We start from the raw sequence: 288,358 nt of genomic DNA, 5'->3' as shown, positions 1-288,358 counted from the left end.
AACTCGCTGTAGATTTGGAGCCCGCTGTAGATTTGGAGTCTGCTGTAGATTTGGAGTCTGCTGTAGATTTGGAGTCTGCTGTAGATTTGGAGTCTGCTGTAGATTTGGAGTCTGCTGTAGATTTGGAGTCTGCTGTAGATTTGGAGTCTGCTGTAGATTTGGAGCCCGCTGTAGATTTGGAGTCTGCTGTAGATTTGGAGTCTGCTGTAGATTTGGAGTCTGCTGTAGATTTGGAGTCTGCTGTAGATTTGGAGTCTGCTGTAGATTTGGAGCCCGCTGTAGATTTGGAGCCCGCTGTAGATTTGGAGTCTGCTGTAGATTTGGAGTCTGCTGTAGATTTGGAGTCTGCTGTAGATTTGGAACTCGCTGTAGATTTGGAGCCCGCTGTAGATTTGGAGCCCACTGTAGATTTGGAGTCTGCTGTAGATTTGGAGCTCGCTGTAGATTTGGAGTCTGCTGTAGATTTGGAGTCTGCTGTAGATTTGGAGTCTGCTGTAGATTTGGAGTCTGCTGTAGATTTGGAGCCCGCTGTAGATTTGGAGCTCGCTGTAGATTTGGAGTCTGCTGTAGATTTGGAGTCTGCTGTAGATTTGGAGTCTGCTGTAGATTTGGAGTCCGCTGTAGATTTGGAGCCCGCTGTAGATTTGGAGCTCGCTGTAGATTTGGAGCCCGCTGTAGATTTGGAGCTCACTGTAGATTTGGAGCTCGCTGTAGATTTGGAGCTCGCTGTAGATTTGGAGCTTACTGTAGATTTGGAGCTCGCTGTAGATTTGGAGCTCGCTGTAGATTTGGAGCTCGCTGTAGATTTGGAGCTCGCTGTAGATTTGGAGCTTACTGTAGATTTGGAGCCCGCTGTAGATTTGGAACTCGCTGTAGATTTGGAGCTCGCTGTAGATTTGGAGCTTACTGTAGATTTGGAGCTCGCTGTAGATTTGGAGCTCGCTGTAGATTTGGAGCTCGCTGTAGATTTGGAGTCTGCTGTAGATTTGGAGCCCGCTGTAGATTTGGAACTCGCTGTAGATTTGGAGCCCGCTGTAGATTTGGAGCTCGCTGTAGATTTGGAGCTCGCTGTAGATTTGGAGCTCGCTGTAGATTTGGAGCTCGCTGTAGATTTGGAGCTCGCTGTAGATTTGGAGCTCGCTGTAGATTTGGAGCTCGCTGTAGATTTGGAGCTCGCTGTAGATTTGGAGCTCGCTGTAGATTTGGAGCCCGCTGTAGATTTCGAGCTCACTGTATATTTGGAGCCCGCTGTAGATTTGGAGTCTGCTGTAGATTTGGAGCTCGCTGTAGATTTGGAGCCTGCTGTAGATTTGGAGCCCGCTGTAGATTTGGAGCCCGCTGTAGATTTGGAGCCATCTAAGCCGACGCCGCTGCCGGCTCGGAGAGAATCTCGCCCTGTGTTCTCGGCCCTCGCAGCGAGATTCGGGAAAACGCCTCCCCAGGTCCATGGGTGGCGAGGGGGAGATGCTAACTACCTCGAGGCAGGAAAGGAGGGCTGTCGTGCTGAGCGCAACCTCTGAAGCACGGCGAGAGTGAAATGTTATGCAAAAGAAAATTGCTTGGCGTGGGAGTTGAAACAATAAGGCAAGAGTATAAACTGTGTGTGGGTGGGTGAGTGAAACGTGGGTTCGATCCCGACGCTGACGCCTGCTGCTGTATATTTGGAGTTTGCGGCTTCTATCTCTCTCCGTGGTCACGTGGATTTTTCTCTCCGGGTCCTCCGGTTTTTCCCTCCACATTTAGAATCAACATCACGCGTTTAAGAGTATTTGGCTGCTAGAAATGTCCACGTGATGATGATAACCCACTTCGTTGAGCTATCATTTGTGATAGCCAGGTCCCTTACGAAAAAGAGATGTACAGCACAGTGGGCAGATACCTGACTAAAATAAAATAAAAAATAGTTTTAGTTTAGTTGAGGTTGACAGAGTACGATCGGGTATACACACAGGGAAGAAGAGGCGAGGAACTCCTGAGGCGAGTTGGTGAGTGGGTAGGTGAGTGGGTAGGTGAGTGGGTAGGTGAGTGGGTATGAGAGTGGGTAGGTGAGTGGGTAGGTAAGTGGGTAGGTGAGTGGGTAGGTGAGTGGGTAAGAGAGTGGGTAGGTGAGTGGGTAAGAGAGTGGGTAGGTGAGTGGGTAGGTGAGTGGGTAGGTGAGTGGGTAGGTGAGTGGGTAGGTGAGTGGGTAGGAGAATGTGTAGTAGGTGAGTGGGTAGGTGAGTGGGTAGGAGAGTGTGTAGTAGGTGAGTATGTAGGTGAGTGGGTAGGTGAGTGGGTAGGTGAGTGTGTAGGTGAGTGGGTAGGTGAGTGGGTAGGAGAGTGTGTAGTAGGTGAGTGGGTAAGTGAGTGTGTAGGTGAGCGGGTAGGTGAGTGTGTAGGTGAGTGGGTAGGTGAGTAGTAGGGTGCCACTCAATCCAGAGTCACGGTATTGAGGCATAGACCCCGAAGAGTGGAGAAAAGGACCCCCCCCCAAAGGCTCCCGCGACTTTGAAAAAAAGATGCGCACGAGATTCTCGACCGACGACTTCTACACCCGAAGCATCACATTTAGAAGAGGCAGTGACCGCAGTCAACGGAACATGCATTTCACGTCTTCCACATTGCACATTGCATATTGTATTGACGAGCGGCACCCCCCCCCCCCGAATATTACCACAAAGTAAACCCCTTGGAGTGGTTGATCGATAATCTTGACAAACGCAGAGATGACCGCTTGTTGATACCAACCTCGCGGCGGTGTGTTCAATGAGGGTAATTAACGAGGGGTGAGCAGCACACACTTACAATATGAAGGAGGGGGTGGGTCGAGGGGGGGGGGGCTGCGGGGGTGTGTGTGTGTAGGGGGGGGGGAGTCGGGAATCAATTTGTAAGGCAAATTGAATGCCTCGTTAATTTTTGTTTTATTTCATCAAATCGTCTAAAATGCAGCGCGGCCCACTGGTTAATGGAGCCCCGTAACGAAGACAAATTCGCACTCCGCCGCGGCTGTCTCCGCGAGCAGCCGCTCGCACGATCGTAAAACGACGCTGGGTCTGCTGCTGCTTTGCCCAACATTGATTTTGTGTGTGCGTGTGTGCTGTGTGTTTACATGAATGCTAGAAGAGCGGTGTGTGTGTGTGTATATAAATAACATCTATTTGTTCTGGCAGCTAGCCAATGTGTCAGATGGAACGGGGGGAGGGGGGAGTGAGTGCGCACGTGTGCACTTATTTACATGCAAACAAACAAACAAACCCCAGATAAAGATCCCCCGGATAGCCTTAACAGGCTATAGGGGGCAAGTGCTGTTAACTAGCAGCTAAAGAAGGCCGGGAGGCACACGATGAGGTGGGTGGCCAGCACCACGCCCGGCCGCCTTTGTCTCCTCTAGTGGCGATGTTTACACATCGCACCAGGTACTCATTTGAATCAAAATTAGACTATTTCAGAATCTGTAGTCAGACTGAAGGAATCCGATGAGCTATGAAGCTCTTCACAGATGTCCAGGATTTCACAGATTGGGCTGAGTCGACCTAGGGAGAGGGCTCTCCAGGACCGGTTCGAATAATCACGCACCAGTTTTAGGCCGTGAGCGCGAATGCAACTCGGGTTCGTAACGCAAGTACGCTAACCACTGCGCCACCGCTCCCCCACCCCCTCCACCCAAAACCGTCTTCTTACACGTCCACACGGCACTCGCAGTGACCCGGGAACGTCTCTCGGCGCACCCCGCCGTCTACGATCAAAGCCTCGCCACGAGTCCATTCATCCGCTACCTCAAGGTGTCCTTTTGTTCCGGTTCAAATTCGGTTCCACCTCTTGCTTTCGATGTCTTGGCCTGCACGGAGTGTCACGTCGCCGCCTGTGCGTGACAGGCCCCCTCCTCCCCCCCCCCCGGATCACTGCCATCGGAGCGTCGGCATCGGTGCTACGGACATCACCCAACGACGGTTCTCGCGTTCCCCTCCGTAGTGGCAAAGGGGCAACTTGCGGTGACAGAATTGGCTGAGGCGCGGCGCTACAATCAGGCGCAGGGTATTACCCAATGTTCAACACGAAGGCTTTCGCGACCAATATCATCCATAAAAGGTTTTTTTAGGGTTGGATCGCGTACATTTAGCGATCTAACTCAAACTAAAATATATTTTTTTAGTACTTCCCTTCTACGTGACTTTACCGAAAGAACCAAGAAGATGAATCCCTGCAGTCACGAAAGCTTTAAATCGAAATCAAACTAAAATCTCATAGTACCCAAAGCTCTGGGTAATGCTCATGCAGGCCCCGTGTATTTGCGGGGCCTGGCCTTAAACTTGGTTCGTGGGTTCGTGCCCGGCCCCGCGGTCATGCGTCTCTCTCCATCGTGCACCAGTGTCAATCTTTCTCCGCGCGATGCGATGGATGCGTGTGTGACTTTTTGTTTTTTTGACGCACGCCCGCGAATAATTTAGACCTAAATTGCCTTCCCATTTCCAATTTGTCAAGTGCGCTTCTTCCGTAATTGCATTTTTGCAGTCGAAGGCATGAATGCTTTCTCTGCATGATCCCTAAAAGTGCGGACTATATTACAGATCGTTTATTTATTTATTTATATACAGTTGCTGCGTTAAGTGCGACACGCTGATGATGTGAAATCGTACGGACAATTTTTTGTCTTCCCAAGGGCTCGTCGTCGTCTGCCGCGATGGCTGAATATCGATTCCCGCAGCCTTCCGCGTCTTCGTCGTGAGCGCGCTTTTGCCCGCGGTGACGAGCTGCGTGGGGAAACGTGGAGGCCGAGACTGCGACCGAAGGGAGATGGCACGGAGGACGACGAGATGACTCCGAGTGCGCAAGGAAGCGTCGTGAGAAGGAGTGCTTGGATATTCACTTGTTTTGTTGCCAGGATACTTTTGATGCCGGCAACACAAATATCCCTTTTTTTTCGTAGCGATTCACCCCGAGCTATACAAGGTGGTTAGGAAAAAGTTAACGCTCATATGGGACTATCGTTTTTAATGGGAAAAAAATGGATAATACTGTAACATGATAACATATGTAATGTTAATAGCTTCAAAAAGTCAAGGAGTCTCCACTCTTTCGCCATCGTTGTCAACGCGTGCCTGGAATCTTCTCCAGGTGGTCTCCAGAGCCCATAGGCGGCACATTTCACGTGGAATTGTTGTAAATTCTCAGAAGTGTTCACATCGTTTTTTAAGTACCCTGTAAATGCTCTGACAGTGCATTGTCTTTGTGCTGTTCGCCTTTTGGTGTTGTTCGCTGGTCTGACACTGCTTGAGACGAGGCCCTCAAGAAGGCTGCCTATGGCGTAGGCCAATCAGCTTCAAAGACAATGCACCCATTATCAGAGCATGTTCATCACAAGTAATGTGTGTGATTAATGCAGACATGGTTCCTTGCAAAAGGTTTCTATTCGGTGTTTGAACATCTTAACACCTCCTGTTTTGTCGCCAGAAAGGGTCAAACATATTCATTTTTTCCATCGTTGGATATTTACATTTAAAGACCAAAGGAGACCAGAGTGGATTTCAGGACGCGTGGACGGTATTGAGGTGGGCAAGGAAAGTGTGGCGGACTTGAGCAGGACGTGTGCGGTGACGGGATGGTGGCCCGTGGTGAAAGACTTCAACGTCGGAGGGGGGCAGTCGAAGGAAGGAACGCTATCGATATTTGGACATCCACCACCGAGGTTTGAGGGGTTTAAAATCGGCTCACGCGCGCGGCATAGCGGCCCGACGAAACATCCACAGGGACCGGCAACTAAAATAGCAAGAGGAGAAAGAAAGAAAAAACACCGCACACAATCCAATCCGGTAAAAACAAGAACACCCCTACGATATTTAAAGAGCCGCAATGCACGCGAATAACGCCGTCACAGCAGGTCCGGTAGCCGCATGTTGTCGACCTCCCTGGTCTGGGCGGAGCGCCCGGTTCCGTCGACTGCGAGGTGCCCGGCTCTGCGTGTGGACTCTGTTCGGTGTCAGACGGATGATCCCCGTCACCGACTTGCCGCAGAGAGAGAGAGAGACGAGCCTCTCGTGCAGACCTCAAAATCTGCGTCGCGGGCCCAAACCGACGCGGCACGGGCAATGGCCTCTGCCAGCGGCTTGGCCCGGCTGCTGCCAGGGTCGGCCCAGACGCAGTTCGCGACAGGTCCTGGAGATTCGGCCGAGGGCAAATGGGACTGCTGCAGAGAATCAGTCGACGTGAGAGAGGAGCTGGTGAGTGGATGAACGGGTGCTTGGTGGATTTCTAGTCCAGAGATGACTGCGGCTTAACGGCCTTCATCCAGCGGGGCAGTGATCGTGGCTGAAGGTGAATTGAATCTGTGTGGCCACCCCCACTCTGAATCCCTCCCCTACCTCTCCTAATCGCCATGCCTCTCCTAATGATGACCCTACCCCTCGAAATGATAACCCTACCGCCACGTGGCCAAAACCCCCACGGACAAATATGGGTCGTGCACTGCGTCCGCGCGGTCACGGGAAGATGCAGCGACGATTGCGCGTCGTGTTATGTTTGGACGTAGCTAACCGTGCTAATGGGAAGGCAATTTAGTTCAAACACTTCGATTCGTTTTTCGTGCGTGTCTGTCGCTCTGGCTGCGCGACAGTCACGTGTAGAGTAAATTAAAAAAACATTCGCCGAAATAAAATCAAGCAGGGCCGTGCCTCGGTAACGCGGGCGAGGCGGCGCAGCCTCATCTGCAATTCTGATTCCACGATCGCGACCACCTGCTGCGGGTTATTGCAGCGGCCGATGATTCTCCGGTATTCGTTGGAGGAGAGGGGGAGGGGGGGCATCGCGCCCCCCCCCCTCCTCCGAGTGGCCGCTGTTGCATTTTGACCGCAAATTTACGCGGCGCGCCCGCGGATTTGAATCCCCTCTGTTAGGGCTGGCTCCGCGCTAATTCAGAGAAATGCGTTGCGCGCCTCCTCGTACGAGGCTTCTCATTCCGCCGCTTAATTTGTTTTTGGGTTCGGTGTTTTATGTTCTGTTTTGTTTGACTCCCCGCGGGAAGTAAAACAGAAAATAAGTGAACGGCTGAAATAATATGATACGGCACACTCCGTTCGGAGAGCACGTTGTTTTGTTACGTGCTCATTTATTTTTCCGTGTAATTGCCGGAGCCACGGCGATGGGGCAATTGCGATTGTTATATAAAAAAAAAAAAATTTGAGCGGCTTTTGAGCGGCTTTTGAGCGGCTTTTGTTCGTCTTATTCACAAAACTAAAAAAACGTTGCCTCCCTTGTTGCGAGGACCTGTCAACGATAAAATTAGCGGCGATGAATTGGCTTTGGCTGTGGATGTCGCGTGGCTGCGAGTGGCCGAGTGCCGCGTGGGTTCGCAGTTTTTGAGCAAATCGCAAACAAGTTTTAGTTCAGCCATCGTGCACCCCGTCCCCCCCGGGTGGTGTGGAGGGGTGGTCGATACGATGAGTAACCACTTTGTCGGAGGCTCAGAGGTGTAGGACTTCTTCCAGAGTGTGTCCCCTGTCCATAGAGCAGTGGAATTTCCATCTCTGGCTCAGAAATATAACAACAACAAAACCCACCCAGGAATCTCCGTAGTGCTGGGTCGGCATCCTTGGCGCGGCCGTTGTGAATCCCATTAGCCACTTGGCCACATCCTCATTTGTGTTTTTACGAATTCACACGAGAGGGGTTTGCTGCTGTGAGACCCCTCCCGCCACCCCCTCCCATGCAGTCACCCGAGTCACCGGTCCTGAGATCTCTACCTCGCTACGTTTTGAGAACCAGGTTCATCACCGGGTAAATTGAAACCCAGAATGCCAGCGGTAGTCGGCGTGCCTGACGGGGCTATTACGACGCCCCCCACCTTTCTCCCCGATCCGCCAGACCGCCTCTCCAAAACGCAAACATGAAAGCCAGTTGCGTTTTTTTTTATCTCTCTCTCTCTTCTTTGGGGTTGTAATTTGGAAGCTTCCTGACAGCATTCAGAGGCTGGGGGCGACGATTTTCGGCTCGTGTCTTCGTGGGTCCCACAGGGGTAGCGGTGGCGGCGTCTTCCCCCCCCCACCCCCCTTCCCCCCCTACCCCCCCACCCCCCACCCCACCTACCCCCCCTTCCCCCTACCTCCCCACCCCCCACCCCGCAACACTTTGTCCTTTCTACCCAGGCCCGGCACACGTCACCAAATGGAGCCCATTCTTGTGGTCATCATTTGTTTCTGTGGTTCTTCTCGAACGTATTTGTTTGTTTGTTACGATGCTCCATTGTTTCGGATTTTAAGATGTTTGCGTGGTGACGGTGGGGGGTGTTCAGAATGTGTTAACAGGTTTGAGATGCAATTTGCTTCAACGGCGCTCTATAAAAAAAACAATTATTGTTCGTTTTGCTGTACACTAAGTTTTTGAACCAGCTGGCCGAGATTGGGCAAAACGTAGCCCACTGATTCTCATCTGGGCGACTGGAGAACAGCACGGACTAGATGTTAATAACCTCACGTTAAAACCAACAGTAACATATACAACATTTAAAATTATGACAATCATTGTTTTTCAAACGAATACGTTTAGTCGACCGGCAGTTTCGCGTGTGGTGGTGGGGTAAAGTGTGGGCAACTCCTGCCTCTCCTCCCAAGACGTACTGGCCAGCGTAAGAGAGCAGCCCAAATGCCCCCCTGGTCTAGAGGGGGGCAGCTTCTCTCTCTCTCTCGAAGCGCTCCCTCTCGCGGTGGCCACGTCGCGCCAGCGGTCTACGCTTAGCGAGCCATTGCAGGGCTGCGCCTGCACCTTCACCTTCTGCAAAAGCAACACGCGCACACAAATAAACGCTCTGTTCCGTCTGTGAACGGCGGCCATGAAAGGTCTTGGAGGAGGCGTTTAAGTCTCCATCATCATCATCATCATCATTTCTCATTACTTTATCTTTTTTTTGATGCATTCCCGCCCACCACCGGGCCACCTGCCGCAGCTATCGGGAGCCAGGGTCTGCGATGTTGCGAGGGGTCAAGTACAGGAGGCGAAGCTGTTCAACCCTCTGCAATTCTTACGGCGGACAGCCTTGAGACTGCTCCTGATATATACTTTCCCGAACAAAAAAGAAAAACCCTGCAGCTTCCAGTGCAACAATTGTGTTTTCTTTCCCATCTGCAACCCTCTGTGCTTCTATTTTAATTTGACGCGGAGATTGCGCGGTTGGCATTTTGGCACCGGCTCCGCGCCGCGTGGCCGATGCTGCCCTGCCGCTCCTCGTCCACGTTGACCTCCCTCCATCCCTCCCCGAGTCCATTTCTCTCGCTCGCTCACTCGCTCGCTCGCTCACTCTCGACGGACGAGAGCGAGATGCCGGTAGCGTGCGGCGGACGGCGCAGCGTTTCCAATTGACATTCATTATCGCCGCCGCCGCCGCTGCTGCTGCTGCTGTTTGTTATCAATCGTTTATTATAATGTCCCGGCAGCAGCTATGAGAAGACTCGGCACAACAGGCAATAGCAACACAAACGGCACCGCGTGCGTGCGAGTTGAGTGTGGTGAGCGGTGGCGCAGCGCTTAGCGCTACGCTGCGACACGAACCCGGCGACCCGGGTTAAATTCCTGCTCACGGCCAACACCGGTGATGATTATTTGAGCCGGTCCTGGGTCTGCCCTAGGTCGACTCGGCCTCAAATAAGTACCTGGTGCAGTGTGTAAACATCGTCACTGGGGAGACAAAGGCGGCCGGGCGTGGGCAGTGCCGGCCTTCATAGGTGCTGCTACTCGCTAACAGCAACATGCTGTTAACGCTATAGGGAGATCTTTGTCTTTGTGGCCTTAAGATAATAAAATAATTAATAGGCGACGTTTCGGGCAAATGCTCCTTCACAGCACATTACTTATTAGGGTTATTCGCGTGCTATTTTTTTCATTCCACTTTTAATTACGCGCTATGAAAGAAAGGACCATTGCCCGAAACGTCGCCGGCAATGGACGCCAGGCTGTGAGATACGAAGTGTTAGCACTGTGACACGACCTGGGGGACACCACGCACACCCAGAGGGTGTGAGATGCCCTTTCTGGGGGTGCGAGACACGGCCAGATCTTGTTTTAGAAGGTAAATCCTTAGTTTAATAAAACCGACGTATTTATTAGCATTGTATGTTTAAAAAACAATTCAGCACCAAAGCGGTGCCGGCTACAGTGAGGGTTAAGAGCCACTGCCAGTGAGGGTGTCCTAATGGTACTGCTGCTGCTGCGCCTTCTCCCGGAGCCACTGATGTTCCATCTCCCCGCCGTGTGACAGCGACGGCGACAGCACAAAGGGAATGTAATTAAGGAGAAAAAGCCAACAAACAAATAAACAAACACGCGCACGCACGCGTTCCTCTAGCGGAAAGCAAATCTCCCCCCCCCACCACCACTGCCACGGATGGCATCGCGGCAGCGAGGGGGCAGCCTCAGCGGCGAAGGGGGCAGCCACAGCAGCGAGGGGGCAGCCTCAGCGGCGAAGGGGGCAGCCACAGCGGCGAAGGGGGGCAGCCACAGCAGCGAGGGGGCAGCCACAGCGGCGAGGGGGGCAGCCACAGCAGCGAGGGGGCAGCCACAGCGGCGAAGGGGGCAGCCACAGCAGCGAGGGGGCAGCCACAGCGGCGAGGGGGGCAGCCACAGCAGCGAGGGGGCAGCCACAGCGGCGAAGGGGGCAGCCACAGCAGCGAGGGGGCAGCCACAGCGGCGAAGGGGGCAGCCACAGCAGCGAGGGGGCAACCACAGCAGCGAGGGGGCAGCCACAGCAGCGAGGGGGGCAGCCACAGCGGCGAGGGGGCAGCCACAGCGGCGAAGGGGGCAGCCACAGCAGCGAGGGGGGCAGCCACAGCGGCGAGGGGGGCAGCCACAGCGGCGAGGGGGCAGCCTCAGTGGCGAAGGGGGCAGCCACAGCAGCGAGGGGGCAGCCACAGCGGCGAGGGGGGCAGCCACAGCAGCGAGGGGGCAGCCTCAGCGGCGAAGGGGGCAGCCACAGCGGCGAGGGGGGCAGCCACAGCAGCGAGGGGGCAGCCTCAGCGGCGAAGGGGGCAGCCACAGCGGCGAGGGGGGCAGCCAGAGCAGCGAGGGGGCAGCCTCAGCGGCGAAGGGGGCAGCCACAGCGGCGAAGGGGGCAGCCACAGCAGCGAGGGGGCAGCCACAGCGGCGAGGGGGGCAGCCACAGCAGCGAGGGGGCAGCCACAGCGGCGAAGGGGGCAGCCACAGCAGCGAGGGGGCAGCCACAGCGGCGAGGGGGGCAGCCACAGCAGCGAGGGGGCAGCCACAGCGGCGAAGGGGGCAGCCACAGCAGCGAGGGGGCAGCCACAGCGGCGAAGGGGGCAGCCACAGCAGCGAGGGGGCAACCACAGCAGCGAGGGGGCAGCCACAGCAGCGAGGGGGGCAGCCACAGCGGCGAGGGGGCAGCCACAGCGGCGAAGGGGGCAGCCACAGCAGCGAGGGGGGCAGCCACAGCGGCGAGGGGGGCAGCCACAGCGGCGAGGGGGCAGCCTCAGTGGCGAAGGGGGCAGCCACAGCGGCGAGGGGGCAGCCTCAGTGGCGAAGGGGGCAGCCTCAGCGGCGAGGGGGCAGCCTCAGCGGCGAAGGGGGCAGCCACAGCAGCGAGGGGGGCAGCCACAGCGGCGAGGGGGGCAGCCTCAGTGGCGAAGGGGGCAGCCACAGCGGCGAAGGGGCAGCCTCAGTGGCGAAGGGGGCAGCCACAGCGGCGAGGGGGGCAGCCACAGCAGCGAGGGGGGCAGCCACAGCAGCGAAGGGGGCAGCCACAGCAGCGAGGGGGCAGCCACAGCAGCGAGGGGGCAGCCACAGCAGCGAGGGGGCAGCCACAGCAGCCAGGGGGCAGCCTCGCCGTGCGGCGCTCTCGTGAGGCCCCAAGTCGGCGTCTCCCGTTGGGCTCTCGCCCACTATCTGGGATGTAGGCGGAGCAACCTGAGGTGTGGGCGGAGCTACCTGGGATGTGGGCGGAGCTACCTGAGGTGTGGGCGGAGCTACCTGAGGTGTGGGCGGAGCTACCTGAGGTGTGGGCGGAGCTACCTGGGATGTGGGCGGAGCTACCTGGGATGTGGGCGGAGCTACCTGGGATGTGGGCGGAGCTACCTGTGGTGTGGGCGGAGCTACCTGTGGTGTGGGCGGAGCTACCTGGGGTGTGGGCGGAGCTACCTGGGATGTGGGCGGAGCAACCTGGGGTGTGGGCGGAGCTACCCGGGCAGAGGGCGGGGCTACACGGGCAGGGGGCCACCCGGGTTGCCAGCATTGGGCAGCGCGAGGTGGTTGGTTGCTCGTTGTGAGCGGTGCTAGCGGCGGAGTGGGCGTGTGCTCCGTATGTGAATTTCCTTCGTACCGTACGTAGCCTGCTGGAAATTCGCTCGGTCGAAACGATTCCTGCTTGAAACGAATCTCCGATGCACGACGGACAGAGTTCCCGCGCGCGTGTCCCACATTAGCGGTTCCCTCTCTAACAATTAACATCAATCGTGGGTCGGGGGAGGTGGGGGGTGGGTGTGGGTGGGTGGGGTGGCTCTGGTGCCCGTGACACCGCGGGTCACGGTGCCTCTTCGCGCCGCTCCGCACATTAGCGGCGAGCGACCGCGGTGGCGTTGCGACCCGGCGGAGGGGCACTCCTGGGCAGTCAGGGGCCGCCGCTCACGATGCGCGCGTGGGCTGGTTTGTCGTTGTTGTTGTTGTTGACAGAAACAAAGGAGCCACTTAGAGCCGAGAGACGGAGAGGCATAGCTTCGAGCGCTGTGGCTCGGAGCCAGAAAGAAACTTCGTGGGAGCCGCGGCTCGATTGCTCAGCAGCGGCGTTCGCTACCGAGTGCGTCAATAATAATGATAATCTACGATTGTAAAGTGGTACATTTCGTCCGGAGATCCATCCAATGCGCCTCCGCCGTGTACGGAAAGCCAGGAAAGAAACAGAACCTGCAGGGTACATGGCCAGAACTAGGGGCGGGGGGGGGGTTCTGAAGGCCAGAGGTGAGTTTTCAAAAGAGACTTCAACAATAGCTCCAACATCGGATTGCCTTGCTACCAAAGGCAAAGCGTTGTTTCCATAGTCTGAGAGCCGCACTGGCCACAGAATTCAATTTACAAGCCGGCTGAGCGGGGCAGGCGGATTGATGAGCCCAGCGCCCCACCACGCACCCACCCTGCCGGTCTCTGCGAGGCCAAATAATTCAAAGTTGGCATGGTGGCCGATGGCTTTACGTGATCAGCTACTAGGGGCCCTCCGTGTAAGAGATGAAACGGAGGTGCCCAACCTCCCCCTGTCTGGAGCTCCCCTCCACCCGTGGAGGTCTCTTTCCCCCAGCAGTGGAGTGAGCAAAAAATTGCAGGGCTGCGCCTGATACTTGCCTGGCTTATGCTGAGGGTTGTCACTGTCAGGCTGAGTGGCGTGGCGATGTTGGCATGCGCCCTGGTGTAAGAATTGGAATGGGGGCCCCTGTCCAATACACTACCCTCGGTGCCTTTTCGTATCTCGGCCCCATGGGCCTCCTTCAGCCCGTGGTACCCGGCGCAGCTGCACCGCCTGCACATCACTAATCGATAGCCACTCTGCTGCTGGTCACAACAGCAAGAGAGGACGGCAGATAATCGAATCGTTACCCCTGAAGCGTGACGATTTCATCGGATCGCCAGAGGTAAATCGTTCCGGCTCTTCGTAACCGCAACGGCTGGGGGGGAGGGGAGAATGAAGGGCTTACGAGAAATCGGAGGGGATCATTGAGGGGGGGGGGGGGCTGGCGCAGTTGCACCGCCTGCGTCACTGCTCCACGAATCCGGCAGCGCGTCGCCTGCCCGCGGCGTGGAGCGGCGGGAAGATTTGGTCGGATAATTTGAACGTTTTCGGTGTCACAATAATCACCGCGCCAAGTCGGAGCTTGGTGCGAATGAGCCGTCCTGTGGCCTCATTAGCATGTCCTCCGGGAGCCCTCGCTCGTGAACACATCATCCACGCAAAGCCAAAGAGCCCCCGTGTAGCCTTAACAGACTGTGCGGGGCAAGTACTGTTTTAGTAGCAAATCGCAGCACCTGTGAAGGCCGCCACTGTGGCACCACTGCGCAGCGATGTTTAGGTATGTACTCATTTGATGCCGAGTCGACCTAGATGAGGTCCAGGACCTGTTGAGATAATCGTCAACTCTTGTTTGGGCGTGCGCGGGAATCGAACGCGGGTCGCCGGTTTCGCAGCGCCCGCAGTGAGCTAAGCGCTGTTCCACCGCTCCCCATCTCACACACACAAGACAAAGATTCCCCTTATAGCCTTATCGCACTTTTGGGGCACGTGCTAGTCACGTGCCGGTCTCATCAGTCCGACTGGTGTCACACGTGCGCTCGCTTGCAGTCCCTTACGATACATCCACTGCTGGATGGAGGCATGCCCACAGCGTGCGGGTGGTGGGGGTGATCTTGACCGTGCCGAGCTGTACCCACTCATTGATGTGCGGCAGGGTGCAGTCCACGGTGGTAATCCGTGCGCCTGAAAGCAACTGACCTGGGTTCAATCCCTCACTCGGGCTAAACCCAACCGTGCAATGCGTGTGTGCATCTTGATCTTCTTTCGCACCGCACGCAGCCAAGCGTGCTAACCAGAGGTGTGCCAGTCCTCAAACGCAAACACCATGCGATGTAATTTCACTCTGAAAAACAAGACGTTTCGAGCGACCTGCCTGAATGTTTGAGGCAAACGAATAGAAGACGAGAGAGACACGATGCTCACGTGGTTTAAAGAGATGAAGCCTTCATCCAGCGGCGGGTAAATCACGGCACTCTCCCGCGGGGCAGACGCCGCGAACGACCAAACGCCATTCGTCTTTCTCCAGGCGCCCCGGGGGGAACAAAAATGTAAAAAATGAAAAATATCTCCGCGTTTTTTTTTTGTCGTCCTCTTTCCACCACCGAGTGCGTCATACGGCGAATGCAATTATGACGTCAATCAGTCGCGTGATTAATGGAGGCAGGCACCGCTGCCACGTGGCGGGGCGGCGATGGGAGAAATAAAAACCACCGGGGCCAGTTTCCTAAACCCACACCCCTCACCCCGCCTCTGTCCTCCCCCCAACAGCCTGAAGAGAAAGAGGAGGAGGAGGAGGGGGGTCTTGCCTCTAAGATCAGCAGTTTCATTCAAGCGAGCCTGGCTCTGCTGATGAGACGCTGTCGTGTCGAAAGCGGTCCAGAGTTTTGCTTGTTACGGTGTACGAGTCGACGATGCTGAGATTGTAGAGGGCGGGAGGTGGCTGTGGTATTCGCGGGGGGGGGGGGGGGGGGGGGGTTGAATCGGCCACTGAACGGCACGGAGAGTTCGCCCGTCTCGGCTTGTCCACAGCACGCCTGCCGCTGGGACTATGCCCGGGCGGCGCGTCGTTTGCGCAGCATTGCTCGAGAGCTTATTCCGCCAGCAGTGGAGTGAGCAAAGCCATTGCAGGGCTGCTCCTTTACCCCCCCCCCCCACCCCCTCTAATTTTCACGACGAGCTGTAACACTGCGAATAATGAGGCAGCAGCACCACGCTCGCACGCTCGGAGTGAGAGAGATGGAGAGGGAAGTCTATCATTTCGATATCCAATCCACCTGTCGTTCCTTTTTACCCGCGATTAGTCCGGCACGCGCCCCTGTGATTAAAGCATCGCAAGCCGAGATCACCCGGATCAATTCACGGCGGCGAAGGTCTCTGGGGGACGAGGTGGGTAGGGGGGGGGGAGTGGGTAGGGGGGAGTGGGTGGGAGTGAGTGAGTGGGTAAGGGTGAGTGGGTGGGAGTGAGTGGATGGGGAGAGTCGGTGGGAGTGTGGGGTGAGTGGGAGTGAGTGAGTGGGTATGAGGTGGGGTGAGTGGGTGGATGGGTGGAGTGGGTGGGAGTGAGGTAGGGGTGAGTGGGAGGGAGTGAGTGGGTGAGGGTGAGTGGGTGGGTGGGAGTGGATGGATGGGGGGGAGTGTGGGTAGGCGGGAGTGTGTGGCTGAGTGGGTGGGTGGGAGAGTAAGTGGGAGTGGGTGGATGAGTGAGAGTGGCAGTGTAGTGGTTAGCGCAACGCTGCGCTATGAACCCAGCGACCCGAGTTCGATTCCCGCTCACGGCCAACGCCAGTGAAGATTGTCTGAATCGGTCATAGGCCTCCCCTCGGTCAACTCGGCCTCAAATGAGTACCTGGTGCGGTGTGCAAACATCACCACTGGGGAGACAAAGGCGGCCGGGCGTGGTGTTGGCCACCCACCCCCTCGTGTGCAGTGCCGGCCTTCATAGGTGCTCGCTAACAGCACTTGTCCCAACGTTCTGTTCAGGCTATACGGGGGATTTTTGTCTTTGTTTTGGTGGGAGTGGGTGGCTGGAGTGGAGCACAGATGGTGCATCTGCCAGTCATCTCAGCCATTCAAGCCCTGGCACCTGCGTCTGTTCCGTGACCTCCTGCACCTAGCCTGGCACAGCAGCCATCCCCATGGCACCTGGCTCTGTCCCGTGACCTCCTTCCTACCAGCGGGCCTTCGACACTTCACGTGGCCTCAAAGTGGACCCGGCGTGGCGAGGCGGCCGCCACTTGGTGTTGAACGGCGGCGGTTGTCGTAGTCGTGGAGGCGGATAAATCCGTGGGAGAATAAAAAAATCGACGCTTCACGAACGCCGATCGCCTAATCTGGTCCCGACACCGCGCAGCCTTCATCCACGTGGAGGAGCGAGCGAGTGAGCGTCCGGCAGGCCCGGCCGGAATCCCGTGGCTTCTCCTCTCGGTCTCTCGTCGGCCGCATGCGATGTTCGGATTAGGCGCACGGCGACTCGTTCTAAACCTCTCGGCGACATTCCGCGCACGGACACTCTCTGTGCGGGGCGGGGAGCGGTGGCGCAGCGGTTAGCGCGACGCTGCGCTACGAACCCGGCGATCCGAGTTCGATTCCCGCTCACGGCCAACACCACGTGACGATTATCTGAACCGGTCCTGGGCCTCCAACTAGGTCGGCTCGGCCTCAAACGAGTAACTGGTACGATGTGTAAACATCGCCGCTAGGGAAACAAAGGCGGTCAGGCGTGGTGCTGGCCACCCACCCCCCTCGTGTGCCTTTCCGGCCTCCATAGGTGCTACTAGCAAACAGCACTTGCCCCAACAGTGTGTTGAGGCTACACGGGGCATCTTTATCTTTGCTGGCTCAGGGGTGGTGTTTGTGATGTGGAGCCAGCTTGCTGGTGCTCACCCCTTAGCTCTCGGCTCGTGCAGTTGAGTTGTCCTAGCCAAGTGGCTCGTGCCGTGCTGTTTTGTTTCGTGGCTCTCGAGTGGCGGAAGAGAAAAAAAACATAAAGAGAACAGGGTGAGAAGGGCACCTTTGAAAGAGACGCCGCGCCGGCTGGAGATGTGACCGGAAAGGAGGACGAGGAGTAGCGAGCGAGCGAGCAAGCGTTGCAAGTAGAGTAGGCGAAGCGCGCGGTTCATGCATTTGCTCTCCCAGAAAGAAGATAAAAGCCTCGTGGGAGGTTTGTACATGCACGGGGGAGGGGGTAACGATGGGGCTGGCAAGGTGGAGGGGGGGGGGGGGGCAGGGGGATCGGTTCAAGCTCATCGACTGCCCGTGCTCGTGGTGAGCGCTGTGACACTTTTGAGTTTTTCTCGACCGCGACTTTGTGCCGAACAGCAGCCGCGTCGCAGCCGGGGGCAGCGGGCCATCTACTTCTTTGTTTAGCTAAACACTTGGCCACGTCATTATTTATCTAGTGATGTATGTGTCTACTTATTTATCCTTCTTTTTATTCGGCTATTTATTTATCTACTTGGCTATTTGCACGTCTGTTTTGGCTATGGTTTTATTCATCTATTCCGTTTTTACCATTTTTTTAAATCGAATTATTCGGATATTTATTGATCTAATTACTTGTCTGCCTGTTTATTTATTTGCTCCGAGCGCACGCGGCCCTCTCTCGTTCCCCCTCCACGGCCCCTCCGGCTGCACCACGTGCTCCTTCGGGGGTTCGCGCGGTTGTTCCGACGTTTCGCTCCACGTGCCTGGCGAGCTTTCTTCGGTGGAACTTGAAATTCAGGAGCGGCACGACGATTGTCCAACGTTCCTGGGGGAAGGGGTCAACACGATTCTTCCGAGCTTCACAAACGCGTACACCATATATCATTCAATTGCCGGTGTAGCAGGCGTAGTGACGACGACGACGGGGGGGGGGGGGGGGCTGCAGCATTCGGTCAGCTAGGGCCCCCCAATATTTGATTTGTCTCTTTGCACGCTCGTACCCTCGAGGTTGTTGTGTGTCGCGGCTGCTCTGGTCCTACTCCCATCGTCGTGACGCTCGCGGTCTCCAACACGAAATGCTGGAGCGGCGATCCCCTCTTCGCAAAACGCGGCCACTACCAGCTCCGCAACGCCTCTTTGCAGGATGACGTTACCGCTAGAATTCAATTTAAATCAAATGTGGAAACGTAATTGAAACCATTTTCGTAAAAAATGTAACTTCAATTTCGTTCTGATTAAGTGTTGTTGCTGTTGTTCTATTGACACTGTTGTTAAAAACAAATCTCATGGTGGTTGTCAAGGGCCCCCCCCCTCCAACTCGTAGCTTTGGCCACGGTGAGTGGGGGGGGGGGGGGGCAAGGCACCCCCCCCCAGCTCGTCACGCGACTGCGGTGAAGGCTCCGTCCTGCCAGCGCGCGCGCAGCGAAACGTCGGACACTCGCCGCGAATGATTATCGTTGAGCGCGGGGCGTAAACGCTCACGGGAACCCCATTGCCATGCAGCGGGCGAGGCGGCGCCTTTGACAACGAGTAGAATAAATGTTTAATTCTGAATCGCAATTAATCTGCCGTGTTTACAATGTGGCATTGACTGCTGACGCACACACTTTACAAAGACAAAGATTCCCCGCATAGGCTCGACCAGACTTTTCGGGGGCAAGTGCCGTTTAGCGATCGCGGCACGCGAGGCGGATATCTATGAATAAGAGCTTTATAGCTGCTCGGATTCCTCCAGTTCGATTTAAAGATTCCGATTCTGGTCGGCCAGCAGCAGTCTCCTTAAGTGGCGATGTTCAGACACCGCGCCAGCTACTCAGTCGAGGCCGAGTCGACCTAGGGGTTAGCCCCGTGTCTCACGAGCTCGGGAGAACTGTGACAGTCTTCGCGAGCGCGGCGCGCTAACCGCAGCGCCACCGCTCCCCGCGCACACGCGCCGTGACATTTGTCAGGCTGGGGGCAAAATATGCACGGTCACCCGTGGGTTTTAAATATCAGACTCCGAACGTAGTCCAGAGCGCTGACGGGCTCGCTCACGGCCACGACAAGTCGAGAGGATTAATGAGTATGCCCCGTTACTCTAATTAGAAGTCGCATTATTATATTCAGATTACATTTGGCCGCCCTCTACCCCCCCCTCTTTGTTCCCCCCCTTCCCCCTCCTTGTCTCCCCCCTCGCCCCCCCCCCTTGTTCCCACCCCTTGCCCCCCCCCGTCTCCACTCGTCCAGGGTGCTGTGGTCACTTTACTTACTCGACTACTTTATTTTACTTTGCCACGTAAGTGCCCACTGAGCTGATGTAGAGCTCTTTCTGTGCAGAAGCGACCAGGCTATCACAAACCATCATCATTATTATTATAGCTCAACGAAGTTGGCGGCTTATCATCAGCAACATCACCATGTGGACATTTATAGCAGCAGCAGCAGACACATCTTCTCTAAACGCGCGACGTTGATTCTAAATGTGAAGGGAAAAACCGGAGGAGCCGCACAAGAATCCACGCAACCACAGGGAGAGAGAGAGACAGAGACACCGCAAACTTCAAATATACAGCAGCAGGCATCGGGATCGAACCCACGCTTTCCTGTAGAGCAGGCGAGGTGGTTAACATCTTCTAGCCACTGCGGCGCCTCCCGGCTCGCCCGCCATGTGCACGTGGCTGCCTGCGTCTCGCCGCTGCTGCCCCCCCCCCTGCCCCTCCCCTGGCCCCCCGTTATCGTCAAAGTGTCAAGCGCGACCCGGTCATTACCGCGGCCACTGCCTTTCGCCTATAATGGGAAAACGATTGGACGATAACGCCGGAGCTGCCGCCTCCTCTTCCTCTTCCTTGACACCTCCTCCGTACGTCCGTCTCAAGCGCCGTGGCTTGATGAAGATTAAACACCGACACCACCAGCAGCAGCAGCAGCGACGACGGCGACGTCACATGAACAGTCTTTTTAGCATCGCATCCCGTCAGTAACGCATGGCAATTTGCGTGTGCCGTGCGGCACCGCCGATCATCGCTCTCGTAGAGAGGGGACGACTCAGAGAGAGAGGACGACTCGGAGAGAGAGAGGACGACTCAGAGAGAGGACGACTCAGAGAGAGAGGACGACTCGGAGAGAGAGAGGACGACTCAGAGAGAGAGGACGACTCAGAGAGAGAGGACGACTCAGAGAGAGATGGGATGACTCAGAGAGAGGACGACTCAGAGAGAGAGAGAAGACGACTCAGAGAGAGAGGACGACTCAGGAGAGAGGGGACGACTCAGAGAAAGAGAGAAAGAAAGAGGACGACTCAGAGAGAGAGAGGACGACTCGGAGAGAGAGAGGACGACTCAGAGAGAGAAGACGACTCAGAGAGAGAGAGGACGACTCAGAGAGAGAGAGGGGACGACTCAGAGAAAAAAAGAGGACGACTCAGAGAGAGAGAGGACGATTCAGATAGAGAGGACGACTCAGAGAGAGTGAGGACGACTCAGAGAGAGAGAGGACGACTCAGATAGAGAGGACGACTCGGAGAGGGAGAGGACGACTCAGAGAGAGAGAGGACGACTCAGAGAGAGGACGACTCAGAGAGAGGACGACTCCGAGAGAGAGGACGACTCAGAGAGAGGACGACTCGTGGCTGCCGCGGCACCCGAGGGGGTGGATGGGTGTCCAGCACCATCACGCCCGGTCGCCGCTGTCTCGCGATATTTGACACACGCAGTGCGCATTTTAGGCTGAGTCGACCTAGGGGAGGCCCAGGACCAATTCAGATGAACGTCACCGGCGTTGGTGGGAATCGAACTCGGGTCTCTCGCTGCCGGGTTCAAAGTGCAGCGCGCGAACCACTGCACCACCACCACCACCTCTACTCCCCTCCCCACCATCACCCCCATCGTCACCCCCCCACCTCCCCACCACCATCACCCCCCCACCTCCCCCCCACCATCACCTCCCCCACCCCCCCATCATCACCCCCCCCCACCTCCCCCCCCCACCATCACCCCCCCCCATCGTCACCCCCCCACCTCCCCACCACCATCACCCCCCCACCTCCCCCCCACCATCACCTCCCCCACCCCCCCATCATCACCCCCCCCCCACCTCCCCCCCCCAACCATCACCCCCCTCACCTCCCACCCCCACCATCACCCCCCCACCATCACCCCCCGACCCCCCCCCCCAACCATCACCCCCCCACTTCCCCCCCCCACCATCACCCCCCCAACCCCCCCCACCATCACCCCCCCCACCTCCCCCCCCAACCATCACCCCCCGACCTCCCCCCCCCCCACCATCAGCCCCCCCACCATCACCCCCCCCACCATCACCCCCCACCTCCCCCCCCACCATCACCTCCCCCCCACCTCCCCCCCCACCATCACCCCCCACCATCACCCCCCGACCTCCCCCCCCCACCATCAGCCCCCCCCCCACCATCACCCCCCCCCACCATCACCCCCCCACCTCCCCCCCCCACCATCACCCCCCCCACCATCACCCCCCCCCACCTCCCCCCCCCACCATCACCCCCCCCCCAAACACAAACAACCCTGCGGCACCCCCACGTGACGGATCTGGGATCTGGAGTCGGTCCTGGGCCAGACTGGACGCTCGTTTGGCTAGAATCGCGCATCAATCAGATTCGCAGCTCGACTCACGATGTCAAGCGCTGTGTGTGCGTGGCGTTGTTGATTCAATTAAAGCGTGTGGCCTCTCAAGTGGCGAGGCCGATGGTGGTGATGGTGGTGGTGATGACGGTGATGATGATGATGAGCTGGAGGATTGCAGGTTGGTTGAACCGAGACGAGTTGACAACACAAGTGACTCCATCCCCTCTCACCCATCCCACCCCAAGAGCCAGGCGGAGGCTGTGGGAACAAATTGTCCATAATTGGTGCCACGTGAGTGAGATTTCATTCTCCCCTTGTATGTCAAGAGGGCCGGTAATCACCGCGATATTAATTGTCGCAGCAGCTAGATGAATGGAAATGTCAGCGAGTGATTGCGCTGCTGCTGATAATCGGGAAGCTCCACTCTGTCCAGCCTCAACAGAAATGCCACAGCTGCTGCTGCTGCTGCTCGTGATGGTGAGATTTACAATTTTGTATCACTTATTCTTCTTTGTCCTCGGTTGTGAGATTTTAAACTACAGTTTTTATCTCTCTCTCTCTCTCTCACGTGGGTCATTATTGTTCCTCAATGTTCACTCCAGCCATTATAATTCTGTTTCACGAGAGACACTCGCTCACTCACCGGCGGTCTGTCGCCTCCTTATCCCTCCTCTATCGCTACTGCTACTGCCGTGGTTGCTGTGTCATGTGAACTTCACTCATTGATTGCCCCGCGCATGTTGAGGACTCGGTCTGATCCGTCTCGCCAAGCCACGCACTCACCATCTCACTAACTCACCCGCCCACTCACTCAGTCACTCAACCACCCATTCACCTACTTACTCACCCACTCATTCACTCACTCGCTCACCAACCCACTTACTCACCCACCCACCCATCCACTCTGGTTACCGCACGTGACCTGTGAGAGTCTCGTCTGACTACCACACGTGACCTGTGACAGGCTCGTCTGGTTACCGCACGTGGCCTGCGACCACGAGAAGAGAGAAACCGAAAACTCCAAATATACAGCAGGCGTCAGGGTTGGGATCGAACCCTCGTTTCACTTACGCGAACCTCATTCACCCACTCACTCACTCACACACCAACTCACTCACCCACTCACTCACTCACCCACTCATTCATCCACCCACCCACTCATTCATCCACCTACTCATTCATCCACCCACCCATTCATTCCACTCACCCACACACTCGCTAACTCACCCACACACTCATCCACTTAATCACCCGGGTCACTCTTGCCAATGGCAATATCCCGGTTGTGACAGCGGCACACAGTGGTCTGCTGTTACCCGCAGTATAATTTCAATAAAAACGTGCAACCGCAGCATTAACCAGGGCGGCCGCTGGCAATTCGAACCGCAACACCGCAGCAGCAGCAGCAGCAGCAACAACAAGAAGAAGCGGCGACCCGCTGCGAGGTCGCGCCACCGCCCCACGTGACCCCGGGGCGTGGTGTCCCTGGGCCGTCTCGCTGCCAGGAAGGCCCCCAGGGGTTGCTGGGTCAGATTCGGAACAAAAACATTTGTTTTACACCGGAGGAATCCGATGAGCGATGAAGCTCTTGTTGTTCTTGTTGTTGTTGTTTTGTGTGTCCACAGACGTCCAGCGTCGGCTCGCGCGGCCTCCCCGCGGGGCGTCTGGGAGCGGAGCGCGCGACGTCGCCCGCTGTGCAGAGGCGGCGACAGCTCTCGGCGAGAGAGGGGGGGGCAGGGGGGGCGGGAGAGGGGGGGGGCAGGGGGGGCGAGAGAGGGGGGGGCAGGGGGGGCGGGAGAGGGGGAGGCAGGGGGGGCGGGAGAGGGGGGGGCAGGGGGGGGCGGGAGAGGGGGGGGGCAGGGGGGGCGGGAGAGGGGGGGGGCAGGGGGGGCGGGAGAGGGGGGGGGGGCAGGGGAGGCGGGAGAGGGGGGGGGCAGGGGGGGGCGGGAGAGGGGGGGGCAGGGGGGGGCGGGAGAGGGGGGGCAGGGGAGGCGGGAGAGGGGGGGGGCAGGGGGGGCGGGAGAGGGGGGGGGCAGGGGGGGCGGGAGAGGGGGGGGGCAGGGGAGGCGGGAGAGGGGGGGGCAGGGGAGGCGGGAGAGGGGGGCAGGGGGCGGGAGAGGGGGGCAGGGGAGGCGGGAGAGGGGGGGGCAGGGGGGGCGGGAGAGGGGGGGGCAGGGGGGGCGGGAGAGGGGGGGGCAGGGGGGGGCGGGAGAGGGGGGCGGGGGAGGCGGGAGAGGGGGGGGCAGGGGAGGCGGGAGAGAGGGGGGGGGGGGGGGCGGGAGAGGGGGGGCAGGGGGGGCGGGAGAGGGGGGGGTGGAGGCGGGGAGGGGGGGGCAGGGGAGGCGGGAGAGGGGGGGGCAGGGGGGGCGGGAGAGGGGGGGCAGGGGGGGCGGGAGAGGGGGGCGGGTGGGGGAGAGGGGGGAGCAGGGGGGGCGGGAGAGGGGGGGAGCAGGGGGGGCGGGAGAGGGGGGGGCAGGGGGGCGGGTGGGGGAGAGGGGGGGCGGGTGGGGGAGAGGGGGGAGCAGGGGGAGTAGGGGGGCGGGTGGGGGAGAGGGGGGCGGTGGGGGCGGGTGGGGGAGAGGGGGGGGCGGGTGGGGGAGAGGGGGCGGGGTGGGGGAGGGGGGGCAGGGGAGGGGGGGGGGAGAGGGGGGCGGGTGGGGAGAGGGGGGCGGGTGGGGGAGAGGGGGGGCGGGTGGGGAGGTCAGGGGGGGGGGGAGAGCGAAGGGGGAGTGGGGGAGAGCGAAGGGGGAGTGGGGAGCGAGGGAGGGGGTAGTGAGGGGGGGGGCTCTTTCGGGTCGCGTGCAGGAGGCGGTGACTTCCCTCCCGGCTCGTCCTCGGGGACCAGAACTGGACGTGTGGCGGGGGGGCGGGGGGGGGGGGCGGGGGGGGGGGCCTTGGCCATACTTCACCGCGCTGCTCAGGGCGGCTCAAGGCGTGGGGACCAGAAGCCGGGGATCATGGCGCAGTGCAGCACAACAATTCCCTTTTCCTGCTCTGCCCGTCTGCCCCGTAGCATCCTCCGGCAACCTGCCGTGAGCAGTCGTCGCCTCTTCACGGCCTCAACATCGCCTACAAACCACGACCACCACCACGGCCACCACCACCACGGCCACCACCACGGCCACCACGGCCACCACGGCCACCACCACCACGACAACCACCTCCACGGCCACCACCACCACCACGGCCCCCACCTCCACGATCACCACCACGGCCACCACCACCACGACAACCACCTCCACGACCACCACCACGGCCACCACGGCCACGGCCATCACCACGACAACCACCTCCACGGCCACCACCACCACGGCCACCACCACCACGGCCACCACCACCACCACGGCCCCCACCTCCACGACCACCACCAACAACCGCCATTCGCCACGAAGTGGCGGTGATGTCACCACGACGCTTGTGCCAGGCTAGGTGCACGTTGAGGCCACGTGAAGTATCGAACGCCCGCTGGCAGGAGGTCACGGGGCAGACCCAGGTGCCACGGGTCGACTGACTGAGATGATTGGCTGATGCACCACCTGTGCCCCCTACTAAGCCTTCTCATTCTCTGACGTGCGATGCTGTAGACGATGAGAGTGGACCTGTCGCTTTTTCTCAGCGAGCCTGAACACCTCCTCTGTCAATCACCACGACCACCACCACCACTACGACCACTACCAACACGACCACCACCACGACTACCACCACAAAATACAAAGACCCCCCCCCCTCACCGTATCGTATTTTAGAGAATGTTCGAGCGTTCTTTGGTTCTTTCGGTAAAGTCACGTATAAAGAAAAACAATATTTAGTTTATTACTTTATTAAATTAAATTATTTAATTTATTACTTTTTCTTTATACGTGACTTTACCGAAAGAACCAAAGAATAATTCCTGCAGTCACGAAAGCTCCAAAGTTAAGAATGTTGGAGCGTGTGGAGTTCGTGAGAGCTGTTGCACACAACGTGGTGGGTGACGAACCGGGCGACCCGAGTTCGATTCCCGCTCGCAGCCTCCCAACCCCAGCGACGATTATCCGCACCGGTCCTGGCACTCCCCTAGGTCGACTCAGCCTCAAAACGAGTACCCGGTGCGGTGGCGCGTACACATCGCCGCTGGGGAGACAAAGGCGGCCGGGATTCGGTGCCGGCCCACCCACGCCCTCGTGTGCCGTGACGTCCGTCATCGGTGGGTGCTGCTAACTCGCTAGCAGCAGCAGTAGCAGCACCCAACAGGTCTGCTCAAGGCTTTACCCCTGTTGGGGTGGAAGAGGAGGGGGGGTTCTGTTAGTCTCCGTTGAAAGACGCGAGAGGGGCGCTTGGCGTCGACGCGAGACGGTGTCGCCCCCGAGAATCCCCGAATTAGTCGCGCGCGGCGCCCTCCGCGCGAGAGAACGACGCGCGGCTCGGCGCACGCAAATGAGAGCCTTGAGCACCCTGCTTGGTAACGAGCCGGTGTCCGCAATGAGCCCTTTGATTGAGAGACGTGGTGGGGGTGGGGGAGATGGGGGTTGGGGTGTGATGGGGGGGTAGTGGTGGGGGTGGTGGGGGAGATGGGGGAGATCAGGGGTGCTGGCAGAGAAGGCGGCATCCCTTTAACAAGCGTGGCGCATGCACGTGCGTATACGTGCACGTTGGGGGTGTTTAATCAGATACACCAACCCCAATTGCCTACAAAGCTGAAACAAGACACGGGAGGTCAAAAATACCACACGCGTACACACACAGAGTGATGACGCGGCCACTGGCCACAGCATCGTCACAATGTTGAACGTGAATCTGCACGTGTACCTGCACGTGTACCTGGTCGTGTACCTGGTCGTGTACCTGATCGTGTACCTTCACGTGTACCTTCACGTGTACCTTCACGTGTACCTTCACGTGTACCTTCACGTGTACCTTCACGTGTACCTTCACGTGTACCTGCACGTGTACCTGATCGTGTACCTGATCGTGTACCTGGTCGTGTACCTGGTCGTGTACCTGGTCGTGTACCTGGTCGTGTACCTGGTCGTGTACCTGGTCGTGTACCTGGTCGTGTACCTGGTCGTGTACCTGATCGTGTACCTGGCACATTTATTTTTTAAACTCATTTGGGAGTGCTTGGCAGGACCTTCCCGAAAGCGAATTTTGAGACTTTGTGAGGATTTCCAGGGCAAACTCGGGTGGAAGTACAGCAGAGGATTATTAAATATATCTGTGCGGAGCTAGGAGCAATAATCCCTCGTATATGGGCGGTGGGTATCTTCCGACACGCCAAACACTCGTTGGCCAACACATCTACTTGACCTATTTTACATTTGAAGTTTTCGTGACTGCAAGGATCCATACTCTTTGGTTCTTTCGGTAAAGTCACGTAGGTGAAAATAAAAAATAAAAATAAAAAGACAAATAAGAATAAAAAGAAAGATTTTATTTTATTTTCTTTATTTGTATTTTTATTCTTATTTTTTATTTTCACCTACGTGACTTTACCGAAAGAACCAAAGAGTATTTACCTATTTTATTTGACCGGATAAGGCCCGCTGAGCCGTGTAGCTCTTTTTCAGAAGTGACCTGGCCACAAACCATAGCTCAACGAAGTGGCTTAAAATGTGGAAATGTATAACAGCCAAATACTCTAAACGCGTGATGTTGGTTACAAAAGTGGAGGAAATCACCGGATGAGCCGGACGCAAATCCACGCAACCACAGGGAGAGAGAGAGACACGCAAACTCCAAATATACAGCAGCAGCAGGCGTCAGGCTTGGGATCGAACCCACGACCTCCTGTATACCAGGCGAGGTAGTTAACATTTCGATGCCGGATCCTCGTCAAAATGTGGTCTTGAGACTCGCTGAGATATTTTCTGAACTCGCATATTGACGTCATCGGCATCATCATTTATAATATGAAGCGGGCGGACTCCAGGAGAATCCTCTGCCGATGCCATCGGGAACCCATTAGCAATCTGAGTCGGAGGTCACGGGGAAATCGGAATGAATGGGTACAGAGGCTGTCATCAATTCTCTCGGAACGGCTCTTGCCATCGGGGTGACGATCATTCAACACATTACTTGGTGATGCTGCCGCTGCTGCTGCTGCTGCGTTGGCAGTGGTTCGCAAGCACAGTTAACAACAACAACAACCCCCAACACGTTCATCAATAACGCTGTGGCATTCAAAGGAAAAGTATATCATAGGCGACGTTTCGGGCAATAGCCCTTTTAGGTTTTGTCCAGAAGAGCCTCTGGCCCAATCTACGTGCCGTGAAGAAGGGCCATTGCCCAAAACGTTGCCTATTACTATATACACTTTTTGAGGCCACACAGAGTGTCATTGAAGGATGTGTTTAGTTTAATGACTAATCATAATTAGTAGTAGATGCGGGATTGGATCTATCGCTCTTATAGCGCACACGGGAAGGCGCCGCTCTGTCTCACAAACACAGCCTGCGGTAGTTTCACAGTCGGTGGGGCGATGTTGTTGCTGCTGCTGCCGTGTGGTTTCGCCTAGGGGCACCCCCAGTGGCAGCTGTCCCTGTGGTTTGGTACAAGGCGGTCATCGGGCGGGGAGGCGCCGCGTCACATACACAGCAGGCCGGTGTCACTTCACGGCGATGTTGCTGTTGTTGCGTGATCGCCACCGAGCGGTTCGCGGTGTTTGTTTGGCAAGTTCGGACCCCGACAACGGGATCGCGATGCTCTTGTGGAACAACGCCACGGACATCTCTCACGCGCCCGGTTGCAATGGCACCACAGCCACCGTTGTCTTGCCCACGAAGCGGTACCTTTCTTTTTTATCCACCCCAGAGGGATGATGGGCTGACTCAACTCCCCACAAACAGGGAGGGTGGAAACTCGCGACCTTCTGATTGCGAGGGGCGCGCTCGCTCGCTCGCTCCACCAATCGAGCGGCAGCCACGTGGCGTGAAATGTGACGAAACAATGCGGCGATGGCAGGCGCGCTGATTGAGCGGAGCACAGCCAAGTGCAATTGTGTCCAAGTGCCTTTGAAACATTCACAATTAATGAATAATTCACGAGGCACGACTCGGAACAACACTCGGCAGGCATTCGTATTCACGCAGCTTCGCCTGCCGCGAGCCAACTACTCGGCGAGCGGAGGGCAGTCCAGCAACAATGCACTTGTTGTACCGTACCACGCTCCGACGTCTATGGCTCCCCACCCCACCCTCACCACCGTCCGCCTTCGTCAACACGCGCTGACTCACGCGGTGAAGTATGGCGCTGAGCACGCTGCAGGTATAACTCTCCGGGTGTTCCGATTTCCTCCCACGTGTATGAACACTCATTCTATATGTAAAGGTCCGTAGAGCTTGGGGAGTGATGGGGGATACTCAACACCGCGTGGCTACTGCTGCTGCCTTCTTGCTCCTCGTCTGTGGTTCCTCCTCCTGGCGCCGCTGAGTCCTCCTCTCTCTCTGAGTCGCCCTCTCTGAGTCGTCCTCTCTCTGAGTCGTCCTCTGAGTCATCCTCTCTCTGAGTCGTCCTCTCTGAGTCGCCCTCTCTCTCGGAGTCGTCCTCTCTCTCTGAGTCGTCCTGTCAATCGAGATGAGTTGAAAGTGGCACAGCTCCAAGTGGCTTCCTAATATCGGAAGCAAAGAGCGTTCCAAACGGCCGTGGAAGCAGCGCGTCCGAAAGGGGCGCGCGACGCCGTCCGATGGCCGAGCCAAAAGCCGCCGCCGCCGCTGCTGCTGCTGAGAGGATGAGCGGAGTTGGCGTGACGATGGTCGAGAGCTCCTTGACGAGACCAGCGAGGTGGTGTTGTGCTTCATTTGTGGCGAGCACTTTGCGGGTGTAACGAGCGCGACCTTCTGACAGCGCCGTATTCGTTCGGCAATTTTGCAGTACCACGTCACGAGGTGTCGGTACCACGTCACGTGTCGGTACCACGTCACGTGTCGGTACCACGTCACGTGTCGGTACCACGTCACGATGCGTGTCGGTACCAGTCACGAGGCGGGTCAGTGGCACGTCACGAGGCGGATACCACGTCACAACGCGTGTCGGTACCACGTGCCACAGAATCTTAGGGGGAAAGATCGGGTGGCGGGAAGAAGAATCTCACTCATGATCGCAGGGCATCATTGTCGCGACGGAAAGAGATTTTGAGAGTGAGAGAGAAAGCGAACGAGCGAGAGAGAGACAGATAGTTATAAAACAACACAAAAACCAGCCCGTAATTCTACGAAGACGACGTCGATGGAAGGACGTGTCATCATTCATCGGGACGCGAGCGAACAGGCGACCCGTGACGCCGGGAGCCAGCCCCTGCTGCCTTCTTGACGGAGAGGGGCCAGGGCTGGAGGGTTAGGAAGGGACATTTGAGATATTTACTGGCGGAAGCCCCACCGCCGTTTTTGCATTTAAATCGCGTTGCTTAAAGCACAAAAATGAATTTAAAAAGGCGACCGCGTGCTGCGAAAGTGGGAGCGGGGAGGAGGGGGGTGGGGGGTGGTGGGCAAGGAAATAAAATCACGACCAACCCCCACCCAGCAGCCACATTTGTCTTCAACGTCACCAAAGCGGCCCGTTTTCAAATGAAGCTTTCAAAATTCAGGCACCGAAGAGGATGATGATGATGAGAGCCGTCGCCTTCGTCTCTTAAACGGCGACTTTAAGCAACAACAACAGCAATAACAACAATAACAACAGCAATAACAACAACAATAATAACAGCAATAACAACAACAATAACAACAGCAATAACAACAACAATAACAGCTATAACAACAGCAATAACAACAACAGTAACAGCTATAACAACAGCAATAACAACAACAATAATAACAACAGCAATAACAACAACAATAACAACAACAATAACAACAATAATAACAACAACAATAACAACAACAATAACAGCAGCAATAACAACAACAATAACAACAACAGTCGTCACGGAGGGCTTTGCGCGCATCGCGACCGATGATTCCCACTGCCACGCGGTACAGGGTCGGGGGGGGGGGCTGAAGGGGGGGAGGAGAAGTGGGGGGGGGAGGATGGAAGAGCCCCCCCTCTCCCACTCCCCCACTCCCCCCACCGCTCCCCTATTTACATTTTAGCTTTTCACCGCGTGCTCCCCTACGGATTTAGCGGCGGGGGGGGGGGGGTTAATTGGCGGGTATTGTGCAGCGGTAATTACGGGCCCCGTGGTCGCATCTCAATTAGGCCCCGGCAGGAATCATCCCTCGGTGTCCCCATTACAGCCACTCGCCTCTCGTTTGCATCCGGCAACAAAGTCCCGAGTTCACGACCGGCGCGTGGACCCCCCCCCCCCGTCTCCCCCCCCCCCCTCTCGCTCTCCCTGTCTCTCTCCTGCGCTCTCCCCCATCTCTCCCCCTCTGTTTCTCTCGCCTCTGTCTCTCTCCCAATGCCATCAGTGCTCCCCAATGCCATCAGTGCTGCCCGATGCAATCAGTAATGCCCATTCCCATTAGTGCTGCCAAGCCGCCTACCCAACCACGGGCACGGGTAGGAGGCAGCAGCAGCAGCTGTTTGAGCACCGAATGATATATTTATATATCTTCCCGTGCCAATATTTGTCCAAAGGAGTCTCATCAAGGCGAGCGCCTTCCGCTTGTGAGAGTACCAGCATCGGCGGCCGTTCTACGCACTCCTCTCTCACTCTCGCTCGCTGCCATAGGAACGTGGAATTTCCACGGCGTGCCGTGAGCCACCGGCTCCCCGGCCCCATCCCCTCCGCCCCTCTCGCGTAGCCCTTCAATGTGAATAATCATCAGCGTAATGCATGCGCGCGCCGCTCTGTGTGTGTGTGTGTTCGTGAATAATTCACACTTCACGGGATGAGGAGAGAGACTCGAGCGCGGGCGTCAGTCACGCCGATGATCGCAGTGCCTAATGTAAAAGATTAGAGAATGTAATGACATTTAAGGACGGCGGAGTTCATCCGCAGAGGAGATGGAGCCATTAAATCAGCCACCTCCTATGAGGGTGCCGAGGTAGGGAGATGTTAACTACCTCGCCAGGTATACGGGATGTCGTGGGTTCGATCCCGACCTTGACGTCTGCTGCTGTGTATTTGGAGTTTGCGTGTCTCTCTCTCATCATCACGATGGCTATGAGATGTTAACTACCTCGCCTGGTGTACAGGATGTCGTGGGTTCGATCCCGACCCTGACGTCTGCTGCTGCTGTATATTTGGAGTTTGCGGTCTCATCATCATCACGGTGGCTAGGAGATGTTAACTACCTCGCCTGGTATACAGGAGTTCCTGGGTTCGATCGCGACCCCGACGCCTGCTGCTGTATATTTGGAGTTTGCATGTCTCTCTCTCTCCCCGTGGTCGCGTGGATTTTTCTCAAGGTCCTCCGGTTTTCCCCACCACATTTAGAATCAGCATCACGCGTTTAGAGTATCTGGTTGCTAGAAATTCCCACGTGATTATGATGATGATGATAATCCGCTACGTTGAGCTATTATTTGTGGCCAGGTCGCTTCTGAAAAAAGAGCTACATAGTTCAATGGAACTTACCTGGTAAAACAAAATAGTTTAGTTTCAGTTTGTTATTTAAACGTCCCAGATCTGCATGCATTGGATTGCCATAGTTCATTCACGACCACCACCATCGGGGCCACCGACACCACCACCGACACCACCACCACCACCACCACCGAGACCACCACCACCGAGACCACCACCACCGACACCACCACAGAGACCACCACCGACACCACCACCGACACCACCACCGACACCACCACCGACACCACCACCGAGACCACCACCACCGACACCACCACCACCACCGAGACCGCCACCATCGAGACCACCACCACCGACACTACCACCACCTAGACCACCATCACCGACACCACCACCGACACCACCACCACCTAGACCACCACCACCTAGACCACCACCACCGACACCACCACCTAGACCACCACCACCTAGATCACTACCACCGAGACCACCATCACCGACATCCACCACCAGCGGTGTTCCACGAGGCTGCCCCACGTGGTCCGCGGGTCCGCGATGTGAACGCAGCTTGATCGGGACACTCGTGACAATCTTAATTTTCGCTGTACCTTTTGTTAGGGATATTAATTCATATTTTACTCGTGACATTTAATTAAAAAAATGAAATTAGATAAATTACCCTGATTAAACTATCCCAACTCTAACATCTAAGTTTTTTTTATGTTTCAGTAATATTAATCATTTAGTATTCGTGGTATTTAGAGAGAGAGAGAGGGGAGTGATTGCGTGTTGCCACCAGGGCTGGGAGGCCTGGGTGGTGGTTTGCGGGTAGAGAATTAATGAAAGAACGGGGCGGGGGGGCGACTTCCTGCTCAGGAGATGGAGCGAGGGAATTCATCTCGCGTCTGTGACGGCTGTGAACTCGACAAGGAGACGCTCACCCCTCTCGTTCCTCACTCCAGTGTCAAACTCACCAATCACCCCCTCCTCTCTGTACCCGCATCTGTTTCTGGATCGACCCTTTTGCATTCGAGTGACCACCCATCACGGTGGCGGCGTCTTGGTGATTCCCTCAAACACGTGGTCGCCTCCGTCGTCGCGTAGATTGAAACACTCATTTGTTTAGAGCCGCTGTTTGTGTTTAGTTTGTTGTCCTTCCCCCCGGCACAACCGATGAGCACGGTTGGTTGCATACGGCGCGAAAGAAATTCAACAAACACCATCGTGGCTTCTAGATTTGAAGCTTTCGTGACTGCAAGGATTAGGTTTTTTTCAGTAAAGTCACGTCCAAGTCGCGTCCAGGCACCGTACATGCATTGTACAAGCACCGTACATGCAGAGTACAAGCACCGTACATGCATTGTACAGACACCGAGGTGGTTATCTCCCCCCCCCCAACTCATTGGCTCCTCCCTGCCCAGCACGCTATATATAAAAAAACACGTGTCTTGAATAGCTCTCTTCACACGCTACAGTAATTTTACTGGAGCATTTACACCTGATGACGGAGGTTTGTGTTGCTTCCGAAACGTCGTGATTTAATTTAGATATTTTCATTCATTTTTTTTTACCTACGTGACTTTACCGAAAAAAACCTAAGAGTAACACCGTGGCTTCGTGTTGGATCACACACGAGCAGCTCCTGATGCTGCTGATGGTGATAGTGGTGCTGCTGATGACACTGTAACGGAAAATAAATGTGTCCCTGGGCATTAAGTGTTATTTCCGAATTGCTTAGGCCTCAAAATTATAGAAAGTGGCTATTATTATTCCCCACAAACTTTGCTTTTGTGACCAGGACACAAAAACAAAGTTAATAATCCACTCCATTAACAGTGTAACACATTTATTTTTTGTTCATGGGTAGTAAGTGGTCACAAAAGCAAAGTTTGTAGGGAATAATATCAATTTTCTATAATTTTTAGGCGTCGGAAATTTTAAAATAACACTTACTACCCAGGGACAAAAATTGTGTTATATAGAGTGAGCGTGCTACTGATGATGATGCTGATGATGGTGATACTGATGATGATGGTGATACTGATGATGATGCTGCTGCTGATGGTGATGCTGCTGATGATGCTGCTGATGATGAAACGCGTTCATCTGCTACCGCAAGCCGGCTATAGACAGCACCGAGCTGACGGACGGGGGAGGTCAAACGGGGTCAATCATAGCCCCCCCAACACCCCCCCCCAACCCGCGGATCCCCCCCACCCCACAAACCCAATTAAGCACGTGACCTCTTCCGGGCCAACCTCGTGATTGCGAGAAGATTCCTTCAGCCTGAGAACGAATTAATTAGGCCTCTTGAATATATGTATGTGTGTGTATGTGTGTGTATGTGTGTGTGTGTATGTGTGTGTGTATGTGTGTGTGTGTATGTGTGTGTGTGTATGTGTGTGTGTATGTGTGTATGTGTGTGTGTGCAATTTGTACTTACTCGATTTATTTACGTGTATTTATTTTGCGTGACTTGCTGCGCCTTCTCTCGATTTTTGCGATCCTATCTGGGGGCGGGGGCTTGGGTTTCTATGCATCGCGTGTTGTTGTTGTTGTTATTGTTGTTGTTGTGACTTGTTGACCTGCCATCTGCGAGCAAGAACTTCATAGCTCATCCGATTTCTTCTCCTGCAAGTCGACATCAAGATTCTGATTCTGGATCGACCCCGCACCCCCCCCCCCACTGCCCCATCTCCCCTCCCCTCTAACATGCAAATGACAAAATTTGTATCCCGCTGGACAGATCTATCATTGGGATGGTTATTGTTGTTATTGTGAACCTTGTTTACCCAGGAAGGCCTCGCTTAGTGTCTCTTCATCGGGAGGCTCCTGGCAGGTGTGTCCCAGGATCGGGGCGATGCTACTGCTGCTGCTACTGCTGCTACTGCTGCTGCTAATGGGTCATCGCTGTTGAGTTTTATATTTTTTCAATTCAGCTTTGGGATGTTTGAGCCAATTCCATCGTTTGCTTTTGTGTGGGACGAGATTGGAAGCGTGGAGGAAATCCGTGGAGATTGAAACGGGACGGGAGAGGTGGGAGAGTGCGTGGAGGGGAGTAGAGTGAGATGAGAGGGGAGAGGTAGGAAAGTGCGTGGAAGGGTGTAGAGTGAGATGAGAGAGGCAGGAGAGAGTGTGGAGGGGAGTAGAGTGAGATGAGAGGGGAGAGGTAGGAGAGAGTGTGGAGGGGAGTAGAGTGAGATGAGAGGGGAGAGGCAGGAGAGAGTGGGGAGGGGAGTAGAGTGAGATGAGAGGGGAGAGGTAGGAGAGTGTGTGGAGGGGCGTAGAGTGAGGTGAGAGGAGAGAAGTGGGAGAGCGAGATGAGAGGGGAGTAGAGTGAGATGAGAGAGTTAGGAGAGTGCGTGGAGGGGAGTAGAGTGAGGTGAGAGCGAGTGTGTTTATATCGCCATATATTTTACTTATGGGAGGATTCCAAAACGTGTTTCTTCTCGGATCACGTTTTTGTTTTCTTTCCACGAATGAACGCGCCCCTCCTGTCCGTGACACGCGGTTCAGAAACACCGCGGCCGTCAACGTCGTCAGAAAAGTACGGGAGCAGCAGTTGGGATGAGCTCAAGGGGTCATGGAGACGCGCAAACCCCTGGCGATCGCACCGAGAGCGACGGCACAAGGAGCGCGTGGATGAGATGCAGCGCACAGGTTGACGACATCGTCGCAAACTGTTTCAGGGACGCGACCGGGGGGGCCTTGGTGCGGGGCGCGTCACGGCCGGAGGGGGCGATGGTTCGAGAGTAGTAACGGAGCGGCAGCCGAGGAACGGAACGCGTCCCAGAGGACGCACGCCAGGGAGACGGAGCCGTGGAATGGGCTCGTGTGCGCGCAGGTGCTAAGTGAATCGTTACAGAGCGGTGGCGCAGCGGTTAGCGCTACGCTGCGCTACGAACCCGGCCACCCAGGTTCGATTCCCGCTCACAGCCAACACCGGTGACGATTTTCTGAACCGGTCCTGGGCCTCCCCTAGGTCGACTCAGCCTCAAATAAGTACCTGGTGCGGTGTGTAAACATCGCCACTGGGGATACAAAGGCGGTCGGGCGTGGTGCTGGCCACCCACCCCCTCGTGTGCCGTTCCGGCCTTCATAGGTGCTACTCGCTAACAGCACTTGTCCCTACAGTCGGTTAAGGCTATATGTTACAGCGCAGAACCTTCATCCAGCAGTGGAATGAGCGTGGCTGCTACTGCTGCTGCTGATGATGACGATGGTGAAGATGGTGACGATGGTGAAGATGGTGAAGATGATGATGATGGTGACGATGGTGAAGATGTTGACGATGGTGACGATGGTGACGATGGTGAAGATGGTGACGATGGTGAAGATGGTCAAGATGATGATGATGGTGACGATGGTGAAGATGGTGACGATGGTGACGATGGTGAAGATGGTGAAGATGATGATGATGGTGACGATGGTGAAGATGTTGACGATGGTGACGATGGTGACGATGGTGACGATGGTGACTATGGTGACGATGGTGAAGATGATGATGATGGTGAAGATGGTGACAATGGTGACGATAGTGAAGATGATGATGATGGTGACGATGGTGATGATGGTGACGATGGTGACGATGGTGAAGATGATGATGGTGACGATGGTGACGATGGTGAAGATGGTGACGATGGTGAAGATGGTGAAGATGATGATGATGTTGACGATGGTGAAGATGGTGACGATGTTGACGATGGTGAAGATGGTGAAGATGGTGATGATGGTGACGATGGTGACGATGGTGACGATGGTGACGATGTTGACGATGGTGACGATGGTGACGATGGTGACGATGATGACGATGGTGACGATGGTGAAGATGTTGACGATGGTGACGATGTTGACGATGTTGACGATGGTGAAGATGGTGAAGATGGTGACGATGGTGAAGATGGTGAAGATGTTGATGATGGTGAAGATGGTGACAATGGTGAAGATGGTGACGATGGTGAAGATGGTGAAGATGGTGACGATGGTGACGATGGTGAAGATGGTGACGATGGTGACGATGGTGAAGATGGTGATGATGGTGACGATGGTGAAGATGTTAATGATGGTGATGATGGTGAAGACGATGATGATGGTGACGATGGTGACGATGGTGAAGATGGTGACGATGGTGAAGATGGTGAAGATGGTGACGATGTTGACGATGGTGAAGATGATGATGAAGATGTTGACGATGGTGATGATGGTGAAGATATTGACGATGGTGAAGATGATGGTGAAGATGGTGAAGATGGTGAAGATATTGACGATGGTGAAGATGATGGTGAAGATGGTGAAGATGGTGAAGATGATGGTGAAGATGGTGACGATGGTGAAGATGATGGTGAAGATGGTGACGATGGTGAAGATGTTGACGATGTTGACGATGGTGACGATGGTGAAGATGGTGACGATGGTGACGATGGTGAAGATGTTGATGGTGAAGATGGTGAAGATGTTGATGATGGTGACGATGGTGAAGATGGTGAAGATGGTGAAGATGGTGAAGATGGTGACGATGGTGAAGATGGTGAAGATGGTGACGATGGTGAAGATGGTGAAGATGTTGATGATGGTGACGATGGTGAAGATGTTGATGATGGTGACGATGGTGACGATGGTGAAGATGTTGATGATGGTGACGATGGTGAAGATGGTGAAGATGGTGAAGATGATGAAGATGTTGATGATGTTGAAGATGTTGATGATGTTGACGATGGTGAAGATGGTGACGATGGTGAAGATGATTATGGTGACGATGGTGAAGATGATGATGATGGTGACAATGATGATGATGATGGTGACGATGGTGAAGATGTTGACGATGGTGAAGATGATGATGGTGACGATGGTGAAGATGATGATGATGGTGACGATGGTGACGATGGTGAAGATGGTGACGATGGTGACGATGGTGAAGATGGTAACGATGGTGAAGATGGTGAAGATGATGATGATGGTGACGATGGTGAAGATGATGACGATGGTGACGATGGTGAAGATGATGATGATGATGGTGAAGATGGTGAAGATGGTGACGATGGTGAAGATGTTGACGATGGTGAAGATGGTGACGATGGTGAAGATGATGATGATGATGATGATGGTGAAGATGGTGAAGATGGTGACGATGATGATGATGGTGAAGATGATGACGATGGTGACGATGGTGAAGATGATGATGATGACGATGGTGACGATGGTGAAGATGTTGACGATGGTGTGCGTCTATCGGGTGGGGTTGATGGATCACCGGAGCGGGAGGCTGAATCCATCCCGCGACCTCTGGATCGTCAAGTCCCATAGATGAACAGAATCATATCAATCTCCCTATATCCCCCAAGCGATAACTACACAACTCTTTTATTTTACTCGGTAAGGCCAACTGAGCTTTTCTTTTTCAGAAGCGACCTGGCCACAAATGACAGCTCAGCGCAGTGGCTTGTCGCATGCCAATGTATCGCAGCCGAATACTCTGAACGCGCGTTTCTAAACGTGGAGAGAAAAGCCGGAGGACCCGGAGTAAAATGCACGCGACCACGTGGAGAGAAACACACAAACTCCAAATAGACAGCAGCAGGCGGCCGGGTCGAGATCGAACCCACGAACTGCTGCCTATCAGGCGAGGTAGTCAACATCCCCTAGCCACCGTGGCGAGTTCTTTATATATTAACAATAATAACGAAAATCATCATCTCGATGGGACCCTGACCTGAAAGAAATGGAGGTAGGCAGATGCTGCATTCACTGCGGGTGGAGCCCGCGGAGATTCAAATCGCATTCGTAAAGAAAGCCCCAGGGAGGAAACGTAAAGAAGAGATTGATCTGACTTTAATTTCGCCAGGGTGAGAACCCAATTGAGAATTCAAAGTCTCCCCGTTCAAGGCTGACCGATCTGGGTGAACCAGACACAACCCAATTCACTGCAGCACCGGCCCGGCAGAGACAAAGATCCCCCGTATAGCCCGCATGAGGATGTTGGGGCAAGTGCTGTTTGCGAGTAGCACCTATGAAGGCCGGAATGGCACACGAAGGGGTAGGTCGCCAACGCCACGCCCGGTCGCCTTTGTCTCCCTAGCAGCGAGGTTTAGGCAACGCACCAGGTCCTATTTTGAGGCTGAGTCGACCTAGGGGAGGCACAGGACCGGTTCAGATAATCGTCACCGGTGTTGGCCGCGAGCGGGAATCAAACTCTCGTTGCCGGGTTCGTAGGGCAGCGCGCTAACCGCTGCACCACCGCTCGCCGACAACAAAGGTAGCCCACACGTGCGCACAGAGCTGCAGCAACAGAGAGGAGAGGCGAGCTCGTACAACTCTATCGTGTTCAGTCCATCACCCCGTTGGGCCTTCGAGACCAATGCAGTCTTATCCAGCAGGATTTGTTTAATCAAAACAACTCCAACCCGCTTGTAAGGCATTTTACTTTGCGGGGGGAGAGCGAGTGGGCAAGTGGGTGAATGGGTGTCAGGATTGAGTGAGTGAGCAGGCTGGTGAGATGAGTGAACGTGGTGGATGATTTAGTTGAGTGAGCGGGTGAGTGAGAGATCGAGTGGGTTATGGAGCGGATGAGTAATTGAGTGAGTTAATGTTGAGTGTTTGGGTGAGTAAATGGGTGAATAGTGGTGAGTGTTCAGGTCAGCGAGTGATTGGTTGAGTGAAATCTCAGTAAAGTAGGTGGAGTGTGTGAATCGTTGAGTATTTGAGCGGGCGAGTATGTGAATAGGCGCGTTTGTGAATCGGCGAGTTTGTGAATATGTGAGTTTGTGAGTATTTTGGTGGGTGCGCGGATGGGCGAGTGTTGGAGTTTGTGAGTGGGGTCGTGTTCAGGTGAGTGTTCCGGTTGGTGGGTGAGTGTGTAGGTGAGTGCTTGGGTGGGTGACTGTGTAGGTGAGTGCTTGGGTGGGTGACTGTGTAGGTGAGTGCTTGGGTGGGTGAGTGTTCAGGCGAGTTATTGGGTGGGCCAGTGTTTCGGTGATTGTCTGAACAACTGAGTGCTCGAGTTCGTGAGCGAGTGTTCTGGTGAGTGGGTGGGTGAGTGGGTGGGTGAGTGTTCGGGTGGGTGAGTGAGTGAGTGAGTGGGTGAGTGGGTGGGTGGGTGAGTGGGCTGATGGGTGGGTGAGTGGGTAGATGAGTGGGTTGGTGGGTGGGTGTTCAGTTGTGTGAGTGGGTGGGTGAGTGTTTCGGTGAGAGTTTTGAGTGGATGAGCGTCTTTTGAGTTTGTGAGCGAGCGTTCGGGTGGGCGGGCGGGCGAGCGTTGAGCGATCACCGGAGGACACGCGCCTCTCTCATTGCCATTCCCCGCGCGGTCCCCAACGCGTTCCTCCGTTGCTAATAGCAACAGCGGCGGGGTGTCCCCCCCCCACCACACGTGCTGCCAGCAGATATGGTTTCCACGACGACCGGCAATGGCTCAGCTGTGTTTCTGATGATTTTTCTTCTGTTTGTCGTGATGGGAATCGAGTCAAAAACAAATGCTATTGTAACGCTTCAGCAGCCGCTACAAGGGATGACATCCCGCGCCAATTGGGATCTCGTGGGCTATGGGACCAGGTCACCATCGTATTATTTCACGCGGTCCCAGGGGTATTGGGGCCAAGGTTTCGCCGTAACTGGGATCGCATTCGCTTGGCCGCGATGGTGGCTAGGAGATGTTAACTGCCTCGCCTGGTGTGCAGGAGGTTGTGGAGTCGATCCCGACCCGATCGCCTGCTGGTGTATATTTGGAGTTTGCGTCTCTCTCTCTCTCTCATCATCATCACGGTGGCTAGGAGATGTTAACTGCCTCGCCTGGTGTGCAGGAGGTTGTGGGGTCGATCCCGACCCGATCGCCTGCTGGTGTATATTTGGAGTTTGCGTGTCTCTCTCTCATCATCATCACGGTGGCTAGGAGATGTTAACTACCTCGCCTGGTGTGCAGGAGGTTGTGGGGTCGATCCCGACCCTGACGCCTGCTGCTGTATATTTGGAGTTTGCGTGTCTCTCTCTCCCCATGGTCGCGTGGATTTTTCTCCGGGTCCTCCAGGTTTCCCCCTCCACATTTAGAATCGACATCACGCGTTTAGAGGCCATCCATTTAGTCCGTACGCATGAAGGGGGAGGGGGGGTAAACCCAAATGCGTTCGCTTGCGTATGGGGGGTCTACTGACAATGTACGCATAAGAAATTGGGGGGGGGGGGTGAAGCCTCGACAATAATTTGTCGACATTGGCCTTCAAACGAGTTCGATAGTCCGGCGGTGGACTATCTGTTTGCTTAAACACGTTAATATTATTAATTCTTGATCGTTTCTGCGTCGATTAAATATCGGCCGTTCTATAGGATTCGGGGGGGGGGGGGTGGTGCGTCAGGCGAACGTACGCGGGGGGGGGGGTGTAAAAAGTCCGCGTGCGTACAGGGAGGGGGGGAAGGGGTCAAGTTTTGACAGATGTTTGCGTACCGACTCAATGGATGGCCCCATAGAACGTTTGGCTGCTATCGATGTCCACACTGCGATTATGATCAGCCACCACTTCTCTGAGCTGTCACTTGTGATGGCCAGGTAAGGCCCACTGAGCTACGTTAAATTAAAAAAAAGCTTTTTGTTCTCCAGGATCCGGTCATTTAACGTACACACAGCCCCCTTCGTCAATCCGCTGCTGGATGGAGGTCTTCTCCACGCTGCATCGGCCCCGATGGCGTTAGATTATCTCGTGTTTATAAAGCTCAATCTGGATTTGAAGCTTTCGTGACTGCAGGAATCCACACTCTTTGGTTCTTTCGGTAAAGTCACGTCGGTATAAAAGTAAAAAATAAAATGTATTTGTATATAGCTCCTTTATCCAAGGCGCTTGACAAGGGCTATGAGTGGTACAATGAGGGTGGCTAAAAGTGATATGGTGAATAGGGATCGGTGGTGGCGAGTTTAACGACACATTTATATATTTATGCGATCTAACCCAACCCCCCCCCCCTGTATTTGGTATGGGAGTATGGGGAGGGAGGTTTAGTGGGCACGGGAATTACGGAGGGGGGTGGGTGGGGGGGGGGTGCCTAGGGATGGAGGGAAGGATGGGGCCAGGGAGAAGAGATGCGGGCTCTTGTGGGAAGAGTAGAAACTGGACAGGGAGAGGGGCGTCTTCTTGGTTCTTTCGGTAAAGTCACGTAGAAGGAAAATAATAAAATAATAAAAATACAAATAATAAATATTGTATTTTATTATATAATATTATCATATTATTTTATTAGGTTTTCTTTTTATTATTTTATTACTTTCCTTCTACGTGACTTTACCGAAAGAACCAAGAAGATGAATCGCTGCAGTCACGAAAGAAGCTTTAAATCGAAATGGGAGTGGGCCGCTTCACGCTCCACGTGGAGGCGAAGTTTGCTCCAGTGCCCGGGGGCGAGTCGGCAGAAGGAGCGGGAAGGGGGGGGGGTGTGATTGCGCACAAGCTCGAGAGGGGGGGGGGGGTGCGGTGAGGAGTCGGGGACATCGAGAGCGGGAGGGGGCACGGAACGATACGAGGGAGGCGAGCGTGCGCTGGGGCAACGCCGTGGAGAGATTTAAATTCCAGCGTGAGTAGCTTGAACAAACGCCCGGAGTAGATGTGGAGCCCCGTGCATTTCTACAGGAAGGGAGCAGCGTGTGGTAGGCTGCACATGAAACGTGCAGACGCATTTTGGATCTGTTGCAGTGGAATGAACGCATCGGCTGCTCAGTGCGGATTGACGATGATGGGTAGAGGGGTCCCAAGATCGTTTCAGATATCACTCGCTACCCATGTGTTAAGCCGTGGCCGGGAATCGAACTCGGGTTTTTTGCCGACGTTAATTGCGCAGTGCGCCAACTACTGCCAACTACTGCCCCGCCGGGGCCAGATCCAATCCACATCGTCATCATCATGATGTCATGGTGAATCACAGAGCACATGGTCATGATCCTCTGTGGGTCTGTACGCGAGTCACTGAGTGACTACCACACGGCAGTGATACACTGTGAAGGCATCAGCGAGGTTTGAGGGATCACACACACACACAACTGCTGCGAGGCCTCCTTTCAGTGGGCACCGAGGAAGAGCCGTTCCCTGGCTCGCCGCACAGCGCTACGGCCAAGTGTGTCTCCTCCGTACGGGGATCGAGCGTTGCCCCCCGCCCCCCTCGCACGCGTGGTTTTTCTCCAGGTGCTTCGGCTACCTCCCGCGTGTATAATAAGCACACCTCAAAGCCACCGTGGCGCCCTGTGTTACAGGGATCAACCCATCCGGGCGAGCGCTGGGTCATTGCCTTCTGGCGGGATGAGAATACCGCCGTTGAGATCCGTCAGAGTGGATCATCGCAGCACGTATTTATTCGTCACAGCTGATATCCCGGACGGTGCGATACGCACAGTTAGGTGGTGTGGAGGGGGCAGGGGGGGGGGCAGCCAAAACGAAAATAGAAATCGCTCTTCCCTAAGCTCAGCAAAGTCGCGCTCGCCGATCGGGAACAGGCGCGGATCGGATGAATGCCCCAGGTAGGCTGGGACCTCTTCCGCGCCATCGACGCAGGGCGCCAAGAAGCCCGTGGCGCTGTACAAGGCTCAGGGCTGACCGCTGCTGCTCCGCCAATCCGCCAAGATTCGCTTCTCCTTCGCGAATCTCTCCCGCAGCACCGGTGCAGCGCCTCCTGCATATCGAGCCTTGGAGAAATAAGCAACGGGCACCGGTTGAAACGGTGACGTCTTTGTTGTTACCACGACGACTACTAACTACGACTAACTACGACTACAGCACTAGGCTGGGAGAGCCAGGAAAGCCTCACCGAGTCTCGGGGTGGGGAGGGTGGGGCTGGGTGGGGAGGGGCTGGGTGGGGAGGGGCTGGGTGGGGAGGGTGGGGAGTGGCTGGGTGGGGAGGGGCTGGTCACCCCGTGGTGCCCTTATAAAACTCAACGCTTTACCTACTCACGCCGGCTTGTGCCCGCCCTCACAGTCGGGCATATTTGCGGAATACACCACGCCGCCGTTGACCCTGCAGGCCATTGACCGAGCAACCCAACGTTCCTACCAGCTCCCTCCGCAGGACAATGTGTTTGTTGGTGACGTGTTGACGTGTGACTGAGATGGGTGCCAGGGACGGTGAGGCGAGTCACGGAAGCGTCCACACCCCCGGGGCGGCTCAGCTTGGCAAATCCCCTCGTGTTCCCACGACCACTACCCCCCCCCCCCCCCAGCCACGTGGCCCCGTGACGACACGTAACGTAGCCGTTACGTTGCGTAACCGCGTTGTTACGTTGCGTGGCCGTTACGTGACGTAACCGCGTTGTTCACGTTGGGTGCCCGTTAGATTACGTAACCGTTATGTTACCGTTACGTTAGGTTACCGTTAGGTTGCGTTGCCGTTACGTATCGACTCATCTCAACGGTAGCCGCCGTGACGTTTTGCGTTACGCGGAGGGCCGCTCACGAACACGCGTCACGTGACGCAGCCTTCGGTTTGTGTCGTCATTACCTTACGCGATCGTTACGTCACGTCCACTTACGTTGTTGCCATATTTGAAAAACGAATGATAATTTAAAAAAACACAGACGTTACCCGCAAAATTTCCGAACAGTAATCTGCACGGCAATCATTCGCCCCCTTCTTAGAGCACGCGGCAGGACCCTCCTGAAGACGTGTCCTGCAGACTCGGTGAGCCTCTCCTGGATAAACAAAGGGGATTAATGTGAATCATCATCATCATCATAACAAGTAACAGCTCACGAGCTTGCTTGTGTTGAACCAACGCTGCTGAAATGATCACAATATTTATTTTTACTGCGGGAGGAATCCGATGAGCTATGAAGCTCTTGTTAACATGGATGTCCAGTTGGGGCACAGGGTGAGAACGTCACAACAACAGCACACAAACACGACCAGAGTGCAACGTGTAGGAAAAGTAAACTAATCATTTAACAATATACTAATTAAACTACGTTATTTTACTTTACCAGGTAAGGCCGATTGAGCTATTCGCTTATATACTCTTTGGTTCTTGCGGTAAAGTCACGTAGAGGGAAAAATATATATATGAAAATAACCAAATTAAATCTCGACGTTTCGGAGGCAACATAAGCTTCCGTCATCAGGTGGAACAGCCTCCGAAACGTCGTGATTTAATTTAGTTATTTTCATTTTATTATTTTTCTTTAAAAATTATATTTAATTTTGTATTTTTAATCTACGTGACTTTACCGAAAGAACCAAAGAGTATGGATCATTGCAGTCACGAAAACTTAAAATCTAGAATTATTCGCTTCTTTTTTTTCAGAAGAGACCTGGTCACAAAGGGGTGATGGAGCCTGAAGACGACCGCTTGTGTTGCGATCGAAACGTCGTGATTTGTTATTTTTTGTTTTATTTTATAATGTTTTCACCTACGTCACTTTACCGAAAGAACCAGAGAGGATGGATTCCTGCAGTCACGAAAGCTTCAAATCAAGATTCAACGAAGTTGCTTATAACAGTACGTGGACATTTACAGCAGCCAAAAAAAAAACATGTTTAAGAAAGTGGCTGATGGGTTGTAAAACAAAACAAATGAATGTTTCAATGTGGACGGGATGGATATGCGAGCTAATGGTGTGCTTATTGTACCACCTCTCTGGAGTTGGTCATCGCTTAACATTCAGACTGCAAGGCAGCCAAAGCGACGGAGTCTGCCAAGGAGGGAAGCAGCCTTTGCCCGTCTCTTCTCGTCCACCCAGCCGACATCTGGACTCTCGGCCAGGATTGTAACACGGGCGGTAATCCCTCTTGGTCCTCACACAAGAGTAAATTGACCTCCTCCAAGTCACACATCCTACAGCTTACACCAAACGCCCGGGTTTGGCCCCCGGGGATAGATCCCGTGACAGAATGCTTGTGGCTCGAGGCATCACCGTCAACCATGAGCCAATCCATTACTGGGACGAAGGCCACCCCTGGACTATCCCGCCGTCTCTCGCGATCTCGCGACGTGATTCTATTGTATCCACCCGGCGGCTGCTCTCACGCCGGGCCGATCCGAGGTCTTCGTTGCTCCATCTCCTCGGCAGACGTCCTCCTCTGTGATGCGTTCCATTCCCGAGGCCGCCGCCACGTGGTGAATATTTTAACCGTCGGGCGCAAATCCAGCCGAAGCCACACGCGATGTCTTCGTCGTCATGATCAGAATCGTCGGAATATTTATACTGAAGAATCCGATGAGCTATGAAGCTTTTTTCCCCGTAGATATCCAGTAGGGACGGGTCCGGACGTTACAGCAACAAACAATACAAACACAACGAGTGCAAAGTATGGTAAAGGTAAGCAAATCACACGAAAAAATACAACTAAACTCTTTCTTATTGTGCCAGGTAAGGCCCACTGAGCTATTCGATTACTTCTCAGAAGCCACCTGGCCACAAATGATAGCTCAACGAAGTGGCTTAACATGTGTACATTTATACTGGTAGGAACCTCATGGTTCCACCAGCCCACAGGGGATTACTCTGTCCGTCCGTCCGTCCGTCGTGCAGGGAGGGGCTGGGTGGGGAGGGTAAGGGAGGGGCTGGGTCGGGAGGGGAGGGTGGGGAGGGGCTATGTGGGGAGAGGTGGGGCTGGGTGGGGGTTGGGAGGGGTGGGGTGGGTGGGGAGGGGCTGGTCACCCCGTGGTGCCCTTATAAAACTCAACGTTTAACCTACTCACGCCGGCTTGTACCCGCCCTCACAGTCGGCCATATTTGCGTAATACAACACGCCGCCGTTGACCCTGGCCATTGACCGAGCAACCCAACGTTCCTACGAGCTCCCTCCGCAGGAATGTGTTATCAGCCAAATCATCTAATCTGAACGCATGTTTCTCAATGTGGAGGGAAAATCTGGAGGACTTGGAGAAAAGAAATCCACGCGACAACGGCGAGAGAAACACGCAAACTCCAAATATACAGCAGCAGGCGTCAGGGTCGTGATCGAACTTGTGATGTTTCTAACGTGCGGACGTTCTTCAATCCGCGTGTTCCTCTTCCTCTCGCTGTCGGTGGCATTGCAAGCTTGCATTCTCTCCACGATTATTTGTGCAATTGGCAGATTTTGTCCCTTTATTTTTTGTTGTCAGGGTCGGTGTTTCCAACTCTGCACGTCACGCTAGGTGATATGCACTGAATGAAATGTTTATGTATTTAAGCTAATTTAGTTTTTCCTCTATATATACAGAGTACTGCATATTTATCGCAACATTTTGGTTCCGGTCTGCCTTAAATAATTACCAATTAAAAAAATGCAACTCTCTCTTTCTCAGGGCTGACCTAAGACCACCTGAGGCATGGGTTCGAGTCCTTGTTCTGAGTATCTCTCTCTCTCTTTCATGGGGTACATAATGGCTGTGTCAGACACACTGGACAGCACTGATTACACCCTGTGTTTCCACGTGTGTCTCTCGGACAGGAAAATAGCCGAAGCTGCGCTAAAATGAAGGTGACATTTCGAATCCAGGTGTGAGGTCAAGGGGTCACTGATTCCGTTCGATGTCCTGAGACTCGCCGTCGCAATCCCCGTGTCAGATCCCGCGGGCGGAGTCGATGGTTCGACCTTCAGGCTCTCCGCGCAAGAGTTGCGTGGCGCCTTCCAAATGTTAATCTTCAAAAGTTTATTGAACTCTCCATTTGCGTCTGAAACATTCACAAAGGGAAAGGTGGAAGAGGAAAAACAGCTCCCGAGGAGGGGATATCGAAGCCTCGCGTGACTCTATCCCACGGCGTGGTCAGATCCTCTCCCCCGGGGCATCAATATACTGGGATGCGAGTGAATGAATTAATACGTTACATTATTCAGAAGTAATTTTTTTTCTTCACATTTCAATATCAACACGTGCGTGCATTGGGTCGTTCGCAAATGTCGTGACACTTGTGCAGCTAGCAAGGATCGGGGAGTGGTGGCGCAGTGGTCAGAGCACCAAGCTACGACAGAAAGGCTCCATGCATTCGTCAATAACACTGTGGCCGTAAAAAAATGAATATTATAATAGGTGACGTTTCGGGCAATGGCCCTTTTCCACAGCACACAAGTGACAAACGGAGCCGTACGTGGACAATTTCATTTAATCGTACGGGAGAAGCCCCTACTGAGTCCCAAGACTCATTTTCAGGAGGGTCCTACTGCATCGAGATGTTTGTTTTGGGCAGTTACATTTCATTTTCGGAGTTTTTGTTATCCTCGGAGAAGAATCCGTAGGTGTCTGGAGAACGCCCTACGAGAGTGAGAATGTTGGAAGATTCGTTCTAGAGGGGTGCAGGAACCCACTTGCTGTGCTGCCCTCCTACGGCCACCTTGGAGAGCAGTGGGTTTGGCAGGTGCGCGTGATTAACTGTAAGCTTATTGCACCACCGCGAACAAACACCGTCGTCATGCACGCTCTACGCCAGCGATTTGCATGGACAGAGACAAACTCGCTCTTCCGTGCCGTTCAGTGGCCGATCTCCCCCCCCCCCACCGGCCGACCTCTCGCCTCCACCGTTGGTCGCGCATGCGCAGTGAGGCGGACAGACCGCCGTCAGCCCCCACCCCCGGCCCCACACACCCGTCCACCCACTCGGGCTAGCGGCGGCGAGCTTTTGGCATTGGTGTGCCGGGAAGACGGAGCGAGCGAGCGAGCGAGTGCCGTGGAGCGCACGAGGATTGAGTCGCATCACTGCTCTGTGCGGTCATTCAAGACACCGCGTAACGGGGCTCGTGATCCTATTGCCACTCTCCGACACACACGTGACCAGCCCGCCCGAGTGAGATCGAGAGAGAGGACGGCCAGATCGAGAGAGAGGACGGAGAAAGAGGAAGCGAGACAGAGGGAGCCAGCGAGACAGAGAGAGAGCCGCTCCACGCGGAGTCACCTTGGATGAGGGAGGGTCCCGTGCCCGTGATGGACGCACGGGCGTTCCGTGTCCCCACGTGACGTGACGGACAACTGCCCGCTCGTCGGGTTCACTTGGGGGGAAGCGACCGCTTGAAGCGGGGGGGGGGGGGTCGATCACGAGCTGATGGCTCGCGAATTCTACTGCAGATGCTGGGTGATGGTGGGGTGGGGTTCCGTTGGGTGGGGGGCATCTGACCCCGTAGGGGGCCTTAAGCAGAAATGATGTTTGCTGTCCTTGACCCACGCCGCCACCCCCACCTCCCTTTCCAGATAGCGACTCCCGAGCGAGATGCCAGAAGAGATTTGGACGAGCGTCTCGGGTGGTTTGAGATGAGAGAGATGCACACACGATGAATTGTGGCGGTCGTGTTAATTCGCGCGTTATGTTCATTAGAATTTGAGAGTATACAGGGTGCTTCAAACATGTGTTTACACTTATACGAGACTATCGTTTTTAATGGAAAAAGAACGCCTAATAACACTAACAGAATAACAAATGTAATGTTAATAGCTTCATAAAGTCAAAGTCTCCACTTGTTCGCTATCGTTGTCAACACATTGCCTGGAATCTTCTCCAGGTGGTCTCCAGAGCCCAGAGGCGGCACATTTCTCGTGGCGTTGTTGCAAATTCTCGGAAGTGTTCACATCGTTTTGAAACACCCTGCATTTTGGTTCACCCATACGTTTTCATGAATCCAATTCCCCTTGAGCTGCTTGGTGACCTGAGCTTTGGCTTGGTTAAAGGTAGTAGTGGTGGTGGTGGTGGAGGGGGTGACAGTGAAAGTAGTGGCGCTGGTGTGGTGTTGGTGTTGTGCTGGTGTGGTGCTGGTATGGTGTTGGTGTGGTGCTGGTATGGTGTTGGTATAGTGTTGGTATGGTGCTGGTGTGGTGTTGGTATGGTGTTGGTATGGTGCTGGTGTGGTGTTGGTATGGTGTTGGTATGGTGCTGGTGTGGTGTTGGTATGGTGCTGGTGTGCGCTGGTATGGTGTTGGTATGGTGCTAGTATGGTGTTGGTATGGTGCTGGTGTGGTGTTGGTATGGTGCTGGTATGATGCTGGTGTGGTGTTGGTATGGTGCTGGTGTGGTATTGGTATGGTGCTGGTGTGGTGTTGGTATGGTGCTGGTGTGCGCTGGTGTGGTGTTGGTATGGTGCTGGTATGGTGTTGGTATGGTGCTGGTGTGGTGCTGATTTGGCGCTGGTGTGGTGCTGATTTGGCGCTGGTGTGGTGACGGTGAGAGTGGTGACAGTGGCGCTGCTGTAGCTGTTGGTGGGGGGTGATGGTGGCGTGGGTCAGTTGTGCGATGGATGGACTGCCCATTACCACGAGGATTGCCAAGGACGGTCAATGGTTTTGAACTCTAGAGTCACACCGGGAGGTCAATTTACGGGTCCGAGGAGGAGGGGGGGGGGGGCTGGGGGAAATGGGGGCGACTGCCCCCCCTCCACCTCCCCATACCCCCCTTGAGACCCTGAAAATTAGTGTTTCATTGATATTTGCGAGAAAAAAATTGAGTGTTTTTCATTATTTATGCTGGGGGCACGATTTAAAATCTTGACATTTGAGGATCTCCCCCCCCCCCTCACTCCCTGGGGGAAGATTGCAGCTCCGGTGCCGCGATAGGGCGGAATGCGGATGTCTGTTGACGTTCATATTTACGATGATGTGCTTGTTGACGATGATGATTCAGATTATGATCTGCATTCAGATGATCTGAATTCAGATGATGATCTGAATTCAGATGATGATCTGAATTCAGATAATGATGAATTCAAATGATGAATACAGATGATGATCTGAATGATCTGAATCATCATCTGAATCATTATCACAGTGAATCACCACCACCATGATCTCCATCATCATCGCAATCGTCATTGCCACCACCACTGTCATTATCACCACCATCACCAACCATCACCACCATATCCCTAGGACTAACATCATCATAATCGTCTCCATGTATTATCATCATCATCTTGACTACCACCACATCTCCACCATGATTGTGCTCATCATAGTCACTAGCAGCTACCAGCACAAAATCTCCTCTTCGTTCTTCGTTCATCATCAACCATCATCATGCTCGCCGGTCTCATCGTCACCATATCACTACGCGTGATAATTGTGTTGTCATCAAAGTTATCACAGATAGCCATTAGGATCATCACCATCACTGCCATCACCATCTTCATATTCACGATCATGACTCTTATCATTATGAAGATACCGTCATTCTCATGGCCACTATCACCATCATCGTCGTCGTCATTCCACACCTTGTCATTTTGGTGAGCGAGGACAACAGGAACTGAGCGGTGAGTCCGCACGTGGCCCGCCCATTGTTTTAATATTTACCACTTCTGTCCGCGCACTTGTCTCAGTCACAGTTGTGGTAAGCCCACGAGGTCACCCCTAGTAGCCTAAATGAGTAAAAAACAAACGTCGCTGGAGAGCTTCTTTGAAAAGGGGAAAAACCCAATGATGAACTCCCCCACCCCCCCGGTCCGTGAAAAAAATTGTCTTCCACAAAACCGGTCCCTGGTGCCAAAAAGATTGGCGACCGCTGAGCGAGGAAATTTTCGTAAATGAGATTAAATACTGAACTCTTGAGTTCGCCAACATCAACTTGAGACTTTGAACTCGCAATCTCATTAATTCCCACTCACTCATTCGCTCGCTAACTCATTCACTCGCTCGCTCACTGATTCACTCGCTCACTCATTCACTCGCTCATTCACTCACTCTGGCGAATGAAGCTCTGTTCTGATCTCTTTAGTTCTCGCCTGGCTCATCAAAATCCACTTGAGACTTTGAACTCATTCACACTCTCATTCATTTACTATAAAACTCTTCTTTATTTTAACAGGTAAAACCCACTGAGCTATGTAGCTCTTTTTCAGAAGCTACCTGGCCACAAATGTTAGCTCAACGAAGTGGCTTGTCGTTATTTCGAGCAGCCACATATTTTAAACGGGTGTTGTTGCGACCACAGGGAGAACACGCAAACTCCACATATACAGCAGCAGGCGTCAGGGTCGGGATCGAACCCACGACCTCCTGCATACCAGGCGAGGTAGTTAACATCTCCTAGTCACCGTGATGATGATGAGAGAGATAGAGAGACGCAAACTCCACATATACAGCAGCAGGCGTCAGGGTCGGGGTGGAACCCACGACCTCCTGTACACCGGGCGAGGTAGTTAACATCTCGCTCGTGCAGGTTGAACTTCTTCCGCACCGTACGTAGCCAACCGTGCTAATCGGAGGTGCTCCTCGTTCACCACCTCGCCTCGCGTCCACGCTTCCTCTCCCCCCCCCCCCCCTCCACCAACCTCCCACTACCAGCCCCCCCCCCTCCCCAGCCCCCCCCCCCCAGACCAGCACCCATCAGCACGTGGAAACCGCTTCAATTCGCACCTCCACGTGGGTGCAACCCGCACCGAGCTTAGAGGGGGGGGGGGGGGGGGGGTGGGGGGGCTGAGTCGCGCCCTCGACAATTGGGTTCACAGCGTGCGCTTCACCTGGGGTCCACACAGGTGAGAAACACAATGACCCCCCCCCCCACCGCTGTCGTCATCATCCCACTGGACCTTATCATGGTCACCACCACCACCACATCTCTCCCGCTACCACCACCACATCTCTCCCGCTACCACCACCACCTCAACATAACACAACATAACACCACCACATCTTTCCCGCTACCACCACCATCATCAAACCACTGGCATCACAATAATCACCACCAACTTCTCTCTATCACTCCTGGCATCATCGTCGTCATCCCACTATCATCATCACCGCCACCACATCACCACTACGACTGCCAGCATTATTGTCATCATCATCCCACTTTCATCATCATCATGAAATTCATCGCCAGTGCCACGTATCCCCACGTGTGTTTTGATTTAGTGTGTTGATCTTAAAGGTGCATTGAAAAATGTTGCTACTCCGACTGATGCTCCTGCTGTTGTGGAGTGACTCATGCAGCCAGCTATGGCTGCAGAGTTTGGTGGTACATGTTGTTTACGTCGTTTATTGTGAAAATTCCGTCACAGTTCCTATGATCACTGTTTCATTGCTTTTATGGCTTTATTTTGGTGATTTTCGAAAAGTTTTTTGGTTTGGCCATGTTTGTTTGTTGCAGTACATAGTTAGACTGATGGCCTTAATCTAAGTTGTCTTGTGGTGGTTGTTGTTGTTGTTCTTTGACTTGCATCCCACTGGGATTTTTGCACACAGCGTTGGTGTACGGTGCTTTTTCTGCAATATTTTTGCTGTCTTTTCTTGGATTTTCTGTTCACACTTAGTCACATAGTCACTTTAAGATGTTTTCTTGTTCATGTTTTTGTTTTTTGTTTGTTGCGGTTGCACCCGATTCAAGAGCCGAATGGCTCACAGGGCTATACCTAATAAATGAACTTGAACTTGAAACTTAAACTCAATCAGTCAACCACAGGAGGGTTCGCGCGGCACAACAACGTGCCCCCAACGTACCCGTGGTACAAAGTGATAGCAATGCGGTTCGCAGAGTCGCGTGCAACTTTTATTTCGTCCGAGCGCATCAATCCACGACAAACAAAGCATCACGTGGAAATCCATTGTTGTTAAGCGTCACCAGCAATACTAATGGTTATGGTAATTAGAACGAGAAATTGAAAACGGTAAGATTATAGGCATCTCGGTACGCTGTGCAGGAACCAGCGTATCAACGTAACAGTACATGGACCCGTAAGAGACATATTTACACAACTTAAATAAATAAACAAGACATCAGCTGGGCAACCCGAGCAGCTGTTCAATGGTCAAATGCCGCCCGATCTTGAGAAGGAGCTAAGCAGGTTTGGGCCTGGATAGCGCTTGGATGGGCGACCACCACCATGCACAAACAGGTAGCTATAGGCTGCTGCTGCTGGGGGGTTTAGGGGGGGGGGGCTAGGTGTTGGGCAGCAGAGGGCAGCGCAGCGAAATCCACTGCTGCACTGTTGGTCCGTGCCTTGCACGCCGGTGCTGCCCGCAATGGCGGCGGTGGTGACGTACGGGAGAACGACGGCCCATCCGGCAGTGGATGTGACCACGACGCCGCACAGAGCAAGCCCGTGAACACGACAACTGCGCCGATGAAATGCGTTGACGGGATGAGCACGGACACGCCCGCCTGTTGGACGGTCCCGTAAAGTGCGACAATCGATGGCACGACACCCTCCCGGTGTACGCTGCGCGGAGCTCGGGAGAAATGGACGTGACAGGTGGCGATTAGGATCGATACGTGAGGTCCAGAGTGCTGAAGTCGCACAGCTGGGGGCCTGGGTTCCAATCCAGGTTTCAGCCGCACGCGATTTCAACACCCAGTTGGCGTGGTGTGGCCAGTCGATGGTGGCAGCCTGCACACCGACAGCACGCAGCGCAGTCTCTACTGTGTGTGTGGTGTGTGTGTGGCGTGTGTGTGTGGTGTGTGTGTGGTGTGTGGTGTGTGTGTGTGGTGTGTGTGTGTGGCGTGTGTGTGGTGTGTGTGTGGTGTGTGTGTGGCGTGTGTGTGTGGCGTGTGGTGTGTGTGTGGTGTGTGTGGTGTGTGTGTGGTGTGTGTGGTGTGTGTGTGGTGTGTGTGGTGTGTGTGTGGTGTGTGTGTGGTGTGTGTGTGTGTGTGTGGTGTGTGTGTGGTGTGTGTGTGGTGTGTGTGTGTGGTGTGTGTGTGTGTGTGTGTGTGGTGTGTGTGTGTGGTGTGTGTGGTGTGTGTGTGTGTGTGTGTGTGGTGTGTGTGGTGTGTGTGGTGTGTGTGTGTGGTGTGTGTGGTGTGTGTGTGTGGTGTGTGTGTGTGGTGTGTGTGAGTGAGTGGTGTGTGTGAGTGAGTGGTGTGTATGAGTGGTGTGTGTGTGGGGTGTGTGTGGTGTGTGTGTGGTGTGTGTGTGTGAGTGGTGTGTGTGTGGTGTGTGTGTGCGTTAATGTGTGGTGCCAATCCTTGCCACAGTCGGGGGTACAGGTGGTGTGTATCTACCGGTCATCTCGGTCAGCCAACCCATGGCACCTGCTGGGTCTGTCCCGTGACCTCCTGTCGGCCAGCGAGCCTTCGACACTTCACGTGGCCTCAAGGTGCATCTCGCGAATGGCGGCCGCTGCTGTTGTTGTTGCCAATTCCTCGGTGTTTTGCCGGGCGAGTCAGAGGGCCAGATCACTGAGCCCGCCCTGCGGAGACCCTGGGTTCGAATCCCATGTCTCAGCCGCCCGCGATAAAGCCGCGTTCTCGTGTGTAGCGAGTTGATGGTCACCAATGACAGCTCAGTCAGCAATGACAAAAAAAATGCATCCATATTACCATTACTCATAATAGAAGTGTCGTTGGGGTAAGATCGCGTAAATATGTGTCGTTAAACCCGCCACCACCCGACACAGCCAATTAGTACGGCTTGTCACGTAAGCAAAACGTGCCAAATGAATGACTGTTTCAGCACACCGCTGTGTTTGAGAGTAAACCTACCACAACATTCACAATTACAGTACCTCGAATGTAGATAATAATAATAATGGTCGCGAAGTCCTACGTGTTCAACTGATTCTCATTCCTGTTAACTGTGGCCCTGCGGCGGACACGCGTAGTGGACGTGTTCAGCTCGGCTCTGACTCTCCGTGCGGCCGAGCGCGTCACTCCCTCGGTGGCAGAGCCGGGCACGGGGGCAGCAGCTGCTGCCGCTGCTGCTGCTGCTGCCCTCGGTCCACGCGCGCGCAGTTAGAGGAGGGGAGAGCAGCACAGAGGTAGGCAGAGGCCACGCGAAAGAAGGGACGTGGGAGGTAGCTCTGTGTTGTCCACTTCCGCGGGGGGGGGGGGGGGGGGAGGGGGCCCATTCGCTAGCACGAAGAGGTTTCGGTTGCGGATTCTTCACATCCAATGACGCGACGCAGATGAGAGCGAGATCGGGAGGACGGGTTTGTAAAAGGGCAGCACAAGACGGGCGTGGAAGGGGAAAGGGGGCTATGAAGCAAGGGTGGTGAGTTCCCATCATCATCATCATCCTTTTGGGGGTGATAAAAAAATAAAACGAGCACAATTTTGTATGAATAAAATAAGAATAAACCAGTAGGTGTTAAGATGTCCAAACACCAAAGAGAAACCTCTTGAAAAAGAATCGCATGTACGTTAACCACACATAGGTACTCGTGGCGAACATGACAATAAGACCTGGGGGCTTTGTCTCTGAAACGGACTGGCCGACACCAGAGTTGTCGGCCCTCTGTGTGGCCTCGTCTCACCAGCAGTGGTGGACCGGAGAACAACGGCACAAGGCGGACAGTACAAAGACAATACACTCTCAGGGCACATCGTGATCCACCACTGTGTGTGACGTCACTGTCGCGTCACTGTCGCGTCACTGTCGCGTCACTGGCGCGTCACAGCGCGGAGGCGATGACGGTGGCGAGCGATCGAGCGTCGTACGACAAAGCTCACGCATAAAAGACAAAGATCCCCCGTGTAGCCTCCACAGACTGCCGGGGCAAGTGCTGTTAGCGAGCAGCAGCAGCAGCACCCGTGCAGGCCGCCACGGCACATGACGGGGGTGGGGTGGCCAGCACCACGCCCGGCCGCCTTTGTCTCCCCAGCGGCGATGTTTCCACACCGCACCAGGTGCTCATTTGAGGCTGAGTCGACCTAGAGGGAGACCTAGGTCTCCCCGAAGTCTCCCCAGGAGTCAAGTTAATTCCTGGTGACCCCAGGAATTCACTTGGGTCGCCAGGTTCGTAGCGCAGCGCGCTAACCGCTGCGCCACCGCTCCCCCCATGAACACACACGTACACATACATACACGCGTACTCATATACAGAGTACAAAGACCCCCCCCCCTCGAGAAAGTGCTGATGGCCAGTACTTATCGAGGCCGCTTAGCACGGCACGCGAAGGGATTGTGTGGACAACATCCTGCGCGGCCGCCTTTGTCTCCCCAGTGATAATGTTTTACAAGCCACAGCAGATACTCATCTGATGCCGAGCCGACCTTGGGGAGACCCAAGACCCGTTTAGAAATCTGCCGCAGACGGTCGCCATGGCCGGGAATTGAGCTCGGGTCGCCAGGTTTGTAGTTGGCTAACCAGTGCACCACCACTCGTACGAACAAAAAAATAGCCGCCAATTACCACTAAGTGGCGGTGACGTCACTACGGCGCTTGTGCCAGGATAGGTGCACTCAGAGGCCACGTGAAGCGTGAAAGGCTCGCTGCTGGCAGGAGGTCACGACAGACCCAGCGGGTGCCATGGGTTGACTGACTGAGATGAGTGGCCGATGCACCAGATGTGCCCCCTACTATGCCCACTTGCTGTGTTTTAGTCACCCGGCGCTCCGTTCGTTGTTGTGAGCGTCGCTCCTCTGCCCTCTGTTGTTGCTGGAGGGCGACTGCCTCCAACTGCCCAGTAGCAGCGTCCTTCACGAACCTCCTCCATAGAGACCGATTTTTATACCTTTGGTAGCGATCATCGGCAAGTCCACTCAGCATCACATCCCCCTGTAGCGCATCTGCTCAATTTCTTCTTCAGCCCGTGTCGCGTCCGTTTAGCCCCCCTCTATCCGGCCAAACAGAAGCTGTTTGGATATGCGGTGGCTGGGCATGCGGGCTACATGACCCAGCCAACGCAGCATCGCCCGCCAGAGGAGCTCGCTGATGGGAATATATCCAGATCTTTCAAGCATTTGTGAGCTCCTCACACAATCCTGCCGGGTTAAACCCAGGATGGATGCAAGAAAAACAAAAATATCCCCTACATAACCTGTAACAAACTGTTGGGGCAAATGCTGCTAGCAAGCATCTATGAAGGCCGGCATGAACCGGTTCAGATATAATCGTCACTGGTGTTGGCCGTGAGCGAGAATCAAACTCGGGTAGCCGGGTTCATAGCGCTGCACGCTAACCGGTGCACCACCGCTCCCTACAAAGCTCATAGACACTCGCACTCGCTCTGGTGACCCCTGCTGGGCTCCCCACTTTGATTGCCCCCCCCCTCCCTCCAAATGTTCTCCCCCGTGGCCCCCCTTTCTCTCCGTAGAGCAGCTCCATAGTTTAATCTCCCCTCCCCAATTTAGGGCCTGACGAGGCCCCTCTTTTTAATTCTCCCTCCTGCAGGAGCTTGCTGGCACCCCCCACCCCCCCCCCAAATCCACTTCCACGAATATCGCAATCATCGTCATTTCTCAGCACGGCGGCATGGCGTGTGCCCCACTCACACCCTGGTTGTACCCACCCCGTCGCCCCCGAAGCTCCCACTCCCCAACTTCGTCATCGTGAACACTTTTTTTATTTCACCAGATTAGGCCCCCAACCTGAGCTACGGAGCTCTTTGTCAGAAGCGACCCGACTATCGCAAGTGACAGCTCAACGACGTGGCTCGTCACGTGGACATTTATAGCAGCCAAAAACGCGTGCTCTCGATTCTAAACGTGGAGGGGAAAATCGGAGGACTTGGAGAAAAATCCACGCGACCACGGGGAGAGAGAGAAACACCGTGATGATCATGACGGAGAGACACGCAAACTCCAAATATACAGCAGCAGGCGTCAGGGTCAGGATCGAACCCACGACCTCCTTCATACCAGGCGAGGCAGTTTCCCCTATAGCAGCGTCATGCCCCTCCACCTCCCACCCCCCACTCCTGCCCCCCCCAATCCACCACCACCATCATGCTACCCCCCCCACCTCACAGCAACTCGCTAGCCTGCTGCGCGCCGCCCCTTCCCGCGGACAGAATCTCCGAGGCTCCGCTGGCGAAGCTCACGTGCACGTGAGACGTGCGCGCCGAGGGGGGGCTCCGAGTGGCGGGGGTGCGACCCGCCGATCCCCGGCCGCCCCTCGTGAGCAGGCGGCGAGTCAGCTCCGCCTTGAACTTGTCGTGGAGCGACGCGTAGATGAAGGGGTTGTAGCACGTGGAGCTCATGGCCAGCCAGTGGCAGGACAGCTGCACCACGTTGAAGTAGCGCTTGTCGATGATCACTACCTGGGCGGGACAAACAAACAGGGAAAGACGCGCACGGCCGTCTGGAACGCTCTTCCTGTCGATATCATAAAAGTAATGAAAATGTGTAACGCGCGTTGCATCATGGGATTCCAATGCGCAAGGCGTGGGCATTAGGAAACAAAAACAGAACGAGGGGCCAACACGACCAAACTAAAGAGGGAAGGCCACTTTAAAAAGATGGGGGTTCAAAGCGAATATTGGGAACGCCACTGGCAGCTTTGCACTTTTAATTTGTCTAACTTGAAAACTAATTTCTTTAGAACGTATTTTTGTGTTTGGTTCGCTGTCCTTCCCCCCGCACCTCCCATTAGCACGGTTGGCTATGTACGGTGCGAATGAAATTCAGCATACATACACTCAGCGGCCATCTGGAACTTTCTTCCTTTCGATATTTGGAAGCCACTGGGAACGACACTTTTAAAATGTCTCCATTGAAAAATAATTTCTTTATAACTGCGTTTTGTCTTCTTGGTTCTTTCGGTAAAGTCACGTAGAAGGGAAATAATAAAATGATAAAAATAAAACATAAACAGACCCTGCGGGGTGGGCTGGTAGGAACGAACAATTGAATGGCTATAATAAAATGAAATGGCAAAAAATGGCCGCCAATAAGTGGATGCCCCGTGGCCCCGCCCTCCACCCGCGTAACCCCGCCCCGGCCAACCGTGGCCCCGCCCCATCTCGGTGTCCCCGCCCCCAGCTCGTTGCCCCGCCCCTTACCGCCGTAACCCCGCCCCAACCCCGCGTAGCCCCGCCCTCCACCTCGTGCCCACGCCCCCTGCCGCCGTTGCCCCGCCCAGCCCCGCGTAGCCCCGCCCCCTGCCGCTGTAGCCCCGCCCAATACACCCCGAGCGGGGGAGAGATTCCCAGGCCTGGCTCGGCTGGAAAGCCGCCGACGAGGAGGGGGTAGGGAGTTGTTGTTAATGTAAAAGCTTTAAATGTAAATGTTTCTATTAAAAAACATCAGGGAATGTAACATTGTTAAACATTAACTTCCTTTCACACACGCGGGGGTACGATACTAAGGGAGAGTTTGAGGCCTAAGTCTAGGCTTTAGGCCTAGCTGTAGGCTTTAGGGCGCCGTGAGTTAATTTTTAATTTACCTGCTTTAATTATTTATGTAAAAGCTTTAAATTTAAATGTTTCTATTTAAAAGCATCAGGGAATGTAACATTGTCAAACATTAACTCCCTTGCACACACGCGGGGGAACGATACGAAGGGAGAGTTTGAGGCGTTGTTCGAGGCTTGACGCCTAGCTGTAGGCTTTAGGCCGCCGTGAGTTAATTTTTAATTTAAATGTTTTTATTATTTATGTAAAAGCTTTAAATTTTAATGTTTCTAATTAAAATCATCAAGGATTGTAACATTGTTAAACATTAACTCCCTTGCACACACGCGGGGGTACGATACGAAGGGAGACTTTGAGGCCTAGTTCTAGGCTTTAGGCCTAGCTGTAGGCTTTAGGGCGCTGTGAGTTTTTTTATTTAATTTCAAAGTTTTAATTAAAAGCTATCTCAGGGAATTATAAGGGAATGTTACACGTGTTTAGCCAGGAAAGCCTCATTAATTTAAATGTTTTAATTAAAAGCTATCTGAGGGAATTATAAGGAAATGTTACACTTGTTTAGCCAGGAAAGCCTCACAGTCTAAAGGTTTTTGTAGGGTCATGCCAAGTGTTTGCAGTAGGGGGTGATGTTGCTACACGGACGGACGGACGGACAAACGGACAAACGGATGGACGATATAATCTATTGTAGGCTGGTCCACTTCGTTCCTACCAGTATAAAATAATTCTCACGACGTTTCTGCAACAACGCAACCAGCCGTCCTCAGGTGAAGAGCAGGTCTGTCGGGAAGACAGCGTCTGAATAATTATTTTATGATGTTTTATTTTTATTATTTTATTATTTCCCTTCTACGTGACTTTACCGAAAGAACCAAGAAGATGAATCCCTGCAGTCACGAAAGCTTTAAATCGAAATTTAACTGCGTTTTGTGTTTAATTTGTTGTCCTGCCTGTGCACCTCCGATTAGCAGGTTTGACCACGTACGGTGCAAATCTATTTCAGCATACACACATACCTACTCTTTAGTTCTTTCGGTAAAGTCACGTAGGTAGAAGAAATAATCGATCACGACGTTTCGATCGCCACACAAACGATCGTCTTCTCTCTCCCACCTGCAGACGATTGCCCGTGTGGCGATCGAAACTTCGTGATCGATTATTTCTTCTACCTACGTGACTTTACTAAAAAGAACCAAAGTGTATGGATTCTTGCAGCCACAGAAACTTCAAATCAAGATAAATACATACTTGCCACAAAAGTATTTTAAGGCTATACGGGGGATATTGGTCTTTGTATGTTTATATTATGTGTGTGTGCTGTACGTCGTGAAAGTGTGTGTGTGCGCTGTACGTATGTGTATCGTGAAAGTGTGTGTGTGTGCTGTATGTATGTGTATGGTGAAAGTGTGTGTGTGTGCTGTATGTATGTGTATGGTGAAAGTGTGTGTGTGTGCTGTATGTATGTATGTGTATGGTGAAAGTGTGTGTGTGCTGTATGTATGTGTATGGTGAAAGTGTGTGTGTGTGCTGTATGTATGTGTATGTTGAGTGTGTGTGTGTGCTGTATGTATGTGTATGGTGAGTGTGTGTGTGCTGTACGTTTGTGTATCGTGAAAGTGTGTGTGTGTGCTGTATGTATGTGTATGGTGAGTGTGTGTGTGCTGTACGTATGTGTATCGTGAAAGTGTGTGTGTGTGCTGTACGTATGTGTATCGTGAAATTGTGTGTGTGTGTGCTGTACGTTTGTGCATCGTGAAAGTGTGTGTGTGTGCTGTACGTTTGTGTATCGTGAAATTGTGTGTGTGTGCTGTATGTATGTGTATGGTGAGTGTGTGTGTGCTGTACGTTTGTGTATCGTGAAAGTGTGTGTGTGCTGTATGTATGTGTATCGTAAAAGTGTGTGTGTGCTGTACGTTTGTGTATGGTGAAAGTGTGTGTGTGTGAGCTGTACGTTTGTGTATCGTGAAAGTGTGTGTGTGCTGTACGTTTGTGTATCGTGAAAGTGTGTGTGTGCTGTACGTTTGTGTATGGTGAAAGTGTGTGTGTGTGTGCTGCATGTTTGTGTATGGTGAAAGTGTGTGTGTGTGTGTGAGCTGTACGTTTGTGTATCGTGAAAGTGTGTGTGTGTCTTGCTTGCTACGTTTCGCTCTCGGCAGGGCCGGATGAACCCATAGGCTCATTATTTGGGAGGATCTCCTTGGTCATTTTGGAGGCTGTCCTCTTGAGGCCGTCCGTTCCACGTCGAGGTGGCACGGCTGGGCGAAGGGAGCGCTCCCATCGGGGCAAGGGAAACAAAACCTTGTTCGTGTCTTGAGTGACGATGGCATCATTCACGACTCTGCCACAGCTGCTAAAGCGAAGGCAACCGCGTCTTGTGTTGATGTGAAGACGTGAATGTAGCGCGTGATTTACATTCAATGAATGTACCTTCAGTCGCATACATTTGTTGATTTTACATAATAAAGACATGTTTCGTGCAAAATGTCAAACAATTTTGTTTGAGAACCGCTTTGTGTGTATCGTGTTGTTGTCCTTCCCCCGCACCTCAAATTAGCACGGTTGGCTACGTACGGGGCGAAAGAAGGTCACCGTACACACATAGACTCACACAGAGACCCGTAGACTCACACAGAGACCCGTAGACTTACACAGAGACCCATAGACTCACACAGAGACCCATATACTCACACAGAGACCAATAGACTCACACAGAGACCCGTAGACTCACACAGAGACCCGTAGACTTACACAGAGACCCATAGACTCACACAGAGACCCATATACTCACACAGAGACCCATAGACTCACACAGAGACCCGTAGACTCACACAGAGACCCATAGACTCACACAGAGACACATAGACTCACACAGAGACCCGTAGACTCACACAGAGACCCATAGAATCACACAGAGACCCATAGACTCACACAGAGACCCATAGAATCACACAGAGACCCATAGACTCACAGAGACCCATAGACTCACACAGAGACCCATAGACTCACACAGAGACCCGTAGACTTACACAGAGACCCATAGACTCACACAGAGACCCATATACTCACACAGAGACCCATAGACTCACACAGAGACCCGTAGACTCACACAGAGACCCATAGACTCACACAGAGACACATAGACTCACACAGAGACCCGTAGACTCACACAGAGACCCATAGAATCACACAGAGACCCATAGACTCACACAGAGACCCATAGAATCACACAGAGACCCATAGACTCACAGAGACCCATAGACTCACACAGAGACCCATAGACTCACACAGAGACCTATAGACTCACACAGAGACCCATAGACTTACAAAGAGACCCGTAAACTCACACAGAGACCCATAGAATCACACAGAGACCCATAGACTCACACAGAGACCCATAGAATCACACAGAGACCCATAGACTCACACAGAGACCCATAGACTCACACGTAGACCCATAAACTCACACAGAGACCCTTAGACTCACACAGAGACCCATAAACCCACACAGAGACCCATAGACTTACACAGAGACCCATAGACTTACACAGAGACCCATAGACTCACACAGAGACCCATAGACTCACACAGAGACCCATAAACTCACACAGAGACCCATAGACTTACACAGAGACCAATAGACTCACATAGGGACCCATAGATTCACACAGAGACCCGTAGACTCACACACAGACCCATAAACTCACACAGAGACCCATAGACTTATACAGAGACACATAGACTCATACAGACACCCATAGACTCACACAGAGACCTATAGACTTACACTGAGACCCATAGACTCACACAGAAACACATAGACTCACACAGAGACCCGTAGACTCACACAGAGACCCACAGACTTACAAAGAGACCCGTAAACTCACACAGAGACCCATAGACTCACACAGAGACCCATAGAATCACACAGAGACCCATAGAATCACACATAGACCCATAGACTCACACAGAGACCCATAAACTCACAGAGACCCATAGACTCACACAGAGACCCATAGACTCACACAGAGACCCATAGAATCACACAGAGACCCATAGACTCACACAGAGACCCGTAGTTTGTTGTCTTCCCCCCTCACCTCCAATTAGCACGGTTGGCTACGTACGGCGCTAGGAGGAGGAGGAGCCACAGTCGAGCGGGAAAGCAGCAGCAGCCACGGAGTGAGCAGCCGGTGCCACCAACAATTGGCCAAGCTCTGCGGTCCCCTGCATATCAAGGCGTTATCGGCCAATTCACGAGTGCTTTACATGTGGGAGGAAACTAGAGCAGCCAGAGAAACCCCCGCACGTGCGAGGAAGAAACGCTCGATCCCCGTGCGGGTGGAGCAGGCGTGGTGGGGTTCACATCTTTGCTGTGTAACCGCCATCCCCTGGCGAGCCACGGGTTGGGCTCCGACTCGACCGATCACAGGAAGGGAGTTTTCACAACATTCCTGTGGTGACCCGCCAACCCTCGCTGGCTGCCTCCAGTGCTGGATCGCAGGCGGCCACGTGCAGCGTAAGTCGCCGGCGACTGTTTACTGACACACAATGGCATTTAGTAGTAGGTTTTTACTCTTTCAACTGGTACAAAACTGACACCTTTATACAAGAGATCATGTTTGCAATAAGCACAACACAAGCAGTCAAAATACAAACAAAAAGAAACAACACTGATAATGATAATGATATGCACTGTCATTATCATTATCAGAGTTGTTTCTTTTTGCATTTTGACTGCTTGTGTTGTGGTTATTGCAAACATTATCCCTTGTATAAAGGTGTCAGTTTTGTACCAGTTGAAAGAGTAAAAACCTACTACTATATTTTGCTACTGGTAAAGGAGGTCTCATCGTGACAATGGCCTTTGTTTGGCAGTGGCCCAACTACGTTATCAGCTCAGGGGGGGGGGGGGGGTGCGGCAATCGGTCCGATGGGGCCCCGATATTTGATTCGTCTCTCCGCACGGTCGTGCCTCGGAGGCCACTGGAATCGCAGCGTCGTCACGCTCATACTCACGGTCTCGAACGTCGAACAACCCTCGTGGTGGCTGTCAAGGGGGTACCAACCAGCGGGGGGTGGAGACAAGGCACCCCCCCCCCCTGCGCCCACGCGCGTTCTGGTGATGCACGCGCGCGGGGTGAGGGCTGGGGGGGTGGGGGGGGGGGGGTTGCCCTGACCTGCGCGTCGAAGTCATGTATGAGGTTGAAGGTCTGCAGCGGGAGCCAACAGATGGCGAATGTGAGCGCCGAGAGGACGAGCATGCGGAACGTCTTGCGCTTCTTGAGCCGCCACTTCTCCTGCGTCTGCCGCAGGATGGCCCCGGGCATCGCACGGCGCTCCAAGCGCGCCGTGATGGCGCAGTACGACACCGAGATGGTGGACAGGGGCAGCATGTAGGAGATGAAGACGGTGGAGCACGAGTAGGCGAGCCGCTGGCCCTCTCGCTCGTACCACAGCTCCTCGCACACCACCAGCTGGTGTCCCTGGGGCCTGAAGTCGTTGTACAGCGTGTTGGCCGCCACGGGCGAGGCCAGAGCGGCCGACAGGAGCCAGATGGCGAGCACCGCGTAGCCGCAGGCGCGCACGGAGACGCGCCGGCGGATGGGGTGCGCCACCACCACGTAGCGGTCGACGGCGATCGCGGCGAGCGACAGCACGGACACGTACACCGTGGTGGGCTGCATGAAGGTCACGAAGTAGCAAAGCGCGGGTCCGAAGGGCCAGCCGCGCGGCTCGAAGGCGTGCGCCACGGACACGGGCACGCACGTGACGCACACGAGGAGGTCGGAGAGGGAGAGGTTGCCGATGAGGAAGTTGGTGACGGTGTGGAGGCGGCGGGTGCGCGCGATCACGGCGATGAGCGCCGAGTTGCCCACAACCCCGACGAGGGTGAGCAGCGCGTAGAGCGGCACGAACAGCGGCTTGAGCTGCAGCAGCACGGCGAGGCCCTCGAAGTGGTCGGCTGAGCCGTTGACGCTGGCCGCAACGGACGGCGCACCGGGCAGCTGGCTGGCGTTCATGGCCCGCTCTGGCTGCTGCTGCTTGCTGCTGCTGCTTGCTGCTGCTGCTTGCTGCTGCTGCTGCTGCAAAAGGAAGGTGGAACGGATGGGTTAGGGCAGTTTTTGTCACTCAATTTCAGAGTGGGGGGGTATTTCGCCGGTGAGACATCATCAGTGTAAGTGAGGGCCCGCCACAGATTTGACAGCAGCACGATGATGATGACGACGACGGTGGGGGGAGTGTCTTCACCAGTTGTGTTTTGTCGCGGGGCCGCACGTCAGGGGCCCGCACTGAAGGCCACCAGGAGGGCACCAGTGGCCCGCGGGCCTTGCGATGAAGAAAACTCGGGGGGGGGGGGGGTAGAGCACCTCCCTGGCGTTCGGGGATGCGGGGGGCAGGGTGGGATTCGCGGTCGAGTTGGTCGGAGGTGCGATGTGTCGTTCGATATTTGCCAACGCATCATCATCACCCAGAAAATTGTCTTCAAAGCAACTGCTGCTGCTGATGCTGCATGAAGCTGGCTTATTGGGAAATAATTTCGCAGCATTTACTGTTGCTGAAAGAGCCTACAAAACTTTTTTTGTCAAAATGAATGAAAAGTACTAGGTTCGTTTTTTTTATTTGATCAGGTAAGTGTCCACTGAGCTATGCAGCGCTTTTTCAGAAGCGACCTGGTCACAAATGATAGCTCAACGAAGTGGCTTTTCATCACGAGAAAATTGATAGCAGCCAAATGCTTTTGATTCTGAATGTGGAAGAAAAAACCAGAGGACCCGGAGAAAAATCCACGCGACCACGGGGAGAGAGGGAGCCACACCGAAAACTTTAAATATACAGCAGACATCGTCAGGGTCGGGATCGAACCCACGCCCTCCTGCATACCTGGCGAGAGAATTCACATCTCATAGCCACCGTGGCGCCCCTATGCGTATTGTACACCGCGTGCATCGCGCTGAGTCCATGAGACAAGTCTGCTCGAAGCAACCACGGAGCGAGAAGGGGGGAGTTGTCACCTCCGTGACTTGGCATCGGCAATATAATCGGCTGGCAGCGGCAGGAATTGATTTGCACGGAGAGGATGCTACTACTGCTGCTGCTACACGTGTGCATGCATAATCTATCCCGACATCACAAAGCACGTTTTTGTAAGATAAATTAGCCGGACGGCCAAGTTACGTGCGCGATGAATGAACGAATGAAAGTTGCTTTCTAATAAAGCAAAACCTATTGGGGGCGGGGGAGCGCGTAAATTACATTTGTGTCGTAAATCCTTCCTCCGCCCGACGCAGCCAATGAGTAAACGTGACCACGTGAATAAATGTGGCAAGTTGACGACCGCTTCGGCAGCACCACCTGTGTGTCGGGCGCCACGGTGGTGAGATGTTAACTACCTCGCCTGCTATACATGAGGTCTGGGGTTCGATCTCGACCAATCCATCAATCATCATTTACTGTCGTCAATTTCGCTTTTACCGAATTCAGGCATCACAGATGTTCCCATTGCTTCCTCTCACCTATTTCATTCACCTCGGCTCCCCCATTGCATGCACACGTTCTACCGTCGTTAATTCCTTGCAAAACGCCTTTGTTAAGACGCAATATGCATTCCTTTAAGATCAAATATTTGGCGTTTGCATGTCTCTCTCTCTCTCTCGCCGCGTGGATTATTCTCCGGGTCCTCCGGTTGTAACCTCCACATTTAGAATCAAATTTCCACGCGATGAAAATCCACCTCCTTGAGCTATCATTTGTGACATGCCAGGTTGCTTATGAAAAAAGAGCTACTGTATACCTCAATGGGCCGTTTTCCGGGCAAAATATTAAAAAAATACATTTGTCTGTTTTAAATAGTTAATCATCCGTCATGACCGCCCACGCTACGGGTTTCAATTGGGCACGGACGTTTTACGCTGATGGTCACGGCCAGGATCGCCAGACAATCCTGGCGACTGCCTGACGGTGCTGGTCGCGACTTCCAGCGTGGCGAGAATCGCCCTCCAACAACGCCGCAACAATAACCCGTGCCACGTGTGCCCATCGCCTGACAGCGTTGTGAACTGTCTGCGTCGGGTGGAGGAGGGTTTCACGACACACACATTTCACTTACGCCGTTGGACGCCCCGCCCCGCTCCCCCACTCTCTCGCCAACAAAACAATCGATTACACATTGCAATATTGGTCACGAAAGACCCCGACGCGCATTCCACGAATGGCGGGAGCACACCGCGACACAATGGCGGAGCCAGGATTTTCAGGTAGAGGGGGCAACCCCTCCAGAAATGATAGGAGTTGTTAGTAAGTAAGGAGTTGTTAGTAAGTAAGGACTTGTCCCTTGCTTTTTATTCGACGCGTGTGCGGCGATGGCGCAGCCATCGATCGAGGGTCGAATTCGAACCACGTTGGGTGATCGGCATCGCGCTCGCTGAAGGTGTTTGCCTTCAGGGAAGTCGTGGACTGTACACGCAACTGCGCACAATTCTGTGAGTCGCTTATAACCGCTTTGCCGTTATTTATTGCCAATTATGGACTGAGACTATTGTCCCATCATCTCATAGAGTCCCTGGCACTTAATAATATGCTACACAGTGGCAATGGCGGTCGCAAAATGCCGATTTATTACGAATAAACTCCAATGATCCGATTGAAATTATGGATTTCGATCGGATCATTGGGGGGGCACGTGCCACCCCCCCCTCACTGGCTCCGCCAGTGCCGCGACAACGCAGCACGCACGCATGGGGGGTGGGTGGTGTGGGTGGTGGCGGTGGGGGGGGAGTGGTGTGGGTGGTGGCGGTGGGGGCGGCGGTGCGGGTGGGGGGGGGGGGTGGTGGCGGTGGGGGAAGTAGGTGGTGTGGGTGGTGGCGGTGGAGGGGTATGGGTGGTGTGGGTGGTGGCGGTGTTGTGGGTGGTGGTGGGTGTCGGTGACACTCACCGACTCTCCTACTTGCTGCACTGCGATCTCCCAGCCACCAGGCAGAAATTCAAGAAGCTCTCGAGATGCAATCTTTGACAATTTTAATTCCAGCAACAAAATCGCTCGGTTGGGGGGGGGGGGCGGACGCGAGTGATGGGGGGGGGGAGCCAATTCCAGCCACTATCGGCCACTTAAGAGGCCCTCTCAGGCAGAGAGAGGGAGAGAAGCGACCCGCAGCAGATTCAGCAGCGCGGCTCCCGTCTCGGCGTCGTTCCTCCTCCCCAGCGAGCGTGGGGAGCGCCAATGGTTGCAAAGGGTGTGTTAAGGCGCTCTCCCCCCTCCAACTCAGCTTAAAAATATAATTATTTTATTATGTTTTATTTCCATTATTTTATTATTTCCCTTCTACGTGACTTTACCGAAAGAACCAAGAAGATGAAAGGGTGTGCTGTTGGAACCCGGCGGTCCATTCTGGTGAATATTGCGGTGTGTATTGACCGTGGTAGTAATGGTACATGCCACGTGTCGTCTCTTTCGCTCACAGTGGACGTTAAATATCCCTTCCGTACGTCATTCGTAAGAGTGGGGGACTTCGTGTGCCAACAGCGTCAAGGGTCGAAATTTGCCAAATTCGAAAATTGCGCCGCAAATTACTCAATTGGGATGACGCAGCAGCAGCAATCGTCGCTCTCATTCTGGTAGACTGATGACCCCGGGTCGCTCTTGAAATTGAGACTCTTCGTACAACCTCTTCGGTTCTCACCAGGTTGAACAAAATCAACTTGAACTCAGCCACTCACTCACCCACCCAACCACTCACTCGCCCACTCGTTCACATACTCAACCAATCACTAACTCACACGAAGACCCACTCACCCATTCTCCGACTCGGCCATTCGCTCACCCACCTACCCACCCATCCTGGCCCTTTGAGTTTTTACCTGGTTTTAAACAAAATACACTTGGACTCGGCCACGTACTCACCTTGCCACTCACTCCTTCACGCAATCAGACACTCACTAGATCACACAGAGACTCACTTACTCATTCGCCCACTCATCCACTCGCCCAGGTCACTCTGAGGTCTCACCTGGGTGAACACTGCCGAATCAATGCCTCCCCTAAACCATGTCGGTCATTGTGGGGTTATTAAAGAGAGCGGTGGTGCAGCGGTTAGCGCTACGCTGCACTACGAACCCGGCGACCTGAGTTCGATTCCTGCTCACGACCAACACCATAGACGGTAATCTGATCCGGTCCTGGGCCTCCTCTAGGTCGGCTCAGCCTCAAATGAGTACCTGGTGCGGTGCGTAAACATCGCCACTGGGGAGACAAAGGCGGCCGAGCGTGGTGCTGGCCACCCACCCCCTCGTGTGCCGTGCCGGCCTTCATAGGTGCTGCTACTCGCTAACAGCACTTGCCCCAACAGTCTGTTCAGGCTACGCGGGGGATCTTTGTCTTTGATAAAGAGACAGGCGGAGGGGGGAAGCGATGGGGCGTAGAGGGGGGGGGGGGCAGGACCGGTTCAGATAATCACTGACCACTCATGTTGGTCGTGGCCCGGAATGGAACTCTGGTGGCAAATGGTGATAGGGGGTTCGTTCATGGCGTAGTAGCCTGACCACTGCCCCACCGCTCCACCGCTCCACCGCTCCACCGCTCCACTCCCGCCCTCCTGTGCTCTGCGTACTGCGTTCTAAACGCGCGCAAGAGTACTGCATGATCAGCGTCAGCCGTGTTCTATCCACTGCTTGATTACACCTCCCCCCCTCCTCCTCCCAAACACCGCCACGACCTCTCGATCCCGCGATGTCATCACACCACCCAGCGCCTGCTCGACGACACATCGAGCCGAGTGAGTTCACCATCGCTCCATCTCCACCACGGTGGCACCTCCCCGTTGTTCTAACTCTTCATCGTCGCGGTCCTACTCCTGAGCCGTGACCGCGTGTGTCCCGCCAACCCCACGGAACTTGTCTCACGTCACGACGAGTCAATCCCCGTGCGATCGCCGCGTGTTCCTCTCGACGTATTTAGACGATCGCGCAGTTTGGGCAATCGTCGGTGGCGCCGTCTCGTCGCCACCGCGTGGCTGCTGCTACTCCGTGCAGCCCCCTCAATCTCCCCCCCCCTCCTCTCTGTCTCTCTCTCTCCTGAATCTCCCCCCCCCCCTCTCTCTGTCTCTCTCCTGAATCTCCCCCCCCTCTCTCTCTCTTGAATCTCCCCCCCCCTCTCTCTCCTGAATCTCCCCCCTCTCTCTGTCTCTCTGTCTCTCTCCTGAATCTCCCCCCCTCTCTCTCTGTCTCTCTCTCCTGAGTCTCCCCCCCACCCCTCTCTCTCTCTACGAGAACGATGCGCGGACACTGTGAGACGCGTTTGCAAGTCTACGTGTATCACGCTTATTATGTAAAGCAGCAAATGGAGTATTGCTATTGCCCTTAGCATGGGACTGTCCGTGATTCTGAGCGCTCTATTCAGATGTTGTTCCACGTTGTTGTTGTTGGTTTTTTTGCTGTTGTTGTTGTTCATGCCCCGTGTTTCTTAACAATGCGTCTTGGCAGCTTGGACTAAGGGACATTGATCAACTAAAATAATATGCGAGTCTCTTGTCTTCCCGGAGCTCTCGCTGCCACAAGAGCAATTCAAGCGCATTAATTACCCTTCCCCCAATTAACCAGCGTACGCGTGCTTGTCTGTATATGAGAGTGTATGTGTGTGTTAGAGTGTGTGTGTGTGTACGTGTAAGAGTTAGAGAGTGTGTATGAACGTGTGTGTGTGTGCATGAGTGCGTGTATTAGAGCGGTAGTGTAGTGGTTAGCGTGCTCGCTATGAACCCGGCGACCCGGGTTCGATTCCCGCTCACGGCCAACACCGGTGACGATTATTTGAACCGGTCCTGGGCTTTCCCCCAGGTCAACTCAGCCTCAAATGAGTACTTGGTGCGGTGTGAAAATATCGCCACTGGGGAGACAAAGGCGGCCGGGCGTGGTTCTGGCCACCCACCCCCTCTTGTGCCGTGTCGGCCTTCATAGGTGCTACTCGCTAACAGCACTTGCCCCAACAGTCTGTCTTTGTCGCGCGTGTGTGAGCGTGCGTGTGTGCGTGCGCGTGTGCGTGCGTGTGCGTGCGTGTGCGTGCGTGTGTGTGCGTGCGTGTGCGTGTGTGCGCGTGTGCGTGCGTAAAGTGGAGCGGTCAGCGCACTGCGCTACGGACCCGGCGACCCGAGTTCAGAATCCGAATCTTTCCTGGAGGAATCCGATGAGCTACAAAGCTCTTTTTCACAGATGTCCAGTAGGGTCAGAACGTTACAACAACGACAGAAGTGCAAAGGTAAGCAAATAACTAAAAACTATTTTTTTTATCTTACCAGGAAAAGCCCACTGAGCTATTACTGTAGTTACTTTTCATAAGCGACACACCTGATAGCTCAACGAAGTGGCTTCTCACGTGGAAATTCCTAGCAGCCAAATAATAATTATCTAAACAGTCTAAACGCGTGACGTTGGTTCTAAATGTGGAGGGGGGAAACCGGAGGACCTGGAACAAAAATCCACGCGACCACGGGGAGAGATAGAGACACGCAAACTCTAAATATACAGCAGCAGGCGTCAGGGTCGTGAATGAACCCACGACCTCCTGAACACCAGGCGAGGTAGTTAACATCTCCTAGCCACCGTGATGATGATGAGAGAGAGAGACACGCAGACTCCAAATATACAGCAGCAGGCGTCAGGGTCAGGTTCGAACCCACGATCTCCTACGTACCAGGCGAGGTAGTTAACATCTCCTAGCCACCGTGATGATGATGATGACGAGAGAGAGACACGCAAACTCCAAATATACAGCAGCAGGCGTCAGGGTCAGGTTCGAACCCACGATCTCCTACGTACCAGGCGAGGTAGTTAACATATCCTAGCCACCGTGATGATGATGATGAGAGAGAGAGAGACACGCAAACTCCAAATATACAGCAGCATGTGTCAGGGTCGGGTTCGAACCCACGACCTCCTGCGTACCAGGCGAGGTAGTTAACATCTCATAGCCACCGCGGCGTTCGATTCCCGCTCACGGCCAACATCGGTGACAAATACATGGGCCTCCCCTAGGTCGACCCAGCCTCAAATGAGTAGCTAGTAAGGTGTGTAAGCATCACAGCTGGGGAGACGAAGGCGGCAGGGCGTGCTTCTGGCCGTCCCGGTTCTCACGGGTGCTCGTAAACAAAACTTCCCCCAATTAGCCGGTGAGTGGGTAGGTGAGTGTGTAGGTGAGTGGGTAGGTGAGTGTGTAGGTGAGTGGGTAGGTGAGTGAGTAGGTGAGTGGGTAGATGAGTGGGTAGGTGAGTGGGTAGGTGAGTGTGTAGATGAGTGTGTAGGTGAGTGTGTAGGTGAGTGTGTAGGTGAGTGGGTAGGTGAGTGTGTAGGTGAGTGTGTAGGTGAGTGTGTAGGTGAGTGTGTAGGTGAGTGGGTAGGTGAGTGGGTAGGTGAGTGTGTAGGTGAGTGTGTAGGTGAGTGGGTAGGTGAGTGTGTAGGTGAGTGTGTAGGTGAGTAGGTAGATGAGTGGGTAGGTGAGTGTGTGTATGGGTGCTGGCCACCCCACCCCCTTGTGTGAATGTGCCGGCCTTCATTGGTGCACTTGCCCCAAAAGTACGTAAAGGCTACACCGGGGATCTTTGTCTTTGGGTGAGTATACGATTAAGTATATGGGTGATTGAGTGTAAATGTGAGTGAATGTATGGGTGATTAGGTAGGTGAGTGTATACGTGATTAAGTATATCAGTGAGTGCTTAAGTGAATGTATGTATATATGAGTAAGTGCATGGGTTAGTGTATAGTTGAGTGAGTGTATAGTTGAGTGAGTGTATAAGTGAGTGGGTGTATAGGTTAGTGAGTGTATGAGTGAGTGCGTGTGTGAGTGTACGGGTGTATGAATGTTGGAATGTATGAGTTTAGGAGTGAGTACGTGTGTGAGTGAGTATAAGGGTGTATGCATATCGGAGTGTAGGAGTGAGTATGAATGTTGGAGTGTAGGAGTGTATTCGTGTAGAAGTGAGTGTACGGGTGAGCGTGCAGGTGAGTGAGTGTATGAGTGAGTGTATAGGTGAGTGAGTGTAGGAGTGAGTGTATGGGTGAGTGAGTGTAGGAGTGAGTGTATGGGTGAGTGCGCAGATGAGTGAGTGTAGGAGTGAGTGTATAGGTGAGTGAGTGTATGAGTGAGTGTATAGGTGAGTGAGTGTATAGGTGAGTGTAGGGGTGAGTGTATGGGTGAGTGTAGGGGTGAGTGTAGGGGTGAGTGTAGGGGTGAGTGAATGTATAGGTGAATGAGTGTATGGGTGAGTGTAGGGGTGAGTGTATGGGTGAGTGTAGGGGTGAGTGTAGGGGTGAGTGTAGGGGTGAGTGTATGGGTGAGTGTAGGGGTGAGTGTAGGGGTGAGTGAGTGTAGGGGTGAGTGTATGGGTGAGTGTAGGGATGAGTGAGTGTAGGGGTGAGTGTATGGGTGAGTGTATGGGTGAGTGTAGGGGTGAGTGAATGTATAGGTGAATGAGTGTATGGGTGAGTGTAGGGGTGAGTGTATGGGTGAGTGTAGGGGTGAGTGTAGGGGTGAGTGTAGGGGTGCGTGTAGGGGTGAGTGTAGGGGTGAGTGAGTGTAGGGGTGAGTGAGTGTAGGGGTGAGTGTATGGGTGAGCGTATGGGTGAATGTAGGGGTGAGTGAGTGTAGGGGTGAGTGTATGGGTGAGTGTATGGGTGAGAGTATGGGTGAGTGAGTGTATAGGTGAATGAGTGTATGGGTGAGTGTAGGGGTGAGTGTATGGGTGAGTGTAGGGGTGAGTGTAGGGGTGAGTATATGGGTGAGTGTATGGGTGAGTGTATGGGTGAGTGTAGGGGTGAGTGAGTGTAGGGGTGAGTGTATGGTTGAGTGTATGGGTGAGTGAATGTATAGGTGAATGAGTGTATGGGTGAGTGTAGAAGTGAGTGTATGGGTGAGTGTAGGGGTGAGTGTATGGGTGAGTGTAGGGGTGAGTGAGTGTAGGGGTGAGTGTATGGGTGAGTGTATGGGTGAGTGTATGGGTGAGTGAATGTATAGGTGAATGAGTGTATGGGTGAGTGTAGGGGTGAGTGTATGGGTGAGTCTAGGGGTGAGTGTAGGGGTGAGTGTAGGGGTGAGTGTATGGGCGAGTGTATGGGTGAGTGTAGGGGTGAGTGAGTGTAGGGGTGAGTGTATGGGTGAGTGTAGGGGTGAGTGAGTGTAGGGGTGAGTGTATGGGTGAGTGTATGGGTGAGTGTATGGGTGAGTGTAGGGGTGAGTGAGTGTAGGGGTGAGTGTATGGGTGAGTGTATGGGTGAGTGTATGGGTGAGTGTAGGGGTGAGTGAATGTATAGGTGAATGAGTGTATGGGTGAGTGTAGGGGTGAGTGTATGGGTGAGTGTAGGGGTGAGTGTAGGGGTGATTGTATGGGTGAGTGTGGGGTGAGTGTATGGGTGAGTGTATGGGTGAGTGTATGGGTGAGTGTAGGGGTGAGTGAGTGTCGGGGTGAGTGTATGGGTGAGTGTATGGGTGAGTGTATGGGTGAGTGTAGGGGTGAGTGTATGGGTGAGTGTAGGGGTGAGTGTATGGGTGAGTGTATGGGTGAGTGTGGGGGTGAGTGAGTGTATGGGTGAGTGTATGGGTGAGTGTATGGGTGAGTGTAGGGGTGAGTGTAGGGGTGATTGTATGGGTGAGTGTGGGGGTGAGTGTATGGGTGAGTGTATGGGTGAGTGTATGGGTGAGTGTAGGGGTGAGTGAGTGTCGGGGTGAGTGTATGGGTGAGTGTATGGGTGAGTGTATGGGTGAGTGTAGGGGTGAGTGTATGGGTGAGTGTATGGGTGAGTGTATGGGTGAGTGTAGGGGTGAGTGTAGGGGTGAGTGTAGGGGTGAGTGAGTGTAGCGGTGAGTGTATGGGTGAGTGTAGGGGCGAGTGAGTGTAGGGGTGAGTGTATGGGTGAGTGTATGGGTGAGTGTATGGGTGAGTGTAGGGGTGAGTGAGTGTAGGGGTGAGTGTATGGGTGAGGGTATGGGTGAATGTATGGGTGAGTGTATGGGTGAGTGTAGGGGTGAGTGAGTGTATGGGTGAGTGTATGGGTGAGTGTATGGGTGAGTGTATGGGTGAGTGTATGGGTGAGTGTGGGGGTGAGTGAGTGTATGGGTGAGTGTATGGGTGAGTGTATGGGTGAGTGTAGGGGTGAGTGAGTGTAGGGGTGAGTGTATGGGTGAGTGTGGGGGTGAGTGTGGGGGTGAGTGAGCTCACCGGTTCTGCTGCGCTGCCCTGCCCACGCGTCTCTCGCTCCGCTCTGGGGCTCCGACTCGGCGCGTTTCAGGACAAGTCCTCGCCGTGGCAGCCAATCAGAGACAGCCCTTCTCAGACACACACACACACACGCAACACGCACGCACACGCACGTACTACACCAGACAAAGATCCCCCGTGTAGCTTCAACGGGCACTTGGGGAAAGTACACCTCTGAAGGTCAACGCGACGCACCAAAGGGGTGATCGCAGCAGCACCACGCCCGACCGCCTTTGTCTCCCTTATTTGAGTCCGAGTTGACCTAGGAGAGGCCCGGGACCAGTTTCAGATAATTGTTCACCGAAGAGCGGTGATCGAACTCGTTAGCGCAGTGCGTTAACGACTGCGCCACCACTCCCCACAACATCCCAAACGCTCAATCTGGGAGCTACAAAAGCGTAGCCCTGAAATTGCTTTCTTGCATCACAGCTGGCGGAATGGCCTCCGCTAGAGGTAGCTCTGGAGAGCCCCCCTAATAGAGGGGTATTTGGCCTACTCTTTCAAGAGGTGCGAGTATCCACACTACTGGGTGGACACAATCGGCGGCGAGTTTCGGAGACTTGGCCTTGATCTAAATTGCCGCGCCGGGAAATCGAATCGAGCCTTCAGCCCCTCTGGATTGCAAGTGCGAACCATCACAGCACGGCAACACACACCCTCACTCACCATACACATACATACAGCACACACACTCACTCACCATACACATACGTACAGCACCCACACACTCACCATAACGTACAGCACACACACACACACACCATACACACACACACTCACCATAACGTACAACACACACACTCACCATACACATACGTACAGGACCCACACACACTCACCATACACATACGTCCAGCACCCACACACTCACCATAACGTACATACAGGACACACACACTCACCATACACATACGTACAGCACCCACACACACTCACCATAACGTACATACAGCACACACACACTCACCATACACATACGTACAGCACACACACTCACTCACCAAACGCATACGTACAGCACACACACACACACTCACCATAACGTACAGCACACACACACACTCACCATACACATACGTACAGAACACACACACTCACAATACACACACATAATATAAACATACAGAGACCAATATCCCCTGTATAGCCTTAAAATACTTTTGTGGCAAGCATGTGTGTATGTGGAACTTCTTTTGCACCGCACGTAGCCAACCCTGCGGTAGAAGGACCACAAACTAACACACACACAAGCACAATAAGTGCTGTTAGCGAGCACCTATTAAGGTCGGTACGTCACACGAAGAAGGTGGGTGGCCAGCACCACGCCCGGTCGCCTTTGTCTCCCCAGTGGCGATGTCTACACACCGCACTAGGCACTCACTTGAGGCTGAGTCGACCTAGGGGAGACCCAGGACCGGTTCAAAAGTATCGTTACTGGCGTCGGCCGTGAGCGGGAATCGAACTCGGGTCGCGGGTTTTGTAGCGCGCTGCACTAACCACTACACCACCGCTCCCCCACAGCCACAGACACACAGCCACCCTTACAGCGTCTCGTTCACTGCAGATGGCAATCGCCACTGATGTATGAGCCGTGGCCCGGATTCACCGCTGATAAATAGTGAAACAGATCGACAATACGACGTCTTGAAATATATCGTCTCTCCATACAAAATGAATATGTAAGTAATTGTATTCATCCACCAGCCTTTTGTGAGTGAATCCCAGTGTCTCGTATGGCGACGATTCAGCACGCGGAGCTGGTAAAGCGGTGCGCTAATCACTGCACCACCGTTCACTGCACAGGACCGCCTTTGTGTGTCGAGCTTGTTGTCATAGGATTGAAGCTTTCGTGGCTGCAAAAATGACTGTACTCATTGTTTTTTTCGATAAAGTCACGAATGTAAAAATAAAATGAAATGTAACTAAAATTTTATTTTATTTTAAAAAAATTAGTATTTTTTTTGTATTTCTACATACGTGACTTTACCGAAAAAAACTATTGAGTATAGCTTCTTGTCCTTCCCCCACACCTCCGATGAGCCACGGTTGGTTACGTACGGTGCGAAAGAGACTCAACATACTTACTACTTACTATATGGACGGGAGTGAGCGTCACTGCCGCTATTATTCTATCGTCGCGTATGATGGCAGCAGCCAATGTCGAGGTCTGCAGCTGGCCACGACGAGATGGCTTCAGCAGACAGAGAGAAATAATAAAATAATAAAATAAAAAATTATAAAATAATTCTCACGACGTTTCGGCCACAACGCAAGCAGCCGTCCTCAGGTGAAGACCAGGTCTGTCGGGGAGACAGCGTCTGACGCTGTGTCTGACGCTGTCTCCCGACAGACCTGGTCTTCATCTGAGGAAGGCTGCTTGCGTTGTGGCCAAAACGTCGTGAGAATTATTTTATTATGTTTTATTTTTATTATTTTATTATTTCCCTTCTACGTGACTTTACCGAAAGAACCAAAAAGATGAATCCCTGCAGTCACGAAAGCTTTAAATCTAAATTCAGACAGAGAGAGTCCGTGTGGTGCTGCTGTTCCTACTCCTCCTCTTCCTCGGTTGAATGAGCGCAGACCACAGAGGGTTTCGCCGTGCGGTCCGTAGTTGTGGTTTGCGTGGCCACAATCGCACTCCTGTGGATGTGGTGGTGTCTTTAATGTTCAATGCCTGAAGGGGATGTGCGCCTCGACCTGCTGATGATGTCCTGATGGTCACAGCGGCAGCGTCTTCGAGGATGAACGCCGAAGCCAGGAGGAGATGCGATGATGCTTGGGTCTCGAACGGAGGAGGCGTTTTTTTTTGGTTCTTTCGGTAAAGTCACATAGAAGGGAAGTAATAAAATAATAAAAATAAAACATAATATTATTATTTTATTACTTCCCTTCTACGTGACTTTACCGAAAGAACCAAGAAGATGAATCCCTGCAGTCACGAAAGCTTTAAATCGAAAAATGGAGGAGGCGTTTGTTCTGTACGTCCGCGTGGTTCCACTCTGTTCACCAAAACGGCGTTCTTCCTGGTGATCTCGGGTGGCGAGATCCTGGTGTGATGTTATCTACCTCGCCAGGTATACAGAAAGCCGGGGGTTCGATCCGAACCCTGACACCTGCAGCTGTATATTTGGAGTTAGCGTGTTCTCCCGATGGTCGCGTGGATTTTTTTTCTCCGGGTCCTCCGGTTTTTCCCCCTCCACATTTAGAATCAACATCACGCGTTTAGAGTGTTTGGCTGCTCTACATTTCCACGCGACGAGCCACTTTGTTGGGATATCATTTGTGGTCATGTCGCTTTTACTGGACATCTGCGAAAAAGAACTTTATAGCTTTCCGGCTTCCTCCAGTAAAAATACATATTCTGATTCTGCTTCTGAAAAATAAGTTTATAACTCAGTGGGCTTTACCTAGTAATAATTTTTGTTATTATATCTATATATTTTAAGTGATCTGTTTACCTTTGCTTACTTTGCACCACTATTTTTTCCATTGCTTGATGTTATGATGTTCTGACCCGCCACTACTTAGACACCTATGAAAAAAATGCTTCATAGCTCATCGGATTCCTCCTGCGGTTTAAACAAATATTCAGATCCTCGCTCCGATAGCTGGTTTGCCAAGAAGACGTGCAAACCCCCCCCCCCCACCCTTGCACTCGTCACGCCCCGTTGTCTACGCACGGTGCGAAAGAAGTTCAGCACGTACAGACACGCAGGTCACCAACACGCGTGTCTGCGGACAACCAGGGCCGGATGAAGCGAGTGCGGGACCTGTAGCAGATGTTATGAAGGGGCCCTACATAAAAAAATATATTAAAACACATACATTTTATAATATAGTCTTGGTTCTTTCGGTAAAGTCACGTAGATAGAAAACTAAAATCTAAATTAAAAGCAAAAAAACCCCACGACGTTTCGATCGCAACACAAGCGGTCTAGATTTACATTTTTAACTTGCATAGTAAAGTAATTGTAGTTTTTTCATTTGCTATACAGCCCAGATAATACGACAAATCGCTAACGTTAAACACCCAGTCGTTCGTAAAAGTCGAAGGCGGTATAGTACTATAGTAATGGAGCAAGTGCAGAATCACTAAACCGGAATTGATTGCTTGAAAGCATTTAGCGCGGGGTTCCTTGAAATTGCGTTGCCCCCCGTAGCTACTACATGTGTAGCTACACTACGACACACGTGTAATAGCTACCACATGTACAGCTACTACACGTGTAGTAGCTACACGTGTAGTAGCTACTACACGTGTAGCTACTAGCACGTGTAGCAGCTACTAACACGTGTAGCAGCTACTAACACGTGTACTACTACACAAGTAGTAGTAGCTACACATGTGTAGTAGCTACTACACATGTGCAGCTACTAACACGTGTAGTAGCAGCTACTACTCCATGTGTAGTAGCTGCTACTACACGTGTAGTAGTAGTAGCTACTACTCCATGTGTAGTAGCTGCTACTACACGTGTAGTAGTAGTAGTAGCTACTACTCCATGTGTAGTAGCTGCTACTACACGTGTAGTAGTAGTAGTAGTAGCTACTACTCCATGTGTAGTAGCTGCTACTACACGTGTAGCTGCTACTACACGTGTAGTAGCTACTGCTACACGTGTAGCTACTACACGTGTAGTAGCAGCTACTACTCCATGTGTAGTAGTAGTAGCTACTACTCCATGTGTAGTAGCTGTTACTACACGTGTAATAGTAGCTACTACTACTCCATGTGTAGTAGCTACACAAGTAGTAGCTACTACTCTACTACTCCACGTGTAGTAGCTGCTACAACACGTGTAGTAGTAGCTACTACTACCGCATGTGTAGTAGTAGCTACACAAGTAGTAGCTACACGTGTAGTAGCTGCTACTACACGTGTAGCTGCTACTACACGTGTGCTGCCACGGAGCGACGCGTGAGCCGGGAGCGCCACCCCGTGGAGTCGCGGACTCATCCTCTGCCCGCTTCGCCGAGGCTGCAGGTGAGTCTCGTCCTTCCCACGTGCACGGGACACCGGCGTCCCCTGGTGGTCGTCTTTGAGTGCGATCCCTCGAAAATAGACACAACATTTGATCAGACACCTTTGGAACCTCATTTGCCAGTAAAAAATGTGATAATCGTTTTTTTACCCTTTTCTCTGGCAACAAAACTAACACCTTTTTTACAAGGAGTCATGTTTGCATAGACCACAATACATGCAGCCATAATGCAAACAAAAACATAACGGTTTAACACGTGTGAGGCTTTCGCGACCAATGTGATTCATAATCAACGTTTTTGGGTTTAGATCGCGTTATTTATAAATGTGTCGTAACCCTCCACCACCCGACACGGCCAATCAGTAAAAAAGTGTCACGTTGACAAAAGACAAATAGTTCACTGCTTTAGCCCACCGGTGTGTTGAAGCCACAACATTTACAATTTGAGTACGACGTTTCGCTGGTAATTGCATCCAGCATCATCGGGCAATTCGCCAGCGAAACGTCACATCAAAATGCGCAACTTTAAATAAATAATAACAACACGTTCCACTTAATTAAATATACTTTTTATATATAAATGTTTTCTCCTACAACATCAGAGTGCAGCGCCACATTAAATACGCACGACAATGACAATAGTTTAAAGCGATTTGAAGCATGTTTTATTTGGAGGGGGGCAGAGATTTGTGACGTCAAATTTGAGGGGGGGGGGGTCTGACTTTTAGTGACGCCGTGTGACGGGGGGGGGGGGTCAAAAATCGTTCAAAATCGCGTGACGTCATTTATGGACGGCTCCCAAACCCCCATTGGTTTCAAATGTGTGGCCGTCCTCACACACTACAAACCTGCAAACCTCTACCTTGGTTGTAACTTGATTAATCCCTAATCTCTGCCATTACATACAATGAAACAAGAAATGTTCAAAAAGTTAAAACAGAGCAATGTAAATACAATACACTACTCTTAGGTTTCTTCGGTAAAGTCACGTAGGTGAAAATAAATAAATAAAATAATAGAAATAAGGCCTCACTTGAGGCCTCACTTGATACAGTAAATTTAGCTGTGACGGTCCCACCTGATGATGGAGACTTGTGTTGCCTCCGAAACGTCGTGATTTATTATTTTATTTCTATTATTTCTATTATTTTTATTATTTATTTTCACCTACGTGACTTTACCGAAAAAAACCCAAGAGTATAAATTCTTGCAGTCACGAAAGCTTCAAATCTAGAATACAATACACTATTAGACATTATTGTAAAAAAAATGAAAAGTCCATCCCATGTGTTAGTGAATTTTTCAATATTTTAGGCAGGAATTAGTTTTCACATTTAGTTTTCAAATTTCTGGGTTGGGACCCCCAAACACCCTGGAAGATTTGGTCCCCCCCAATGTTGACTCCATGGCTACGGCCTTGCAAGGGAGAAACAAACAAATAGACAAAAATGTATTGCCCATTATTGAAACGGCTGCACGCCGTATGGACCTGAAAACTCAAATTTCCTGTGCAAGAATACGGGACAAGCCATGTGGGTTTACGGCTGTGCGCAATGATGATGTCTCAGCGTCGAAACTGCCCCCCCCCCCCCCCCCCTCTGAAAGTTATTGACAAACACTGACCAAGGGGGGCTCTATTCTCATCAATATTACTACAAAGACAAAGATCCCTTGTATAGTCTTAACATACTTTTGGAGCAAGTGCTGTTCTTGATGTTAACTACCTCGCCTTGTATGCAGGAGGTCGTGGGTTCGACCTCAACTCTGACGCCTGCTGCTGTATATTTGGAGTCTGTGTGTCTCTCTCATCATCATCATCACGGTGACAAGGAGATGTTAACTACCTCGCCTGGTGTACAGGAGGTCGTGGGTTCCATACCGACCCTGACGATGCCTGCTGCTGTATATTCTGGGTTCTGCGGTGTCTCTCTTTATCAGGGTCCTCCGGGTTTTTCCCTCCACATTTAGAAACTCGCGCTTAGATTATTTAGGTTATTTTGCTGCTATAAATGTCCACATGATGTTAAGCCACTTCGCTGAGCTATTGTTAGTGGCCAGGTCGCTTCTGAAACAGAGGCTATTAGTGAGTAAATAAATAAAAATAACTTAGTTTTAATGATTTCTATATTTGTGTGATTTGTTTAGATTTGCTATACTTTGCACTCCTATCGTGTTTTTGCATTGTTTGCTGTAAGGGGCCGTCCATAAATGACGTCACGCACCTAGGGGAGGGGGGGGGTCAGACATTTGTGACGATGTTTGACGAGGGGGGAGGGTGAGAAATGTGACGTCACGTCAAAATGCGCAACTTTAAACAAACATAGAATTGTTATAACAACACTAATTGTTATAACAACACTCCTACAACATCAGAGTGCAGCGCCACATTAAATAAGCACTATAATGACAATAGTTTAAAGCGACCTAAAGCATTTTTTATTTTCAAAATAGAAATATGGTTTGGGGGGGGGGGCAGAGCTTTGTGACGTCATTTGAGGGGGTGGGGTCTGACTTTTTGTGACGCCGTGTGACGAGGGGGGGGGTCAAAAATCTTCAAATCGCGTGACGTCATTTATGGACGGCCCTTAAGGCACACAGCTAATCGAATTCCTCCTGCAGTATATATAAAGATCATGATTCTGATAGTTTATGCTGAACCAGTTACTATGACGCATACTAATTATCTAATTAGGGGGAAAAGTAGAGAAAGACCAAAGCAACGGGCATGAGGTAAAAAGTGCGTAGAGTCTCGTGTTGTTATTAATTTATAAACGCAGCCACCCGCGAAGCTGCTGGAGTTTCATGACGTCATCGCGCCGATTGGCGCCGTGTTTCGTGACGTCATCACGTGTCCCGTGACGCCATCGGCCACCTATTTGCTTCCTCCGTTTTCCGTGACGTCACTCACGGGTTGCTCGCCCCAATCTTTAGTGACGTCATTACTTCTCTCATAACCTCCCCAGCGTCTCTAGACGTCATCACCCCTTCTCCCTGCCTCACCCAAATCCCGCGTAACGTCATCAATGCCTTGTCCTCATCACTCCCGCGTCTCGTGACGTCACTACTCCCTTGCCTCCACCTCACCCGTGCAGCGTGACGTCATGACCCCTCTCCTTACCCCAATGTGGGGTCACGTCTTTCTCCTCTTCCCGACACCTACATTTTTACGTAAAACTTTCGTGACTGCAATAATTCATATTCATGGTTCTTTCGGTAAAGTCACGGAGATAGGAAATACAAATAAAAAATAAATTAAAAGCAAAACACCACGACGTTTCGATCGCAACACACAAGCGGTCTTCATCAGGCGGAGAAGACAGAGGGGGGCAAGCATCTAAATGCCACTGCTGATGATGAGCATTTCAGAGTGAGCAAAGCTCGTGCGTGTAAACAGCATGGGCTCGTGACGTCATCAACCCCCCTCAGCCCGAAACCTCGCGTGACGTCATGCCGGTGCGTTACATGCATAAATTATTATCGACGAGTCACGTGATGCCACTCAAGCATTTCACCGGGGAAGCAACACGCCCCCATCGCCCCGCCCACCTCATGAATATTCATGAGGCGCTTCTGCATAAATTATGCTAATGAGCCCCTGCCTCGGCGTGCTTCGTGCGCAGACGCGGCCGCCATTTTACGAGGACAGAGCCCCGGCAGCGTCGCCCGGGCCCGCTCCGCATCTCGCGCGCCGATGTTTCCACGGACCAACAACAGCAACATCTACTACTCCTACTACTGCTAAACATCACCAACAACCACCACCAACAAAAGAACCCGAATCGTTAAAGTGCTCGGCTGCAACCAACGGAAGGGATGGCTCTTGAAAGCCTATTGTCTAGATCCCCGTCCCCAGCAGTTGCCACTACCCGTGCCGCCCGTAGCGCCCCAGGGTGTGCGGGGGACGAAAGGTCGAGTAAAATCGCACTCCCCTCTTCACAACCACCACCACTTCCACCACTTCTATTCTCATCAGCAACATCATCAGCAGCAACACCGGCGGCGGCAACAGCGTCTTTGTTATAAGTATCGGTGGCAACAGCGCCGCCATCGTTTCATCGTCTTCCGCCGCCATTACTGTATAACCATTTGCCTTACTGCGTTTTACTCTCTTGTCATAAATACTCTTGATGCGAACTCGTTAAACATAACGCCATCGTCACGGTCCTCGTCGGCACCAACAGCAGCAGCATTGTGATAAGTATCGGTAGCAGCGCCACTCGTCACTGCCACGGCAGCCGTATCGCACTGTACGCGTGTTGCTAACGACTGCTGCTATTGTAGCATTCGGTAATAATGTGCGACTATCATAATCACTAATAATAATACTATCGTCGGCATCGCCCGCCAGTGGTGCCGACATCGTTATAATACAACCACAACGGTAATACCATTACTAATTTAAAGTTATTTTTTTTATAATTTAAAATTTTATAACCACACTATAATCACTATTATCACTACTGCTACAATAACTATCTACAATATTACTGTAATAACTATCGCTAAAACCACAACTAATATACCCATTACTGCTAAAATCACTACAGTACTATCACTCATACTATAACCATAATCACTATCACCGTTACTAATAAGTCACGACTTAAAACATCATTGCTACTATTACCACATCACTGCGACTAATGCTACCAATACGATAACCATAATTAATACTATAACCATTAACATTGCGAATATAACTTATAACCATCACTAAATGTATCGTCATCACGAATATAACATCGGGACTATAATCCCTAAAGCCACCGTTGCTACCTCCATAACCGTCGATTCTATAATCTTCTATCACGAGCCTCGTCTTTGGTATAAACATCACTGGTACATCGACACTACTACGGCTATTTTAGTTAATAGCATCACAGACACTACAATAACTACGACCATATATCCATCACTTGTCATTTCAATAATTCACTTGGCTACTTGAACTATCATTACTCATCACTAACCATCACTACCAACGTAATTGACACTTATCACTTCTGCTACGTTGCTGTACGATCACTGTCATCTTGAAACCACCACCAACTCACCTAATAATGTCGCTAATTATCGTCACTTATACCATCAGCCGCTAGATTCACTCCCGTTACATCGTCTAATGTACTATCATGATTACGGTAACCACTAAATAGCAGAACTCACTTAATTACTGCTGCCGTATGCACCATCATAATTACCGCTACGTTTACTGGCATCAACTTATAACACTACTATCACAAGAGCCACCACTTAACATCATTTAGCTCCATCAGAATCACGAATGCTCATACACAAGTGCACTTTAACACGGTACACACCGCGGCGTTAGTCTTATTCTTTGTTTTACTTATCTTTTACATATTTCTCTTAAGATTAGTTTTGTATTGTCATTTGGTGGTAAGGATAGGTTAATCGTTCTATATAATCAATTTTATACTTTTGTTGATTTTGGCTTTGCTATGTTCTAGCGTGGCTGTTTTTATTTAATCAATGTCCTTAACCGACAATAGCGATCACATTCGTGCATGTGTGTTTTCAGTCTTACATGTCTTATTTTAGTGGCCTTTAATCTCGCTGGGTTTAACTATTTGCTTTTATAAAGAATACTTTATTTATGTAGTAACATTATTTTCACTTCCTCCTAACCACATTTTCTCAGGCCCTCCGCCATTTCCAGGTCCACCTAGCGGCCATCTCCCACATCATTATGCTAATATTTGTTAATTTATGCTAAATTATGGTAATGAGTGCGGGCCGCGCATGCGCAAACCGTTGCCCTGCTTGCAGGAAGTGACACGTGTGTGTGGTGTGGATTGGGAGTGTTTTGTGGTTAAAGGCACCAAGCAACTTTAGGATGTAAACTAACCACCCACTCCACTCTTAATCTCCCTCGTACCGTTTTCTCCGTGTTCCGTTCTACACCCATTGTGGCCAACAGCAAGCCCACTCTGTGTGTGTGTGAACACGCGTGTAAACATGTATGCGTGTGAAACTACTTGTGTAGTCACTGCTTAACATTTTTAACACTGCCTGAAAAGAAAAAAAGTATATACTTGGCGACGTTATGCGCAATGACCCTTCTACATAGCACACAGGTCAGATGTATTGGTTCACCTCTGGCCTCTTTAAAATGTGGAATGAAAAAAATCACGTAAACAACCCTAATGTGCTGTGAAGAAGGGCCATTGTCCGAAACGTCGCCTCTCATATACGTTCAATTTTAAGGCCAGAGTGTCATTGAGGAGTGTTTTGAGTTAAGCACTTTCAGTGCCGTAGCAACAGCTGTATTCTCGTTTCAGTAAGTGCCAATTCTGCACTTGAGCCGTTGTTGATTACAGTCTGACCTATGTCTTGCTTAGAGCCCAACAGCCTTGAACTTTTTTTAAAGTCCAGTTCTGCCTTGGGAAGAGTGGCGGTGTGCAGTTGCGCTGACAGTAACTTAGCTTGACAAGCTCTTGCCAGTATTCTTTCAAATGTAATTTTAGGCGTACTACCATACGCAGCAAGCAAGCTCAAATCTAACGCTGATTCGGGACTCACTCCCCTGGTCACTTCTGAGCAATTGTGGAATCGCAAGTGACGGCATCAGATTGTGCACGGGCACAACACTTAAATACACCGGGACAATGGCGGAGCCAGGATTTTCAGGTAAGGGGGGCAACCCCTCCAGCAATGAAAAATTATAGAGGAGTTGTTAGTAAGTAAGGACTTGTCCCTTGCTTTTTTATTCAACGCGTGTGGCGATGGCACAGCCATCGATTGAGGGTCGAATTCGAACCGTGTGTGATCGGCATCGCGCTCGCTGAAGGTCTTTGCCTTCAGGGAAGTCGTGCCCTGTATACGCAACTGCGCACAATTATGCGAGTCACTTATAACTGCTTTGCCGTTACTTTTTGCCAATTATGGACTCGGACTATTGTCCTATCATCTCATAGAGTCCCTGGCACGTAATAATATGCTACACAGTGGCAGTGGGGGTCGCAAAATGCTGATTTATTATTAATAAACAGCAATGATCCGATTGAAATTGGGGATTTCGATTGGATCATTGGAGGGGATGTGCCACCCCACCTCCCTCACTGGCTCTGCCAGTGCACCTGGATAGTTTGACCCATCCACCAACTGCACCCTCATCAGGTCTCAGTTTATCTATTGTTGAACTTCTTTCTTCTGAGGCTCTGGCACTTAGGAACATGCATGATTCAAAGCTAAAGTAGTATTTTTTAGAAGTTCGATTGGTTTACTTTGAGCATGGAGAACAGTAGACCTTGGGGTTGCTCTGTCTTGTAAATGTTAAGGTCCATGCAGCAAAATCCAAAAGTGTCCACGCAGCAAGCCTGGCGCTTTTTAGCTTCGTAGAGGTGGGCTATATCCAGATGACCGATTATTGGATAATATAAAAATTGTTGGAAAATAAAGTCCTGCCTGTGTTCCCACGTGTGCCGCTGGACGCTAGGTGATGGTTTAAAGCTTGGTGACATTGGCATCATCACGCTGGGCATGGCTTGTAGGGGGGTTCCCGTCTTTGGTGGAGGGGGAGGCAAGTTGTGGTGACCACGATTGTTTTAAAAGGGGCCCAAGGAATCGATAACTCACGCGCTGTGGTGCTGTGAGACACTTTGGGGCTGATGTGTCCAAAGTCACTTTGTTGGTGGCATCGCTGGTTGGCTGGCTCGTGGGGCACCTTTTATGTGGGTGCGAGAAGCCCACTGACGTGTAACTCGGCGCACATGTCCTCTTATGAAATGCCCTGACCATGCCAATTCGCCGTAGCTGGCCTGCACCCAGCCCTCGTAACTTTTGCTTGCCAGAAAGAAAGAAGAGCGTGGCTCCCAGCTCAAATGAGCCTTGCTCGGTGCTCATTTCCAATCAGTGGTAAATTCCACATTCCTATGGCGTGGATTTGTTATTCCGCACAAGAAATTCTGTTGACATCCCACAAAATTGGTCAAGTTATTTTAGCCATACTAGAAACATGTTGAGTTAAGCATAGCCACATTGAGATTTAAACTTCCAAACTTATAGTTGTGAATCGTCAAGTGGTTCTAACTACAGTTCCACTCCCTCATACTACTGTATTCCAATTTTGCTAACGGCCTGAGATGGAGCGCCTATCCGAAACTTTGGCAAAGCAGTGCTCCACTCAGTATCAGTGCCGACGTCTTACCCTTCAAGTCACCTGTTATCCAGACACTATGGGGGGGCATACTTTGCCACGTTCCCTTTCGCAGATAAACATTCGTCGCATGGCAGTCAAAGCGACGTTTTCGCTTTCCAAATGTGGCAACAAAAAAACGCATTGGAATGTTTTTCGTGCAGTCATTCTGACTGGGCCGAGACCAACGACTAAGCCGCTCAACCACCTTAATGCCACGTCCTCTTAAACTTCGTAAAAGTGTCATCAAGCATTGGCTTGCATAAATGAGCGTGGAGCAGTGGTCATCAGTGGTCATCCCATTTTGGCAGCCACGTGCCAATGGCAGTTGCACATTCTCTGGGTGCGACCAGTCTTCACAGCGCAACCACCGTTGATGGCCAACAAACCGTTTCCTAATTTTATATGCAAGGCCACAGATGATGGATTGAGTTCACCGTGTGCAGTGCCTCATTCTCACAAGTTAATATCGCACAAGATATTTACGTTCAGCAGCCACTGCTGCGCTCGCTAGCAAGAGCACGTATTTGACTCCTAGCACCCAGGCATTTTAAACCTCGCATGTGCAACCTATTGCTTGGGGCGCCCCCAGGTTTGAAAATAACTTTTGGAAGATCGCATTGTCCCGGGTGCAGTGGTCGCAAGTTGCACCTGTAACCCTTCTCAGTGCTGGCTGCCCGCTGAGTAATGCCTCCAACCAACAACCCACGCTGGCGCACAAACCTCGGGTATCGTATACAGTGCAAGCTCGGTTTACAAATCTGGCCACATGGCGCAACGGTTAAAGCATTCAACTCCCAATCGTGAATTTAGCGAGTTCATGTCCTGGCAAGGGGGTACACTCAGCCCATCATGCCTATGCATGTAAATGAACAGCCCCGCGTCAGTCTATTGCTGGATGAGTTCCTCTCTGCGTCACGTGTGTCGGAGTTATTTATCACGCTGGTCAGTGCTATTCGGTGAAGACTGGGAGCATAGAAGTAGAGCACAGTGGATTTTGCTGCACTGTCCATGTAGCCCCGTGACCCTGTTGACATCCTGTTTGTGTCTGGTGGTCACACATCCAGACACTATCCATGTCCAACACTCATTGGCTTCTGATGTCTGATGCCTTTAGGCGCATCCTGGGGGATTTGATTATTGGCATTATGCTTTTGGGGTCGCTAAAATAAATAGTACCACCATGGACGGTTATCGGTGTGCTGTTTAATAGACGTGTAACGACGAGTAGATTCACCGATTTAAATCATTTATTTTTCCCCGTGACGTTTGCGCGTGCAAGAAATTTACAGTCACGCAATTCAAATATGTGACGTGCGACTTTACACGTAGACGAGTGGAATGAACAAACCCGTAAGAACAGAACAAACAAAGAAATGCAATTGAGACAAAAATGGGACAAAGGTTTATTTACATTATTGAATCGAATCAAAACCTCACATTTTGACACTTGCAGGAGATGGGGGCAATGGCATGGGAGGTGGGGTTAAATTGTGTAGTTGTTTAAAGACTGGTCCCTCTCATACGAATATGGAGTTGACATTCAACTCCCAATCGTAAATTTACCGAATCCTGGAGTTGACACCACCGGTTATGAGCCACCAGCAAGAGGTGAGTACCACCAAAGACTCTTAGAGCAGGGAAACGCTCGGGAGTTCCAATGTCAAATCTGTTTGAATGCTCGAGCATTGTGCAACCCTCGGAACCCACAAACAATTGCGCAGTCGTTGTGTAAAGGGAATATTTACACAGCTAAATTGCCAGCCAGAGAGAACACAACGTTTATTAAACTGAGGACAGCTGACTGCGTAGACCGGTGGGGGGTATGGGGGTGAGCTTGCCGAGGCTTAGAACTTTTAACTAACGTTGACTGGCCACGCATTAACTGCACTGCGCCTTGACCACTTTCGTCACTGCAAGAAGCATCTGCAGTGACAGAAGTGATTGGTGTGGCGCTAAAATTGGAAACGCAGCGTTGTTGCCTGGTGGAAAAGATGCCCCTCCAGTGCCTGATCAGTGCTGCTAAAGTGCTTGCAATGACGGATAGAATATATTTTCCATAATAGAGTTTTTTTTGGGTTAGATCGCGTAAATATATAGATTGTCGTTAAAACCCGCCACCACCTGACGCAGCCAACTAATGAGGGTTGTCACGTAAACAGAACATGCCAATTCGTCACTAGTACATGTTAAACAATATATTTTGCGGGCCGTTCCAAAGTTGTCGGCCTCGCATCGCGAATGGCTGTATAAAATTAATTCCCTGTGCCGGACATGGCCCAGATAGGTTCCCCACTCCTGCCATCAACGTTCGTGATTGAACGATTCAACATTTGATAAATGTGGATTATTTAGCTCGCCGTACATGCATGTTTTCACGTGTGTCATCATCGATATATTTTTCGATTGGTGTATGTTGTTTGTAAACGGATCCTTGGCACTTCTGCAACCACTGCCAAATGAAGAAGTGGATTCTTCAATCGTATCGTGACCCTGGGTCCTGACAATCGAATTTTCTTGAGAATCGTTTCACCTCTCGTACACGTCGCGGCACTTGCAGAATAACGACCAACGGAGCCCGACTTCTGGATTGAAATTGGGCACTGCAGGCATCTGTCAGTGGTGTAGCTATTTAGTGTTCAGGCGTTGCAACTGCAACCTGAATTTGAAATAGTAAAAAAGGATTTTAAAGTCACGATCAATGGGTGTGCATATACAAGATTGCACATTAGCTTTTTGGGGGGTTGAGAGTTTGTTAGCGGGCGATGGTATCCAGTCCATCTGGGGTTGGCCATGCAACCAAGGGAGGTGGACGCAGGCAGACATGCGACGATTATTCGATCCAAATCGATTCCCACCTTCCTCAAGCAAAAGTGGCATCGTGCAGGTAGAGGTTAGATTATTTATGATCGTGTGTGGCGGCACGTGGCTGCAATCCACCGCGATGGAGACGGAAAGGTGAACGCATCGCGCAGATTTACGCAACTCCCGAATCGGCCGGGCAGCGATGTGGCCACAACTTGGCAGTACAGCAAGTGGGTTAGTGTACCCGTTGTGTGTACCTTTGAGCGTTAGCCTCAAGGTACTGTACAGGACCAGTCTACATTTATTATTTAGAAGCAGTTAGCCTGGATGTGAACACAGGTAGAGAGTTGACAATGGTCATTTTTTAAAAGACATTTGGAGGGTTAATGTGGGTTGACATCAAAAACGAGTTTTGGAGCAACACTCATCTCATATTTTACATCCCTCAGCCGGTGGTGGAAAGTCTACATTGCTATGGCATAAGTGAGAACATACATAGATGACCACTGTAGACTTCTGTAAAAAAAAAACTTTTACACAACATTCTATTGATAAATGTTGAAAACCTCACAAAACGCAAGAAAAATACTGAAAAGTACTCATTTGAAAAAGGTTATCACATTTTCAAGGTCTTGGGCAACATGTCACTGGTGGGATTTCTGTCGACATTGCCACATATCACTATCCCTTCATGCCTTCTGCTAAGTTTTGTAGTTTTATGTTATCTGACTTACAAGGTCCGCTCCTTACAGTATCCCACGTCTGGCTTCGTCCTCTTGCGTTAATTGAGGGCAATACACAAGTTGCCATGAATGTTTTCGCCGGTGCCTCTTTCTCTCGGGCCAGGGTGAGTTTGTTCGCTGCCGCCCAACTGTAGCCTCTTAAGTTTTCAAGCGAGCCACAAATAGGCGATTGCCAGCGATGTTGGGAGCCGAGATAATGATTGACGGTGGCAGCCAGCGTGTTCGTGACGTGCTGTGCCCGCTAAGCCCACAACTGCGTGTAGTATGTAGCCTTGACATTAGGTCTTGGAAAAAACGTTTGAGCAAGATTTTATTCCCGCGAGAGCCATTTGTAAGGCCGTGGTGTCACTGCCGAGGCATCATTGTTCTAGTTATCATCACTCCGGTTTTATTCCAGCTGTGCGTAATTTTTTTTTAGATGAATCAATATTTGTTCATACCGGAGGAGGATTTCCGATGAGCTATGAAGCTATTTTTCACACATGTACAGTAGGGGCACGGGCTCAGAACGTTACTACAATAAACGATATGAAAACAATGAGTGCAAATTATAGGAAAGGTAAGATATTCACAAATAATATATACAAATAAAACGAAACCATTATTTGTACCAGTTAAAGCCCACCTGGCCACAAATGATAGCTCAATGAAGTGGCTTATCACGTGTACATTTATAGCAGGCAAATAAATCATCTAAACGCATATGCTGACACATGCTCGCACAGTAATACAATACTAATTTAATCACTTTCTCACACACACGGTCTCATGTGTACACTCAATCAAGCATGCCCTCAGGATCATATAATAGACTCGTACAAACATGCCGTCACACTCGTACATAGTCCGTCTCGGACGTGTGCTTCTACAAACACCCTGACAGTCACCCTGTCCTGTATCCGTGTGATCTCTCCGTCGTCACCCTTTTGTTAGTCTCGACCACAGGCCACCATCCCCTCTCGTGAAAAGTCCCGTCCAATCCCAGTTACGTTTCCCTACGGTCAATCTAATGTCTCTCACGTGCGTGTGTATGTGTGTGTATTATCTGCACACACATACGCAGTAGTGTAGCAGTTAGAGCTCTGCAATACAAACCTGGCGACCCGAGTTCAATTCCCGCTTACTGTCAACACCAGTGACGATTATTTGAACCGATCATGGGCCTCCCCTTGGTCGACTCGGCCTCAATTGAGTATTGGGTGCAGTGTGTAAACATCACCACTGGGGAGACAAAGGTGACTGGGTGTAGTGTTGGCAACCCACCCCCCGTGTGCCGTTCCGGCCTTCATAGGTGCTGCTCACTAACAGCACTTGCCCCAACAGTCTGTTTAGGCTTTACGGGGGATCTTTGTATTTTCTACTCCATGTGTTCCTCCTCCTCCTGCCTCTAATTCTAAGCAGACGCCTCTTCCCTCTTCTTTGCACGATTTGTAGCGTTAACATATTTTCTTGGTCAAGCTCTACTTTTCTGATCCATATGTAACAGCGCGTAGTGTAAACCTATTTATACCGGTCATCGGCAGTGGGAGGCTAGCCCGGGCATGCACGCAGCTGTGGTGGTGACGGCAGTAAGCAAGCCAGGCCATTGTGACCGGCATCATGCTCGTAAAACGTGCACTTGATTAAATGATTACTGCACTTTTTAACACGTCCACTGCTGGATGAAGGCCTCCCCTCACCGTGTCAGTCATGGGGGTTTGACCAACTTCTACTTGCTGGCTCAGTACGGGTCAGTGAAGTTTTATTCGATAAGAGTAATTATTCCTGGCTTGATGGGTGCCACCCTGCGCACCTGCTGAATCGCTGTACGTAAGAGCGTGCGTATGTGTACAAACGAGGAGCGGTGGGACAGTGGTTAGCGCACTGCACGCTATTCCTGGCCAGGGCTACCAATCGGTGGTGAGGGATATCTGTTCCAGGGCCTCCCTGAGACTGACTCCTTTAAATGAGAACCTGGTGCAGTGTATAAGCTTAGAACTGTGCAGGCTAAGGTGGCCAGACCCGGAGCGGACCTCACCTGCTTGCTTATTAACCGTTCCAGCCTAAATCGGTGCTGGCTAACAGCACTTGCACCAGCAGTCGGTGAAATGTTCACTCTGTTCACCCTCTTATTTGGGGGATCAAACTCCCTCTTTCTTTACCATCATCATATGAATGGGATCTATAAAACGACTGAAACTGTCAGAAGTTGGCAGTGGACGCCATAGGCATACACATTGTCCACCTGACGTCTCGCTGGTGTAGGATCTGGCTGTGCGTGTGTTTGTGAAGGCAGCAGTGGCGGAGTGGTTTGCGTACTGCACTAGGAAACCGGTATCCTGGGTTTGATTAGTGGCTCACGGATAACATCACAGCATCTGAAACCCATCCTGGCCCTCTACCATACATCTGGTGCGGCGTGGGCAGATGAAGTGGCTGAGCATGCATGGTGATGGCTATACCAGCTTCCCCCCCTCCCTTGTGTGCCAAATCGTCCTTAATAGGTGATCACGAACAGCTCTTGCCATACATTTGAAAAGGCTAACCCACGGATATTTTCTCACCGTGCAGGGAGGAGGGCGAGCTGGAGGATGGAGAGATAGATGACGATGTCGCTGAGCAGCAGCAGCAGCACTCACCCGATGGTGGCCGAGGGGGCCGTGGCAGCAGCAGCCGCGGCAGCGGGGTTGGCGGCGGCGGTGGAAGCGGCGGTGGCGGCGGTGGCGGCGGTGGTGGAGGAGGAGAATGGGGCGACTCGGACGGAGAGAGGGACCCCAGCAGCCGCGAGCGCGAGCGGGACCGTGAGCGCGAGCGCCACCGCAGCTCCCGCAAGAAGCGCAAGAAGGAGCGCGAGAAAGAGAAGGAGAAAGAGAAGCGCAGGTCCAAGCGGCGGCGGAGGGACAAACACGGACACAAGGTGCGGTCCCTCGTGCTCCCTGGGCCGGGTTGGTGCAATAGTCACAGCTCTACGGCTAATGATGTAAACAGTTTATTCCATTCAACACAGACGTACATGTAGGATGTGGGGTGGCAGGCATTGGTAACCAATGGAGTTGGGTCATATTCTTAGGTGTTTTCGGTAAAGTCACGTAGGTAAAACATCAAAATTAATAAAATAATTTTGATGTTTTACCTATGTGACTTTACCGAAAACACCTAAGAATATGATTCCTTGCAGTCACGAAAGCTTCAAGTCTAGAATGGAGTTAGGTGTTCATGACCATGTTGACAAGGATGTACATTGAGGGTGATAACTACATCGGTAATGAAATTTGTGATTATGATATTGATGGTGGTTATGATGAGGGTGATAGTTATGATACTGACGGTGATGATGATGATGAATGGAAATGAAATTGGTAATGGTAATGAAGGTGGCGGTTTTGTTGGCTAACATAACCATCAGCGTCATCTATAATCGTAGTGATGACGATTATTGTTCTTAAGATGGCTATGACAAGGATGTCTCTGGTGATGGCAAATGGTAATGTTGTTCCCGCGATGATGTTAATGTTGAGGGTTATGATGAGATGGTATACGGTTTCAATATTAATGACACGGACAGTGGAATAGCAACGATGCATTTGGCCTTGGTGCCATTCAATTAAATTGGCTCCTCTGTACAATTTCCCCTGCTTGGGCCTGTGGGTCCCGGTCCAGTAGCACCTCCTGCACACTACTTGATAACTGCACTACTGGACAGCGAGGATATTTATGGTCGTAAGGACAAGGATGGTGGTGGTGATGATGACGTCGCTTTTGCCGTCTTTTGCAGAGGCACTCCCCTTCAAGCGACGAGTTTTCAGAAAACAGCGAGGAGTCGGACTATGGAGCTGCTGACAACCGGGGCTACAGGAAGAACTACAGGGACTACGAGCCTCACTACCCACCCAAGGGAGTACACCAAGTGGGTTCCTGTACCTATCTGTCCAGACTGGATTTGGATTTCCTCCCGCACAGTGAAAAGCGTGCCTTTTCTAAGAAGGCATTGGCTAAATGCCCCCATTGTAAGGATCCTCCTGATAAAGTATTGAGGCTCAGTTAGGCTTTACTGGATAAACAAAGATTATTATTAAGGCCAACATTCGTGTAGCCTCTCACCAAATCACCCCCAGAATGCGCGTGATCTCATCTGACCTTGGGAGCTAAGCAGCTTTGAGCGTAGACGGCTCTTTTCTGGTTGGCAACCATGCACCAATAGGTTGCCATAGAGTTATGTTGTAGTCAGCAGAGGGCAGTGCAGCGAAATACATTATTCTTATGATACTGTGTCTATTCTCCCATATCTACTCCCTTTCTTTAACATCCCAGACTGTCCAGCTTGGTGAAGTATGGTAAAATAACTCCCACTTTGGAAGGCCCTCAGCTAAAAGTGGATTGCCAAAAGGGTTGGACATATACGTTGTATGATATGGCAGTGATTCCCAACCTCTCTGAACCCATATGGCCACCGTCAAACCTCCCAAAGAATTTCACATACCATCTTGCAGTCAAAAAAATCTGGTGTTGTTATTTTGAATAATCGTATCGGCAGCTTCTCCTTGAATCACTTCCCACAGCCTTTGCGGACCACAGCTTGGGAACCACTGGAATAGGGAATACCCGATGGGTAATCGGCAACACGGTGACGAGGCCGCCGAGTGGTAGCGTCGTCGTCGCTTGTTGCAGAGGTTCACGTTACGAATTCATCGGCCGCGGTGTGTAACCTTTAAAGTACCGAGCGCAGTCTGCTTCGCAGCGGCCATTAAAGATGCCCTGACGTCATTCGTCAGAGTAGGATATTGTGTACCGGCGTCGTGGTCGAAATGTTAAAAGTTAAAATATTATTCAATTTGGTCTTGTATACAGCAATTATTGTTACCTACTGGCAGATTAATACCAGTCTAAGGAACGGGTGCCACTGGGAGGTCCCATTTCAAATGTGTTTGAGATGAGTCGTGATGTAAAGCGCTCTGACATGCCCCGGCGTATACGGTAGTTCGCTCATATCAAGAACAAATCGTTATCATCAACACAATAAATAAAGGGGAACACACGATGAATAATAAATAATCAACCCTCATCCCTACTGACCTCTGACCTCTGTCCCACGCAGCCCAAGCCCTACATGGACGAGCCCCCAGAGCCGGAGTACCCCGAGTACCAAGAGTACGGCGGTGGTGATGTAGAGGTGGACGATGGTGGCGGCGGCGGCGGCATTGGCAACATTGGCGGCAACATTGGCGGCGGCATTGGCGGCGGCATTGGGGGGAGGTTTGACGAGTACGAGGAGGAATACAAGGGCGAGGAGGACGATGACTTTGCCTGCCAGCTCAAGCAGTACCGCGAGTCCCAGGGCCATCTGCGTGGCCACCGTGGTGAGGGGGCCACAATGGCGTGTCTGACCGTCGCGTCAAATTCTCTCGCGCCCACCAATAACCAAGCTTCAAATGAGCGCGCTGATTCTCCCCGCCCTCCCCCGGAGATTTTCTGTGAATTGTCACGCTTTCAGGCTGTGATTAAGTCTCACGAATCAGTCTTGATTTTACCGTTTACATTTTTACTTTCTGTTTTTGTCCGTCTTATTTTTCAAGTTTGCTCAATACGTGACCAAAAAATTTACAATGGCATATCAATTGCATATAATTAGCTTGAATTGTTAATAATTGACTGACTTACATGATTCGATACATGTACTGTGAGCGTAAGAAGCGATGTTATTCTATATATCACCCCGATGAGCTGAGCTCGATCCCCAGCCATGGCTAACTGTGTGGTGAAATATGGAAACTCTACGGCATGGGGAGGCCTTCATCAAACAGTCGATTGACAAAGGGGCTGTATATTATATTCGTATAATAATGTGATGATGATGTGTCGTTATATGCCGACCAATTTCTGCTCGTTGCTAACCGTGCTGCTGTTCTCCACTCGCTCCCTCCCCCTCCTGCTGCTTTACCGACCCTCCCCTCCCCCAGGCGCCAGGATGCGTGGCCGTGGCCGGGGTAGAGGCCAGGGCAAAGGCGGGCGTGGTCGGGGCCGAATGTTGCACATGCGGGAAATGGAGCACATGGAAGACATGGACATGCACTACGATCACTACGAGGTGAGGCTATCGTCGCCCACCCCGACGTCTTAACGTCGCGAAAAGTTTGCGTCGGCCGGCAAAAACGAGCGTTACCGGCGATGTGGGGGCGTGCGGGCGTGTGCGTGCGTCTGTCTCGATACTGACGGTTCACGTTTGTTCCGCAGGACATGGGCGAGATGGTGTGCCCGCCCCGCAAGAAAAAGAAGAAGAACCACACGGGCAGCACAGCGCACCTCATCTGCAAGTTCTATCTGGAGGGCCGCTGTGTCAAGGTGCTCCGCTAGATGGCCTTCCACCCATCCCTCCTCCCTCCGCCCCCCCCCCCTCCCCACCTCACCACAATGACCTGATGCACAGTGACCTGAGTCCACCGACAGCCCCTCGTCATGCGATAAGAAATGCACGGTGATGAGGGGTAGTGGGGGGGGAATTGGGGACGCCAAAAAAATGAAAAGTGAACAAAGAGTCACAAGGCTGTCCCTCGGGAGCGGGGGGGGCGATTCACTCATTCCATTCCCAGCAGCGGCGTCACGTGGCTGGCACGGGGCCCTGGTGCAAGGAATGAAATGAGTTCCGCCCAAAATTCCCCTCTTCCTTCATAGCCTGATGCATGCCCCCCCCCCCCGCCCGCCGAGCCCCTGTGGCTGCACACTCGATAGCTACGCCACTTAACTGAATTTTAAGATTTGGCATCACGACTTAAATGCATTGATTATTCTACATCCCTATTTGTATTGTATGTCTCGTTCTGTCTTGTTTTTTGTTCTACCTTGTTCCGGTAGCTTGAGGGTAACTATTACGTTTCATTCGCACAAACAGAAAATGGTTGATTCTTACGTGCATGATTCGATTCGTACAATCGTGGGCGTAAGAATCGGTTTTAATTGATGAAGCGATAATTTACCACCTGCCTAAATTTTTGCACAGTCACCGTGGCCCATACAGATGTCAGTGCTACCCCTGGCTGTAACTAACAGTGATGTGATTTGTCCAGAAAAACCTCACTTGAGTAGCACGATTCTTCGGAGGGCCTTGCCTTGGGATGTATGGACAAGCCAATTTTAAGGCGTGTGGGTGGAAACGGGAGTATCCGGCATGTACCCACCTGTAACAGTGAAGCACACTCAAAAGATCTGCACAGATGAGTTCACAAACCCATATCCTGGCCACCTCAGCCTAAATCTACATGACCCACCAACTCTTGCCTTCAGAGCATTCCACCACAAGGCATGTGCCACCGAAACCAGCAATACCAGCCCCTAACACTGCCACTACCTCTGACCCCATTCTCTACCTCTGGAGCGTTCGCCCGACCCCATTCTCACTTTCCATTCCTTTTTCACTTTTTGGCATTCGCAGGATCAAACAACAACAAAACAAGTTGTTAAAAACTCACCAGCCCGTCATTCAAACATCATTCTTAATGACCTGATGCACAGCATAACTCTCCCAACCACTGCCGTGCACCGATACATTCACGGCACCGGTCCCAGTGAGACCCCCCCCCCCCCCCAACCACCACCGCAGACTGGCGGGACGAGTCTGATGTCGTGTGCGCCGTGGGACCGGGAGACACGAGAGAGATCATAGAACGTATGACCTGATGCATGAAGCAGTCCCCCCCCCCCGAGCCGATTCATGCAGAGGAAAACTGCTCACCACCACCACCCTGCCTTTTACCCCCCCCACCCCCCCGGCAGAAGACGTTGAGACCTGAACCTGATGCAAAAATGAATATCTTACCCCCCCCCCCAAACAAAACCCCCTTGTCCACACGAGTGCACAATGCAAGCTGTGACCATAATGAATGCACAAGAAGAATGATGATGCCTCCTGTCATAATGAATGCACAAAAAAGTGAACCAAAATGAACATCTGAGCTGATAAACACAGAGAAATAATCACTTCGGAGCACTCGTGACCATCAACTCACTTGAACCATCGGTAATGAAGTCCTAGCGCGAGTCAACCAACCCCTGGCCTCATGAACCCACTTCAACCCAGACTTTATGAACCGTGATCGTGTGAATTTAAATTCATTCTCGCTCAGGGGGAGGGTGGGAACGAATAACTTTATTGACCCGTGACTTTGTACTCAACTTCTCACCTAATTAACTTGTGTGAGGATAGTAACATCTCATCCTGTGTTCTTTGGAATCTGTGACCCAGTGCAAATCCTTGGATATATTCTAACACATGTCCTTTAAACCCACAACCCACTGAATTAATGAAATCATAACTGAATGCACTCCTGTGAACCCATAGCCTAATGAGCATATAAACCCATGGTCCACAGCACATGAACCTGCATGAAAGCACACGATCTGTGACCTATTTAAATCCTGGCCTGATGGATGCATATGAAACCACGCAGTCCTTGACTTATTGAACTCGCCGACCTTGTGAACCATGATGAACTTTTAGAAATCTAGATTTCATTAACTCTCACGCCCCCGCCAATCAATCCATGAACCTGATGCATAAGTTCATATCTGACCACGCACTGTGCAACTCTAGGTCTCGGGAACTCACATAAACAAGACTTAATGACCTAGTGAACTCACATGAATCGTTACCTAATGAACTCTTATGAACCATGACCTAATGAATTGCGATGCACCCACACATACGCTCGACCTAATGCATTCCTATTAACCCAGCCAAAACTGCTGGCCAAGTGAAATTGTGTAAATCGTCACCTAATGTACTTACATGAATCACATACCCCTGACGTCGTGAAGTCAGGAAGCTTGACCAAATGAACGCGCACAGTTCCCTGACCTAGTGATCTCTTGAGAATCCACTCACCTTTGTGCGCATATGAATGAACATTTCTACGATCCTACAGTGGGGTACAACGGAGCATGGCCCAATGAAAGCACAAGGACGAGGACCCTGGCCCCACGAACATGTCAACCCAAAAAAACGTGCGAGCCGATAAACCAAGGATGACCCCATGATCTTATGACCTCGTATGAACTCCTACTTGGGCTTAAAGAACTAGTAACAAATCTTGCCCTTATCGACTCGTGACCTTATGTGTCGGGATCCGCCCGTACATCGATTCATCGATTAATGGCCATTCCTTATTTCTCGATACATGCATTGGACTGGTGCTTAAGAATCGACGGTTCTATGTTTGTATGCACTGTATGTAATGTTGGTTATGTGATACCTCCAGCCACTAAAAGCCACTACATTAATACTTTTGAAAAGATCATTAATTACTATTATCGATCCACACGAACCCTTTGCCTTATAAATTCGTGCAAACCCTTGGCCTAATTAGACCCCTGACCTTATAACATTGACCTAATGAACTTACAAAAAATATTTTGTGGAAAAATCAACAATGACCCTGAATGAACCCAAACGAATGACTGATACAATTACAAAATGTATGAACTCATGATCGAATTAACGTAAAAGAACAGAACCCCTTGCTTCATCGACTAAAAAGAAACCCGCTGCCCGATGAACTTGAATGAACAGTGACCAAATGTATTCTTATGAACCCACAAACGTGATGCATGAATTTTATATCTAATAAGGGGAGAATTCGATTCTTGGCCCCCTGAATGATGCCTCTGGGCTTCATAATGAACAATAATGCCCTTTATTTTACACAAGAAGGCCTCACTGATGCTCAAGGCAGCTTATCATGAGTGTCCTGCATTGAGATGTTTGGCCAATTTTATTAGTGTGGGAATTTCCTCGAGTATACGGAGAAAGTCCTCCACACGGACGCTCGATGCTCTGCACGGTTAGGATTCAAGTATCCGTTGATCTACTACCATCTCCTGGCCACCTCGCAACCCATACGCATGGTATCCCCATGTGTTGTAGGTAGCTTCTTGAGATTCGAGTTCATGAAGCAGCCCAGAGCGGTTGGCCATAGGCACGTGTCGTTGAAAACGAATGTCTGACCTGATGGAGAACCTCATGTAATCATCCCATAGCTTCGGGAATCCATGTGAACCCCTGACCAATGAACTCATGACCTGATAACCCCACTTGAACATATTACCGAATGAACTCAAAACACAAATCCTTCACCTGATTAAGAAGGGACCTAACATGAAGTCATGACTTAAGTAATTCACGTGATCCATGCCCTAATGAAATAAATAGAAGATTGCCTACATAACCCAACTGAAACCCTGAGCTAATGAACCTACATTCACACACGTCAAACTCACGAGAACCTCTGACTTGATACACCCAATTGAACAATTGACCCACGTGGACCCATGGCCTAATAAACCCAAACTTAACCCTGATGTATTAAGCCCACGTGAATACTGGTCCGTTGAATGTGACCTGATCTGAACTGATTAACTCGCAGAAACTCATATTCCACTCAAAAAGAGACGCAATTCAAAACAAGTTAAGAATAAAACAAGCTCACGTGTGGATTTTGTAACACCAACACGCGTTTGTCTTCGGGAATTTAATTAGCAGTGCGGAATCCGATGGGTCGCTGTGAGGGGAAAGCACGTATGCATATTTGCACTTGTTCCTTTTTGCTCCGAATTGTTTCTTTTGGGCCAAACCCTTTGATCAATTTGGCCAGTTTCTGACTCACATTTGCCCCGAATAGCAAGACAATCTTACGCTGACCTTTCACTCGGATTGGATGATCTTTGCGAGAGCGAAAGTGCACTCAGGCCCCCCCCGCCCCCTCCCACCATTACAACAACAGCTCATCCGTAGGTGGTTTCAACCTCGGAAAGCGTTAAAAGCGCACAGCCCTTGTAGATGCGTACCTAGGCTGCGTTGACTTCCCACAAAGCTACTCATTTTAACCCCACCCTCGCTCCCGTGAAGGCACCAAATCATGGCTGAGAACTAGCGACCTTCCGATTGTAAATCATGTTCCAACGACGACGCTGCCGTTTGTTTTCCATTTAGCGCTCGGCCGCTCTGTGTGCGCACACCCAAGGGCAAAGGTTACAAAGCCGAGATATGCACTCCCCCAAGGTCTCACCAGTGGCCTTGTCTTTGTCTCCCGTCCTCTGCACAGGGAGAGAACTGCCAGTACAGCCACGACATGCCCAACCGCAAGCGGGAGGTGTGCAAGTTCTACCAGAACGGACATTGCGTCAAGGGAGATTTCTGCCTCTTCATGCACAATATCCTTTTGCTTGGGTCTGTGCCCAGTAGCGTGCCGCACGGCATGCTGGGCCTTGTAAGTGTCATTGGTAGAATCATGCTTTATTATTTCAGCTGGTTAAGGCCCATTGAGCTCGGCAGCTCTTTTACAAGGATGACCGCAGCCCAAGACCGTCGGCGGCGGCGGTAGTTGGAGGAAACTGCAGGGAGGGGATGTGCAAATTCGCCAGCAAAAGCGGCAGAAAATTACACAACCCTTGCCAAATCCGCAAAGACGTTAAACAGTAAGTAATGCTTTAATACAAGGTAGGAAATTGACCTTGTCCATCTGCGCCACCACTCCACCCCAGTGAATGATAGTGAACACATTCATAGGGGACATAATGAGTAATCGGGAATATATAACCTGTGATTTAGAAGACTAGTTGGATCATGGAGAAGTCTGTACATCGCATTTTGTTAATCTGGACCTACCCGCGCCATGTAGGCCCATGAGGGCTATCTAACCAGAGTTTACCATGCCTTCCAGTCAGTGTGGGTTGGCGTGCAGGCGTAGAGAGTGTAGATTTGGGAGATTTGGGAGATCGGTACACGAGTGGATTTTTCAGCACTTCCCTGTGCTAACCGCCTCGTAACATAGCTCCACATCAGGCTGGAATGACAACCTATAACCGGTAGACTAGAGTAGGCATGTCCACTCATAGCCACTGTCATGGTGAGAGACATACCGCAATTGATGTGCCGGGTGCAGAATAATATTCTGGGTTGCTGACCCATACAGACCCAGCTGAAATTCAGCTCTGCTGGCCTGCCCTGTACTCACGACGTTGCCGATAGCTCCTTAACGGCGCCTGCTGCACAGGACTACCCATGCCGCTACTTTCACATGGGCGTCACCTGCTTCCAGGGCGACAACTGCAAGTTTTCGCACGACCCTCTCACCGAGGAGACCAAGGAGATACTTGATAAGGTGAGGCCCCGTCACGAACACACAAGCCAGAGGTGGTCAGACCGCCGCTCGCAAGCCGCATGCAACAGGCGGACCAGTTCAGTCTCAGTTCAAGCACAGCACCGTAGAGACGCAGCAAGTGTTTTAATTTAAATTTTCATTAAGACTTTATTTGAAACAGAATGAGCCCATTGTGGGCACAGCTGGCCATCGTTTGCACATGACCATGGTGGCAAGATGATTCTGAGTTAACGGTCAAAGGTGTAAAATGATTGGGATATGCATGTGTGTCAAGCGCCTTTTGTCAGTTCACTTCTGGATGAAGGCCTCCCCGTGCCGCGTCGGTTGTGGGAATTATTTGGCCTTACCCACTCATCCTGGTCGGTGCATGTTGGTGAAGAGCGCAGATGTCAGAGCATAGTACGGTACAATGATTCATTTTGCAGTGCTGTCCTCTGCTGACAAAAGTCCCCCAGCAGCCGACAAGCACCGGTGTTGTGTATGGTAGTCACCCATCCAACCACCATCCAGGCTCACTAGCTTAGCCTCCAAGCTCTGTCAAGACACAAGGCGCATTCCAGGTGATCCAGCCATATCAACAGATTCAATTTTATTATATAATTGATGTCCGTGTTTTATCCAGGGAGTCAAATCGATTGCGTGTCCGGTTTGGTGTGTTCTGTGCGTGTTTCACTGCTCCACCCCTCGGCATTCGCACGTGGAGTCAGGAATCCGCGGGGAGAAGAGCATTTTTATTGTTGAGATGCTCGCGACAGCGTGCAGCATGCAGTGACAGCTGCTGACAGCATCGATTTCGATGTAAAACTTCTCTGAACCGGTTCGCACCGGTAACTCGGTTCGACATTCAGCTGCAAACTCCCAACCTGTAACAAATTTAAGGGTTATTTCCAGTCATCGGTTCTGGTTTCTGGGTCTGGCTCAACTCCCCGGCTTCTCTGCTGATCGCATCGCGAGCGGCCAAAGTGGTGTGCGTGGCTAATCGCACAGCACATGTACAGCGTTTTGTCCGTCCCACTTTGCCCAGCGTGTAATGCAGAGCAACGATGGCCGTTGCGCTTGGCAGGTGCTAAGCAACGAGGTGGAGGCCAGCGCTGCCGACGACGAGAAGGAGCTCGAGGAGCTAAAGAAGCTCGGCATCACCCCGCTGCCGAAGCCGCCGCCGGGAGTCGGCCTGCTGCCCACGCCCAACTTCAACGCGGGTGGCGCGGGCGGACAGCAGCAGGGCTCCTCCGGCCTGCCGGTGCAGCAGATGTCGCCGACGCACCAGCAGCAGCCGCTTTCGCCGTCGCATCAGGACTGTTTGAGCCCGGGGCCTTCGTCGGGCATTCTGGGACCGCTTCCGCCGCCGACGGGCCAGCCGGGGCCGCCCGGGCTGCCGGGGCCACCGGGACAAGCGGGGCAGCAGCAAGTGCAACAGCAGCAGCAGCAGCAGCAGCAAGGGAACAAGAAGATCCCCTCGCTGTTTGAGATTGTGGTGCAGCCGACGGCACAGCTGGCGCACAAGATGGGTGTCCGGTGAGCGTGGGTTTCTGTGTTTCTTCTCGTTCTCAGTGTCGGTCGGTTGCCTGCGTCATCGGTCTGCTTCGTGCATGCTCGTGTACAGCCTATTTTGTCAGGCCTCTAGCGAGATGAGGGTCTTTGGACTTATTTGACCATACTTCACCCGAACTGGTTAGTGCGGGTTGGCGAATTTGGCAGGAATAGATGCGGGAGCGTAGAAGTACAGTACCAACAAAGGATGTTGCTGCGCTGGACGGGTAGGCCCGCACTAGCCATTAACACCATGATGGTCGCCCATCCAAGCAAGCACTATCCAGGCCCAACTCTGTTTAGCTTCTGAGTTCTGAATAGATCTTGGCCATTCCGGGCGATTTGAGCATAGGCTGATTTAAAAACATATTTTTCCTCATGCACTTTGGTATACTATTTTTGATGATCAGGTTTAGTTTTCAAAATGCATACGATGTAACTTTCTCTCGTTCAACTCTTTAATTCATTATTCTGATCCCAGTCGGCCTTCACTGGGCTGCCGGAGGTACGCACAATCTGCTGCGGTTTCCACTTGTGTCCTCGGAACGGATATCTGCAACTGTTTAGCAGGTCTTAAGCGAGTAGACTGCCAACCAACCGGTCTCTGGGCTGTTGCGTTGACTGAACGTCAACTGATGTAGTGCATGCTGGGATTTCTCTGGTTGCTCCGGTCTCCCCCCCCCACCGTCCCCACATCCATAACACTTGTTAAAAGGAATTGGATTGTGCGTCATGAACCACAATTCACATGTGCTGAACGTGCCCCACTGATCATGAAGGGCTCTTGGGCAACCTGTGACAGCATTTTGTTTAACAGGCCTCAAAGCCCTGCTCATGAGACTGTAGAGAAGTTTAAACGTCACAGAAGTTTGCTGCTTCAACAAGTGTATTTGTTATTTGGCAAAGTCTATATAAAATCAAATTAACTTAAAATGACTCCATACCAGATTTTCACATTTATTTTCCAAAAACCTAGACAACGATCAAACTGGATGTGGTTCGTTATTCTGCCACATGCTGGGAGAGTTTGTTGATGTATTTCACAATCTGACTCTTTTGGTGTTCTCTGTCCGCAGGCCTAACTTCCCTGGACCAAACCAGCCACGGCCTCCGTTCCCAGGGCCAGGACCACCAATTAGGCCTGGATTTGGGCCTGGAATGGGGCCGGGTGGCCTTAGTCCAGACATGATGGCCATGTCAGGGCCGGGCACACCGGACATGATGCAGCCTCCTCCTCCTGTTGGGCCAGAAATGATGCAAGGCATGGGCCAGAATATGGGTCAGAATATGGGCCAGCCCATGGGCCAGAATATGGGTCCGAATATGGGACAAGCTGGAGGCCAGAACATGGGACAGGCAATGGGCCAGAATATGGCTCAGGGAATGGGTCAGAACATTAACCAGAATATGGGTCAGGGAATGCCCCAAAACATGGGGCAAGGCATGGGCCAGAACATGGGCCAGAACATGGGCCAGAACATGGGCCAGAACATGGGCCAGAACATGGGCCAGAACATGGGTCAGAACATGGGTCAGAACATGGGCCAGAACATGGGCCAGAACATGGGCCAGAACATGGGCCAGAACATGGGCCAGAACATGGGCCAGAACATGGGACCTGGTGTGGACATGCAGGGCTTGGTTCCGCCTGGAGGCACGGAGAACATGGGTACCCCGGGTGGCGGGGAGATGATGGCCATGCCTCCCGAGAGGATGGGAACGCCTGGTCTGAACCCTGCACAGAACCCCATGGGTCCCATGGGGCCTATGGGAGGCATGCTAAACCAGATGGGACCCATGAACCACCCAATGGGCATGGGGCCCATGGGACCGATGGGACCACTAAACCCACTCGGGCAAATGGGTGTCAACGCCATGGGCAGCCCGGACCACCAGCAGCAGTTGCAGCAACAGATGCAGCAACAGATGCAGCAGCAGCAGCAGATGCACATGCAGCAATCAAACCAGGCGGCGTGTGTGGCGAGCTTCCTGGAGTCATTCTTCGGGCAGCATAGGATGCAGAGCAAGCCACCGGAGGAAAGCGCAGGTTCGTGTGTATTCGGGCACGTTCGTCGCTCTGTCCACGCGCGTGCTTCGTGCTTGTGTGTTCGTGCGTGTTGGATTGTCTGCGCACGCACACGTTCCTTGGACGATGTGCGTGTTCGCGAGTGCAACTGCGCATCCTCGTGTGTTGGGGTTGTCTGCCCGTGCGGGCCCGAGCGTCTGTTTGTGCTTGCGCGTTCGTGTGCACGCATGTCTGTGTTCGTGCCTGCGCACATATGCACGCAGCCGCAATTCACCTCAAGAATTTGACTCCATAACATTTCTAGTAATTCAGGGGATTCACGTGAACCCATTACAAAAGAAAATCATTGATTCTCACACACACTCCGAATGGATATGCTCCTCGGGGGATCCTATAGTCCAGGCATGTGAAGCCTGCAAGCCCCGTGGCCACGTGGGAACCACCACTTTAAAATTGACCATAAGTGAGATTTATCCATCTCGGCAATCGTTTTCGGCACATTAATTGGGTACGAGGGGGAGATTATATTCAACCTGGCAACAACACTTGATATCCGTCACTGCAAGGGCCTCATATGGTAACATAAGTGACTGAGGTGTGTGCTAATGTGTGGCCCGCCTACGTTATTTGAAAGTCCTATTCGGCCCTCGGGAAGGAACAAGTTTTCCGGTTCTTCAACAGTGGCATTTACCCAGCACAGCAGATTTTCAAGTTCCAAATGTATTTTGCTTTAACCCGCTGAGAACTCAAGAGACCAAGGATATTCTCGTTTGCAAGAGTGACCTGCGTCGCTCAACGTTGCCACCACGTGACCGTTTAGCAGGAATGATTGTCGCCACCCGCTCACGGCCATTGCCTCCGCGTCTGCCCCACAGAGACGATGCCAGAAGCCGGCGTGAGCGAAGGCGAGCTCGCCCAGATGTTCGGCAAGGGCGTCGGGGGTGGCCCGATGCCCCCGCTGGGACCCCCGGTACCTTCCGGCGTCCCCATGGGACCGATGGGGCCCGCGGGCCCCATGGCGGGCGCCGCGGGCGTCGGCGGCGTCGAGGCCGAGATGTGCTCCCTGGGCGAGATGGGCCCCGATGGGCCCATGCAGGGGGTCCCCAGCGCGGTTCCGGACTTCCTGCCGGCGGCGCAGCGAGCGCTCTTCATGAGGATCCAGCAGAAGCAGGAGGAGCGCGAGGAGATGGCGAGGAGGGCGGCCGAGGCCGAGGAGAAGCACAACAAGGAGGAGGGTGAGGGCAAACGATCGCACGCTCGCTCGCACATGTACAGCCCTTTGTCAATCCACTGCTGGATGAAGGCCTCCCCGCGCAGTGTTGATATTGAGTCTCTTGGCCACGATTCACCGTGCTGGTCCGTGCTGGTCCATCGGAACAGGTCCTGGGGAGAGCCCAGGACCTGGTCCGATACCACTCGCCGGTGTGGTAACCACAGCACCCCTGCTCCACCCTGAAGCGGTGCAGGAAGACATAGCACAACACAAATGTTGCATGGTCGTTACAGAAGAGTAAATGAGATTATAAACTTCTTAAAGTAAGCGGTAAAGTAGAAATTGTGTTTATGTGCACTAAAAAGATTTTGACACGATCATCGTTTAGTGTTTCTGTCACATTTGCAATGCAAGATGTGAGCTATACTCACTGCTTAGGCTCGGGATAAGTGTCTGTGTAAAAATCCGTGTGTAATTGGCTGTGTCTCAGGGTGTTGTTGGGTAAGAGTTCGTATAAGTGGGTTGTTGTGTGTGTGTGTGTCGTGAATATAAGAATGTGTGCCGTGGTGATGTCACCGCCACTTAGTGGTGAATGGCAGTTGTTGTGTTATATTACCCATGTGTAAGGATGTTTGCATGTCACCATTCCAGTGTGTAAACTTGTCCGTAGACAAGCATGCCTGGGCACGTGCGTACATACACGCCAGGGTATCTGCCCGTGTGCATGTCTCCAAGCCTGCCAGCGTGCAAGCTAGTCCCGATTTAAGCCTGCCCGTGTGTAATCCAATCGTGCTCGCGCGTACACCGGCTCGTGCTGACTGTTGGCATCGTGTCGTGTGGCAGAAGGTGTCAGCTGGTACTCGAGCGACGAGGAGGAAGGGGGCGGTGGCGTGAGCTCCATCCTCAAGACGCTCAAGACCCACGCCAAGCAAAGGCCCGGCGGCCCCGCGACTCCCTCCTCCGCCGCGGACCCACGGCTGCACAAGCAGTCCGGCTCCGCGCAAGCCCAGGACCCACGTCTCAAGCCGGCCGACCCTCGCCTCAAGCAAGCGGGTGACGGCCAGGCGGCGTCCAGCCGCGACCCCCGGCTGGCGCACGGGGCGGCCGACCCGCGGCAGGCCGGCCGCACGCCCAAGGACGCGTACAATGGCGGCGCGCGCAAGGCGCCCGCGGCGGCGGCGGTGGCGTTGGCGGTGGCCGGCGACGACGAGGACGGCGAGCGGGAGCTGCGAGAGAAGGCGGTGGCCATCCCGCTGGATCCGGCGCCCGGCGCCCAGCAGCGCGACCCCCGCTCGCAGCTCAAGCAGTTCAGCCACATCCGCACCGAGCTGTCGCTCTCCAAGCCCAACTTCGCGCGCCTCGTCCTGTGGGAGCCGGAGGACCTCATCCCCTTGCCCGTGCCCAAGTCGGAGCCGGCGCTGCCACCGCTTCCGCTGCCCCCGCTCGACGCCCGTTTGCCGACGCCGGCGAAAGCGGCCGCGCCGGCGCCGGCGGCCGGCGCGGACCCCCGCATGCGTGCGCAGGCGGCGCCGTCTCCGCCGCAGGACCCCCGTCTCGTCGTGCGGCAGACGAAGCCCGCCGACCCGCGGCTGGGCCGGGCGGGCGGCGCGGCGGAGCGGCCCGCGGACCCTCGTGTCGTCAAGGGCTCGGTCGGGCCCTCGGCGGCCTCGGCCGGCGCCGTCGCCGCTTCCGCGGCCGACCCCCGGCTGCTGAAGCTGGCCGTGGTGGAGACGCTGGCGAATGAGCTGCGGGCGTCCGGCTCGCCGGACCGGGCGGCGGCGGCGCAGGCGGAGTCGCCCACGACGCCGCTGGCGCCGTACGACCCACGGCTCACGTCGGCCGTAGGGCAGAGCAGCATCGTGAGCTCCATCAACCTGTACGACCCCCGCACGCCGCAACCCGCGGTGACCACCGCGGGTTGCGGCGGCGCGGCCGAGACGGAGTCGGAGAAGGGCCAGGCGGAGGCGAGTTCGGCGGCGGCGGCGCCGGACGGGGAATCGAAGCCGCGGCGCTTTGTGATACCCAAGACCAAGCAGCCGCCGGGCGAGGCGCAGGGCGACGCGGCGTTCGTCCGCCGCTCGGTGCTGGAGACCATTGGCTCGGAGGGGTCGGGCGACGCGCAGGATCGCTACAACAGCTACAGCCAGACGCGCTTGCGGCCCTCGGTGGTGCCCACGCAGCAGCTGGCGCAGCCGGGGGCCATGCACAACCTGCCAATGCTGCCCATGATCAGGCCGCAGTACGGCATTGACCCCAGGCAGCCGAGCAAGCAGGCCCTGGGGGCGCCCGTGCCGGCGCCAGACGGGGCCGACAGCCACGCCAAAGACAACGCCGGTGAAGGCGACGGTAACGGCGAGAAGGATAATGACAAGGGAACAACGGACGAACAAGACCAGACGTCACTCAAGGATATGTTCAAGGCGTTTGACCCCACCGCGTCGCCCTTCTGCTAGGGTCAAGATGCAACAGCGCTCAGCCCCCTCTGGCAGTGGGGCATGGGGCAGTTTGTCCTGCGGCTGCCTTGGGATGAAATGTCTGGGACATAGATGCTACTGCGGAATGCCGTGGGAGGAGATCCCTGCAGGGTGTTGCTCCAATCCCCTAAACTGTCCTTATCCCTGACGTTGGGGTGTGGGGTAGTCACTACAACCCGCCCGAGCTTTACAGGGGGGGTTACCTTGCAGAGTTGTCACCACTCCTACGCCTCCCAACAAGCTGCGCTGACTGCACCGGTGTTGGAACTAAACCGTGGCGGTACACGGTGAATACACCGCCGTTCTGAATGAAAAACGAAACGTAGATTGGAAACGGTTCCGAGACCTGCCGGCGGCAGACAGTACGAGTTGTGACCTAACTCCCCCAGCCGGCCAGCCAGCTGTAAACCTAAGGTTAGGGGAGGCTGTCACTTTACACATCCTCTTTCCAGAGTGCTGGTGGTGTGTAGCACCTACTTCCACTGATCTACCACTCTTGGTTGAGGGAGTAGAGTTAGGATAACCAGTTGGCCACAGCTAGTAACTGCAATGCCACAGCAGGAGACTATTTGATGTTAAACATCCCACCTACAGTGTATTTATAATTAGGCATTTAATGATTCTCCACCACCATTCACACACACCCTTCCCATCCAAACCCACAACTTGATAAATTGTCACGATTTCGAGGATCACGATTCGATATTCAAGAATAATTTGTCTCGTTCCGTCCCATCTGCACAGTCTTGTCGGGTGGAACCATTTGTTCGCCTAAAGTCAACGTTTGTATACATTGTAAATGATCAAATTCTGGCACACATTGCGGGATGCATGTATCACGAGTTTAAGAATCGACTTTAATCCAACTTGTTCATCTTGACATGCCTTTTTATAACGGCTCATGCGCTGTGCTGAGCGCCGGATTGTGTCTCTGCGTTGAAGCTACAAACTCCACCTCGGGGTTTTCAGTCTAACGCGATGCATGTACACGTACAGCTCATTGTGTCAACCGCCAAAAGAGGATTATTTGACCATACTTCACCACGCTGGTCAGTGCAGGTTGGTGAAGGCGGGGAACATAGATGTGGCAGCGTAAAGGTGCGGTACAACGATGGCTTTTGCCACTGCCCATAGCGTCCCACCAGGCTATGACACCAGTTATGCAAGCTGGTCACCTTTCCATGTATTCTCCAGGTTCAACTCTGCTTAACATCTAAGGGGATCGAGTGCATTCTGGGTTGTGTGATCAGAAGCCCAGGTGACTTGTTACAGGTGGATTAATTATCTGTCACGTGATGGCTGTGGCATCACCGGCCGATGTGGCTCAACAGTAGAACGGGTCTGGTTAAGCCCAGCGTTGGTGCATCACCACCACTACAGGACACTGCCTTTGTGTTCCAATTATTGTTTAATTTGGATGCAACCCGGGCTTAAGTTCTGTCGGGTCTGGCCAGGGTGGTGTGTACCCAGCACACCACATCATGTAATGGCAGTGACTATTCATCATATGTCCAACTCCAGTATACGAACAAGCAGGAACATCTTCAGTGTGTAACGAACCCCGAGATGTAACGGTTCACCTTCTCTCCGAGCCACATTGGCTGCAAGGTTTCCACGAACTATTCCGAAAAAATGTAATAGTTCGTGGAACTAAACTTTTTTTTCCCAGATAAGGCTGACTGAGCTATATACCTATTTTTCAGAAGCGGCCTGGCTATCACAAATGATAGCTCAACTAAGTGGCTTATCGTGTGTTCTAAACGCGTGTTTCTAAATGTGGAGGGGAAAATAACGGAGAACCCGGATAAAAATCCACACAACCACTGCGAGAACATACAAACTCCAAATATACAGCAGCAGGCGTCAGGGTCGGGATTGAACCCACGACCTCCTGTATACCAGGTGAGGTAGTTGAAAATCTCGCCACAAGCTCCCTGGCGAACAAGAAGGCCCAGTGCTAGTCGGTGTGGGCCAGACCATGGACGTTGCATACCACAGTGAAAAAAATACCGCTCTGAAAATTGATGCAACAATCAATCAAAATGTACTTTGTGGGAGATGATGCGCATGGTTCATAGTATAAAAGACATCTTTGGGGAAGAAAAGGGATGGGTTAAGATAGGGATTGGGAATAGGTCTAATGCTATCTGTTGGGTGCAGCACTTTTTCACAGCAGTGTTTTGTACAATTTGTGACCAGTGCGTGCTAGACAGCGAAGACAAAACCAACCCATGGTGCTACCACTACCATGGTATTGGCAACACAGAGGGCAAAGAGGAGACTCCTCACCCCCCCAAAAACGTTATGACAGGAGTGAGCAAATCATATGCAGTGCCCCCTCCATATTAAAAAAAAACCCTACATGGGCCCCCCTTGGCTACTCTACATGGCTCTCCCCCATGGCTACTTGTCCCCGCCCCACCCCAAATAAAAACAACTCCACAATTGTACCCAGACCGGCTTGGGGTCCCTCTTGGTGAAGGGCCCAGAGAAAAAATGTGGTTAATTTTGGCGTGGAAAGAATGGGAAATATCGCTGCTGTCGTGTTTGTTGTTGTTGTTGTACAAAGTGGTGAAAAACCTCAGGCCTAAGTTGACTTTAAAGTTCGTGTCTTGCACATTTGTTACCCCTCCCCCCGCGACACTCGAAGGCGATTTAAAGGGAAGACGCAACCCGAATGATGCAGCCGTTCATTTCTCTAAATCCGTGTTCTCGGGGAACTGGCCACAAGAGTGTACAAATCTCCGCTAACGAGACAAACTAGAAACGATGCAAAAAATACAATGTTAATCGTATTTTTTTTGTAAGTTTTTTGTTGCTGTTACTGTATTTGGAATTCATTTTCAAATACGAAAGTCACAGATTCGATGACGGAATCCAGTTCAATGATTTTAGTTACGGTGCGAAACCCGATTCGCGCAAACGCTCCGACGGCACGGCACGCGGTTCAGCGTGATCGAATCAGCGTGATCAGTCAACGGCAGCCACCGCAAGGCACTGGCGGCTGACTCATCGGTTACGTGCGGCAAAACAGATGACCGATTTTTTTTTTTACTGGTCGTTGCAAGTGATTTAAATCGATACCACAAAAGGAAATAAATCCCCTCTGATTGTGAAAGTCACGGGAATTGGGAGAGTCAGTGCAATGGCACTGAGCATCACAGCCACGATGGAGCCCCCCTTAAGCTTTGTGAACTAAAAACAAAAACATTTTTAGGAATACACCCAACCAGCTCATGAATAGTTTTTCTTGAAGACAGATGTGCGATAGCTATAATGGCGCTTCTGGCTGTAACTCCAAAATGGTAATTTTCCCACGAAGCTTGAACCGTGTGGGGGGGGGGCAGCCAGGGATGGAGCCTACGAGAGAAGAAGAGCCGTTAATTCTAGTCCGGACTCGTGTGTTCTTTTGGAGCATTTTATCACGAGCCGTAATCTCTCTCCCCTGGTGGATGACGGCCTCCCCCACGCCGTGGCCGGTACCTCGTAGTCCAGTGCTGCTAGTCCTCTCCACCTCAGTCTGCGGCTCATGACCCTGATCTCATCGCTCCATCTCTGCGGGTCACCGTTCTGTCACTGGTCTCGACTATCGTCGCTTACCCCAAGCCCATTTGGCTTTCCCTAGTCAATGCTTTGCCTTTATTCGGTTTGCTGGGAGGATCACTGCTTGGCAGAGAGCAGCTGGCGTGAGGAATGGAGGGGAAAATAAGCACCAAACTGTTTCCTTATCCGGGGATCTTACAGTCTGTAAAACCTGGCTCCATCCTGCCACACCGCCAGTGGTGCCTTGTTGAACAGGTTCCAGACAGGGAAAGGTCTCTGTGCAGCCAACCTCCACCGTTGGGGTCTTCACGACAACCCGACGCTGCAGCTGTGGCGCTGGCGAGATGTTATCTGCCTCGCCTGGTATACAGGAGGTCGTGGGTTTGATCCCGACTCTGACGCCTGCTGCTGTATATTTGGAGTTTGCATGTTTCTCTCTCCGTGGTCGCGTGGATTTTTCTCCGGGTCTTCTGGGTTTTCCCTCCACATTTAGAAACACGTGTCTCGAGTATTTGGCTGCTGTAAATTTTCCACGCGATAATAAACCACTTCGTTGAGTTATCATTTGTGATAGCCAGGCCGCTTCCGAAAAATAGCTGTATAGCTCAGTGGGGCCTTACCTGGTTAAAATGAAAAATATTTTAGTTTAAAAAGAAAACAATATATTGCGTATTGTTGATGACCATCCACCAAGTTCGGTGGAGGGCGACAAAAATGGCACACGGCCACCGCGTGGCTCTGCGATCACGCAGTCTGGATGCAAGAATCCACACGCTGCACTTGCTTATCGGTGTCAGCGTGCACCTCACCGTGATTTTTTTTATCTTCCCATAGTTTCATCATTTCTGAGCCATTTCAGAGCGGGTAATGTTCATTTAAAAGTCGCACAATATCTTTCCTACGAAAGAACTGCTCGCTACGATGAGATTTCGCGATCGACGCGAAAACCATTCAAGGCTTTACGGTGTCAGTGGATAAAATGGTCCCGGTTCGCGTCGCCACATTCAAGTAAATTATTTTAGTCCCATCAGTTTGTGGGCTTTCTGGACCAATGCCCAGCAGCACTTTTACGTACGAGTTTGAACTGGGTCTCATTTTGCAGTACACTCTGAAAAGGATGTTGCTGGTTTGCAGGGTTTACTGTATATCGTCGTGTTTGGATCGCGTCTCCCTTCATAAATTAGCCGTGTGGTGGCTGGCCACAGCCTCTGTGCGGGTTTCACGATTACATACATCTTTGTTGTTTATTTTGTACTATTACTGATATTATATTTTTTCATTTGCCATTGCAATCCTCGGTAAGGGTGAAAGTGGTCGTAGTTTTAGCCGTGTAAAAAAGTGATGACCCCCAGACGTAACTGCCATCCCGAGTGCTGTACAGAGACCTCTTTAAGTGTGCGTAGCTTGCGTGTTGTTCCCACGGGTGTATTTTAAAGGGGACAAAGTGTACATAGAAACACGCCTGCCGGACCGATCGACCGGGCTACATTGGTGTGGTGTGGGGGGGGGATTGTAATGTCGCGCGTCTGTATTAGCCGTGGATCGGGACAGCAAGAGTATTGAAGTACGGCGGAGTCTTGGGGAGGTAGGGGGGGTAAGTGCAGTGTTTGTTTGACTGAGGGATTTTTTTTTAGAATGGGGGTCACGGGATATTTTGTTGTACGTACTTAAAAGTCGCGCGGCAATTCTTGTTTTCTATAACGTTATTTAGGTGTTTAAAAAAAAAAAATCCCGTGTCTTGTGTGTTTTATGAGGTTATGCAGCTTTTTACATGAACGTCACAACCATGTATTTAATGTCAAGATGATGATGATGCGACCACGCGCAGGCACGGCGGGGTCTGTCGGTGGCTGCGCTGCTGTATGAGTTGCAGTGCTGCTGACTGTGCCGCCCCCCTCCCCTCCGCCGTTCCTGTGTTGTGCTATTGTTGTTTTCTTTGTAACAAAATAAACAGAAAATATTTAAAACCCACGCGGCGCTCCGAATCGTCCGCCACCCGAATGAGTGAGGTCGGCCACGTGCTTGCTCGTGTTGTTGTCACGTGGTTCCGTGCGCGCGGGGAGGGGGGGGGGACTTCCGCGTCATGTGACGCAGGGGCGCACTTGGTTGCTGAGCAACGCGAAGCGTCAACACGTGTCTTGGAAACGTAGAGAGAGACACGGGGAGAGGGATCGGGGAAAAGAGGGAGACACGGAGAGAGACACGGAGAGAGACGGGGAGAGAGACACGGGGAGAGAGATCGGGGAAAAGAGGGAGACACGGAGAGAGACGGGGAGAGAGACACGGGGAGAGAGATCGGGGAAAAGAGGGAGACAGGGAGAGAGACGGAGAGAGACAGGGAGAGAGACACGGAGAGAGACAGAGAGAGAGAGACAGGGAGACGAGGGGAGAGAGACAGGGAGAGAGACAGGGAGAGACACGGGGAGAGACACGGAGAGAGACACGGAGAGAGACACGGAGAGAGAGACAGGGAGACGAGGGGAGAGAGACGGGGAGAGAGACAGGGAGACGAGGGGAGAGAGAGGAGGAGGAATTGGGAGGAGGGGCGATAGACGAGGAGGGAGACGAGGTGGAGAAGAAACAATGGAAGGCGGCGTAGGGCCCGGAGAGGAGCCGAGGTCACCCAGACCTCGACTCCTGTGAGACCACCACCACAACAACCACTACAACAACCACCACTACAGCCACCACTACAACCACCAATATACTACTACTACAACCACCACCACCACAACTATATTCACCACTACAACCACTACTACTACAACCACCACAACTATATTCACCACCACTACTACTACAACCACCACCACTATATTCACCACAACCACTGCCACCACAACTACAAACACCACAACTACAAACACCACAACTACAAACACTACAATCACCAACACTACAACTCCCACAACCACCACCACAACTACCGCTACAACTACCACAACTACATCCACCACTACAACTACCACAGCAACCAACCACTACAACCACCACAACTACCGCTACAACTACCACAACTACATCTACAACTACCACAGCAACCAACCACTACAACTGCAGAAACATTGCCAACCACGACTACAACTGCAATAGAATCAAACACAACAACCACCACAACAACAACCACCACCACAACAACAACAATCACCACAACAACAACAACCATCACCACAATAACTACAGTGTTCCTCCTAACACTACCACCCACGCGATGCTGCCCCGCGTGGATTAATTGCACCGTCAAAGTGTACATTTTACTGATTTGAAGTGAATCTTGGTTTGTGAAATATAAACGTTTGTTTGTTACTATATTATGCAGTATATAGTGTACAGTCCTCAGTTCGCCTTCGTGTAATAGAACGTCGCCCTGGCAAGAGAAGGACTCTTTAACGCCTCTGAACGGGGTTGATCTCCTGGTCAAACTCACACCATCACACACTTCAAGCTCACACCATCACACACTTCAAGCTCACACCATCACACACTACAAACTCACACCATCACACACTTCAAACTCACACCATCACACACTTCAAACTCACACCATCACACACTTCAAACTCACACCATCACACACTTCAAACTCACACCATCACACACTTCAAGCTCACACCATCACACACTTCAAACTCACACCATCACACACTTCAAACTCACACCATCACACACTTCAAACTCACACCATCACACACTTCAAGCTCACACCATCACACACTTCAAACTCACACCATCACACACTTCAAACTCACATCATCACACACTTCAAACTCACACCATCACACGCCTCAAGCTCACACCATCACACACTTCAAACTCACACCATCACACACTACAAACTCACACCATCACACACTTCAAGCTCACACCATCACACACTTCAAACTCACACCATCACACACTACAAACTCACACCATCACACACTTCAAGCTCACACCATCACACACTTCAAACTCACACCATCACACACTTCAAGTTCACACCATCACACGCTTCAAGCTCACACCATCACACACTTCAAGCTCACACCATCACACACTTCAAGCTCACACCATCACACTTCAAGCTCACACCATCACACACTTCAAGCTCACACCATCACACACTTCAAACTCACACCATCACACACTTCAAACTCACACCATCACACGCTTCAAGCTCACACCATCACACACTTCAAGCTCACACCATCACACACTTCAAGCTCACACCATCACACTTCAAGCTCACACCATCACACACTCCAAGCTCACACCAGCTCACACGCTTCAAGCTCACACCATCACGCTTCAAACTCACACCATCACACACTACAAGTTCACACCATCACACACTTCAAACTCACACCATCACACACTTCAAACTCACACCATCACACACTTCAAACTCACACCATCACACACTCCAAACTCACACCATCACACGCTCCAAGCTCACACCATCACACACTTCAAGCTCACACCATCACACGCTTCAAACTCACACCATCACACGCTTCAAGCTCACACCATCACACACTTCAAGCTCACACCATCACACACTTCAAGCTCACACCATCACACACTCCAAGCTCACACCATCACACACTTCAAACTCACACCATCACACACTACAAGCTCACACCATCACACACTTTAAACTCACACCATCACACACTCCAAACTCACACCATCACACACTTCAAGCTCACACCATCACACACTCCAAGCTCACACCATCGCACACTTCAAACTCACACCATCACACACTACAAGCTCACACCATCACACGCCTCAAGCTCACACCATCACACACTTCAAACTCACACCATCACACGCCTCAAGTTCACACCATCACACACTTCAAACTCACACCATCACACACTTCAAGCTCACACCATCACATACTTCAAGTTCACACCATCACACACTCCAAACTCACACCATCACACGCTCCAAGCTCACACCATCACACACTTCAAGCTCACACCATCACACGCTTCAAACTCACACCATCACACGCTTCAAGCTCACACCAGCTCACAACACACTTTAACCCCCACCTCGTCAGCTGACACTTGTACCGCTGCACGGCATCACACGCCCCTGGCGCCTCTGGGACGGTCGCAGGGCAACCGAGCAGGAGGGAGACAAGAAGGCCGAGGAGGAGGATGAGGCCGAGGAGGAGGCGACATCGAGAGCCGCCGGGCCCGAGGGAGAGGCCCCGGCAGGTGACGACGACCGCGAGCATCGGCCCGCAGCAGCAGCAGCAGCTCGCGAGGCCGGGCGCGGGGCAGTCCCCCCGGCGCCTCCTGCGGGCGCCTGCGACCCCCCGGCAGGCGGCTGGGACGAGCCGCCGCCCTCGTTCCGGGAGAACTCCCCGCGCGAGGAGGAGCTGCTGGTGCTCGCGGACTCGTTCCAGCGGCAGTACTCGCTGCTGTACCCCGACCGCAGGCCGCTGCTGCTCTGCCCCGTCAACGAGTGCGGGGTGCAGGTGAGTGTGGGGAGGGGGGCAGGTGTGTGGGTGGGGGGCATGGGAGGGCTCCAGATGTGTGGGTGGGTGGCATGCCAGGGGCCCAGGTGTGTGTGTGAGTGGAGGTGGGTGGAGGTGAGTGGGTAGGTGGGTGGAGGTGGGTGGGTAGGTGGGTGGAGGTGGGTGGGTAGGTGGGTGGAGGTGGGTGGGTAGGTGGGTAGGTGGGTGGATGTGTGTGGATGTGGGTGGGGTGGGTGGTGCGTGCAGTGTGTGTGGTGGGAGCGGTAGTGCTACGGACCCGGCGGCCCGAGTTCAATTCCCGCTCACAGCGATTATATCTGAACCGGTCATGGGCCTCTCCTAGGTCGACTCGGCCTCAAATGAGTACCTGGTGCGGTGTGTAAGCATCGCCACTGGGGAGACAAAGGCGGCCGGGCGTGGTGCTGGCCGCCTACCCCCTCGTGTGCCGTTGCGGCCTTCATAGGTGCTCGCTAACAGCACTTGCCCCGACAGTCTGGTAAAGGCTACACGGGGGATCTTTGTCTTTGGGGTGCGGGAGTGTGTTGGTTGCAGCACTGCGAAACCAGACGGGCCGAGTTCGATTCCCGCTCACGGCCAACATCGGTGGTGAATACTGTATCTTAACCGGTAACTGAGCCTCCCCTAGTTCCACTCTGCCTTTAACGGGCACCTGGTGCCATGTGCGAAGAGTGGCAATGCAGAGACAGCCTGCTGGTACTAGCTACTTTTTAAATCCTTTATATTAAGTTCGCTTGCTTGCTTGCGTGCTTGCTTGCTTGCTTACGACCGTGCAAATCTTTCAGTCGTTTTTTAACCCACTTCCCGTAATCCAATCGAGCTGACATTTTCCACACAGACTCGTTGTGCGAGACAATTAATGTTCGTGACATTTTTTTTCCAAAATTTTACACTGTTTAGGGAAAACAAATTAAATATTTAATTACCAATTGCTTAATACTGGCAGACAATCATCTGACCCATAGGTGGCAGCCATCTCAAGCCAGAGGACGAGAAGACTCTAGCCGCCACGCATATAAAGGATTTATAGTGAAAAACTTAGTTTTTACGGGTTATACTTATTATTTTGCCAGGTAAGGCCCATTGAGCTAGATAGCTCAACGAATCACCGCAGCTCATCGCGTGGAAATTTCTAGCAGCCAAAAACTCTAAACGCGTGGTGATGATGCAAAATGTGGAGGGGAAAACCGGAGGAGCCGGAGAAAAATCCTCGCAACCACAGGGAGAGAGAGAAGTATACAGCAGCAGGCGTCAGGGTCGGGATCGAATCCACGAACTCCTGTATACCTAGCGAGGTAGTTAACATCTCCTAGCCACCAGGCATGGGTGCTGATCGACATTGTCTTATGGTTGTTATTGTTTGACTTGCATCCCACTGGGATTTTTGCACACAGCGTTGTTTTTTCTGGAAGACTTTGCTGTTTTTTCCTGGATTTTTTTGTTGCGTGTAGTCACTTTAAGATGTTTCTTGTTCATGTTTTTGTTGTTGCGGTTGCACCCGAGTCAAGAGCCGCATGACTCACAGGGTTATACCTCATACATGAAACTGAACTCTCCACACCGCCCTGTCGTGTTCTCAGCACCGGTGCTGCTCGCTATAACAGCACTTGCCCCAAGAGCCTCGCAAAGGCTATACTGCACAGCGTGGAATCTTTGTCTTTGTGTGAGCCGCGCGTGCAGAAGTTCGTGTGCACCACCCTGAGGCCCACGCTGGTGCCCTACCTCGAGCTGCACCACTGGCAGGGCAGCGCCAGCTTCGTCTCCGACTGCGTGGTGCCTGCTCCGCTTGAGCCGCCCACGGCGCTGGTGAGGGCACCACACGAGGGGTACGGGTGTCGTCCTCCCGCCGCGCCTCCGATTACCCGCGGTTGGCTACGTACGGCGCGAAAGAAGTTCATCTGGTCCAACCCATGTTAGACTAGGCTCTAAGGAAAGCTGTCTCGGGTGTGGACCAATCAACTTCAAGGCCAGTGCATACATTATCAGAGTTATGTTTTTTGTTTGCATTATGACTGCAGGTATTGTGGTCAATGCAAACATGACTCCTTGTAAAAAAAGGTGTCAGTTTTGTTGCCAGATAGAAGGGTAAAAAACCAATTATCATATTTTTTACTGGCAAATGAGGTTCCAATGAAGTTCAACATACTTACAATAACACCCGTGGACTTTATATATATGTAGAATAGGCGACGTTTCGGGCAATGGCCCTTCTTGATAGTACATCAAACTATAATTGCCTTTCTTTTCCTCTTTAAAGGGCATGGTGTTCTAGATTAATGTGTTGAGTTTTCTTGTGAAGTGTGAGACACCGCCCAATGTAGAATCCAGAAATTATTTGCCAAATAAACAAAACAGTGTTACCAGGTCGAAATGATTCCCCTTTGGTACCCGATATTGGTACCCCCCCCTCGCTGTCACTCGTTCTGTAGGTGTGCATATGTGCGTTGAACTTCTTTCGCACCGCACGGAGCCAACCGCGCTAACCGGAGGCGCTGCGTCTCACGCCGAAGGTGTCCTATAAACGTGACGTTCGATTGGACTAACACCACCTTGTGTGTGTGTATCAACCGGAATAGCGGGGAGCGGTAGTGTAGAGGTTAGCGCTACACTGCGCTATGAACCCGGCGACCCGAGTACGATTCCCGCTCACGGCCAACACCGGTGACGATTATCTGAACCGGTCCTGGGCCTCCCTGAGGTCGACTCAGCCTCAAATGAGTACCTGGTGCGGTGTGTAGTAAACATCGCCCCTGGGGAGACAAAGGCGGCCGGGCGTGGTGCTGGCCACCCACCCCCTCGTGTGCCATTCTGGTCTTCATAGGTGCTCGCTAACAGCACTTGCCCCAACAGTGTTACAGGCTACACGGGGGATCTTTTACTTTGTATCAACCGTAAGACGCTGCTACGCGCCGCCTGCTTCGCATTGGACGTTAACGATCACGTGACCTTGTCGCGCGCCGAGGTCACGTTTGCGAAAAACCATGCGGCAAACGACTTGGTTGGAGTTACACGAACTGCCATCGCCCCCTCCCCGCCGCAGCCGTCGCGGCTGGCGTCGCCGGTGACGGTGCTGCGCCGGCAGCGCGCCAGCTCCCTGGAGGCGAGCTCCCTGCTGTGCTCGCTGCTGCTGGGCGCCGGCTACGACGCCTACTGCGTGTGCGGCTATGCCGACCGGCCCACGTGCCTCGCCGACGAGTCGCGCGCCGACTGCCCGCTCCTCCGCGAGCCCGAGCCGGTGAGGGAATGTGCACGTTTTTGACGCCACCACCAACGCCACCACCACCAACGCCACCACCACCACCCATGCGTAAAACGTTGGCGACGGGAAGACGGCCCGGCGACCGTGGCACGGCGTTTGCCCACGCCAACGTGCCGGCCTTCGTGGGTGCTCCTCACTCACGGCTCTCGCCCCAACAGTCTATGTGCGCGCTACATGGGTGCGTGTGCGGTGGCGGGGGGTGGGGATCTTTGTGGTTGCGTGCGGGAGCGCAGCCCGAGCAAGCCGAGCCCCAGCGCCCGCCCAACAAGTACGCGGTGCGGCGAGCGCGGGACCTGCGCAGCCACCACGAGGAGCGGCTGGAGGAGCGCCGGCAGGCCGAGGAGCGGGCCGCGCAGGAGCGGCGCCGGCGGGAGGAGGAGGCCGCCGCCGCGGTGAGAAGCGGAGGCGGCGCTCTGCCGCTTAGGCGTGTCGGCGTCGATGGCGGCGCGAGATGGTGATGGTGACGATGCTTGGTGTGCCGCGTGCGGGCAGCACGGCCGGTGCGTCAGCCAGTCGTCTCGGTCAGTCAGCCCATGCCACCTGGGTTTGTCCCGTGACCTTCGGCCAGCAGCGAGCCTTCGACACTTCACGTGGCCTCAAGGTGCACCTGGCCTGGCACAAGCGCCGAGGTGACGTCACTGCCACATAGTGGCGAATGGCGGTTGGTGTTGCAGCGGTGGTGTAGCGGTTAGCGCTACGCTGCGCTACGAACCTGGTGACCTGAGTTCGATTCCCGCTCGAGGCCAACACCAGTGACGATTATCTGAACCGATCCTGGGCCTCCCCCAGGACTACTCAGCCTCAAATGAGTACCTGGTGTTTTGTATAAGCATCGCCACTGGGGAGACAAAGGCAGTCGAGCGTTGTGTTGGCCACCCCCTCGTGTGCCGTGCCGGCCTTCATAGGTGCTACTCGCTAACAGCACTTGCTCCTACGGTCTGTTACGAGCTACACGGGGGATCTTTTCCCGTCTTATGTGTATGTGTATATGTGTGCTATGGTAGCGTAGAGGTTAGCGTGCTGCGCTACAAACCCAGGCGACCCGAGTTCAATTCCGGCTCACAGGGGATCTTTGTCTTCGTCTTGCGTGCAGGAGCGCGAGCGCCCGTCTCTGGACCCGCTGCACGGGCTGCGCGTCCACTGCTGGGTGCTGGTGCGGCCGGGCCGGCGCGGCGTGGCCGAGGCGTTCTTCGTGGAGCCGCTGAGCGGTCGCGCCTTCTCCACGGCCGACGGGCGCTTCCTGGGCGTGGAGAGCGTGTGGAACCACCGCAACTACTGGGTCAACGTGCAGGACTGCCGCCACGGCTGCCAGGTGGCCGAGCTTGTGGGCGCGTGCCGCAGCGCGACGATAGCTAGCGGCGGCTCGCGACGGCTAGCCATGGCTAGCGCCGCGGCACATCGGCAAGCGACGGCTAGTGGTGGCTAGTGGTGGCAAGTGGTGGCCAGTGGTGGCTAGTGATGGTAGCGGTGGTTAGTGGTGGCTAGCGATAGCCAGTGGCGGCTAGCGATGGCTAGTGGTGGCTAATGGTGGCGAGTGGTGGCTAGCGGTGGCTAGCGGTGGCTAGCGGTGGCTAGCGGTGGCTAGCGATGGTAGCGATGGCTAGCGGTGGCTAGCGGTGGCTAATGGTGGCTAGCGGTGGCTAGTAGTGGCTAGCGATGGCTAGCCATGGCTAGCGCCGCAGTATGACGATGGCTAACAATGGCTAGTGCTCGCTAGTGCTGGCTAGCGGTGGCTAGCGGTGGCTAGTGGTGGCTAGTGGTGGCTCGTGGCCGCTAGCGGTGGCTAGTGGTGGCTCGTGGCCGCTAGCGATAGCCACTTCCGAGATAGCCCGCGGTGTTGTCCACCGAATGACGACGGGGACTCGACTAACCCGGACATATTATTATTGTTTTCGTCATCATGGTCAGATGTTAACTACCTCGCCTGGTTTACAGGCCATGTGTTCGATCCCGACCCTGACGCCTGCTGCTGTATATTTGGAGTTTGCATGTTTGCATGTGGTCGCGCAAATTTTTCTCCGGGTCCTCCGGTTTTTCCCTCAACATTTAGAATCAACGTCACGCGTTTGGAGTATTTTGGCCGCCATAAATGTCCACGTGACAAGCCCGCTTTGTCGAGCAAACATTCGCGATAGCCGGGGCCGCTTGTGAGAACGAACTCCACAGTAGCTCAGTGGGACCTTGCCTGCTTAGAATAACAAAAAATTGCTTTGTAGTTTTAATCTCGCGGCATCGGCCGGGGTGTGTGCCGCCCGCGTGTGTGTGTCACCCGTGCGTGTGTGTGCGTGTGTGTGCGTGTGTGTGCGTGTGTGTGCCGCCCGCGTGTGTGTGTGTGTGTGTGCCGCCCGCGTGTGTGTGTGTGTGTGTACCGCAGGGAGTGTCGTTCCATGTCCACGACGCGCTCGGCTGGGAGGCCGTGTTCCCCGGCGTTCGTTCACGCACGGCCGGATCAGCGGCTCACGGCGGCTACGGCGACGGCAGTAACGAGGAGGAGGACGAGGAGGACGATCCGGAGGTACGTAGGAGGTGCAGCCAGGGGTCTGGGGGAGGTTTGAGGGATCGGGTTAGGATTGGGTTTAGGTGAGGTGAGAGTTTTGGATGAGGTTAGAGTTGGGTTAGGGATAGGAGTTACGGCTACGTTAGGATTGAGTGTTGGGTTAGAGTCATGAGTTTAAGGTTAGGGTTTGGGTTTGGTTCGTGATAGGGTTAGTGGTAGAGTTAGCGATAGGGTTAGCGATAGCGTTAGTATTGGGTTAGGTTCGTGATAGGGTTAGTGGTAGGGTTAGCGATAGGTTAGCGATAGCGCTAGTGTTGGGTTAGGTTCGTGATAGGGTTAGTGGTAGAGTTAGCGATAGCGCTAGTGTTGGGTTAGGTTCGTGATAGGGTTAGTGGTAGGTATAGCGATAGGTTAGCGATAGCGTTAGTATTAGGTTAGGTTCGTGATAGGGTTAGTGGTAGAGTTAGTGATAGGTTAGCGATAGCGTTAGTATTGGGTTAGGTTTGTGATAGGGTTAGTGGTAGGGTTAGCGATAGGTTAGCGATAGCGCTAGTGTTGGGTTAGGTTCGTGATAGGGTTAGTGGTAGAGTTAGCGATAGCGCTAGTGTTGGGTTAGGTTCGTGATAGGGTTAGTGGTAGGGTTAGCGATAGGTTAGCGATAGCGCTAGTGTTGGGTTAGGTTCGTGATAGGGTTAGTGGTAGAGTTAGCGATAGGTTAGCGATAGCGTTAGTATTAGGTTAGGTTCGTGATAGGGTTAGTGGTAGAGTTAGTGATAGGTTAGCGATAGCGTTAGTATTGGGTTAGGTTTGTGATAGGGTTAGTGGTAGGGTTAGCGATAGGTTAGCGATAGCGCTAGTGTTGGGTTAGGTTCGTGATAGGGTTAGTGGTAGAGTTAGCGATAGGTTAGCGATAGCGTTAGTATTGGGTTAGGTTCGTGATAGGGTTAGCGATAGGTTAGCGATAGCGCTAGTGTTGGGTTAGGTTCGTGATAGGGTCAGTGGTAGAGCTAGCGATAGGGTTAGCGATGGCGCTAGTGTTGGGTTAGGGTCAGCAGTAACAGTCGCGTGTCGTCTGCGTGTCTGCCTGCAGCGTGGGCAGAAGGAGGAGGAGCGGCCGGGGTCCACGCTGCCTCCATCGTGGGTGGGCAGGATCCAGCTGTCGCCACATGGTAGGATCCGGCTGTGCCCATTGCAGTGCAACAATGCCAGCAGCACGATCGGGGACAGCACTGGTGGAGAAAGGCAATAAAAAAACCACGTTTAATTAAGATGAAGTAACTCTCGCGTGCAGACTTGGAGCTGCGCTGCCCTGGTGGCAAGAGGACGGTGCAGTTCCGCCGAGCGCGGCTCGAGAAGCTGGCACCGTTCCTGCAGCGTGACGGACTCACGTCGCGCCTCTCCGTCTTCCGCGATGACGAGTGTGAGTCCGCCGGCGGTCACTCGCACGCTCGCTCGCTCGGTCGGTCGCTCGCTCGGTCACTCACTTGGTCGGTCACTCGCTCGGTCACTTGATCACTCAATCGGTCGCTCGCTCAATCACTCACTCTCTTGTTCGGTCGCTCGCTCAGTCGGTCACTTACTTGGTCACTCACTCGGTTGATAGGTCACTCACTCGCTCAATCGCTCGCTCAATCGCTCGCTCAGTCGGTCACTCGCTCAGTCGGTCACTCGCTCAGTCGGTCACTCGCTTGCTCAATCGCTCAGTCGGTCACTCGCTCAGTCGGTCACTCGCTCAGTCGGTCACTCGCTCAGTCGGTCACTCGCTCAGTCGGTCACTCGCTCAGTCGGTCACTCGCTTGGTCACTTGCTCACTCGGTCACTTGCTCGGTCGCTCGCTAAGTCGGTCACTTGCTCGCTCGGTCACTCGGTCACTTGCTCGGTGCACAGGCGCCACAACTGCCTCCCCCCCGATGCACCGGGTTGTTTGTGCTCGTCGTGAATCAGAATTGTTTTGGATTTCGAGTGGCAAAGAGGATACTGCCGCGGCAACCGTTGCCGGTGACGATTGCCGGCAACTGCTGCCCTGGTTGTGATCGGCCGGCGAAATGTCACGGTACTGAAATTGTAAACGTTGTGGGTTTACTCTCCAACATACAACTGGTGTGCTGAAGTCGTAACGAATTGGCACGTTTTATTTACGGGATGAACCTACTGATTGGCTGTGCTGGGTGTTGGCGGTATTTACGTGATCTAACCAAAAAAAAAATTTGATTATGAATAATATTGGTCACGAAGGCCTCTACTACGACTACGACGCGTTAAACTGCCCTGACGGTGGCCGTGTGGATCGCGGCTTTTGAGTCTTCGACGACCACCGGCAATCTCCATCGCTCGTTGCCGCCTGATGCCGGGGCCGCTCGTTAACGCCGGCGGCCGCTCCGTGACGCCGCCGGCTGTCGCCTGCATGCGTGCGTGCATGATGCGTGCGTGCATGATGCGTGCGTGCATGATGCGTGCGTGGTGGTGGTGACTGGCGCAGGCACCCAGCTGGTGGAGGTGAGGGAGACCTACAGCCACCGCAAGGACCGGTTGGAGCGCAAGCTGCTCAACAAGGAGTCGGGCCTGGTCACCGAACACTTCGCGCCCGGACGCGCCGACTGCCTTAAAGGTACAGGGGGAGGGGGACGTGGGGGTGGGGTGGAGGCCACTGGGCCTTGCTGGCGTTGATCCGACACTCCGCCGCCAAACTCTACTCCCCTCCACTCTCCTACCTCTACCCGCTCATCTCACTCCCCATCAACACACTCTCCTACCTCTCATCTCACTCTACTCCCCTCCACTCTCCTACCTCTCCCCGCTCATCTCACTCCCCATCCACGCACTCTCCTACCTCTCATCTCACTTTACTCCCCTCCAAACACTCTCGTACCTCTTCCCTCTCATCTCACTCTACTCCCCTCCAAACACTCTCCTACCTCTTCCCTCTCATCTCACTCTACTCCCCTCCACGCCTCTCCCCTCCCCGTCGCTCTCCACTGGCGTGCCCACCAGAGCACACGTTTGTATCGCCGGTGCCCGAGACGGAGCGGCGGGCCGAGTTCTACAGCGCGGCGCGCGTCGACGGCCTGCGGAGCCGCCGCGAGACGGCGCTGGAGCTGTGGGAGGAGTTCGAGGGGCGTGGCGACCGCCTGCGCGCTCGCCACGCCCAGCTGGGGCCTCGCGTCAAGCGCGCCGGGCCCGCGGGGGCCGACTCGCACTGCCGCCCCATCCTGGTGAGACTCGTGCCCCGGGTGAGACTCGTGGTCCTGGTGACGCTCGTGGTCCTGGTGACGCTCGTGGTCCTAGCGAGGTTCGTGGTCCTGGTGAGACTCGTGGTCCTGGTGAGACTCGTGCCCCGGGTGAGACTCGTGGTCCTGGCGAGGTTCATGGTCCTGGCGAGGTTCATGGTCCTGGTGAGACTCGTGGTCCTGGTGAGATTCGTAGGCCTGGTGAGACTCGTGTCCCGGGTGAGACTCGTAGTCCTAGCGAAGTTCATGGTCCTGGTGAGGTTCATGGTCTTGGTGACGCTCGTGGACCTGGTGACACTCGTGGGCCCCGAGCGATCGACGTGCCAGCGTGCGTCTCCCCACCCCCACCCCTGCAGAAGGTGACCGAAGACTTTGATCGGGACCCGTCGCGTCCGGCGGACGAGGACCCGTCGCGCCGCACGTTTCTGCTGGCGGAGGAGCGCATGAGCGTGCTCTACCACCAGGACCCGGCGCGCATCACCCGCTCCTGCCGCCACTTCCTCAAGCCGCCCTGCGGCACCGACGGAACCATCGAACCGCCCGGGCCCGACTCCTACTCCGCTTACCAGGTGCGCCGGGTGAGCGCCGGGTGAGCGCCGGGTGTGCCAAGAGCGCCGCAGCCGAGCCCTGGCGGTCAGAACACCTCGACTCCTCGAAGTCGACGTACCACCCGGGGTGCGCTGAGCGAGGGGGTGGTTTGTGACCCCGGTCGCCCCCCCCCCTCCCCTGTGCTGCAGGCCGACCCCGCCGCTCCGCAGTTGAAGAAGCGAGAGATTTACGAGATGCTCGTGGAGCTCATGGCCGCCGAGGAGAAGACGCTGCAGCTCGTGCGGAAATCCGAGGAGGAGGTGCGATGCGGGACCCCGCGTCTCCACACCTCGTGTCTGTGTTACTGGGTCCCCGTGCGGGTGTATCTACGGTGTCCGTGTCTCCGTGGTCTCCGTGTCCCTGTGTAGGTGCGGGAGATGCTTCTTGTGCGAGCGCAGGAGGAGGCGACGAGTGAGCTCGTGTTGAGCGTGTACGACACGCTGCGCAACCACCGCACCAAGCAGCGGCGCCAGGAGCTGGTACTACACCACTTTACCACAATCACCCCACCACCACCACCGCCGTATCACCGCCACCACGACCACCAGTGCATTACCAACACTGCCAAACCCTGCACGTGCTACTGCCGCCATCATCATCATCACCACCACCACCACTATCCCCACCCCATAGCTGCTGGATGTGCTGAAGACACCATAAAGATTCTCATGAACCGTGTGAATATGTATCCACGCCAATAATAACAGCGCAGTGGCCATCACGAAGGTGCCAAACGTAAGCCGTGTAAGCTGGGTTGTCTTGAGACCAAGGCACCTTTATACCAGAGGCTCACAGAGCCAGACGGAGACACCTGTGTACTGGAGGCTAACGGAGCCAGGCTAATGCACGTCGCGCCGTACGCACGCCGTACTAGGAGCGCTTGCGGCAGGAGGAGCAGCGGCGCCGGGAGGAGCCCCAGCTGGACTACCTGGCACCGTTCCTGGCGCGCCTGGGCAACCCCGAGGAGCTGACGCGGCGGCACGCGGAGCGGCTGCGGAGCGAGTGCCTGGACGACGTCAAGCGCCAGCTCACGGCGCAGGCCAACGCCATGCAGGAGCGCCTCGAGAAGGTGGCGCGGCGCAGGGTCACGTCTCCCGTGCCGAGTGCTTGCGGGGGTCAAGGGGTCGCGTGCAGAGCGCGCATGGCTGAACCGCCCCGTCTCAACGTTGCAATGACCTTTTCCTTACCGGGTCAGGGTCCCCCCACAGAGCTGTGAAGCTCGTTTTCAGAAGCGGCCTGGCCACAAACGATAGCTCAACGAAGGCTTATCGCCTGGAAATATATAGCAGCCAAAATACTCTTAAACGTGTGACGTTGAATCTAAATGCGGAGGAAAACCCACGCGACCACTTGGAGAGTGAGACACACACACACAACATCGGTGCTCGCTTGCGGCACTTGCCCCAGCAACCTGTTAAAGGCTACATGGGGGGCCTTTGTCTTTTGGTGGCGGCCGTAGGAGGTGGAGGAGCTGCAGCAGCAGGAGGGGGCACGGGGCCCCGGGGGCCGCGCGGGGGAGGAGGAGCGCAACGCCGCGTGCGAGGAGGCGGCCTTCCGCATCCTCGTCACCGAGCAGCGCCTACACAGGTGTGGCCTCGCCGCTCGCCCTCACTCACCGCTCACCCACCCTCGCTCACCGCTCACCCACCCCCGCTCACCCCCAGCGCTCGCCCTGCACGGTGGAGGCTCACAGTGAGGCTCTCTCCGCAGGCACAAGGCCACTGCGCCGCACGTCTACGCGGAGATGGAGCGCAGGCTGCAGAGCGACCCCCGCCTGTCGGCTCTGCTCCAGGACCCGTGAGGTTCCACGCCGGACTCCAACCTACGCCCTCGCCGCTCCAATGGTGGCGGTTGCGTGCTCAATACAGGCTGTGAGCCGTTTACAGACACCGCACCGATTTAGAATGACCTTCTTAACGTTATTGACCTCTCTTAAAACAACCGATTGAATATCGCAACGGCTGCATAGCGGATAAGAGAATACTTGTTGCGATTGGCGGGAGATGCGTAGGGCGTTTGAATTTGAATGTTGTTTCTCTAGAATGTATGCCCATTATTAATTTAAATGTTTCTCTACAATGCATGCCCATTATTCATCATCAGTTACCGGCCGTATTTTGAAGTATTTCCAGCGAGCACACTACCCCGCAAATCTCCTCTGTGAAATCGAGCCGCTTTTATTCAAAAGTCTTGTCCGCGACCTAAACCCGTTCATATAAAACTAACCTGTCATTTTACGAATGCAACATTAACCGCCGCTATTCGCCACGCTACTAAGGGCCGGCGACACCAACCATGGTGCCTGTGCCAGGCTGGGTGCACTGAGGCCATGTGAAGTGTCAGAGGCTGACTGGAAGTATGTTGCAGGACAGGCCCAGGTGTTATGGGTTCACGGATTGAGATGACAGGCGGAATCACGTGACCCGTGCTCCCCGTTACACCGCCAGTTTGTGCAAACAAACACGCAAACTCACGCAGTTGGAGAAACATACCAAGGTTTCCCACGCCCTCCATGTGAAAACTGCACACGCAACTCACATTTTAAAAACGTTATTATGATAAGCACAACACAGCACAAGTTGTATGTAGAACTTCTTGCGCACTGTTCATAACCAACCGTGCTAATTGGAGGTGCAGGGGAAGGACAACAAATTCGCATATTTTTTGTTGAGTATTCGGTTTTTATTCACTACGCTTCAGAGACTAAACAAGCGAATGTTTAAGCACAAAGGAGGGAAAAATGGCACAAGTAGTAGAAACGAATTGAAGCGAGAAAACAAATAAGCTCAGAAGTGAGAGGCACGGGAAGTGTATTTACACCCGATCCGAATCAAAAGTTTAATTTCTAAACACCTTTAAGACGGCAAAGTGTTACCAGCTGCGCGCCTGCAGTTCTGGGGTGTGAGTTTCCTATCATAGGAGACTCCAGTTGCAAAAGACTTCTCCACTTGGTCACTCACTCATTAGCCCACCTACCCACTTTGTAACCTGCTCACCCATACACCCCACCTACACTCACTCACTAGCTCACCTACCCATTCATTCACTCACCCAACAAACCATTCACCCATGCAATAACTAATTCACCCTTCCCACTCATTCGCGCACCAGGTTTGTGTTGTGTAGCTTTGCACGGTTGGCTGGGGGGTTTAAGTCACCCCTGGTGCACCCCGTGTAGGCCTTCTTTATGCACTCAACAGCAGGAAGGAACATGTAAAACTTTCATCAGGTCAAACAGTGCATTAAACCAGAGCAGAGACTGCCATTGCTGGTACCACCCAGGGTAGAGAAAGCGTTAAGAGCTACCAATGTCTTGATGTGGCCAGACTAAATAAACATAATTTGTCTGTCTGCCTGTCTCGGCGCCAACCCGAGTAACTTTAGCTGCACAAAGTCAAACAAGGTCATCATTCGGACCTACAAGTAATTCCAATTGAGCAATTCGTAAACGTGCGTGCGAAACGCCAGAATTCACCAAGAAAGCAAGTGGCTCAGAAGTGGCAGAGCAGCCAGTGGGTTCGTGAACACCCCCTCCCATCTCATTACCTCTGCGTGCGATCCCCTGAGTACGTGTGAACTTTCTCTGCGTACCGCGGTTTGCGGCTCACCTCAGAACATTTATCAACAGGGGTGGAACAAGCATCCCAAAGCAGGATCCTCCTCTTGGCAGCCACGAGGGCTTCCCAGAGGGTCTCGAAGCGTTACCACCACCCTTAACGTTCTCATATTTACTTGGCCAAGTAAATAAATTGGCCGCAATAAAACGTTCCATCTTGGGTAGCACCAAACTCCGAGGCTTAGTCAAAATAACATTTCAAGACAACTGTATAAAAAGCTACGTAAATATTAATGTAACACTCAATAATCGCTGCTGCCGGCACGACGCACCGTGGTGACATTTAAACGCCAGCAAGTGAGGAGCACTCACAAACACCTCGACCGGAGGACGCAGCGGGGAGCGCCGGCCACTGTGCTGGCCAGGTTCCACGATTCGGCACCAGCGGGTCCGCGTGACACAGCCGCAGTTGCGGCCGTGGCAGCCGTCACCCACAGGACCGTCGGTGCCGTTCGCCGGCTCTGCCGCTGGCCCCGTTAGTCGCTGGGCGCCCCTCCGGGTTTGCCGGTGCCGGCCAGCACGGACGCGTGAATGTTGTGGACGACGCGGGTCAGGTAGCGCCACCCGATCGGCACGGCCCTCACCGCGTGGCTCACCTGCTGCTCCACGCTGGCCCCCCGCCGATACACACAGACGGCGGTTAGCGTCGGCAATAGGCGCGAGTGATTACTCACCGCCCACTCATCTACTCGACCATTCGCTCGCTCACACGCTCACTCTTCCGTCCATTCGTCTACTCAACCCACTCGACGACTTGTTCGTGAACAAAAGCACCCACTCGCTCATCTACATATTCATCTACCCATCACCCGCTTGCTCATTTAAACACTCAACCACCCATTCGTTGACCCACTCACCCAACCTCTCACCCACTCATGCTTCCACTCGAAGACACACCGATGATTTGCTCACTTAATAAAATCGTTACAATTGCCTTTTGCGAGCAGATCCATTATTCAACGGCGCCCTATAAATGATTGTGCGAGTGTAATAATCAGTTTCAATACATAAACCCTTACATCCTGATCCATAAGCCTGCTTCGTGACTCTGTCGTGTGCCTCACCCCACTGGGAAGGGGGGGTGGCAGGGGTTGAGATGAGGGACAATGCAGGGAGCGGGGTGGGGGCCGCGAGTACCTGGGCTTGCCGATGAGGGGCCGCACTTCAAACTGCAGCGGCGTGAAGGGGTAGCCGGGCTGCAGCTCAAAGTTGACACGGAACTTGCAGAAGGCCGGCAGGCTGGAGAAGACGCAGCCGAGCCTGTGGGCACAACGACCGGTCACGCACGGGGGCAGCACGGAGTGGCGGCAGCAGCTTCGTGAGATGACGCCAAGCGAGGCGGCAGGGTGCTTCAGGGGTCAGAGACACAGAGCCGGCGCAGGCACAAGGCACCACCAGGAGCCCGAGTTCGAATCCAGTTTTACCACCCGCCTCTTCGCCTCGTTTCCGTGCTGACCCCGTGACATCACGTCTGGTCCGAGGGGCGTCAGCAGTGCCCGGGCTGAACCCACGGACTTGCTACGTGTCGGTTTATTCGTGGATTTGAACTGGCTCCAAACTACCCAGCCTCCCCAACAATGTCAGATTTTAATGCACCACATTGAGATCCTTTTGTTGATTTGCAAGTCATTTGATCGAAAGGGTTGCATTAACTCGATTTATACAAGACATTGCCTTCAGGGTCATATTCATTTCATCAATCACATTCCAAGATCTCGGATAGCGAGCGGTGCGCACTTCCCATCACACCGGCTGCTAGAGCTGTGATGATTCACCTCCCACCATACCAGGCGACGAGACGCACGTCCAGCTGAAGCGATAGGCAGTGTTAGAAGCGACTGGAGTGAGTGATGCTCTGGCAAGTGGCTACCAAAGGGGCCTCCGATCCAGACAACGCAAGAGGGAAAATGCAAGTGGGATTGGTGGACACCCTCTATGGCCCGTCAGGGTCACAAATCTTTGACCGAAATGCATCAATAACTACCCACGCAATTTCCCGCACGCGTCGCGAGCTTAACAACCGATATCAAACAGAAGCGGAATTGATCGGCGTATTATCTAAACCCCACACACCCCGCCCCCCCCCCCCCCGTATCCACGCCTCATCGGACGCAACACGCTGCCGTGCCAACGACCCGACCCGCCGAGCCGCACCTGAGCCCGTCGACAGACGCGCGCACGAGGTCGTAGCGCAGCCCCGTGCCCCCCAGCAGGAAGGCCACGTCCTCGCTCAGCCCCCGCGCCCGCTCCGCCACCAGCGTCAGCTCGTGCAGCACCTGTAGGGGACCCGCGATGGGACGCGGAGGTTTGGTGCGACACGAGGCACAGGCCACAAACACGCAAGTCCATGGGCCCGGACCGCCTGAAGTGGTACCGACAAATGCAGCCATCCCTCCTGGACTTCTGTGAAAAAGCGCTTCATAGCTCATTGGATTCCTCCAATCTAAATAAATATTCTGATTCTGAAGTGGCTCCACTTTCTTTCTGGGGTTCTTAACGGTGAATTCGGTGATAGCCCCTTGAAATGGGTGGGTTGTCAAATGACTCAAGGCTTATTAGGTCATAGAAACCTGTATTTCTTAAGGTTTCGCCACCCTGGATGATACCAACTTCAGCTGTGGCCCATTAGCACGGTTGGCTACATATGGTGCGCAAAGAAGTTCAACATACGTACACGGACAAGCGGCTCGCTCGCTCACTCAAACGCCCACAGATGGCGCTCCGTGGAGTTGGGTGCAGCGGGCACGGCAAGACCGTCGCCATTGGCGGCAGTGTCGGTGAACGCACCTGCGGGAGGTGCAGGCTGCTGCGGTGCTGCGCTGCCCACGTGCAATGGTTGCCGAGCCCCGCCAACAGCAGGCGCTGGAGGAGGCTGGTAGCCTCGGGGAACGGGGAATCTGTGCCGTGTCCCGGTGGGCGAAAGGGGGGGGGGGGGGCAGTTGAGAACGCGTCGGTGGGACGCTATCGGCACCACCGGCGACTTTGTGGTGGCCAGGAAGAGAGCGCCGCAATTTGACCGTCTTCGTCAGAAGCGAATACGACGAGACAAGGCTGTGTCCATTACCCGCGCCGTGTGGTCGTGTCACGTGACGTGCAAGCCATGATGGCAGGGCCAATCATATGGTCACAATCACACCTTTAGCAGCCTACAAATCGTCTTTTATGTGCATTAATACTCCGCCTTAGGTGTGTACGCACAAGAGCCACTTGTTATATGGGTCGCATCTATCATCTCGGACGCGACGAGGCTAGCCGGCGTACACACAGGCGCTAGACGGCTGCTAATTCGTAGGACCGCGAGAGGCTGCAACGGCTTGGGAGAGGCCTTCGTCCAGCAGTGGATCGAACACGGCTGCCGACGCTCGAAGCTCTTACCGCCGAGCTGCCACGTGAGCTGGATGTCGGAGATCTCTCGCATGGGCTGCCCGGCGAACGTGAGGCCGTCTGCGCGAGAGGAGAGGGAGGGGGGGCGCAGGCCCAGGCACGGAAACGTCAGCGGCTTTCGCCGGCACAGAAACAAACAATGCCTTCGTCTGCCTCTGTCAGCCTCGGTCACCATCGATGACTAATATAGGACTTTGCAAAAGGTTATTTTTAGCTCGGCGACTCTCAGGATCAACTTTAACCCTTAGAATCCTAACGGTTCCTTAGGCTGCTGGCTCTTTTTGAGCCTTGGGAAATAACATTGAGCCCTAAGAATCTCTAAAGTGCCTTCACCAGGCGCTCAGTAGAAGTCCCAAGATCAACTTGCGTACAGGTTGTGTATGCAGAACATGTGCTATCACTGCTCATTTCCAAGCAAGTATTCAGGTGTGGAAGCTTTATACGAAAACACAATAAATGTGTTAAGATCTGCTGCTCATGCACTTTCTGATAACAGATGCAATGTACAGATAGAGATTCCATTGATTTCTGTCCCTTTCCCAATTTCTCCATCTTTGTCCCGTTGATGTCGCCTTCCCTTCCTACCAACCCAAACCTTCACCACACCAGCCAGGCAAGTACCCGAGAACAACCCGTGCATCTTAACTCGCCAACCAACCAACGTCAAAGTCTCAACCCTCTCGCTGCCCTGAATCCTGCCCCGAACCCCCGCGACCTCCTGTTCACGTTTCGTTCTCCACGTCTCCATGTCGGGCGATGCCGTGCCCGATGGCGGCGGGTTTACCGATTCGCTTGCCGAACTTGACTTTCGCCTCCAGCGATCCGTGCAGGAAGAGGAACACAGCTTCGTTCTCCTGCCACCACTGCAGCTCCCACCCCGTCAGCCTGCGAGGAATTTATATTATTTTTATTATCACTCTGGTTAAACTCAGGAAAGCCTTGTCAAATCTGAAAACACTTCATCAAGATGGTCCTGCCAAGTTTTCGCAGTAGGGGCCTAAAAAAACTGGTGCGATTGCTGCCTCCCCCCCTTTGCCCCATGCGCGAGGTAAAAAAAACAACTAACTTTGGCCAATTTTCACATTTGGTAAAGCGGCTGAAACACGTCGCTTGGCCCAACCAATTGTCGGAGAGTCCGGCACGACAGGTTTGGCCGCAGCGCATGAATCAGCACAGGGGCAGAGGCCTCCACCACTGCCAGCAGCACCAAAGATCCCCCCCCATATGGCCTTAACAGACTGTTGGGGGGGGGGGGCAAGTACCTCGGGCAAGTAGCATCTATGAAGGCCGGTACGACACAAAGGGGGTGGGTGGCCAGCACCACACCCGGCCGCCTTTATCTCCCCAGTGGCGATATTTACACACTGCACAGGGTACTCATTTCAGGCCGAGTCGACCTAGGGGAGGCCCGGGACCAGTTCAGATAATCGTCACTGGTGTTGGCAATGAGCGGGAATCGAACTCGGGCGGCCGGGTTCGTACCGCTACACCGCTGCCACCAGCATTGCCACCACCACCACCACCACCGCCGCCACTACCACCGACATCACCCGCAGGTGCGAATGTGCCGAGGCCTTCACCTGTGGTACTCGGAGACGCTGTGGACGGGGACGAGGAGCTGCTGCTGCTGCTCACGCAGCGTCTTGGCCACCAGGTTCAGCTCCTTGTGGCGCTCGCGCTGCAGCCTGCAGCCCGGAGCCGATGACTCCGGTCAAACGCGAACGGAACCCGCCACGCGCGCGTGCAGCTCAAGTGGGGAGCGGCGGCGCAGTGGTCTGCGCACTGCGCTACCAACCTGGTGACCCGAGTTCGATTCCCATTCACGGCCAATGTCGATGACATCCCCTAGATCGACTCGGCCTGAAATGCGTACCTGGTGCGGTATATAAACATGAGCACCGAGGAGACAAAGGCGTGTGGGCGTGGTGCTGGCCACCCACCCAGTTGTGTGCCACGCTGGCCTGAATATGTGCTCGTTAACAGGGTTTATGGGGGATCTTTGTCTTGTCAACTGATGATGATATTGATTATGCTTTGGCATGTAGGACCCCATTGAGACCAGAAGACTTTCTTTGAGAATCATGGTATCATCATATCATCACCGCTCATGACAAAATCATCTGGAGCATGCCCCATGACCACGAAGAGAGGCCTTACGTTTCACAGAGACTGCCCGTAGGGAACGATGTTGCTGGAATAATCCCAATTCAGTCGTTTGTGATGTAATGTTTAAAATGCGTACCGTTATGCCGGCGTACAACGGCCTAACTCTTGCGAATGACGTCGCAGGGGTCTTTAACGTCCACTGTGAGTGAACCAGACGGCGCGTAGTAGTAGTATTATGATGGTTAATAACAACGATGATGACATTTCTAACGCGCCAGATTTTTGCAGACAAGTCAACAACTCAAGAGGCACGGGGCCAAGATCAGAGCTGCTCGACGAAAGGCCTGAGACCCAACACAGAGAGAGGCCTTTAGGTGTTTCCTGAAAGTAGTCGGAGTGTATTTAATGCTGCGAATGCACAAAGGGATTAGAGAGTTCCACAACAAGGGGGCGACAGCAGAGAACTGACGTGAGGCTGTAACAGTAGAGTGTATAGTAGTGTAGTGTATAGTAGTGTAGTGTAGTCTATTTTATAGTAGTGTATTTTATAGTAGTCTATAGTGTAGTGTAGAGTAGTGTCATGAATAGTGACGTGAGGCTGTAACAGTTCGAGACCTCGGTGTCCGAAGCCGATTTTTACACTACCGCAGTAATAACCGGGGGCGGCCTGCCAGATGCGAACCTTCCCAAACAAGGGGCCAGCGCACTATCGCTGGGCCATGAGGTCACCGCCAATGCCAACTAAAGGAGCAGAGGGGAGCCACCCTCTGCTCCGGCTCCTTTACCTTTTCACTTCCTTCTTCTCATTTGCCAGCTCCGTCAGTTCTGAAGAAAAAGAACAATAAGTATAACCCGTAAAAACAAAGTTTTTCACTATAAATCCTTTATATGCGTGGCAGCGAACTTAATATAAAGGATTTAAAAATATATTCGCCTGTGGAGGACGTGGGGATCGATCCCGCAACCTTTGGCATGGGAAGCGAGGGCGCTACCAACTGCGCTACTCCACCACGGCCTGTGGAGGGGTTACGCTCTGGGCTCTTATACTGTGACGTTCAGCCAAAGCCAAGAATGAGTTCTTTTGAATATATGTAAAATATTTTTTTTTGCCTAGAAAGTGTAAAATTTTGGGAATTTTTTTTCACGAACATTAATTGTCTGGCACAACGAGTCTGTGTGGAAAATGTCAGCTCGATTGGATCACGGGAAGTGGGTTAAAAAACGACCGAAAGATTTGCACGGTCCTAAGCAAGCAAGCAAGCACGCAAGCAAGCGAACTTAATATAAAGGATTTAAAAAGCCATTGCAATTCTCACATCGCGACGCTCCAATCCTGACGCCTTCTCCAATGCAGCTCTAATCCAAGTCGCTGTACCATCTTATTTATTTTATCGCCGACGAAGACTCGTGCGGGAACACGCAGCCGAGGTGTCCGTCTACTGGATGAGAGCCGTTTGATTTTTGAGCTTAAGTTACGTGCAACCGAGGCCAGTGCGGCCAAATCCAGTGAGATGCAGTACTTCTATGCTCCCACATTTATAATTTCCTGACTTCAGCAACCCGTACTGGCCAGCATGGCAGGTATGGTCAGATAACCCCCCTACCACCCACACGGCACGGGCAAGCCCTCATCCAGCAGTGGATTGTACAGGCTCCACTGGTACATCAACATGTCAGGCACACCAACGCAGTGCTCTATTGATGCTGCCTGCAGAGAGGAGCCCAGCCCACTGAGCCCCACAGCTCATGGAGAGGAGTGGGGGGGAGGGGGACAAGTAGCCAGGGGGGTGCCTGATGTTCCTGGGGCCCCCAAATACCCTACAGGATGCATTGTTTGTTTGTCCAAACTCCCTTACGGTATCGGAGTGATGACCAGTCTTGGCTTACAGACATTTTAATAATTGCGCTAGTTGTCGTTCTGCACTCATCGTTCTATACTCAATGGGGGGGGGGAGCTGGGGCTGTCGCTGAAGCCGGGAGAGGTGACTTCTCAGTGGCCACGGGGAACAGGCGAGGGGGGCAGCGCTGCCGTGGGCCGGGGGGGGGGGCCCTGTACCGTTCTTCTTGTCGAGCAGCAGGGCGCGGCTCGGCACTGGCTCGGCGACGCGATCCTGGTCGTTCCTGGATTCGTCTGCACGGGCAAGCCAGGAGGGCGTCACACACGGCACGATTCGCTCACCGCGTCATCGTCGTCGTCGTCATCCATTCAAGTTGATTCGCAGGCTCACGGTGTGTACGCTGAACCGCGCGCGCAAGAATTCCTAAGCTACGACGAACGGAAAAAATGTCACGTGGATTTATACAGCGTCTAAATGCGACCATATCTCAAGAGATAACAGGGGAGAAGTTGGAGAGTGTGTGGAGGGGAGTAGAGTGAGATGAGAGGGGAGAGGTAGGAGAGTGCGTGGAGGGGAGAAGAGTGAGATGGGAGAGGGGAGAGGTAGGAGAATGTGTGGAGGAGAGTAGAGTGAGATGAGAGGTAAGAGGTAGGAGAGTGCGTGGAGGAGAGTAGAGTGAGATGAGAGGGGAGAGGTAGACAGGGGGCGTATGCATTGAGGTTCGTGGTGAAATTCACCAAGGGGTTTGGATTAGATGTCAATGGTGCAATGAGGAGCCTGGTGGGTATCATTCTTGTCTCACCGTCCATTTGCGCCATGTGGAAGTTGATGTCCTCCAGGGTCTTCTTAGTCTGCTGCACTCGATTCTCCAGAACCTCTAGATGACCCTGCATGGGGGAGTAGAAGGGACGCCCGGTGTGACGAAAGAAGATTCCATTCATATGCTCGCTCCTGGGGGACGGCCAGGTGGCTCAAGAGGTCGGAGTGCTGAGCCGGCACCGCTAAGATCCCAAGTTCAAAACCAGGCAGGCGCGACTGGCTGCGATTAAACTGGGTTCTCTAGAGGTATCCGAGGGGCTCGGAAGTCAGAGTGCTAAACCGGCAACGGCTGAGCTCCTCGGTTCCGAACCAAGCAGGGCAAAGCTGGCTGTGATTAAACCAATTCATTCGAGTCAAAAGGGACCCCTTGCTCTGTTCCGCGCTGGGGACCCACCTGCATTTGTGCGAGCAGCTCCGTCAGCTGCTCCGTGCTGCCACGCGCGTACACGTGCTTCGCCTCATCCCGCAGGCAGTCCCTCTCGGCCCTGAGCTCCGTCAGGAACTCGTCGTGCTGCCGGGGCAAAGACGGCGCGCGCTCGTCAAACACCGCCCCACCGCCAAGCGCCGCCTGCCTCTGTCGCCGCAAGGGGCCCTCGCAGAAGCGACTTGGGAGTGCGCGGAAATTTCAACAGAAAGAACTCAACACACGTTCCGCAAGATCAGACCGTGTCTGTCCACAGTTCGCCGAGCTGCATTGGCTTCCGATTGCCGAACGAATGCGTTATAAGGTCGCACTCATTACACACAAAGTGCTTGCCAAAAATGAACCACAATTCCACCTTGCTGATCTCGTCAAGGAACAGACCATCACGCAAACTCCGGTCATCCTGGCAGCGGCTTTTGGCTAGTCATCAAACAAAGATGGTCACTACATCGCGCGCTTTCAGATGTCCTTCTGCAGCCGTCTGAAACGCTCTTCCTTCCCGTATTAAGAAGCCACTGGAGCTACACACTTTTAAATTTAGATTGAAAACTAACTTCTTTCAAACTGCCTTTTGTGTTCAGTTTGTTGTCCTTCCCCCGCACCTCCGATTAGCGCAGTTGACTACGTACGGTGCAAAAAAAGTTCAACATACATATGAAGTACCGGTGAAGACACTTGACGCCGAGGTTGAGGCACACGGATATTGATTTAACACAGCTCGTATGTGACATACAGCACTGGAGGGGGTATCGGCCCCCTCACCCGACTAGCTAAGGATACACTTCCTAGCTAAGCCTAGCCTGCCTCTTAGTCCTCCACTAATGAGCTAGGGGAGGCTGTCTGGCCCGACACTGGTAAGTCGGGCCCGGTACCCGGAGTCCCAGACCAGCTCTTACAAGAGCACCGGCTCTGGCTCTCGGGACCACGCCACTGGCTCTGTCCTGTCCGGCCCTGATAAGGACATCGAACGAGGGGAGTCCAGGGCTCTATCTAAGACGTCTTCAGTCTTCTTGGTTAGCTTCTAACATAACTGACTCGAGCCCTTATAACATCCCCTTTTATACCCAACCCCTCCTTGAGGGGTGGGGCCCCGGGGGATCGTAACGCCGAACCAGCCCCCCCCCAGGGTGTCTGGCTCGGACGTCGCAGAGGGCATCTCCCTGTGCACACACGTAGCCCCGCCTACTGTGTTTGTTTCCCATAGACTGCCATGCATAACGGCCCTCTCTCTAACACCCCTACACATACAATAACACCGTGGCCTTATATATATAATAGGCGACGTTTCAGGCAATGGCCCTTATTTTCCTCGTTAAAGGGAATGGTGTTCTGGATGAATGTGTTGAGTTTCCTTGTGACTTGTGCGACACCACCCAACGTGGCATCCAGAAATAATTTGTAAAATAAAAAATAGTGTTACCAGGTCGAAATTATTCCACTTTGGTATCCGATTAGCGCAGATTAAGATGCTGGCAGTGATAGGTAAATACAATTTGGAGGCCTTTTCAAATGGTAGGTGCCGTGGGCCGTATGAAATGGAGACAGGCTGCATACAGCCCGTACACCACAAGTTCCCCACCCCTGGAAAGGGTCTCGCTGCAAGAAGGGCCTTGGTTTGATTCCCGACTGGCTTTCTCCGTGGAGTTTGTACATTCTGCCCCTGTTCTGCATGGGTTTCCTCCCATGGCAACAAAAAAACCCAAAAACATTGTTACAGGTATTGGCCAAACATTCCAATGCTGAGAAAGTACCTGCAAATCACTCAATCGGGATGAGACACAGCAGCGATATCACCCCCTACTGCGAAAAAAACTTGGCAGGACCCTCCCGAACAAGTCTTTGAGACTGGGTAAACGAGTGTCAATGTCCCCACCTCCGTCTGCTTGCAACTCATCATCCTCCTGCAGAGCTGCGGGTCCAGCGACTTCAGCAACCGATCTCCACCCTCGCCGGTGAGCCTGGTTCGCAAAGAGGGAGGCAGCGTCGGTAGGCACAAGACGCCGCTCAAGCAGTGGGCCCAGACTTTATCACTTTCAACGCAATGACAGCGCATAACACACCTTGCACAATGTTAAACTAAAACTAAACTATCTGTTTTATTTTACCAGGTAAGGCCCACTGAGCTGGAGAGATGTTAACTACCTCGCCTGGTATACAGGAGGTCGTGGGTTTGATCCCGACCCTGACGCCTGCTCTATATTTTAAGTTTGCATGTTCTCCCTGTGGTCGTGTGGATTTTCCCTTCACATTTAGAATCAACATCATGCATTTAGAGTATTTGGCTAGTGCTATGAATTCCTCCACGATATGCCGCTTCGTGGACATATCATTTGTGATAGCCAAATCACTTCTGAAAAAAAGCTACATAGCTCAGTGGGCCTTACCTGGTAAAATATAAAAAACTTTAGTTTGAATACGTTTAGGAGCCACTGCTCTCGACACTAGAACAGGGGTGGGGAACATCCGGCCCGGCCGTATAAGGTTCACGAAATCATTTGGCAGTTCCAGCCATCACATCAGGAGCGAGTTAATTTAATGTTTGACCAAATATAACAGGCTAAATCTTTAAGTTGATACCTTTGTATGGCCCGCGAATTATGTTATTGGCCCTTGGCAGAAAAAAGGTTCCCCACCCGTGACTAGAACCACGTTCCCTTCGATAGCGCCCCGTCTCACTGTGCCGTCTGCTCCTGGATCCGTCCAAGTTGCTCTTCTTTGGCTCTCATCTTGGGGATGACCACATGCCTCTCCCGCACCGTCCTGCGCAGCCGTTGCCCTCGCTCCTCCTCCTCCTGGGGCTGCCCGAGAGAAACGCAGACGACTCTTGTTATCCGTGGCAATGGGCGGGTAGATATGTACACGTTGAACTTCTTTCGCATCGAAGTCGCCAACAATCGTTTTTATACAATGTTGTACTTATTTAATAGGCCCCAGAGGGATGTTGGACTGAGTCAATCTCCAACAGATATCATGAACCTGAGACATTTTTATGCGAGTCGATCCCCACTGACCAAAAGCTCAAATGAGTTGTGAGATTCAGGGGGGTGGGGTGGGTTCCCTGGAGAAATGGCATCATTATTATTACTATTGTAACTCAAGCAAGTCCAAAGTGATCTTCTATCGGAAGCAATCGTACACCACCGCTACAACGGGTAACAACAACGCGTGGTTACAGCGTGCATGTGGTTACCATGACCATGATCTCGCTATGTCTGGATAGGGCCACGGTGGCTTCGAGCAGCATGTTCTTCATGAAGGCCCGGATGGTGACGTTGCCGTCCACCCAGCCCTGCAGCGCGAAGGGGCAGAAGGGGCAGGTGAGACACGAAGCCACGCGACACCCCGAACTCCACCACACGTCCGGGACCATTTAAGGGGCAACATTTTTAGCCGGGCCGCGGTGCCTACGCACCCCTGCAATGAAGCACCGTGGAAGCAACGAGGGTTTTGTGGACCACACAAACATTGCGAAACTCCCTTCCCGTGGACATCGAGGTGCTATGCCCTGGCGTGAGAGGGAGCAAGAATAAAATGTATCCATGTTTGGGCAGCAACGATTTTTTTTGTTATGAAAAAACGGGCGACAGCAAATATTGCGGGCGACGATGATTGCCGGCGACAATTTACACGAATACTAAACCGGCGTGTCGCGGCCCATGGCTAGCGCTGCATGGCAGGTGCACGAGTAGCATTCAGAGTAGAGTGAATGCATTCGTTTTGTTACCAGGGGTGAAGGGCCGTGTGGTCCACGGGCCAAACAAGTTTGAGCAACACCGGAGCAGAGAATGTAATGAACCAACGGGGGGGGGGGTGGGTGGGGGACGGGGAAGGGGATGGGCAACCTTCACCGCGGCTACGGTAATGGCACACGCGACGCGAGGCTCACCTCGTGGCTTGAGGTGAGGCTGATGTTTTGGCAGGCCTGGGCAATGGCTGGCATGAACCCTGCGCAGAAGAATTGCTGTTTAGCTCTCCAATGTGTTCAAGGCCTGCACTGCGTCTAGTCTCGGCATGACATACGACGTTTCGCTCCACGTGCTGGCAGATTCAGCACGTGGACGTCATGCCGAAGAGTGCACAGCACTACCCAAAACACATCGGAGCACTACACGGAAGGAAAGTCCACGCAGTGGGAACGGTTGTTGTTGCTCCTGGTGTCATTCCAGCCAAGAGGCCAAAAACAAGTTCACGGCTCATAAAATCTATTCGTTTGGTATCCGCCCTTTTCTTATAGCGCAAGGCTCTCTCGGGAGGTGCTACATTTCACAGACACGGTCTGCGGTAGTTTTTTGCTGCAGGTGGCAAAGTTTAACTTCCAGCAATATTGACCCAACACAAGCAAAACTGCTTGAATCCATGCTGGTGAACTGCCAGATGTAATGGGCAAATAGATGGGTACTAGTTCCACGCAGTTATATCACACACAAAACACAAAGTAAAAGAACAATAATGTGGCGGTGCCAACACCACCGCTACAACCGCTACAACCGCTACAACCACGGCTCACCATCAGTGACGATCCTTGAGTTGCCTCCGCTCGGCGAGGCCTGGAGTTCACCGTGTCCGGCAGAGAGGGACAGCTGGAGTGCCGGGAGGAACGTCGGTCCCTCCTGCTCCTTCTCCTCGGGCTCGTCCTGCCACAGGCCCACAATTGCATCAGACTGACAGAGCCCCCCCCCCCCCCTGCCCCCCTCCACCACCACAGCCAGCAATAGGCCCCTGGCAAAAACGCTTTAGACTCTTACCTTGCAACACTACACCATTACAGCAGGCATGTGAGGATGTATTAAGTCGTTAAAATATATTTTTATACCGAATGCCTAAGAAATTCTAATCGTGCCACAGTTTTGGCTCCTTGTGTAATGAATTAGCATTACTCCGAAGGATCCATTAAGTGCCCTTAATCTGGTTCTGAGCAGACAGAGTAGGAGTCTCGGGGGATACAGGGCAGCAGCTGTCATGGAGAAAGGGTAGAGATCACCACGGTGACCAGGTAAAGGTTACCGAGAAGAAAGGGAAACATTTGCAATGGAGACCAGGCAGAAGGGTTACCTCAGACACAGGGCAACAATTACCATAGAGACAGGGCAGGAGTTACCATGGATACAGGGCAGGGGTTACAGTGAAGATGGAGATACAGTTGATGTTTGAGGTGGCCATGTTCTACTTCTATTTTTTTTCCAGGTAATGTCCACCGAGCGATGTAGCTCTTTTTCAGAAGCAACCTGGCCACAAATGAGAACTCAACCAAGTGGCTTATCATCGTGGAAATGTATAGCAGCCAATAACTCTAAACGCATGTTTCTAAAGATGGGGACAGGGTTACCGTGGAGACGGGGGCACGGTTACCGTGGAGACGGGGGCACGGTTACCGTGGAGACGGGGGCACGGTTACCGTGGAGACGGGGACGCGGTTACTGTGGAGACGGGGGAAACGGTTACCATGCAGGCGAGTGTATCCCCGTCCCTGTCGCTGCGTCGCCGCTTGCCGCCGCCGCCGCCGCCGCTTTCCTCCGTGGCGCGCTTCCCCTGCGCCGCCGCTTGGCACGCCGTACCCCCACCTCCCGTGTGCTCCTCCAGCTGCCCCGTCCACAGCTCCTGCTGCCCAACAGTTGAAGCTGCGCAGCGGCGAAACGTAGCGGTCGGGGGGGGGGGGGGCATGCGAGTGAAATCAATTGAACGTCGATTCTTAGCAAAGAGATGTGCGCGTGACGATTTGCCAAACAAAAAAATAATAAAAAAACGCACCCGCAAATTAAATTTGCCAACTTTTAAAAATGACACCGTAAATTACTCGGCTGGGACTACACATTGCAACATCGCACCCGACTGGGAATGTACTCCGAAACGTGCCCATGAAACACCAGCGGCGCCTTCCCTTCGCGATCATAGCCTTGCCCTATAACAGGGGTCGCCAACCAAAATAACAAGAGCAGACATTTTTTTCGAATTCTGTAAAAAAAAAAGATACTTCAAGAGGCACAACGCACGTTGTGAATACAAGACGGTGTATCCTTAACAAGTCACGAAGCACTCCTGAAAGAGCCGCACGCGGCTCTGGAGCCACGGGTTGCCGACCCCTTGCGCTATAAGAACGGCATGAATACCAAACACCCTCTCCTCTCACCGCACTCACCCGGCAAAGTCTCGTCTTGCATATTGTACGAGGTGTGGAAATCACCGTGGGTGACTGCCTGCTGGGATCCGGCCTTCTCTATCTCGGACACCACCTTCAGCGCCTCCTCACACAGGTGCCCACCTGCCAACGCCAACACCCGCACCCATTGTGGATTGACAAGACATAGACCTGGCAAAGTGGCCATTGAGACAACAAGGCTAGACATATGCAAGGGTCGTGTAAGGACACGGGGTGGTGTAAGGGCACGTAGGACTCCCTTTCACGCATACACATTTATACACACACAAAGATAGATCCGTCAGTGTAGTCTTACAAACTGTGGGGGAAATTTCTGTTAGAGAGCACCTATTATCATCAGTAAAAGGGGTATTTGTACGCGCCCCTGAGTTTGTTGTCTCTTCGAGAGTGAATGAATGCTGCGAGCATTGCACAATTGAAATTATAAGTATTATCGGTGCAAACAAGACAAAAAAAGAATCAAATCTTGAATCGAGTCACAGCCCTGAACCATAACAATTATTCGAATAGCTGGGTGGCGCGGGGGGCGAATCGCGACACGTCCAGTAGCAGTTCCCCTTGCAACTTTCCCAGACTCGGAGCGCTCTCAAACCCACCCTGCAGCGCCATCTCCATCTCCAGGTCTGCGAGCTGGACCTGCTTGGTAAGCAGCGGCATCAGCTGGCCGAGCCGGTCCGAGGTGGTTAGCCTCCTGTTGCTCGCCGTGGCGTCGTCGTCGTCGCCGCCGCCCGCCCCCCTCGCTCGCGCCGCTTGCAGCATCGACAGCCGGCGTCGCACGGCGCGCGTGCACTCGGGCGTCAGCGCCATGGCGGACGAGTAGCGCCTGCCAAGCAGGATGTCCGTGTGGGGCCGAGTGTCCCCGTCGGCGGAGGCGAACGGCAGCAGCATGGTGGCGCGCCGGTGGGTACCGTGCTCGCCCGCACCCGGCTGCTTGCGCTGCAGCTGCTGCTCGTGGAGGGTCATGAGCGACAGCCTCTTGTCCAGCTGCTTTCTCAGCAGGAAAGTCGTGGGGTTGTCCGTTGGTCTTGCCGCCGCCACCTCCGTCACGGCGGCATCGCATTTCATCTCCAGACGAGCGCTACTTGGCTCCACCGATAATGCCGCCGGCTCCTTTACTGGCGACCCCAGAAGTTCCTTAGGGACCTTGTCCGTTCTGCTTTCGAATACGCCTGCACCAGCCAACTTTACTTTGTTTTCTTCTGCGCCCAAATGGCCAGACTTGCCGAGTGAGCTCACCTCCTCGATGGCTTTCGGCTGCGCCCTCGCCGGCAGCTCGGCCGCCTCCAGCAACTTCCCCGGCTCCACCGACTCGGCGTCTCGCGCGACCGTGCAGAGCCGCGGAATCGTCACGTTGTTCGCCGCAGCGGCCCGGACGATCGGCTCGGTGTCGGCCGCCGTAGTGCGTCCCTCGCCGTCCGTCCTTGCCCACTGATGCCCATCCCCTCTGGCCTCTCCACTGTCTCTCCCTGCCCCGGCCTGCCCACCAAACTCTGCGGTCGCCACCGGTTGTTCCATCGTGATGGGGCGATTGGACCGTGTGCTGCCCTCATGCACACCACGGCCACCATCAGCTGCGGCCGCACCACTTCCACAAGGCCGGATTTCGACCTCCTCCGGTGGCGAAGCTCGCCGGTCTCCGACGCTCACGTGCTTAGGTTCTACTCGAGCCGGCTGCGGGTTGCCGAGCAGTTGTGTCGTCTCGCATTCGATGATCGCGCTGCTGCTGTTGCTGATGCTCTTCGGCGCCACGACATTGCTCTTGGCGCCACCGGTCTTCTTGGTGTTCAAAGCTCTCGGTGGCTCATTAGTCGTGACACCCCGCAGCCCCTCTCCAGTGATCGCCACTGTTTGGCACCTCGCGACCTCCACCTTGTCCTCGTCGTGAAATATTACAGTTCTGTTTCCACGCGGCGCAACGTTGGATGGCCGAGCTCGCAGCTCCTGTGTGGCAGCATTGTAATTTTCTGCGAGAGGTCTAGTAGTTACATCGTTACGAATTACCGCGGTGTGGCTTCTTGTCATCTCCATGTCAGCTTCTTCGTACTTCTCTCCGAGAGATCTTGTTGGCTCGTTACGAATCACTACGGTGTGACTTTTGGTCATCTCCATGTCAGCTTCTCCATACTTCTCTCCTAGAGATATTGTTGGGTCGCTACGAATCATCGCTGTGTGGCTTCTTGTCATCTCCATGTCAGTTTCTTCGTACTTCTCTCCTAGAGTTCTTGTTGGCTCGTTACGAATCACTACGGTGTGACTTTTGGTCATCTCCATGTCAGCTTCTCCATACTTCTCTCCTAGAGATCTTGTTGGGTCGCTACGAATCACCGCTGTGTGGCTTCTTGTCATCTCCATGTCAGTTTCTTCGTACTTCTCCCTGAGAGATCTTGTTGGGTCGTTACGAATCATCGCTGTGTGGCTTCTTGTCATCTCCATGTCAGCTTCTTCGTACTTCTCCCCGAGAGTTCTTGTTGGGTCGTGACGGATCATCGCTGTGTGGCTTCTTGTCATCTCCATGTCAGCTTCTCCATACTTCTCTCCTAGAGATCTTGTTGCATCGCTACGAATCACCGCTGTGTGGCTTCTTGTCATCTCCATGTCAGTTTCTTCGTACTTCTCCCTGAGAGATCTTGTTGGGTCGTGACGAATCACCGCTGTGTGGCTTCTTGTCATCTCCATGTCAGTTTCTTCGTACTTCTCCCCGAGAGTTCTTGTTGGGTCGTGACGAATCATCGCTGTGTGGCTTCTTGTCATCTCCATGTCAGCTTCTCCGTACTTCTCTCCTAGAGTTCTTGTTGGCTCGTTACGAATCACTACGGTGTGACTTTTGGTCATCTCCATGTCAGCTTCTCCATACTTCTCTCCTAGAGATCTTGTTGGGTCGCTACGAATCACCGCTGTGTGGCTTCTTGTCATCTCCATGTCAGTTTCTTCGTACTTCTCCCTGAGAGATCTTGTTGGGTCGTGACGGATCATCGCTGTGTGGCTTCTTGTCATCTCCATGTCAGCTTCTTCATACTTCTCCCTGAGAGATCTTGTTGGGTCGTTACAAATCACCGCTGTGTGGCTTCTTGTCATCTCCATGTCAGTTTCTTCGTACTTCTCCCTGAGAGATCTTGTTGGGTCGTGACGGATCATCGCTGTGTGGCTTCTTGTCATCTCCATGTCAGCTTCTTCATACTTCTCCCTGAGAGATCTTGTTGGGTCGTTACAAATCACCGCTGTGTGGCTTCTTGTCATCTCCATGTCAGTTTCTTCGTACTTCTCCCTGAGAGATCTTGTTGGGTCGTGACGAATCATCGCTGTGTGGCTTCTTGTCATCTCCATGTCAGTTTCTTCATACTTCTCCCTGAGAGATCTTGTTGGGTCGTTACAAATCATCGCTGTGTGGCTTCTTGTCATCTCCATGTCAGCTTCTTCGTACTTCTCTCCTAGATATCTTGTTGGGTCGCTACGGATCACTGCTGTGTGGCTTCTTGTCATCTCCATGTCAGCCTCATCGTAATTCTCCCTGAGAGATATTGTCGGGTCGCTACGAATCACTACGGTGTGACTTTTGGTCATCTCCATGTCAACCTCGTTGCCTTCAAACCCGATCGTGACATCGTGACGCGGCGGCTGGTCTTCTCTCGGCGCTGACCTTCGCGGGGTCGCGTGCTCGGCCTCCCTGAGCCCAAACGGCGTGCGACTCCCGGCCAAGTCCACCGCTTTGGGAACGTACGTAGACTTATGCCCGTACGGCACGGAAGCCTTCACCCCACCAGGCTGCGTCTCTACCTCCTCTTGCGTCCGGATCACGACCGTGTGACTGCGAGTCATCTCCATCTCCTCCTCTGCTTCTCCCCCCCTTTTCCCGTTCGCCGGCGCCAGGAAGGGAACAGAGGGCGGGCAATAGGGGTCGTCGCGCCGTGTCTGCGGCTGGACCGCCGTGCGTTTGTTGCGCAAGGGCTCAACAAAGTCGCCCTCAATGAGGGCAGTGACGCCGACCGTCATGTCCATCGCGTCGTCCTCGAAAATGGCAGTGCGGTCGAGCATGGAGTGGGGGACCCCTGCGGGAAAAGCGGGCACGTCGCCCTGCGTCGGCTTCGGCGGCGCTGGTCGGTTCGCCTGGGCGACGGTGCTCGGCCCGACGTCAGCCAGCCCCTCGCCCGCGCAGAACGGATCCGAGAAGAAGCGGTGTCCGCCAGGCTCCGGCTTGCCCCTGTTGAGCCTCTTCAACGTTTCTTGGGGGACACAACGTGGCGATGGGGAAGCTAACGTTAGTTTAACGATTCATAAACCCGGGGTTCCGTAATGCTCTGCATGGATACTCGGAAGTATTTCATTTCCGGCAATAAGGGTAGCGCTCGAGCAAGGTGCGCGAGCTGCAGTAAGACAATGAGGGTCAGACAGCTGGGCAAGGTGAAGGCAAGCCTTCGGTCAATTTTGCCACTTTTCAACAGGGTAAGTCCCTTAGAGTAACATAACTTTATACTAAGGTTTTGTTCACGTTGGATAATGTTCACGAGCGTTACCGTAGTCCCCCGCCCTTGCCGCCCATTCCAAACAGACGGAGAGTCGGCCAGGCATATGGAGACAGCTCGTACATTAATGGCTGTAAGAGTAAAAAATAACGGCCATGATGCATCAAAATAGTTTATCAAGCTGAATTTTACAGTATTTGCATATAAAAGGAGAATTAAATGGTTTCCCCACTCACCAGGCACGATGGGTTAGGGTTAGGATTTATGAACATGGATAATCACGCGTGTCAACGTTGCTCGTTTTAAACACAGGGCTGCTTGCTGCACCTTTGAAGTCGATCTTTTCAAACTTGGCTGCCCCAGCTGGGGCCTTTGCTGCTGCCGGAATAATCGGAAGATCCTCTCCATCCTGTGGAAACAATAAAAAAAACAACCTCCAGCTTTGTGTCCTCAACCTCCCACATCGAATCAACTCGGCTGATCGTGTCCTCGTTTGTGGGGTGAAGTTTTGCTGCCACCCATAAATAATTTGCGGACATTCGTCACCGAGCAGGACATACCTTCTCTCTACCTCACTATGTAAACCTACAAAGTAGTGAACCACTGAAAACTCTATGCAAGCCCGCGAGTCTCGATGCGAGTCACGATGCGATACCACATGGCAGTGAACCACTGTGAACTTTAAAAACTCAACGGAGGCATCGAAGCAATTCACTGCATGTCAACTCTGGATACCTGGTGTATATTTGGAGTTTACGTGTCTCTCTCCCCGTGGTCATGTGAATTTTTCTTCAGCTTCTCCTAGTTTTCCCTCCACATTTAGAAGCATGCATTTGGAGTATTTGGCTGCGATAAATTTCCACATGATAAGCCACTTCATTAGGCTATCATATGTGGCCAGGTCGTTTCTGAAAAAGAGTTATATAGCTCAGTGGCCCTTTTCTGGTAAAATAAAAAATAAAGTTAGTTATAAATTCATCTGGACATGGACTTGTAAGCTGCTATTCATCATTTTGCACGCAGGAGAACAGATGGGATCGAGAAAGGTGTGAATGGTTTTCTCCATAAAACTAATTTCCCCTCCTGCCGTAGCTACAACAGCAAGGTTGGGTCCTGCTTGGCTCGGAGCAGAGAGGAGAAACTGCTGACCTCGGTGAGTTGGGCTGGGTTCTGGATGGGCCCATGCAGCAGAGTGTCCAATCCTAAGCCACACACAAGTACACACGGTCACACGCTTGTAACTGCCGAGACATTTCGTTCGCAGATTATGAGCCTCCTGACATAGAGCGACCAACAGAGTTTGACTGGATGGCTATGCGGTCTCACATTGGCCGTGTCAGAGACGTTGAGTCAGTGCCGCGGAGTTCTTGGTTTCAAATTTGGGTTTCAAACACTCATGATTAAATTGGGTTATCGAGTATCGTTGACAGCTTCGGCATGGTCAATGACGGCATAAAAAACTTAGCATCTTGTTAAATATCGGTTTTCACTTCATTTAGCTTATTTCAGCTCTGAGGATTAAACTGTACTATTTTCATTTTACCAGGAAAGGCCCACTGAGCTATAGAGCTTTTTCAGAAGCGACCTGGCCACAAATGATAGCGCAACGAAGCGGCTTATCTTGTGGAAATGTATAGCAGGCAAATACTTTAAATGAACGTTTATAAATGTGGAGGAAAAAACCGGAGGACCCGGAGAAAAATCCCCGCGACCACGGGAAGAAACACACAAACTCCAAATATACAGGCATCAGGGTCGAGATCGAACCCACAACCTCCTGTATACCAGGCAAGGTGGTTAACATCTCCCCACCGTGGCACCCATAAAACATTTATAAATAAGTTTGTCATGTGACAAACATTCGTCTACCGCAGGGCGTATGGAAAAGTGCATCGCCTCTAAGACGGGTCTCTTGTAGGTATCTCAGAAGCAGTTGTGACATCTGCTTGTGTGGCACGTGCATTAACATCGTGGGGGGGGGGGCAGGTCGTAGTCTTACCTGCTATCTTCTGCCCCACAGGAAGGCTGCACACACGCGCACGGAGAAAGAACGGAGGTTCATTAGCTCAGCCCACAGCTAGCGTAGCTTCCATTCAAGCAGTATTCGTTTACGACAGCCACCTCACCTTGCGTCCTCACAGAGACCAGCTTCAACCTTCCCTGGAGGTTCACCATCTGTTTAAAGACAAAACGGTAATTAATTTTCCACAAAAGCCTTTCACGGCCTCAGGACGCTTACACTCCAGGACAGTCCCGCAACAGGATGGTTGGGCTAACTTCTTCATAAAAGAGCGTTTGGCTTCTTGTGGGAGGAAACCAATGTAACCGGAGAATACACACCACACATACTGGAGGATAACTCTCGACGACGCACACAGATGGCTCCACCACAAGCCAACTTGCTGTGTTGTCATCTCCGTGTAAACTAGGGGGTCGGCAACCTGCGGTTCCAGAGCTGCATGTGGCTTTTTATGGACTGCCTCGTGACGTAATCTATGTGTGTATTCACATTGCATTGTGGCTCTTGAAATATTGAGTTTTGTACCAAATTATAAAAAAAATGCCCACGTTATGTTGGTTGCCGACCCCTGGTGCAGATTGTAATGTGGAACGATGTTGCAAAATAAGTTGCAGTGTCTAACATAGGACATTTCTGAACACTTGCAGAACACAACAAAAGCAACAAGATAGTTCGGCAAGGTGACTTCGGCATTACACTCATGATACATGCGTCAAATCGTGCGCTTTAAAAATCTATTGTGTAGAATTGATCCTAATCAGTCAACAAGTGATCATCCTCACAGGCTAGCTCTATCGTTAGCCGCTTCTCAGTCATGGATGGTTAGTACCAGAGGTGTGGACTCGAGTCATGTGACTTGGACTCGAGTCAGACTCGAGTCATGAATTTGATGACTTCAGACTCGACTTGGACTTGCATAACAATGACTTTGTCCCACCTCTGAGGTGTGGACTCGAGTCATGTGACTTGGACTCGAGTCAGACTCGAGTCATGAATTTGATGACTTCAGACTCGACTTGGACTTGCATAACAATGACTTTGTCCCACCTCTGGTTAGTACCCAAGCAGGCGCAAACATACCAGCAAGTAAATGTATTACTTTAATAAGGGAAAAAATACATACAGGCGACGCATTCCAGGTCATAACCCGCATTCTACAAAGTATGGTTATATAGCCAAACTCATGTTTTTTATTATCTGTGTGCTTCTTTCATGTGGATCATTCCTCTGCTTCATTACTCTGGATTATTTAAAATTTACCGTATATTAGATTTTCCATTCAATCTGCGTATGGAAAAGTAAATTTTTTAATTTCTCGGTTCACACCCAGACAAGGAAAAAAACGTAATCCTTCTTGATTATTAAAAGTAATCGTGACGGAAAATCGCATGGGTGGCGAATCGTTCCACGCTTGGCAACAAGCATGGCTTTGTTAGTGAAATGATTGTTTGCGTAAACTTACCAACGCTGACACCAAGAAAAGTCGTCTCTGTGTTGAATTCTCTGCAAGAGTGATGCATAACAGAGTTACCTATGCAACTTCACACAAACAGACATAATAGTTAATTTACAGATTGTCATACATTATAGCTTTTCTCCCAATTAGCTCGCTCTTGGCTATCCACAGGTGGTTTTTATCTGGGATGCAAACAACCACGCTTACAAAAACTGAAAAACACTCCTGACGATTTAATTATTAGTTGCTTCTCACTTACCAAGGATCAGTCACTCAATTACCCATGTGACCACGAAAAAAAATTCAAGTAAAGCAATAACTCTAAGGCACAATTAAAGCAAATGCACATTCTACAGCTTCACCCCCATTGTATGTGGGTACACAATTACAGTATTATATGTCGTTAGCCTAAGTTACAAGTTTTGTGTTATCCGAGTTAAATCCAGACTCCCATTTCCACCTCACCCTGGATAATCAAGGGGTGATGAATTCTAGCAGTGAGCATTGCACCATATTGCATCAGATGTCAACTTTGCAACCACTAGATGTGGTGTCATTAATGGACAGAAGGCATGGTGTCCATCAATGACATTGGCCATGGTGACCCCTTGACCTTGATTTTTAAAGCAGGCTGCGTAACCCAGCGGGAAGCACTCTCTTACTTCACGTGGTCTGTTGTGGCGAAGCTGACCCTCCGCGAAAGCTTCAAAGACTTCCTGCGCACCATCGTGTCTGCCTGCTGGGGGTGAAGGGAAAACGTCGCACGAAAGTTACGTGGTGTGAATCATCAGCGGGGGGGCATCACGAGCATAACTTTTCCACCTCGCATCGCACCGGTGCGGACTTGAAAGGACGGCAGATCCGCCGCCTGCTACGTTACCATTTTATTGTCATCTCGCTCTTCCAAAACCGGTTTCTCCGGGACTTTCAGGATCTGTGGGGAAGGAGACGGGGCGTCCATTAGCGACACGGCACAGCACACCGAGGGTGCCATTGTGGGGTTGGAACACATCCAGCGAGCACCAGACAATATTTCCAATCAGTCGGTCCTAACGTCGAGGGGTCAACATACTCAGCCACCAGTGAAATCTCAGTTCGGGGTCAAATGGCAAACTTATGAAAGCAGCGTTGAAACCCAACTTCGACAGTGGCCTCGCAATAAGGCTGCTGCAAGATGACAACCATGTGGAATATTTTACGATATGTCAACGATAACTGTATCGTTCAGTTTGCAAAACATCGTTGCTATATCACACCTCACAATTTTTTTTCGAAATAACACAAGAGTTAAAGTTCAAAGTTAATTTATTAGGTATAGCCCTGTGAGCCATTCGGCTCTTGAATCGGGTGCAACCGCAACAAACAAAAAAACATGAACAAGAAAATATCTTAAAGTGACTATGTGCAAACAGAAAATCCAAGAAAAGAGTTGTAAATAAACAGCTTTATTACCCATTAAACGTGCTTATTTTCATCAATTACAACTTAAAGCATAGCCTATTGTTGTAGTTAATTTGATTTAATTGCTTGTGTTTCTGACAGTTCTAAGTGTTACAGATTGTCACGTTGCAAATATTAAAAGACTGATGGCACTCTTATGGAGAGTGCACTGCAAGTTTAACTTTTTGGACTCCTCACATTCATATTTGAGGTACAGCAAACCAACACGTGACATATAACCGCAGTTATTCGGAAACCGATACGGTGATAAATAATCGAATTGTGAACTTCGACACCGTAACAAATTGTTATCGTGAAAAAACAACTATCCTGGCACAATCCCCATCAGCAGGCGAACTTCACACTGGCCTCGTTCAACCCTGGCAGGGCAGGGGGGGCATCGCAGCCTGCCACTTGGTCAAAAAGCACACCACAGCAGAAGAGGCGCTTACCGAAGAAAGCCTCTTCCTGTGGTTCGCCTGCGAGGCTTGCGCGCTGCAAAACACACAACACACACACGACCGAGTTGGACAAGGGGTTGGTCACACAAAGACAGTCGTGGCGGGAAAGGGCTGACAAGAGATGTGGGTGCTGCGTGTGGATAGGGAATGGGGGAGAGGTAGTTCGAGGGTACACGAAACCTGTTCTCGCTCTCGTCGTCGTCGGCAAACATCTCCGCTGATTTTCCTACAAACAGAGGAAACGGACTGTGATCGCCATCGTTTACGATCATTGGCATCGCGATCACCATCATTGCTCACGTCAGAACACTTCTCACCCCCCCCCCCCCCCCATATGCGAGTCTGAATAAAAGTTAAGGGGCAGCATACTCATCATTGATAAGATCTTGCAATCCATAGCTCAGCAAGCATCCACTACTCCTGACCGTGTACAGCTACCTCCACTCCGATTGTATACTTGACAGCTTGAGTCCCTGTATCCCCTGAGTCCCTGTGTCCCCATGAGTCCCAATTTCCCCATCTCCCTGAGTCCCAATGTCCCCATCATCTCCTTGAGTCCCAATGTCCCCATCATCTCCTTGAGTCCCAATGTCCCCATCATCTCCCTGAGTCCCAATGTCCCCATCATCTCCCTGAGTCCCAATGTCCCCATCATCTCCCTGAGTCCCAATGTCCCCATCATCTCCTTGAGTCCCAATGTCCCCATCATCTCCTTGAGTCCCAGTGTCCTCATCTCTTCCAAGCCTCAATCTCCTTGAGTTTCCGTGGCATGGCCCCCGTACCGCTGGGAAGGCCGAGCACGACCAAGACTTGACCCGACCCTGACAGAGACTCAAACTAAACCCCAACACGGAACTGGATTTACAAACTAATCAGACCCCAAAAAGATCCAAACCCTACAAAAAAACCCCCACCCAAACCCCGATGATACCCCGACCTAAACACTTGAACACAGACCGCAACCCAGACCCCGATGAGGCACCAACACAGACCCCAAGAGTCCCAAATCCCAACTTTGATCCCACCAGACCACGACCTTGACAAAGACTCAGTCCCCTTCGAGTCCCCTCACCGGACCCCTTCGAGTCCCCTTACCGACCCCGCTGAGTCCCCTTACCGACCCCTTCCCGACCCCGCTGAGTCCCCTCACAGAACCCCTTCGAGTCCCCTTACCGACCCCTTCGAGTCCCCTTACCGACCCCTTCGAGTCCCCTTACCGACCCCTTCGAGTCCCCTTACCGACCCCTTCGAGTCCCCTTACCGACCCCTTCGAGTCCCCTTACCGACCCCTTCGAGTCCCCTCACCGGACCCCTTCGAGTCCCCTTACCGACCCCGCTGAGTCCCCTTACCGACCCCGCTGAGTCCCCTCACCGGACCCCTTCGAGTCCCCTCACCGGACCCCTTCGAGTCCCCTTACCGACCCCTTCGAGTCCCCTTACCGACCCCTTCGAGTCCCCTCACCGGACCCCTTCGAGTCCCCTTACCGACCCCGCTGAGTCCCCTTACCGACCCCGCTGAGTCCCCTCACCGGACCCCTTCGAGTCCCCTCACCGGACCCCTTCGAGTCCCCTTACCGACCCCTTCGAGTCCCCTTACCGACCCCTTCGAGTCCCCTTACCGACCCCACTGAGTCCCCTTACCGACCCCTTCGAGTCCCCTTACCGACCCCTTCGAGTCCCCTCACCGGACCCCTTCGAGTCCCCTTACCGACCCCGCTGAGTCCCCTTACCGACCCCTTCGAGTCCCCTCACCGGACCCCTTCGAGTCCCCTTACCGACCCCGCTGAGTCCCCTTACCGACCCCTTCGAGTCCCCTTACCGACCCCTTCGAGTCCCCTTACCGACCCCACTGAGTCCCCTTACCGACCCCTTCGAGTCCCCTCACCGGACCCCTTCGAGTCCCCTTACCGACCCCGCTGAGTCCCCTTACCGACCCCGCTGAGTCCCCTCACCGGACCCCTTCGAGTCCCCTCACCGGACCCCTTCGAGTCCCCTTACCGACCCCTTCGAGTCCCCTTACCGACCCCTTCGAGTCCCCTTACCGACCCCACTGAGTCCCCTTACCGACCCCTTCGAGTCCCCTTACCGACCCCTTCGAGTCCCCTCACCGGACCCCTTCGAGTCCCCTTACCGACCCCGCTGAGTCCCCTTACCGACCCCTTCGAGTCCCCTCACCAGACCCCTTCGAGTCCCCTTACCGACCCCGCTGAGTCCCCTTACCGACCCCGCTGAGTCCCCTCACCGGACCCCTTCGAGTCCCCTCACCGGACCCCTTCGAGTCCCCTTACCGACCCCTTCGAGTCCCCTTACCGACCCCTTCGAGTCCCCTTACCGACCCCACTGAGTCCCCTTACCGACCCCTTCGAGTCCCCTTACCGACCCCTTCGAGTCCCCTTACCGACCCCGCTGAGTCCCCTTACCGACCCCGCTGAGTCCCCTCACCGGACCCCTTCGAGTCCCCTCACCGGACCCCTTCGAGTCCCCTTACCGACCCCTTCGAGTCCCCTCACCGGACCCCTTCGAGTCCCCTTACCGACCCCGCCGAGTCCCCTCACAGAACCGCCCAACGGATTCTCGTTTGAATTGTGCCGCGCACCGCTGTGCGCATGCGCGAACCCCGACGTTTACAATCCGTAACGCGGACAGGCGCGAGGCGCAGCTCAATTCGCCCATTGGTCCACCTTCTCTCACGTGATCAGTCGGGTCCCCCCCCACCCCAACGTGCACGCGCCGTCGGAAATCCAAATCCGCGGCCCCTCCCCCAAATATTTTCTCGTGACGTCACGTCCGGTTTAGGAGGGGCGTTGCTTATTGGGGGGCGGGGCCCGTCGTTACCATGGCGGCCGAGCTCCAACTCCACCTCCCCCGCCCTCCCTCCCTGCGTTGCCATTGGAGACGACCGATTTCCGTTGCCATGGCCACGGGATGCGGCCGCGTCGCCTGATCTGGGGTTTAACACTCGGCCCAGGGACGGGGAGGGCGTGAAGGGAGAGATAGGTGGGGGGAGAGAGGTGGGGGGAGAGAGGTGGGGGAGAGGTGGGGGGAGAGAGGTGGGGGGAGAGAGGTGGGGGGAGAGAGGTGGGGGGAGATAGGTGGGGGGAGAGAGGTGGGGGGAGAGAGGTGGGGGAGAGAGGTGGGGGAGATAGGTGGGGGGAGAGAGGTGGGGGGAGATAGGTGGGGGGAGAGAGGTGGGGGGAGAGAGGTGGGGGGGGATAGGTGGGGGGAGAGGGCGAGAGAGGTGGGGGGAGAGAGGTGGGGGAGAGAGGTGGGGGGGAGAGAGCGAGAGAGGTGGGGGGGGGAGAGGTGGGGGGAGATAGAGAGGGAGAGAGACGGCAGCCGCAGCAGGCGTTAGTGGCACGGGACCTGAGCAGTGGAGGGACTGAGTACAAGATACCAACTCGGAGCGGCTCGCAGGACCCTAATAGCTCAGGGGACCAAAGAGACCAAGAGCTGGCACATCACAAAACGACGAGGACCTCGGGAAATAATCAAGGAGCAGAGGAGCTCAGGGTCCCGAGAGCTTCACGATCTGAGGACCAGGGTCTTGGAACCCCGTAAAGACGAAGAGGTCACTGAAGGGAACCCAGGAGTCGAGGAGACCAGGAAGAACGAGCCAGGACTACTTGGACGGATGCCGTGACAAAGAGGGTGCGAGTTGGACGACTTCGTTGCTGCTTCGCGCTGGCGAGGAGGAGTTGGGTGGCGTGGGTGTCCCTGGGCATGAGGGTGGCAGCATGAGCGACTGGGTGGTTGACAGCGTGGTGGGGTTCTTGCAAAGCCCGCTGTGGGCAGACCCCGTGATGGGATTCATCGAGCACAGGTGCACGGGTGAGTTGCGGGCACGAAACGTCTGACTAACACGAGTTGTGTTTCATCCCCCTTGTGGCTGGCGTGCGTTTCCGCGGTGGACGATGATGAACTTCATGGTCAGTCGTGGAGAAGAAGCTCATAGATCAGTGGGTTTCACACTTAGTAGGAGGCTTTCGCGACCAATATTATTCATAATACAGGGGGGGGGGGGGTTGGGTTAGATCGCGTAAATCTATAAATGTGTCGTTAAACCCGCCACCACCCGACACAGCCAATTAGTAAGCTCAGTGGGCTTTACCCGGTAAAATAAACGTTGATTTGTTTTTAGTGATTCGCTTATTTTTGTTAAACCGTACTCTTGGCTCGTGTCGTTATTCTCGTATTGTTTGTTGCAACTTTCTGACCACGTGAACATGATCTTTATGGCTCATCGGATGCTGATGCCAAGAGACAAAGGTCCCCGGTATAGCCTTCACAGACTGTTGGGGTAAGTGCTATTAGCGAACACCTATGAAGGCCGAGTCGGAACTCCATTAGGGTGGCAGACACCACGATGTTAACAAATGGCACCAGGGACTTATTTGATGCTGAATAGACCTAGGGGAGGCCCAGGACCGGTTCAAATACTCGTCACTGGTGTTGGCCGTGAGTGGGAGACGAACCAGGATATCCAGGGTTCGTAGTGCAGGACGCTAACCACTGCACCATGGTCGATACACTGCTGGACGATGGGGCCTTCCCCCTAACGGTGTGTACAAGATACAAACCCCAGTTTTTAATAATGTCAGTCCCATAGCTTCATGAGTGTCTCCCCCACGCCGCGTTCTGTTCTACTGCAAGTAGCAAGTTCGGGAGCGAGATGCTATTGTCGAGGTCTCCTGGCCACGAGGAGAGGGCTTCAGGAGAAAAATAGAGTTGGTTGGTCACCCATTGAAGGAGCGGAGACTGCAGTGGGTCTACTACCTGGTCCCGTAGTTGGGGTGGCATGGCCACAATCACACTACTGTGGCTTGTATTTAATGTATGTCGATGGGTCCCTGTGTGTGTCTATGCATCTCTATAGAGCCCTTTGTGTCTCTATGTGTCCCTATGTGTTTCTGTTTATCTGTATGGGACCATATGTGTATCTGTGTATCTCTATGGGTCCCTATGTATCTCTATGTATCTCTATGGGTCCCTATGTATCTCTATGTATGTCTGTGTGTCTCTATGGGGTTACTATATGGTACATAGTTCGAGTTGCATGGTCACAAATTACACGTGTCTCTCCCCACGCCTTAAAGGTCGTGGTGGTTATTTGATGATGCTATCATCACGTTGGTCACCGCGGGTTGGTGCAATTGGGGAGCATAGAAGCACAGTACAACGATGGATTTTGCTGCATTTTCCCGCTGCTGCCCACAACATAGCATAGTCCCTCAGCCGCCTATAAAAACCAGACTTGCATAGTGGTCGCACATCCAAGCCCAGTGCAGGCTCAAATCTGTTTAGCTTCCGAGACGTGCTGAAGCTGGGCTGTATTCCAGGTTAATTGGTCTTAGGCTTGGATTTATAGAGCATCCATGTGCAGCTCCAACTCAAGACACTGGGTGACATGTACGTAAGGCAGAACCACTGGAAAAGGGTGTAAGTATACAGTATGTTCAAGGTAAGGTGTGATTGAAGACATAATTGATAGGAGACTGTCATTGGCACCTCCGATTAGCACGGTTGGCTACATACGGTGCGAAATAAGTTTATTAGACATACGCACATTTAATGAGCCTGGACGTGACCAAGTTTATTTTGTCTAGCCAGGATATTTTAATTCCCAGGAGTGACACGGCATTGCCTGCTAGTTCGGACCAATGCCAAGGCGTCGGCATAGGTACGAATGGCTAGGGGGAGATAATTCCATAGGGGCAGCAGCACAGACGGAACGATGGAGGTTCTGTGCTGTGTAAACCCCTGACTAGTGACGCAGCATGTTGCCATGGGCCCTGTTATTAAACCCGCCACCACTACGTTGTGGGTTTATCCTCCAACATACCAGTTTGCTGAAGTAGTAACGAATTGGCACGTTTTGTTGAGCTGCCAAACCTTACTAATTGGCTGTGTCGGGTAGTGGCGGGTTTAACGACAAATTTATATTTACACGATCTAACCCAACAACAACCTTTATTATAGACAACAGCCACCATTCGTTATTAAGTAGTGTCGACATCACCACAGCGCTTGTGCCAGGCTGGGTGCACTTTGTGGCCACGTGAAGTGTCGAATGCTCGCTGACAAGAGGTCACGGGACAGACCCAGGTTCGCCATTGGCTCGCTCCCCGAGATGACTGACGGATGGAAAAACAAAAAGACAAAGATCCCCCGTATAGCCTGTAACAGATGGTAGGGGCAAGTGCTGTTAGCGAGCACCTATGAAGGCCGGCACGGCACACGAGGGGGTGAGTGGCCAACACCACGCCCGGCCGCCTTTGTCTCTCCAGTGGCGATGTTTACACACCGCGACCTGGGGGAGGCCCAGGACCGGTTCAGATAATCGTCACCGGTGTTGGCCGTGAGCGGGAATCGAACCCGGGTCGCCAGGTTCGTAGCGCTAACCGCTGCGCCACCGCTCGCCACACATCCGGCGTCACTCCGGCATCGTTCAACGGCGCTTCCATGTCCAAGCCCCGGACGCCGTTAGGGGCCGTCCATAAATGACGTCACGCACCTAGGGGGGGGGGTCAGACATTTGTGACGATGTGTGACGGGGGAGGGGGTGAGAAATGTGACGTCACATCAAAATGCGCAACTTTAAATAAATACTAGCTGTACTACCCGGCTTCGCCCGGGACTTGTATCCACCACGGCCAGCCGCCTTTGTCTCCCCAGTGGCGATGTTAATACTCCACACCAGTTACTCGTTTGAGGCTGATTCGACCTAGGGGAGGTTCAAATAATCTTGACCGGTGGTGGCCATGAGCGGGAATCGAACTGGGTTCGCCGGGTTGGTAGCGCAGCGTAGCGTTAACCACTACACCCACCGCTCCTCACACACACAGACGCACAGACACACACACAGACACACACACAGACACACGCAGACACACACAGACAGACACAGACAGACACACAGACACACAGACAGCACGCTAACCACTACACTACCGCTCCCCACACACCACACACGCACACACACAGACACACACACAGACACACACACACAGACACACACACACAGACATACACACAGGCAGCACGCTAAGCACTACACTACCGTTCCCCCTACACACCACACACGCACACACACAGACACACACACACAGACACACACACACAGACACACACACACAGACACACAGACAGCACGCTAACCACTACACTACCGCTCCCCACACACCACACACGCACACACACAGACACACACACAGACACACACACAGACACAGACAGCACGCTAACCACTACACTACCGCTCCCCACACACCACACACACACACACAGACACACACACAGACACACACACACAGACACACACACAGGCAGCACGCTAAGCACTACACTACCGTTCCCCCTACACAACACACGCGCACACACACAGACACACAGACAGACACACACACACAGACACACACACAGACACACACACAGACACACACACACAGACACACACACACAGACACACAGACAGCACGCTAACCACTACACTACCGCTCCCCACACACCACACACGCACACACACACACAGACACACACACAGACACACACACACAGACACAGACAGCACGCTAACCACTACACTACCGCTCCCCACACACCACACACACACACACACAGACACACACACAGACACACACACACAGACACACACACAGGCAGCACGCTAAGCACTACACTACCGTTCCCCCTACACAACACACGCGCACACACACAGACACACACACAGACACACACACACAGACACACAGACAGACACACAGACAGACACACACACACAGACACACACACAGCACGCTAACCACTACACTACCGCTCGCCACACACCACACACGCACACACACACACACAGACACACACACAGACACACACACACAGACACACACACAGGCAGCACGCTAAGCACTACACTACCGTTCCCCCTACACAACACACGCGCACACACACAGACACACACACAGACACACACACACAGACACACAGACAGACACACACACACAGACACACAGACAGCACGCTAACCACTACACTACCGCTCCCCACACACCACACACGCACACACACAGACACACACACAGACACACACACACAGACAGCACGCTAACCACTACACTACCGCTCCCCACACACCACACACACACACACAGACACACACACAGACACACACACACAGACACACACACAGGCAGCACGCTAAGCACTACACTACCGTTCCCCCTACACAACACACGCGCACACACACAGACACACACACAGACACACACACACAGACACACAGACACACACACACAGACAGCACGCTAACCACTACACTACCGCTCCCCACACACCACACACACAGACACACACACAGACACACACACACAGACACACACACACAGACACACACACAGGCAGCACGCTAAGCACTACACTACCGTTCCCCCTACACAACACACGCGCGCGCGTCCATAGGTACACATACACGCGCTTGCTGCAGACACACACGACTTTGAGGGTGCGTAAGGCAGTAAACGACTGAAATAATAAAGCGGCAATGCTGTGCGAGGAACGCCTTAGACCAGCAACACATTTGTGTAATGCGAGCGTAAACACACAAACACATACAAACACATACACACACATACATACACACACATACACACAAACACATACACACAGACATACACATACACACAAACACACACATACATGCACACAAACACATACACAATACACACACACATACATGCAGACACAGACAGACACATAACACACATACATACACACACATACACACACATACATAGACACACACATACATAGACACACACATACATACACACAAACACATGCACACACGTACATACACACATACATAGAGACACGCAGACATACACATAAACACAAACACACATACACATGACCCGGCTTCGCCCGGGACTTGGATCCACGATGCCCCGCCGCCTTTGTCTCCCCAGTGACGATGTTCACACACGACAGCAGTTACGCTTTTGAGGCTGAGTGGACCTAGGGGAGGGCCAGGTCCGTTTCAAATAATCGTCAGCGGTGGTGGGCGTGAGTTGGAATCGAACTGGGGTCGCTCAAGCAGCTTAATGACTGTTTGTACAAAGAACATATAAAGAATCGATTATAATAACCAGGCAAGAGTCCACATTATAGACTGCCAGTACACGCACTCAGCTTCATAAGCAGGCTAGAGTGTACATGATAGAGTGGCAGTACGCTCACCGAGCTTAATAAGCAGGCTACAGTGTACATGATAGACTGGCAGTACGCTCACCCAGCTTAATGAGTATTTGTACAGTGAACATTAAAGTAATCGATTGTTGGCGCGTTGGGTTTAAAAGTAATATTAATAGCACACATTGTGGTGGGGGTGTAGTGAAGAGTAGGAAAAACTTTGATGAATTTACCTCAGAGTGGCGTGGTGGGTGTCGAGGCCTAGTAGCGTGCAAAGCCTGCGGCCTCGCCTAAAATTGTCGGCTTGGAAGAGGCAGGGTACGGGTGGCGTTCCTTCCCCCCCCCCTAGCGCTCCAACAATACTGTGTAATGGCTATTATTTAATTAAATACGGAGCTTATGAAAGTGGCGAAGGCGTGGCTAGCCGTTGGCAGGGGCAACCGCCGTCCAATGAAACTGCAGCCCTTGGCGAAGGCGTGGCTAGCCGTTGCCAGGTCCAATGAAAGCGGCGAAGGCGTGGCTAGCCGTTGCCAGGGGCAACCGCCGTCCAATGAAAGTGCGTATGGGCCAAAGTCCACACACACACACACAGACAGACAGACATGAACGATTTTATATATATAGACTAGCTGTACTACCCGGCTTCGCCCGGGACTTGTATCCACCACGGCCAGCCGCCTTTGTCTCCCCAGTGGCGATGTTAATACTCCACACCAGTTACTCGTTTGAGGCTGATTCGACCTAGGGGAGGTTCAAATAATCTTGACCGGTGGTGGCCATGAGCGGGAATCGAACTGGGTTCGCCGGGTTGGTAGCGCAGCGTAGCGTTAACCACTACACCCACCGCTCCTCACACACACAGACGCACAGACACACACACAGACACACACACAGACACACGCAGACACACACAGACAGACACAGACAGACACACAGACACACAGACAGCACGCTAACCACTACACTACCGCTCCCCACACACCACACACGCACACACACAGACACACACACAGACACACACACACAGACACACACACACAGACATACACACAGGCAGCACGCTAAGCACTACACTACCGTTCCCCCTACACACCACACACGCACACACACAGACACACACACACAGACACACACACACAGACACACACACACAGACACACAGACAGCACGCTAACCACTACACTACCGCTCCCCACACACCACACACGCACACACACAGACACACACACAGACACACACACAGACACAGACAGCACGCTAACCACTACACTACCGCTCCCCACACACCACACACACACACACAGACACACACACAGACACACACACACAGACACACACACAGGCAGCACGCTAAGCACTACACTACCGTTCCCCCTACACAACACACGCGCACACACACAGACACACAGACAGACACACACACACAGACACACACACAGACACACACACACAGACACACACACACAGACACACACACACAGACACACAGACAGCACGCTAACCACTACACTACCGCTCCCCACACACCACACACGCACACACACACACAGACACACACACAGACACACACACACAGACACAGACAGCACGCTAACCACTACACTACCGCTCCCCACACACCACACACACACACACACAGACACACACACAGACACACACACACAGACACACACACAGGCAGCACGCTAAGCACTACACTACCGTTCCCCCTACACAACACACGCGCACACACACAGACACACACACAGACACACACACACAGACACACAGACAGACACACAGACAGACACACACACACAGACACACACACAGCACGCTAACCACTACACTACCGCTCGCCACACACCACACACGCACACACACACACACAGACACACACACAGACACACACACACAGACACACACACAGGCAGCACGCTAAGCACTACACTACCGTTCCCCCTACACAACACACGCGCACACACACAGACACACACACAGACACACACACACAGACACACAGACAGACACACACACACAGACACACAGACAGCACGCTAACCACTACACTACCGCTCCCCACACACCACACACGCACACACACAGACACACACACAGACACACACACACAGACAGCACGCTAACCACTACACTACCGCTCCCCACACACCACACACACACAGACACACACACAGACACACACACACAGACACACACACAGGCAGCACGCTAAGCACTACACTACCGTTCCCCCTACACAACACACGCGCACACACACAGACACACACACAGACACACACACACAGACACACAGACACACACACACAGACAGCACGCTAACCACTACACTACCGCTCCCCACACACCACACACACAGACACACACACAGACACACACACACAGACACACACACACAGACACACACACAGGCAGCACGCTAAGCACTACACTACCGTTCCCCCTACACAACACACGCGCGCGCGTCCATAGGTACACATACACGCGCTTGCTGCAGACACACACGACTTTGAGGGTGCGTAAGGCAGTAAACGACTGAAATAATAAAGCGGCAATGCTGTGCGAGGAACGCCTTAGACCAGCAACACATTTGTGTAATGCGAGCGTAAACACACAAACACATACAAACACATACACACACATACATACACACACATACACACAAACACATACACACAGACATACACATACACACAAACACACACATACATGCACACAAACACATACACAATACACACACACATACATGCAGACACAGACAGACACATAACACACATACATACACACACATACACACACATACATAGACACACACATACATAGACACACACATACATACACACAAACACATGCACACACGTACATACACACATACATAGAGACACGCAGACATACACATAAACACAAACACACATACACATGACCCGGCTTCGCCCGGGACTTGGATCCACGATGCCCCGCCGCCTTTGTCTCCCCAGTGACGATGTTCACACACGACAGCAGTTACGCTTTTGAGGCTGAGTGGACCTAGGGGAGGGCCAGGTCCGTTTCAAATAATCGTCAGCGGTGGTGGGCGTGAGTTGGAATCGAACTGGGGTCGCTCAAGCAGCTTAATGACTGTTTGTACAAAGAACATATAAAGAATCGATTATAATAACCAGGCAAGAGTCCACATTATAGACTGCCAGTACACGCACTCAGCTTCATAAGCAGGCTAGAGTGTACATGATAGAGTGGCAGTACGCTCACCGAGCTTAATAAGCAGGCTACAGTGTACATGATAGACTGGCAGTACGCTCACCCAGCTTAATGAGTATTTGTACAGTGAACATTAAAGTAATCGATTGTTGGCGCGTTGGGTTTAAAAGTAATATTAATAGCACACATTGTGGTGGGGGTGTAGTGAAGAGTAGGAAAAACTTTGATGAATTTACCTCAGAGTGGCGTGGTGGGTGTCGAGGCCTAGTAGCGTGCAAAGCCTGCGGCCTCGCCTAAAATTGTCGGCTTGGAAGAGGCAGGGTACGGGTGGCGTTCCTTCCCCCCCCCCTAGCGCTCCAACAATACTGTGTAATGGCTATTATTTAATTAAATACGGAGCTTATGAAAGTGGCGAAGGCGTGGCTAGCCGTTGGCAGGGGCAACCGCCGTCCAATGAAACTGCAGCCCTTGGCGAAGGCGTGGCTAGCCGTTGCCAGGTCCAATGAAAGCGGCGAAGGCGTGGCTAGCCGTTGCCAGGGGCAACCGCCGTCCAATGAAAGTGCGTATGGGCCAAAGTCCACACACACACACACAGACAGACAGACATGAACGATTTTATATATATAGATAGGCAACACGTTCTACTTAATTAAAGAGACTTTTTAATAAAAAAAAGTTTTCTCCTACAACATCAGAGCGCAGCGCCACATTAAATACGCACTACAATGACAATAGTTTAAAGTGATTTGAAGCATGTTTTATCTATTGGGGGGGCGGGGCAGAGCTTTGTGACGTCATATTTGAGGGGGGGATGACTTTTTGTGACGCCGTGTGACGAAGGGGGGGGGGGGGGGTCAAAAATCGTCCAAAATCGCGTGACGTCATTTATGGCCGGCCCCCAACTCATTCACGGAATTGGGCAAACATCACAATGCAGGACCGACCTCTCCAGAAATAATGAGTGCTGAGAGTCGGTTTGACATTCCTGTCTGAATAATTTCGCATCATTCATACTTCTTTGTAAATCTACTCCTGAATGAAGGACTCTCAATGCCATGTTGGTCATGATAACTAATATACTTCATCATGCTGATCGGTTGCGATTGTTTGTTGACAATTCACAGATTCCATTCACAGTTTGGCTCGAGAGCGTTTTCTGTAGCTGCTGGAAGGTTTAGGACCCACCTGGTTGGTGTCTTCTCCTTGGCCATCTCCTCCCACTCTGCCATCCCCGCATTGCCTTAAACAGACACCGCGCAGATCACAGAGTATCAAGTGTGATTGTACATAACTGTGAACATGTTAACGTTTGAAGATAATATTGTTATGGTGAACCTTTTTTTTTAAAGCGTGCGCGTATTAACTGGTAATTTGCTGCTGCTGTTGCCTGCTGGCATTCATCTGTGTACGTGTTTACATTTGAAGATACTGTAATGTTATTAGATTTTATTTTACTTAAGCGAGCTTATTAAACTGGTCATTTGTTGTAACGCTTTGCTGCGGTAGTTGTCTGACAGCCGAAGTCGCCCCTTGAACAGGGAGGGGGCCGTGCGGCTAAATGGGCTTCATCTCAGTGGGAAATAAACTCTCTGATTCTGAAACTTCTGACACTCAGTGTTCGATCCAGGAGAGGAGAATAAACTTTCGTACACGGACATCCACAGGGAGTACAAGGAGCTGGTGAGTGCACTCAGACAACACTTGCCCTGCAGACCCTTGCATGTGCGTGTATGTATGTATGTTGAGTTTCTTTCGCACCGTACGTAGTGTGTGGGGAGCAGTAGTGTAGCGGGTAGCGCGCCATGCTACGAGCTTGGCGACCCGAGTTTGATCCCCGCTCACGGTCAACACCAGTGACAATTATTTGAACCGGTCCTAGGCCTCCCCTAGGTCGAATCAGCCTCAAATTAGTAGCTGGTGCGGTGTGTAAACATCGTCACTCGGGAGACAAAGGCGGTCAGGCGTGGTGCTGGTCACCCACCCCCTCGTGTGCCATTCCGGCCTTCATAGGTCCTTGCTAACAGCACTTGCCCCAGCAGCCCGTTAAGACTTTTTTTTAAATCTTTGAATGGGGAGAGGTAGTGTAGTGGTTAGCGCACTGCGCTGCGAACGTGGCTTGATTCCCACTCGTGACCAACAACAGCGGCAAATAATTTGAATCGGTCCTGGGAACGCCCCTAGGTCAACTCAGCCTTCAATAAGTACCTGCAGCGGTGTGTATAAAACGTAGGCAATGGGGAGGCAAAGTCGGTCGGGCGTGGTGTTGGCCACCCACCCTCCCATATGCCATGAAAACTCAATTCTTGATCACTGCTTTTTGTGTGTTAGTTTGTTATCCTTTCTCCGTACTTCCGATACGCACGGCTGGCTACGTACGGTGTGAAAGAAGTTCAACGTACATCCATGCATAGTGGCCTGCACTTGCCCCAGCAGCCTGCGCAAGCTACACGGGGAGATCTTCGTTTTGTCTTTGTGTTTAATTATCACTGAGCTTTGCATGGCGCTTGTAAGTAGCTTTGCCTGTACCGCAGATTTCTCTGCCCTCCTGGGCCTCCACCGTGCAGACACTGGGCTGCCCACTCATCATAAATCCCCCGGTCACAAATTGTAGCGGTAGGAAATGATGGCTGTGCAGCACTCGACTGATGAGTCTTAATGAGGATGCAACTTGTACAACAACGACAAACGGTTGTCAATTCACATGCCCTAGTGTCTAAATGCCATCGCATCTCATGGCATTTGACGCAAGTAAAAACTGCCTTGAGGGTAGAATGGAGTGGGCGGTGGTGGGTCCATGGCCTTACTCATGATGGCCGTGTCAGAGCCGTGCGCTGGCAACTCTGGAATCGTAGGTTCAAATCCAGGTTCCAGCTTCATTGGGCGCAGTGGCACTCTGTATCACTACACACTGTGTCACTACACAGTGTGTCACTGCACGCCGCGTCTCTACACACCGTGTCACTGCAGACTGCATTGTCCACAGCACTGCTTTCCTGGTTGCTCAGCGACATTCTGCTGCAGATAGACCTCTACTGTATATCTCAATCAGCTCGAGCCTCCTGTAAATCACGCCACTTCTGTGTGGCCGACCCCCCCTTAGAATGTATGCGTGTATGTTGAACTTCTTTCACACCGTACGTCGCCAACCCTGCAAATCACAGATGCGAAATTGCTCCCCTCTCCCCGCCCGCTGTGACAACAGCGTCGAAGCCCCTTAGGTCGCCTCTTCCTCCCTATCCTCACGTTCCCTGACACCTCGGGTCCCATTTCTCCATTCCTTTTCCATCCTTTTCCTCTGATTTCCCATGCTTGCTCTTCTCTCTTCCCGTTCCTCTTAACTCTTTTATCTTCCCATATATTACATCCTTGACTCTACACCCCTTCCCGTGGGGTGCCGCGGGTAAAAAGTCGCTCGTTGCGATAAATATCTAAGATTTGTTTTGGTTTTGTATAGGGGCCAGTGCACAGCGGCTAAACGATTATACCGTGGGGCAGCCGTCCAGCATAAAGTGTGGGGCTCCCCCTCGCCTGCCATGCCATGCCTGCCTGCGCGTGTAGGTGGAGGGTCTGCTGGAGAGCTACCTGCAGGACATGGGCATCTCGGAGCAGCAGCTGCTGGATGCGTGCAGCGCCCAGAGTGTGCAGTCGGAGCACCTGCACGTAGGTGGTCACGGTGCGGCGGTGGGGAGACAAAGGCGGTCGGGCGGGGTGTGTCTGCGGCGCCCGTACCTCTCTGAACATCTCGCCACGAGCCTCAGCAGCGTGAATGTGGCCACGCTAACTAACTGCAAACTAAACTTTTTTGTATTTGACCAGGCACGGCGCACTGAGCTGCGTAGCTCTTTTTCAGAAGCGACCTGGCCACAAACGATAGCCCAACGAAGTGGCTTGTCACGTGGATGTGTCTAGCAGCCAAATACTCTGAACGCGTGATGTTGATTCTAAACGTGGAGTGAAAAATAACCGCAGTGACCCGGAGAAAAATCCACGCAATCACGGAGAGAGCACGCCAACTCCAAATATACAGCAGCAGGCGTCAGGGTCGTGATCGAACCCAAGGCCTCCTGCATCCCAGGCGAGGTAGTTAACATCTCATAGTCACCGCGGCACCCCAAACTATGGACCGTACAGTAGACCACTGTGGCCTGTGCTCCTTCAATAGAAGAGGAGGCACAGTGGCACTCCACGGCAATACTGGAGCACCCCACCCCGGAATTTCGAGGACTCGCCATGTACCCAAGGATGGTGCTGTCATCTTGACGTGCAAAGCGTGCCACTGCACTAATTATTTTTGCGTTTTAAAAACGCCAACAACGCGCTGGTGGTGGCAGTAGTAGCAGCAGTAGCAGCAGTAGCAGCAGCAGTAGCAGCAGTATCAGCATTACTAGTAACAGCAGTAGTAGCAGCAGCAGTAGTAGCAGCAGCAGTAGTAGCAGCAGTAGCAGCAGTAGTAGCAGCAGTAGCAGCAGTAGTAGCAGCAGCAGTAGCAGCAGTAGTAGCAGCAGTAGCAGCAGCAGTAGCAGCAGTAGCAGCAGTAGTAGCAGCAGTAGCAGCAGTAGCAGCAGTAGTAGCAGCAGCAGTAGCAGCAGTAGCAGCAGTAGTAGCAGCAGTAGCAGCAGTAGTAGCAGCAGTAGCAGCAGTAGCAGCAGCAATAGCAGCAGCAATAGCAGCAGTAGTAGCAGCAGTAGCAGCAGTAGTAGCAGCAGTAGTAGCAGCAGTAGCAGCAGTAGCAGCAGTAGTAGCAGCAGCAGTAGCAGCAGTAGCAGCAGTAGTAGCAGCAGTAGCAGCAGCAGTAGCAGCAGTAGCAGCAGTAGTAGCAGCAGTAGCAGCAGCAGTAGCAGCAGTAGCAGCAGCAATAGCAGCAGCAATAGCAGCAGTAGTAGATGCGTTCCTGGAAAGTGCCACGTCGGGAGAAAAAGGCGGTTGGAGAACAAACGATTTCCCATAAATAATGTAACGGTAAAAGTTTGGTGAGATACCATGTACTACTACACGCACGCAGTGAGATGGCGGGACAAGTAACTGAGGGTAAACCGCCGTGTTACCGCATCAATCCACGTACCGTATCACCGTACCACTCAGCTAAAAAAGTAGTTGTCAACCGCTCAGAAAGTGCGTGAGAACGGTGTGTGTTTCACGTTATAATGGTACGGATTCCGCGTTATAACGGGCGCATTCCGTGTTATAACAGTGTTCTGCGTTATAACGGCGCGCCTTCCGCATTATAACGGCACGCCTTCCGCGTTGTGCGAAACGTGTTCCCTAATGGGAGAACCGCGTTACCGCGAGAACTCACGTGAGCACCGTGCGTCAAGTGAGGACCTACCATATTTGCGCGCGAGATCCGATGGGATCGGGTGCATTCGGGGTGAATTGTGTTCAACGAGAGCCCTCCTCTGCTGCCCTCACTGCTGTGGCTCCTCGTGGCCATCCACAATGCTGACTACTCTTCACCCCTTCAAATCCCAGGCTTAACATCTTGATGCATGTCGACTTAGCCGGGCTGCGGAGTGGCGCAAGCCTTGTAATCCAGCGCTGCGGAGGCAGCAGCGAGGGTTGGTGAATCGCCGCGCAGACGTCGTGAAACTCGCTTCCCGTGGGAGTCAGGGAGGAGGAGGGGGAGGACCCTGGCTCGCCAGGCTCCACCTGTGCCTTCTGTACAGGTGGAGAGTTGCCCCCTCGCATGTGTGGGCTATCTGGAGGTGCTCCGCTTTCCTCACCACGTGTTTACACTCCCATCGTTTGGCTGATAACGCCTTCACGTGAAAAGGACCCCAGAGGTTGGGCAGTTGTTGTGGCTGCTTTCCTGCTTGGACAAAGGTGGCCAGGTGTGTTGTGTGTATGTTGAACCTCTTTCGCACCGTACGTAGCCAACCGTGATAATCGGAGGTGCGGGGGAAGGACTACAAACATAATACATGGCTCCAGTGGCTTCCTAATATGATACGGGCCACCTCGTGTGCCGTGCCAGCCTTCATAGGTGTTACTCGCTAACAGCACTTGCCCCAAAAGTCTGTTAAGGCGAAACGGGGGATCATCGTCTTTCTCTTTGTGTTGCCGCGTGCGACGCCAGCAGGTCTTCGAGCCCGTGCTGGCAGCAGACGACTTTGAGCTCTTCAAGGGGCTCATGGTGCGCAAGAACATTGAGCTGGAGCTGCAGGCGCTCATGCACCTGCAGGAGCAGAAGGGTGAGTGGCAGAAGCATGGCGGTGGCCAGGTGGCTCAGATGTCGTGTGTGTGTGTGTTAGTAAGGGGTACAGGTGATGCATCTTGCCAGTCATCTCAGTCAGTCAACCCATGGCACCTGGGTCTGTCCCATGACCTCCTGCCAGCGGGCGTTCGACACCTCACGTGGCCTTAAAGTGCACCTAGCCTGGCACAAGCACCGTGGTGATGTCACCGCCACTTAGTGGCGAATGGCGGTTGTTGTTGTAAAAAATTGTGGGAAGCGGTGGTGTAGCAGTTCGTGCTGATGCGCTATGTATCCGGCGACCCGAGTTCGATTCCCGTTCACGGTGAACAGCAGTGACGATTATCTGAACCGGTCCTGGGCGTCCCTTCGGTCGACTCAGCCTCAAATGAGTACCTGGTGCGGTGTGTAAACATCGCCACTAGGGAGACAAAGGCGGTCGTGCGTGGTGCTGGCCACCCACCCCCTCGTGTGCCGTGCCGGCCTTCATAGGTGCTCGCTCAGAGCACTTGCCCCAACAGTCTGTTACAGCTATACGGGGGATCTTTGTCTTTTTGTTAGAAACTGTGATGGGTGACATGGCAGAGCTGTGGCACGTTCGTCGCTTGTTGCCGAGCTTCGCCGTTCGAACCCAGACGCCGCCCTCGTTATTACCGTGGGTGCATTTACCGTAAAAAAAATACCACGCGCCATCTGCTTCACGGGGGACGTTAGAGATCCCGTGACGTCAGCCGAAAAAGAGCAAGCCCATTGCGTGCGTACTGTATGTGTATGTATGTTGAACTTCTTTCGCACCGTAACATAGCCAACCGTGCCGGCGTCGTGGTCCAAGTTTTAAATGTAACCGACAGATGACTCAACTGGAAACACGCAAACATTGGCACCCCCCCTCCCATCCATCAGAGTGAAACTACCGCACACTGCGTCTTTAAAAATCACGCCACCTTCCTTCGTCGTGATAGCCTCGCACTGTAAGAGTGGCGCAAATACCAAATGTAATCAATCTAAAGTTGAGTTGTCAGATGCACAGGATACAGCGAAGTGTAACGCGGTGCAGTGACGTGCTTTACTTGTAAGCTCTCTCTCCTCTCAAGCAGTGCAGCAGCTATAACAGCAACAAATTCAATAGAGGCAATAGGTAGGCAAAAGAGCACAGTGTAATACTACGTCAATAAAAACGAGTAAGAAAAGCACAAAAGGAGAACACCGTATAAAAAAGTGGTGAGAATTGTAACACAGTATTCTCACGCACAAACGAAATATAATCTAGATTTGAAGTTTTTCGTGACTGCAGGGATCCATACTCTTTGGTTCTTTCGGTAAAGTGACGTAGGTGAAAATTTTAATTAAATCACGACGTTTCGGGCGCAACACAAGCGACAACCACAGCAAGAAACAATTGCTGAAGTGTTTCTTGCTGTGGTTGTCCCACCTGATGACGGAGGCTTGTGTTGCGCCCGAAACGTCGTGATTTAATCTTATTTTATACCTACGTGACTTTACCCAAAGAACCAAAAAGGAAACGAAATGTTATTGAAAAAAACACCCAAGACGTTCATCAACGAGCATTTCCAACATCCTCCGATGCGTCCGACTTCGTACGCCGCTGCCCACGGGTGAGACGGCTGCCTATGGCGGTGGGTGGTGGTGGTGGTGGTTAATCTGTGGCCGTGTTGCCGCTGTGCTGCAGGCGTGATACCCGAGTGCATGAGCGTGGACGGATTGGACAAGGCAGGAGAGCTGGACCGGGAAGAGATGCAACTTCTGCAGGAGGCGATCAGGTGCCTTAGTCACATCTCTCTCTCTCTCTGCTCCGTCTCCCAACTCCGGCCACCCCTGTCCCCCTGTGTTAATTGGCCAACCGACCAGGCCGTGTCACGGCTGGATAGGCGGGGAAGCAAGTTGGGGGTTCGCAATGTAACGTGGGTTGACGATGCAATGGGGAGGGGGAGGGAGTGGAAGGAGTGATGGGTGGGACACGGTGTGCAGGGTGGAGGAGGATAGAGTAAGCAGTTTGGTCGCATTCATGACACACAGAGTGCTTGCCACAAATGAACCACAATTCCACCTTGCTGATCTCGTCAAGTTGCGTCAACCATCACGCAGACTCCGGTCATGCTGGCGGCGGATTTTGGCTGGCCATTCTAACAAGGGCGGCCACCGCACCGCGCGCGTTCAGATGTCGAATTAGGCATTTTTTTAAATATTATGGACGTCCAATTGTTAAGAAGAGTGGCTGCAGGTGGGGCAAGTGGAAGAGAGGCCGCCCATACTGGACTAGCACGTGACCATATACAGTGTGGTGGCCCTAATCCACAATTAGGAAGCGCCACGATCAACGAATCTCTAATCGAGTCCATAGCATCCTTACCCCACCCAAACGGCACCTCTTGCGTAAGATGCCTGATCCCCCTGCCCTAATGCTTTGTGCACGGCCACAGCAAGGTGAAACAGGGTCTCCACGTGGCCACCCAAGTGCCGGGCACAGCGTGAGCGGTGGACGGCACGGGAGTCAGTGAGTGGGAAGGAGCTGAGGCTGGAGGAGCGTCGCTGCGTTATTGAGGAGTGTCACAGCACGATAGATGTCAAGGTGCCTGACAGAACAGACTGTGTGCATTTATATGAAACAAGACCCCTGAAGTGGCCGCGTGGCTCAGAGGTCAGAGCAGCCAGCTGACACAGCTCGGACCCCCGGGTTCAAGTCGAGGCTGAGGCCCTCCGGTTAAATCGGCTTCTCAGATGTCGCGAGTTGGCGGTCGCCAGGTTGCACCGCCCCGCGAGGGCTCCGAATGGGCTCTGCGTCTCTATCGGTGTAACACAGATATAGCTCGGTCGGCACACACCCGGGACACAAAACGGACTGCCAAAGAGCTTGAAACAGGGCCTCCTTTGTCGGCGGCGTTGCTGCCGTTGGCGGCCGGCGTGGGACTGCGGAAGGATTTCGCGAACGTGGCAGCCGTGCGGGGCGCGTAAGCTCCCAGGGATATCATGATGCGGCACGTGTCGATCACACAGAGAGGTACGCTGGGCGTGAGTGCCTGATTTTATGTTAAAACTAAACTAAAACCGGACAATTTTTTTTTATTTAGCCAAGTAATGCCCACTAAGTTAGCTCTTTTTCGGAAGCGACCTCGCCACAGATGATATCCCAATGAAGTGGCTTATTACGTGGACATTTATAGCAGCCGAATACTCTAAATGCATGATGTTGATTCTTAATGTGGAGGGAAAAACTGAGGATCCGGAGAAAAATCCACACAAGCACGGGGAGAGAGACACGCAAACTCCAAATATACAGCAGCAGGCGCCAGGGTCGGGATTGAAACCACGACCTCCTGTACACCAGGTGAGGTAGTTAACATCTGGCCACTGTGGCACCCGTGTATTAATAACCGAACAATTTATTTGGTGATGCTGCTGCTGCATTGACAGTGGTGCACAAGCACAAATAACAAACAAACTCAACTTGTTCGTCAATAACACCGCGAGTGGCGTTTAAAGGACAATATAAATATGGTGACGTTTCAGGCAATGTCCCTTCTTCATAGCACTTAAACAGAGAGACCACAGAGAAGTCGATTGGGTTCCGTGGTGGCAAGATGTTGTCTGCCTTGCCTAATATATAAGAGGTCATGGGTTCGATCCTGACCCTGATGCCTGCTGCGGACTGTAACAAGATATTTTTTGGAATATTGAAAGGCAAATTTTGACTTAAAACTTTAATGACTGCAGGAATTCATATTCTTGGTTCTTTTTGTAAAGTCACGTAGATAGGAAACAAAAAAATTAAAATTTTAATATTTTTAGTTTTCTATCTACGTGACTTTCCCGAAAGAACCAAGAATATATATTCAAAGCCACTTTAAAACGAGGTGTCTGCAACACCTCCACGGAGCAATCCCACGACGCCCTGATGGGCCAAGCGGAGTCACTGTGTGTCTGTCCTTAGGCCACGGTGGCCGTGAGTGTGCGAATTTTTTAGGGGGGGGGAAATTAATCGACGGGGGACGGGGGGGGGGGGGGTTTGCACGGTGCGCTGCCAAAATCAAAAATCGCCCGCCCAAAATTTCCCGGCGAGAATGTGCGCGGAGCGAGCGGGAGAGGATTTTTGAAAAACGAGCTTTGAAGACAATCTCCGGATAAGCCTCTTAGCGGGGGGAATTCAGGACGATCGTCCCGGGCCGAGGATGCCCAGGAGAGTTATCACTGACAAATTAGGCGGTGGTAATGCGTAGGCCCGCAAATCCTTTTAGTCGGTCCCACTGCCCACTGGAAAATGGCTTTAGTTTGTTTCACAAATAGTCTCCGTTGTGTTTTTGTGCGGATTTCGTGGCCGATAATGGTCGTGACACTTTGGGCTGTTTCCCAGAGACCAGCGCAGACGAACTGATGAGGCGATTGAAATAATTTCTTAAACATTCAATACGTGCGTCGACTCGTGTGTGCGGGGAGCGGTAGTGTCGCGGTTGGCGTGCTGCGCTACAAACCCGGGGGCCCAAGATTGATTCCCACTCAAGGCCAACACCAGTGACGATTATCTCAACCGGTCCTAGTCCTCCCCTAGGTCGACTCAGCCTCAAATAAGTACCCTGTGCGGTGTGTAAACATCGCCACCGGGGTGACAAAGGCGGCCGGGCGTGGTGCTGGCCACCCGCCCCCTCGTGTGCCGTGCCGGCCCTACATAGGTGCTCGCTAACGGGACTTGCCCCAACAGCCTGTTAGGGCTATACCGGGGGATCTTTGTCACGGCTGCATTTGTGGGGTATGCAGGGCGTCCAAGCAGCAGTACGAGATGGAGCAGCGGTGGAGGAGGTCGTGCATCCTGGAGCCCGGCACCACGGAGGAGCAGGAGGATGAAGAGCCATGCAGAGAAGGGCGACCTCTGCTACAGGGCTCCATCCATCATCAGGTTTCACATCTTCATAGCTCAGCTCACCCGGCCTGGGCAAGCTAGAAGGGGGGGGCGATGGTTATGTGTGTGTGGTAACTGGACCACGTTGGCCTCGGTTGACCCCGGGGTGTTCCCAGCTTATGGGGTCGCGGACCACTGGTTGGTCCGTCAGGGCATGGGAATCGCTCTGCGGAGCTGTCGCGGACACCACGATTTAGAGTGGCTTTCTTTTTCAAAAACATATCTCGCTACAGTCCAGGACCCTGGGAAATGGCCGGGCCAACCCACGACACGCATGCAGAGTGGAGGAGCGCAGGTTACCGGGGTGAGCTCCGACGGTGGTGGTGGTGATGATGATGATGAGACTGTAGGAACGGTCCCTGGAGGACGCGTTGACTCTTGTGACAAGGTGAAGTGCCAGATGATGTTGGTGATGACCACTGAGGATGATGGAGGCTGCGAGAGTGGCCCTTGAAGGAAGTGCCAATGGGTGTGACGCGGCGGAGCCCTGCGCCGCTGGCGTCCCGCCTGATCACGCGCGTGGGTCTCGGCCTAGGTCAGCGAGTGCTGCGCGGACGTGCCGGGCCCGAGCGGTCGACGCTGTTCTGACGTTGCGGACGAGCCGCCTGGCGCGACGGGCCCATCCCAGCACCAGGCTGCCGGTGCGTCATCTGCACCAGCAGCGCGGCAGGACGTCCCGTCTGTGCCTGGTCAGTTACACGCTGTTGTGCTTTTCCCAAGTATTATTACGATTTTCCACTTGTACTCTTGCGGTCGTGTCAAGAGCCGCAGGCTCCGTCTGGAACTCTCAAAGAGCAACGCAGACCCACGTGTCCAGAATGGCTATCGAAGAAACCTTTAGTGGGATTTCTCATCAAGTAGACTTCACGTGGCCCCGTTAATCTTCACGCAGCTCGGGGTACACTTTCCCACACACCCTGCTATGAGAATTGTCACGTGGAATTCAAGCGGACGTAGTTTTGATTCTCAAGAGCTGGAATTTCGCCAAGTAAAGTGTCAAAGCCAACTTTAACATAATCGTTTTTGCGCAGTCATTTGGTGACCGGGAATGAGACTGTCAACCTAATGCGTTTGAGAACCCGGGTTGTTCACGAGTGGCTGACACCCAGATTCCAACTCAGGATCTCAGTGGCGCCAGCTCAGTGCTTGGACCTCTGAGCCACCCGGCCAACCATCCACACCCCATGAGTTCCTTCGACACGTCTCGCTGCGATTCGCTACCTTCTATTGCCAGATCACGAGAATACCCATCAGATCTCGGAGGCTCAGCAGGTTTGAGCCACACAGCTCCCTAACGTGGTTAAATATGGTCTAGCATTCGATTGGCACAAAGGGATTGTATGTGCACCACCTTACATTTGAGAATGTACCCGGGCGTGTCCATTTGCGCTCAACAACGTGTTTCCAATGGCACAGCAACGCTCTGCTTCCACAGGCGGGAGTCAAGCAACCCAGCCGCCTCCACACCAACTCCCCTCCGAGCCGCCAGGTGGGATGAGCGCGGATGCGGTGGCCCAGCAGCGGCAACAGCAGCAGCCCCGTGCGAGCCAGCCCAACGGGGCGGCCCTGCCGGGCAAGGCCCAGGCCTCTAAGCTCCACGAGACGAGGCCCAAGGAGGCAGCCGTCTCCCTGAAACACGTACGGGCAGTTTAACACTACGTAGGCTTTCACGACCAATATCATCCATAACGTAGGTTTGGGTTAGATCGCGTAAATATATAAATGTGTCGTTAAACCCGCCACCACCCGACGCAGCCAATTGGTAAGGTTTGTCACGTAAACAGAACGTGCCATTTCGTTACTAGTGCAGCACACCGGTGTGTCGGAGAGCAAATACACAACATTTACAATCTGAGTACGACGTTTTGCCAGTAATTACAACCGCCATCATTAGGCGGACATCCAGATTTGTGGAGAAATCCTGTTTTGTTTTGTTCCAGGCGGCTGGGGTAGATGTGATGATGCCACTAGATGCGATGAGGTCACGTAGGGCCGACCGGTGCGGCGACACCGTGCAAAACGTCGTCCTTTTAGCATCTGCTCAATTGAAGTGCATCCCCCAAATATCTCGAGTGGATGTGCCGTGCCCCCCCCCCCCCCCGCCCCGCGGTACTACCAGAGTTCTGGGGGAGCCCTCTCACGATGTAATTTTTGAAAACATTGGAGTGTGGCGCTCCACGTCCTGGCGAGGTTTGCGCGTGTTGGTAGAACCTCTCTGATTCTGTGTGTGTCTGTCAACGCGTGTTGGTAGAACCTGTCTGATTCTGTGTGTGTGTGTCAATGCGTCTTGGTAGAACCTCTCTGATTCTGTGTGTGTCAACGCGTGTTGGTAGAACCTGTCTGCGGAAGAGCTGCGGAGCAGGGAGGAGTACCTGAGGCAGCAGCGGGACCGCCTGCTGGCGGCAAAACGCGAGCAGCTGGGCTCGTCGCAGCGGCAGGCCAGCGCCGTCTCCAACGACCGAAAGGCGCCGGGTCCCGGCAGGGCGGACGCGTGCACGGCCGGCGGCTGCGGCGGCGACGGGGACGCTCCGCGGAGAGGCCCGTCGGCCACGGGCGGCGCTGTCGCCGATCGGCCGGGGCCGGCAGCCACGGCCACGGGGAAACAGGCGAGCGGCGTGCGCACACGCAGGCGTGTTTTTCATTCGGCAACCTGCGGCCCCGGACCCGCATGCGGCCCTTCAAGGACTGCATCGCAGCTCTTGAAATATTGAGGGTTTTTTTTTTACGGAGTCCTGTTTACCATGGAAGTCCAGTTTACCATGGGAGTCTACATTACCATGGGAGATTACCATGGGAGTCCACTTTACCATGGGCAGGAGTTGTCAACCTGCAGTTCCGGAGCCGCATGCGTTTCCTTAAAGACTGTTTCGTGACGTTCTTTATTAAGGGCCACGGTCTCGTATTGACATGCATTGCGGCTCATGAAATATTGAGTTTTTACCGAATTCGAAAAAAATTGTCTCTTATTGTTATTTTGGTTTGTCGACCACTGCTCTAGTCCATCTAGTATTATTATAAGAATCTTTAATTATAAGAGCTTTAATCTATAATGCTCTTATAGTGCTGCTCTAAAAGGATTGAGGTCGTCGCTGTCGTGTAGCCACCCGATCCATAGCCCCGCTCACCACTACCACTGCTACCCTCCCTCCATCACCACCCTACCACCCCCCTTCTACAACCCCCACCACGGCTACCCAAACAAGCCCAAACCCGTGCCCGCGGGAAGGTGCGGGGCCGAAGTAGTCGGGGGGGGAGGGGCACAAAGAGGAATGGGCGGGGCCTGCAGAGGAAGGGGCGTGGTCTAGGGAGTGATGGGGGCGGGGCATAAAAGAGGAATGGGCGGGGCCTACAGAGGAAGGGGCGTGGTCTAGGGAGTGATGGGGGCAGGGCATAAAAGAGGAATGGGCGGGGCCTGCAGAGGAAGGGGCGTGGTCTAGGGAGTGATGGGGGCAGGGCATAAAAGAGGAATGGGCGGGGCCTACAGAGGAAGGGGCGTGGTCTAGGGAGTGATGGGGGCGGGGCATTAAAAAGGAATGGGCGGGGCCTGCAGAGGAAGGGGCGTGGTCTAGGGAGTGATGGGGGCGGGGCATAACAGGAATGGGCGGGGCCTGCAGAGGTTGAACTTACCTGTTGATTTAATGCAACAGAAGCAGAGAATCTAATCACGTGCAGCCAACATCAGCAATGGCTCTCGGGCGCAGATGCGGCCACAGGCCAACTCGTCTGATCTATTCGTTTTTCTGATCGCGTCTTTCTTTCAAGAAGTATATTTCAACCGCCACACCTCTATGCATTGATGTTACAATAATAATATTAGTAACCTTTCGGCTTTGCATGCGAGGTAGACAGGAGATGGCAGCACAGCAAGCGGGTTCGTTGAACCCGTCTGTGCAGCAGATCAGGACCTTCCTGAGGAGGTGTTGAGACTCGGCGAGGCCTTCATGCTCGAGTAACTAAAGGGCGCTGTTGTTGCAATCCAGAGGTCGCCGGTTCGATCTCCCGGCCCTGGAGTATAAAACGATGGATCGCTCTCCAACACACCGGTGGGCTGAAGTAGTAACTAATTGGCGCGTTGTTTACGTGACGAACCTATCTGGCTGCGTCGGATGGTGGAGGCTTACGACACATTTATACCAACGCGATCTAACCCAAAAATCTTTGTTATGAATAATATTGGTCGCGAAAGCCTACGTGTTAAACGATGGATCACGTTTATTAAATCCCCCCTGCCCTCACCACATCTGTCCAACCAGCAGATATAAATGAGTACACCACGGTGAGTCGATCGGCCGATTATGCGTGGTGGGATAAAATGTGGGTGTACCCAACGCCTCTTCTGAGGCACACTGGCCAACGTGCAAGAGTTGGCCACACACCACCGAGCGATGCTCGATAGAGCTGTACGTACAGTACGTTGAACTTCTTTCGCACCGTACGTAGCTAATCGGGTGCACTTCCTGCCAGTAGGTGCGTGAGCGAGCAATTGTATTGTGGCACCTTCGTTGTTATCATCATCATCATCATTTTCGTTATTAGGGCGCCAACGGCAGAGCTGGCGCGTGCTGATGACATTGTGTGCTCACCGCAGGGCGCACGCACGGAGGAGTCGCAGACGCTGGAGCAGAGGAAGAGGGTGGCTCACAAGCTCAAGGAGGAGCTGCTCCAGAAGAAGTGAGCCAGCCCCCCTCCACACTCTGGACTGACGCTCGCCAGCTCAGGGTGGCCCGTGCCGCCCACAGCGGTGCGTGTACGGCCGAAGGCGTTTGCCTTCCGTGACGCAGTACACTACACGTGATGAAAAAAACATATATATATATAAGAAATCGGTCAGTATAGGAATAACAAGCGATACAGACACACCTTACTTCATAATGTAATGTTAAGTAACGTTCATTAACGCCTCATTCTTATTAGTTTTTGTCAATGTGATGCCGGTAGAGGTCTTAGCGAGCTGACCGCGAATACGGCCGGGGATCCATTCATCGACGACTAATCTTCTGCGTCGCTGCTCGACTGGAATAGACAAGTCACACGCGACGAGCAGCCAGCAGGCATAGCGAGCGGCACCCTCGCTGCGATGTGCCGGTGTGCTGAACCGTATCTTCCGGGTCAATGACACGGAACAGACCCAGCTGGATTTCAAGTTTGACATGCAACAAATATGACCCCCCCATTCCCTGGATGCATTGTGTTCTAAGAATCAATTGTAATCGGTAGATCCAGGTTTTATTCGACCAGGGTTTCCCAATTCCTGGCGACTCACCACGCTACGTCTTTCCGCGTTTACCGAATTTACTCCCCATTCAAGCACACGTGACTTGGTTCCACGCTGCTGCCCGCGTCCGATGATTGTCAAAGACGTCCCACGTGATGCCGCTAAACAATCAACGTTCTTGCATTAATAGAGCCGATTCACGTTACATTAAGATCTCAGTGTGCACGTGTGGTGTACACGTATTTCGTGTATACACACACACACAATACATGTGGCGAGATGTTAACTACCTCGCCTGGTATACAGGAGGTCGTGGGTTCGATTTCGACCCTGACGCCTGCTGCTGTATATTTGCATGTGCTCCCCGTGGTCGCGTGGATTTTTCTCCGGATCCTCTGGTTTTTCCCTCCACATTTAAAAACATTTAGAGTATTTGGCTGCTATACATGCCCACGTGATGATGAGCCACTACTTCGTTGAGCTATCATTTGTGACGGCCAGATCGCTTCTGAAGAAGAGCTACATAGCTCAATGGGCCTCACCTGGTAAAACAAAAATAGCAGTAAAGTGGTTCGTGTACGGGTACAGCACACGTGTTCCATGTGACACAGCGTTAACTGCTTAGCGTGTCACGTGGGATGTGTTTAACAACCATCGGGCGCATGCAGCATGGGATGCGTTAACCTGTTTTTGAATGGTGGAGGAGTCATTTGGTAAATGCAGGATGGCGAAGCGTGGCGGTGGGTCGTGAGGACTGGGGTCAGGGAAATCCTGCATTAGACCTTTTCAAAGTTAATACCATCACGCAGAGGTGGGACAAAGTCATTGTTATGCAAGTCCAAGTCGAGTCTGAAGTCATCAAATTCATGACTCGAGTCTGACTCGAGTCCAAGTCACATGACTCGAGTCCACACCTCAGAGGTGGGACAAAGTCATTGTTATGCAAGTCCAAGTCGAGTCTGAAGTCATCAAATTCATGACTCGAGTCTGACTCGAGTCCAAGTCACATGACTCGAGTCCACACCTCTGCCATCACGTACCCATTACTACACCAGTCGATGACTCCCACTCGCGTCAACAGTCAACGATTTGTTTAATCCATAGTTAAAGGTTTTTGTTGGGTTAGATCGCATAAATGTGTCGTTGAACCCGCCACCACCCGACACAGCCAATTAGTAAGGTTTGTCACATAAATAGAACATTTGTTTTAATTGATCGCATTAACTGCCGATGACCATATCTCGCCTGAAATGCGCCCAATCATGTCAGATCTTGGAAGCGAAGCGGGTGGAGGAGGTGGGGGTTTTTGGAGCCTGTCCAGTCATTGGCCGGATGACCACAACGCACAACACTGGGCACAGGTTGTCGTGGGACCACGTGGTTTACGCAGCGGAGGGCAGTACAGCAAGCCGGTCTGCTGTTGTACTGCGCTTCCACGAACTAAAACACGACGAACTAAAACACCACAAACTAAAACACCACAAACTAAAACACAACAAACTAAAACACAACAAACTAAAACACCACAAACTAAAACACACAAAATAAAACACCGCAAACTTAAACACCACAAACTAAAACACACAAAATAAACACTGCACACACGTAGCAATCAAGGGACACCCGATGAAGTGAGCATTCATATGACACAAGTGTGTGTTGCCGCACGAGGCTAGATGTGTCGCTAGCTGCTTTGACAATGTTCTCATGTAACTAATAACCCGTGTAAGTTCTCAAGTGTCCGCTACGACACACTAGTCAATAAAGGCGACTTTGTGCCGTGTCTGTGAATGTCTGGAGGTGGGTTTTTGTTCCACACGCGCACCCTTCCATTGCTGTCACGCCGCAGCCATGAGCAGCGGCAATTCCTCGCTCAACGCGGCTCTCTTTGTCAGGAACGCATCGACCACTGCCGCGTTGAACGAGCGATGGAATTTTTTTTCTTTGGGTCTTTCGGTAAAGTCACGTAGATATGTTCAAAGAAAATCACGAAAAAAGAACTAAAAAACTCGTGTTATTTTCCTTTGAACCTATCTACGTGACTTTACCGAAAGACCCAAAGAATATGAATTCCTGCAGTCACGAAAGCTTGAAGTCACGATGGCATTTAGTTTGAACGCGGGGGATCTCTGCAGTATCGGGACGCGGACACGAGGGGGCGCAACGCGGGAGGGAATTCGCAGCGCACGCCGCACACCACAGCCCGACCTGCCGCCGAGGGAGAGTGGGTGGGGGGTGTAAAGAATAACGGGTTTTTTTTAAATTAATATTTACTGTAATGTATCATTACGCTTGTTTTACCCAGGATGGCCTCGTTGAGTCTCAAGACACTTTTAGTAGTAGTAGTAGGAGGAGGAATTGAATCAATCAATGTTAATTTGTTGTACGGAAAGTGCAATAGAGCCAGTTACCCAGCTAGCTTGCAAGGGAGATCCGTGGTGCGTGTCGTCACAGCGCACGGAGAGGCACATCAGAGGGGCGCAGGCTGCATTGGAACAACGCGCCAGAGGTGCAGGCAAGAACAGCCGCTTACACAACAAAAACGAATTGAATACAGCGCGATGAATGTGTGAGGGAACACAACTTTGTTTTACAACGCGGATGCGAATTGGATATAGCGCGATCGAGCGAACAGACTACGTCGCAGCGCGAGTAGGAATCAGCGGTCGTACGGCGGCCTCGGCGTAGCACCGCACGAGGCAGTGGGATGCTGCTGGATGCTTCTAGATCAGCGGTCGGGAACCTATGGCTCGCGAGCCATATATGGCTCTTCCAGTGACGACATATGGCTCCCAGACAATTTTGAGTTGGAAAAATAATAATAATAATAAAAAAATAAAAAATCAGTTTGGAACTGATTTTAAAATACTTGCAATATTTCTTAATAATACTGTGTCATTTTAAAGTAAACAGAAATTAGTTTTGAAGATACATTTCACGGGTCACGCCTGCATGAAGCTCAACCTCACCACGTATGAACCTGACTACAAAGCCATCAGCAAAACCATGCAGCACCAGAAGTCGCATTAAAAGTAAGACATTTAATTTATTATACGTTAAAAATACTATATGGCTCTCAATGAAATATATTTAGAAATATTTGGCTTTTATGGCTCTCCTAGTCAAAAAGGTTCCCGACCCCTGTTCTAGATGCTACTAGATGCTACCCACGCGCCTCGGTGTTTGTTCGGCCTGCGTACACATCTCACGTGTTATCGCGGACTGCGCTTTACCCCCTATATCAAATATTGTTCATTATAACTAGAGTTTCTCATACCGCGGTGTTTATCAGGAACACCGCGTGATGGGAGAACAACGCGACTGCACTGTGGCCAGACTCGGTGGGACCTGGGAGGGCCCCTCGGGGCGTGCAGGTGCCTCTGCGCGGTCAGCGCGAGTCGCAGGCTGAGCGCGCGTGCACCCGCGGGGGCCGTCTCTGATCGCGCGTCACGAGCCTTGTGTACCCAAGGAGCGTTGTGTACCCAAGCAGCCTTGTGTACCCAATGAGCATTGTGTACCCAAGCAGCCTTGTGTACCCAATGAGCATTGTGTACCCAAGCAGCCTTGTGTACCCAAGCAGCATTGTGTACCCAAGCAGCCTTGTGTACCCAAGCAGCCTTGTGTACCCAAGCAGCATTGTGTACCCAAGCAGCCTTGTGTACCCAAGCAGCCTTGTGTACCCAAGCAACTTTGTGTACCCAAGCAGCCTTGTGTACCCAAGCAGCCTTGTGTACCCAAGCAACTTTGTGTACCCAAGCAGCCTTGTGTACCCAAGCAGCCTTGTGTACACAAGCAGCCTTGTGTACCCAAGCAGCCTTGTGTACCCAAGCAGCATTGTGTACCCAAGCAGCCTTGTGTACACAAGCAGCATTGTGTACCCAATGAGCATTGTGTACCCAAGCAGCTTTGTGTACCCAAGCAGCCTTGTGTACCCAAGCAGCCTTGTGTACCCAATGAGCATTGTGTACCCAAGCAGCTTTGTGTACCCAAGCAGCCTTGTGTACCCAAGCAGCCTTGTGTACCCAATGAGCATTGTGTACCCAAACAGCCTTGTGTACCCAAACAGCCTTGTGTACCCAAGCAGCCCTGTGTACCCAAACAGCCTTGTGTACCCAAACAGCCTTGTGTACCCAAACAGCCTTGTGTACCCAAACAGCCTTGTGTACCCAAGCAGCATTGTGTACCCAAACAGCCTTGTGTACCCAAACAGCCTTGTGTACCCAAGCAGCATTGTGTAACCAAACAGCCTTGTGTACCCAAGCAGCATTGTATACCCAAACAGCCTTGTGTACCCAAGCAGCATTGTGTACCCAAACAGCCTTGTGTACCCAAGCAGCATTGTGTACCCAAACAGCCTTGTGTACCCAAGCAGCATTGTGTACCCAAACAGCCTTGTGTACCCAAACAGCCTTGTGTACCCAAGCAGCCTTGTGTACCCAAACAGCCTTGTGTACCCAAGCAGCATTGTGTACCCAAGCGGTCTTGTGTACCCAAGCGGCCTTGTGTACCCAAGCGGCCTTGTGTACCCAATCAGCTTTGTGTACCCAAGAAGCCTTGTGTACCCAATCAGCCTTGTGTACCCAAGGAGCATTGTGTACCCAAGCAGCCTTGTGTACCCAAGCGGCCTTGTGTACCCAAGCAGCCTTGTGTACCCAAGCAGCCTTGTGTACCCAAGGAGCCTTGTGTAGCCAAGCGGCCTTGTGTACCCAAGCAGCCTTGTGTACCCAAGCGGCCTTGTGTACCCAAGCAGCCTTGTGTACCCAAGGAGCCTTGTGTAGCCAAGCAGCCTTGTGTACCCAAGCAGCCTTGTGTACCCAATGAGCTTTGTGTACCCAAGCAGCCTTGTGTACCCAAGCGGCCTTGTGTACCCAATGCGCCTTGTGTACCCAATGCGCCTTGTGTACCCAAGCGGCCTTGTGTACCCAATGCGCCTTGTGTACCCAAGCAGCCTTGTGTACCCAATGAGCTTTGTGTACCCAAGCAGCCTTGTGTACCCAAGCAGCCTTGTGTATCCAAGGAGCTTTGTGTACCCAAGCAGCCTTGTGTACCCAAGCAGCCTTGTGTACCCAATGAGCATTGTGTACCCAAGCAGCCTTGTGTACCCCAAGCGGCCTTGTGTACCAAAGCGGCCTTGTGTACCCAATGCGCCTTGTGTACCCAATGCGCCTTGTGTACCCAAGGAGCATTGTGTACCCAATGCGCCTTGTGTACCAAAGCAGCCTTGTGTACCCAAGCAGCCTTGTGTACCTAATGAGCATTGTGTACCCAAGCAGCCTTGTGTACCCAATGAGCATTGTGTACCCAAGCAGCCTTGTGTACCCAAGCAGCCTTGTGTACCCAAGCAGCCTTGTGTACCCAAGCAGCCTTGTGTACCTAATGAGCATTGTGTACCCAAGCAGCCTTGTGTACCCAATGAGCATTGTGTACCCAATGAGCATTGTGTACCCAAGCAGCCTTGTGTACCCAAGCAGCCTTGTGTACCCAATGAGCATTGTGTAGCCAAGCGGCCTTGTGTACCCAAGCAGCCTTGTGTACCCAATGAGCTTTGTGTACCCAAGCAGCCTTGTGTACCCAAGCGGCCTTGTGTACCCAATGCGCCTTGTGTACCCAATGCGCCTTGTGTACCCAAGCGGCCTTGTGTACCCAATGCGCCTTGTGTACCCAAGCAGCCTTGTGTACCCAATGAGCTTTGTGTACCCAAGCAGCCTTGTGTACCCAAGCAGCCTTGTGTACCCAAGCAGCCTTGTGTACCCAAGCAGCCTTGTGTACCCAATGAGCATTGTGTACCCAAGCAGCCTTGTGTACCCAAGCGGCCTTGTGTACCCAAGCGGCCTTGTGTACCCAATGCGCCTTGTGTACCCAATGCGCCTTGTGTACCCAAGGAGCATTGTGTACCCAATGCGCCTTGTGTACCCAAGCAGCCTTGTGTACCCAAGCAGCCTTGTGTACCCAATGAGCATTGTGTACCCAATGAGCATTGTGTACCCAAGCAGCCTTGTGTACCCAAGCAGCCTTGTGTACCCAATGAGCATTGTGTACCCAAGCAGCCGTGTGTACCCAAGCAGCCTTGTGTACCCAAGCAGCCTTGTGTACCTAATGAGCATTGTGTACCCAAGCAGCCTTGTGTACCCAATGAGCATTGTGTACCCAATGAGCATTGTGTACCCAAGCAGCCTTGTGTACCCAAGCAGCCTTGTGTACCCAATGAGCATTGTGTACCCAAGCAGCCTTGTGTACCCAAGCAGCCTTGTGTACCCAATGAGCATTGTGTACCCAAGCAGCCTTGTGTACCCAATGAGCATTGTGTACCCAAGCAGCCTTGTGTACCCAAGCTGCCTTGTGTACCTAATGAGCATTGTGTACCCAAGCAGCCTTGTGTACCCAATGAGCATTGTGTACCCAATGAGCATTGTGTACCCAAGCAGCCTTGTGTACCCAAGCAGCCTTGTGTACCCAATGAGCATTGTGTACCCAAGCAGCCTTGTGTACCCAAGCAGCCTTGTGTACCCAGCCTTGTGTACCCAGCCTTGTGTACCCAAGCAGCCTTGTGTACCCAAGGCGGAGCGCGGTTGCCATGGGCCCTGGGTGCGTGGAATTAACCGCGGCTTCCGAGTCCAATCACGATATACGACGTTTCGGGCAATGAGCCTTCTTCAAAGCACAAACGTCACAGATTTGTTTATTTTTGATTTTTGAAGACCACAACAGTGGCGAGTGACGAACCGGGCGTCGAGTGCGAAGGATCGTGGTCGTGATCGTCGTCGTGATCGTGGTCGTGTCGAGGGTGCATTGGTGAGAGAGGGCGGAGTGTGGGGGGGGTCCGGAACACGCCGTGGGAGTGTGCACGGCGTGGGCTGACTGAGGAGTGAGTGGGATGAGGCTTTTCTGATTTCCGACAACAACAAAAACCTCTCTGTCTCTCTCGCCCGCTCGCCCGTGAAGAGTCGTGAGCTCATCGCGCGCGGCGGACGCTGCACAACCGGTTGGGTCCGGGCGAGACAGCAGCAGCAGCAAAGAGCGTGCCAGGCACTGGGCGATGCAATCAGCATCAGGCTAATTGCAGCGCGAACCGCGGGCGTGGCCTCACTGGCACTGGGCGGAGGACGACGCTGCGACACTCAGGGGAGACACGGCGGAGTGCCAAACGAGAATCCGACGGATGAACGCCGCCGCATGAGATCCAACTGGTGGCTTGACCGCAGAGGCCCGAGGTGTAATGATGAAGAGGAGTTGTGCCAGGTCACGGACACAACACGTCCCGCTCGAGATTACTCCTCGGTCGGGCGAGGGAAACCGGTCCTGGGCCCACGCCCCCGCTTCTCAAATCCCGCACCGACCACGGCGGCGTGACAGAGCACCGCACGGAGCAGTGGCGTGGTGGGGTGGGGCGTGGTGGGGTGTGGTGGGGCAGGCCTCGTGGTCTGGCTGTGGGTCGACAGTTTCAGTTTCATTTATTAGGTAAAGCCCTTTTGATTGAAAGCTTTCGTGGCTGCAGGGATTCATATTCTTGGTTCTTTCGGTAAAGTCACGTAGAAGGGAAACAATAAAATACAAATATAAAACGATCAAAGTCTCACGACGTTTCGATTGCAACACAAGGAATCATCATCAGGTGTGAAAACGACAGCAAGAAAATTATTGCTGTGGTTTTGCATTAATGGGTGCTCGCTAACAGCACGTGTCCCAACAGTCTGTTATAAGTTATCTTACCAATATAGCCTCTTGTCACAGCAGCCCTTTTGCCCACTCCAGCAATTGCTTCTTGCTGTGGCTGTCCCATCTGATGACGGACGCTTGTGTTGCGCCCGAAACGTGATTTATTATTTTATTTCTATTATGATTTCTATAATTTTTATTATTTATTATTTATTTTTACCTACGTGACTTTACCGAAAAAACATAAAAGTACGAACGAAACCTGTTCTTTGTCTCAAACTGACATTAATTAGACAACCCGTGTTTCACAACAACCACAAATACACGACACTTTTATGTAAGAGGCCACATTATGTTGGCAGGAAGTGTACGGTATCGTCACAAAACCAGTCCGCACGCTCCTGGATGGGTCCAGAAGGCCCATCACGTGCAAGAGGGCTGGTGAACTGGAATCTCGGGTTGTGACGCAATCATCGATTTGCATTTCATAGAAATGTTGAAGAGTCGGGCCACAATCCACGACGGGGGTCGCGGAAAAAAATCAGCATTGTTCAATTTGTGCCAACGATATCCAAAATGCTCTTGGTTCTTTCGGTAAAGTCACGTAGAAGGGAAGTAATAAAATAACCCCCCCCCCCGCCCACCTCCTACGCATTTCCCATAAATATGCTAAATTCCTCTTGATATGCAAATGATTTTGTCAAGGCGCTCTTCTTCCACCTCCAACCCAGCTTATATATATGCTCCAAGCTTGGCAGTGTTTCATTCTTCACCTGAAGACGGCTGCTTGCGTTGTAGCCGAAACGTCGTGAGAATTATTTTATTATGTTTTATTTTTATTATTTTATTACTTCCCTTCTACGTGACTTTACCGAAAGAACCAAGAAGATGAATCCCTGCAGTCACGAAAGCTTTAAATCGAAAGATATCCAAAATGTATGGCGAATATGTTTGCAATTTGCGTAAAAGTAAATGCCACTTTGTGTAAAAAATCAATGCCGACTTAAATCTATTTAAGGAACGCAACCGGAGGATTTCTCCACAAATCTGGCTGTCCATCTGATGATGGCAGTTGTAATTACTGGCGAAACGTCGTACTCAGATTGTAAATGTTGTGGATTTACTCTCCATCACACCTGGGGGGGGGGGGGGGGGGGTCAGACATTTGTGACGATGTGTGACGAGGGGAGGGGGGGGTGAGAAATGTGACGTCACATCAAAATACGCAACTTTAAATAAATATAGACAACACGTTCTACTTAATTTAATATACTTTTTAATAAATGTTTTCTCCTACAACATTACATTAAATACGCACTACAATGACAATAGTTTAAAGCGATTTGAAGCATGTTTTATTTTTGGGGGGTTGGGGGGCGGAGCAGAGCTTTGTGACGTCATATTTGAGGGGGGGGTCTGACTTTTTGTGACGCCGTGTGACGAGGGGGGGGGGGTCAAAAATCATCCAAAATCGCGTGACGTCATTTATAGACGGCCCCTTAGTGCTGTACTAGTGACGAATTGGCACGTTCTGTTGACGTGCTGGCCCAACGTTGCTGGAACGTTGACTCGGGACGGCCCCTCCCGCGGTTGTCGTGGAGACCATTGTGACCTCGGGCCTGGTTGAGGCCTCCTGCCCCCGCGTGCGTCACGAGTTTAGGCCACGCCACTCGAAACAACAACAAACCCATTGTGTGACAATACAATAACAACCCCATTGCGTGACTAAACAATAACAAACAAAACATCCGAACACCAGCATGCCATAAAATAGAACCCCTGGTCGCAAGCGATACAGGCCAAACCGCCTCAGCTACCCGATGCTTGGAAACGTGTTGTTGTTGTTTTAGAATAGGCCCAGGCTTTTGAGTTACGCGCCTGAATGTTATAAATGTAAAATCTTTTTTATAATTGTTTATCTTTGGAGAGGGAGCGGGGAATTGTCGACTGCAGTCACGACGAGAAAGCCCTTTGTCAAGCCACTGTTGGATAAAATGGCCTCCCACCACCACGCTATGTTCGTCCTCTTGAGTGTTGTTGTGGGTTCTGACCATACTTCACCACGCTGGGCAGTGCGGGTTAGTGGAGAGAGGCACGCCCAGATACGTATCGCTTCGCAGCTCATGGTAGCCATGGTGCGGGGATTTTCCCACTGATCCACGTACCCGCTTTATTCGCGCTTTCGCCACTTACAAAGCTGTTTCTCAACCCTAATTTCCCTACCCAGTAAATGTGCAACGTTGTGCCAACGTTCGCCCGACGGTTCAGACCGCGCGCCAACGTTGTCGCAACGTTGGCGAGCCTACCGGGTTGTAATTGTTCTCTGGGTGCCATTGATGTGTCACGTGTCACGATGATGCAATCCCTGTCGACAATCAGTGCCACGTGGCCGTGTCGCCAAACTAAGTTCTCGCAAAATCTCGACGGTTAGTCAACAAGATGCAGTCATCAACAATGTCACACGAGACGAATTTACTCTGGATGTTTTTTTTTCTTGTTCACACAAGAGCATTTGATTCAGGGTCATGAATAACTGGATAATTTCACGCCGCAGCGTCTCCCTTCGGGACGACCTTTGCTGTTTGCATCAGAATTGTAGCGCCAAGAGCAAATGTATCATATGTGCCAAAATGTATCGTATGTTTGTTTTTCCTCCTGATGACGATCGCTTGTGTTGTGATCGAAACGTCGGAGTTTTTCTTTGTTATTTTCTTTCAACCTATCTCCGTGACTTTACCGAAAGACCCAAAAAATATGAATTCCTGCAGTCACGAAAGCTTTAAGTCATTATAAACAAATGTATGTGTTTTAATATTTACGTGTTTTTTATGTATAAGGGCCCCTTTATAACATCTGCTACAGGGCCTGCACTAGCTTCATCCGTCACTGAACGATGCCCTCTCTTGAATCGCGAATGGATAAACAAACCGTCACCTGACGTGGCTGTCGCGTTTGATCCCTTGTGAGATCGCGTGGTGACTCGCTCGACCGGCGGCCTTTGAGCGCCACGGTGGGCTCAGAGTAACTCCTGAGATTCAGATGCCACTGCTCGACACCAGAACCGGCCCTAGACCTTTGAGGGCCCTAAGCAAAATTTTGTTGGAGGCCCCTTTGATGTATGATTTTTTTCACCCACTAGCTAGCAGTGACTCTAGGGGGCCCTCTGCTGGCCACGGGGCCCTTTGCAATTGCAAGGGTCGCTTAGTGGCTGGGCCGGCTCTGCTCTACACCGTGAGTCTGTGACCACTTCTAATTCGCGTCTCTGGCTCGTTGTTTCTCCGCGCCTTCAAGAGGAGATGGAGGAGGAGGGGGGGGGAGGTAACACAGCAGCAGCCAAACACAAGGTTGAGAATAATCGCTGGTCTAGAGGGGTCGTCATCGCATTGCAGGCGGTCCATATCCCTGGCGCCAAAGCGACCACAACTCCCCCACTCACCCATTGATGGTCGCGGTCAGCCACAGATTTACGGCCGCACATTTGTCAACGACTGCCCCACTCCGCTGATGTCGGGGCACGGCCGTGGGCCCGGAGTCCTCGCTCCTGCTGCTACTCCCACGCTGATGCTGCTGCTGCTCACACGCTGATACTCACACGCTGATGCTACTGCTGCTACTCCCATGCTGATGCTGCTGCTACTCCCACGCTGCTACTCCCACGCTGCTGCTGCTGCTACTCCCACGCTGATGCTGCTGCTGCTACTCCCACGCTGATGCTGCTGCTGCTACTCACACGCTGATGCTGCTGCTACTCCCACGCTGATACTCCCACGCTGATGCTGCTGCTACTCACACGCTGCTGCTGCTACTCCCACGCTGCCACTCCCACGCTGATGCTACTGCTGCTACTCACACGCTACTACTCCCACGCTGATGCTACTGCTGCTACTCCCACGCTGATGCTACTGCTGCTACTCACACGCTGCTACTCCCACGCTGATGCTACTGCTGCTACTCCCACGCTGATGCTGCTGCTGCTGCTACTCACACGCTACTACTCACACGCTGCTGCTGCTGCTACTCCCACGCTACTACTCCCACGCTGATGCTGCTGCTGCTACTCACACGCTACTACTCCCACGCTGATGCTGCTGCTGCTACTCACACGCTACTACTCCCACGCTGATGCTGCTGCTGCTACTCACACGCTACTGCTCCCACGCTGATGCTGCTGCTGCTACTCAGACGCTGCTACTCCCACGCTGATGCTGCTGCTGCTACTCACACGCTACTACTCCCACGCTGATGCTGCTGCTGCTACTCACACGCTGCCACTCCCACGCTGATGCTGCTGCTGCTACTCACACGCTACTACTCCCACGCTGATGCTGCTGCTGCTACTCAGACGCTGCTACTCCCACGCTGATGCTACTGTTGCTACTCCCACGCTGATGCTGCTGCTACTCACACGCTGCTACTCCCACGCTGATGCTGCTGCTACTCACACGCTGATGCTGCTGCTACTCACACGCTGCTACTCACACGCTGATGCTGCTGCTACTCACGCTGCTACTCCCACGCTGATGCTGCTGCTACTCACACGCTGATGCTGCTGCTACTCACACGCTGCTACTCACACGCTGATGCTACTGCTGCTACTTCCACGCTACTGCTGCTACTCACACGCTGCTACTCCCACGCTGATGCTGATGCTGCTACTCACACGCTGCTACTCCCACGCTGATGCTGATGCTGCTACTCACACGCTGCTACTCCCACGCTGCTGCTGCTGCTCATGATTTGGCTGTCACCTGCCTCGCTCGACGAGACGAGCAGACGATACTAATAGTAGTCATTATTCCATTGGAACCTCATTTGCCAGTAAAAAATATGATAATAGTTTTTTTACCCTTCTATGTTGCCAGATAGAAGGGTAAAAAACCAATTATCAGTAGTCATCATTGTTGTTACGTAAATGCATTGTGTAATTGTAAATGGGCACTCCCACCGACTCAGCACTCCCCTCCCCACGCAATCTCTTTAGAACAGTTGTGCTTGTGTGTTTTGTTTGTTGTCCTTCGCCCGCACCTCCGATTCGCGCGGTTGGCTACGTACGGTGCGAAAGAAATTCAACATACATACCACTGCCTTTTTTTTTACAACGGGAAGTTTGATCTCAACTTTCAGCACCCGCCCCCCAAATCTACAATCCAAATGTTCGAGCCAAAGAGGCCATCGTCAATCCTCTGCTCGTCTTGGGTCACCCATCAACATCCGTGCGGGCGAACGAGCAGGCCGCGTGTCCTCGTGGATCACGCCGTCACGGGAAGACCGGGAGGAGAGTCGATGATGTAACAATGCATGGGGACTTATTTCAACGGGATAGGAGAGGGAAGCGAGCAGAGAACGAAGGGGGAATGACATGGAAACGATGGCGAAAGAACGGAGAAACGGGACAGCAGGGGCCAGGAGAGATGATAAACTATTAAAACGATTAAACTATTTTTCATGTGACCAGGTAAAGCCAACTGAGCTATATCCCTCTTTTTCAGAAGCGACCAGGCTATCACAAACGATAGCTGAACGAAGTGTCTTATCACGTGGACATTTATAGCAGCCAAATTCTCTTCAACGTGTGTTTCTGTATGTGGAGGGGAAAACTGGAGGACCCGTAGAAAAATCCACGCGACCACGAGGAGAGAGAGACACGCAAACTGCAAATCTACAGCAGCAGGCGTCAGGGTCGGGATCGAACCTGCGACCTCCTGCACACCAGGCGAGGTAGTTAACATCTCCTAGCCACCGTGATGATGATGAGAGAGACACGCGATCTGCAAATCTACAGCAGCAGGCGTCAGGGTCGGGCTCGAACCTGCGACCTCCTGCACACCAGGCGAGGTAGTTAGCATCTCCTAGCCACCCCGAGGGAGGAGGGGGACGAGCGGTGTCTGTTTTCGCAGTGGGGGTGGCCACACAGACAAGTCACGTGATTTACGTGAGACTGAGAACTGAATTAGATCAACACGTTTAACTAAACCGACGGGCATCAACAAGGAGATCGCGATTAAGCAAGCGGACATTCAAACACCGCCCTGGGAAAAACCCACGGGGGCTGAAAATCAAGCGGCAAGATGGACACACGCCAGATGAACCATGGACGGGGTGACGGGTTATTTATTACCTCGCCTGGGATTTTAGGGAGAGAGAGAGAGGCGAGAACACGGAACAGTGGCTCGCTCGCTCGGCTGACGTCTCGAGAGGACGAGGTGTTTGAACAAAGTCTAATCCGGCCAAAGTGCCGACACGGCTGCCAGACCTCATAGGCGCCACCGTGAAATCCGAACACTTTGTGTGCACGGATACAAGGTGTGCGTCAGCCGGGAAACAAACACAGAGTCATCTCAGGGCGGACGCGAAGGGGGTCACTGGCAAATGTGTGGGTTCAATAGGGGATCTAAGGGGTCCCTAGGAGGTGTGTGGGTTCAATGGGGGATCTAAGGGGTCACTGGGAGGTGTGTGGGTTCAATGGGGGATCTAAGGGGTCACTGGGAGGTGTGTGGGTTCAATGGGGGATCTAAGGGGTCACTGGGAGGTGTGTGGGTTCAATGGGGGATCTAAGGGGTCACTGGGAGGTGTGTGGGTTCAATGGGGGATCTAAGGGGTCACTAGGAGGTGTGTGGGTTCAATGGGGGATCTAAGGGGTCACTGGGAGGTGTGTGGGTTCAATAGGGGATCTAAGGGGTTACTAGGAGGTGTGTGGGTTCAATAGGGGATCTTAGGTGTCACTAGGAGGTGTGTGTGGGTTCAATAGGGGATCTGAGGGGTCTCTAGGAGGTGTGTGGGTTCAATAGGGGATCTGAGGGGTCTCTAGGAGGTGTGTGGGTTCAATAGGGGATCTGAGGTGTCACTGGGAGGTGTGTGGGTTCAATGGGGGATCTAAGGGATCACTGTGTGGGTTCACCGGGGACCTAAGCGGTGTGCAAGCAGTCACCACCAGGAGCAAATCGGGTGATTGCAAGCTGCCCTGCCAAGTCGTGCCAGGGTTATATGGCCGCAACAGAGATTTACTGACCTTGACGACGCAGCTACAGCAGCAGCTGCTTCTGCTGCTGCTGAGCCAGATTGTAAGCGCCTGGTTGGTTTATTACTCACCTGAGGTGCCATAATCTCACTCGATGCGCTTAGGGCATTAACACCTGCATCGTAATAATCTGAGAGTGTGGCTTAATCTGGCTGTAGCCGTCCTCGGGCATGAACAATTAATCCTCAAAAAAATCTGAAAGGTGATCTCGTTAGGTTCTGTGACCCGTTGGGCGTTGACGTTGCAACCCGAGGGATCTGAAAGGTCCCTTCACTCGGCCTTCGATCTGTCAGAAACTTCTCACAGGGCACAACCGCGACGATTTAAATATCGCCATTCATCATCATCGTCATCGCCATTCATCATCATCGTCGTGGGCGAGTACATTCCGCGCGCCGCGGTGGCTAGGAGATGTTAACTACCTCGCCTGGTGTACAGGAGCTCGTGGGTTCGATTCCGACCCTGACGCCTGCTGCTGCTGCTGTATATTTGGAGTCTGAGTGTCTCTCTCTCTCCCCGTGGTCGCGTGGATTTGTCTCCGCGTCCTCCGGGTTTCCCCTCCACGTGTAGAATCGACATCGCCACGCGTTCAGAGTGTTTGGCTGCTGCCATACATTTCCACGTGATGAGCCACTTCGTGGGGCTGTCATTCGTGGACAGGTGACTTCTGAAAAGAGCTACACAGCTCAGTGGGCCTTAGCTGGTAGAATCAAACACATTGTTTAGTTTTAGTTTATTTCAACTTTGTGACACCGCGCGTCTAATTCTAGGAGCACCGGGGAAGGGCGATGCCCAATTGTGTCGCGCGCGTGATAATTGACTCCGACGCTGCAGCTGTTCACAGATACGTCCTGTGGGGCCCAGGTCAGGAGGTGGGTGCCCTGCCTCTGACTTAAAGGTGACGCGGGTGATTGCCTTGTGTGTGGGGTGGGTGCAGCTGGTGTGTGGTGTGTGTAGTTAGTGTGATGTGTGTGTGTGTAGGTCGTGTGATGTGTGTGTGTGTAGGTGATGTGTGTGTGTAGGTAATGTGTGGTGTGTGTGTGGAGGTGATGTGTGGTGTGTGTGTGGAGGTGATGTGTGTGTGTGGAGGTGATGTGTGTGTGTGGAGGTGATGTGTGTGTGTGGAGGTGATGTGTGTGTGTGTGGAGGTGATGTGTGTGTGTGTGTAGGTGATGTGTGGTGTGTCGGTAGTGTGATGTGTGTGTGTAGGTAGTGTGGTGTATGTGTGTAGGTAGTGTGATGTGTGTGTGTGTAAGTGATGTGTGTATGTAGGTAATGTGTGGTGTGTGTGTAGGTAGTGTGTGGTGTGTGTAGGTCGTGTGATGTGTGTGTGTGTAGTGTGTGGTGTGTGTGTGTAGGTGATGTGTGTGGTGTGTGTGTAGGTAGTGTGGTGTATGTGTGTAGGTAGTGTGATGTGTGTGTGTGTAAGTGATGTGTGTATGTAGGTAATGTGTGGTGTGTGTGTAGGTAGTATGTGGTGTGTGTAGGTCGTGTGATGTGTGTGGAGGTGATGTGTGTGTGTGTAGTGTGTGGTGTGTGTGTGTAGGTGATGTGTGTGGTGTGTGTAGGTCGTGTGATGTGTGTGTGTCGGTGATGCGTGGTGTGTGTAGGTGGTGTGTGTAGTAGGAGTGTGTAATTAGTGTGTGGCGTGTGGGGGAGCGGTGGTGCAGCTGTTAGCGCCCTGCGCTACGAACCCGGCCACCCGAGTTTGATTCCCGCTCACGGTCAACACCAGTGACCATTATCTGAACTGATCCTGGGCCTCCCCTAGGTAGGCTCGGCCTCAAATGAGTACCTACGATGTGTAAAAACATCGCCACTAGGGAGACAAAGGCGGTCGGGCGTGGTGCTGGCCACCCACCCCCTCGTGTGCCGTGCCGGCCTTCATAGGTGCTACTCGCTAACAGCACTTACCCCTACAGTCTGTTACAGGCTATACGGAGGGTCTTTGCAGGTGGTGTGGCATGTGTCTGTGTACGTGATGGGTGTGTGTAGGTGATGTGCGTGTGGGTGACGTGCGTGTGTGTGTATATATGACGTGTGTGGGCGGTGTGTGTGTAGGGAATGTATGTGGAGGTGATGTGTGTTGCAGGTAACGTGTGTGTATGTGCAGGTGCTGTGTGTATGTGTGTGTGTATGTGTGTGTATGTGTGTGTGTATTGGTGGGGAGCGGTAGTGCAGCGGTTAGCGCGCTGCGCTACGAATCCGGCGACCCGAGTTCCATTCCAGGCTCACAGCCAACACCGGTGACCATTATCTGAACCGGTCCCTGGCGCTCCCCTAGGTCGACTCAGCCTCAGATCAGTGCCTGGTTCGGTGTGTAGTAAACATCGTCGAGACAAAGGCGGCCGGGCGTGATTCTGGCCACATCACCCCCTCGCTAACAGCACTTGCCCCAACAGCGCGTGTGGCCTATACGGGGGACCTTTGTCTTTGACTCTGTGCGAGTGGAATGCGGGGCGCGTGAAGGCAAAAACCCGTCACCTCTTCTTCATCCGTCACCCCCCCCCCCCAAGGCACGCGTACACCATCACCACCACAACCACGCGCGCTGGGGGCTGTGGTGGTGGTGGTGGCGGGATAGTGGTGCTGTTTCGTGACACGAGCCCCATTGTCTGTGTGTGTGTCTTTGTGTGTCTGTGTGTGTGTCTTTGTGTATGTGTGCCTGTGTGTGTGTGTGTGCCTGTGTGTTTGTGTGTCTTTGTCTGTGTGTCTTTGTCTGTCTGTGTGTGTCTTTGTGTGTGCCTGTGTGTTTGTGTGTCTTTGTCTGTGTGTCTTTGTCTGTCTGTGTGTCTTTGTGTGTGTCTTTGTGTGTGTCTTTGTGTGTGTGTCTTTGTGTGTTTGTGTGTGTGTCTCTTTGTGTGTGTGTATGTGTGTGTGTCTCTTTGTCTGTGTGTCTTTGTGTGTGTCTTTGTGTGTGTCTGTGTGTTTGTTTGTCTGTGTGTCTTGTGTGTGTGTCTTGTGTGTGTGTCTGTGTGTGTGTCTTTGTGTGTGTGTCTTTGTGTGTGTCTTGTGTGTGTGTGTCTGTGTGTGTGTCTTTGTGTGTGTGTCTGTGTGTGTGTCTGTGTCTCTGTGTGTGTGTCTGTGTGTGTGTGTCTGTGTGTGTGTCTGTGTGTGTGTCTCTGTGTGTGTGTCTGTGTCTCTGTGTGTGTGTCTCTGTGTGTGTGTCTGTGTGTGTGTCTCTGTGTGTGTGTGTCGTGGTGACGTCACCGCCACTTAGTGGCGAATGGCGGTTGTTGTTGTGTGTGTGTGTCTCTGTGCGTGTGGGGAGCGGCAGTGTGCTGGTTGAGCACGCTGCACGACCCGAGTTCGACTCCCGCTCACGGCCAACAACCAATTATGGGCCTCCTAGGTCGACTCAGCCACAAAATGAGTACCTGGTGCGATGTGTAAAAACATCGCCACTGGAGAGACAAAGGCAGTCGGGCGTGGTGTTGGCCACCCACCCCTCGTGTGCGTACCAGCCTTTATAGGTGCTCGCTAACAGCACTTGCCCCTACAGTCTGTTCAGGTTACACGGGGGATCTTTATCTTTGGTGATGCTGGTGGTGGTGGTGATGATGATGATGATGGTGGTGATGGTGGTGATGATGATGATGGTGGTGTTGGTGGTGGTGATGGTGGTGGTGATGGTGGTGATGATTGTGGTGGTGATTGTGGTGGTGATGGTGGTGGTGGTGTTGGTGGTGGTTGTTGGTGGTGTTGGTGGTGGTGGTGTTGTTGGTGATGTTGCCTGCCGCTTGCGTTGCCCGTGGTGAAAGAAGCACAAATAACAACAAAGACAAAGATCCCCCGTGTAGCCTCAACACACTGTTGGGGCAAGTGCTGTTAGTAGCGAGTAGCAGCACACGAGGGGGTGGGTGGCCAGCACAACGCCCGGCCGCCTTTGTCTCCCTAGTTGCGATGTTTTTGACACACAGCACCAGGTACTCGTTTGAAGCCGAGTCGACCTAGGGGAGGCCCAGAACAGGTTCAGAGAATCGTCACCTGTGTCGGCCGTGAGCGGGAATCGAACTCGGGTCGCCGGGTTCGGAGCGCAGCGGCGCGCTAACCGCTGCACCACCGCTCCCCGTAACAACACCAAGAGCAGCAGCCGGAGCACCACGACTCACGGAGGAGGTTCCGTGCCACGAGCCCCGCGCGTTGGCTGAAAAGAGGAAAACTAAATCTGGGTGCTTGTGAAGAAGGACCGTTGCCCGAAACGTCGCCAATCATCATTTGTTACTCTTTTACGGCCCCACGGTGGGAATAACGAGCAACTAACGTAGGTGACACGTTCGTCATCTTTTATAACTTTTATTTTACATCATGGGACCTCCTTTGCCAGTACCAACAAATGATAATAAAATGAAGATATAATAAAAGGGTTTTCCCATTTTTCTTGCAACAAAAAGAAAGCTCTCTCTGGTGTGGACCAATCCAGTTTCAAGGACAATGTATTTATTATCAGAGTATGTTTTTAGTTTGCATTCTGACCACAAGCGTTGTGGTTAATGCAGATTCCTTGTAAATGGTTTCAGTTTGGTGTTTTAATATCTTAACACTTGTTTTGTCCCCAGAAAAAAGGGGAAAAACCTGTTATCAACTTTTAATTCATTCACCATTATCATCATTATTGTATTCCATTGAGTCTTTTATACCCGGGGGAAGCCTCACCGAGTCTCAGCGCTCTTTTCACGAGAGGCTCCTAGGTCGACTCAGCCTCAAATGAGTACCTGGTGCGGCGCAGTAAATATATAGCCACTAAGGGAGACAAAGGCGGCCGGGCGTGGCGCTGGCCACCCACCCCCTCGTGTGCCACGGTGCCGGCCTTCATAGGTGCTGCTCGCTCACAGCACTTGCCCCGACAGTCTGTGACAGGCTACACGGGGGATCTTTGTCTTAATCGCAATTGAGTAATTCTGCAGGTAATGTGTCAGCATTGGCCAATTCCGCTGACATTGTGAGCTTTTTTTAGCTTAGCCATGGGACGAAACCGGGTGAACCCGGAGCAAGCCCATGCAGAACGAGGCGAGAGCCTACAAGCCTCAATACGATGTCGAAGAACGCTTATTATAGCCCGCTTGTGTCGTCCGTCAGTCGCACTCCCTGCCCATGGAGTTGACCAAACATCCCAATGTAGGACTGCAGAGCTTGGGCAACTGATACAGAGACTCCGCCGTGGCATTGGTGAGGGAGGGCGCAGTTTGCATGAACGGCGATGCAACATAAACAACAACATAAACAACAACATAAACAACAACATAAACAACAACAAACAACAACATAAACAACAACAACATCGTCGTCGTTATATCGCTCTGCCTTGTTCGTTCATTTTAAGCGGAAGGTCCATACGCTAGCTTACCATTTACATACAGCACTCATATAAATCATACAGTTAAACATAAACCTGTAATTCCTACATTTTGACTTAAAACTTTCGTGACAGCAGGAATTCGTATTCTTGGTTCTTTCAGGTAAAATCACGTAGACAGAAAATAAAATAATATAATTATTTTATAATAATTATTTTCGAACCAAAAATCTGTAATTCCTAATTTACTTGCGTCTTATCACGGGACGCGGGTGTGTGGACTTTTTTCTAAAATGAAATTCGGTCAACTAATAAGTAAAGTTCTCGGCATCCAGGTCTTACATCCAGCCGGGTCGACGCGGGAGCTCTTTCCGCACCCGGCACACCACATCCAGCCTCTGCCTCTCTCCCTCTCTCTCTCGCTACGGGCTGCGGCTGCCCTACCAGTCACGTGTCACCAACTCCGGTCGCCAGGCGGTGACCCCGGGGGGGGAAACAAACAAACTTCTAAGCGAGTAACAAATCTCTGTCCACAGCCACAGACGCAGTTCCGGCCGCCCTCGCCGCTCAGCGCCCTGGCCGCACCCGGCCCCTAACCCAAGGCCGGGCCTCCATGGGCCACATTCGTATGAAGTTCCAAGAAGGCCGGTAGTAGTCCAGTCGGCGCCGGTGCTTCCAGCGCACACGGAACGGAGAGTTCACCGCGGCGGCGGCGGCCTCGGGCGTGGTGGTGGCGACCGCCCCTAAATCCAGCCGGGGTGTCCGCGAGCGGGCCCCTGGCCCCCGCGCCGTCCGTGCGCGCGGTACGCCAACCTCCGGGCGCTCCACTCTCCGAGCAGCGGCGGTGGCGGCGACGTCGGTTGCTCGTTGGCGATGGAATCGGCGGAATGGCGCCGTCGTAGCGGGCACCCCCCCCCCCCCCCACACTCTGACCGAGCGGCGGCGGGTGAGGAGCGCGGAGCCAACGCGACTCCGGTGGCTCACGGCGCCGTCCGGTTCGCAGCTCGGCGGTCGCCGGGGTTACGTGGGCGCCCTCGCCCGTCCCACTCGTCCCGCTCGTCCCGCTCGACCCGCTCGACCTCCTCCGCGTCCCTTGCCATGGACGCCGCTCTCACGTCCGCACCAGCTTGTCCCGCACGGCCAGTGGTGGAAGCTCCACGTCGCAGTGGTGGTTGGGGTTGGGAGCTCCGTGGGGTAGCCACCGGTGACTTGGCGCTCTCGTTCTCGCCGGGATTGGACCTCAGGCCCCGTCAGAGCGTGCAGGCCGAGGATTTTAAGAAGCTGAGCGGAGAAGAGAGAGAGCGGCCCGTGGCGGAGCAAGAAGACGAAGAGCAGCAGGGAGGAGGAGGAAGAAGAGAGGGAGGGGAAGAGGGAAGAGGGAGGAGGGGCGTGGGCAGGGAGCGAGGGCTGCTGAAGGTGGAGAGCGAGCGGAGGGAGCGATGGGAGGGAGTGGAGGGAGTGGAGCGAGTGAGTGGAAGAAGGGAGCGAGAGGAGGGAGTGAGTGGTGGGAGTGAGTGGTGGGAATGAGTGGTGGGAGTGAGTGGAGGGAGCGATGGGAGGGAGTGAGTGGAGTGAGTGAGTGGAGGAGTGAGTGGAGTGAGTGGAGGAGTGAGTGGAGGAGTGAGTGGAGTGAGTGAGTGGAGGGAGCGATGGGAGGGAACGAGTGGAGGGAGCGATGGGAGGGAGCAACGGGAGTGAGTGGAGGGAGTGAGTGAGTGGAGTGAGTGGAAGGAGAGAGCGAGTGGACGGAGAGAGCGAGTGGAGGGAGCGAGTGAGTGAGTGAGTGAGTGGAGCGAGTGAGTGGTGGGAGTGAGTGGTGGGAGCGATGGGAAGGAGCGAGTGGAGGGAGCGGTGGGAGTGAGTGGAAGGAGTGAGTGGAGAGAGCGAGTGAGTGGAGGGAGCGAGTGGAAGGAGAGAGCGAGTGGAGGGAGCGAGTGAGTGAGTGAGTGAGTGGAGCGAGTGAGTGGAGCGAGTGAGTGGTGGGAGTGAGTGGTGGGAGCGATGGGAAGGAGTGAGTGGAAAGAGCGAGTGAGTGGAGGGAGCGGTGGGAGTGAGTGGAAGGAGTGAGTGGAGGGAGCGAGTGGAAGGAGAGAGCGAGTGGAGAGAGCGAGTGGAGAGAGCGAGTGGAGAGAGCGAGTGGAGAGAGCGAGTGGAGAGAGCGAGTGGAGAGAGCGAGTGGAGGGAGCGAGTAAAGCAGTGTTGAGCGAGGCTGGGCGAGTGGCGCCGCTGCCCTGGGGGTCACTTGAGTTGGTGCCACATGGCGATGACCTTGTCAGGGTTCGTCAGCGTCTGCCTCCAGTGCTCCTGCGCCGAGCCCTCACCCTCCCAGCCCAGCATGACCTGCGCACAGGTCAACCGGTCAACGAGTCGGTCAATCGGTCAAGCAAGCGATCGATCATCCAACCGATGGAGTAGTTAACACGTTCATGAGTCAATGTTTCATTGGTTCAAGGCGAGCCCCCACCGCTGATGAGACACTGCATGTTGAAACCAGTCCAGAGTTTCGCTTGTGTTGAATCAATACTGCTGGAATGGTGCACTCCCACTGTGTGTGTGCGGCTGGTGGGATGTGTACGGAATGCTTTTGTTTTGTATGTGGAGCTGCTTTTTTTAATTGTGTTACCTATAATTCTCCACTATGACGCAAATAATTTTAGTGTTGAGTTAATTAGTCAAGGAATTGGTCAGCCGGTCGTTTAATCGGTCGATAAATCAATTTAGTCAGTTAACCAGTGAGTCAAGCGATAATTCCGCTTGTCAACAGTAAATTAGTGAACCGATAAACCGGTCATCCCTTAACCAGGAAGCCAAAAGCCTTCACACCTCTCTGCACGGCTGCCGTCAGTGGTGGCAGAACAATAGTAACAGAGAGCTCTGCTGCTTGGCATGGGGGAGAGCGGCCGGTCTTGCCCAGTCAAGCAGATTTCCCCGTTCGCACAAAAGAGCCGCTAAAGAAAACAAACCCCCCGCTAAAGAAACCCAACGTGGAGCACGGCGAGAGGGGCGTCACGCGTGGCCGAGCGTCGCAACGCGCGAGAGAGACACCGACACGGCGGTGGCGGTGTTCGCGACCTCGGATATTCACCAACACGAACGCAACACGCCGGATCATGACCCCCCGCCCGCCCACCCTGCCCCGCTCCCCCACAAGCCCGCTCCTCCTCCTGCTGCTGCTGCTGCTCTCCCACAACCATCAGCCCCCCGTCGGCGGCGCGGCTATCGAGTGGTGCGCAGGCGGTGCAACTGCACCCGGCTCCCACGGTGCAGCAGGAGGAGGGGTCCAGGCCTCTGCTCCCCCTTGGTGCTGTCCTGCGTGTTGACGTGGAGCCTCGACAACCCCTGGACTCGACGCCGAGGTGGCGGTCGGTGAGCCGGAAGATCGCGTCGGCGTTAGCCGAGTGGGGGGATCGTGGCTGCCGTGACGATGCCTCCTCCTGCCTACACTACTCCGCGTGTCTGTGAGTCGGGCACCGAGTCCCCGTTCTACGTTCCACGCTTCTGTCCCAGGCGGTGACCGCAGCCGCCGCACACCGGCCGGGTCATTTACAACTCGAGGTTCACACACTTCTAGATAATAATAATAATTATTATTAGTAAAGTATTGGCCGTGGGGAATATCTGACCATACTTCACCGCGCCGGTCAATGCACGCCGGTGGTGACAGGGTGCGGTCACTCGCACGTGCACCACCCCCCAGTTCATACATCACCGTGCGACTGTGAGCGATGACCTCGCGTGCGCACGCACACACGGGCACACCCCCCCCACACGCACGTGCGTGTGGGGGGGCGGTGGCGGCCGCGTTACCAGCAGCATGAGAAAGGTCACGACAACAGACACCGCGTCCTAACCGATACCTGCAATGCATTCCGTTGCTCGCATGTCACCCTGGGTGAGATTCTCCGAGGGCATTTTCAACTGAGGGCAGCGGGGGGCGGGGGGGGGAGTGGGGGGGACGCCACCGATTCTCGACGTCAACTCCCGCGGTCTCCCACGGCCGGGGTTTCGTGACACTTCGCCGAATCACCGGGGCGGTAAATGGGGACAAGCCCTGGGGGCGTGGTGACGCTGCGGCCGTGGCACAGCGCGCTGTGGGGTTGCTGGTGAGGAGGTGGAGGGGTGAGTGGGGGCGGGGGGGTGAGTGGGGGTGGGGGGAGGGGTGCCCCATGGGAGTCGTCCGGACCGGTCCGACCGGCACCTGGCGACGTCTTTACGCGTCGCCCCCCTCCTCCCCCCCTCCTCCCCCCCCCCTCCCCCCGCCCAGGCGGCGAGCGACACGAAGGGGTCGGCCGCGAGGCTTCGAGTGAGAGGCGCTCCCCCCACGAGGGTTCCCGTGACGATGATTCGGCGGCGGCGGCGAGCGGTCGTCGCTGTTTGTTTTTCTCCCCTTCACGGCGCTCCTCGCCCCGCGGTTTCATCGCGGGAAGGGGAAGGGAGGGGTGGAGAGGAGGGAGTGGAGGGATGGAGAGGGAGGGAGTGGAGGGGGGGGAGTAGGGGGGAGTGGAGGGGGGGGAGTGGAGGAATGGAGTGGGGGGGAGTGGAGGGGAGGGAGTGGAGGGGGTGGAGTGGGGGGGAGTGGAGGGGGGGAGTGGAGGGGTGGAGTGGGGGGGGGAGTGGGATGGAGTGGGGGGGAGTGGAGGGGGGGAGTGGAGGGGTGGAGTGGGGGGGGGAGTGGGATGGAGTGGGGGGGAGTGGAGGGGAGGGAGTGGAGGGGTGGAGTGGGGGGGAGTGGAGGGGGGGAGTGGAGGGGTGGAGTGGGGGGGGAGTGGGATGGAGTGGGGGGAGTGGAGGAAGTGAAAGGGTGAAGGAGCGAAGGCTGGAGGGGGGGGGGGAGTAAACGCGAGTCGCGGCGCTGTGCCGGTCCGAAGCGGCAGGAGGTGGGGGGGGGGCACGTGGGGGGGGAGGGGGGGGCACGTGGGAGGGGGGGGGCACGTGGGGGGGGGGGGGGAGCGGCACCTGTCCCAGGACGTGCGTGCGTCGTAGCGAGTCGCGGTGGCACACGCGCACCGCCACGGAGACGCCCAGGAACTTGTTCTCGCGGTTGGTGGCCGGGAACGAGAGCGTCTCCACCCAGCTGGCGTCGCCCTTGGAGGCGCGCGCCACGCGCGTGCGCCGCCGCTCCGTGCGCTCCGCCGACACCCACATGTCGGCCTTCACGAAGGCGTCTGCACGGAGACACGGGGGGGGGGGGTGTGGAGAAGGGGGGGGGTAACAATGGGAGACAATAATTGGTTCTTTACCCTTCTATCTGGCAACAAAACTGACACCTTTTTGCAAGGAGTCATGTTTGCATAGACCGCAATACCTGCAGTCATAATACAAACAAAAGAACATAACTCTGATAACGTGCACTGTCCTTGAAGTTGATTGGTCCACACCCGAGACAGCTTTCCTTAGTCTCATATGGGTTGGACCAGATGACGCCAAAAGGGAGACAACACGCACACGCCCGGTCAGTAGGGTTGACCCCGTCAGTAGGGTTGACCCCGTCAGTAGGGTTGACCCTGTCAGAAGGGTTGACCCCGTCAGTAGAGTTGACCCCGTCAGTAGGGTTCACCCTGTAATGGGAGACTGCTTGTACACTCAGCTTGGGCTGCAAAGAAGAGGAGGCCAGGCACAGTCCTGGATTGTGTCTCCCCCCAAGCCACCGCGCACTGGCGGCGGGGGGGGGGGGGCACCGACTCCCCGGCGTCTGTCCACAAGCAGCGGCAGCAGCAGCAGTAGCAGCAGCAGCAGATAGCAGCAGCAGGCAGCAGCAGCAGGAGCAGCAGCAGCAGCAGGAGCAGCAGCAGGAGCAGCAGCAGCAGGAGCAGCAGCAGCAGCAGGAGCAGCAGCAGGCAGCAGCAGCTGGAGCAGCAGCAGCAGCAGCAGGAGCAGCAGCAGCAGGAGCAGCAGCAGGAGCAGCAGCAGGCAGCAGCAGCAGGAGCAGCAGCAGCAGCAGGAGCAGCAGCAGGAGCAGCAGCAGCAGGAGCAGCAGCAGCAGCGACAGCAGCAGCAGGCAGCAGCAGCAGGAGCAGCAGCAGCAGCAGCAGCAGGAGCAGCAGCAGCAGGAACAGCAGCAGCAGGAGCAGCAGCAGGAGCAGCAGGCAGCAGCAGCAGGCAGCAGCAGCAGGCAGCGGCAGGAGCAGCAGGCAGCGGCAGGAGCAGCGGCAGCAGCAGGAGCAGTAGCAGCAGGCAGCAGGAGCAGCAGCGGCAGCAGGAGCAGCAGCAGCAGAGCAGCAGGCAGCAGCAGCAGGCAGCAGCAGCAGGCAGCAGCAGGCAGCGGCAGGAGCAGCAGCAGCGGCAGCAGCAGGCAGCAGCAGGCAGCGGCAGGAGCAGCAGCAGCAGCGGCAGCAGGCAGCAGCAGCAGCAGGAGCAGCAGCAGCAGCGGCAGCAGGCAGCAGCAGCAGGCGGACGCTGCATCTCGGGGTCGCCCAAACTGCACCCCCCCCCCAACTCCCCGACTGGAGACACGAGTGACACTTCGGGGGTCCAACTGGAGCCCCCCCCCCCCCCCCCGAACATCGCCACACAAAACGCAGCTCTCACCTGAGACACTGACAGCGGCAAGTCGGGGGGAGGTGAGGGGAGGAGGGGGGAAGACGGTGGGGGGGGGGGGAAGAGGTGCCTTGTCGAGACGAAGAGGCAGATCAAGAAGGGAGCTCTCACAATCATCCATCGCCGCGGGGTTTGACCTCCGCGGGGAGCGGTGGCTGAGTGACGCGCTCTCTCTCTCTCTCTGTGCCTTTCTGTGCCTCTCTCTGTGCCTCTCTGTGCCTCTCTCTGTGTCTCTATGTCTCTCTCTGTGGCTCTCTCTGTGTCTCTCTCTGTGACTCTCTCTGTGTCTCTTTCTGTGTCTCTATCTCTGAATTGACGGCGTCTCCGTTTACAATGGCAGGTACTGCCCTCGGTAACAAAAAGCCTGTGGACGCTACAAATACGATATTGAACTTCAAAAGGCATAGATGGTGTGTGTATGGATTGATTACGATCACGGTGGTGATGATTGCGTGTGCGTGCGTGTGTGTGTGTGCGTGTGTGCGTGTGTGTTTGCGTGTGTGTGTGTGTGTGCGTGTGGTGTGCGCGTGTGCGTGCGTGTGTGCGTGGGCGTGTGGGCGTGTGTGCGCGTGTGCGTGCGTGTGTGTGTGTGCGTGTGTGCGTGTGTTTGTGTGGGCGTGTGTTTGTGTGGGCGTGTGTTTGTGTGTGTGCGTGAGTGGAGCACTCACTGGCTGGGTGGGCTCCAGTGGATCTCTTCAGCTTGCGCGCCTCGATGACCTGGATGGTGATGGCCATGGTGGACAGCTTGAGGGACGTGGCCACGAACAGCTGCCCTCGCTCGTACTGCCCGTGACACGCACAGGGAACACGTGGAATAGGACACGACACACACAGGACGTGCGGACAAAACACGCGGGACACGTGCAGATACACGCGGGACGCAGAGCGGTCCCCGCCCCCCCCCCCCCCCGCCGCTCACCTGTCCCAGCTCCTGCTCGCTCAGCGGGAGCCACAGGTCCTGCTCCTGCGGGCCGGCCTGTTCGAGCGCGAGCGTCGTCCCGCCCAGCATGGCGCGGTGCGGCCAGCGGCTGAGCACGGAGAGCTGCAGGTTGGCCGTCGCCATCGCGGGCTCCGCCACCACGAAGACGAACGTCTCGTTGAACTCGGGCGCCTGCGGGGCGACAACCACGCTGAGCCCCGTTCCGTCCGCACAATCCTCGTCGGCAAATCTGGAGCTCGCCTCATGGGCGCCGGAGATGTGAACTCCCTCGCTACGAATTCAATCCCGACCTTGACGCCTGCTGCTGCTGTATATTTGGAGTTTGCGCGTCTCTCTCTCTCCCCGTGGTCGCGTGCAAATGTTTCTCCGGGTCCCTCTTGGTTTTTCTCTCCACGTTTAGAATCAACGTCTCGCGAGTTCGAGCATTTGGCTGCTGCTGCTGCTGCTGCTATATACATTTGCACACACCACGACCCACGACCACCACGACCACCACGACCATCACAACGACCACAACCACGACGACGACGACGAGCTGCTTCGTGTCGCCACTCACGCAGGTGTGCCGCTGCGTCGTGGTCTTGAGCGGCCACGTCTTGTCGGCGTTGAGGACGCCCTTCACGTACGCACTCGGCCCGTCTCCCGACCTCGTCTGCGCCTCCAGGTCCACGGCCTGGCGGCAAAATTAAAAAGCGGCGGAGGCGACGCCGTCGTTACCACCACCACCACCGTACACTGCCACCACTACACAACGCCACCACCACAACCCAACGCCACCACCACTACCACCACACACTGCCACCGCTACCCAACGCCACCACCACCACCACCACCACACACTGCCACCACTACACAACGCCACCACCACCACCACCACACACTGCCACCCCTACCCAACGTCACCACCACCACCACACACTGCCACCACTACACAACGCCACCACCACCACACACTGCCACCGCTACCCAACGTCACCACCACCACACACTGCCACCACTACACAACGCCACCACCACAACCCAACGCCACCACCACACACTGCCACCACTACGCAACGCCACCGCCACCACTACGCAACGCCACCACCACCACACATTGCCATGCCACCTATCACCGCCACCACTGCCCCATGCCGCTACCGCCACCACTACCACCACGCATTTCCACATCACCCATCACTGCCACCGATCGCCACCAACCATTGCCACCACCACCACCGCCACCCATTACCACGCCTCCCACAGCGACGCCGCCCACGTGCATGAGCAGCTGTTGTCGTCAACACACATCGCAACATTCCTGCGCGCGATCACAGCTGGGATTTCTCCAACGTGAGCGACCAATCGCAAGCGAGCGAGAGATCTCCCCCCGCGGTCATCGGCCACCGTGAGTCGCGGAGCCACGAGGTGGCCTCACCTTGACGATGGTGACCCAGAGCTGCTGCATGCTCGGCTCGTAGCGGATGCGCACATTGAGATGGCCTCCTTCGGTTTCATCCAAGGATGGGCTGTCTGCACACACACACACACAATGATCCTCCATGTACACACACATCGTGTACACACACACAGTGTACACACACACAGTGTACACACACCCCGTGTACACACACACACACCGTGTACACACACACCGTGTACACACACACCGTGTACACACACACAGTGTACACACACCCCCATGCACACACGCACACACCGTGTACACACACACACCGTGTACACACACACACACCGTGTACACACACAGTGTACACACACACACACAGCGTGTACACACACACACACCGTGTACACACACACAATGTACACACACACAGTGTACACACACCCCGTGTACACACACACACACCGTGTACACACACACACCGTGTACACACACTCACCCCGTGTGCACACACACCGTGTACACACACACCGTGTACACACACACACACCGACTCGGTGTGCTCACCTGAGTTGCTGCAGTGGTCGCTGCAGACCGAGATGCTGCTCGGGATGCTGGAGAGAGACGAGTAAACCTGGCGGGGAGAGGCACGCGGGGAGAGGCACGCAGGGGGTCAGGGCCGGGTAGAGGTGCCCCACGTGGGCAGTGCTCACCCCCCCGCCCCTCGCCCCCTCCCCTCACCCCCAACACTCACCCCCTGCACTCGCCCCCGCCCCTCGCCCCTCACCCCCAACACTCACCGAGCTGCCCCCAGGCATCACGTGGTGCGCCCCAGCGGCGTTGCTCACCTCCGAGTCCACGTGGCCGTGCAGGCGGCCGAGGCTGGCGCTCCGCAGGTCCCACTCTGCCAAAAGGCGGCACGCGGCACAGGTGAGTGACGTCACAGCGCAGGTGAGCGAGCGTCAACGCAGGTGAGTGACGTCACAGCACAGGGGAGTGACGTCACGACGCAGGTGAGTGAGCATCGCAACGCAGGTGAGTGACGTCACAACGCAGGTGAGTGACGTTACAACACAGGTGAGTGACGTCACGACGCAGGTGAGTGAGCATCGCGACGCAGGTGAGTGACGTCACAACGCAGGTGAGTGACGTCACAATGCAGTGAGTGACGTCATGAGAGGCACTTATCCGACCGCGTTCAATGCACCCTGTGTACCGCGTGACGTATTCTCGTGAATGTAGCATTAGGAGCTGCGTAATAGAGCGACCGTTCATGCAGCGCCTTCAACGTGCACGGCGCACCGCGTGACACCTTGCAGACGTCGCTACGGTCGTGGTTCCTACACGCCACGGTGGCTAGGAGATGTTGATTACCTCGCCTGGTATGCAGGAGGTTGTGGGTTCAATCCCGACCCTGACGCCTGCTGCTGCTGTATATTTGGAGTTTGCGTGTCTCTCTCATCATCATCATCACGGTGGCTAGGAGATGTTAACTACCTCGCCTGGTGTACAGGAGGCCGTGGGTTGGATCCCGACCCTGACGATGTCTCTATATTTGGAGTTTCCGTGTAACCTCCCTCTCTCTCTCTCCCCGTGATCGTGTGGATTTCCCTCCGCATCCTGCGGGTTTCCCCTCCACGTTTAAAATCGACGTGTGTTTCCCGCTAGAAATGTCCACACGGTGGTGATGATGATGATGATGAGCCACTTTTGTTGAGCTATCATTTGTGGCGGCCAGGTCGCTCCTGAAAAAGAGCTTACACAGCTCAGTGGGCGCTGGCTGGGAAGTAAAACAGTAAAAATAGCTTGAGTTTATAGTTAAGTTTCAGTAGTGTGCATACCGACGCACACGCCCCACTTTAACCGCGGAAAAACATCGCGAGCGGGTCGGTGGGGGGGGGCACTCAGCTGTGGTTGTCTCGATGCCAAGGGCATCCATGACTGGGTTTGTCCGGGTTCGTCCGGCCAGTCCAGAAATTATTTCCGCACCCCGGCACACCACATCCAGTATCCGCCTGTCACTACGAGTGCCCCTGTTAGCTGCCGTCACCTTCGTTAGGCAGCGAGGTGCTTCGAGGGAGGAATGCAGCCCTCAAGTTGTAAACAGATGCACGGGCAAGCATAAAGACCCATCGACTCACACAGAGACCCAGAGACCCATCGACTTACACAGAGACTCACATAGAGCCCCATCGACTTACACAGAGCCCCATCGACTCATAGACTTACACAGAGACCCAGAGACTCACACAGAGACCCATAGACTTACACAGAGACCCATCGACTTAAACAGAAACCCAGAGACTCACACAGAGACCCAGAGACTCACACAGAGACCCAGAGACTCACACAGAGACCCATAGACTTACACAGAGACCCATCGACTTAAACAGAGACCCAGAGACTCATAGACTTACACAGAGACCCATAGACTTACACGAAGACCCATAGACTCACACAGAGACCCATAGACTCACACAGAGACCCATAGACTCACACAGAGACCCATAGACTCACACGGAGACCCATAGACTTACACAGAGACCCATAGATTTACACGGAGACCCATAGCCTTACATAGACACCCAGATACTCAATACAGAGAGCCATAGAATCGCGTACAGCCCCACAGACTTACACAGATACTCACATAGAGACCCAATGACTCACATAGAGACCCATCGACTCACAAAGAGGGCCACATACTTACATCCAGATTCCTAAACTAGCATAGAGACCCAATGACTTGCATAGATTATCATAAACGAGACACATGGATTTTTCACGGGCCATAATTTCATTCGGCGGCCTTTGGGTCAGCGACCCGGAAAATATGTCCACAGCCCGGCACACCACGTCCAGCATGCGCCTCTTCCACGCCAGGCTGCGGCCACTGACGGCGAGGGGGCTCCCGCGTGCCACCTTCGGCAGTCGCCGAGCGGCGGGCGACCCGGAAAACAACAACAACAACCAACAACAACAACAACCAACAACAACAACAACAGGAGTCGCGCGGTGCGCGCCGTGCGTCGCACCCACTCACCGGAGCCGTAGAGCGTGAAGGGGCTGGCGGAGCGCGACGAGTCGAGCGTGTGGGCGCGCGTCACCGGCACGTGTCCCCCGTTGGGCACTGGCTCGGGGTAGTGGCGCGGGGGGGCGGCGGCGGCGTCGGCGGAGCCGGCGAGCGAGCGCCGTTCGGGGGAGCCGGCGGCGCTTCGCTCGCCGGCGCTGAGCGTCGACTTCCTCTGCGTGAAGAGTTCCCTCGAGAAGGCTGCAGCACGCACCGGCGGGCGGGGCAGGGTGTCACGCACACAAGGTCAAAGGTCACCCCAGTGGCCTCTGACGGATCGTCGGGGGCAAGTGCTGTTTGCGATGAAGGCCGCCACGGCGCGGGAGGGTGGGTGGGTGGGTGGCCAGCACCACGCCCGCCCGGCCGCCCGGCCGCCTTTGTCTCCCCGGCGCTGATGTTTTACACACCCGCGCCAGGTACTCATTTAAGGCTGAGAGTGACCTAGGGGTGGAGTCCGCAGGGCCGGTTCAAATATTCCCCACTGTTATTGGTCGTGAGAGGCAACTGAACTGGGTTCGCCGTGCGTTAACCACTGCACCACCACTCACCACGCACGTGCACGGGCACGGGGGGCAGCATTACAGGTGCGTGGATGGGAGAGCACGCGCAGGCCTGAAGGGTTGATGGACGGGAGTTCAAACTCAACAATTGAAACTCTGTAAACTCTGTAACTCACGTTAACCCCGTTTCTCTGGCAGCAGGTGCAATGCCCCACTGAGCTATGTCGCTCTTTTTCAGAAGCGACCAGGCTATCACAAACGATAGCTCAATGAAGTGGATGCTTATCATCATCATCATCATCACGGGGAAATGTAGAGCAGTCAAATACTCGAAACGCGTGATGTTGATTCTCAACGCGGAGGGAAAACCCACAGGGCCCAGGACAAAAACACACGCGGACACGGGGAGAGAGAGAGAAACAGCAGGCGTCAGGGTCGGGATAGAAGCCACAACCTCCTGTACACCCGGCGAGGGAGTTGCTAATGTGAGTGGCAGCACACAGAGGGGACGTCGAGCACGGAGACGGAGCGATCAAATCCGTCTCGCTGTAGCACGCGAGACAGGGTTGACCGCTCCGTCGCCGCATCACAAGGCGTGGGAGGTGGCGACGGCGCGCGAAAGAGGCCCTCATCCAGCAGTGGATCGACACGAGGGCTGCACGTGTAGGGCACGTGGTTATCATGGTGATGATGACATGTAAAACACGTGGTTATCACGATGATGACGTGTAGGACACGTGGTTATCACGATGATGATGACGTGTAGGACACGTGGTTATCACGGTGATGACGTGTAGGACACGTGGTTATCACGATGATGATGACGTGTAAAACACGTGGTTATCACGGTGATGATGACGTGTAAAACACGTGGTTATCACGATGATGACGTGTAGGACACGTGGTTATCACGATGATGATGACGTGTAAAACACGTGGTTATCATGGTGATGATGACGTGTAAAACACGTGGTTATCATGGTGATGATGACGTGTAAAACACGTGGTTATCATGATCATCCTCCACATCATCATCATCCTCCTCCACATCATCCTCCTCCACATCATCCTCCTCCACATCATCCTCCTCCACATCATCATCCTCCTCCACATCATCATTCTCCACATCATCATCATCCTCTCCATCATCATCATCCACATCATAATCATCCACCACATCATCCTCCTCCGCATCATCATCCTCATCATCATCATCCTCCTCCACATCATCATCCTCCACATCATCATCATCCACATCCTCATCATCCTCCTCCACATCGTCGTCGTCAATGGCAGGCGTCCCCCACCTTTGCTCGCTTCGTCCGCGCCGCCCGCGGTCTCCAGGGCCTTGGGCTGCACGAGGCTGGGCATCAGCCGGGGCAGCGCGAAGCGCACGGGCTGCCCCCCCGTGGGCAGCTTGCGCAGGAGGTAGTCCTCCCCCGGGGTGGACGACACGGACGAGCACTCCGTGGGCCCGCCGGCGGAGAGCGGCGACCGCTCGGCCGAGCCGAGGCCGCAGACTTCGCTGCACTTGCGGCAGAAGCGGCGCAGCGACCCCAACGTGGCCGAGACGTGGGCCCACAACCACTCTGGGGAGCGGGGCGGGGGGGACACGTTGGAGGGGGGGGGGGGTGGGGGTGCACGTTGGGGGGGGGTGCACGTTGGGGGGGGGGGGTGCACGTTGGGGGGGGGTGCACGTTGGGGGTGGGGGTGCACGTTGAAGGTGGGGGTACACGTTGGGGGTGGGGGTACACGTTGGAGGGGGGGGGTGCACGTTGGGGGGGGGGTGCACGTTGGGGGTGGGGGTACACGTTGGAGGGGGGGGGGTGCACGTTGGAGGGGGGGGGGTCCGGGGTGCACGTTGGGGTGGGGGTGCACGTTGGGGTGGGGGTACACGTTGGGGGGGGGGGGTGCACGTTGGGGTGGGGGTGCACGTTGGGGGGGGGTGCACGTTGGGGGGGAGGGTGCACGTTGGAGGGGGGGGTGCACGTTGGGGGGGGGTGCACGTTGGGGGTGGGGGTACACGTTGGAGGGGGGGGGGTGCACGTTGGAGGGGGGGGGGTGCACGTTGGGGTGGGGGTGCACGTTGGAGGGGGGGGGGTGCACGTTGGAGGGGGGGGTGCACGTTGGGGTGGGGGTGCACGTTGGGGTGGGGGTGCACGTTGGGGGGGGGGGTGCACGTTGGGGTGGGGGTGCACGTTGGAGGGGGGGGTGCACGTTGGGGGGGAGGGTGCACGTTGGAGGGGGGGGTGCACGTTGGAGGGGGGGGTGCACGTTGGAGGGGGGGGTGCACGTTGGAGGGGGGGGTGCACGTTGGAGGGGGGGGGTGCACGTTGGAGGGGGGGGTGCACGTTGGGGTGGGGGTGCACGTTGGGGGGGGTGCACGTTGGGGGGGGTGCACGTTGGAGGGGGGGGTGCACGTTGGGGGGGGTGCACGTTGGGGGGGGGGGTGCACGTTAGGGGGGGGTGCACGTTGAGGGGGTGGGGGGTCAGAGTGGGTGGTGGCGATTGGAATGTCGTGAGATAGGGGGACGGGAGCGAGATGGGGAGACGGGGGGAGGGAGACGAGGGGGGGGGAGACGGGGGGGAGGGAGACGAGGGGGGGGAGACGAGGGGGGAGACGAGGGGGGAGACGGGGGGGGGAGACGAGGGGGGGGGAGACGAGGGGGGGGAGACGAGGGGGGGGAGACGAGGGGGGGGGAGACGAGGGGGGGGAGACGGGGGGGAGGGAGACGAGGGGGAGGGAGACGAGGGGGGGGAGACGGGGGGGGGGAGACGAGGGGGAGGGAGACGAGGGGGGGGAGACGGGGGGGAGGGAGACGAGGGGGGGGGGAGACGAGGGGGGGGGGGAGACGGGGGGGAGGGAGACGAGGGGGGGGGGGGGAGACGGGGGGAGCGAGATGGGGGGACGGGGGGAGGGAGACGAGGGTGGGGAGGGGGGAGACGAGGGGGGGGGAGCCCCACGTCGCTCACTCACCCATGGCGCCACCGCCGCCTCTCGTCTCGACTGGGGGGATCTCACGCGGGGAGCCGCGGCGACTCGCGAGCCACTGAGGAGAGCCGCGACTCTCGCATTGCAGCCCCACGACGCGGTGGGCCGGCTCAGCGGGGTGGCGAGGAGACCCCGGCGGTAGCAGCCCTAAGCGCGCCCGGGTGGTGGTGGTGGTGGTGAGTGGTGGTGGTGAGTGGTTGTGGTGGGTGGTGGTGTGGTGGTGGTGAGTGGTGGTGGTGGGTGGTGGTTGTTGTGGTGGGTGGTGGTTGTGGTGGGTGGTGGTTGTGGTGGGTGGTGGTGGTTCTCTCTTCCCTCTCTCACCTGGCCGCGTCAACCCCGCGAATGTGCTCACCTGGGCGCACCGCAGCGCGTCAGGCGCAGTCTCCACCCCCCACTCCCCACCCCCCCCCACACACCCCCCACTCCCCACCCCCCCCACTTCCACCCCCCCACACACCCCCCACTCCCCACCCCCCCCCACTCCCCCAGTCACCCTGCCCCTCGCCCCCAGCCCAACCCCGCCGAGCCTTGTCAGCTTTCAGTTTTGCCACCAGCCCGAGACGTCTCCCTCGTCCCCACGGAGACTTGGGGTGGCGCGCGCCACGGAAGTCGTCGGCAGGCCGATTCCACGCAGCACCACCACCAACATCACCACCACCAACATCACCATCACCAACATCACCACCACCAACATCACCATCACCACCAACATCACCACCACCAACATCACCACCAACACCACCATCACCACCACCAACATCATCACCACCACCAACATCATCATCATCACCACCAACATCACCACCACCAACATCACCACCACCAACATCACCACCACCACCAACATCATCACCACCAACATCACCACCACCACAAACATCACCACTAACATGACCACCACCATCACCACCACCATCACCACCAACATCACCATCACCACCAACATCACCACCACCAACATCACCATCACCACCAACATCACCATCACCACCAACATCACCACCACCAACATCACCATCACCACCAACATCACCACCACCAACATCACCATCACCACCAACACCACCACCACCAACATCATCATCACCACCAACATCACCACCACCAACATCACCATCACCACCAACATCACCACCACCAACATCACCACCACCAACATCACCATCACCACCACCATCACCACCACCACCAACATCACCATCACCAACATCACCACCAACACCAACACCACCACTAACATGACCACCACCATCACCACCACCATCACCACCACCATCACCACCAACATCGCCTCCATCACCACCAACATCGTCTCCACGTGTGGAACGTTACAGCCACGGCGGCTGTGGCACATGCCAAAGCAACACGGATGGATCGTGTAGACGCAGGCAGGAGTCACACTCATGGGGATACAGACTCAGAGAGACACGGAGACTCAGAGAGACACGGAGACTCAGAGAGACACGCAGACTCAAAGAGACACGGAGACTCAGAGAGACACGCAGACTCAGAGAGACACGGAGACTCAAAGTGACACGGAGACTCAGAGAGACACGCAGACTCAGAGAGACACGGAGACTCAGAGAGACACGCAGACTCAAAGAGACACGGAGACTCAGAGAGACACGGAGACTTATAGACACGCAGAGACAAACTCAGAGAGACACGGAGACTCAGAAAGTAAAGACACAAGCCACAGCAGTGAGGATGTGGCCATACAACCCACACTGCGGACCCCACAGTGAACCCACTGGGGTCTGCGCTCCTTCGACAGTGGAGGAGGTGGAGGAGGAGGTGGAAGAGCGACACGACACTAACTCTCTCTCTTTCTCACTGCTGAAGCCGTCTCGTCGTGGCGAGCAGCAGCAGCAGCAGGAGATCTCCACATTGGTGTCTGTCTCGCGATCCCATTGCTGCCATACGCAGGGGTAAACTGAGGCGGACGCTCATCTCCCGCTTACAGCACCGAGGCAGTGGTGGACATTCCACATTCCTATGGCGGTGGCAAGTCTCCTCTGTCGGACATTTGTCGCCCGCGTCAACATCCCCAATGCGCACGAGCGCGCTTTAACAATCGAGCTCCTCTTGTCTTAAGTCGCCATCAAAATACAAACACTCAGCCGTTGGCTGATAACATCTTCATAGATATTGGACTGCTGAGCTGGGAGTGGACAGGGTGCGGGGAGTGGAATTTGACGCCAGATCCTCACCGCGTGGCTGCTGCTGCTGCCTTCACACTCCTCGTCTGTGCTTCCACCTCCTGGTGCCTCTGAGTCGTCCTCTCTCTGAGTCGTCCTCTCTCTATCTGAGTCGTCCTCTCTCTCTCTCTCTGAGTCGTCCTCTCTCTCTGAGTCGTCCTCTCTCCCTCTCTATGAGTCGGCCACGCGATGGCGAGGATTCGGCGCGCCCAACAATTTCCCGAGCTCTGCGGTGCCTCTGTATATGAAGGTGGTATGGGCCAATTCACGAGTGTTTACATGCGGGAGGGGACACGCAGTGGACGGCAGAAACCACCACGCGCGCGAGGGGGAAACACTCGATCCCAGGGGGTCGGCGACCTGCGGGTTTCGCGAGCCGCGTCCACGTGGTGGCTCTCCAGCGGCTGTCCGGGGACGTGGCGTGTCCCCCACAGTGCATTGCGGCTCTGCTAATATCGAGTTGATTAGAGAATCCCCCCCAATACGTGCCTCCTCTTGTTACGTCAGTTTAACGCGGAGGATGCTTTCGCGACCAATAGCATCCACAATACAAGGGGGGGGGGGGGTGTTGTTGGGTTAGATCGCTTAAGAATGTAAATGTGTCGTTAAACCCGCCACCACCCGACACGGCCAACGAGTAAAGGTTGTGCCACGTCGACAGAACGCGGCCAGTTTTCGTCACGAGTACAGCACAGTGAGCACACGCAGCCTGCTGAGTGTCGGAGGGCGAATCCATGCCGATGTAGTGGATTGTAAACGTTGCGGCTTGGCTCTGCTACACACAACCGGCTGGTGCCGTACTCGTGACGAATTGGCCACGTTCTGTCGATTTGACGCAACCTTTACGAGTTGGCCGTGTCGGGTGGTGGCGGGTTTAACGACACAACATGAATATTTACGCGATGTAACCCAACAACAAGAACCTCTGTTATCATGAATGACGGTCTCGCTGTGTGGGTTGTGGACCGCTGCACTCGCCCCTGAATGTCGCGCGGCTGTGGCGCCATCTGCCGGCGAGACGGGGAACGGCGCCTACTCCGCGCCCCCAGGGAGAAGCGCATCGCGCCATCTGAGTGTGACCCACCACCCCTCTGAGCGTGACCCACCACCCCTCTGAGTGTGACCCACCACCCCTCTGAGTGTGACCCACCACCCCTCTGAGTGTGACCCACCACCCCTCTGAGCGTGACCCACCACCCCTCTGTGTGTGGCCCACCACCCCTCTGAGTGTGACCCACCACCCCTCTGAGCGTGACCCACCACCCCTCTGAGTGTGACTCACCACCCCTCTGTGTGTGACCCACCACCCCTCTGTGTGTGGCCCACCACCCCTCTGTGTGTGACCCACCACCCCTCTGTGTGTGACCCACCACGCCTCTGTGTGTGACCCACCACCCGTCTGTGTGTGGCCCACCACCCCTCTGTGTGTGACCCACCACCCCTCTGTGTGTGACCCACCACCTCTGTGTGGACCACCACCCCTCTGTGTGTGACCCACCACCCCTCTGAGTGTGGCCCACCACCCCTCTGAGTGTGACCCACCACCCCTCTGTGTGTGACCCACCACCCCTCTGAGTGTGGCCCACCACCCCTCTGTGTGTGACCCACCACGCCTCTGTGTGTGACCCACCACCCCTCTGTGTGTGACCCACCATGCCTCTGTGTGTGACCCACCACCCGTCTGTGTGTGGCCCACCAACCCTCTGTGTGTGACTCACCACCCCTCTGAGTGTGGCCCACCACGCCTCTGTGTGTGACCCACCACCCCTCTGTGTGTGACTCACCACCCCTCTGTGTGTGACCCACCACGCCTCTGTGTGTGACCCACCACCCCTCTGTGTGTGGCCCACCACCCCTCTGAGTGTGGCCCACCACCCCTCTGAGTGTGGCCCACCACCCCTCTGTGTGTGACTCACCACTCCTCTGAGTGTGACTCACCACCCCTCTGTGTGTGACTCACCACCCCTCTGAGTGTGACTCACCACCCCTCTGTGTGTGACCCACCACCCCTCTGTGTGTGACCCACCACCCCTCTGTGTGTGACCCACCACCCCTCTGAGTGTGGCCCACCACCCCTCTGTGTGTGACCCACCACCCCTCTGTGTGTGACCCACCACCCCTCTGAGTGTGGCCCACCAATCCCTCTGAGTGTGACTCACCACCCCTCTGAGTGTGACCCACCACCCCTCTGAGTGTGACTCACCACCCCTCTGTGTGTGACCCACCACCCCTCTGAGTGTGACTCACCACCCCTCTGTGTGTGACTCACCACCCCTCTGTGTGTGGCCCACCACTCCTCTGAGTGTGACTCACCACCCCTCTGAGTGTGACCCACCACCCCTCTGTGTATGGCCCACCACTCCTCTGAGTGTGACTCACCACCCCTCTGAGTGTGACCCACCACCCCTCTGTGTGTGACCCACCACCCCTCTGTGTGTGGCCCACCACTCCTCTGAGTGTGACCCACCACCCCTCTGTGTGTGACCCACCACCCCTCTGTGTGTGACTCACCACCCCTCTGTGTATGACCCACCACCCCTCTGTGTGTGACCCACCACCCCTCTGAGTGTGACTCACCACCCCTCTGAGTGTGACCCACCACCCCTCTGTGTCTGACCCACCACCCCTCTGAGTGTGACCCACCACCCCTCTGAGTGTGACCCACCACCCCTCTGTGTGTGACTCACCACCCTTCTGAGTGTGACCCACCACCCCTCTGTGTGTGACCCACCACTCCTCTGAGTGTGACTCACCACCCCTCTGAGTGTGACCCACCACCCCTCTGTGTGTGACCCACCACCCCTCTGTGTGTGGCCCACCACTCCTCTGAGTGTGACCCACCACCCCTCTGTGTGTGACCCACCACCCCTCTGAGTGTGGCCCACCACCCCTCTGTGTGTGACCCACCACCCCTCTGTGTGTGGCCCACCACCCCTCCGAGTGTGGCCCACCACCCCTCTGAGTGTGACTCACCACCCCTCTGAGTGTGACTCACCACCCCTCTGAGTGTGACCCACCACCCCTCTGAGTGTGGCCCACCACCCCTCTGTGTATGGCCCACCACTCCTCTGAGTGTGACTCACCACCCCTCTGAGTGTGACCCACCACCCCTCTGTGTGTGACCCACCACCCCTCTGTGTGTGGCCCACCACTCCTCTGAGTGTGACTCACCACCCCTCTGAGTGTGACCCACCACCCCTCTGAGTGTGACCCACCACCCTTCTGTGTGTGGCCCACCACTCCTCTGAGTGTGACCCACCACCCCTCTGTGTGTGACCCACCACCCCTCTGAGTGTGACTCACCACCCCTCTGAGTGTGACCCACCACCCCTCTGTGTGTGACCCACCACCCCTCTGTGTGTGACCCACCACCCCTCTGAGTGTGGCCCACCAACCCCTTTGAGTGTGACCCACCACTCCTCTGAGTGTGACTCACCACCCCTCTGTGTGTGACTCACCACCCCTCTGAGTGTGACCCACCACCCCTCTGAGTGTGACTCACCACCCCTCTGTGTGTGACTCACCACCCCTCTGAGTGTGACCCACCACCCCTCTGTGTGTGACTCACCACCCCTCTGAGTGTGACCCACCACCCATCTGAGTGTGACCCACCACCCCTCTGAGTGTGACTCACCACCCCTCTGAGTGTGACCCACCACCCCTCTGAGTGTGACTCACCACCCCTCTGTGTGTGGCCCACCACCCCTCTGTGTGTGGCCCACCACCCCTCTGAGTGTGACTCACCACCCCTCTGTGTGTGGCCCACCACCCCTCTGTGTGTGGTCCACCAACCCTCGCTGCTGCTGCTGCTGCCTTCTTCACCGTGGCAGGATTACAGGCAGCCACTTGCAGCAGCGTAGCCACCACAGCATCACCACGGTGGTGGTGACGATGATGGTGGTGACGATGATGACGATGATGATGATGGTGGTGACGATAATGATGGTGATGATGGTGATGATAATGATGATAATGATGACGATGATGACGATGATGATGATGGTGGTGATGATAATGATGATGACGATGATGGTGATGACGATGATGGTGATGACGATGGTGATGGTGATGACGATGGTGATGATGATGGTGGTGACGATAATGATGGTGGTGACGATAATGATGACAATGATGGTGATAATGATAATGATGGTGATAATGACGATGCGCACCTCAATCTCACCGCACACTGCGACTTGCCGCTGCGTCACACAGAGCGCCTGGCTGACCCGCCCACCCTGGACATCTGTCATCAAGAGCTTCACGGCTCATCGGATTCCTCCTCCTTAAGTCTAAATAACCATTGCGAGTTGGTTTCCAATCCACTCTTTATTCGGGTCAGTGCCACACAGTCGAGGAAATGTTGTCAAATCAACACGACGGCTATAAGGAGACAACAACAACCGCCATTCGTCACTAAGTGGCGGTGACGTCACCACGACGCTTGTGCCAGGCCAGGTGCACCTTGAGGCCACGTGAAGTGTCGAACGCCCGCCGGCAGGAGGTCACAGGGCAGACCCAGCAGGTGCCACGGGTCGACTGACTGAGATGACCGAGATGACTGGCTGATGCACCACCTGTGCCCCCTACTATGCCAACTTGCTGTGCTTTAGCCACCCGGCGCTCCACTCTTTGTTGTGAGCGTCGCTCCTCCGCCCTCCGTTGTTGTTGGAGGGCGACTGCCTCCAACTGCCCAGTAGCGTCCTTCACGAGCCTCCTCCACTGAGGCCGATCTTGACACCGCTGGTAACCAGTCATCGGCAAGTCCGCTCAGCTCCACGTCCTCCTGTACCACATCACTCCATCTCTTTTCTAGCCCGTGCCGCGCCCGTTTAGCCCCCTCGATCCGGCACACACACACACGCGATGGACATTGTACGCCCTTCCAAACCCCACCGCATCCTACACTTCGAACGGGGTAGACACGAGCACAAAGACAAAGTCCCCCGTGTAGCCTGCGCAGACTGTTGGGGCAAGTGCCGTTAGCGAGTAGCAGCAGCACCTATGAAGGCTACCGGCACTGTGACACACGACCGGGTGGGTGGCCAGCACCACGCCCGGCCGCCTTTGTCTCCCCAGTGGCGATGTTTACTACACACCGCACCAGCTACTCATTTGAGGCCGAGTCGACCTAGGGGAGGCCCAGGACCGGTTCGGATATGCGTCACCGGTGTTGGCCACGAGCGGGAATCGAACTCGGGTCGCCGGGTTCGTAGCGCCGCGCGGCGCTAACCGCTGCGCCACCGCTCCCCACTCTGTGCGTTTGCTGCACTTCACAGCAGCACTTGCCCCAACAGTCCCGTTAAGGCTGCACGGGGGACCTTTGTCTTTGTTGCTTCACGCTGTGCTAGACAAACGCCACGGTTGGCCACGTACGGTGCGAAAGAAGTTCCACGCACTGTACGTACACGTCACCGTATCGCGCGATTTCGGGTGCGCTTCTGCGGCCGTCTGGAACGCTCTTCCCTTCCGATGTTACTGGGGAGCTGTGCACTTTTAAATCATCACCACCATCATCACCGCCATCGCCATCATCGTCGTCGTCGTGTAGATTTGACGAAACTCACGTCTTCAGGGCTGCTCTATTTGTGTTTGTGTGCGTCCAGTTGGTCACGTGACACTCCCCTCCTCACCAGCGGTGATGGTCACGTGACACTCCCCTCCTCACCAGCGGTGATGGTCACGTGACATTCCACTCCTCACCAGCGGTGATGGTCACGTGACACTCCCCTCCTCACCAGCGGTGATGGTCACGTGACATTCCACTCCTCACCAGCGGTGATGGTCACGTGACACTCCGCTCCTCACCAGCGGTGATGGTCACGTGACACTCCCCTCCTCACCAGCGGTGATGGTCACGTGACATTTTCCTCCTCACCAGCGGTGATGGTCACGTGACACTCCCCTCCTCACCAGCGGTGATGGTCACGTGACATTCCACTCCTCACCAGCGGTGATGGTCACGTGACACTCCCCTCCTCACCAGCGGTGATGGTCACGTGACATTCCCCTCCTCACCAGCGGTGATGGTCACGTGACACTCCCCTCCTCACCAGCGGTGATGGTCACGTGACACTCCGCTCCTCACCAGCGGTGATGGTCACGTGACACTCCCCTCCTCACCAGCGGTGATGGTCACGTGACAATCCCCTCCTCACCAGCGGTGATGGTCACGTGACACTCCCCTCCTCACCAGCGGTGATGGTCACGTGACACTCCCCTCCTCACCAGCGGTGATGGTCACGTGACATTCCACTCCTCACCAGCGGTGATGGTCACGTGACACTCCCCTCCTCACCAGCGGCGATGGTCACGTGACATTCCCCTCCTCACCAGCGGTGATGGTCACGTGACACTCCCCTCCTCACCAGCGGTGATGGTCACGTGACACTCCGCTCCTCACCAGCGGTGATGGTCACGTGACACTCCCCTCCTCACCAGCGGTGATGGTCACGTGACAATCCCCTCCTCACCAGCGGTGATGGTCACGTGACACTCCCCTCCTCACCAGCGGTGATGGTCACGTGACACTCCCCTCCTCACCAGCGGTGATGGTCACGTGACACTCCACTCCTCACCAGCGGTGATGGTCACGTGACAATCCCCTCCTCACCAGCGGTGATGGTCACGTGACACTCCCCTCATCACCAGCGGTGATGGTCACGTGACATTCCCCTCCTCACCAGCGGTGATGGTCACGTGACACTCCACTCCTCACCAGCGGTGATGGTCACGTGACAATCCCCTCCTCACCAGTGGTGATGGTCACGTGACACTCCCCTCATCACCAGCGGTGATGGTCACGTGACATTCCCCTCCTCACCAGCGGTGATGGTCACGTGACACTCCCCTCCTCACCAGCGGTGATGGTCACGTGACACTCGAGTTGGCGCTCCATTTGACTCCAATTGGTGTCCAAGTGAAACGCGACCCGGCAGGCGTCCGGTGACGAGGACATTTCAACAAATAAAATGAGGCAACGTCACGGAGTTTCTCGCTCCGTCGTGAAAAGACGCCACGGTGTCATCACGTTGCGTTTATTTGTTAAATATTTCATTTGCCAGTGGAACGATACGACACGGAGAGGATGACGTCATGACGCCATGTGGGACAACAAACGTCCCGGAGTGAGCCTCCTCCCCAGTTGGCAACACAAATCCCGTGGGGGACTCAGCCCCCCCCCCCCCCCCCCCGAGTTGTTTCTCTGTGGAACCCAAACCGAGTGGGACTCTCAACAAGCCCCGCCCCTCGTCCCCCTTCGCCCCCCCCTCTCACCCGCTCTGATATCGGCGGAATTGTGTCGGGAGTTCTTCGCTCAATGTTAGCCACCTCAAGATGTTGACTACCTCGCCTGGTGTACAGGAGATGTTGACTACCTCGCCTGGTACACAGGAGATGTTGACTACCTCGCCTGGTGTACAGGAGATGTTGACTACCTCGCCTGGTCTACACAGGAGATGTTGACTACCTCGCCTGGTCTACACAGGAGATGTTGACTACCTCGCCTGGTCTACACAGGAGATGTTGACTACCTCGCCTGGTGTGCAGGAGATGTTGACTACCTCGCCTGGTACACAAATGATATTAACTACCTCGCCTGGTACACAGGAGATGTTGACTACTTCGCCTGGTGTACAGGAGATGTTGACTACCTCGCCTGGTACACAGGAGATGTTGACTACCTCGCCTGGTACAGAGGAGATGTTGACTACCTCGCCTGGTATATAGATGTTAACTACCTCGCCTGGTACACAGGAGATGTTGACTACCTCGCTTGGTCTACAGGAGATGTTTACTACCTCGCCTGATGTACAGGAGATGTTGACTACCTCGCCTGGTACACAGGAGATGTTGACTACCTCGCTTGGTCTACAGGAGATGTTTACTACCTCGCCTGATGTACAGGAGATGTTGACTACCTCGCCTGGTACACAGGAGATGTTGACTACCTCGCTTGGTCTACAGGAGATGTTTACTACCTCGCCTGATGTACAGGAGATGTTGACTACCTCGCCTGGTACACAGGAGATGTTGACTACCTGGTTTGGTCTACAGGAGATGTTTACTACCTCGCCTGATGTACAGGAGATGTTGACTACCTCGTCTGGTACACAGGAGATGTTGACTACCTCGCTTGGTCTACAGGACATGTTTACTACCTCGCCTGATGTACAGGAGATGTTGCCTACCTCGCCAGAATTCGCTGCCCGACTCGAGACACTTGGTGATGGTAGGGGTGGGTGATGGTGCGGGTGAGTGGTGGTGGGGGTGAGTGATGGTGGGGGTGGGTGATGGTGAGGGTGAGTGATGGTGAGTGATGGTGGGGGTGGGTGATGGTGGGTGATGGTGAGTGATGGTGAGTGATGGTGGGGGTGAGTGATGGTGAGTGATGGTGGGGGTGGGTGATGGTGGGTGATGTTGAGTGATGGTGAGTGATGGTGGGGGTGAGTGATGGTGATGGTGAGTGATGGTGGGTGATGGTGGGGGTGAGTGATGGTGGGGGTGGTGGTGATGGTGAGTGATGGTGGGGGTGAGTGATGGTGAGTGATGGTGAGTGATGGTGGGGGTGGGTGATGGTAGGTGATGGTGAGTGATGGTGGGGGTGAGTGATGTTACTCTCCAGGGCTTCCTTGCTCACTGAATGTTTTCCGAGTTGCTGCTGACACCCCAGTAGAGGTGCCACGTGATTACTCGTCACATCCATAGCCATCAACGAAAGATATACAGGATGCGGTGTGCCGGGCAACAGAAATATTGTCCAGGCCACCAGCCTGGGCAGAATTGGCTGAAATGAAACCCAAGACTCAGTGGCGTAGCTAGGATATTTTGCGCCCGGGGACGAACTATAAAATTGGCGCCCCCCCCCCCCCCCCGTTTAATCACATACAAAATGTAATTACATGACATGTAGGCTGTGTGTGGCGGGATATATAAACTTTTAGGTTGAGGTGTAGATTTGTGCAGTAGTTTCAGGCTGCTGCGCCCGCCGCAATAAGTTCTAATGTGACGTTGTAAGCCTCATTTTGGCGCCCCTTTACCTTGGCGCCCGGGGACATATGTACCCCCCTGCCCCCCCCCCCCCCCTAGCTACGCCTCTGCCGAGACTCACCCAGGACCTCACCACTCACAGAGCGCTCCGTTTCTCACTCAGCCATTCGCAGGGCGTTGCTGGACTGCAGAAGGTTGTCGCTTAACTTGCAGCAGGTACAGACACGAACCACAGGTTCGGGACGGGTCGTGGTGAGCCCGTGTGCGGACAGATATGAAGCCTTTGACTTACACAGAGACTCATAGACTTACACAGAGACTCATAGACTTACACAGAGACTCATGGACTTACACAGAGACTCATAACTTACAGAGAGACTCGTGACTTACACAGAGACTCATGACTTACAGAGAGACTCACAGACTTACACAGAGACTCATAACTTACACAGAGACTCGTGACTTACACAGAGACTCATGACTTACACAGAGACTCACAGACTTACAGAGAGGCTCATGGACTTACACAGAGACTCATAGACTTACACAGAGACTCATGACTTACACAGAGACTCATAGACTTACACAGAGACTCATGACTTACACAGAGACTCATGGACTTACACAGAGACTCACAGACTTACACAGATACTCACAGACTTACACAGAGATTCATAGACTTACACAGAGACTCACAGACTTACACAGAGACTCATGAACTTACACAGAGACTCATTAACTTACACAGAGACTCATAGACTTACACAGAGACTCATAGACTTACACAGACTCATAGACTTACACAGAGACTCATAGACTTACACGGAGACTCAGGACTTACACAGAGACTCATGAACTTACACAGAGACTCGTGACTTACACAGAGACTCATGGACTTACACAGAGACTCATGAACTTACACAGAGACTCGTGACTTACACAGAGACTCATGGACTTACACAGAGACTCATGAACTTACACAGAGACTCACAGACTTACACAGAGACTCATAGACTTACACAGAGACTCATGAACTTACACAGAGACTCACAGACTTACACAGAGACTCACAGACGTACTCAGAGACTCACAGACTTACACAGAGACTCATGACTTACACAGAGACTCATGGACTTACACAGAGACTCATGAACTTACACAGAGACTCACAGACTCACACAGAGACTCATGACTTACACAGAGACTCACAGACTCACACAGAGACTCATGAACTTACACAGAGAATCACAGACTTACACAGAGACTCATGGACTTACACAGAGACTCATGAACTTACACAGAGACTCACAGACTTACACAGAGACTCATGGACTTACACAGAGACTCATGAACTTACAGAGAGACTCACGGAGACCCAGAGACTCACAGCGGGTTTAACTTGCCACTGAATATATCGCGGGCCGGCGGCACGGACGGACGGGCGACTCCCTCCCGCAAAATCTGAAGGCGGCTGTGGCTTCTTTACGCGACGTACGCAGCTGAAATAAATACCAGTAAATACCAGTGCTCTACCCTTGTAAATAAATAACTTCGCTTGAAATATATTAAAGTAGCCCCCCCCCCCCAAGTTGCCCCCTCCCCCACCGCCGTGGAATAGCCGGGGCCTGAGGCAGCGTAACGTTTGACCCCTGAGCCGAGTAAAGTTGTAGCCAAGGTTTTTCTGTTGCACGTTTTAGCGACGGCTCGCGCCCCCCCCCCCTCCTCCGCCCCCCCCCCTCCGCCCCCCCCCCCCCTCCTCCACCCCCATTCCCCCCTCCTCCGACCCCCCATCCACCCCTTCCTCCGCCCCCCCCCCCCCCAGCACACCCCCAGGCTCTCTCTCGCCGCAAGAGACCCGGTGTTTGTGGGCGAGGGTCAACGCGGCAGAGCGAGATGCTGTTGGCAGTGCTCGTTAGGGCAGGCGGTGACCTCCAGGGTTCAACGGGGTGTGTCGGGGGATTAGCGGTTAACACCGGGAGAGCACCCACCCCACCCACCCCACCCGACCCACCCACACCACCCACACCACCCCACCCACCCCACCCACACCACCCCACCCACCCCACCCCACCCCACCCACCCCACCTCACCCCACCCACCCCACCCACCCACAACCGCACGGCGCGATCGCTGTCGCGGTGGTCGCGCTCCTCCGCTGGGGCGAGGCGAGCTACAAGGTTCTTCTTTAAAGTCGTCATAAGATTTGGTTTTTAGTCCCTCGACTTGTGCTCCGAGCCCGTGGTGGCAGCGCGCGTCTCAAAGCCTCCACTCTTGGTACCCCGAGGGGGGCATCGCGCATTAAAAAGTAATAAAATATTTAGTTTAGTTTAGTCCTCAATAATAAAAATCTAAAACCCATTTTTAGTTTTTCCCACAGGGGCCACTTGCTCGCCCAGCGTTTACATTCACTCCGGAATGTAGTTCTGGCAACCCGGCCCGGAAGATCCCTCCGCCGAGCGAAGCGGCTCCAGCTCCGCGGCCTGCAGGCGTATACCGCCGCCGCCGCCGCGGGGGTCGGAAAAGTAGTCCACGACGTATCCCCCGGCGCTCCTCTCCGCGCGCAGGTTCGACTTGAACGACCTGAACGACTTGAGGATCCTCTCCGCGCACGGAGCGCTCCGCCCACTCGTTGACGTCCCGCACGTCGAGCGCCGTCGCCACGGCGACCGCCTCCTCCTCGCCCAGCTTCCCCGCCGAACCCGGCCGCCGCGCCGCGTTGTTGAGGCCCTTCGGGCCGCGCCGGCCCGCGTCCCCGTCTCCCCGCAGCCTCCCCAGGAGGCCCGCGCCGCCGCCCCATGCCGCCCGGCACCCCCCCGCGCCCCGACTCAGGCGCCGGCGGCGGCGGCAGAGCCAGAGCGCGAGCGCGGCGAGCAGCGTCGCCGCCAGCAGCGGCAGCGCCACCGGCGCCGCGACATCCTCGCCGGCGTCCGCTGGAACGGGGAGGGGGGGGGAGCAGCACGGTGACGAGGCGCCTGTGGGCACCGGCCCCGCCAGAGCGCCGCTGGCGGCGTTGCTGCCGGCGGGGGGGGGGTCACCCACTCCGGGTCGCCCCGGACTCACTCGCTGCGGCGCTCGCTCGACGGAGGCGGGGAGATTCTGGAAACTTGACAATTGTCGCGACTGCCGCGAGATTGAACAGTTAATCTGTAAGGCCGGCATGCTGACCATTACACTGCGACCACACGGGTCCTAAACCCAACCGCGATTGTGAACCCGCACAATTGCTAACCCTACCCTAAGCAATCCACGACTCCGGATTCTGCCTCCCTCTCTGACTCGGTCCGAGCAATCGCGCCCCGCGTGCTGACCCGGCGGGTGGGCGGTGCGCTCTGGGCAAGGGCACTGCCGGATTATCGGAGTAGCACAAGTCGCTACACACGTGTAGCTACTACACATGTAGCTACTACACATGTAGTAGCTACACATGTAGTAGCTACACATGTAGTAGCTACGGGGCCCCGCACATTCAAGGGCCCCGCGCTAAATGCTTTCAAGCTATCAATTCAGTGATTCTGTACTTGCTCTATTACTAGAGTACTATACCGCCTTTAACTTTTACGAACGACTGGGTGTTTAAGGTTAGCGATTTGTCGTATATCAAGGGAAAAAAATACCATTACTTTACTATGCAAGTAAAAAATGTGTGTTTTTTTTATTTAGGGCCCCTTTATAGCATATGCTACAGGCCCCGCACGAGCTCAAGGATCGAATGTTAAGAGAAGAGGGGCAGCTTCTGCGAAGCTCTGCCAACGTCGCCAAACAAGGACGGCCGACAGCAAACGAAAAATAACCCGGCAGCAGCGCCACACAGAGGCCTAGCGGGGCCCCTCCGGCCCTCCTTGGCTCCCCCGGGCCTCGTGGGCCCCCGCGGTGCAAGGAACGGAATGAGGGACCCCGTCAAACTTCCCTCTCCTCTCTGTGACCCCACACCCGGGACCCCCGCCCCACCCCCCGGGGCCTCGTGCCCCGGCGCGGGCGCAGGGAGGCCCCGGCGTGGGCGCAGAGAGGCCTCGAGCGGCCGGGCGGCACCCACCTGCCCCGCCGGCTCGCTCCGTGACGGCGCCGGGCGTCGAGGTGCTCCCCGTGGGGTCACTGGCGCTGCTCACCAGGCCTGGCAGTGGGGAGGGGGAGGCAAAGACAAAGGTCCCAGGTATAGCCTTTGACAGACCGTTGGGGCAAGTGCCGTTGGTGAGCGCCGACGGTGGCCAACGAGCCTCTCTCTCCCCAGTGCTGATGTTTACAAGGCCGCAGCAGCTACTCATTTCAAGGCTGAGTCGACCTAGGAGAGCCGCGCCAAGGGCCGCGTGGCCGCTAGGCCACAGCGTCGGCACCCCAACTGCCGTGACTGTCCACCACTGGACGGCCGCGACCCCGCCGTGGGGTCGCGCGAGCGGGACACCGAGGGGTCGTGCGAGCGGGACACCGAGGGGTCGTGCGAGCGGGACACCGCGGGGTCGTGCGAGCGGGGGGGACACCACGACACCACAGGGTCGTGTGAGCAGGACACCACGACACCACAGGGTCGTGTGAGCGGGACACGGAGCCATACCCAGGCGGCAGTCGGGCCCCGTGAAGCCGTGGGGGCATTCGCAGCGGAACCAGTTCTCTCCGTCCACGCAGGAGCCGCCGTTGTAGCTGTGGGCGACAGGCGAGTGGCGAGTCTTCAGTTCATTCGTATTCGTTTGTGCTCGCGGTACAACCCAGAAAAGCCTCACTGAGAGTCGTCAATGCAGTAGGGGACGGCGTTGCTGCGTACAGGATAACAGTCATACTTCACCACACCAGCCAGTGCGGTTCAGTTAAGGGGTGCACCCAATAAATACCCAGCGAAAAGGCTCACTCAGGTGAGCCGCGGCCGGGAATCAAGCGCGAACCGCTCTGCCGCTATCCCCCCCCCCCCACCCGCAACTTCAACAGATGGCAAAATTGTTTCTTCTTAACCGGATCGCGCCGGAGTGAGCCCCAATACTCATCAGATCTATGAAGCTAAGCAGGGCTGGGCCTGGATGACGCCCTGATGGGCGACCGCCACCCCCGCTGCTGCTGCTGCGTTGCGACGTGGCTCTCACGTGGTGAAGCAAAATTAATTTTGACAACTTGACCAGCGTGGTGGTGGTGAGGTATGGTCAAGTATGGGTGTGGGGCTGGGGTGGAGGGGTGGGGGGTAGGGGTGGAGGGGTGCGGGGGTGGGGGTGGGGCTGGAGGGGTGGGGGGGGTCCTCATCCTTTTAGCAACAGCAGCATTTGAAAACCTGCTGCATCTTCATAATCGGTTCTTACGCGTGATCGTGATTGGCTGGGCATGCCCGTTGGGCACCCAAACGAAATGTGATTGGCTGCAGCGCTATTGTTCACGGCGCTATTGTTCACGGCGCTATTGTTCACGGCGCTATTGTTCACGGCGCTATTGTTCACGGCGCTATTGTTCACGGCACTATTGTTCACGGCGCTATTGTTCACGGCGCTATTGTTCACGGCGCTATTGTTCACGGCGCTATTGTTCACGGCGCTATTGTTCACGGCGCTATTGTTCACGGCGCTATTGTTCACGGCGCTATTGTTCACGGCGCTATTGTTCACGGCGCTATTGTTCACGGCGCTATTGTTCACGGCGCTATTGTTCACGGCGCTATTGTTCACGGCAGCGTTGTGCAGCGGTGGGAGCGCAGTGACTCACCACGGGTGGGGGTTGCAGTCGTTGACATCTGCAAACAGACGGAGAATTCACAGAGGTGGAATTCGGTGAAAGTCAACTCGCAACGCCGCGACCACCACCACCGGCGCCACGGCCACCGCCGCGACCACCGCCACGGCCACCGCACAGAGGCGCCCGGAGGAGAAGCCGCAGCAGCAGCAGCAGCCGCCACGCAGCGGTGAAGCGGTGAAGTTGCCAGTGGCAACAATTTCCCAAGCTCTGCGGTCCTCTATACAGGGTGCTTCAAAAAAATGTTTAACGCTCATATGGGACTATCGTTTTTTACGGAAAAAGAACGGCTAATACTCCACTGTAACATGATAGCAAATGTATGTTAATAGCTTCAAAACGTCAAATAGTCTCCACCGTTGTCAACGCTATGCCTGGAATCTTCTCCAGGTGGTCTCCAGAGGCCGGAGGCAACACATCAATTGTGGTGTTGATGCAAATTTTCGGTAGTATTCAAAACAATTTGAAGCACTCTGCATATGAACGATTTATCAGGACATTCATGAGTGTTTACATGTGGGAGGAAGCAGTGCCTTGACTTTTAGATGCAGACAGAACGCGACGGACAGAGGGAGCGAGATGATAAAGTACAAACGGCATCGTGCATGGAGCCTTTAGAAGACTGTTGGGGCAAGTGCTGTTATCGAGGACCTATGAAGGCCGGAATGGTACACGGGAGGGAGGGTGGGTGGCCAGCAATACCCTCGTCCGCCTTTGTCTCCCCAGTGGCGATGTTTACACACCGCACCAGGTATTCATTTGAGGCTGAGTCGACCTAGCGGAGGCCCAGGACCGGTTCAGAAAATAGTCACCGGTGTTGGCCGTAAACGGGAATCGAACTCGGGTAACCGGGTTCATAGCGCAGCGCGCTAACCGCTACACTACCACCCCCCCATTACACACACAAAGACACACAACGACAACGATCCCCTGTATAGCCTTAACAGACTGTAGGGGCAAGTGCTGTTAGCGAGCAGCACCTATGAAGGCTGGTACGGCATACGAGGGGGTGGGTGGCCAACGCCACGCCCGGCCGCCTTTGTCTCCCCAGTGGCGATGTTTACACATCGCACCAGGTACTCATTTGAGGCTGAGTCGACCTAGGGGAGGCCCAGGACCGCTTCAGATAATCGTCACTGGGTGTTGGCCGTGAGCGGGAATCGAACTCGGGTCACCGGGTTCATAGCACAGCGTGCTAACCGCTACACCACCACACACACACACACAGACAGACACACACACAGACAGACACACACACAGACAGACAGACACACAGACAGACAGACACACAGACAGACAGACACACATACAGACAGACACACATACAGACAGACACACACACAGATACACACACAGACAGACACACACACACAGACAGACACACACACAGACAGACACACACAGCGCGTGCCGCGTGCGCCACTGACTCTGTGCGCAGGTCGGTCCGTCCCAGCCGTCGCGGCACACGCAGGTGAAGGCGTCAGGGCCGCCCCCCACACACACGCCGCCGTCGCCACACGGCCGCGCCGCGCATGCCGACGCCTCCGCTGCGAGAGACGGAGACCGGGAGTCACAGTCTCGCACCGGCTGACTGCGGGTAGCAGCCATTAACCAAGCCACTCATTCACTCAGCGAGTCACCCACCCAATTTAGACACTCAATCACTCGCCCACTCGCTCACCCACTCAATCATCCACACTCACGCGCCCGCCCGTCCACCCACTCACCCATCCACCCATCCACTCACTCGCTCACCCACCCACTCAATCATCCACCCACACACTCACGCGCCCGTCAACCACCCACTCACCCACCCACTCACTCACCCACCCACCCACCCACTCACTCACCCACCCACCCACCCACTCACTCACCCACTCAATCATCCACCCACACACTCATGCGCCCGTCCACCACCCACTCACCCACCCACTCACTCGCTCACCCACCCACTCACCCACTCACTCACTCACCCACCCACTCAACCATCCACACACTCACGCGCCCGTCCACCACCCACTCACCCACCCACCCACTCACCCACCCACTCACTCGCTCACCCACTCACCCACTCACTCATACACTCACCCACCCACTCACTCACCCACCCACTCAACCATCCACACACTCACGCGCCCGTCCACCACCCACTCACCCACCCACCCACTCACCCACCCACCCACTCACCCACTCAACCATCCACCCACACACTCACTCACCCACTCAACCATCCACCCACACTCTCGCCTGTCCACTCACCCACCCACTCACTCCCCCATCCACTCGCTCAACCACCCACCCTCCCCTCGAAGGTCGCCACCCCACCTGTCCAGGTTTCAACTTCCAAGGTTGCCACCTGTCCAGGTGGACCCTCTAGGGTTGCCACCTGCCCCGGTTTGACCTCGACATTCCTGGAATTGGCATCTGTGGTTTGGGTGGCAGCAGGACCGAGACCTGGTGCCGGTATTGCCGAGTTGAGCTCCCGTTGCCCCGAATGAAGTGCAGTGTTGAGAATAGACCCAGTGCCGAGTGGGAAGTACGTCCCCGTCTGCACTGTGGGAAAGGTGGCAACCCTAGCCGCTACCCCCCCACCCCCCCCCCCACCACCCCCACCCCCACGACACCGCTCGCACCCAGCGTGCAGCCGTGTCCGGTCCAGCCGGCCGCGCACGAACAGCTGTAGGTGTCGCCCAGGTCGTGACACGTGCCCCCGTTGTGACACGACAGCTCGTCGCACTGACCACCTCCTGCTCCACGCACACACACCGTGGGAGACGGGGGGGGGGCACTCGGTCAGGGTCAAGAGGTCACCCCCCCCCCCCCGCGTTCCAGGTGGGGGCTGCATCTGGAGCGCAGTCGCCTCGTGACGCACGCGGTGTCCCCTTTCAAATGAGTTTTTGAGATTAGATGATGTGACGAGATGGTGGGTGGAGGCGGTGGACGGTGGGTGCAGGGGGGGGCGGTGGGCGAAGATGATGGGTGGAGATGGTGGGTGGAGGCAGTGGGTGATGGTGGGTGGAGGTGGTGGGTGGAGACGGTGGGTAGAGGCGGTGGGTGGAGATGGTGGGTGGAGATGGTGGGTGGAGGTGGTGGGTGGAGATGGTGGGTGGAGATGGTGGGTGGAGGTGGTGGGTGGAGATGGTGGGTGGAGGCGGTGGGTGGAGATGGTGGGTGGAGATGGTGGGTGGAGGCGGTGGGTGGAGATGGTGGGGTGTTTGCGGTGGGTGGAGGTGGTGGGTGGAGACGGTGGGTGGAGATGGTGGGTGGAGATGGTGGGTGGAGATGGTGGGTGGAGATGGTGGGTGGAGGCGGTGGGTGGAGATGGTGGGTGGAGATGGTGGGTGGAGGTGGTGGGTGGAGATGGTGGGTGTTTGCGGTGGGTGGAGATGGTGGTTGGCAGTGGGTGGAGATGGTGGGTGGAGGCGGTGGGTGTAGGTGGTGGGTGGAGGTGGTGGGTGGAGATGGTGGGTGTTTGCGGTGGGTGGAGGTGGTGGGTGGAGATGGTGGGTGGAGGCGGTGGATGGAGGCGGTGGGTGGAGGCAGTGGGTGGAGATGGTGGGTGGAGGCGGTGGGTGGAGATGGTGGGTGTTTGCGGTGGGTGGAGGCGGTGGATGGAGGCGGTGGGTGGAGGCGTGGTACCCACGTGAGTGGCAGGTGCGCCCCTTCCACCCGCCCTGGCACTCGCACGCGAAGTCGTTGGCGAGGTCCCGGCAGCGGCCGCCGTTGAGGCAGGGCCTCGAGCCGCACTCGTCCACGTCTGCGAGAGCGAGCGGGCGAGCGGACGAGGGTAGGGGTTTTTATTTCACGCGCTGTGGAGAAGGGTCACTGCCCTGAAACGTCGCCTTTTTTTTTTTGTTTGAAGGCGGTGCATATTGACGAATGCGTTGAGTTGCTTTTCTATTTGTTGTTCTATCGTTGAGATCGATTAATGTTCGGGCAGTGGAGGTCATCGATTAGCGTCGATCATTGAGCTCGCGATGCGGGCATTGAATCGTGTGGGTGGGGCTACCTGGTCACTGGGCGGAGCTACCCGAGTAACGGGCGGGGTGACCTGGTTAGTGGGCGGGGCTACCTGGTTAGTGGGCGGGGCTACCTGGTTAGTGGGCGGGGTTACTAGTCACTGGGTGGAGCTATCTGAATAGTAGGGGTAGGCGGGGCTATCCGAGTGGTGGGCGGGGCTACCCGAGTGGTGGGCGGGGCTACCCGAGTGGTGGACGGGACTACCCGAGTAGTGGGCGGGGCTAGCGCAGGTAGGTGCGGGGCTACCCGAAGTGGTGGGGCGGGGCTACCCAGTAGGGTGGTGGGGCGGGGGCCTCACGAGTAGTGGGCGGGGCTACCGCGAGTGGTGGGCGAGGGCTAATCCGAGTGGTGGGCGGGGCTACCTGAGTGGTGGGCGGGGCTACCTAAGTGTTGGGCAGGGCTACCTGAGTGGTGGGCGGGGCTACGCGAGTAGTGGGCGGGGCTACCCGAGTAGTGGGCGGGGCTACCTGAGTGGTGGGCGGGGCTACGCGAGTGGTGGGCGGGGCTACGCGAGTGGTGGGCGGGGCTACGCGAGTGGTGGGCGGGGCTACGCAGGTAGTGGGCGGGGCTATATGACTCGTGGGTGGAGCTCAGGTCGGGAGAAGGCTGTGAATGAGGAGGCTGTGTGGGTGGTGGTGGTGGTGATGGTGGTGAGCTGCTGCTGTTGTAGTGAGGACGAGGAGTTGGAGGCGGTGGTGGTGCGCGCACTCACCGTGCTGACAGAGCTCGCCCTCCCAGCCGCTGGGGCAGATGCACTGGAAGGAGGCGACTCCGTCCACGCAAGTGCCTCCGGCCCCGCAGCTCACGCCCGCACACTCATCCATGTCTACGCACAGAGACACAGATCCCCCGTGTAGCCTCAGCGGACCGTCGGGGCAAGAGCTGTGAGCGAACACCGATGAAGGCCGGCACTGTGGCACACGAGGGGGCGGGCGGCCCCGAGCGGCGATGTTTACTACACCGCACCAGCTACTTGTTGAAGGCTGAGTCGACCTAGGGGTGGCCCAGGACCGGTTGATTGCTCGCTGTGAGCGGGAATCGAACTCGGGTTGCCGAGTTTGTGGCGCAGCACGATAACCACTCCTCCCACCCACCACTACCCCCACCGCTCCCCCCCCCACCGCTCCCCCCACCGCTCCCCCCCCACCCACCGCTCCCCCCACCGCTCCCTCCACCCACCGCTCCCCCCACCGCTCCCCCCACCCACCGCTCCCCCCACCGCTCCCCCCACCACCGCTCCCCCCACCACTCCCCCCACCCACCACTCCCCCCACCGCTCCCCCCCACCCACCGCTCCCCCCACCGCTCCCCCCCCACCCACCGCTCCCCCCACCGCTCCCTCCACCCACCGCTCCCCCCACCGCTCCCCCCACCCACCGCTCCCCCCACCGCTCCCCCCCACCCACCGCTCCCCCACCACTCCCCCCACCCACCACTCCCCCCACCGCTCCCCCCCACCCACCGCTCCCCCCACCGCTCCCCCCCACCCACCGCTCCCCCCACCGCTCCCCCCCACCCACCGCTCCCCCCACCGCTCCCCCCACCCACCACTCCCCCCACCGCTCCCCCCACCCACCACTCCCCCCACCGCTCCCCCCCACCCACCGCTCCCCCCCACCGCTCCCCCCCACCCACCGCTCCCCCCACCGCTCCCCCCACCCACCGCTCCCCCCCACCCACCGCTCCCCCCACCGCTCCCCCCACCCACCGCTCCCCCCACCGCTCCCCCCCACCCACCGCTCCCCCCCACCCACCGCTCCCCCCACCGCTCCCCCCCCACCCACCCCCCCCCACCCACCGCTCCACCCACCGCTCCCCCCAACCACTGCGCCCCCCACCGCTCCCCCCACTGCGCCCCCCCCCACCCACCGCTCCCCCCACCCACACACATGCACTGCATCTGGCAATGAGTGGATGATGTAGCCACAAGCAGCTACCAATATAAAACATGATGATGACGATCGTGACGATGATAGAGTTAGTTGATGACGATGATGATAATGATGATGACGACAATTATGAGAATGATGATCTCAGAAGCTAAGCTGGGTTGAGCCTGGACAGCGCTTGGATGGGTGATCACCACGCACACACACAGAGGTTGTCACAGTGCAGACAAATACATTTGTTGTACCGTACATCTACGCTCCCGCTAAGTACGGTGAGATAACCTCCCCGGGCCCACGTGACGTGGATTGACACGGCACGTGTGCGCTTGTACACGATGGCATGGATCACGACGACGATGACGACGACGATGACGATGATGACGACGATGACGACGATGTTACCGATGGGCAATAACGACGGCGATCATCGCCTCAGCGACGCACTCTTCGACAGCGCGCGCGGTCACTCACTGTGCTGGCAGTGCTCGCCCGTGTACCCAGCCTGGCACCGGCAGGTGTAGGCGCCGTCGGGGCCGCCCACGCACGCGCCGTGCTCCCCGCAGACGCGCGCCGCCGCGCGGCCCCCACCGCCGGGGCCCTCGGTGCGTTTCGGCGGAACGACCGTCACCGTCACCACCACCGTCACCGCCACCGTCACCGCCACCGTCGGTGCCGTCACTCCACACACGTCCAGCGCTGGGGACAGCCGCAACAACGGGGGGACACGGGGGGGGGGGACAAAGGGGGGAGAAGGGGGGGGGCAAGGGGGGCAAGGGGGTGACGCGGAGACAATTGGAGTCGGCCAGGGGTGGGGGTGAGAGACGGCCGGAGACGGACGACTCGAGCCCTCGACCAAACACGCTCTCCTCACCAAGTCAGCGGTGACGGCGGTAGCTGCGGTGGTGTTTGCGGGGGACATGGCGGCGGTGGTGGTGGTTGCAGTGTTGGTGGAAGTAGCGGTGATAGGTGGAGGTGACGATGGCAGTGGTGAAGGCAGTGGTTGCGGTGGTGGTGGTGATAGCGGTGATAGCAGTGGTTGCGGTGGTGGTGGTGGTGATAGCGGCGGTGGCGGTGGTGGTGACGGTGCTCACCGGTGTCACAGTGCCGCCCCGTCCACCCCGGCAGGCAGCTGCAGTAGAAGCCGCCGAGGAGGTTGCGGCACCGCTTGGCGTGGACGCAGGGACCCGCGGCACACTCGTCGGCGTCTGTCTCCAACGTCACACCCACGACGTCACAGCAACAACGTCACACTCGTCGGCGTCTGTCTCCAACGTCACACCCACGACGTCACACCCACGACGTCACTGCTCCCCCACAGACACCAACACGGACAGAGCTCCAGCGGTGGCCACGACCGCCGCCTGGGGCGACATTCACAGCCACGGCTGGGCCCTGGCTCGGCCCTGGCTTGGCCTGGCTCAGCCTGGCTGGGCCCTGGCTCGGCCTGGCTCGGCCTGGCTCGGCCTGGCTGGGCCTGGCTCCACCTCCAACGCCGCTGAGGCTCAGCTCAGGCTCGCGCCGCTCGAGTGAGCGAGCCGCTCAGCCGCGGCTCGCCTCAGGCTCAGGTAAAGTGCGGGGATTTGAGCCGGCACGCTTGAGCCAGAGCCGGAGCCGAGCCAGGGAGCCGCAGCTAGAAAAACGGGCTTCGCTCTTTAGCAGAAACTAGCACTGGAATGCACTCGATTCTGTCAGGCGAAGATAGCTCGTGATGATGGCGATGTCGTCGATCATAACAATCATGACGATGATGATTCTGGCGATGATGACAATGACGACAACGACGACGACGCTGGTGTGCGCGTACCGATCATGCAGGTGCTGCCCGTCCACTCGGGGCGGCACACGCACTCGAAGCCCCCGCTGGGCAGCGCGCGGCACTCGCCGCCGTTGCCGCATGGGTTGGGCTGGCAGCGGCCGTCCCCTGCCGACGACAAAAATCAGCGGCGACGAGGACGACGACGACGACGAGGATGGCGGCATCACGAGAGACGAGTCGGTCAGGCATGGCACCGCGAAGACGATGATGACGATGACTGAAGACGATTACGGTGCAGGCGATGACGACGGTGATGACGGTGATGACAGTGATGACGATGACAGTGAAGACGACAACGGATGGTGATGAGGATAGCGATGACGATGATAACGGTGAAGACGATGACGACGGTGATGGCGATGATGATGGTGATGACAGTGATGACGATGACAGTGATAACGGCGATGACGGTGATGACGATGATGACGATGACGACAGTGATGACGATGACAGTGAAGACGATGATGTTGATGACGACAATGATGACGATGACGACAGTGAAAACGGTGATGACGGCGATGACGGTGAAGATGATGATGACGATGACGACAGTGATAACGGTGATGATGGTGAAGACGATGATGACGATGACGATGGTGATGACGATGACAGTGAAGACGATGATGTTGATGACGACAATGATGACGATGACGACAGTGAAAACGGTGATGACGGCGATGACGGTGAAGATGATGATGACGATGACGACAGTGATAACGGTGATGACGGTGATGACGTTGACAGTGATAACGGCGATGACGGTGAAGACGGTGATGACGATGACGACAGTGATGACGATGACAGTGAAGACGATGACGGTGATGAGGATGGCGATGACGACGACGGATGGTGATGACGGCGATGATGAGCAGGCCCGTCCATGGTGCGGGGGGGGGGTGCGCGGGACCCGGGGCAAGTCACGCCGTGCGGGACCCCCCCCCCCTCCTAACGCCTTCAACCTGAACCGGAAGTACGACACCTGACACCACTGTGACGTCAGAACGCGCCCCCACCCCCTTCCCCCCCAGCGGTCTCCGCCGGGTACCCCAGGGGCCAGGCTCCGGCGGTGACGACACCGCCACCGACACTGCGTGGCCGCCACCGCCGCCACGCTCACCGCCACCATTCTCACCGCCACCATTCTCACCGCCACCACGCTCACCGCCACGCTCACCACCACCATGCTCACCGCCACCATTCTCACCGCCACCACGCTCACCGCCACGCTCACCGCCACCACGCTCACCGCCACCACGCTCACCACCACCACGCTCACCGCCACGCTCACTGCCACCACGCTCACCGCCACGCTCACCGCCACGCTCACCGCAGCGCTCACCGCCACGCTCACCGCCACCGCCGCCAAGCTCACCGCCACCATGCTCACCGCCACGTTCACCACCACGCTCACCGACACGCTCACCGCCACGCTCACCGCCACCACGCTCACCGCCCTCACGCTCACCGCCACGCTCACCGCCACCGCCACCACCACCATGCTCACCGCCACCATGCTCACCGCCACGCTCACCGCCACGCTCACCGCCACGCTCACCGCCACGCTCACCGCTCTCGCAGTTGGGCCCGGTGAAGCCAGGTGGGCACGTGCAGCGGTGCTTGTTGGGCTCCGCGTTGAGGCACGAGCCGCCGTTGAGACACGGACGGTTCGCGCACACGTTCAGGTCTGGGGGGGGGGGGGGGGCACGGGCACCACGCGAGATGTTAACTACCTCGCCAAGGAGATTCGATCCCGACCTTGACGCCTGCTGCTGTACATGTGGAGTTTGCGTGTCTCTCTCTCTCCCCGTGGTGGCGTGGATTTTTCTCCGGGTCCTCCGGTTTTTCCCCTCCACCTTTAGAATCGACATCGCCACGCGTTTAAGAGGACTGCGCTACATTTCCGCATGATAAGCCACCACTTCGTAGAGCTATCATTTGTGATGGCCAGTCGCTTCTGAAGAAGAGCTACACGGCTCAATGGGGCCTTACCTGGTCAAATAAAAAGACTCTTTGGTTTTTTTTTTCCGGTAAAGTCACGTAGGTAAAAAATAAAATAAATGAAAACAACTAAATTAATCACGACGTTTCGGAGGCAACACAAGCCTCCGTCTTTGTCGTGATTGAATTTACTTGTTTTCATTTATTTTATTTTTTACCCACGTGACTTTGAATCCTTGCTGTCACGAAAGCTTCAAATCTAAAATAAAAATAGTTGAGTAAAATAGCGCAATGTTGTCAGGGCCGTCCATAGAGGGATGTGCCCCCCCCCCCCCAAACACCTTCAAACCAAACCCGAGGAATGACGTCTGACAGCAGCTGGCGTCGAAGCGTGGGTGCCCTAGGAACGGCCCTGGTGGTGGTGGTGGTTGTTGTTGTTGTTGTTAGCGTGGCTGCAGGGTTTTGGTAGTACATGTTGTTTATGCCATTTATTGTGAAAATTCCGTCACAGTTCCTATGATTGCTTTTTCATTGCTTTCATGGCTTTATTTTGGTGATTTCTAAAAGTGTATTGGTTTAGCCATGTTTGTTGTAGTACAAAGTTAGACTGATGGCCTTAATCTAAGTTGTCTTGTGGTTGTTGTTGTTGTTGTTTGACTTGCATCCCACTGGGATTTTTGCACACAGTGTTGGTGTACGGTGATTTTTTTCTGCGCTATTTTGCTGTCTTTTCTTGGATTTTCTGTTTGCACATAGTCACTTTAAGATGTTTTCTTGTTCATGTTTTAGTTTTTTGTTTGTTGCGGTTGCACCCGATTCCAGAGCCGAATGGCTCACAGGGCTATACCTAATAAATGAACTTGAACTGAGAACACCTGTGTACACTACGTCGAACTCCTGTCCGCACCGTACCTAGCCCCCACCCTCCGCACCCCCCTGCCCCCCACTTGCCCCTCCCCGCCCCCACCTACCCTTGTCACAGAGGAGGCCTCCCCAGTTGGTGTCGCAGTCGCACGTCCAGGGGCGGCCGCGGCACGAGCCGTGGCGGCAGCCTGGGTAGGCGACGCACGAGTCGCACAGCGCGCCCCGCCAGCCGTAGTGGCACCTGCGGAAAACAAAGATAAAGACAAAGGTCCTCCACGAGCGGCCCCGCACTTGCCTCGTGCACGGTGCGACTGCCGTCTCGTTGAGGCTGAGTCGACCTAGGGGCCGTCCATAAATGACGTCACGCGATTTTGGACGATTTTTGACACCCCTCCCCCTCCTCGTCACACGGCGTTACAAAAAGTATGCCCCCCCCCCCAAAACCAAATTTCCATTTTGAAAATAAAACGTGCTTCAAATGGCTTTAAACTATTGTCATTGTAGTGCGTATTTAAGTAGAACGTGTTGTCTGTATTGATTTAAAGTTGCGCATTTTTATGTGACGTCACATTTCTCAAATCCCACCCCCCCTCGTCACACATCGTCACAAATGTCTGACCCCCCCCCCCAGGTGCGTGACGTCATTTATAGACGGCCCCCTAGGGGGAGGCTCGGTACTACACGTGTGTAGTAGTTACACACGTGTGTAGTAGTAGCTACTACACACGTGTAGTAGCTACTACATTACTACATGTGTAGTAGCCAGAGGTGGGACAAAGTCATTGTTATGCAAGTCCAAGTCGAGTCTGAAGTCATCAAATTCATGACTCGAGTCTGACTCGAGTCCAAGTCACATGACTCGAGTCCACACCTCTGGTAGTAGCTACAACACGTGTAGTAGCTACACGTGTTGTAGCTACTACACGTGTAGTAGTCGCTACTATACTACTACACCGCGCTAAATGCTTTCAATCTATCAATTCCGGTTGAGTGATTCTGCACTTGCTCTATTACTATAGTACTATACCGCCTTCGACTTTTATGAACGACTGGGTGTTTAAGGTTAGCGATCAGTCGTATTAACTGGGCTTTATAGCAGATGAAAAATGACAATTACTTTACTATGCGAGTTAAAATTGTGTGTTTTAATATTAGTGTATTGTTTAGGGCCCCTTTATAGCATCTGCTACAGGCCCCGCATTGGTTACCGATTCAGATACTCGTCACTGGTGGTGGTGGTGGCCGTGAGCGGGGATCGAACTCGGTTGGCCGGGTGCGTAGCGCTTCTCATGAATGCAACACTCGACCGCACACACAATTACCCTCAACCACAGAGAACTAAGACACACACACAGACACACTCTAAACCACACGCCCCTTACACACACACTCTCTAAACCACACGCCCCTTACACACACACCTCATACAAAGATCCCCCGTCTAGTATTAACAGACTGTTGGGGCAAGTGCTGTGAACGAGCACCCATCAAGGCTGGCACGGCACACGGGAGTGGGGGGGGCGATGTGGCTAACACCACGCCCGGCCGCGTTTGTCTCCCCAGAGTGCTGATGTTCACGAACTGCGCCAGGTTCCTCGTTTAAGGCCGAATCGACCTAGGGGAGGCACAGGACCGGTTCAGATAAAATACGCAAACGGATGTTGGCCGTGAGCGGGAATCGAACTCGAGTGGCCGGGTGCTTAACAAATAATAGAAATAAATCGTCTCTGTGCCTGAGCCGCACTAATCGGGCACTAGAGGGCAATATCGTCAACCTGGTAAAACTGCGTCTCGCCCTGGTGAGCGGAGCGTTAAGGCTGTGGCCAAGCGCCAGAGGTGTTTCAAAGTCATCCTTATTACCATTATTATATCTGTACGACTACTACTACTAGGCTCAACCCACGAAGAAAAGATAAGAATGGGTTTTACCCTTTCTGGCAATAAAACGGTTGTGTTAAGATGTCCAAACGCCAAACAGGTGATACATTTTTCAAGGCATCAAGACTGCATCTGCCACGCAATCTTGTGGCAGAGCGCGCAGACAAACCTGGCTCTGAGTACAGCCCGACCTGGGGCACTGCCCCTGGCACGGGCTGAGCCCTCTGCGTGGCCTCGTCTCACCAGCGGTGATGGAACAGAGGACAACGCCAAAAGGCGAACAGTCCACAGACAACTCGTGTAGACTCGGAGTGTAGTAGTAGTGGTGTAGTAGTAGTGTAGTAGTTGTGGTGTAGTAGTAGTAGTGTAGTAGTAGTGGTGTAGTAGTAGTGGTGTAGTAGTAGTGGTGTAGTAGTAGTGTAGTAGTAGTGTATTAGTAGTAGTGTAGTAGTGTAGTAATAGTGTAGTGGTGTAGTAGTGTAGTAGTAGTGTAGTAGTAGTGGTGTAGTAGTAGTGTAGTAGTGTTGTAGTGTAGTAGTAGTGTAGTAGTGGTGTAGTGGTGTAGTAGTAGTGTATTAGTAGTGTAGTAGTAGTGTAGTAGTAGTGTAGTAGTGTTGTAGTGTAGTAGTAGTGTAGTAGTGGTGTAGTGTAGTAGTAGTGTAGACTAGGAGTTTAGTAGTAGTGGTGTAGTAGTAGTGTTGTAGTGTAGGGGTGTAGTAGTAGTGTAGGAGTAGTGTAGTAGTGGTGTAGTAGTGGTGTAGTAGTGTAGTAGTGGTGTAGTGGTGTAGTAGTAGTGTATTAGTAGTAGTGTAGTAGTAGTGGTGTAGTAGTAGTGGTGTAGTAGTAGTGTAGTAGTGTTGTAGTGTAGTAGTGGTGTAGTGGTGTAGTAGTGTAGTAGTAGTGTAGTAGTAGTGGTGTAGCAGTAGTGTAGTAGTGTTGTAGTGTAGTAGTGGTGTAGTGGTGTAGTAGTAGTGTATTAGTAGTAGTGTAGTAGTAGTGGTGTAGTAGTAGTGGTGTAGTAGTAGTGTTGTAGTGTAGTAGTAGTGTAGTAGTAGTAGTGTAGTAGTGGTAGTGTAGTAGTAGTGGTGTAGTAGTAGTGTTGTAGTGTAGTAGTAGTGTAGTAGTGGTGTAGTGGTGTAGTAGTAGTGTATTAGTAGTAGTGTAGTAGTAGTGTAGTAGTAGTGTAGTAGTGTAGTCGTGGTGTAGTTGTGGTGTCGTATCAGAGCACTTAGAGCTCTGGTTGAGCAGTTCTATCTCATTATCTTACCTTCTAACCGCTATCCAAGATGATGGAAACCACATTAATAGGTTTTACCTATTAATAGTTGTAACCTGTTATTGTTTAGGTGCTCTGGTTGATGCAGACTTGATGATGCCCTGCAACATCTGCGACTACTTCGTCTTTGAACATCTTAACACAACCTGATGTATTATTGCCTGGCAAGGATAACGCCTACTACTATTGTTGTTGTTTTTCTCATCATTTTAACTCGCTGAATTCGTGCCCCATACTTGGACATCTGCGTACAAAGAGCTTCATAGCTCAACGGATTCCTCCTCCCAGTCTAAATAAAGATTCCGATTCTGAAAGATTCTGATACCGGCACGAACAAATGGTCCCTTCGCACGGCGCGCCAGCTCCGGGAAGCAAGGGGGGGAAACCAAACAACACAGACGGCACCCACGTGCAACGCAGAGACCCACGTGCAACGCAGAGAGACACGTGCAACGCAGAGAGACACGTGCAACGCAGAGAGGCACGTGCAACGCAGAGACCCACGTGCAACGCAGAGAGGCACGTGCAACGCAGAGACCCACGTGCAACGCAGAGACCCACGTGCAACGCAGAGAGGCACGTGCAACGCAGAGACCCACGTGCAACGCAGAGACACGTGCAACGCAGAGAGGCACGTGCAATGCAGAGAGACACGTGCAACGCGGAGACCCACGTGCAACGCAGAGACCCACGTGCAACGCGGAGAGACACGTGCAACGCAGAGACCCACGTGCAACGCAGAGAGACACGTGCAACGCAGAGACACGTGCAACGCAGAGAGACACGTGCAACACAGAGAGACACGTGCAACGCAGAGATCCACGTGCAACGCAGAGACCCACGTGCAACGCAAAGAGACACGTGCAACGCAGAAAGGCACGTACAACACAGAGAGACACGTGCAATGCAGAGAGACACGTGCAACGCAGAGACCCACGTGCAACGCAGAGACCCACGTGCAACGCAGAGAGACACGTGCAACGCAGAGAGACACGTGCAACGCAGAGACACGTGCAACGCAGAGAGACACGTGCAACGCAGAGACCCACGTGCAACGCAGAGAGGCACGTGCAACGCAGAGACTCACGTGCAACGCAGAGACACGTGCAACGCAGAGAGGCACGTGCAATGCAGAGAGACACGTGCAACGCAGAGAGACACGTGCAACGCAGAGAGACACGTGCAACGCGGAGACCCACGTGCAACGCAGAGACCCACGTGCAACGCGGAGAGACACGTGCAACGCAGAGAGACACGTGCAACGCAGAGAGACACGTGCAACGCAGAGAGACACGTGCAACGCGGAGACCCACGTGCAACGCAGAGAGACACGTGCAACGCGGAGACCCACGTGCAACGCAGAGACCCACGTGCAACGCGGAGAGACACGTGCAACGCAGAGACCCACGTGCAACGCAGAGAGACACGTGCAACGCAGAGAGACACGTGTAACGCAGAGAGACACGTGCAACGCGGAGACCCACGTGCAACGCAGAGAGACACGTGCAACGCAGAGAGACACGTGCAACGCAGAGACACGTGCAACGCAGAGAGACACGTGCAACGCAGAGACACGTGCAACGCAGAAAGACACGTGCAACGCAACGACACGTGCAACGCAGAGACCCACGTGCAACGCAGAGACCCACGTGCAACGCAGAGAGACACGTGCAACGCAGAGACCCACGTGCAACGCAGAGAGACACGTGCAACGCAGAGACCCACGTGCAACGCAGAGAGGCACGTGCAATGCAGAGACCCACGTGCAACGCAGAGAGACACGTGCAACGCAGAGACCCACGTGCAACGCGGAGAGACACGTGCAACGCGGAGAGGCACGTGCAACGCACAGAGACACGTGCAATGCGGAGACCCACGTGCAACGCAGAGAGACACGTGCAACGCAGAGACCCACGTGCAACGCAGAGAGACACGTGCAACGCAGAGACCCACGTGCAACGCAGAGAGACACGTGCAACGCAGAGACCCACGTGCAACGCAGAGACACGTGCAACGCAGAGACCCACGTGCAACGCAGAGACCCACGTGCAACGCAGAGAGACACGTGCAACGCGGAGACCCACGTGCAACGCAGAAAGATACGTGCAACGCAGAGAGACACGTGCAACGCAGAGACCCACGTGCAACGCAGAAAGATACGTGCAACGCAGAGAGACACGTGCAACGCAGAGTCCCACGTGCAACGCAGAGAGACACGTGCAACGCAGAGAGACACGTGCAACGCAGAGAGGCACGTGCAACGCAGAGGGGCACCCCGGCTCAGGAGTCGAACCCGGCGTGCGCGTCACCGATGCTGGTGGAGCGCCGCCTCCCAGCGCTGCTCGACTCTGAAAAGCGCCTGGCTCGCATCACTGCGCTGGCTAATGGCTTGGTGGGGGGGGGGTGTAGGTGGGTGGGGGGGTGTAGGTGGGGGGTCTGTGGGGGGGGGGTGTAGGTGGAGGGGGGGGCTGGTGGAGGGGGGTGTAGGTGGGGGGGGGGTGTAGGTAGGGGGGGTGTAGGTGGGGGGGTGTAGGTGGGGGGGGTGTAGGTGGGGGGGGGTGTAGGTGGGAGGAGTAGGTGGAGGAAGGGCTGGTGGAGGGGGGGTGTAGGTGGGGGGGGGGGCTTGTGGAGGGGGGTGTAGGTGGGGGGTGTAGGTGGGGGGGGGGGGCTGGTAGAGGGGGGGGGGGCTGGTGGAGGGGGGGGGGCTGGTGGAGTTGGGGGGAGGGGCTCAGGGTGGGGTGGGGGGGGCAGGGGGGATGCACAGGCCCAGCTAAGTGGGACTGTAATCGATGCAGTGTCTGTGCATTATTGATGAGCGAGACGTTGGGGCAGGCAGGGAGTGAGGGAGGCAGGGAGTGAGGGAGGCAGGGAGTGAGGGAGGCAGGGAGTGAGGGAGGCAGGGAGTGAGGGAGGCAGGGAGTGAGGGAGGCAGGGAGTGAGGGAGGCAGGGAGTGAGGGAGGCAGGGAGTGAGGGAGGCAGGGAGTGAGGGAGGCAGGGAGTGAGGGAGGCAGGGAGTGAGGGAGGCAGGGAGTGAGGGAGGCAGGGAGTGAGGGAGGCAGGGAGTGAGGGAGGCAGGGAGTGAGGGAGGCAGGGAGTGAGGGAGGCAGGGAGTGAGGGAGGCAGGGAGTGAGGGAGGCAGGGAGTGAGGGAGGCAGGGAGTGAGGGAGGCAGGGAGTGAGGGAGGCAGGGAGTGAGGGAGGCAGGGAGTGAGGGAGGCAGGGAGTGAGGGAGGCAGGGAGTGAGGGAGGCAGGGAGTGAGGCAGGGAGCTGTGACCCACGCCGATCTCCGCTGTGTGTCTGTAGTTCATGGGCACCACGTGCCCACGTCTGGCCGAGCTTCGTTCTAGCCGGTGCCGGTGGCGGTGCTGGTGGCTACGCTGCACGTGGCTGCCTGCAATCCGGCGCGGTACTGGGGAGACAAAGGCGGCCGGGCGTGTTGCTGGCCACCCGCTCCCTCGTGTGCTGTTACTCACTAACAGCACTTGCCACCGCGGTGTGCTAAAGGCTACATGGGGGATCTTTGTCTCTGTGTTTCCACGTGAACGCGCATTGCACGATGCCGCTGGTGCTCTCTCTACCATCTCGCTCCCTCTACCCGTGGCGTTCTGTCTGGAAGTCACGACGCTGCTGACGAGCCGGCTGAATGGCAGATGATTAGCCAGGTGGTGGTGGTGGTGGTGGCTACGCTGCTGCGCGTGGCCGCCTGTAGCCCAGCGCTGTGCAGGCAGCAGCTATGGTTGGTGAATCACACGCAGATGGTGCGGAACTCCCTCCTGCCCGTGGGCGTCGATGTGGAGCCGTGCTCTGGCTCGCCAGCAGAGCGTCTACTCCGGCTGGCCCGTCTGTGTGGGATCGAGTGTTCCCCCCTCGCACGCTGCTGGGAATTCGCCGGGTACTCCAGTGTCCGCCCCACACTTGTGGCCGATAACAGCTTCATATAGAGGGGGCCACAGAGCTTGGGGAAGGACAGTCAGTGTTGGCTCAATGCCTCGCTGCTAGGTTGCGTGTTCGATTGTTGTCCTTCCCCTGCACCTCCCATTAGCACGGCTGGCTATGTACGTTTCCAAAATAAGTTCAACATACATACATACAACATACATACATACAACATACATACATACAACATACATACATACAACATACATACGCACGTAGGACTATGGGTCTCTGTGGGACTCTGTGCGTTTTTGTGGGTCTCTGTGGTTCTAAATCACACTCGCTCACACACTCACACACTCTCACTCACTCACACACTCTCACTCACTCACACACTCAGACACTCACGCACACACTCACTCACACACACTCTCACAACAACAACAACCGCCATTCGCCACTAAGTGGCGGTGACGTCACCACGACGCTTGTGCCAGGCCAAGTGCACCTTGAGGCCACGTGAAGTGTCGAACGCCCGCTGGCAGGAGGTCACGGGGCAGACCCAGCAGGTGTCACGGGTCGACTGACTGAGATGACCGAGATGACTGGCTGATGCACCACCTGTGCCCCCTACTGTACCAACTTGCTGTGTTTTAGCCACCCGACGCTCCGCTCGTTGTTGTGAGCTCACAACAACTCACACACACTCACTCACACACATCCCCACTCGTCTGTGGCACCTCCTCGTGCCTCTCTGCACGAGAGCGAGCAAATACGGTGACGACCCAGCGATACAAGCTGACATCGTTATTGTTGTTGTTATTGTTGTTGTTATTATTGTTGTTATCGTTGTTGTTGTTATTGTTGTTATTGTTGTTGTGATTGTTGTTGTTATTGTTGTTGTGATTGTTGTTATTGTTGTTTTTGCTGTTGTGATTGTTGTTGTTATTGTTGTTGTTATTATTGTTATCGTTGTTGTTATTGTTGTTATTGTTGTTGTGATTCTCCGTCTCGGTGCGACTGGACCCGTACCGGCACTCCGCGGGCTGTTGGCAGAATCCGTGCTCGGGGTCGCAGCCCGGCTTGCAGATTGCTGAAACGACAACAACAACAACTACAGCAACTACAACAACAACAACAACTACAGCAACAACAACTACAGCAACAACAACTACAGCAACTACAACAGCAACAACAACTACAGCAACAACTACAACAACAGCAGCAACTGCAGCAACAGCTACAGCAACAACTACAGGAACAACTACAGCAACAACAACTACAGCAACAACTACAGCAACAACTACAGCAACAACAACAGCAACAACTACAACAACAACAACTACAGCAACAACTACAGCAACAACAACTACAGCAACAACTACAACAACAACTACAGCAACAGCAACAACAACAACTACAGCAACAACTACAGGAACAACTACAGCAACAACAACTACAGCAACAACTACAGCAACAACTACAGCAACAGCAACAACAACAGCAACAACTACAACAACAACAACTACAGCAACAACAACTACAGCAACAACTACAGCAACAACTACAGCAACAGCAACAACAACAGCAACAACTACAACAACAACAACTACAGCAACAACTACAGCAACAACAACTACAGCAACAACTACAGCAACAACTACAGGAACAACTACAGCAACAACAACTACAGCAACAACTACAGCAACAACTACAACAACAACAACAACAGCAACAACTACAGCAACAACAACTACAGCAACAACAACTACAGCAACAACTACAACAACAGCAACAACTACAGCAACAACAACTACAGCAACAAATACAGCAACAACTACAACAACAGCAACAACAACAGCAACAACTACAGCAACAACTAGAACAACTACAGCAACAACAACTACAGCAACAACTAGAGCAACAGCAACAACAGCAACAACTACAACAACAACAACTATAACAGCAACAACGACAGCAATAACTACAACAACTACAACAGAAACAAAAACGACAGCAACAACTACAACAACAGCAACAACTACAGCAACAACTATAACAGCAGCAACAACAAGTACGACATGTTCATACTTAGCACGTTGTAGGCTTTCACGAGCAATGTTATCCACAATCGAGGTTTTTTTTTTGGGGGGGGGGGGGTTAGATCGCGAAAGTGTCAGTGTGTCGTTCACCCTCCACCACCCGACACAGCCAGTTCGTGTGTCACGTGAACACAGCGTGCCAATTAGCGATCACATCACAACGGAGCGCGACATTTTGCTGCTGATCACAACCAGCTTCATCAGGCGACACTGCCATCCTGGCAACATAATAACTCAACGGCAGGTTGAGTTCACGTGGACAAACCTTGCCAATTGGCCGTGTCGGGTGGTGGTGGGTTAACGGCGCATCGCTATTTACGGGATCTACCCCACGTAGGAACGCGCTCACACGTAAAGTGAACACGCGTGACGCACGGCCATGTGACGACCCCTTAGGGGTCCCTCCGGACGACCCTTTCGGGGGTCCCTCCGGACGACCCTTTCGGGGGTCCCTCCGGACGACCCCCGCCGTCCACGTGAGCCCCCTTCCTACCCCCGAGCAGCGACGGTAGCGGCCGATCCGCTGCGGCCACGAGGCCGTGGGCCAGTCCCTTCTCGACGATGAAGTCATCGTCCAAGCAGGTCAAGAGGTCAACGCAGTCAATGCCACCGCTGCCACCACACCCCGGCCACGGCTTCCTTCCTGCCCGCTCTGGGCCCCCTCCGGGCTCACTAACACCGCCTCGTCACCGCCTCGAGGTCACCCACCTCGGGGTGGCACTCACACGGCCGGTCCCACCCTGCCCACAGTGTCCCACCGTGTCTCAGCGTGTCCCACCGTGTCTCAGCGTGTGTCACCGTGTCCCACCGTGTGTCACCGTGTCCCAGCGTGTCCCACCGTGTGTCACCGTGTCCCACCGTGTCCCACCGTGTCCCAGCGTGTCTCAGCGTGTCTCACCGTGTCCCACCGTGTCTCACCGTGTCTCACCGTGTCTCACCGTGTCCCACCGTGTCTCAGCGTGTCCCACCGTGTCTCAGCGTATCCCACCGTGTCCCACAGTGTCCCAGCGTGTCCCACCGTGACCCACCGTGTCTCAGCGTGTCCCACCGTGTCTCAGCGTGTCTCACCGTGTCTCACCGTGTCTCAGCGTGTCCCACCGTGTCCCACCGTGTCCCACCGTGTCCCAGCGTGTCCCACCGTGTCTCAGCGTGTCTCAGCGTGTCCCACCGTGTCTCAGCGTGTCCCACCGTGTCTCAGCGTGTCCCACCGTGTCTCACCGTGTCCCAACGTGTCTCACCGTGTCCCACCGTGTCCCACCGTGTCCCAGCGTGTCCCACCGTGTCTCAGCGTGTCCCAGCGTGTCCCACCGTGTCTCAGCGTGTCTCACCATGTCCCACCGTGTCTCACCGTGTCTCACCGTGTCCCACCGTGTCTCAGCGTGTCCCAGCGTGTCTCACCGTGTCTCACCGTGTCCCAGCATGTCCCACCGTGTCTCAGCGTGTCCCACCGTGTCTCACCGTGTCCCACCGTGTTTCAGCGTGTCTCACCGTGTCCCAACGTGTCTCATCGTGTCCCACCGTGTCCCACCGTGTCCCACCGTGTCTCAGCGTGTCCCACCGTGTCTCACCGTGTCCCACCGTGTCTCAGCGTGTCTCACCGTGTCCCAACGTGTCTCACTGTGTCCCACCGTGTCCCACCGTGTCTCACCGTGTCCCACCGTGTCTCAGCGTGTCCCACCGTGTCTCACCGTGTCCCACCGTGTCTCAGCGTGTCTCAGCGTGTCTCACCGTGTCTCAGCGTGTCCCACCGTGTCTCACCGTGTCCCACCCATCATCGCAACCGCCACCTGATCACATCCACAAGCTTTGTGCTACAGTCTTCTGAACGTCCGAGTCGCTCACCCTGTCCTTGCACGAAGTTCCCTGCAACCTCTGCCGGCATTCAAGAGCCACACTAAATATTATTCTCTCACCTCCATCCGCACAACCTCAGCGGTGCTACGATAAAAAAAGAACGAATCCCAGAATAATGTTGCTATACTATCCATTAGTAGCCAGATGTCCATATTTTTTTATATCATTTTATTTTATGACCAAGTAAAGCTGCCCCTGAGCTAAAACGTTTCTTTTTCAGAAGCGACCTGGCTATCACAAGTGGTAGCTCAAAGAGGTGGCTTATCATGATCGTGTGGAAACATGGAGCAGCCGAATACTCTAAACACGTGAAGTTGATTCTAAATGTGGAGGGGGGAAAAAACGGAGGACCCGGAGACAAATCCACGCCACCACGAGGAGAGAGAGAGACACGCAAACTCCAAATCTACAGCAGCAGGCGTCAAGGTCGGGATGAAACCCACGACCTCCTGCACACCAGGCGAGGTAGTCAACATGTCGTAGACACCGTGATGATGATGATGAAAGAGAGAGACACGCAAACTCCAAATCTACAGCAGCAGCAGGCGTCAGGGTCGTGATGAAACCCACAACCTCCTGCACACCAGGCGAGGTAGTTAACATGTCCTAGCCACCGTGATGATGATGATGATGAAAGAGAGAGACACGCAAACTCCAAATCTACAGCAGCAGGCGTCAGGGTCGGGATGAAATCCACGACCTCCTGCACACCAGGCGAGGTAGTCAACATCTCCTAGACACCGTGTTGATAATGATGTGAGAGAGACACGCAAACTCCAAATCTACAGCAGCAGCAGGCGTCAGGGTCGGGATGAAAGCCACAACCTTCTGTACACCAGGCGAGGTAGTTAACATGTCCTAGCCACCGTGATGATGATGATGAAAGAGAGAGACACGCAAACTCCAAATCTACAGCAGCAGGCGTCAGGGTCGGGATGAAATCCACGACCTCCTGCACACCAGGCGAGGTAGTCAACATCTCCTAGACACCGTGTTGATAATGATGTGAGAGAGACACGCAAACTCCAAATCTACAGCAGCAGCAGGCGTCAGGGTCGGGATGAAAGCCACAACCTTCTGTACACCAGGCGAGGTAGTTAACATGTCCTAGCCACCGTGATGATGATGAAAGAGAGAGACACGCAAACTCCAAATCTACAGCAGCAGGCGTCAGGGTCGGGATGAAATCCACGACCTCCTGCACACCAGGCGAGGTAGTCAACATCTCCTAGACACCGTGTTGATAATGATGTGAGAGAGACACGCAAACTCCAAATCTACAGCAGCAGCAGGCGTCAGGGTCGGGATGAAAGCCACAACCTTCTGTACACCAGGCGAGGTAGTTAACATGTCCTAGCCACCGTGATGATGATGATGAAAGAGAGAGACACGCAAACTCCAAATCTACAGCAGCAGGCGTCAGGGTCGGGATGAAATCCACGACCTCCTGCACACCAGGCGAGGTAGTCAACATCTCCTAGACACCGTGTTGATAATGATGTGAGAGAGACACGCAAACTCCAAATCTACAGCAGCAGCAGGCGTCAGGGTCGGGATGAAAGCCACAACCTTCTGTACACCAGGCGAGGTAGTTAACATGTCCTAGCCACCGTGATGATGATGATGAAAGAGAGAGACACGCAAACTCCAAATCTACAGCAGCAGGCGTCAGGGTCGGGATGAAATCCACGACCTCCTGCACACCAGGCGAGGTAGTTAACATCTCCTAGCCACCGTGATGATGATGATATTGTGAGAGAGACACGCAAACTCCAAATCTACAGCAGCAGGCGTCAGGGTCGGGATGAAACCCACGACCTCCTGCACACCAGGCGAGGTAGTCAACATCTCCCAGCCACGGTCAGCGCCGGTCGAGGCGGCCCCAGACATTTTGGGGCTTCGTACGCGGCGAGTCGCGGGGCGAGACGCCGTCCTCACCCTGGTCACACTCGGGCCCCATCCAGCCGTGCAGGCAGGCCTTGTTGCCCGCAGCGTCGCACGCAAAGTGCCCAAAGTGGTCGTCCCGGGGCCTGCAGAAGCGCGTGCAGGCGGCGCCGTGGTAGCGCGGCTGGCAGCGCACGCGCAGCTGGAAGACGATGGAGGCGGCGGTGCCCACGTGGCGCACGGTGCGCCACGTGGCGGAGCCCGCAGAGTCGGCGGCGAGCGGAGCTAGCGCCCCTCCGTAGACCACGCGCTCGATCAGCTCCGAGCCCGCGTCTGTGGCGACAGGCAGAACAACGCGGGACGTCGTCGTCGTCATCGTCGTCGCACGGCTGCTGCTGATGTTGATGCAGAGACCGCAACTGCGACGCCTCCTCCTCAATGGAGACCCAAACATCATCGGTGCCACCTCCTTCCGGCGTTGACATTCGTGGAAGACACTGGTGGAACCCATCAGCAGCAGGCCGATGGAAGATTAAAGACACGAGCCACAGTCATAGGACTGTGGCTATTCAACCCAGAGAGAGAGGACGACTCAGAGAGAGAGAGAGGGCGACTCAGAGAGATAGAGAGGGCGACTCGGAGAAAGAGAGAGAGAGAAAGGACGACTCAGAGAGAGGGAGGGGGGGGACATAAAGCAAAGCATTGAAAAAAAAACTAAATGATGAACGAAGCACAGTGCCGACTACACCAAGCATCTTCTTGTTTCCTCTGATCGTAAAAAAAGAAGAGAGGATGACTCAGAGAGAGAGAAGACGACTCAGAGAGAGGACGAATCAGAGAGAGAGAGAGGACGACTGAGAGAGAGGACGACTCAGAGAGAGAGGACGACTCAGAGAGAGAGAGGACGACTGAGAGAGAGGACGACTCAGAGGCGCCAGGAGGAGGGACCACAGACGAGGAGTGGGAAGGCAGCAGCAGCAGCTACGTGGTGGCGCCACCACAAATTGCCCACCAAGCTATGCGGTCCTCTACGTATCAAGATGTTCTCAGCCAGTGGTGACTCACTGTCTGTGTGTGTGCGTGCCTGTGATAGTGTCTGTGTGTATGGGGAGTGGTGGTGCAGCGGTTAGCGTGCTGCGTTCTAAACCCGGCGACCGAAGTTTGATTCCCGCTCACGGCCAACACCGGTCATGTATATGTCTGAACCGGACCTGGGCTTCCCCTAGTTCGACTCAGCCTCAAAGGAGTACCTGCTGCAGTGTGTAAAAAAACACATTCCTGCGAAGGGAGCTGATAGGAACGTTGGGTTGCTCGGTCAATGGCCAGGGTCAACGGCGGCGTGGTGTATTCCGCAAATATGCCCGACTGTGAGGACGGGCACAAGCCGGCGTGAGTAGGTTAAACGTTGAGTTTTATAAGGGCACCACGGGGTGACCAGCCCCTCCCCACCCAGCCCCACCCCTCGCACCCCCCAGCCAGCCCCTCCCTCCCAACCCAGCCCCTCCCCACCCAGCCCCACTCTCCAAACCCAGCCCCTCCCCACCCTCCCCTCCCCACCCAGCCCCTCCCCACCCAGCCCCTCCTTGCACGACGGACGGACGGACACAATAATCCCCTGTGGGCTGGTGTAACCAGGAGGTAACATTGGCACTGGGGGAGACAAAGGCGGCCGGGAGTGGTGTTGCCCAACCCACCCCCTCGCATGCCGTGCCGGCCTTCATAGGCGCTGCTCACTCGCATCACTTGCCCCAAAAGTATGCTGAGGCTATACGGGGGATCTTTGTCTTTGCGCTAGTGTAGTCGTGGTGGTGGTGGTGGTCAGCAGGCTGCGATGCACCTCAGAGGGGCCGGATATAAAGAGAGAGAGATAAACATGACGACACACATCTATTTATATAACGCACTGTGTGTGGGGGGGGGGGTGTTGGGTTGAGGGGGGGGGGGGGCCCGGGGCCCCCCCCACGTGGGGTCCACGCCCCGCGTAGGAAGGAAGCGACTTCTCCATTGAGCTGCGCCGTTCGAGACCCCCCCACCACCCTCCCACCATCCTCCCACCACCCCTCCCACCACCCCCCCACCACCACCCCCCACCACCCCCCCCACCACCCCTCCCACCACCCCCCTACCACCACCCCCCCACCACCCCCTCCCACCACCACCCCCACCACCACCACCCCTCCCACCACCCCCCCCCCACCACCCCTCCCACCACCACCCCCACCACCCTCCCACCACCCCTCCCACCACCCACCCACCACCACCCCCACCACCACCACCCCTCCCACCACCACCACCCCTCCCACCTTTCCTGCTCGGAACTGCGCGGCCTTCCGACTCGCCAATCACCACTCCAGGCAGCAGTAGAAGCAGCAGCAACAGCAGCACTAGCAGTAGAAGCAGCACTAGCAGTAGAAGCAGCAGCAGTAGAATCAGCAGCATTAGCAGTCGTACTGAAGGCAGCAGCAGTAGTAGTAGTAAAAGCAGCAGCAGCAGTAGAAGCAGCAGCAGTAGCAGCACTAGCAGCAATAGAAGCAGCAGCACTAGCAGTAGTAGCAGTAGCAGTATAAGCAGCAGCACTAGCAGTAGCAGCAGTAGTAGCAACAGTAGCAGCAGCACTAGCAGTAGTAGCAGCAGCAGCAGTAGCAGCAGTAGTAGCAGCAGTAGCAGCAGCACTAGCAGTAGTAGCAGCAGCAGCAGTAGTAGCAGCAGTAGAAGCAGCAGCATTAGCAGTCGTACTAGCGGAAGCACTATTAGTAGTAGCAGCAGTAGTAGCAGCAGTAGCACGAGCATCATGAGCAGCAGCAGTAGTATTAGCACCAACATCAGCCACAGCCACACCGCAGTATTATAACCAGGGCGGACCGCCGGGTTCCAACCGCTCCCCACGCTCGCTGGGGATGAGGAACGACTCCGACTTGCCGCTGAAGCTGCTGCGGGCCGCTTCTCTCTCCCTCCCTCCCGCTCTGCCTGAGAGAGAGGACCTCTTAAGTGGCCGAGAGTGGCTGGAATTGGCTCCCCCCCCCCCCCCACCAGCGCCCCCTCCCCTTGGTCCCCAGCACCGCCGACGCGAGCAGCAGGTTCAGTCGCTGGAATTGGGATTTTGCCGGAACGACAAAGATGACCCCCCCCCCACCCCCTCGTACCAAGAGTTGGTCGCGTTCGCTGTTCGGTGGCTGTGAACAACGCAGCAAGTAGGGAGGAGGGTCGGTGAGCGGGGGCCCGGGGTGATCCCTGAGTCTCAATACCCCCCCACCACCCCCCCACCACCCCCCCCCCCCACCACCACCACCCCCCTACCCACCACCCCCTACCCACCACCACCCCACCACCCCCCCACCACCCCCCACACCACCCCACCACCCCCCACACCACCCCCCACACCACCCCCACACACCGACCACCCCCACCAACCCCCCCACACCCCACACCACCCCCCACCACCCCCCACCACCCCCCCACCATCCCCCCACCACCCCCCACCACCGCCCCCCACACCACCGCGCGTGTGCCCGCAGCCCTTCATCCGTGAGAGCCACGTGACCTGGCCACGAGCAGACTTGATGCCTCGGGGAAGGTATCCACAGCACGTGGCGTCTGAGCGTCTGAACCGCGTGAATAACCCAGACAGACGGTAATGGGACCCCCATTGTAATTCGTGTGTATTCATTACCCCCACCCCCCCACTCCCAATTAGCACGTGAAGGGCTCACAAGTGACGTCATCGCACCTAACCCTCTATTCAAGGAACGAAAGGGGAGGACAGTTCCTCCACTAATCTGGCTGCTGAGCGCCTGATGGAGCTGGTTGTAATTAGTGGCGAAACGTCGTACACTCAGATTGTAAACGTTGTGGCTTGGCTCTCCAACACACAACCGGTTAGTGCTGTACTCGTGACGAATTGTCCATGTTCTGTTTACGTGACAACCCTCACTAGTTGGCTGTGTTGGGTGGTGGTGGGTTTAACGACACATTTAAATATTTACGCGATCTCACCCAAACAAGAAACCTGCATTGTCTATTATAAACCTAATTGCTTATGTCTCACACGCCGAACCCTACCAGAGGCACACGCCTCGAGCAGCACGTGGCAGGATGACGCGGCGGAGCGAGCCGAACTCCCCCGCCGCTCCCCAGACCGCCGCCTTCGTCTGCACGCCGCGAGGCCGCGTCGTCAAACTCGCGGGTCGCCTGTCCTGGCGTCTCACGTCAGCCGCTTCCTGCCGCCGCCGTTGCTGCTCACGGGCCGATTGAGTCATCGCCCCGCGGGCAGCTTCTGCCGGCGACCTGTCTCGTTTCCATGACGGTTGTGAGAACCGGGGGAGGGAGGGGGGCTCTGGCCAACACCCCTGGGGGGGGGGGGGGGGGCTCTGCCCAACACCCCAGGGTGCCCCCCCTCCACGGCTGCCCAGCCTGGCCAAACCGTGTCCCGATCAGTGATCGATTTCCTCGTTCTTCCATCGGCACATCCGAGCCCGTGCCAGCGCCGAACCCTCGCGGTACGGTTGGGTTTTCCACCGCCATCTGGAGCTGGCTCGCTTGGCCGAGCAGGGCCAGGGGCGTGCTCAATGATTTTCATCGTACACATTCGCGGTTGAGTCAGTGGGCACGCGTGAACGCGTTACGCTGACATGGTTACCGCGTTCGTCGGCGGCACGGCTCGGGTTCTGCAGTGGAAAAACACCGCCGACGCTTCCTGAGCCGCGCTGGGCTGGCACGGCACGGCTCTGGCACCACGGTTCAGATGTGCGGTGGAACAGAAACAACCATGGCTCACTTGTGTAACAGAAAGGGCCCGGGTGTGGCTAATAGGTGGGAGCGCAGAGCCAGCGTCGCTGACCTCTTGGGTTTGAATCCAGGGTTTATCCGCCGTCTCATCCCGGTCACCAGCGAGCATCACAAACGAAAAACACCATCACGGTAAATTTTCTCCGGCACTTCATTTGGCAAAATTCTAGCTCTGAGTATGATCGCCGGATCGAGGTCAAATTGTGGGCAATTATTCGCAATATTTAACTTGTAGAATTTCAAACAAACAACAAAAAGCCCCAGGCTGCCCTGCTTGGGGTTATTTTGCCTGCGGCCAGCGCGGATGTCACGACACGGAGGAGGCCGATGACGATGACGACGATGGTGAAGATGAAGGCGACGACGATGACGACAATGATGAAGATGAAGGCGACGACGACGACGACGATGATGACGACGATGATGACGACGATGAGGATGACGACAACGAGATCACGATCGAGATGACGGTCACCACCCTCACCGTGGAGAATCGAGCAATTCCGACGTGGGATCAACTTTCGTTTTGTGCCGAAATTGCACCGCGGGGAACAAAGTGACGACGAGGAACAATGGGGGGGGGGGGGGGGGGGGTGCGGCTTTAAATAGCTGCACCCGGCACGCGCCCGCGCTCTCGTTTTGTCAAAAATAAAACTTCACCAAACAATTTTTTGCCCTTTTCCCCCCAAACCGTCGTGTTTTTTTGTGTCTTTCCCAAAACTCCGCTGCCGGCCTTCTGGCGTCACGAGGTTCCGCCCGGAAAGTCCCACGGAGCTGGGCCCATCGCCGCGCGCGCCGGAGAGCGTCCCGCTGGAGTGGATGTCATGGAACTACTTCTGAGATCCCTTTCAAGTGCCGCCCCTTCCATTCAAACTTTATTTTTATCCCCACGGAGCTGGGCGGCGCGCTTTTGCCGGCACCGCAGAGCTCCGACCGAAATTTTTTAATTCTCAAGATCTGGAATCTTGCCACGTTGATCAGAGTCATTGATGACCGGTCTAAGTCCATCATCACAACTACCCTGTGCCCACTCACTCTCGCCCTGTGCCCACTCACTCTCGCCCTGTGCCCACTCACTCCCACCCTGTGCCCACTTACTCTCGCCCTGTGCCCACTCACTCCCACCCTGTGCCCACTTACTCTCGCCCTGTGCCCACTCACTCCCACCCTGTGCCCACTCACTCTCGCCCTGTGCCCACTCACTCCCACCCTGTGCCCACTCACTCTCGCCCTGTGCCCACTCACTCCCACCCTGTGCCCACTCACTCTCGCCCTGTGCCCGCTCACTCTCACCCTGTGCCGTGTCGTTGTCGTAGTCCCACGCCTCGAGGATGAGGGTGAAGGACGTCTGCGGAGAAGAAGAAGACGACAGGGGAGGGACGGGAACACGGAGTCGGCGTTACTGGAGCGAGCGGGGAGCCCGGCCGGTCGGGTCAGAGGTCGGCGCTTGCCGAGCCGGGAGCCTCCCCGCGGTGTGGGGCCGCTGCCCAACAGACGTGGGGGGGGGGGGGGAGCTTAAGGCCCCCGTCACTGACGGACCGCAACCGACATACACAAAGTGCGTGCAACAATGTTGGTTTCCGCGCTCAACCCTCTCCCGTTTCCGATGACGTACGCACGTGCATCATCGAGGTTTTTCTCATGGTTCCGTTCTGATGATGTACGTGTATGTCGTCAGAACCAAACCGGAAGAAAAATACAATGAAGTAACACCATTGGAACCTCATTTGCTACTGGCAAATGAGGTTCCAATGGTGTAAATGCTTAACCCAGAGCTCTCATACTCTGATGGTGCATTGTCTTTGAGTTGTGCGCCTTTTGGCGTAATCTGGTCCAACCCATGTGAGACTAGGCACTAAGGAAAGCTGTCTTGGGTGTGGACCAATCAACTTCAAGGACAGTGCACACATTATCAGAGTTGTGTTTTTTGTTTGCATTCCGACTGCAGATATTGTGGTCAATGCAAACATGACTCCTTGTAAAAAAGGTGTCAGTTTTGTTGCCAGATAAAAGGGTAAAAAAACAATTACAATGAAGTAAAATAACTTTATCGGCACCGAGGCTATGCGGGATGGCGTGTGGCACAGTTTGGCGCCAGCCATCACAGAGTGCGGTGGTCGTGTCGCTAGAGTTCTCTGCGGTGAGTAATAACGACGCCTCTCTAAATAAAATTAACGCTGAACCCGCTCGCGCGTTCCGAGATCGGCGGTGAATGGGACACCATCACCCTGCAACTTGCAGACGTCTCGGAAGGGGAAAGGTTAATTTGGCTAAATTCCAGCTCTGATAAATAAACATACAAAAAGTCGGGATTGACCACCACGTGATGAACTTCCCCCCCCTCCCCCACGTGGGGAGGGCGGTGAGGGGTGGTGAGGGTTGAGGAGAGTGGTGAGGGGTGGGGTGGGTGGTGAGGAATAGGGAGGGTGGTGAGGGGTGGGTGGTGAGGAGTGGTGAGGGTGGTGAGGGGCGGGGTGGGTGGTGAGGAGTGGTGAGGGTGGTGAGGGTGATCGTGGCTCTGAGCCAACTTAATTGGCTCCCCCATGGCTGTGCAGACTTCAATCAGCTCCCTCTCCCTCCCTCCCCCCCCCTTGTCTCTCTCCTCTCTCCCCCCCTTGTCTCTCCCCCTCTCTCCCTCCCTCCCCCCCCCCCCCGTCTCTCTCTCCCCTCTCTCTCTCTGCGCCTTCTCTCCCGTGTCTGTCTCTCGCTGTCTCACAGCGCGAAGGGCGCTCGGAGCGGCGACTCGTCCCCAACCCAGCGCCCATTTACAACCCGGCGCTTCGGAGGCAAGGGTTGGTGGATCACGCAGAGATCCGTGTCAAGTTCCCGCACTGCGAGGTGTCCACGGGACGGCGATAATCCAGCAGTTATTGTACGGTCCGTAATGTATCCTTGGGTTAGGCCACGGTAACGAAGTAGACAGCAGTTGTGTCGTTAAGAACCCTCCACCCCCTTCCACCCCAGACCCCGCACTCTTCTGATCCCCATCCCCTGTCTTGGTTAGAAGACGAACCTGCTACACCTTTTCCCGTTTTCCGATGACGTACATGTGTACATACGTGTACGTCAAACGGGTTAACTAGCTCCTGTTAAGAGAGGAAAGCCTACCCAGAGGGCAAACTTCCAATACATATTGATGCTGTCTACATATGTAGTACGTACGTTGGACTTCTTTCGTGCCGTACGCACGCAACTGTGCTGATAGCTCTGCTGTGACTGTTGATTTGGGTTCAATAAAAAAATGTTTTTTAAAACCTCCACCACCCGACGCGGCCGAACAAAACGAGCTTGTCGCGCGTGCAGGCGTTTAACGACGCGTCGCGTTATCGCTGCTGTTGTTGTTGTCGTCGTTGTTGTCATCGTTGTTGTTGTCATTGTTGTCGTTGCCATCATTGTTGTTGTCGTTGTCATTGTCGTCGTTGTTGTCGTCGTCGTTGTCCTTGTTGTCGTCGTTGTCATCGTTGTTGTTGTCGTCGTTGTTGCTGTCGTAGCGGCAGCTCGCTCACCAACGTCAAGCAGGCGATTCTCACGACCGAATTCAGCCGGCGGTGGTTGGATTCGCGTCGACTTGAGCGCCACGGTGGCTATGAGATGTTAACTCCCTCGCCCGGTACGCAGGAGGTCGTGGGTTCGATCCCGACCCAGCAGGCGTCAGGGTCCGGATCAAACCCACGACCTCCTGCACACCGGGCGAGGTAGTCAACATCTCCGAGCCACCGCGACGAGGGCGCGGGGGGGGGGGGGGGGGAAGGCCGGCGCGCCTCACCGGCCAGGCGAAGTCGAAGGGGATCGCCATCTTGCCGGCCTTGGAGCGCCGGCTCAGCTCGGCCGAGTCCCCGGCGAGGACGCGCGACGCCGCCGTTCCGTACGCGCAGGGCCCCGGGGCCACGGCGACGTCACGCCACTCCAGGTACTCGCGCAGACACGCACGCAGGTACGTGTCGCACGCGTCCTGCCACACACACGCACACACACACACGCATACACACACACACGCACACACACGCGCACGTGAAACTAACGAACTAACTATTTCTATTTGACCAGGTAAAGGCCCGCTGAGCTGTGGGGGTGACGTTCCTCGAGGGCCGTGACCCCCCCCCCCGTGCTCCTGGGTGTCAGGGGTCACGGCGACCCCCCCCTGCTCCTGGATGTCAGGGGTCACGACCCCCCCCCCCCCCTCACCTGGCAGCGCGCCCCTTCCGGCGTGTCCCCGCGAGCCCCGTCGCAGCAGCGGCCCGTGGCGAGTTGCCCGCGCGGGTTCCGCAGCGACAGCAGCCGCACCTCGAAGTTCCCCGCGGGCTCAGCGAGCTGCGGGGGCACACGCCGACGATAGACAGCGCGCGATATTACCGCGATACACATCGTAAGATACTAGGTCAGCGATGATCGCATCGTCGGTGTCATGTCGTGATCATATCGTCGTGTCGTGATGATCATATCGTCATGTCGTGATCATCTGTTATCTAAAATTGAAAACTAATTTCTCTAGAACTGCTTGTTGTTGTTGTTGTGTTGTTGTTGTTGTTGTGTTGTTGTTGTGTTCATTTGTTGTCCTTCTCCCGCACCTCTAATTAGCGCGGTGGTTGGCAACGTACGGTGCGAAAAAAGGTCAACAGACATACATGCAACATACATATATGCCAACATACATGCAACATACATGATCATCGTCGTGCCTCGTGTACAGTTGTAAATTGTTTACTGGAAAAACACGAAATTACAGAGCCTCAATTGATGATCTGGTGCGGTGGGAAGTAAACATCGCCACTGGGGAGACAAAGGCGGTCGGGCGTGGTGCTGGCCACCCACCCCCTCGTGTGCCGTGCCGGCCTTCATAGGTGCTTGCTAACAGCACTTGCCCCAGCAGTCTGTTCAGGCTATATGTGGGATCTTTGTCTTTGTTTTTTGTGGGTGTGTGCGGGTGTGTGTGGGTGTGTGTGTGTGGGTGTAGGTATGTGTGTGTGGGTGGGTGTGTGGGTGTGTGTGTGGGTGTGTATGTGTGTGTGAATGTGTGTATGTGCGTGTGCCCTAGCTGTTGTAACAACAATCAACGATCACCACCTTTGCCTGCCCGACTCAAGGTCTCGTTCCGCGCGAGCGCCTCCGTGTCGCTGAGCGCTTCGCGTCGGGGACGTGAAGAGAGGCGGCCCCAACACCGACGGTGTCCGCGGTTGTATCACCGTCGCGTTCTATCCGCGCGATGTCTCTAACCTGCTCGTGTTCTCTCAACCAAGGGTTTCGCTGTCGGTCTCCGATGCTTTCATCATGGTGATGCTCCATCCGCTGCTGCGTGGAGAGCGACATTTTCTATCCACTGCTGGATAGAGGTCACAGTGTTCTATCTGCTGTTGGGTGGAGATCAATATAATGTCACTAACCTGTGTTTGGGTCTCTAATCCACGTGTTCTAATCTCCGTCTCTCAATGTAACGGTCAAGTACGCGTCTGCGCTACCTGACGTCCCCGTTCCCTCCCCGCCTCCTCGACCACTCCGTGACCTCCCCTAGCCTCCCCCCACCCCCTCCCACTCACCCTGCCTGCTCCTCCTCCTCTGCTCATCCTCATCCCCCTCCTCCAGCCCGCTGGCCCCGGTCTGAGCACGGCCAAGCCGGTATTACTGGGGACATCGCCGGATCACGGGGATCACAGAGGCCTCGGGCGCAGTTGCCACGGCGTCTGAGGTCTAAGACGAACGCACGTGGAGCATGGGAAGTCACCACCGGCGCTGGGACGAGCACGCCACGGTGGCTAGGAGACGTTAACTACCTCGCCTGGTGTACAGGAGGTCGTGGGTTCGATCCTGACCTTGACGCCTGCTGCTGTATATTTGGAGTTTTCGAGTCTCTCTCTCTCAATCATCATCACGGTGGCTAGGAGATGTTAACTACCTCGCCTGGTCTACAGGAGGTCGTGGGTTCGATCCCGACCTTGACGCTTGCTGCTGTATATTTGGAGTTTGCGTGTCTTTCTCTCTCAATCATCATCATGGTGGCTAGGAGATGTTAACTACCTCGCCTGGTCTACAGGAGGTCGTGGGTTCGATCCCGACCTTGACGCTTGCTGCTGTATATTTGGAGTTTGCGTGTCTCTCTCTCATCATCATCACGGTGGCTAGGAGATGTTAACTACCTCGCCTGGTATACAGGAGGTCGTGGGTTCGATCCCGACCCTGACGCCTGCTGCTGTATATTTGGAGTTTGCGTGTCTCTCTCCCAGTGGTCGCGTGGATTTATCTCCGGGTCCTCCGGTGTTTTCCCTCCACATTTAGAATCGACATCACGCTTTTGGAGTATTCAGCTGCTATAAATGTCCACGTGATGATGATGATGATGGTAAGCCGCGACTTCGTTGAGCCATCATTTGTGATTGCCAGGTCGCTTCTGACAAAGAGCCACAATAGGGGTCAGTGGGGTCTTACCTGGTAAATAAAATTAGTTGAGTTTTAGTTTAGTTTACGACTTAGACCGGGCAGTGGTGGACAATCAGCGTCTCCCGAGACAGACTTTAAACCACCACATTGCAGCGTCACAGTCGTCGCGAAAACTAAGAATGAATGTCTCCCTTGCTGTGCCGAAAACTGTCAATAAATACATGTATATATATACATATACAGGATGCGTCACAATGTTATTAACACTTCTGAGAATTTGCAACAACGCCACGAGAAATGTGCCGCCTCCTCTCGGCTCTGGAGACCACCTGGAGAAGATTCCAGGCGTAGCGTTGACAATGATCACGTTACAGTGTAGTATCATCCGTTCTTTTCCCATTAAAAACGATAGTCCCATATAAGTCTTCACATCTGTTTCGAAACAACCTGTGTAGACACTTGGGTCTTTGCAGAACGCATGGGCCCTCTTTCGCTCTTGGTTATTGTTTGACTTGCACCCCACTGGGATTTTTGCACACAGCGGTGATATACGGTGCTTTTTCTGGAAGACTTTGCTGTTTTTTCCTGGATTTTTTTGTTTGCGCTTAGCCACTTTAAGATGTTTCTTGTTCCTGTTTTTGTTTGTTGCGGCTGCATCCGATTCAAGAACCGAATGGCTCACAGGGCTACACCAAATACATGAAACTGAAAACTGAAACACTCCGAGGGCCCCTTGCCTGCAACTACACATCTGGCAGCTTCATCAGCGTCCGATTCAAGTGAGACTCACTGCTGATGAGACACTGATTGTCAGAACCGGCCTAGAGTTCGACTTGTGTTGAACCAATGTCGCTGAAATGACGCACTCCCAGAAGGCCGTGCTACAGATGGGATGTGTAAAGAATGTAATGTGTTGGTGTTGGTAGTACAGGTGCTGTCGCTGTTAGTAGTACAGCTGCTATAGGTGCAGGTGACGTCAGTACAGGTGCTGTAGGTGCAAGTGACGTCAGTACAGGTGCTCTAGGTCTGTCGGTGACGTCAGTACGGGTGCTGTAGGTGTAGGTGACGTTAGTGCAGGTGCTGTAGGTGCAGGTGACGTCAGTGCAGGTGCTGTAGATGGCGTCAGTGCAGGTGCTGTAGGTGTGGGTGACGTCAGTGTAGGTGCTGTAGGTGTGGGTGACGTCAGTGCAGGTGCTGTAGGTGCAGGTGACGTCAGTACAGGTGAAGGTGACGTCAGTGCAGGTGCTGTAGGTGTGGGTGACGTCAGTGCAGGTGCTGTAGGTGTAAGTGACGTCAGTACAGGTGCTGTAGGTGCAGGTGACGTCAGTGCAGGTGCTATAGGTGTAGGTGACGTCAGTACAGGTGCTGTAGGTGTAGGTGACGTCAGTGCAGGTGTAGGTGACGTCAGTGCAGGTGCTGTAGGTGTGGGTGACGTCAGTGCAGGTGCTGTAGGTGCAGGTGACGTCAGTGCAGGTGCTGTAGGTGACGTCATTGCAGGTGCTGTAGGTGTAGGTGACGTCAGTACAGGTGCTGTAGGTGTAAGTGACGTCAGTGCAGGTGCTGTAGGTGTAGGTGACGTCAGTACAGGTGCTGTAGGTGTAGGTGACGTCAGTGCAGGTGCTGTAGGTGTAAGTGACGTCAGTGCAGGTGCTGTAGGTGTAAGTGACGTCAGTGTAGGTGCTGTAGGTGCGGGTGACGTCACCTGCAGTCGCGCGCACAGCAGCACCGCCCAGAGGCACGCGGCGACGTGGGGGCCGAAGGCCGCGACCCCCCGCCTCGGCCGAGCGGCCACGGGGCTCACACCGGGGTCCCCGTAGCAGCAGGAGGAGGAGGGGGGGTCCCCGTAGCAGGAGGAGGAGGAGGAGGGGGGGTCCCCGTAGCAGGAGGAGGAGGAGGAGGGGGGGTCCCCGTAGCAGCAGGAGGAGGAGGGGGGGTCCCTGCAGGAGGAGGGGCCCCTGTAGAGGGAGGGATCCCTGCAGGCTCCATGGAGCTTGCTCGGTTCCCCGAGGTTCCGTGCGCCCTGGGGGTCGCCGCCGTCCAGCGCGACTCTTCTGGGGGGCGAGGGGACCCCCCGCACCGCCGCCCACCACCACTGGTCACGTGGTCGCGCCGGGGCACCCAAGGCCCTCTGCCGGGGTCCACTTCTGGGGGTCGCCGGTGCGGTGGGGGGCACCCTCGTGCCAAACAACGGTGCCTCCTCCTCCACCACCTCCTCCACCTCCTCACGCCGAGTGACCATCGGCGCAGACATCATCAGATCAGCAAGCGCAATCCGTTTGGCTGACGGTGGTGCCGCTGCTCCATGAGCACTTGCAGCAACAGCAGCAGCACCAGCACCGGCAGCACCAGCACCAGCAGCAGCAGAAACACTAACAGAGCCCTAGCGGCAGCACCAGCAGCACTAGCATCCGTTAATAGTATTACAGCCACCAGCAATAATAGCAGTGAGACGTTTTAGGAGAGGCAATAAGATCAATGTATTCACCAAAAGCAGCTCAATGAGCACCACCACCACTCGTGACAGCAGCAGTGACGATGGCAGTCGGGTCCAGCTGCAGCAGCAGCAGATGATAAATCAGTGGTGGAACAAGCTATAGCTGCAGCATCGGGCTTGTCATACTCAATAGTTCAATCAGCACCAGCAGCATTAAGATCCACAGCTAACCCAGCAGCAGCATCAGATCCACACCTCACCCAGCAGCAGCAGCATCAGATCCACACCTAACGCAGCAGCACCAGCAGCAGCACCAGCAGCAGCAGCAGCACCAGCAGCAGGCTGCTGTTGTTGTGGTGGTGTCTGTGCGTCTCTGTACTCGCCTCGACTGAGCCCGGATCTCACCGGGAGTCGCCCACTGCCCGCAGCAGGAACACGCAGCAGGGACACGCCCCGCCTCGCCCCCTAGCGGGGGGCACGGCCGGGGGGGGCGGGGTGGGGGTGAGGTAATTGATCTGATTAACAGCGATACAACAATGTGGGCTATGGGTCTCTATGTAAGTCTATGGGTCTCTATGGGAGTCTATGGGTCTCTATGTAAGTCTATGGGTCTCTGTGTAAGTCTATAAGTCTCTATGCAAATCTGTGGGTCTCTGTCAGTATATGGGTCTCTATGTAAGTCTATGGGTATCTGTGTGAGTCTATGGGTCTCTGTATGAGTCTATGGGTCTCTATGTAAGTCTATGGGTCTCTGTGTAAGTCTATGGGTCTCTGTGTAAGTCTATGGGTCTCTGTGCAAGTCTATGGGTCTCTATGTAAGTCTATGGGTCTCTATGTAAGTCTATGGGTATCTATGTAAGTCTATGGGTCTCTATGTAAGTCTATGGGTCTCTGTGTAAGTCTATGGGTCTCTGTGTAAGTCTATGGGTCTCTGTGTAAGTCTATGGGTCTCTGTGTACGTCTATGGGTCTCTGTGTAAGTCTATGGGTCTCTATGTAAATCTGTGGGTCTCTATGTAAGTATATGGGTCTCTATGTAAGTATATGGGTCTCTATGTAAGTCTATGGGTCTCTATGGAATTATATGGGTCTCTATGTCAGTATATGGGTCTCTATGTAAGTCTATGATCTCTATGTAAGTCTATGGGTCTCTATGTAAGTCTATGGGTCTCTATGTAAGTCTATGGGTCTCTATGTGAGTCTATGGGTCTGTGTGTGGGTCTCTATGTGAGTCTATGGGTCTCTCTGTGTGTGGGTCTCCATGTGAGTCTATGGGTCTCTCTGTGTGTAGGTCTCCATGTGAGTCTATGGGTCTCTCTGTGTGTGGGTCTCCATGTGAGTCTATGGGTCTCTCTGTGTGTGGGTCTCTATGTGAGTCTATGGGTCTCTCTGTGTGTGGGTCTCCATGTGAGTCTATGGGTCTCTCTGTGTGTGGGTCTCCATGTGAGTCTACGGGTCTCTCTGTGTGTGGGTCTCTATGTGAGTCTACGGGTCTGTCTGTAAGTGTGTGGGTCTCTATGTATGTCTATGGGTCTCTACGTGAGTCTATGGGTCTCTAAGTGTGTGGGTCTCCATGTGAGTCTATGGGTCTCTCTGTAAGTGTGTGGGTCTCTATGTATGTCTATGGGTCTCTACGTGAGTCTATGGGTCTCTAAGTGTGTGGGTCTCCATGTGAGTCTATGGGTCTCTCTGTAAGTGTGTGGGTCTCTATGTATGTCTATGGGTCTCTACGTGAGTCTATGGGTCTCTAAGTGTGTGGGTCTCCACGTGAGTCTATGGGTCTCTCTGTAAGTGTGTGGGTCTCTATGTATGTCTATGGGTCTCTACGTGAGTCTATGGGTCTCTAAGTGTGTGGGTCTCCGTGTGGGTCCCATCGGAGCCGAGTGCGGGTTGGTTGGTTGGCGGCGAGACGCAGGCGGCGCCGCTCTTTGGCTGCCCCCTTGCGGGCAGCCGTGTGTTTACAAACACGAAGATGATCATTGATGAAGTATAGCGGGGAATGGGGTGTCACTGTGGAATGTGTTGGTGATGACAACATGGACAACAGTCACACTGTGTGGTGGTTGTTGTTGTTAAATAATAACTAAGGGGGGACACAAACTAAATAGACGCAGTTTATTCCATCTCCTCTGTTGTGTATCGAAGTCAGAATGTGTGCTGTCGTGTTCTGCTGTGTCTGTGTACAAGTCGCTCTCTCTCTGTCTCTCTGTCCCCCCTCCTCCCTGTGCCCAATCGCCATTCCCTTCCGTCTCGCTCGTTGGAACAAGCTCTGCCCCTCACCCCCAACCATCAATCAGCCTCACTCACTCGCTTCCCTTCGCACCTCCACGCACGCGCACCGATTGTCATCATCTCTCACTTCGCCACACCCCTCTTTCCCCAACCTTCCCCCATCACTGAACACCACCACCATCACCACCATCCCCTCTTCACAACTTCAACCATCACCACCAACAATAACAACCGCCATTCGCCACTAAGTGGCGGTGACGTCACCACGACGCTTGTGCCAGGCCATGTGCACCTTGAGGCCACGTGAAGTGTCGAACGCCCGCTGGCAGGAGGTCACGGGGCAGACCCAGGTGCCACGGGTCGACTGACTGAGATGACCGAGATGACTGGCTGATGCACCACCTGTGCCCCCTACTGTGCCAACTTGCTTTGCTTTAGCCACCTGGCGCTCCGCTCGTTGTTGTGAGCGTCGCTCCTCCGCCCTCCGTTGTTGCTGGAGGGCGACTGCCTCCAACTGCCCAGTAGCGTCCTTCACGTGCCTCCTCCACAGAGGCCGATCTTGACACCGCTGGTACCAGTCATCGGCAAGTCCACTCAGCTCCACGTCCTCCTGTACCACATCACTCCATCTCTTTTCTAGCCCGTGCCGCGCCCGTTTAGCCCCCTCGATCCGGCCGAACAAAAGCTGTTTAGGCATGCGGTGGCTGGGCATGTGGGCTACATGACCCAGCCAACGCAGCCTTGCCTGCCGGAGGAGCTCACCGATGGGACTTTGCCCAGATCTTTTAAGGATTTGTGAGCTCCTCACATCATCACCACTACCATCCCCTCTTCACAACTTCAACCATCACCATCATCACCACCACCATCACCACCACCATCACCACCACCACTACCACCATCACAACCATCCCCTCGTCACAACGTCCCTGCCCCGTGCGTCATCACACCCACTCATCATCAACGCCTCGTCGACACTCTCATCATCATCTTCTTCTCTTTCACGCATCATCATCACACTCATCAACTCGTCTCATCGCACTGTTCTGCGATGTAAATAGTTCATTGTTTGTTCGCCGCCTTCGGCAAGGCGCAATATCCATCACAATAAGATCAGCTCACGATGCCTTGGGTGACCATGGAGGTGCAAGATGATGATCCAGATGATGGTGATGATGACGTAGATGACAATGATGACGGCGCCGGAGGATGATGATGACGATGACGTAGATGATGAGTATGGTGATGACGCCGATGATGACGCTGATGATGATGATGATGGAGTAGATGATGATGGTGGTGGTGGTGAATGTGGGCCGGCCACACCGATTCGATTTGTGGAGGCGATCAGGATCGACTTCCTTGGCGGTGGGAATGTAACGGGTATGTAACGGGAATGTAACGGAAATATAACGTGGCAATTATATAATGAAGGGCCATTGCCCGAAACGTCGCCTATGATACAAAGATTGTGTACTTTTAAGCATACTCACGCACTCACACACACTCACTCACACACACTCACTCTCACACACACTCACAGACACACTCACACACACTCACTCACACACACTCACTCTCGCACACACTCACTCTCACACACACTCACTCTCACTCACAGACACTCACTGTCACACACATTCACTGTCACACACTCACTCTCACACTCTCACACACACGCACTCTCACACACACTCACTCTCACACACTCTCACACACACTCACACAGCCTCATACACTCACACAGGCTCACACACACACGCACTCACACACACACTCACACACAGGCTCACACACACACATACGCTCACACACACGCTCACACACGCACTCACACACACTCACACACACACGCAGGGGCACAGCGGAGGTTGCCAGCGAGAGCCGCACAATAACAACGTGCGGCTTCTGAGTTGCTGAGAAAAGCAGGAAGCCCCATGGGTGGTGGCGCACGGATGCAGGGTGGGTGGTGGTGGTGTTGTGGGTGTGGTGGTGTGTGTGGTGGTGTGCACGTGGTGGTCATGGTGTGGATGGTGTGTGTTGGGTAATCGTGGGGTGGTGGTGTTGTGGGTGTGGTGGTGTGTGTGGTGGTGTGCACGTGGTGGTCATGGTGTGGATGGTGTGTGTTGGGTAATCGTGGGGTGGTGGTGGTGTTGTGGGTGTGGTGGTGGTGTGTGGTGGTTGTGCACGTGGTGGTCATGGTGTGGATGGTGTGTGTTGGGTAATCGTGGGGTGGTGGTGGTGTTGTGGGTGTGGTGGTGTGTGTGGTGGTGTGCACGTGGTGGTCATGGTGTGGATGGTGTGTGTTGGGTAATCGTGGGGGTGGTGTGGTGTTGTGGGTGTGGTGGTGTGTGTGGTGGTGTGCACGTGGTGGTCATGGTGTGGATGGTGTGTGTTGGGTAATCGTGGGGTGGTGGTGGTGTTGTGGGTGTGGTGGTGTGTGTGGTGGTGTGCAACGTGGTGGTCATGGTGTTGGATGGTGTGTGTTGGGTAATCGTGGGGTGGTGGTGTTGTGGTGGTGGTGGTGGCAGTGTGTCGTGGTGGGTGAGTGAGAGCGGTGGGTGTAGTGGTTAGCGCTTCACTGTGCTATCGAACCCGGAGACACGAGTTCGATTCCCGTTCACGGCCAACACCACGTGACGAGTATTTGAACCGGTCCTGGGTATCCCCTAGGTCGACTCAGCCTCAAATTAGTACCCGTTGCGGTGTGTAAAAACATCGCCACTGGGGAGACAAAGGCGGCCGGGCGTGGTGCTGACCACCCACCCCCTCGTGTGCCACAGTGCCGGCCTGCACCGGTGCTGGCTGACAGCACTTGCCCCAACAGTCTATCAAGGCTATGCGGGGGAACTTTGCCTTTTGTGTGTTGATTGCAAAGCCATTCGGTGTCCAACCATTGTGGTGAACAGACGTTCACCACGGACGTTCAGCGCACGGCACTGAGGGCACGGGGGAATGCGGCGCCTCGGGTCGGGGCTCGGTGGCTCTCGTATCAGAGCAGCTGAGAGACAAACTCCACTCGCATGTCGGGGGGGGGGGGGCAATAAAGAGACGGAGACCACGTGGGGAGGAGACGGAGACCACGTGGGGAGGAGACGGAGACCACGTGGGGAGGAGACGGAGACCACGTGGGGAGGAGACGGAGACCACGTGGGGAGGAGACGGAGACCACGTGGGGAGGAGACGGAGACCACGTGGGGAGGAGACGGAGACAACGTGGGGAGGGAGACCACGTGGGGAGGAGACGGAGACCACGTGGGGAGGAGACGGAGACCACGTGGGGAGGAGACGGAGACCACGTGGGGAGGAGACGGAGACCACGTGGGGAGGAGACGGAGACCACGTGGGGAGGAGACGGAGACCACGTGGGGAGGAGACGGAGACCACGTGGGAGGAGACGGAGACCACGTGGGGAGGAGACGGAGACCACGTGGGGAGGAGACGGAGACCACGTGGGGAGGAGACGGAGACCACGTGGGGAGAGACGGAGACCACGTGGGGAGGAGAAGGAGACCACGTGGGGAGGAGAAGGAGACCACGTGGGGAGGAGACGGAGACCACGTGGGAGGAGACGGAGACCACGTGGGGAGGAGACGGAGACCACGTGGGAGGAGACGGAGACCACGTGGGGAGGAGACGGAGACCACGTGGGAGGAGACGGAGACCACGTGGGGAGGAGAAGGAGACCACGTGGGAGGAGACGGAGACCACGTGGGAGGAGACGGAGACCACGTGGGGAGGAGACGGAGACCACGTGGGGAGGAGACGGAGACCACGTGGGGAGGAGACGGAGACCACGTGGGGAGGAGACGGAGACCACGTGGGGAGGAGACGGAGACCACGTGGGGAGGAGACGGAGACCACGTGGGGAGGAGACGGAGACCACGTGGGAGGAGACGGAGACCACGTGGGGAGGAGACGGAGACCACGTGGGGAGGAGACGGAGACCACGTGGGGAGGAGACGGAGACCACGTGGGGAGGAGACGGAGACCACGTGGGGAGGAGAAGGAGACCACGTGGGAGGAGACGGAGACCACGTGGGAGGAGACGGAGACCACGTGGGGAGGAGACGGAGACCACGTGGGAGGAGACGGAGACCACGTGGGAGGAGACGGAGACCACGTGGGAGGAGACGGAGACCACGTGGGAGGAGACGGAGACCACGTGGGAGGAGACGGAGACCACGTGGGGAGGAGACGGAGACCACGTGGGAGGAGACGGAGACCACGTGGGAGGAGACGGAGAGTGGCAATGAGCAAGGTGGGAGCAACAGGGCGGAGACGGGGGAGCAGGACCTGGAGAAGAGAGGAGGTTCCACGCGGCGAGCCAGGGATGAGGACACAGGGAGTGATGGTGACCCAGGACAGGAGGGAGTGCTGCAGCAGGAGCAGCAGCAGCAGGAGCAGCAACAGCAGGAACAGCAACAGCAGGAACAGCAGCAGCAGCAGGAACAGCAGCAGCAGCAGGAGCAGCAGCAGCAGGAACAGCAACAGCAGGAGCAGCAACAGCAGGAACAGCAGCAGCAGGAGCAGCAACAGCAGGAACAGCAGCAGCAGGAGCAGCAGCAGCAGGAACAGCAACAGCAGGAACAGCAGCAGCAGCAGGAACAGCAACAGCAGGAGCAGCAGCAGCAGGAACAGCAACAGCAGGAACAGCAACAGCAGGAACAGCAGCAGCAGGAGCAGCAGCAGCAGGAACAGCACAGCAGCAGGAACAGCAGCAGCAGGAACAGCAACAGCAGGAACAGCAGCAGCAGGAACAGCAACAGCAGGAACAGCAGCAGCAGGAACAGCAACAGCAGGAACAGCAGGAACAGCAGCAGCAGGAACAGCAGCAGCAGGAACAGCAGCAGCAGGAACAGCAACAGCAGGAACAGCAGCAGCAGGAACAGAACAGCAGGAACAGCAGCAGCAGGAACAGCAGCAGCAGGAACAGCAGCAGCAGGAACAGCAACAGCAGGAACAGCAACAGCAGGAACAGCAGCAGCAGCAGGAACAGCAGCAGCAGGAACAGCAACAGCAGGAACAGCAACAGCAGGAACAGCAACAGCAGCAGGAACAGCAGCAGCAGGAACAGCAACAGCAGAACAGCAGCAGCAGGAGCAACAGCAGGAACAGCAACAGCAGGAACAGCAGCAGGAACAGCAGCAGCAGCAGGAACAGCAGCAGCAGGAACAGCAGCAGCAGGAACAGCAACAGCAGGAGCAGCAGCAGCAGGAACAGCAGCAGCAGCAGGAACAGCAGCAGCAGGAACAGCAGCAGCAGGAACAGCAACAGCAGGAGCAGCAACAGCAGGAACAGCAACAGCAGGAACAGCAGCAGCAGGAGCAGCAACAGCAGGAACAGCAACAGCAGGAACAGCAGCAGCAGGAACAGCAGCAGCAGCAGGAACAGCAGCAGCAGCAGGAGCAGCAGCAGCAGGAACAGCAACAGCAGGAACAGCAGCAGCAGGAGCAGCAACAGCAGGAACAGCAGCAGCAGGAGCAGCAACAGCAGGAACAGCAGCAGCAGGAGCAGCAACAGCAGGAACAGCAACAGCAGGAACAGCAGCAGCAGGAGCAGCAGCAGCAGGAACAGCAACAGCAGGAACAGCAGCAGCAGGAGCAGCAACAGCAGGAACAGCAACAGCAGGAACAGCAGCAGCAGGAACAGCAGCAGCAGCAGGAACAGCAGCAGCAGCAGGAGCAGCAGCAACAGCAGGAACAGCAGCAGCAGGAACAGCAGCAGCAGCAGGAACAGCAGCAGCAGCAGGAACAGCAGCAGCAGGAACAGCAGCAACAGCAGGAACAGCAGCAGCAGGAACAGCAGCAGCAGGAACAGCAACAGCAGGAACAGCAGCAGCAGCAGGTACAGCAGCAGCAGGAACAGCAGCAGCAGGAACAGCAGCAGCAGGAACAGCAGCAGCAGCAGGAACAGCAGCAGCAGGAACAGCAGCAACAGCAGGAACAGCAGCAGCAGGAACAGCAACAGCAGGAACAGCAGCAGCAGGAACAGCAGCAGCAGGAACAGCAGCAACAGCAGGAACAGCAGCAGCAGGAACAGCAGCAGCAGCAGGAACAGCAACAGCAGGAACAGCAGCAGCAGCAGGAACAGCAGCAGCAGGAGCAGCAGCAACAGCAGGAACAGCAGCAGCAGCAGGAACAGCAGCAGCAGGAACAGCAGCAGCAGCAGGAACAGCAGCAGCAGGAGCAGCAGCAACAGCAGGAACAGCAGCAGCAGCAGGAACAGCAGCAGCAGGAGCAGCAGCAGGAGGAATGCCGAGCCTGCACCAGTGGGGACAATGCCAAGAGGAAGATCGTGTGGGCATTCGGAGGGAGTGGGTGATGAATGGGTTTAGTGGGTGGGTGGGTGAGTGGGTTGGTGAGTAGGTGAGTAGGTGGGTAAGTGGGCTATTGAGTGAATGGATGAGTGGGTGAATGGGCGAGTGGGTTGGTGAATGTGTGAATGGGTAGGTGAATTTGTGAGTGGATAAGTGAGTAAATGGGTGAGTGGCTAAGTGGGTTGGTGAATGGGTGAGTGGATTAGTTAGTGAATGGGTGAGTGGGTTGGTTGCATGGGTGAGTAGGTTTGGTGAATGGGTTGGTGAGTGCGTGGGTTGGTCAATGGGTGAGTGGGTTGGTGCATGGGTGAGTGGATGGGTAGTTGAATGGGTGAGCGGATTACTGAGTGAATGGATGAGTGGGTTGGTGCATGGGTGAGTGGATGGGTAGGGTGAATGGGTCAGTGGATTAGTGAGAAGGCGAGTGGGGTTTGTGTCTTGCGGGCCAGTGTTTACCTGCAGTGTTTGTGTAACCAGCGAAACTTTTGACGGTGGGGGGTTGAACCCCTGATCCTGCCCCTCTCTACAAATTGTGCTCTTGGCATCCTGCCAATGAGACGAGGAACGCAATCGGAAATCTTGGAGAGAACAGCTGCGAGCAGAGTCCTTGCACGAAATGTGCCCTTGAGAAACCCGTCTAATGATTTTAGGGGGTCTGAACTTTGATGCAATGGGTTTGTGTGTGTGTAGAGGAGGAGTTGGAGGCGCTGCTGCTGAACCTGGAGTTTGCCACTAAGAGGTGGGGCCTTTCCATCAGCCCCACCAAAACTAAGCACCTGCCTGGGTAATTTGTACCATCGGACAATCCACCCCCACAACTCCCAATCGGTGATGGGGCAGTTGTGGAGAGTGTGGAGAGTTTCCCATACCTGGGCAGTGTGCTCATGACCGGCTCTGGTTTAACAGCAGAGGTCTCACTCTGAATCAGTCGAGCGGCAATATCTTTTCATCGGTTGCGTAACGCTGTGTGGAAGCTACCTGGTATGTCGCTCCGCACGAAGCTTCAGGTCTTCTCGGCCACGGTAATTCCCTCCCTTCTCTACGCTTGCGAAACGTGGACCCCCCTAATGGAGCATCTTCGCCGGTTAGAAACATTTAGGCTGGCCTGCCTACGATCCATCCTGGGTTTAACCAGGTTGGATTGTGTGAGGAGCTCACAAATTCTTGAAAGATCTGGGCAAAGTCCCATCGATGAGCTCCTCCGGCAGGCAAGACTGCGTTGGCTGGGTCATGTAGCCCTCATGCCCAGCCACCGCATGCCTAAACAGCTTTTGTTCGGCCGGATTGAGGGAGCTAAACGGGCGCGGCACGGGCTAGAGAAGAGATGGAGTGATGTGGTACAGGAGGACGTGGAGTTGAGTGGACTTGCTGATGACTGGTACCAGCGGTGTCAAGATCGGCCTCTGTGGAGGAGGCTCGTGAAGGACGCTACTGGGCAGTTGGAGGCAGTCGCCCTCCAACAACAACGGAGGGCGGAGGAGCGACGCTCACAACAACGAGCGAAGCGCTGGGTGGCTAAAGCACAGCAAGTTGGCACAGTAGGGGGCACAGGTGGTGCATCAGCCAGTCATCTCGGTCATCTCAGTCAGACGACCCGTGGCACCTGGGTCTGCCCCGTGACCTCCTGCCAGTGGGCGTTCGGCACTTCACGTGGCCTCAAGGTGCACATGGCCTGGCACAAGCGTCGTGGTGACGTCACCGCCACTTAGTGGCGAATGGCGGTTGTTGTTGATGGTGGTGGGGTGGTCGTGGTGGGGTTGTGGTGCGGTGGTGGTGATGGCGATGATGAGGGTGGTGATGATGGTGATGGTGGTGATGGTGGTGGTGATGGTGGCGGCGGTGGTGGTGGTGGGGTGGTGATGGTGATGGTGGTCGTGATGGTGGTGGCGGTGGTGGTGGTGATGGTGGTGGTGATGGTGGGGTGGCGGTGATGGTGGCGGTGGTGGCGGCGGTGGTGGGGTGGTGATGGTGGTCGTGATGGTGGTGGCGGCGGCGGTGGTGGTGGCGATGTCGCTGCGAGTGTAATCCCAGGCGAGTAATTTGCAAGGCGACGTCTGCGCCAACACGAGTCACCACATTGTGTGCGCGCGCGCGCGCGTTTGAGTTCGTATTGTTTTGCTGTAATCAATAAATAGGCGAAGGGATTGCGTTTATTCGCCGCCGCCGCCACCAAAGAAAATAAAACCATGACGACATCCCTCGCCATCACCCCGCCGGGGCCTTCCTCTGGAGCCAACGGAGTCGACACAATGACCACGTCGACAGCGCGAGACGCGCACAAAGGCACAGCTCCCCCGTACAGCCTCAGCAGAATGTCGGGGCAAGTGCTGTTAGTAGCGAGTTGCGGCACCGACGAAGGCCGGCACTGTGGCACGCGGAGGGGGTGGGCGGGCAGCATCACGCCCGGCCGCCTTTGTCTCTCCAGTGGCGATATTTTTTACACACCGCACCGGGTATCCATTTGAGGCTGAGTTGACCTAGGGGAGGCCCAAGACCGGTTCAGATGATCGTCGCTGGTGTTGGCCGTGAGCGGGAATCGAACTCGGATCACTGGATTCGGAGCGCAGCGTAGCGCTAACCACTACACTACCGCTCCCCCACACGCAAAAGACAAAGATCCCCCGTGTAGCCTGAACAGA

The 288,358-nt window shown here is 54.4% G+C and overlaps 7 protein-coding genes across 14 annotated transcripts; 3 read left to right on the top strand and 4 right to left on the bottom strand.

Annotated features, from left to right (window-relative positions):
• Window positions 1-58,737: 58,737 nt before the first annotated feature.
• On the bottom strand, window positions 58,738-76,369 carry LOC133356317 (prolactin-releasing peptide receptor-like). Its single transcript, XM_061573769.1, has 3 exons — window positions 76,320-76,369; window positions 65,301-66,200; window positions 58,738-59,034 (listed from the first exon to the last, which is right to left on the bottom strand). Exons 2-3 carry the CDS (start codon window positions 66,141-66,143, stop codon window positions 58,738-58,740), a joined length of 1,140 nt encoding a protein of 379 aa, XP_061429753.1. The 5' UTR covers window positions 66,144-66,200; window positions 76,320-76,369.
• An 8,578-nt stretch (window positions 76,370-84,947) lies between these two features.
• LOC133356251 (zinc finger CCCH domain-containing protein 4-like) lies at window positions 84,948-117,934 on the top strand. 3 transcript variants are annotated; one of them, XM_061573643.1, is made up of 12 exons: window positions 84,948-85,251; window positions 95,600-95,945; window positions 96,804-96,935; window positions 98,124-98,385; window positions 98,986-99,113; window positions 99,260-99,367; window positions 104,119-104,228; window positions 105,069-105,177; window positions 106,241-106,692; window positions 107,784-108,754; window positions 109,609-109,968; window positions 110,790-117,934. In XM_061573643.1, the coding sequence occupies exons 1-12, from the start codon at window positions 85,157-85,159 to the stop codon at window positions 112,397-112,399; spliced, it is 4,683 nt and encodes a 1,560-aa protein (XP_061429627.1). In that variant the 5' UTR covers window positions 84,948-85,156; the 3' UTR covers window positions 112,400-117,934. The 3 variants fall into 3 exon arrangements, with proteins under 3 accessions (XP_061429627.1, XP_061429626.1, XP_061429625.1); XM_061573642.1 differs by having other exon boundaries at window positions 106,202-106,692; window positions 110,793-117,934; XM_061573641.1 differs by having other exon boundaries at window positions 106,202-106,692.
• A 207-nt stretch (window positions 117,935-118,141) lies between these two features.
• DRC7 (dynein regulatory complex subunit 7) lies at window positions 118,142-135,664 on the top strand. Its single transcript, XM_061573669.1, has 17 exons — window positions 118,142-118,602; window positions 121,070-121,433; window positions 123,132-123,257; window positions 124,492-124,686; window positions 124,944-125,102; window positions 125,804-126,022; window positions 127,085-127,225; window positions 128,298-128,376; window positions 128,499-128,627; window positions 129,687-129,815; window positions 130,199-130,419; window positions 130,791-131,003; window positions 131,172-131,282; window positions 131,391-131,501; window positions 131,897-132,091; window positions 132,482-132,609; window positions 132,733-135,664. The coding sequence occupies exons 1-17, from the start codon at window positions 118,547-118,549 to the stop codon at window positions 132,821-132,823; spliced, it is 2,667 nt and encodes an 888-aa protein (XP_061429653.1). The 5' UTR covers window positions 118,142-118,546; the 3' UTR covers window positions 132,824-135,664.
• On the bottom strand, window positions 135,100-160,019 carry KNL1 (kinetochore scaffold 1). The gene is made up of 29 exons (XM_061573640.1): window positions 159,986-160,019; window positions 159,384-159,429; window positions 159,195-159,237; window positions 158,183-158,236; window positions 157,965-158,041; window positions 157,309-157,349; window positions 155,953-156,001; window positions 155,826-155,851; window positions 154,976-155,028; window positions 154,154-154,235; window positions 149,963-153,586; window positions 149,346-149,468; window positions 148,652-148,827; window positions 147,717-147,843; window positions 147,096-147,154; window positions 146,400-146,498; window positions 145,886-146,007; window positions 145,083-145,167; window positions 143,180-143,296; window positions 142,769-142,853; window positions 142,185-142,259; window positions 140,914-140,953; window positions 139,603-139,707; window positions 138,807-138,907; window positions 138,014-138,082; window positions 137,426-137,535; window positions 136,793-136,914; window positions 135,776-135,898; window positions 135,100-135,247 (listed from the first exon to the last, which is right to left on the bottom strand). Exons 2-29 carry the CDS (start codon window positions 159,413-159,415, stop codon window positions 135,115-135,117), a joined length of 5,952 nt encoding a protein of 1,983 aa, XP_061429624.1. The 5' UTR covers window positions 159,416-159,429; window positions 159,986-160,019; the 3' UTR covers window positions 135,100-135,114.
• Window positions 160,020-162,438: 2,419 nt separating this feature from the next.
• LOC133356308 (cilia- and flagella-associated protein 36-like) lies at window positions 162,439-189,419 on the top strand. Of its 6 annotated transcripts, none has more exons than XR_009756839.1 (11): window positions 162,439-163,031; window positions 173,194-173,258; window positions 175,137-175,238; window positions 177,652-177,766; window positions 179,459-179,549; window positions 182,539-182,677; window positions 183,216-183,321; window positions 184,116-184,318; window positions 185,014-185,286; window positions 186,526-186,723; window positions 187,269-189,419. XR_009756839.1 is itself a non-coding variant. In XM_061573761.1 (10 exons), the coding sequence occupies exons 1-10, from the start codon at window positions 162,938-162,940 to the stop codon at window positions 187,353-187,355; spliced, it is 1,323 nt and encodes a 440-aa protein (XP_061429745.1). In that variant the 5' UTR covers window positions 162,444-162,937; the 3' UTR covers window positions 187,356-189,419. The 6 variants fall into 6 exon arrangements, 1 of the variants encoding a protein (XP_061429745.1); XR_009756837.1 differs by having other exon boundaries at window positions 162,441-163,031; window positions 173,206-173,258; window positions 183,216-183,369; XR_009756835.1 differs by having other exon boundaries at window positions 162,443-163,031; window positions 183,216-183,369.
• A 17,430-nt stretch (window positions 189,420-206,849) lies between these two features.
• LOC133356290 (tandem C2 domains nuclear protein-like) lies at window positions 206,850-223,610 on the bottom strand. Its single transcript, XM_061573725.1, has 11 exons — window positions 223,277-223,610; window positions 221,607-221,888; window positions 219,773-220,000; window positions 217,530-217,633; window positions 217,297-217,363; window positions 216,760-216,854; window positions 215,899-216,015; window positions 215,322-215,513; window positions 215,071-215,185; window positions 212,822-213,030; window positions 206,850-210,205 (listed from the first exon to the last, which is right to left on the bottom strand). Exons 1-11 carry the CDS (start codon window positions 223,278-223,280, stop codon window positions 210,104-210,106), a joined length of 1,515 nt encoding a protein of 504 aa, XP_061429709.1. The 5' UTR covers window positions 223,281-223,610; the 3' UTR covers window positions 206,850-210,103.
• A 13,272-nt stretch (window positions 223,611-236,882) lies between these two features.
• Window positions 236,883-276,974, bottom strand: LOC133356206 (protein jagged-1-like). The gene is made up of 22 exons (XM_061573582.1): window positions 276,909-276,974; window positions 276,438-276,563; window positions 272,549-272,674; window positions 272,130-272,315; window positions 269,657-269,711; window positions 263,633-263,911; window positions 258,771-258,831; window positions 250,815-250,948; window positions 249,473-249,589; window positions 247,894-248,010; window positions 247,181-247,294; window positions 246,561-246,785; window positions 244,913-245,026; window positions 243,824-243,937; window positions 242,814-242,927; window positions 241,608-241,727; window positions 240,154-240,181; window positions 239,027-239,112; window positions 238,511-238,588; window positions 237,538-237,597; window positions 237,121-237,407; window positions 236,883-237,077 (listed from the first exon to the last, which is right to left on the bottom strand). Exons 1-22 carry the CDS (start codon window positions 276,972-276,974, stop codon window positions 236,883-236,885), a joined length of 2,802 nt encoding a protein of 933 aa, XP_061429566.1.
• Window positions 276,975-288,358: the final 11,384 nt, after the last annotated feature.

This window comes from Lethenteron reissneri, chromosome 53, assembly GCF_015708825.2.
Source record: "Lethenteron reissneri isolate LAM-NWPU_2019-01 chromosome 53, ASM1570882v1, whole genome shotgun sequence".
In the NCBI taxonomy this organism is placed as follows: domain Eukaryota; kingdom Metazoa; phylum Chordata; class Hyperoartia; order Petromyzontiformes; family Petromyzontidae; genus Lethenteron; species Lethenteron reissneri.
The sequence above is the reverse complement of the archived record's forward strand: the minus strand, read 5'-3'. Positions and strand labels throughout refer to the sequence as shown.

Coding starts and splice junctions, on each gene's coding strand:
- LOC133356317 (XM_061573769.1), bottom strand. CDS start 66,143: ATGAACGCCAGCCAGCTGCCCGGTGCGCCGTCCGTTGCGGCCAGCGTC. Junction 59,035..65,300: donor TACATGACTTCGACGCGCAG/GTCAGGGCAACC, acceptor TGTCCCGCCCAG/GTAGTGATCATCGACAAGCG.
- LOC133356206 (XM_061573582.1), bottom strand. CDS start 276,974: ATGGTCACTCGGCGTGAGGAGGTGGAGGAGGTGGTGGAGGAGGAGGCA. Junction 247,295..247,893: donor GGGCAGCACCTGCATGATCG/GTACGCGCACAC, acceptor CGTTGGAGACAG/ACGCCGACGAGTGTGCCGCG. Junction 237,598..238,510: donor GGAGCGAGCCGGCGGGGCAG/GTGGGTGCCGCC, acceptor ATCTCGCGGCAG/TCGCGACAATTGTCAAGTTT.
- KNL1 (XM_061573640.1), bottom strand. CDS start 159,415: ATGTTTGCCGACGACGACGAGAGCGAGAACAG. Junction 146,008..146,399: donor ATAGCGAGATCATGGTCATG/GTAACCACATGC, acceptor TCTCTCGGGCAG/CCCCAGGAGGAGGAGGAGCG. Junction 139,708..140,913: donor GAGAAGAAGGAAGTGAAAAG/GTAAAGGAGCCG, acceptor TCCGGGCTGCAG/GCTGCAGCGCGAGCGCCACA.
- LOC133356251 (XM_061573641.1), top strand. CDS start 85,157: ATGGCTCTTGAAAGCCTATTGTCTAGATCCCCGTCCCCAGCAGTTGCC. Junction 104,229..105,068: donor TTCTGCCTCTTCATGCACAA/TATCCTTTTGCT, acceptor GCCTGCTGCACA/GGACTACCCATGCCGCTACT. Junction 109,969..110,789: donor GAAGCACAACAAGGAGGAGG/GTGAGGGCAAAC, acceptor GTCGTGTGGCAG/AAGGTGTCAGCTGGTACTCG.
- LOC133356290 (XM_061573725.1), bottom strand. Junction 220,001..221,606: donor CGCGGACGAAGCGAGCAAAG/GTGGGGGACGCC, acceptor TGCGTGCTGCAG/CCTTCTCGAGGGAACTCTTC. Junction 216,855..217,296: donor CGACCACTGCAGCAACTCAG/GTGAGCACACCG, acceptor GTGTGTGTGCAG/ACAGCCCATCCTTGGATGAA.
- LOC133356308 (XM_061573761.1), top strand. CDS start 162,938: ATGAGCGACTGGGTGGTTGACAGCGTGGTGGGGTTCTTGCAAAGCCCG. Junction 163,032..173,193: donor CATCGAGCACAGGTGCACGG/GTGAGTTGCGGG, acceptor TCTGACACTCAG/TGTTCGATCCAGGAGAGGAG. Junction 183,370..184,115: donor GGACGTCCCGTCTGTGCCTG/GTCAGTTACACG, acceptor CTGCTTCCACAG/GCGGGAGTCAAGCAACCCAG.
- DRC7 (XM_061573669.1), top strand. CDS start 118,547: ATGGAAGGCGGCGTAGGGCCCGGAGAGGAGCCGAGGTCACCCAGACCT. Junction 126,023..127,084: donor ACTGCCGCCACGGCTGCCAG/GTGGCCGAGCTT, acceptor TGTGTACCGCAG/GGAGTGTCGTTCCATGTCCA. Junction 127,226..128,297: donor ACGAGGAGGACGATCCGGAG/GTACGTAGGAGG, acceptor GTCTGCCTGCAG/CGTGGGCAGAAGGAGGAGGA.